Genomic DNA, 288358 nt, shown 5'->3' on the forward strand with positions numbered 1-288358 from the left:
CTCTCTCTCTCTCTCTCTCAGGTTGGACTTTAACTGCCATTACCACCACCTCCAATATAGAAAGAACTAAGTAATTACAAAATACTCCAAATCAAAACCACTCTGTGCTCTTAAAACATGATTTTCCTTGCTTGAAGTTTTGAAAATTCTGTTGCTAGTTCTTTTAGATCCAATTTTGTAGATATTTCATGTTTTGTTCACATTGTGGCAAATCCAACAAGTCTCTCTTGCGCCATTGTTAATACAGATGTCTTTTTATCAATTTTAACTTTGAGAAGCCTTATTCCCCACTAGCTACAGAAACTGGCAAAGTTAAAGAATCCATAGAGCTATAAAATGTTTGGAAAATTGTCTGTATTAATCAGCCATCTTTCTTAAAGGCATACATTTACAGAGGGAGTGACTTACAAGGTTGCTGGATAGTTGGCCTCTACTATATATATTTAAAACATCATAAAAACAGACATTAAAATATATTAAAACACAACAACCATTAAAAACATATTAAAACAAAACATCTTTAAAAACGTTTTTAAAAAGCTTTACAAACATTTTTAAAAAGAAGCTTTAAAAATATATTAAAAAGCAATTCCAACACAGATGCAGACTGGGATGAGGTCTCTACTTAAAAGGCTTGTCTAAAGAGGAAGGTCATCAGTAGGCACCGAAAAGATAACAGAGATGGTGTCTAATAATTAAGGGGAGGGAATTCCAAAGCGTTGGTGCCACTACACTAAAGGTCTGTTTCCTATGTTGTGCGGAACGGACCTCCTTGATAAGTATTTGCAGGAGACCCTCACCTGCAGAGCGCAATGATTGACTGGGTATATAAGGGATAAGACACCTAAGTAAGAGGTTGAAGTAGGGCACAAGAGCCCTCAAACATAAAGCCTTTGGATCCACAGTCTTCTGCTCCAACATAGCATCCATTTCACAGAAGGCAAGTCATTTTCCCAAATCACCTCTAAATAAAATATACTGCCCATACCCACATGCACACCCTTTCCTTTCCACACAGGCCTTGCGTCCTCATTTTTTCTTTCCACACACTATCTTTCCTTCTTCCACTGAGGCACAGGTACAGCTGCTCACGTGCAATCTGGTAGAGAGTCTAAGAAAACTGTGTCAGTGTGAGTGAAGAAAAGCTGGTGGTCATTAAAATTTATAATTGTGCAATGAAGGAAGCGGAGACTGAAGGGCACTCTGGTAGGTCTCTGTGAGCACACTGGTCTATCTGGGGTCAGTATGGTGTAGTGGTTAGAGTGTTGGAGTGGGGAAATCCAAGTGGTCTCTACTTGGCTATGAAGCCTACTGGGTGCCTTTGGGTCAGTCACTGACTCTCAGACTAACCTACCTCACAGGTTGTTGTGAGGATAAAATGGAGAGGAGAAGGAGGATTGTGTAAGCTGCCTTGGGTTCCTTGGAGGAAAAAAAGGTGAGATTTTTTTTTAAAGTCTGACTGTAGTTGGGCTGGGTTGCTACTATTAGCCCTGCTTGTGGCTGCAACCATCTTGCTCATGATGTCATGACAAAGGGACACTACCACCAGTAGAATTTGTTTTGTGATTTTTTTCCATTAGGTTTATGGTGCTCAAATTAGTGTGATTTTGAAAGAAAAGAGCCCCCCCATATGTGAGGCCCAGAGCAATTGCCCTCTGTGCCTCCCCCCAAAATGCCCTGATTAATGCTGTTACTTTACTTTTATGGGCCATCTTATTCATTAACATTTATGTTCCCTCTGTATGCACACGGGAATTGAAATAATGACAACTAACTGTTCCACTAGCAGCAGCCATTGCAAGGATTCCTGCTAGCAGAACATGGCTTTCCCCCCCTTCTCTTGTACCCCCCCCAATCAGCCCCAAAGTACACAGGGGGAAGAAAGGGGAGATTGCTCCATCAGGCAAGCAGAAATGTTTGTGCTGACAGAGCAATCTGGGTTCAAATCCTTCTCACAAGTCTCCTTTTCTGGAAAGATTTTGGGGCAACCCCTTAATCTTAATTCCTTGCTGAACGACTAAAGGTACATGGAACAACATTCCCTGACATTCGTTTCTTGCTGTGCTCCCCCGCTCTGTTGTCTCCCCCACTGTAACCATCTTGGGGGGGGATGTTAATGTACCTGAGGCTCTGCAAAGCATCATGTAGACTGATGGTGCTGTATAAACACTAGTGAAAACTGTATCAGTGTATGAAAATATCCTGTGTGAACCACCAGCGCATGTAGTCACGTAAAACGCTATTTCCTCCACCCCTTTTGAAATACAGACAAAACCACCACAAGGACCTTAACTTTAATTTTTTTTTGGAAAAATACAGAAATACAAAATAAACTTATAAAAATGAAATCACAAAAGGTTAATATGCAAAGCAAAACTAATCATTATTTATATATTCGTCTGGTCTGTCCGCAGAGTCATATTTATCACATATGATTTATGCCTCCTTTGCAACACACTCTCTGGAATAAAGTACTGGCTCTACATTTCATTCATTAGAAGTGCATATTGCGCTGGTACTTTTCGAAACTCCTGTCCTCATGTAAACTGAACCAAAGTAAACCACACTGAACAGAACTGGTTTTGTTTTATTTGGTGCTTAAGCAAGTGAACCTTTTTGTGTCAGCTTCTCTGACATAGCTAGGAACCAACCCTTTTTGTCCCATGTTTCTACCATGGCTCCCTCAAGGTGTTTCCAAAAGCAAGGCACAGCCATTCTCTCTGCTATAAGCAGGAAGATAACAAGCTTCTCATCCTTGGCCTCTGTGTTTGGACCATCCTCAATGTTTAACAGTACCAATGTAGGAATTGTTAAGGACCTTAATTTAGGATGCAATCCTACACACTTTTACCTGAGAGACAGTGAGTGGCTCAGGGGTTACGTGCCCTGCCACCTGTGCAGCTGTGGGCAAGCTGCATAGTCCCAAGGAGCCTAGTTGTCCCCCAGCTGGCAGTTGTGGACAAGGAAGGGGCTGGCTTGTGCAGCTGTGGCAAGCTGAGCAGGCCCTAGCTAGCTGGGGAGGACTAGCCTCAGAGAAAGGCAATGGTAAGCCTCCTCTGAATACCTCTTGCCATGAAAACCCTATGAATACAACCATTCATAGGGTTGCTATAAGTCAGAATCAACTTGAAGGCATATAACAACAAGAAGTCCCACTGAACTCCATGGAGCTTAACATACACTGGATTGTGCTATTCTACTTTAGATGCAGCTGCACACCTTTGACTGAGTCTCAAAATTAGTATATTTGTTAGACATGCTGACCTGGGACAGAAATGACACCATTGAACGTAGAGCACCCCCTACTGCTTAAGTATAAGAATTTCACTAGGTTTTGCTTTTTTAAAAACAGTCATAGTAGCACAGAGATGAAATTCCTTTCTTTTATAAGAAGGGGCATATGGATATATCCCCCTTCCAAAAAAAATCTTATTTTTAAATTGAAACATAATAAGGATTTGATTTACCTTTGTTAATGAAAAAATAGTGTGTATTAGATTCTGTGCATCCCTGTGCCAAGGAGTTATGGACCTCATTGAACAAGGGCAGGCAACATAAAGTTCTCACATTGTATCTGGCCAAGATTCCCCTTTCTTTCACTCAGAAAAAAATAGCAGGTAAGTAAACTATCACACAATGGAAGTATAGGGCTGCAAAGGACGGGGGAAACCTTGGTAGGATGAATAAAGCCTGCAGGATTTACATTGCCAACCAGATTATGAGTTTCTCTTCAAGCCAAATCCTTAAATCACTGGTGGTAAGGAATAAATGATTGCAGTCTAGTTCATGCTCTCTTAGACATACATACCTTAATAGAGATCTCAAGAAACATTCCTTCTTCTCTAGCATCTTTAACACTGCAGTAGCAGTGTTCAGGGCCAAGGGAAATGTACCTTTCTGTGGCACCCCCATTGGTAGTATGTTGCAGCATTCAGAACACCAGGAAAGAGAAGCATTCAGCTTAAATTCTGAACTGTAGAAGAACTCTTGGGCAAAATACTGCTCAATTTGTAATGGAGCTGAGCATTATAAACTTGGACAAGTTTCATGTTGGGCATGTTTAGCCTGGAGTTTCATCTTGGGCATGCTTAGCCTGGAGAAGAGAAGACTGAGGGGAGATATGATAGCACTCTTCAAGTACGTGAAAGGTTGTCACACAGGAGGGCCAGGATCTCTTCTCAATCGTCCCAGAGTGCAGGACACGGAATAATGGGCTCAAGTTGCAGGAAGCCAGATTTCGACTGGACATCAGGAAAAACTTCCTAACTGTTAGAGCCATACGACAATGGAACCAATTACCTAGAGAGGTAGTCAGCTCTCTGACACTGGAAACATTAAAGAGGCAGCTGGACATCCACCTGTTGGGCATGCTTTAAGCTGGATTCCTGCATTGAGCAGTGAGTTGGATTCGATGGCCTTATAGGCCCCTTCCAACTCTACTACTCTATGATTCTATGACTCTATTCTAAGCCAGGCAATTAAGAACCTTGCCATCACTAAACAGAATAAAAACATCACAATGCAATGCAGCAAGGCTATACTGCACACATTATTTGTGGATGAGATATCCTACTATTGGCATTTGTTTTACGTTTTCTGACAGTGTAGCACAACACTAAGTATAATATGTGGGAACTTGGGATCCATACCTTTAAACAAATGAAGATTTGGTTTTCCTAATTTTGGCTGAAGTTCCCATAATGACTCTCATTCTGTCAAAAAGTTTTTCTCTTTACAGTTTTGAAAGCTGAGAGCTCACATTTGTTATTATTCTAGGCAGCTGCAAAGGAAAGTATTTATATTTTTTTAACGGAAATTGCTTGAGCATGTATTTGGAAGTGGACCTATATTAAAAATGTAAGTTGTAAAGAATAATGTTACTCTTAAAATGACAACACTCGTTTAGTGTTGTCATTTGAAGAGTATATTGTTCTTTATTCTGATAAAAAGGAGAACGGTGCAAAAAAAGCTGATCTTCATCTTTTGATAATAATAAGAACAACACCATTGTATATTTGTTGGATATAATTATGAATCTGTAATAATGTTTGTTCACAAAATATTAAAGTGATTAGTACTATAGCTTTGTGACAGAGAACCTGCTTTGCATGCAGGTGTCTGTTTTGATCCCCAGCATCTCCAGGCAGGGCTGGGAGAAACCCCAGCCAGGAACCCTGGAGAACTACTGCCAGTCAGTGTAGACAATAATGACTTAGATCAGGAATCACCAAGCATGGCACACATGGAGGCCTCAGTTCATGCCCACAGCCAAGGGAGGTGGATTCTAGCCAATCTAGGAGAAAGTTATGAAGCAAAATGTGCAGGTACCCTTCTAGGCAATTTCTATGAAACCAGCCAGCCTAGCTGCTCCCGCCTTTCAGTGTTTTTAGCCAATGAGTGAGGTCAGAGCTGTGACTGATAAGTGAGTTGTATGGACACCAAGGGATAGGAATTCCTGGCATCCTAAAGAGATGCTCTTTCCCCCTCCTCTTTAGTGCATTTTACTGCTTCCATCTTATTTTCTAGTAGTCCGCGGGATCGCTGTAGTTTACCTTTCTTTTTTACTTAGCAACCAGGGTGCATCTTTCCTGTGGGTTGGTTCATCTGAGATCAGGTACTCCCTAGAAGTTATTTTCTGCGAATGCTACTACACAATAAGTGTGGGTGGCTGTTAAAAAATCCCCATCTCTCAGATGGCAAATGCAAAATGTGAAAACTTTGCAAAGAGGCTTAGACATATCTCCTGCTATGTAGGAGCTGATGTTCAGGCACTCATTAAGAATCCACTGTATATTTAACTTACAGTACAATGGTATACATGTCTATTTCAGAAGTCTCTTTGTGTTCAATGAAACCTACTCCCAGGTCAGTAGGTACAGGATGGCACTTTAGGCTTTGGTTTAAGATTGGCAATGGGGAAAACAGGATTCTTGTGCCTTTAATAGCTGCATCTCCACAATCAAGACCAACAGGACATCACTGACTTCTCACTGTAAGCATGAAGTTGTCTGGTGGTTGGGTGGTGGTGGTGAGAGAAACAGCAATGACTGTACTCTAATTTGGTGATATGTCACACCCCATGGCAGCCATTTCATTCTATGCCATGCCCCTATAGCAACCATTTTGTGACTGGTGCCCTCGGTGCTCCCTAAAAAATCAAAATGTGTTCCCTGGTTGAATAAATTTGGTGACCCCCTAACCTAGATGGACCAGTTGTATGTCTCAATATAAGGTCTTCCTAGCCTATGCTGTCTGAGTGTTGTGGGGGCTGTAATCATTAGCAAATTTTAGTGGAACAGCTGTGAGTTTGTGCAGACTGTCAGTGAATGGTTCATCTTGCAGGCTAGCTGCATATGACTTAATAAAGTGCTAAGGAGATTATCCACATATTGCCAAATCAACACAACACTTTATTAGCATAACCCAGCGTCCCTCAACCTGGTTATCATTGAGATGTTTTGGCCTACATCAGCCCCAGTCAGCATGGCTGTGCTGGCTGGGGCTGATGGAAGCTGTAGCGCAGAACATCCAGTGGGCACCAGGTTGGTGATTACTACTCTAGTTTATCATTTATTGCTAGTGTTTTTTTCTCTTTCTGGATCATTTATTTACACAAAGAAGCAAAAATGGACTGCGGCTCAGAAATAAAATTATTTCAGTATAAACTTTCAAAAAGCATTTAGGATTCCCAAATTATTTTGTGATTAGTGGCAGGTTTCCAAAAAAATGAAACAATTAGGCTTTATACAGTAAAAATCTAGTCTCGGATTAGACTTGGATTCAGGCAATACCTTGATTAATGCTGTAAAATACAACTTGATGATGTAGAAATTCATAAAACCTTTGCTCATTGTTATATTATTTCCTCAAAATGTATGGTAACTAGAAGCAGAAACAAAATATTCTTACTATTTTACTATTGAATATTCTTGAGCAAGAGAGAGAGAATGTTGGCTTGAGAATTCCAATTTTGTGTATGTGTGTGCGGGGGAATGCCACAGAATAAATGGTTTTTATGTAAAACATCAGTTTTTATACTCTTCTTCATAACCAACTTCCTGCACCACCCCAAAAGCTTCTGAAGGTTGAGGGTGCACCACAGTAGCACCCCAAGAGGGTTCAAGGAGCTTTTCTTGGAAGGAAAAATATATACACTTCCTTCCTTCCTACCTACCCCCCCCCACACACACACAGAGGCGTCTTTGGATTATCCTGGCCAGCAGAAAAAATCTACCTTGTGTCAGAACATTCCATACATAAGAGAATTAAAAGGCTATTTTCATAACATTTGTTTTCTTTGGTGACGATAGCTCCATAATAGGAAACAACCTTAAATTAATTAAAAATCAGCCAGGCATTTTTTAAACTTTTAAACTGCAGAAGATGAAGGTCAGAGTATTGGGCATGGTTAGTAATAGGATTATAGGTACTCTGGGAGTATGGCTGATTTTTAATTAATTTCAACAAATTATGAGAACACTGACAGAAAAAAGTCCGGGTCTGTTTTTTTTCTTACGGTTTTTCCAAAAGACAATATAGCCAAGGCCTGTGCTTCCTTCAGTTAATGTGCTTGCTTTCCTCTTTCCAAAAAAAATGTCTCTCATACAGTTTATAGGCTTCTTGGCTTATTTTCATAAAACTCCTGGGATTCCTTGAACTCAAAGCTGTTCTGCTTGTGAGTATTCAGGGTGTAGTTTCTGAAGTGTTTTCCCCTCTATGAAGGAAACCCTGTCTGTTGGGCTGATCTTAAGTAGGATCTGTCTGAAGGAAAATGTTAAAAGTAGCCTTTGAGCCAGAATGAGATGCCAAGACTTGAAGAAACTGGATCCAATAGCACTAAAATACTACATTCAGCAGATAAGGGTCCCTTTACAGCCTGTGATTATGTTAGTTCTATGAACTACTTCAAGAAGACATCAGCGTGAAGTAAAATGAACTCCTGTCACATTAACACTGAGGGAAAGGAATGTACAGAGAGGAAGGAATATACTGCCAAAAAGATGGCAGTTTTTCTGAAGAAAAAAGCAAAACACAAGAAAGAAGAACAAACTTAAGTGAGAAGAATATACATTCTGTTATCACCTAGTCTAAAAGCTAAGATGGTATGAATGGGGGATGGAAAAATATTTAAATGCATCTTCTGCTGTATAAATGTGGAAATTTTCATAGCTTGCTCTGAAGGAGTTCATTTGCTATGATGGATTTCATTCTGCAGAGCTTGGAAAAGTTACTTTTTTGAACTACAACTCCCATCAGCCCAATCCAGTGGCCATGCTGGCTGGGGCTGATGGGAGTTGTAGTTCAAAAAAGTAACTTTTCCAAGCTCTGAATAAACTATGTTTATGCAGTTCTCTTCCTTAAGAATCTTGAAGGGATATTACGAAGTTCAAACCGGTCAGTGGGGATCAAACTAGGCCTTTCCTGCTATCACTGGCATCCACACACACACACAAAAAGTGATTGAAATGCTGCAGCAACTGTGAGAATTACCTTAGCCTATATTTATTGCTGGCAAAATGCATTTCCCATCTATAATTCTTTCAGATATATAACTTACTAATGTTTTCTGCAGCCTGTACCTCAAGGCCTTTTAAAACACAGGAAGAAATCAACCTACTTTCTACTCAATGCAAAAGATTAACAAATCAAATATTATGCAGAAGCTATGCCTCTTTCATAGAGGCACCCTGCAGAAATTCTTTTGGTCATAGTCACTTTATTTGAGGGGCAGATTGGTACATTCAAAGAAACACTGATAGTGGAAACTCAAGTAAATTACACTTTCATGTTTCACACTTCCAGTGAAGCATACACATCTGTCCTGATGCGAAATACAGGAACTCTTTTTGGCTGGAGCTCGGACATCTGTCTTCAGTAGAAATGCACAGTACGGCAGAAGCAGCAACACACAACTCACCCTTGTCCCTTTGTCAGCACTTCTTTTTAGAAAGCTGTACCTGTAGTTCCCCATATGGAAGATTATTTCTTTTCCTCAAAGGAGTTTGTGGATTCATTCACCTCTCTCATTTCTGTGACCCTTTGACACCCCCTTCCTTAAATCCCTGCATTTCCAAATCCAGCACAAAGCCCTTACCTTTCAAACTCTTTGTGCCTGCCTCCATTTCTCTTGTATCCAAAGGCATCCCCATCTGTGACTCACTGTCCAACATCTCCATCACACTCAGTCATCCAAAAGCCAAACAAACTCCACCCACACTACCTCTTTTGCTTGGAGGAAATGCCTTCCAGAACACCTTCATGTAGCCAGTTCTTACTTCCATCTTTGGTACAACCCATTAGTCCATATATGCTAGTGTATGTAAGCATAAGTGTATGTAGGCTTACTATATCTAAGCCTAAGCTCAGGGATGGAGAACCCGTGGCCCTCTAGATGTTGTAGGACTACAACTCCCATCCTCCCTGACCATTGATCATATTGGCTAGGAGTTGCTGCTCAGCAACATAGGGAGCACCACTAGTTTCCCAAGTGAAATAAAGCACATTTTTCCCATGTACCTGTATCCCCATTCCCTTCCTCTCTCTGTGTGTCTCCCCTATGATTTCTGATTGCAAGTTGTTTGGGGGAAGGACCAGTCCCTGTATATTCTGTAAAGTGCACGTTGAAGGAGCTGGATAACCAACTGTTATTTTCATAACCTTGATTGGAAGAAAAACTGTTGAGTTTTTCAACCTTACAATGCAGTGCCTGTTTTAAAAGGTATCACTAGCATGAAAGGAGATGGGAGAGTTTTATTATACTTGACCTTACCACTTGTGGAGCCAAAACTCCTCAAAGGGCTGCTAGCATGGAGCTTCATAAGCTTTCAAGGATAACAATTACAATGACTGAGAATAGTTCTTAAACAGCAAAAAGCCAAGTTATCCATGAATAATTGCTTTCATTGTATGGAAGGCATATAAAGATAGTTCGCTAAGAATGAGGGAGGGAATTTGTTTGGTTTGCTCTTAAATCCCTTGCTATCCTAGCAAAAATTGTGCTATTTATAAGATATTCATATTAGACCATTTGCTCCCACTTATTAAAATTAGGGGACAATTATTATATCCGTGTCTACACTGTGTAAGGTAATTTGTTTTAGCCGATCAGTTCCATTGAGTATATGTAGATACTGTTTAAAAGCATGGATTGGACATAGATACATAGGAAGCTGCCTTATTCCGAGTCAGACCATTGGTCCATCTAGCTCAGTACCATCTACACGGACTGACAGTAGCTCTCCAGCATTCTGGACTGAGTACTCTCCCAGCCCTACCTGGAGATGCTGGGGATTGAACCTAGGGTCTTCTGCGTGCAAAGCAGATGCTCTACCACCGAGCTACGGCCCTTCCCTTGGATTAAGACAAACTTGTGGATGGAAATATAAACGATACCAGAAGTCTTCCTTCCAGCTTCCCATAGTGTGATAGACAAAACAATGAGATGAAAATAGGAATGAGAGAAGAATGTGCTTATATGTAGTACAGAAAGTTGCAATTTTCAGTGTTAGGAATCTGTAACAAAAACTACAAGCTCACCTTTGATGCCTTAAGTTGTGGGAAAGCTGGCTGTTTTATAAACATTTGTTGTGATTGCTTTCCTTTCCATTTTCTTTTTAATACATCAAATAAATTCAATAGGGAGGATAAGAATCCATTTTCCTGAACTGGCTTCTTATTCAAACCAGGGAGGCACAGAAATTGAACACATGATGCAAAGCTTGTTTCTGGACACAATTCAAGATGCTAGTTTTAACCTTTAAAAAAACAAACCAGGAATGAGGAACCTGTAGCCCTCTAAATGTTGTTGGATGCCAGTTCCCATCAGCAGGGTGAATGATGTAGTCCTACAACATCTGAAGGGCCACAGGTTCCCCATCCTTGCCTTAAGCGTTTTGGGGCTAGGATACTTGAAAGACTGATTCTTCCTGTATGAACTTGCATTATATTCAAGAGCTGCTGGGACTGGAACTAGGAACCAGGAACCAACCATTAAGCTACTAGGACTACAGGTTGGGGATGAGATGGCCCCCTAACTGCTGTTAGACTCCCAGTTCCTTCAGTCCCAACCAGCACGGCTAATAGTCAGGGAGAAGGGGAACTTAGTCCAACAACATCTGAAAGGCCACACCTGCAAGTACTCCCAGACTCATCATTGGGTTTCCTAAATAGGAAGGGCTATAAAGACTTCCTATTCAGGCTGGGACTTGACTTGGGCAGTGATTCCTTGGTTTGATTCCTGCTTAATGCCTGCATACAGATTATCCTTAGAGACCCTTCTTCAAGTGTCCTTGCTTTGGAGATGGCTTCCTGATGAGAGAGCCAATAATTGTACCTTGATTATGGAACTTCCTCCTGAGGGAAGTCTTCCTGGTGCCTATTCTAGTAACTTTTAGGAAACAGGTAAAATTATCTTGTTTACCCAAACTTTTGGTTCATCATTTGTGCTTGTATGAACCAATAGATTATAATGATTAGTGTAGTTGTCTTTGGCTATGTTCATTGTTTGTTGCAATCTGTGACTGCTGATATTTGATTTGCACTGAATACTTCCATGTGGCAGAAATAACAATATTTTAAATAAATAAATGTGTTCAGGCCTTTATCCACACTGTGGTAGATTTCAGTCACAATTTTGGAAAGGAAGAAACTTCAGCATCTACTATGTCAGGAAATAAACTAGGTATTCTTAGTGGTTGCTGCTCATGTTTTGAAGTCTTTGAATACCTAGTGTGACACCATTTAACTGAACCTAGGGAGGATTTCATTTTTGTGGAACTAAGAAGCTTTATGCCTGTCCCGGTTCATTGCCCTTGCCTGGCTTTGACTTTGTGCCTGCCTTTGACTTCCTTTCATTGCTATTTGCTGCTCTGGAACTTGACTCCTGCCTACTTAGGACTACATACTTTTTTTCTGGGAAACTTGGGCTGTGTCTACTGCTGTGTGAGCTTGGTGCTCACAGGGTAAGCAGGCAGGGTCCAGTCCAAGTACAGAGTAAACAAGAATAGGACCTTGGATAGTCCCAAGGGTACCCTGCTGCTGAAGCATCCTCCTCCTATGGCAGATATAGAAGATGCCTCTGCATGGAGTTCTTCCTTTTCTCAGGTTTTAACAATACTGCAAGGCCAAGAGGAGAGGCCCAGTTACTGCTATCTACTGGCTTTACTTCTTCTAGTATCTCATAAGAACTTCCTCAAAATCACCAGCACTGGACCCCAACTATTTTTCTCCTGTAAGACTGCCTCCAAAGATACATTTATAATGCCCAAGTCTTTCAGCTTGTGGAGAAGTGGCTCTTCATCCCGGTATCTCAGACAATCCCATACTACATGATCAACTGTTTCCTCCACTCCACAGATGTCACAAAGGCCAGTGTCAATCTTTCCAACATTGAACAATTTACTCCAAAGAGCGCAGTGCCCTGCCAAAATCTTAAATAAACTAACTTGTTCCATCCATCCCTGCTCATTAACAATCCATGAGCCTCCCAAAGTTGGACAAAAGGGAAATACCCTCCTATCCATGATACCCGGTTCCCACCACCTCTGTCATTCATTCGTATGCAGGGAGTTAGATCCAGGTGAAGTCTTATGTAGGCTGATGAGAACTTGAGTATGGTAAGCTCCATCTCCCTGGAGGTGCTGGTTGGTTGGTTAAAGAGCCATCACCATATTTTGTAGTCTTTGACTTCTGCAAGACTGGAGAGAGAGAGGTACTTCAGGAGACTCATTGTCTGAGTCAGAAGATGGTGGGAGGACTTTGTCCATCAGAAGGGAGGGCCCTGAATAAGGCACTTTTAGTTCTCTCCTTATCAGATTCCTCCACTAAGCATTGCAAGATCCCCAGGCTGTAGGTCATGACAGGTTGGTGAGCACCTCTTCTGGATCAAAGGACCTGACTCCCTTGAGTATGACCTTTGCTGAGACCTGATAATTGAAAGTTGTAAATAGGAAGGAGGAAATAGATATCTTTCACACAGCTGCTTCACACTCTCATTTTATGATCTTCAGGAAGTGGAATCCATTTTTGGATGGAATTTTCATAATTCTATTTTTAGGTGGGATTATGCTAGTGTTATCCTAGTGGGCTGTCTAAGACTGAAGTAGGGGCAGAAGTCAGCTCAAACCCTGAACCTTCTGGGATCACATGCAACCCTTGGCCTGCTTTCAAAAGTCCTCTGTGAGCAATCAGCTCAGTCCTTTGGTTAATGATACAGCCCTCCCCCAGCAGCATTTTGGTTTGGGAGGAAAAGAGAGAAAGAGAGAGAGACAGTGGCAGAAAGAGAGAAGGGTGGTGCCACCCACTTCTGGCTCTGGCCCATCCACAACTGGCTTTGGTCCCTACCACAACCAGAATGTGGCTTCTGACAGATTGCCCTGAGGGAATGGGGTTATTGACAGAAAAAGGCTACCCACTTGTGTTTAGTTGGAGCCCAGCATCTTTAGTCATTGCTGCTTGCCTGGGCACTCTGTATCCTGTCAGCTCAGGTAGTTTTAATGGGTCATCTCACCTTCCCCATCACAACTTCCCTGTGCATTCCTCTGAATTTCTTGCCTGTGCAACAAGCCTCCTTACAGGTATCTTCTTTACAGACCTTTTGCTCATCCTTTCTGCTCTCATCTATTTCTATTCCTCTCCCTAGTTCTACAAGCCTCTGCTCAGCTTCCTCAGGTGATCTGATTAACCTGCTTGCCCTCACTGGATTCTGAATCTGCTGTTTTTGTAGCATAAACTGTTTCTTATCTGTTTAACAAAGTCTAGTAGTAGAGTGAAATTTCCCAGTGGAAAAGAACCAAGTACAAAAGAGCTAAAATAAAGGTTTGATATATGAAGAAAGGAATGTAAAAAGAGACAGAAACATTTGGAGGCTGTAGTTAATGATGCACTTCAGAAGTGGTGTACTTTCTTGTTCCTTTTCTCTTCCTTTGCCACCAGGTGATCTAAATTATTGACATAATCTAGAAAATGCTACTTTATTTATGAATCCAGTTCATCTCAAAGTCTTTTAATAATATCTAGTTTCCTGTGGATTGTATCTCACACCTGGTTACCTGTTAGCACAAAATGTGCACAGACATATGTACACATCATGCACACATCCCAAAACCCAATCAGAGAGGATTACTTAGGTGGCAGTATATGTAATGTTAAAAAAAAAACTGTGACACACACACACACAATTTACCCAGAGCAAAGACATTTCTATTTTTGGATATGTTCAAAATACTCCATTAGAAAGCAGCAGTGGGGATCCTCCAGCCCCTGGGCTCCATTTGACTTGGCAGAGATCCTCATTTGGATCCCAGGGTTGTTTTCTCCAAACCATGCTCCCTGCCACACACCTGATGTCATACGTGTAAGCAATCAGAAAGAAGGAATGTGAGGCATTTCCTATATCTTCCCAGCTATAGAGATTTGCTGTCTTCCAGCAGGAGCAGCATTCAGGAAGAAGTGCAGGTACAGGAGCAAAGAGAATTATATCTTGTGCCTTTCACAGCTGTGTCACTGTCACAAATTAAACAGGGCAAGCCTTTTCTAGTATGGAAATAAAATTATAAGGAAAGCTTTATCTGTTGACATTCTGTCTGTCAGACATCTAATTACTTGTGTGTGCCTCCTGGTTTACTTTTGAGCCTATATGTCAACACAGCAGCTTGTTACATTCTGAATGCTGGGGGCAAATTCTGAGGATGAACTTCTAAAGAACTAAAAAGGGCATCTAGATGAACTTGAACTGGTTTGCTTTGTAGGACAAATTTGAACTGGAATGTTCATCTTAACAATTAACTTTCTAAGTACTGATCCTTATCCTGCAGGTTAGACTGTAAACTTATACCCAGATTTCTGGGAGTAAATCCTGTTGAACTCAGTGGTCCTTATTTCGAAATAGACATGCATAGGATTGTGGTGTTACAGAGCAATCCTAATGAGGGACCAGGAATGACAGACATGATGGATCTATCAGTCACTCCCAAGCCTGTGGTGATCATGACACAATGGTGGTGGTGGATTCCCCCCCTTCTCTCTGTCAGCTCCAGGCCATTGTAGCTTATGGGCCCCTCAGGGGCCCCTTGGCTTTGGATGCAAAGCCACCAGCACTCTGCCATGAAATATTCAATTTGGGGGCTTACTGCTTCCTACTGTTGGGCAGGGGTACTGTGGGTGATAGTTTCTACCCACTAGGGTGAAGCTGGGGCCTCCACTGTGGTAGAGCTGCCCATGTGTGATGCTTCCCTTTGCTTGTGAAGGCTGGCGGAGAGGCAATTATGCACCATTCTACACTCTCCCTGCTCCCCACATACACATCCTATTAACATGGGGGATAGGATTGTGCTCTTAATCTCCCATCTATTTTCCATTTATTATATTTCCTTTCCTCCTTGAATTTTTATACGTTATTAATATTTCTTCCTGTAAGCTCCATTCTTAGAAAACTCACAATGACAAAAGTATTGCTTTATAGAAGAAAACACCATTTTAGAAAGAGTGCCTAATTGAACCCCACTCCAAAAAAGACATATTTTTCTTTTACATGTTATTTTAAATTGCTTTTAAAAATATTTTTAATAGTAATACTTGAGGAGTTTGTGAATCTGTTCCATCCTAGGCTTGACCCTACCTGCCTTTGTGCTAAGAACTGTATTCTGCTGTTGCCCTTAACATAGCATCACCTGGGCTGGCCCAAGGCATTTTGCCGCCTGAGGCAAAGGTCAAGATGGAACTCGCTCCCCCCCCAAGCATTCCATGTATGGAAGCCTTACTTCAACACTGGCAAAAAGGATAGCATCCTCCAATGCACCTAAAGAAAGCAGTCTAATTTAGGGGGTGCATGAGAGGCATGTGGTACATGCAGTTATGATCTCCAACAGAGGGAAATGGCTTGAGGCTCAGGAGGACCAGCTAGGGGAGGGGGAATCTATTGCCACTGTCCCCAGCATCTGCCACCTGAGCCAATAGCCTCACTCTCTGGGGTGTAGTCATTTGGGATGTTGGGGTGTGTGTGTCTTAGACCCCTTACTTTTTGGGGATCAGGGTCCCAATTGGGTCCCTATGTCTTCAGCATCCTACAAGCCAATCAGCATGAAAGGAGAGTGCATTTGCCACTGAGAAGAATCTTCTATCATGTTTTCTTGTCCCTTCCTGCTGACTGGAGCCAATGAGAATGAAAAGAAGCAAGTCAGCCACTGAGAAGACTCTTCTTTGTAGCTAACACACTCTCCTTTCATGCTGATTGGCTCCTAGGGATGTCTGTTGTTATGGGAGAAGGCTCACACAGGAAGGACTAAGGAGTGTGAAGATGATGTGAAGAGAGCATGTGAGTGAGAGGGCATGGCATGATTATCATGAAGGGACCCTGCACTTCTGAATTTGCCACTATGCTACTGCTTACTCTGCCTGATGGTGGGACTGGCTCTGATGGTTACTGCTAAATCCTAGCCAAGCGCTCCCCCCCCTTGATTAACAATGTTCTTTTTTTCAGACAGGATAGACTTTAAATCACTGATATGACACTCTAAATTCCTAATCTCCAAATATTCTTATTCGGTTTCCCCTCTGGGTCTGCAAGTCAATATCTCCTAGGCAAATGTCCTAACTACCTTGTGAATATATTAATACACTGCAAGAAACAAACATATTTTAATTTTTTTAAAAAATATACTAACCTCCTGAGAATCTGGGAAGGGCAAAGAGAGCTGCTTTAGCATAAAATCATCTGGCTTGCAGCCAGCAAATGGTTATATTGCTTGGTGTCTCATAAATCTTCATGAAGTTTATGAATTCCCTTCTGAGGTTGAATAACCAATATGCTGCCTTTTATTGCCATTACTGCTTGCACTTTTTATACAGTGAAGATTTAAACTTGGAAGCTGCAGGCCAGAATTTGCTATTACTGGTACTGAATGGGGTGGTAATCAGGTGGTGTGCAGATGAACTGCCTTCACTGAAAAGTAAATAAATGTGTAATTTGCAAGCACAATGTTAAAAAGTACACTATATCACTAAATATTTTAACTGTAAGGAGCTTCTCTTATTCTGAATACAGTGATCCATATCCAGACGTGGACGCTATAAACCAGGGGTAGCCAATGTGGAGCCCTCCAGATGTTGTTAGACTTTACTCTCCCACCACACCTGACGGTTGGCCATGCCGATCTAGGCTGATGGTAGTTGGAGTCCAAAAACATCTGAAAGGCACCACATTGCCTACCCCTTTTACGATTTTTACGATTCCTGATCTGGAGTGGAACATCAACAAACCCAAAGTGTTTTAACAAATCTGTAGAGTCCATACCATGCAGATAGACTGTTCACCAGGATGGCAACCCACCTTGCTTTTAAACATTCAAAAGAACCACCAGTGACTTTATCTCTCTCCCCACCCCGCACATGAAGTTCAAGTAAAAAGGCCAGTAGAAAGAGTTGTCAGATGCTTGATCAACTACAACGTTCTTGAGCTGAAACCAGCATTTTGTTTGTGTGCAAATATGTCCCCAACCAGTCTTTAAGACAACTTGCTTTCCATCACCTTATTTCTGGCATCTCCCAGCAACTGGAATCATAAATCCCATAGAGAAAAAGAACCCAGTGATTGTGCTGCTGGTATATATTTATACTCAGAAGAAGAAAAATTACGGCACCTTAGTTCAAAGAGAGGTAATGCTAGTCGCTCCAACAAGTGGATAATTTCATTCTTTGCTTATCTCACAGTGACATCCTTAAGGGAAGGGCTGTAGCTCAGTGGTAGAACATCTGGTTTCCATGCAGTTCAATCCCAGCACCTCCAGATTGGGAAGGTCTCCTGCCTGAAATCCTGGAAAGTTCCTGCCACTCAGTGTGTAGACAATGTGTAGACTAAGCTGGATGAACCAAATGGTCCATCTTCATGTAAGACAGTTTCCTGTCTATAGGGTTTAATTTTAGAGGGGTAGCCATGTTAGTCAGTTGCAGCAAAAGCAAGAGTCTTCTTGTGGCACCTTCAAAAAAGAATATTTATTATAACATAAGCATCTGAGTGCCAGAGTGCTCTTCATCAGCTACAAGATGTGGTCCTCTAAATGAGCAGGGATATATATATATATATATCCCCTTTTCAAAGTGGGAAGATTTTTTGTTAACAAACAATGCAAGAGAGAGCAGTAGGTATGTTGCACAACTATGCATAGTGCAAATGAGTGCAGAATCCATTTGGGTGGATCCAGGATCCAGCCCAACCAAAATGAAATTTAAGTACACAGTTAAGTCTTTATTTTCTGCTGATTTCAATGGGATTTAATGCTGCTTCTCTTTTCTCTCTTGCTTGTATCCTCATTCATTGCCATCTATTTTATTCACATTTATTTGTTCATTTAAAACTTTTATCCTTCACTTGAGACAGCTTACAAACATGCTTAAAGCCATCGTTAAAAACATAAACAAAACAAATCCAAAACAGTAAAAAATTATCAGCGGCATATGTGGTAGTCTCATAAAACAGACAACAAAGCAAAACTGAAGTCTTAAACAGGAACTACCCCAGCAACAATATAAAGAAATGTGGCATATTCCTATTTATGTCAACAGGTTAGCCATGCCTAGTTTATATATCCAAGCCATAAAGTAGGATAAGAACATAAGAGCCCTGCTGGATCAGGCTAAATGCCCATCTAGTCTAATATCCTGTTCTCACAGTGGCCAACCAGATGCCAATGCGAAGCCCACAGGCAGGACATGAGTGCAGCAGCACTCTCTCCTTCCATACTTTCCCACAATTGGTATTCATTTTTTTTTCAATTAGTTTTTATTCCAATTTTCAAAACCAAAACAATACAAAAAGAAAACAACACAAATCAATAACTAGTACAATACAAAAAGAAATATATATATATATATATATAAAAGAAAGAATATTGACTTCCGATTTGTCATAGTTCAGCTATAAATCTATAATATATAACAAACCTATCTCTTAATAGATTATAAAATCACCTTCCTCCAACGGTTATCTTAGCTGGTTTCAAATCTCATTAACATCATATCATTTTAATCTTCCACAAAAAGTCAAAGAGAAGTTTCCAATCCTTGAGATATATGTCAATCAATTTTTTTTTCTAAATAAACATGCCAATTAATCCAACTCATCAAATCTACTAAGTCCAGTAATTTTAAATCGCTCTTCTGTCATTATCCATATTGGGTCCATCTTCCATCTTCCATCTTTACGCACCCAAAAATCTTGCTGTCATAGTCATATAATAAAAGTCTGATAGGAATTTCCTCCATCACAGATATTTTCTTGCCATCAAATCCAAACGTATCACTGAAGTATTGTTGCAAAGCCGCATCTCTGTTCCTCTTTTCCACATGATACACTAGTACATCTCTTGAAGGTTTTTCCATTGACACAAAACAGGGATTAATTCTGTTAACTTTCTCCATTTCAAGTTCCATCAAATCCTTCCAGTCCAAGAATTTTTTTGAACCGATAATATCTTTATCTCCAATCTCTTCAATTCCTTCAGGGACAGCGCTGAATTCCAAACTGTAATATTTGTCTCCAGGATCCATCACAGCCAGGAAATCCAAATCTTTTTTCATGTCCATAATTAAGCCAATCTCCATAGTTTGAACCTTGCCTTTAATTTCTCTTTCATCCTTATTTTGTTTTCCAGATCTATCTTTATTCTCCTTTCTCATAGAATCCTGAGTTTCTTTCAGCTCCTGTCTCATTTCGTGAAATTCAATTCTCCACGCTTGTCTATTATTTCTCAGTTCTTGTTTTATTGAGTTAATCCCATTCATTATTTTCTGAAACATGTCTAGAGATAAAGTCCCTTCTTGTACATCCATGATCTTCTTAATTGTCATTCTTAAAGCCAAAGGAACAAAACTCCTTCAATTTTCAATGTCCCAAACAAAGAGCAGCTTAGTTCTTTAACCAGTTACAAAGGAGTTAATCTTTCCAACAAACTAACGTCACACGCTAGACAGCCCTTATCTCTTATCTGCCCAGAAGTGTAAGAACGGCTTTAGTTCACAGTGTCGAAATAGCTAGTAGCAGAGAGAATGAGCAGATTCGTCAAAAAAAAAGTAGATCAGGAAAAATAGTCCCAGCCATAAATCAAAAAGATTTCTTCTCTCTTCCAATCAGAAATCTCTCATCCGTTGTAATCTTTAAAATGCTATTTTCCATGTCAGCTTTTTGCAATAAAAAAAAAGATAAGCTATTTATATTTTCTTCCCCCTTAGTTCCGTGAATAAAAAAAGGAAAGTCTTACCTCACCTAGGTTATCTCAATTGCTGTTACTTTGACAAATCTCTTTAGCTGTATAGATAAGAAAATGATGAATGTAGACAGGAGGATGTTTGCCTGTTAATCCATATAAAAAAAAACGGGTCACTTATCCAGCTGAGCTAGCATAAAGATCCTCGCTCTGTCTGAGCTGCTGGAAGACAGACAATTCTGACGAATTCCAGACTCCAACAATCAAAACAAAGCTATGTGGGAAATCTCACGTTTCTTCTTTAACCGGAAGAAATTATTCCCAGTCAGAAAAGAGCCTTCTGACTGAATTTAAACTGGATAAGTTTCATCCAAGACGGAACTCGTCTCAGAGGCTGCACAGGCGTAGGGATCCTCCTGGGAAGTCTCCACAATTGGTATTCAGAAGCACATTGCCTCCGACAGTGGATGAAAGACAGGATGAAAAACATCTCTGCAGAAAGTCTGTCATCATAACAGCAGGCATTAGATTCTAAGTTACAAGAATTTTACGAATAATTTGGGCTTCTTTATTACTGGCATCCATTTCAGACATTACAGGGCAAAAAAAGTGCACAGATTCTGTGCTGTGTCTAAATAGAATGAGCAAGCTGATGAGTCCAAGTGAAATGGTAGATTTTGTTTGTTAGGAGCCATTCTGTCCTATTATTTACAACCTCCCTTTAGCTTTTATTATGGTTTGGCCACTAGTAGTGGATGCTGATGCATGGGCAATCAGTGATGCAGATCATCTCAACCATTTGGATGCTCAGCTCACAACCACCTAAAGGGTGAGCTGTTAAAATTGGTTTTCCCCATCAGAATGCCGGATGTGGGATCAAGGGCAACAAGTGGAGAGCTGGCTGCTAGAGTTGCTAAGAAATTTATGTAGTCGAGTCCTTTTGGATTTCCAGGGGGTAGAGTGCTGCTGTTGCTTTGGGCGTGAGGTTGTGAATCTAGCATTGTCTGCCTTATTTCTGCCCCTGCTCAATCTGTTTAAATACAGGTGCTTTTTTAAAAAAAAAAAATAATAAATCATAAATCTCCAGTATTAGCACCTACAAAAGTGAAGTGACCCTGTAAAAGGCTACTCAGGGAAAAGGGGCACAGAAATCTATACTGTTTCATCTGTGATGGGGAAGCCAGTGGCACTGATTGTCTGAGCTGGTACAATGATTTGGAATGGTTGCTCAGGAAACAAAGCAGTTTGCAGTCCAGCTTCTGTGTTGGAAGCAAGTGCTGTCAGTTTATCTGGGATTAACATCTTCTACAGGATACGGCTGAGGACTGGAAGGAGGGCCCAGGGGGTAGGAAGCTAATGGATAGAGAGCCAAGAACAAGGAAGCTGAAGTGTGCTGGATCTTGATTACATTCAGGCTGCATACACCGTACATTAAAGCATGCTTAAATCACATACTTCCCCCACAGAATCTTGGGGACTGTAGTTTGTTAAGGGTGCTGGGAGCTTTAGCTCTGTGAGAGGTAAGCTATAGTTTGCAGGATACTTTGATGGAAGCATGTGCTATAAATTTATAGTGTGTATAAGTGTCACTCTTTGTTATATAACGTTATATACAGGTCTTTGGCAGGTTACTTAATGCAGTCCTGGAGCAAGGTTCTCTTTGCCCAGGGGAAAAGGTTAATGGGACATTTTGGAAGATGGTCTGTACTTGAGGACACCGTGTTGACACCAGGCACAGTGAATTCATGGTATCTGGGTAGTTGTTATGTGCCTTCAGGTCAATTACGACTTATGGCAGCCCTATGAATCAGGAACCGTACAGAGTAGACAATGGACAGGGGTTCTCAGACTTTCTACCTCTGCAGCGTATTTGAGATGGCTGAAAATTACTGAGGCCCATCAGTCATTAAATAGTGGTGCAGAGACAGCTAGCCACAAAATGGTGGTAAATGGAGGCTAAATTTGGCATAATCAGCTGGCAATTACATAATTTTTTACCAATATGTAATCCATCTTGTAATGAAATGGACTGCCTTCAAGTTGATTCTGACTTATGGCGACCCTATGAATTGGGTTTTCATGGTAAGCTGTATTCAGAAGTGGTTTACCATTGCCTTCCTTTGAGGCTGAGAGGCAGTGACTGGCCCAAGGGCACCCAGTGAGCTTCATGGCTGTGTGGGGATTCAGACCCTGGTCTCCCAGGTCGTAGTCCAACACCTTAACCACTACACCACACTGGCTCTCAATCCATCTTTAGATATTACTAATTTTTTGCCACAATGCTTCCTTGTGGAAGAGAGTTCCATAGCTCCTCTAGCTGTGTAAAGACATGTGCTCTGGAGGTATTGTGACTCAGCCTTCCTATTTTAGGCAGAATTTGCTGATCCAGAGGCTCAAAGCAGTGAAGGCTTTTTCTTTTGTATTTTTCCATTCCCATCCCACATGCCTCCAAAGTATTTTTACCCATCTCCTGTAATTTTGTCTCCCATTCTTTTATACCATTGTTGTACTTTATCCCCTCCCCCCACCTTCAAACTGCCAGTTTCTTTCGTCCTTTCTCCCTAGTCCTTTTATTTCTTCCTCCTATAACCACTTTCCTCTGTTATCCCCTTCCTATTCCATTTATTTATAATAATAAATGCTAGCCTTTTATCACACGTTTTAATTTCCTTCAACCTTCTCTGGCCCTTTCTTCTCAAGAGGAGGGTGACATTCCTTCTGTCCTTCCTCCTGAACCTCTCTGTCTCCCAGCCACCTTTTACTCAGCATGCAAGGAGTTGCTGGAGCTGGCATTGATCCAACCAAAAAAAGTATGGCATGGCTAAGGAGTAGACCGAGCAACTGAGGAGGCTAGGCTGTGGCACTGAGACCCAGCTAAAAGTGGTCCAAGGTCACTTGTGGGTCCCAGCCCACTGGTTGAGAAACAGTGGACTAGCACAAAGAAGGCTGTTGGAAGGAAGTGTGGGTTGAGAATCAGGCTTCAGGAAAAGTGCCAGGGAGGCATGGAACTGAGACAAGAGGAGACACTGAAAAACCACACAGTGCTTAAGAGATAATGTTACCCAGTGAATAAGTGGGACACCAAATGCTGCAGCTTTTCTTCAACCTAAGGGAATATGGACCTGGTAAGCAAGCTGGACAGGATACCACAGGAAGCTGCTTGAAGAGCAGGAGAGCCTAGCTGCAATCATCCAAGCTCTGGTAACCCCTAGGTTAGACTATGGAAATAGGTTATATGCAAGGTTCCTGTTGAAGACATTTGGAACCTGTATTTGGTGTAAAATACAGTTGTGAGGGTGCTAACTGGGATCAGGTGTTTCTAGGCTTACCTGTGTACCTAGTTACCTGTGTACCTAAACTCATATATACACAAGAACTCACAGAAGCGTGGTTTTGGGGATCTTTAATCTGGAGGCAGTTGTATATCACAGGGGTTGTTGCACAATGTTAATGCCAATTTACCAATACCAACACACTTGTTGAGCAGGGGCAATTTATTAGAACCGATAAATGTAAAGATATATGTAGATAAAACCATATTTTTCCCTAAAGCAGTATTTCTTTAGGCAAAAAATGTCTTTGTGAACTGAAACACAAATTGCCACATTGCAGGATGACAAATTGGTTAGTAGTTACAAGATAATCACTTAAGGCCTTTGATTTCAGCAGGTCTGCTCTGACATAGTTGGATATCAACCAATGTTTTTACTGTGAATTGTATTTTGTATTTTATTGTTTATGTAAACTTCCCAGAGAACTTGGTTGTACGGGTTGTATACAAATAAACAAAACAAAACAAAACAAATTATTTCCAAATATTTATAAACATGCACTATGCTGTTTGAACATCATATATTTCTCCAGTAGTACTTCTTTAACATCTTTCGCATTACATGTCTAGATACAGTTGACAATAAAAGCAAAATCCATCAAAATAGGTCTTGCTATTTTTTAAATCAAGCATATATTGATGGAAAGCACTGGTAAAGTCTTCCTTTCATAGCATTTATGAATGGTGTCTTCTCTTCAGTAGCAGGGAATACCAATAATCAGTTATGCAAAGTAGTCAAATGCAGTTGCAAAATAACATTACAAGCAACCAAGACAATATGCCTTTTATTTTAATAGCTTTTCTCTCCAATTAACCCACATTAAGAGAATGACATAGACACAACTGCTGCACAAACAATAGTCATCAACCTAATGGTATGCTATATTAATCCCTGCCTTGGACTATAAATCACTTTATATATACTTTCACAAGAATATGAGAGAATGTCTCACTTGAGCCAAAAAATATCATTGAGATGATGATGACTGGACTCATAATGTGATAACTGAATTCATTCATCTTTTCCTGTCATCATTATAGGGATTTTTTAAAAAAAAAATCTACATAAAAGAGAGACATTCACCAGGTCTTCATGTTTTGAAACATGAAATATATCCAGCACTAAAAAAAAAAAAGTTTCTTTATATCAGCCTCTACCAACATGGTGCCCTAGCCATGTTGGCTAGGACTGATGGGAATTGTAGTCCAAAACATCTGGATGACACCACGTTGACAAAGGCTGCAGCTGCCTTATGAAACGATAGCTACTTTAATTAATATTTTTCTTTTGTAAGCAAAATATTTGAAGGGTCAGATTGGTCTTCCCTTCATATCCTAAAGTTGGATGAAACTCAGTGGTTGTCTTCAGAAATGTGTACACATCATGCACAATATTTCCATTCAGTTTTTAAATACCAACTGTACCCCTCTTCAGAAGTTATCAGCTGGAGGGGGGACACACATAAATCAGGGACGTGTTCAGTCCTGCCCCATGCAACTCTTCCAGCTCCTTCATGCATTTAAAGTATACTCCTCCAGTGGAGAGCTTCGTGTGTTCGAGGAGGTTCCCCGGAACCTAATTCTACACCACTTCCCTCTTCAGGTGATAACACATGAAGAGGGCTCCTGGCTTCTGTGCAAGATTATTAATTTTGTTTATGAATTGTTTCCCATTAAAACATATTGAGGCAATTAACAAGAACAACAATTTCAAATCCGATACAGACAGGTATAAGAATTGCCACTTAAATAGCCTGTTGAAAAAGGAAGGTCTTCAATAGACCCTGAAAAGATGATAGAAAAGGTGCTTGTCTGATATGTAAGAGGAGTGATTTTCAAAGAGTAGATGCTGCCCAGGGCGGGTGCTATCATTAGGCCAACTAGGCAGCCGCCTAGGGCGCAGACCTCAGAGGGGCGCAGTACTGATCTTTGAGGGGCACAGTTTTATACAGATTAGTTTTTTTAACCCTTGGAAAAAATGCAACTGAAATAAATTTAGCAGTTTCCCGTGTTGTGCTTTTCATTTTTTCTACAAGACATCTGTTTTTGAAAATTGAAGTTAGCAATTTTTTTGTGGGGGAGTGTAAGTAGTTAGCCTTGCCTAGGGTGCAAAATAGCCTGGCACCGGCACTGATGCTGCCACACTAAATATCCGATTCCTAAATTGTATGGATTGAACCTCCTGATGAGATGGTATCTGTAGGATGTCCTCTTCTGTAGAGTACAGTGATCAGTTGGGCATTTAAGGGGCGAGATTATATTTTAGATATTCTGATTCCAAGCTGTATAGGGCTTTATACACCATATACATCCATAGTATCAGGAAGGATGTACTTCAAGTCTAAAGTAGTTATTGCCGTCATTAATGTATATATTCCATTTATCAGTTACTACCTTTAAAAGTAAACCTGGTGGTGAGTCCTGACAGGACTGAAGCTGCACAGAGCCACTTATCATGAAGTTAACAACCTCTCCAGAACAACTGATGTTTGTTTATAGCATCCAACACATAAGACAATACCTAGGCACTTCAATTTTCATCTGGTATACGTACTTAAAGATAGAACATACACCTACGTATATTTACTTAAAGGTAAATCCCACTGAATTCATTGGAATTTATCTCCAAGTAAGTCTGCATAGTCTTAGACAATAAAACCTAAGTTCCTACACACTCGTTAGTTGTGTCAACAGCAAACATAATAAGTATCTTATGGCACCTTACAGCCTAAGGCTGCATTCCTATACATATTTACCTGGCAATAGGGTTGCCAGGCTCAGGGCCTGAGAATGATTCTGTATCTTTGAGAAGAGAAAATTCTGCCAAGTACAGGTTTTCTTGCAACACTGTAATGGGAAAAACCACAAGGTGAAATTCTCCCTTCCCCCTGCACAACTCTTAAAGATACAGAAGACCTGTTAAAGCAGCCTTTCCCAACCAGTGTGCCTCCAGATGTTGTTGGACCACAACTCCCATCAGCCTCAGCCAGCATTGCCAATGGTCAGGAAAGATGGGAATTGTGGTCCAACAACATCTGGAGGCACACTGGTTGGGAAAGGCTGTGTTAGAGGCTGGGCCTGGCAACCAAGAGGTCTTCTGCATCTTTAAATGTTGTGCAGGGGGAAGGAAGAATTTCACCTTGTGGTTCTTCCCATTACAGCGTTGCAAGAAAACCTGCACTTGGCTGTATTTTCTCTTCTCTTAAAGATACAGAATCATTCTCAGGCCCTGAGCCTGGCAACCCTACCTGGAAATAAGGTCCACTGAACTTAGTGGAGCTTACTGCTAGCAGACATGCCTAGGATTGTGCTGTAACAATTTATTGTGGCATAAGCATAGGCTTGTCATACAGTAAAACTGTTAGCTTTTAGGATGCTACAACTTTCTTCTTTTGAACTCACTAATATAGGGTGGTCATGTGCCTTGCTTTACAGAGGACAGTCCTCTAGCTGAGGTGGTGTTGCTCCAAGCAGGGTCAGCGCCAGGTGTGACTGGGCCCTTGGGCACTAGCCTGCCCCAGGCCCACAGCACCATACAACCAACACCCTCTCCTGATACAGGCAGTGTGGGGCCTAAATAGGCCTGCCCGCCCCACCTACATCTTGTGTCAGTGCACACCCTGCCATCAACCAAGATGGTGGCAGGGATGTCAACCTCTTACGCAACACTCCTGCTGCCATCTTTGGTGATGGTAGGCATGTGCGCACAGCACATGAAGCATGAACTCTGATGTGCTAACACAACAGATAGGTGGGGCGGTTGGTCTTATTGGAGCCTGCACTGCCTGTATCATGTGCCTGTGCGTGCGCATGCTTGGGAGCTCCTGCTCCGTGATCTGCAGCAGTGTCGGGTTGCATGACCAGATACTGCTGCAGAACATGGAATGGGAGTGCCACTCTCCCACCCTAAGGAGTGGCCCCTCAAGGGCCCCCCTGGGTCACAGGCGCCTTCAGCCTGGGCCCAACCTTGCTGCCCCCTTGCGCTGGGCCTGGCTGCAAATCCTGTTTAAAGATAAAGAACCGTATGAGATGAGAGCAGGGGTCTTGAAGTTGCCCATCAACATTTAGCACCTGGACAGCAGACTGAGCAGGTACACAGGTCGCCTGGTCCATCTTCCCCACAATGAAGCCTTTTGGATGCCACAAGTTTCTTGTTTGAACTTCTATTTAAATTATAGATATTTCTAGGTTTCATCCAATCATATACTGTAAATAGTAGTGTACTGAGTCAGTGTTATTATGACTGTGGTTGATTATGTCTGTAATCTATTGTTCTTCCATTGATTAGGGCTGCCTGAAAAACAAATTCAGGCATCCCCCGCAATGGGTGTTTCTTTTCCTGTTCTTTTTCTTTCTAGAATGTTCAATTAAAAGAAAATAGCAGAAAACGCCAATTCTGACTCCCATTTCTTTCTGGCTAAAGGGAAACAAAAGGACTTAATATAAACAGCATATGAAAATGTTATGCATATCTGTGGAAAGGCCACAGTTCAGTGTTAGAGCATTTGCATTGTATGCAGAAGATCTCTGGTTCAATCCCTGGCATCTCTAGCATGGTCAGCTAGTATAGAATCTATGAACAATACTGAGCTTGATGGACCAATGGTCTGCCTTCATATAAGGCAGTTTAGTATGTGCCTATGACCACTTTCATTTATTTATTTTGGAATATTTACATCCCGCCTATAAACTGAAGTTCTTGAGGCAGCTTACAGAATATTTAAAACACAATAAATGTATATACATTTATCCTCTAGTTCTCTGTCTCAACAGGTTGCCTCTCTGCAGCTGAATCTCCTGGCCTGAAACTGATTGTTGAAGCAGGTGGATGTTAAGCCCCTGACAGATCAGGATTTCCTCAATGGGTGGCTGCTGCTGCTGTCTTTCACAACCACTGGGTCTGGTGGCAGATGCAGGAGGTGCTGGAGCAGTAAAGATGTTAGAAACCTTTTGTGATTATGCATTTCCTCTTTGTTGGTGATGTGTAAAAGTCCACCAAAAATAGAGAATGCCATTAAACTCAGTGGGACCTACTTCCTGCAGTAAAAGCACAGATCAGGCTGTAGTCTGACACATGCTTCTTTCACAGTAAATCTCATTGATTTTGAAAACGCATGCCTAGAATCAGACTGTAATAATAACAAATTACTGTTTGACTCATCTACATCCAGACTTTGAACCAGGGGTGACTAAGCAGTAGCCTGCAGGCTGTACATGCCCCTCCCAAAACTATTTTCAGTGGCCTGTGACACTTGGCATCTTTTTTGTGCTTTCTTTAATTGTGTGGTTCTACCTTCCACAGATCATGCTCAAGTGCCTCAATGCTATTTTCAGGTATTTTGAAGAGTTTTCCTTTAAGTCAACCCCCTTCCTCACAATTTTTGAGTGGTAAATTTCTACATCCACAGTGCTTCCTGAGCTCTTATGAACATTCCATGCGTAGCCTTGTCTTTGGCTGTTTCTGCTACCTGTGATGCTTAGGCTGTCAAAGGTGGAAAGCATGAGCAGTCAGTCCCAAGAACTGCCAAAAGCATCACAGTAGGGGCAGGATGAAGCATCGCAGCTTGAATCTGTCAGCATACAGCTGCACTTTAACCCACCAATAAATTCAGCAGTGAGCTCTGGATAAGAAAAAAGGGGGGAGGGGAGTTCTCCATGATGGGACAATTCAGTAATTAATTCAGAGGGCAATGAAATAACTTGGGGGGGGGAGGAAGAGGGCAGATAGAAATCATTTCCAAATGAATCAGACTGAGAGAATAAATGGTGAGGAAGCAAAAATGGATGGAAAAAGGAGACAGGGAGTTCTCCTTCATGGCATACATGGATTCAGGTGGAGGGCAAGGAATTAATATTTTGGGGAAAAGAGTAAACATCAATGGATTTACTTTTAAAGCAGCCAGTTACATTTTGGGATGGGAGAGGGAGCATTAATTCCAATGTTAATAGTTTCTTAAGTAAGGTGGAGGCTACAACTAGAGTGTACAGCTGAGTGCAAAAGAGAAAAAGGTAAGACTTTTCTGCTTTGGACACACCCACTTTAATGCTTCAGACATGCCCATTTTGACATGTACCCTCCCCTGAAACAGATTAGCCAAACTTGTTCTAAAACAGGGGTGAGGAAACTTTTTCAGCCCATGGTCCACATTCCCTTTTGGGCAACCTAACTGGTGGGGCCAGAGGCGCAAGTGGATGGAGCAATGAATGTAAATACTACCTCTGTGTAGTAGGTTCTACACACACTCACACCCCGTGTCCTCCATCCAGACAAGCAAAAGGCATTGTCAAGAGTTCAAGGGCACATTCTAGGCAGGTAAAAACACGGGGGGGGGTGAATCAGCAGCAGTGAGGAGCATGACCTGAAGAGAGTTCCAAGGGCGAGATAGAGAGGCCTCAAGGGCCACATTTGACCCCAGGGCCTGAGGTTCTCCACCCATGCTTTAAAGTAAAAAACACACAAACCATTTAGTCCCATGTGCAGTGCCTCAAGCCCCACTTGGTCCAGCTGAACTTGCTCTTACTGATTTCAGTGGGGCTTACAAGCATACAGAAGATTGCAGCCATTCAGTGCAACCCTATGCATATTTATTCAGAAGCCACCATGTGTTCAGTGAGGCTCACTCTTAGTAAGCGTGCATAAGCAAGCAGCCTTCCCTGTTCTACGATTCTAAGCATGCATGCAGAGAAGAAACCTTCTGTGCAGTAGAAGTTACTCCAAGGAAGCGTGTATAGAATTGCATCCTTAGATTCTTAGAGCGCTATTCCTCCCGCCCCCATATTTCCATAAAGGAAAATAAAGCACAATACATCCTTTTTTTGGGGGGGGATATCGATCCATAAAGGTAAACCTGTCTACTTAAATAAAGGTAGAACTTTTCTAATCAGGACTGGGAAGAGGACAGCTGCGGTGCCGGCGGAGGCAGCAGCAGAGCAGAGCCTGACATGTCAAATCTTCTATAAGCTGTCTCCTAACCCCTCTACTACTACTTCTGTATAAAACAGGTTGAGTTATCTCGCGAGAATCTGGAAACTGCGTTCTGTTCACTCTCTATTCTCCTCTCTCCCGTTTCCTGCCGGAGACTGGCTGGGTGGAAAGCACGGGTAGCTTGTCGATTATGACGCCACTGAATGGAACGCTATGAAGGGCGGATGGAATCACCCAGGGGCGGGGCAGCTTCCCTCCCACGGCCTCAGCCTGGGAGCAGAACTAGTGGGGGGGAAGAGCGGCCCCAAGAGCCTCCTCCCATAGGAAGGTTCGGCTAAAAGCCGGAGTTTCAGAAAGGGGGGAAACTGCACCGAGTGTTTTTTAGGCGAGTGCAAATGTAGGTGACCCCAGGAAATCGCAACATCCTTCCCTTTGCATCCCCGTAAGGAGAAAAAAAGCCTTTGAGCTCGCTTGCTCTCTTTTTGCGTGCGCAGCTACTTTGCTTCATTCAGTCGATCATTTCGGAATCGTATTTGCGTGTTCACGCATCTACACGCCCTGGGAACAAAGAGTCGGAAAGGGACGCGCGAGTCTTTTTTTTTTTTTTTTAATAAAAACCTTCCGCTCTCCTCTCTAACCACCTCCTGCGGGTTAAAGCAATAGGAAAGGCAGGCAGGAGGGAGGGAGGGAGGGAGGGAGGGAGAGGTCAGGCCGCGTCCACTTGCCCAACTGTCGCTAGAGGGAGGTGTGGTACAGAGCGACGAGAGTAGGCAGCCTGCGGGGGAGCCGCCGAGGCGACGGCGGCCGGAGAAAGAGCGAGCAGGAAGGAGAAGCCGCAGCTGCAGCCGCTTCTCCAGCTCGCGGTTTCCCTGCGTGGTTGGATCTAGCGCAGACCCCTTCCGAGGCACTTCCATCAACGCAGCTGCCGTGGGAGGGTTGACTTGTATGAAGGGCAGGGAGGGCACACGAGGCTGCCTGGTAAGAGACGAGTCAGCCGTCCTGCCTCCTGGTTTTTTTCTCCTTGTTCCCTCCACCTCCTCAAATATATTTGATTATTAAATCTGTCGAGGCTGCTGCCGCCGCCCCCACCCCTTCTACTTGCTCTGTTTCTCCCGTCTGCTGGTTTCGTGGTATCCCTTTTGAATGGCACCTTTTCTATAGGCAGCTCACTCGGGCTTTTGAAAAGGAGAGAAGGTGGACAAGAAGGAAGGTCGAAGCAGCAGCAGCACCGCGCCTCGGCGTTCCCACCAGCTCCAAATCCTCATAAACAAACAAGGCAGCCGGGAAGTCAGAAGAAGCTGCTGCCAAGAAGGAGCCTGACGGAGAGACTCGCCCGGAGGAGGAGGTGCGCGTTTGCCCTCCCATCTCTCGCCCTGTCCGCCCCCCTGCTGAACCTACCTTTCCTCCTTCCCTTCCTCGGAGGCGCCAGCAGGAGCAAGCCGTGCTGATGATGGCTTCAACCACAACCTGCACCAGGTTCACCGACGAATATCAGCTCTTCGAGGAGCTGGGCAAGTAAGTCCGGGAAAGCCAAGGGACAGTTTGTTTAAGGGCGATGGCTTGGCTTGGGATGGAAACGGGGTGTGGGGGGGAGAGAAGTGGGAGAACAAGGGGGCTGAGAAGAGAGAAACGGTTTGGAGAGCTGGGAGGAAAACTGCGCGGGAGGGGGAGATTTGGTCGGAGGGGGAAAGGTGTGTTAGGGCTGATCTCTGTCCCAGGTCAGACCTTGGCGAAGGGTCAGGGCGTTAGATTCAGTGTAAGGAGAGAGAGAGAGAAATAGATAGGTATATTTGAAGGAGACACAGCTGCCTTCCTTTCTCTCGCCCTTCCTTTGCATACAAAGTCCGCTTTATGCCTCAGGCGGTTGGGTGCCGCGTTTATTGCTGCAGGAAGTTCAGTACTGTCAGTAGAGTGTATATAACGTATATGAAGGATGTGTGACTGGGCTTCCCTGCCCCCCTTCCTGCGTTGTTTATCAGGGATTGTGTCGTTCTAGCCATCAGTCATGTTAGAACAAAATATTGGCACAATATTCTGCACCATTCTCGCCTCCGTTTGGGGTGGGGGCTCCCAGATGACTAAATTTGCCCCTGAGCAGCGTGGGTGGCTTAAATATTGTCCAACAAAACAATGACAACCCTGTCTGTGTGTGGGTTTAAGACACTCAGTCTACACTCAAGTGTTAGGAAACATAAAGAATCGTGCCTATTATTATTATAAGCATGGAATTCTTAGAATTCAATCGAGTAGGTCTGGCTCTTTGCTTTCCCTTTTTATATGCATCTCTCTCCTTTCCACCCATTTTTTAAAAAATGTGTGAATTCAATACAGTGTAATTTTGTTATATAAATGACTAGAAAATGCTTGACCGGACATCAGGAGTAGTATTAATATGGTGAACATGTCATAAAGAACAGTCTAATTCCAGTGCGCTCTCTCTGCAAGGGAATTGCAAATGAATGCTCTTGCTCACAACTGCATCTATTCAGATTTATTGCATCCTAGCCACTCTAGTGAGACTTGAGAGTTTATGCTTAAATAAACACAAAGTGCCATATTTACAGGACAGGAGGAGGGACTTCTTTTTTAAATAAATAAACCAGCACCTTTTTTTTAAAACATTCCATCACAGGAATATATTAAGGCAGCACCCTATGCCTTTGAGTCAAAACCCTGTGGAAATGTACACAATTTTTGTATGTCAACACCGCCACTTATAATGAGATGTACATTTATTCAATCTGTTAATGATATGGCTTATGCTCACATCTTAAATACAATTTACTGTTACAGTCCATCAAATTAAGGCTGATTGCCATGCTGTGCTCATTTTCATGCCTTCACATATTGACGCTGCTCAAATTGGTTAATGCTCTCTAAATTACTAGACTGTTTCTTAAGTAGTGCAGCCCTAGTCGAAATTGATGTTTCTCTCATTTATTGGCTTACAGAGGGGCTTTTTCTGTGGTGAGAAGATGTATGAAAATCACTACAGGACAAGAATATGCTGCCAAAATTATCAACACTAAGAAGCTATCAGCAAGGGGTGGGTATTCTCATGCTAATATAAAATACTTTGTTTTTATGCAGATTTAAGTGAATTGTGATATAAAACAATATTGATTGCATGGAGTGAAAAAGGGTTTCTTTTTTATAATGTGTTTTCCTGTGTTTTGGAAGATCATATTTAATTTTGCATATTCCTATGACGCTGCTTAGAGGCTACCTGAGTGCTAGTTAGATGAACTATTTAGACTTGAAATTTCTAAATGAGCTCTGTTACGTTTTGAGGAAATAACTGTAGAAAAGGAGATCAAATTTTAATTGAATTGCACACTCCTGTTTTATTTACACATGAACATAATTCACTATGGCATATTTAACCTGGAGGGGAACAGCACCCTTGAGAAAAAAATGACTTGCTTCTCATATCTCTACATTTTTGGTTGAAAGTAGATCTAACTTTATTAGATGATCTGTAAGCCAAGTGGCTATGTTTAAATGAAGTATCTTTATCTTCTGTAGTGTGTTGTTTTTTTCCTCTGTATGCCTTCTAGATTTGCCTACTTATGCCATAGCGGTTTTACATGAGTTCCATTGTTTTGGATCCAGAGCTTTCTCCAAAATGCTGTCAGCATAATCCATGTCTCCCAAGCAAGTCCTGCTGAAAACAGTCTGTTTCCCATATATTTTAGTGACACTTGTGGAGGATATTTTCTTGGTGGATTATATCCTATATGTATATATTTGACTATTTTGACTAATGGAAGCAGGCATATGGTGGTGTATTCTTGGTAAATCCACACTGAAGTGCTTGCATGAGGATGCTGAGGATTATGGATTATTTTTTGTTAACAGCTGTACTTTCCATATTAATTTCTGGTCATTTTATGAGCATGGAAATGAATCAAACTGTTTGTTCAGTGTGCAAACCTTTCACTTATGCACTGGTTTTGATTTTTTAAAAATATATGGGGAAGCTATGGAATGAACATCTGTCTGCTTTTCTTAATAAGCTAATTTTATGTGTGTTTTACTGTATGTACCTTGACTTTTTAATGCAACTATAACAGTTCTGGAGAATAGTGTTCTTAGGCTGCCATCTACAACCTGTCTGGCAGTCTTGAGCCCAAAGCATGTTTACTCAGGCTTAGGTCCTAGCTAGGGAGTTAAATGGGATCCTTTTGCATGTTTACCCAGAAGTAAGTTCCATTGTGTTGAATAGGGTGCATTTCTAAGCAAGTAGCACAAGTCTTAATTAAGTCAGAGTGAGTTTCAGGGCTTTAGTATTACATTCTTAGCTTTTTTGTAATGTTTAGTTATATTTAGCAATGGCATTTTTGTATTATATAAAATCGATCAGGTTCAGTGCATTTTAACTTAAGCAACTCAGATATGAGTATTAATCCCCAGGTATATGAGCATTAACACAAACATTGTTAAAATTGCAATAGGACTTACTGGCTCAAACTATTTCTATAGCACTAATGTGCAATTATTAATTAGATACATAAACCTGCTTGTGCCATATTTTTAGTAACAATTATACTGAAGAAACAATAAGGAATTTCCAGTACATTTTGGAAATTGCTTGAACACCTGGAATAGATAATGCTTGCTTTGTTGGCTGTAGGGAATAGAATTCCCAATAGTTAAATATCTGAGTTACACTGAATTGCCTGAAAAAGAGTTCTGTGCAACATAAAAGCATGATTATTTCACATTATAAATTGATTGAATAAAAGACAGTCACCCTTATTCAGTAATTTGTATATTCACAAATATTGTTTCTAAGTTGTGAATCAGAACTGTTAATTCATTGTTGCTTTTATTCTAACGAGCATTTATTTCTCTTTGTGGTATTAAACTAGGTGTTTTCTGTAACCAATTGTGTGTGCGTGTGTGTGCGTGTTTGTGTGTATTGCATCTGGGATATCAGTTGTACAAGTTCTTAGAAATTCCATTTTGTGGATCTGTTGTGGAAATGAATACTATTTTCTTTTCTGGATTTAAGCCCAAATAGTGGTATAGTAGTTAAGGTGTTGGACTATGACCTGGGAGACCAGGATTCAAATCCCCACACAGCCATGAAGCTCACTGGGTGACCTTGGGCCAGTCACTGCCTCTCAGCCTCAGAGGGAGGCAATGGTAAACTCCCTCTGAATACTGTTTACCATGAAAACCCTATTCATAGGGTCACCATAAGTCGGGATTGACTTGAAGGCAGTACATTTACATTTAGTGTAAGAGTAGGCATATAGTTTGTCTTCGGCTCATGTATATATCTTGTTGTGTATGAGAGATGAAAGTCTATATATGGTACAAATCTTGATACATTTCCAAAATGTGTTAATAGGCATGGAACATTTATTTTCTTTAATGATAATGGGTGGTATCCAACCAAGTCATACCTGTTCAGATTAAAACCCAGAGTGGATTCTACTGTCTACTGATATGGAGCCACCACTGGCTGAGAATGTCCCTTGTAACCCTGTATAACTCTGGAGAAGCCGCTGCCAGGTAGCGTAGACAATGCTGACTAAATGGAGCAGTGGTCAAACTCGCCATAAGACAGCTTCCTTTGTTCCTTATGTACTTCCTAATAATATTTTTGACATGCAACTCTCTCCAAAGGCAGGAAGAGATCAAAGGCATGGAGGTGAGTAGAGAAGAAGGAGAAAAGTGAAGGAGAATAAGATATAATGAAAAAAAAGTAAATTTCAGGTTTTATGTAGTGGAGAGCATGATATGTCCATTTGTTTTGCAGAAGTTACAATATTTTTGGGGTGCTGCGAAGCACTATATTGAAGAACTATTTATGTTAACCTCTAGCACACTCCTTCAAAAAGATTTGGCACAAATAGTATGCATTAATAATTTTAAAAACCCATCATTTTTTTTAACATTGACTGTCTGTGGATCTCTGTTGTAGATCCATCTCAGAATATAAGCTGGTTCGGGTCCAGTCACTCTGCAGATGGGGGTTCCATATCCCCCTCTCTGAACTCCTTGAAAGAAGGGCAAGAAAATAAATAAATAACCCATGACAAATTATAACCATGTTACCCAATTATTTCCACTTCTGATTGTGATGAACTTGAATCTAAGAGCCAGTTTACATAACATAAACATCACGTATTTAGTTGAGATGTGATCTTGCAGAAAAATGTGGGGATTGCCTCAATTTAAAAGCATATTATTTGAAAATATAGGACCGTCTGTGGTGTATGATCATCAACTGATGAACATATATGTGTGAACCAGCCCTTAAACATTGTGAATTTTAGCAGTGTGCAGCAGCTGTGTATTCAGGCTTGTGCTCTTGGCAATGTTTAGCCTTAAAGACTGCCATTCCTTCTGTATATTTCTTGTATATCTATGTGTATTTATCTGGAAAACATAGGCTTTCTCTTTGAGCATAGCTGAAGTCAAACAGTAGCTTGTTTATCATGCTAGGAATGCTTTCTGAGATTCTAAAAATGCTTTCTCTTTCATATCCAAGGCACTTTAAGCAGGAAAAGGGAATAGAACCTGTAATTTATTTTTTGGCATCCTGAGGGCATACTTTCTGTGACTCTGTATGGCTAGAGGCGATTTTAGAAATCATACGGCTAAATCAGTGTTCTGGATCCATTTGTACATTGATATTCTTACTTGGCAATTTCAGACAAGTGAGTGATCTCAGTAACATGTATAATTTTTTAATAGGTTTACTCTCAAGCACTTGGGTTCCTCATCTCAGCGGGAAGTGTTGCTCATGTGTGTCTGTTGATCTGTAGTAACTTCAGTATCTCATTTTCTTTGCACCAATTTTTTGTTGACTAACAAAATACTTTGATGTTCCAAGAAGAACAGTTTAACGCTGTTTAATTCATAATTTAGTGGCAACATCTAGAAGAGGTTCTTTTATAAAATAAGTCTCTTGAATCAAATAAGAAGGCATATGTATAAGATAAGAGCTTGTAGCAGAATATTTCTATGGGGCATATTTGGTAAACATGTATTTGAAGTTGAATTCAAAAAACTGCTGAGAAGAGAGGGCAACTAGAATTTGCTCTCCCCACTTGTCCTGTTTAACCCCTTTTCTTCTTGTGCCACTGCTGCTCCTCCCACCCTGCCCCTGAGCCACTGTGCATCTTCACCTTCTTTGTTCTTGTACTTCTCTTGGAGAAGGAAGTACATAGCTTTTGAAGTACCCTGGCTGGGGATCCCTTCTTCCACCACAATGGAACAGATAAGGAAGGGGACAGAGGAGGAAAAGAGTTTAGCCCCCCCTCCATTGTTTATGTGGTGGTGGGAATCTGAGCATGCTCATCTGGCCTATGGTTCCAAATTGGTTATAGCAGCTTGATGAGGGCCTCATTTTTCTCTTAAGCCCAAGGTGGTCCAGCATGCACAGTTGTTTGTGGAGCAGGGAGTGACTGAGCCCCCAAAAGGATCGATGTTGAATGTTAGGCTCAGAGACCCAACAGGATGTGTTTACTTGCACACCATTTACTGAACATCTGCCATCTTCTTCAGGCCGCAGAACAATAGAAGAGCCTTGCTGGATCAGAACAAAGGCCCAGCTGATTCACTTTCCTGCTTCCCACAAGCCTTTTGGAATATACAACAAGGGCATGAAGATAATAGTACTCGCGTCTGGTATTCAGTGGCATACTGCTTCTGAACATGGAGGTGCCAGGTTGCCATCATAGGTCAAATAACATTCACTTGCTATCATCCCTGAATTGATTTAGTCCTACCCTTTTCTTGCCTGAGGAAAATTAGAAGCTTCCCTTCAGCCACAAGAATTTGCTGGTTGGCAAGCTGAAGGTCAACACCAGTATTGGTGGTGGGATTCTTTTGCGTACTAGTTGCTGGGGATCAAGAGTGAGAGAAGGCTGTTGCTCTCGTGTCCTGCTTTGTGGGCTTCCGATAGGCATCTGGCTGTCCACAGTAAGAACAGGATGCTGGACTAGATGGGTCTTTGGTCTGATCCAGCAGGGCTCGTCTTATGCTCTTATGGTGAATACCTGCATGTTGGCCTTTGCTCCTGGGGATATTCCATAGTTCATATGTAGCCGTAGTCTGTGGGGGTTTAAGGGACTGGATTCTGCTACCACCCCTGCTTGTCTTTCTACCTTGTTCTTGGCAGACCTGCTCTACCTTGGCTCAGAACCAAGACCACAGTTCCTGATGGGCCCAGTTGCCAAGGGTGCAGCCAACTATGTTTTACTCAAAGTAGACTCATTAAAATTAATGAACCTAAGTGTTAGTAACGTCCATTAATTTCAATGGGTATACTCTGAGTATGTCTAATATTGGATACAAACCCAAGGTTTTTTGCCACTGTTGCCAGTTGTGCCTCCCAAGCGGCATTTAAGCTGTCCTTTCCTGCTTCTTCCTTGTAGGCTAAGAAAGAGGAGACAGATAAAATGGCCTGAGGATCACACTGAAGTATGTTGGACACCTTTTATATTTACCGTTTGGCCACTTTGTTGTAGACTAGCTTCTGTGCTGGGAATGTTCTTCTACCTCCTGATAGTTCTCATGGAAAGAAAATAAGCTTCTCTTCCATCTGTATAAACAGACGGCACTGAGCAGGGCAAGTTTCTGTTCCAAAGATCATACAGTTTTTAACTGTCAACAAGGTGGGAAGACGAGGGACAACAAATGCTGTTGTACACATACGCTTAGCTTAATTATGGAACATAACTCTTTCTCCAGGCGAGTCGCCAGAGGAAATGTAGTTCACTTGTACCACAGTACCCTCGTGTAGGATAACATGATTCAGAAAAGGATACTCTGGGACTACTAATGGGCATCATTCCAAACAAATAGGTTGTGAGGGAGCAGTCATGATGTTGCCAGGGTTCAAAATTAATTGGTTTGGAATATGAACTATTAAGTTCTCAGTATGAAAATAGGTTTGAGGTGAGCTCCTTGGCACTGAAATAGATGTTGAGCAGGTCATAGATTTAAATCAAGAATATTACGAGGTTATGCACCAATTTTCTGCCTATGCGGCCTGCGTTCTTTAGGCTGGGAAGAGGGCTCAAAAAGGCAGCTGCTGTGTTGGCATATGTTAATTGATTGTTGAAATTGACTAGTTTTTTCAAATGGGTGTGTAATTTACAGAACAAGACCCTGATTCCTAAGTTGAGTCCTGTTGGATCAGACCAAAAGCCTATCAAGTTAAGCATCCGTTTTCCCACAGGGGCTAAACAGGTGCCTATGGGAAGCTTACAAGCAGGCCATGAGGGCAGTAACAACCTTCCACTGTTGTTTCCTAGCAATCAGAATTCAGAGACATAGTGCCTCTGGAGGTAGCATGTAGCCATCATGGCTAGTAGCCAGCCCTGCATCTGACTTGAAGAATCTATTGGCAGGGGATTTCCAGGATAGAAAAACCTTTGTGTCCCCAAAGGACAGGACACACTAAATAATGTGTGCTTTAGGTGGTGTGTTGGAGATGGCTGACAAGGTGTGCTAAATTTATAGTTGAAAATGTTGGACAGAAATAATTCCTTTCTGATATAGTAAATTAGATTGGAATTGTGTTCCTGGCAGCGGGTGGATAAATTGTCCACTGAAAATACATAAGTTGTGTAAAGCCATTTACTCAGCCATCATTAAGTGGTGCAGCTGAAGAATGTGAGGCAGGATCATTGCCATTAAAGGCTTGCTCTTGAAGTACCTTCATTTAGTTTTCTGGAGCCAAGAGCTCCAGATTTCTCAGTTGAACTGTTCTAGGCTTCTTTACTTGATGAATATTCTTACTTGCCTAATGGCAATCAGTGCTCAGCTTCTTTGCTAATTTCAAATTAAAGCAGAAGAACGTATTTAAATAATCAACACTTTCATTAAGCTTTTTGTCAGGTTGGTGCATGGAGTGCAACCTTGTTCTGTTCCTGCAGCAAGCTTACCTTTGTAGACTAGCTTCCTAAAATAAATACATTTGTGTGTTTGGCAGGCAAAATTTAGCAGCTGTCAATGAGACTGAGTTAAAGGCTTCCTTTGATGGCCAGCCACATTCTATGATAAATCTATATTGTTGTAATCATTCATTTGTTACTCTGAAACCTAGGAATTCAAGACAGGACTGTAAAAAATACTTCAGATCCTTTCGACTGAGCATCAAATTTGTAAGAGACCAGTTGACCTGAGACATATGATCATGTCAGGGCTGAAAATAACACATGTTCACAGTATGATGCAAACCATTTTTTTTTAGAAATTTCAGTATATTTATGTGTGTTGGGGTAGGGGACAGAGAGGATAGTGCATTTGTGTGAGCACATGCTAAGGTAAATCAACTTTAAAAAATCATTACATTCCTGGAGAGAAGATATGTGCACCTCAAACATTGATCATACCTGTGTATTTGTGTGTTCACTCATAAATGCTATTGCTGTGAATTGAATTTTTGGGTTTGTGTATAAGGAGAAAAGAGCAACAGTGCCCAACTTTCATCGTATATAACCAAGAAACTGCATGGTTAAATTCTCTAGTTTGTGTTAATTTGAAGGCCAAATTAGAATATCAGTTGTCCTCCATGCATTTAAACCTGAAATATGTACTCCATTCTTTAAAAAAAACAAAAAAAACGCACACACACAAACACAAAAATCGTAACTCTTGAACTCTGGAATCAGGGACAGAAACCCTCTAAGGACTGATTCATGATTCTAAACACTACTTGCATGTTATTTCATTGACTGTGTGGTAGAAAAAATGTGCTGTAATGTTTATGTTTCAGGTATTAAATTTAACATTTTAGAAGCAACTCTGCTATTACAAAGAACAGTGAGCTATACGTTTGTATGGAACTGGAGTCTCCCACACCCTTGGCGCCCATCAAAACCCCCTGGCCCCTCCCAATCTTAAAAAATGTTTTTAAAATGGCAGCCCCCCCCCCGCTTCTTATGGAGGTTAACTGCTTCTTGGTGAGGTGCTTCCTTGTTTTGTTATTTTGGTCTGCTTTATTTGATCAGCAGTTTATTTTCTGTGAAATGGGTATTTTGTGGTAATGTAATGTAATGTTTTATTTCTAGGCCGCCTTTCAGCCAAATAGGCCCCCAAGGTGGCTTACACACACAAAAAATACAAATACAAAATACAAATAAAAACAATACAATTTACAAAAAAAAAAAATCAAACTAACGAAGTCCTAACATCTCTAAAAAAAAAGGAACAGCAAACCAAAGCATTCATCTTCCTGGTAAAGTGCAGTCCCCAGAAAAATGTCACTAAGAGCAGGGGTGGGGGGCAAGGCAGGTGGAAATGCTTGCCCCTTGATGGTCCCAGCAGTCTCATCCCTGCAGCAGCACATCTCAGCCTGCAGCTCCTCCTGATAAGGCCCAGGCAGAGGGGTGGGGCAAGACAGGTGGAAATGCTTGCCCCTTGATGGTCCATGAATTTCTTAGCTTTCCAAATCTGGTGTCAGACCCAAGGATGTTAGGGACCCCTGTTCTTCAGAAGTCAATGAACACCCCAAATTGATGATTGCTCTGGGGTGAAAGACTTTGAAACAAGCAATAAACAAAACATCCAGTGCCTGAAGAGCTGTGTTCCTTTGTGTGTGATAACGATATGTGGAAGAACTGGATGGCAGTGTGTCTGTTCCATCATATTTTTGGAGCTTGGAACATTTATATCCAGAGACAGGGATGTTCTGAAATGAGGTCAGTTTCAAAACAGTTGTGAACTCCTTGGAAAGGAACAAAATGCTTGAAATCTCTGAACATGTGTGTAACGCGAGCAAGTGTGGGGGCGGGACTTCTTGAAGCACAAGAGTTACAGTAACAGTAGAGGAGGTGCCTAGGTATACCATAAGGAAGTGAGGACCCATACATGAGCCTGTTCTGCTGCAGCCATTATTTTTAGCTTTTGCTGTTGCAAGCATTTCCTGTTACTGCTCCGTTAATTGGGTTTTGAGTGTTGAAAGCAAGATCTCTTTCACTCTTCATCTGACAGGGTCCGCAACAGTTTTCCAGGAAGCATTAGAGATAATTGTAGGCAAATCAAGAGCAACATATGGCATAAATTGGTCGCTTTGCAAGGGAAATAAAGTGCGGTTTGGAAACATAGGTTCATATCCTAATGGTGTCCCTGATTGTCAAGGACATTTGGGAGATAAATCTATTATGTCTTAGCATCACTGTTTAGTTTGTGCAAGAAAAGAATGGCCAACCCTGGCTGTCTGTGCTGTCACATGGGCAGCTAAACCATGCCTCTTGTCCTTTTCTGAGGCTAGGCCAAGATGATTGTAAATCCAAGCCTTGGCCTTGATTCAGTGTCAGGCTTAAGTCTTGCGTGAGGATTTTCTCACCATGTTTCTGTCCCGTCTTCCCATTTTCTCTTTCCCTCTCCCCCCCCCCCCCCCCCAGCAGCCCATCAGGCTGAATTGTCTAAATACAGCCATGGATTATTATGTTCCTGTATTTTTCTACTCTTGAAGAACAGTGTGTTTCTGAAAAATGGAAAGACCCAGAAACAACTAAATACAGCCATGGATTGTGAGGATGCAACGAGCTGTGTGGTCTTGAGAATCTACATAGATGTTATCAGATGGTTGGCAACTAACAGGAAGTTAGTCTTTTTGCATATAAGGTCCAGATGCCAATTCTAAGGTATGCAGAGAGGGACAACAAACACACACTTGTATGCAATATGCAAATAACTGAGCATATTATCTCAAGGAAAAAAGAAATTGAGATGTTTAAAAACTAGCTTCCCATTTGTTTTTGTTTTTAGATTTATGGCGGTTCAAGACTTAACAAACCAGCTTCCCAGTTCTTGTTGTTGTTTTGTGATGGGCTAAAGCTTAGGAGGAAAATGAAACCCACAGACTCTTCCTGTAACCTAAGAGCACCTGCTTTGTTCACAGCCTGCTGATTTTGGCAGATGGCTAAAAAACCACAAATGTTTTCATATTTATGTGTGCAAATATAGCAAAATGAATGCCAGTATTTGCCCCACTTCTTCCTTTGTGCGTGGTTGTGTGATTAGGTGAAAGACTCCTGTAGCTGCATTTCTGCCTCATTGCCCTCCATGTGTGGCACACTTTGCAAAGATAATTTGAGGGCTTAAAGGATTATACAGAAGAGCAACCTTGCTCTTGCCCTCTTCCTTGGCCCATTGTGAAATGCAGGATTCAAGTATTTGAAGCAACCTCTTCTTTAACTGTTAGTTAATCATGTCTTGAAGTTGAATGAAACATCTGCTTGGAGTCAAAGGGCCTCATAAATCTAATCTGTCAGTTTATGCTTGGCATTTTAGTAGAACCATCCGTGTGTGTATATATTTATAACTCTCTTCCTCTTCATGTAATCCCAGTGTTACTGAAAATCTTTTGTACACCAGAGGCCTTATGTACATAATAGCAGCTGTAGTGCAGTTTGTTTTTTGTGTAAGATAATTAAATGGCTGGATTTCTCTCACCCCCCTTTACCATTGTTGCTCTGCGCTTGAGCTCAGTCAGTTTTAAAAAAGAATTTGTAGCTCAAGACATTTCATATCTGCAAATGTTTTCAGTTGTAGAGCATTTGTTTCTGTTCTTGACTGAATTCAGCATTCATAAAAACGATACTGACCGAAGGCTATCTTGCAAATAAGAATGAGTCTCCATTTTAAAACTTAAGTAATACTCCTTAAAACTTACTTGAACAATTATTATAATAGGTATGTTGTATCTGTTTTAACATCCTGCTGGAGTTCTCGGTTGTGAATAAGGGAGATAGGTAGTGTACAGCCATTGTCTATTTAGAGCAGGGGTGGGGAACCTCAACCCTCATAGCCAAATGTGGCCCTGCAGACTTTTCTATATAGCTACTAGGACTCTCCCTACACCAGCCGTTCCCATTCTTTGGGGCCCCAGATGTACTACAGTTCCCATAATTCCTGACCATTGGCCATACTGGCTGGGGCTGATGGGAGTTGTAGTCCAACAACATTTGGAGACCTAGAGGTTAGGAAAGGCTGTGCGTAGACCACACTCCCTCCCAGCTTTTCTCCGTTCCTCCCTCAAGTTCGTTTGCATGTCTGTAATATGTTCTTGGACTGTGATAATCTGTCTTGTGTGTATGGATGGAGACACAAGGTGTATCCTTTGCCATGCCCACTTATGTCTCTTGTCCCAACCACCACAGGCATGAATGGCACTCAGGCTGAAAAAGGTTCACTCTTTCAGGTTTAGAGTAAGACTGTCCTGTTGGTGTGTTTGAGGTACTGGGTGAGACAAAATAGAGAATCAGGAAATGGCCAGGCAAAACATAATTGTCTGTTTATATGTCACAAGTTTGCATGAATGTAGTGGAGTTCTGATCTGGCCATGCTTCATTATCCCATGTATTGGGGATGGAAGGATCTGGCCATTTTGGTTCTCTCTGTTTCACATTTTTCCAATCTTAAATTTGGTTCTCTACATTTCTGCAGCAATTTCCAATATTATTTTTAAAAAATCCTCATGAAAATTCTCTAGCACTTCAATGATATTTTTTCCTACTAAACACATTTTTGCATGCAGTTTTGATTAATGTACACGTTTGCAATCAATTTCTCCTAATATAACACATTTTAATATAATTTCCACTAATATATTCCTTTTTATGCACCCTTTCCCTTCATATATGCATTTGTGCAAACATTGCTTAGTTGGAGAACTTCATTGCAAAATTCAGATAAGTGGGAATTCCGAAGGATGGCTGTGTTTCAGTTATTATGTTGTTTCGATTTGATAAATTTGGCTTTAAATGCAATCTGAATTGAATTTTTCACCCATCCCTATCCTGCATATATTTCATTGTTAGTCTATAGATATTCAGTGTTCTCTGTAGAACTGGTTGTGTGCAAAACTCAACACAGAAATTCCATTCTCCAAGCTCCCTTGAGGACTCTGAGTGAAATGGCAAGGTAGTAATGTTAAATCTTAGTACCATAAGAACATTAGAAGAGCCCTGCTGGATCATACCAATGACCTATCTAATCTAGTCCTGGGCTCCTGCTGGGAGGAAGGGCAGGATATAAATCAAATAAATAAATAGTCCAGTATCCTTTTCTCCCTGGCCACATTCACACTGTACATTTATTCCACTTTAAACAGTCATGGTTTTCCCCAAAGAATCCTGGGAAGTGTAGTTTGTGAAGGGTGCTGAGAGTTGCTAGGAGACCCCTGTTCTCCTCACACAGCTACAATTCCCCGAGTAGTTTAACAGTCAGTCCTTTTTCCCAGAGAACTCTGGGAATTGCCGTCCTGTAAGGGGACTATGGCTTTCCTCTCAGTATCCTTCACAAACTACACTTCCCAGAATTCTTTGGGGGAAACCATGACTGTTTAAAATGGAATAATAGTGGAATAAATGTACAATGTGAATGTACCGTGGGCAACCAGATGCCTCTGTGAAGCCGTTGAGCAGAACTGAGTGCAATAGCACTCAGCTAGAAAAACAAGTAATTATCCCCTCTCCTCCGCAATTGTGTGTGCATCTGACAATGTAGACGCTAATCCATGAAAGCTTGCGCTGTATTAAATTTTTTAGCCTTCAAGGTACCACAAGATTCTTTGTTGTTTGGGCCCCAAGGAGTGGCTTATTCACAGGATATCCATTAGCTAATCAGAATTTTGACTGCCTCCAGTTCATCTCCCATTCCTTCAATACATAACAATTGTTGAGCATTTTTGTTCATGGCTTTGTACTCCCTAGTGACTCTTTTTAGATCCAAAGCTGCATAAGTATATGTAATTCTTGTGTATACATATATTGCTCTAGGTTGCACTTAGTACTGTAGGATTCAGTGAGATTACAGGGGAGGTTTGCTGTATGGAACATCAAGAGAAGGTCTGGAGAGGGTGGGGGTCAGACTGAATAAAAGAACCACGTAGCCATCACAGTCAAGAAGTTGGTGACTAGCTTCCAACGGTACAAGTACTGCTATAACAATTTTCCTATGCACACATTTATACACTCAATCTGCCAGTTTCCATTCTATGAAATAATAGCATCCTATTTCCATAGAGCTGTTCTACGAAACATCCATTTGATGATAAATGAGACCAGGTATGGAAGGTACTTTGAATGCTTATTGTTTATAAAGTATCTAAAAATCTACCCATTCTGTATGCATGTTAAAAACATTTCCTGCTTTGCACTGGAATCCAAAGTAATACTTAGTTGAGAACAAGTGTGGTACAGTGGTTAGGGTATCAGACTAAGACCAGAGAGACCTGGGTTCAAATCCCCACTCGGTCATGAAGGTAAAATGACCTTGAGCTAGTCACTATCTCTGTTTAAAAGGGTTGTTGTGAGGATAACACTAAGTGTGTGTGCGCGGGGGCGGGGAGACCAATAGCCTTCCATGGCATATCCTTCAAAAAATCAATCTGGGGTATTTTCAGAAACAGATTGTGGTATAGCATTACAGGAAGGGTTATCTGCTGTTCAAAGAGGAAAAGAAGGTCAGATACACCACTGGGGAGGCACACCCTAGCCTTTAGACATGCCTAAAATAGCTCTTTGGGTCCAGGCCAAGGACTCCATTTAGTGTGAAATATTTGGAGGCGAAGAATATTGCATATATCCAAACACAAAAATGGTATGTTATATTGTAAAATAGAGCCAGTGTGGTATAGTGGTTAAAGTGTTGGACTATGACCTGGGAGACCAGGGTTCAAATCCCCACACAGCCATGAAACTGACCTTGGGCCAGTCACTGCCTCTCAGCAGAGGAAGTCAATGGTAAACTCCCTCTGAATACCACTTACCATGAAAACCATATTCACAGGGTCGCCATAAGTTGGAATTGACTTGAAGACAGTATATTTACGTTGTAATAAATAAATAAATTTGTTCTTGCTTGTCAAACTTTTAACAAGCTATGGAATGTGAACATCAATTCATGCCTTTCGTAACCTAACATCTTTTAGTTAGCATGCTGCTTTTTAGAAGCCTTTGATGTTCCCCCATCCTAAATTAATCATAGATTGTAGCTGCTTATATGAAAGTAATATTCTGCAGTGTGATTGCAGGTGTTGCTGTGCTGATCATGTTGCACATTCATGTAGCTTTAGGAACAGATGGAACTCCTACCTAATATCCATATTTGATGATCTGATGGGATTTGGTAAGCATTTACATTTTTCATTTTAAACTCTGAAGGAGATGTGTTGGTGATTAACCAGGCAAGGAAGGCCTTGGAGTTACTTCTGTCATATATCAAACTTTGTACCAAGTTCTCGACGTTACTTGGGCCTAGGTCATATAAACAGCACATGAGACGGCAAGCCTATCTCTGACGTATACAGATTGCAGGTGGAGACTCATGACTGAGAGTCGTTCACCATGTGGAGAACAAAAAAGATTCTTGTACATTTAAAAAGAGTGTGGCAGACAGAAGCTGGACTAGTTTGTGGTGTATAAAAATATTTTTTTTAATCCAAGAGCATTCAGTCAATGTAACCTTAAGTCTGAAGAGGCTCAATTCAGAGTGCAAATAGACAGGATCTTGTGAGAATTGTGATGGTGAGTTTTAAATAAATAACAGTTGTAGCAGCCCCCAATTTGGAGTGAGACTATGGTTCTGGGAAAGGGGAGTTGTATCCCCTGTTTCTTCCCATGCATCCAAGAATCTGCTCCAGAAGGCCTGCCAACCCTCTGGAGCAGATTTTGAGTGCAGGGCGTGGGGGGGGTGAAAGGGAGAGAAGGGGAAAGTTCTGTTGTGTAAATGGAAGACGGTTGCGTGAGTGGAACAGCAGTACTGGGTACAACCTGTGGTGTGTGGATAATCTTTTTCACATATACTGTTTTCCCCAATGAAATCCCCCCACTCCCAAAGCAGCCATTTACTCCACAAGGGAAAACATGCAGGTATCATATGAGTACCTGAGAATTTTTCCACTAAAGGGCAAATAGCGGCTTCCAGGCAGAGGAGGGGGCATAATCAAGAAAACATCATGGGGTTCAAGGATACCCCCAAAAACACACACACAAGATTACAGTACTGATTTCAAATGGGCTCCACTGTTGTCAGTGCTATTCAATTTTTATATATAAAAAACTTGGGAGATTGGACTCTGAATCTCTCATTGTTGTTTCTTTGTCCCTGTGCACCGGAGCTTGGAAGTAACGAATTACTTGTAATTCATTACTTTTTTGAGGAACGAGTGGGTAATCCCTTTACATTTTGATTGTAATAGAACTAGGAGTAATTTTATTACTTTTGTGGAGTAATTGTAATGTTTCCAGCATTACTTTTGGGCATTACTTGGAGGGAGGAAGCAGGGGAAGTCTTCTGCTCTGCAGATTTGTGGATGAAAATCATGTGCCTCAAACTGGGCTTCTGTGCAGTGTTGCTCTTCCCTCATGCTCTGTGGGTGGGTAGGAGGCGATGAGGGAGGGGGTGGAGAGTGAGATGGGGTGTAGTGAACAATTGTTTAAAAAAATGGATGATGGCAGTGAAGAATGTTGTTTTAGGCTACTTAAATGTGCAGCAGCCAAGGCCAGCAACTTACAGGTGTTTTTTTTAAAAAAAGTAACTGAAATATAATTGTAGCGATTACTTTTGAAAAAAAGTAATTAGTTACTACTTTTTGGGACATGTAATTGTAACTGTAATTTATTACTTTTTAAAAGTAATCTTCCAAGCCCTGCTATGCATAGGATTGCTACCTCACCTATTTATTGTGAAAACCAGGCCCTGTGGAAGAGGGGAAAACTGCCAGTCCATAGGCTGGATGCAGCCTATGGGACCTCACCTGCTGAATGGAGTCAATAGAAGTTTTTTGTTAAGCCTAAATGCAGCTCAGGGGAGGGGGAATATCCAGGAGTGTAATAACCAGAAGGCAAGGGTTAACTCTCCCTGTCCTGTGCACTCCCTGGCTCCAATAGGGTCCTTAGTTTAAACATAGTTGTGGCCGGTTAGGGTTAGCTTGAGAGACATTGTGGATATAGGAAATGTGTGTGCGTATGAGCAGGTGTAGGTGGCCAAACCCACTGTCAGCTCTAGCCACACCCACTCTAGTTTTGGCGTGCCCAGTACAGACTGGCATGTAGCCCCTGGAAGCTTGGCCATATGGGGATGCATCTCTCGGCCTGAAAAAGACTTGCCACCCCTTCCCTAAGGGAAGGTTTCATATGGTACATGTGAAACTACAGTGCAGTTCTTACTGAGTTGGGGATTTTTGGTATTAGCTTATCTCCTGAAGCTTTGATTGGATTCCAATGAAGCAGTTTTATTGTTCCTCATTATTGTTGTAAATCAAAATGTCATCTGCATTTTAAGGAAGGTTTTATATTATCCTTACAGATAATCTTGGCTTGCCTTTCAAAGTGCCATTTCCTTTGCTTTAATAATACTAAATCTAGTTTCAAGACTGTAATATTTCTACCTTTATTGGGAATCTGAAACTCCTTGAAGGCTTGAGTAAATGTTAGTAATGGGGGGGGGGGACAACCTTTCGGTAAATGTGGTTATTGCTGCATATGTTTGTATTGTATTCAGTTCAGGATTTATATCGCTAGCACAAAAGCTGATTTTCAGTTAAGCATTGCAGAACTGCATCTTTTTGTCTCATCATTTGCATGTAGGAAGAAGAAAAATGAGACTTTTAAAGAGCATTATATATTTGTCAACATTTTAGACTAAAAGGCCAGAATTAGTAATACATGGGATCATAACCCCTCTAAAATGCCTTTGCATTAAATAAAAAGTGTAATTATACCCTGCCAGATGTAAGGTTTCAAATCCAGGTTCCTTAAAAAAGAAAAAGATATTGGGGCTGCAATACACGCATGCATGCATAATAAGTAGTCTCTCCCCTCTGTCCTCCACAGAAGGCAGCAAAACTAGGAGGTTATTGAGCCTCCATAGATGAACCGCCATAGATGACAGGTGGATGTGTTTTGGCTCACAAGTTGTGCTTGCCTGGCTTTCACAGGCCAGACTTCAGTGAGGTGATGACAGAGAGGGAGCAGATCTACTTTAGAAAGGTGCTGCTATGTATAATAGCAGTTGAGGAAGCCATGTCCCAAGATTAATGGAGAAAGGGGCTTAACTGATGTATGTAAGTGAAGCGACACCTCTCTGTACTACCTCTGAGGCTTATGAGGGGAAGCAAGACAAAAGAGGTTGTTTCCACCACAGAAATGTAATTTGAGATTTGACATGATAGCTTTCAACAGCCTGCTGCTGCTGTCACCTCTACACAAGGTCGAGTTGAACCTGCTGAGTACAGCCTCATGAAATATAACTAAATGAGAGGAATAACTGTTGCACTTTAGCCCTCACTTTTCAGTTTAGGACAGGGATGAAGGACATCTGGCCCTCCCATTACCCCTGATTATGGACTGAGGGGAGTCCAACAGTATTTGGAGGGCTGCAGGTTCCACAACCCTGAATTATAATATATATATATATATAATATGCATGATAAGAGATGTTAACCTTCATGAAAAAATGGAAATGGACTGCCTTCAAGTCGATTCCGACTTATGGCAACCCTATGGATAGGGTTTTCATGGTAAGCAGTATTCAGTCGAACACCTTAACCACTTGATGCTTTGGTTAAGCCTCTCAAAATCTACTGCACACTGATATGTGTGAATGGATTGCTGTTTGGTTGTGATAGCAGGTAAAAAAGCTGGAATGGGTAGGCCTGTTTTACAGCATTCTGCTAATACTTTAAGGGTGTGAAGTTGAACAGATTACAAACATAAATGCTTTAAGCATATAGAAAATAAAGAGCGGGGGGAAAGTTGGTTATGGAGAAATGTTGGTCATAGAGCAATGTTTATTTATTATTTATTTTATTTATTCCATTTATATATCACTTATATAGTGCCTTGCAAAAGTAATTAGATCCCTGACCAGTGCTCTCACATTACTGAATTACAAATGGTACATTGTAATTTTGTTCTGTATAATATTTTATTTTGTAACACTGAAACTCAAAATCAATTATTGTAAGGTGACATTGATTTTATGTTGGGGAATGTTGGTAAGAAACATAAAAAACTGAAACATGTTGCTTGCATAAGTATTCAGCCCCTGTGCTGTGGAAGCTCCCAGTTTACACAGAGGAAAAAAATTGTCCTATTGAGGACACAGTTACCTTACCATTGGCCTCCACCTGTGAACCATTAAAGTTGCTGTCACATTGTCAGGATAAAAATCCCACTGTTGAAAGATCATGGTGCTTTTGCAAGGCACTGTATTTAAATAAAACACTCAGTGTTGTACAGCATAAGTCAAATATCTTAAAACAGCAGATACAAAAAACTTACAATTGATAAAATACAGTTAACTGAACAAAACATCTTTAGTATCAACATATGCTATAAACATTGAATATAAAATTTTAAAAATCATAACATAGTAGACTAAACAAAATATCCCCTAGCCTTCAAAAACAATAAAAAACAAGTTAATAAGCAAGCATATTTTTAAACATAGTAGATTAAACAAAATCAAACCCATTTTTAATCATGATGTAATAAAGCAAAACAATGAAATCAGCCAGCCCCTTTATAACAAAATTTCATATAACTACAGATGAAAATAGATAACATTTCATTTACTCAAACACACCCTTACAAGATCAATAATCGTGTTCAAACATATCAACATTCTAAACCAACACACTCAAGCCTACTATTTTAATACACCTCAAATCACACTCTACAAGCATTCACATAATTCAACCTCACATCCTAAAAACAGCACACTCGCATATCCATACCATGAGAACCACTCAAATCTACATACATACAGCCAAATAATGCACACATACTGTCTCTGAATAAAACATTCATACCCAACACTCCCCCTTGTCTCTCATTCAAAGGGGCAGAAACTATCCCTACCAAGCTCTCACACTGGGGGTATAGAAACCACTTTTTCTAACATTGTAGGCAATGACACTTCCCTCATCTCTCAACTGAGGAACAAAAGCTATTTACATATCAGATTTCCACCTTAAAGATAGACAGGCTTTAAATCACAACAATTTGCCAGTTTGCTGTCTCTCTCCAGTAGTTGCGATAATTTTTCTTGGCGGTGGATGGATTCCAAACTGACTCCAAGATGACTCCAAGTGCGGTGCTAAGTGTGCGCTTAGCATCTCACTTTGCGCAACGCTGAGGTGCTTCCTCAGGCAGCCGCTCCCCTTTATATACCTGAAATATGACAAAGTTGTGGGCAAATGGCAACAGCTGCAGCAGCACACAGATCCCTTCCAAACACAATGTTAGTAAAGTCATCTGAACCATGAGCTTGGAAGTCACAAGAGCAAATGTTACCACTTTATTTCTCAGTGTGTAAAAGGAAGGGTTGTGAATTGGGTGGATATAGACAAAACCATGATTTGTAACATGTCTCTGCAATGAAAGCAGATTCCTGTAGAAGACCCCTCTTGGATATTCCACTGGAAAGCTGGCCCAGGAGTCTGCCTGCTTGATTTTCTCCCTCCCTCCCTTTCCTGGTATGCTCCCCTCTTTCAGCAAAGGATGGATTTCTCAGTAACCCATGATGTAACCAATGCATTTTGCAAATATTTCAAACCTTGGGGACTGTTACAAAAAAACTTCTCCCTTGTCTCAATTCAAATATGAAATGGAGATCAGTCTAGTCAATTTCAGGTAGTTCAGCCAGTGGTGAAAGCTTCTGTGAGTCTTCCCTCCCTCCCTCCCTCCCTCCCTCCCTCCATGTCCTTAGGTTAGCCCTTCACCTTGTTGCCTCCACTTTATATTTCCATCTTCCTTCACTTCCAATTCAAGTCTGCATATTGTAGTGGTCAATTTTTCTTTATATATAAAAATGGGTATGGATGTTTTGCACAACACTGCTCTTGCATAAAGCCTTCATATATATATATTTAAAATCAAAGACTGATTTAAGATTTGTAAATCTGTCTTCATTCCCACGTGCCTTCACTCCTAATACATGTTTAGCTGCCAATTTCTGTTGGTGTTTTTTAAAGAGATTTTGTGCAAGAGCAGTCATGTGCAAAGCATTTGTATTAATTTTTTTTAAAATTAAAAGGTTCATTTATGTTCTGTGAATGTGCCCTGAACATGCAGCAGTTGGAAATAGGCACACAAGGAAATAAGCTTTATTTCAGCCAGCACAAGGCAGACGTCTCTTGTACCTGCCTATTTATTTATTTATATATTATTTGATTTCTATCCCACCCTTCCTCTCAGCAGGATCTCAGAGAAGCAAACAAAATCACTAAAAACACTTTAAAACATCATAAAAACAGACTTTAAAATACATTAAAGCAAAACATCTTTAAAAGTTTAAAAGAAAAAATATATTGGTTTTTATAAAAAGGTTTTAAAAACACATTAAAAAGCAATTCCAACACAGACGCAGACTGGGATAAGGTCTCAGCTTAAAAGGCTTGTTGAAAGAGCGAGGTCTTCAATAGGCGCCAAAAAGATATCAGAGGAGGCGCCTGTCTAATATTTAAGGGTAGGGAATTCCACAGGGTAGGTGCCGCCACACTACCTCAATTGTTCACACAATTCTTCTTCAAGGGTCAATATTATTTTTAATTCAGCTATTTTGTGCAAGAGCAGTTTTGCACAAAACAGCTATTTTCATGAATGTTCCTTCAGCAAAAACTGGTGGAAATAGGTATGCTGCATCCTTTGGGCCGATGAAAGCAAAATGACTAGGTTGTAAACAGGCAAGCAGCAAATGGAAGTAAGGGGCGTGGCAATAAGTGGCACCCTGCAAAATATCACCACGCATATACAAAAAAATCCTACCCACACAATGTGTCTACACTGGGAATAACATGCAATTTTTATATTGGAATTTTTTCCCTTATTGTCTGTGGATTAGAAAAATCCAAATTAAGTGAGGGAGAAGTGCAGGCTGCCAGATGGATGTGGAGGGCATTGTTGCTACTGTTAAAAAAGAAAAAGAAAAAGTGAGGCACAAGCAGTTTCAAATCCATATTAAATTCTTGTGTTGACAAGCCCTTGTACATTGACTCCACTTTCTCCATTGAAAGGCAAAAGGAAACTCAGAAGAGATGTGTGTGTCAAAGCAATAATAAAATTCTCTAACTTGCTTTGAAAGATTGTGAATCATTTTCTGTGGTGACAATTCTTATTCCCTCGACAAGAATAAAAAGTCTTGTAAAGAGAACCTGCAACATAAAATAAAGCAGAAAGGTTTGTATCTTTTTCTGATGCAAAGAAATTGTAAATTTAGTTAATCTTTTTTGGTGATAGGTTTGTTTGTCCCTCCATAACTCTTTGGAATTCAGTATTTTAAAGTAGTATGCACTTCCATGTTAATATTAAGTCTTGTTTGAAATATTTAGTGTTCTCCATTAAATGGTGAATTTTAAAAGATGTTATCAAAACAAACTGGAAAGAATAGTACTTGGCTAGGGCAGATTGGAGGGCTTCCAAGGACCATTGTGAACCTGTTTTCCATTTTTATTAGCAGAATATCAGGTTCTAGATCTTACGTTTCAAAAAAACACCTCTTTCATATTGTATTGCTTGTACTTTACTATATTTTTCATGAGTACTCTAAGGAAGGCTGCAATTCACAAACCACTTGTGCCAGAGGTCATTTTTGCCCCTTTGAAGTCTATGAGCCATTCCATGCCTGTACTGGAGTAAGTGATCAAGACTGTAGCCCTCTCCCTTTGTTTGCAGAAGGGATTCTCAGATTATTTATGTATGGCATATTTAATTTATCACCTAATACGGGGCAGTCTTTAGGTGATTTCAATCAAGCATAAAGACATACAAAATGGTTAAAAACGGCCATCAAAATTTAACAAATAATATACAAAAAACCAGTTTCCACAGAAAATGAAAGTAAAAAAATCTTATTAAGCAACCCACGGCAACATTAACACAGCCTTGATGCAGCTGGATCATACTCCATCAAATCCTTCAAGAAGAGGAAGGTCTTAACTTGGCACTGGAAAGATGTCAACCTTGGTTCCTGGCATGCAGAGCATGTTCCTGAGAGCATTCCACAGTTGGGGGGGGGGAGGGTTCAGATAGTAACATGCCAGGAGACGCATGAGAATACTGGGTCCTGAACCGTATATGTGTTTTCTCTTTTAATGATATATTTTTGTTTTTAGACTATATACTGTTTAGAGATTTCTGAAATATTAAGTGGTATATAAATATTTTTAAATTTTTATTTATTTATTTATTTTATTTCATTAAACTTATAGACCGCCCCATAGCCGAAGCTCTCTGGGCGGTTCACAAGACAAGAAACATCAAAAATACAATAAACGTGTAGCAATATAAAAACACATTAAAAGTTTAAAATGTTAAAAAATTAAAACAATATCAGCGCATACTAAACATGTTGAAAAGCCTGGGTGAAGAGAAGAGTTTTAACCTGGCGCCGGAAAGATAGTAATGATGGCGCCAGGCGTATCTCCTCTGGGAGATCGTTCCACAGTTTGGGGGCCACCACAGAAAAAGCCCTTTTCCGCGTTGCCACCCTCCAAGCTTCCCTGTGAGTAGGAACTCGGAGGAGGGTCTTTGATGATGAGCGTAGTGTACGGGCAGGTTCATAACGGGGGAGGCGTTCCAACAGGTATTGTGGTCCTGTGCCGTATAGGGCTTTGTAGGTCAAGACCAGCACTTAAATAAGCAAATAAATAAATAAAGCTTTATAGGACAAAGCCAGCATTTCAAATTGGGACTGGAAACATCTAGGCAGCTAGTGCAGTTATGCTAAGACTGCTGTTATGTGGTCAGAGAATCTACTTGCCATACTAGCCTCGCTGTGGCATACTGCAGTTTCTGCACTGTTCAAAGACAGTTCCACGTACAGTGCATTACAGTAATTTAGCCTAGGGGTTATCAGAGTGTAAATCATTGAAGGTGAGTTATACCTGTCCAAAAAGGAATGTAGTTGGGCCACAAGCCAGACCTGTTGGTTGGAATTCTGTGCCGCCCAGACCACCTGTGTCTCAAGCAACTGTAATGGATCCAGGAGTACCCCCAAACTTCAGAACTGCTCCTTAATGGGGAGTCCCTGGCCCTGTCTAGAGCAAGTGATGCACTGTTCATCTAGTCTCATAGTGCTGATACTTTCAGTGCAAGAAGATAACTATCTACTCCAGTGTATATTTTGCACATGCATTTAGGATTTTATTTATTTATTTGATTTATTATTTAATTTATATCCCGCCCTTCCTCCCAGCAGGAGCCCAGGGCAGCAAAGGATTGCTGCATTTTAGGTTGTAAATCAAGCCCTGGGCAGTAGCAAGGCCTAATGATTGGGCTCCTGCTACATCAGCAGCCCCTGCTACTTGTGCCATCTGGGCTGGAAGGCAGAGGGAGGCAAATTGCTGAGGCGCTGACATAGTGATCAGGGCCAAATCGGGCCTGATGCTATCATGTGATGGTAGTGGGGCTGGATTAGGATCAAGCAAAACCCAAGCCTGCTCATCCCCTACCCACCCTTAGAATGCCTTGTTTTGGGGCTTTCCATGGGCTGCCTCCGGTAAGGGTTCTGCCAGCTGCACTTCTGCCCATCTATGCATTTGCTGGGTGGACCAAAGAGTTTCATGCCAGCAGAGTGATGTTGGCATCACTCCACAGGCACAGACCAGCAGGGCTGGCCACAGGGATGCCTCTGCCCAATCTATGTACGCCCAAGCCCTGCACAAAGGCAGTCGATCACAGTGCTCTGCAGGTCAGGGCCTCTTGCGGATACCATCTTATTAAGGGGTCCATTCCACACAACATAGGAAGTGGATCAATAGTGTTGTGGCACCTACACTTTGGAATTCCCACCCCTTAAATATTAGACAGGCAACATCTCTGTTGTCTTTTTGGTACCTAATAAAGACCTTTCTCTTTCAACAAGTGCTTTAAGTAGAGACCTTATCCCAGTCTGCGTCTTGTTGGAACTGCTTCTTAAGATGTTTTTTTAAAAAACTGTAAAAACGTTTTAAAGATGTGCTGTTTTTAATGTTTTTAAAGATGTTATGTTTTAACATGTTTTAAAGTCTCTTGCTTTTTATGATGTTGTAAAGTGCTTTTTGTGTTTCTGTTTGCTGCCCTGGGCCCCTTCTGGGAGGAAGGGTGGGATATAAATTAAATAAATAAAGCAGATTTGGATTGTGTTGCCAGTCTTTTTTTTCTGGATATTTATTACAATTTGTCCCTTTACTGGGCACATATTTTTGTGTTTGGAGGACCAAGATCATAGCAAAAAGCTACAGTCCTGGTCTATTAAAATAGATGGAGGTTATTTACTATTTATGTTAATAGGAGCAGGAGCAGGACCGGTGCCAGAAGGTGCCCAGGTTGTGCCCTGGCTGAGGGCCCCTCCTTAGGATGGGAGGGTTAGCACTCCCGTTCCGTGATCTGTGGCAGGGTTGACTCCCAACCCTGCCACGGATCACAGAAAGGGAGCTCCCAGGCACCCCCCTCAGTACAGTCAGTGTGGGCTTCAATAAGCCCACACGAATACCCCACCTAACTCTCCCGTTCTTGTGAATGAAGTGCATTTATTTATTTGATTTATACCCGGCCCTTTCTCCAGTAGGTGGCCAGGGCAGCATGTGCTGTGCGTGCATGCTTGAAATCAACTAAGATGGCAGTGGCCCAGTCATGCCTGGCGCTGGCCCTGAGCAGGATTGTATCTTTATTGGGTGGAGGGGTAGGCTTAAAATGAGGGAAGAAAGCATCAAATGCTTAAAATGAATTGGGAAAACTGAGGCTATTTTTCAAGGTTACTGGAGATGAATAATATGGAAGTCGTCTCACAACCATAGCTGTCTTTTTCACTGAATGCATTTATCGCAATGTGTGTTTTGCAGGTGCAGTTAGTACAGTTGTGCAAGTAGCTTTTCTCCTAGATACTATCTCAAACTTGCCTTCAGTTGCAAAATCCTCCATGCTGTTTTCCTTGAAGAACTGGTTATTTTTATGTCCATTTCAACATGGAATGTTTTTCTTTAGCATATATTAAAACACAACCATGATTTGTTAAGGTGTGTCAAAAAGTAAATGTGCACACTTACTACAGGTCAATTACAGTATACTTGTATTTAAAAGTCAATTAGATTAAGAAAGTTTGAACATGAGAAATGCATCATTTAAATTTTCAAGGCCCTGATAGTACAGAATAATGTTATTAAGGAGCCATTTTCTTAATTAAATGGCTTTATTCCAGCCATGGGACTGCAAACACTTTAATTGAGGAAGTAACTAGCAAAACCCACCCAGAAACACTGTTGGTGTCCATCAGAAACATGCTGGGTTTATTGAAGGAGGATGGAGCAGCTTATTTTCAATAATTTCCTGATCTTCCATTAATGTAATGCATGCTAGCCGTTGGGGGGGGGGGGAAGCACTCAGTAATTTGTGTGCATAGTCAGTTCCTGGCTTGCTAGAGTGGGAGGACTTTCCTCACAAGGAGTGCCACGCTTTCTTGAGAACTGCTTTCAGTAGCATGAACTTATATTGAAGGAAAACATTTGTTCAGGTGTGGCTTTCTGGTGTGTGTTGCATTTCTAGGGACAGATGGAGAATGATATGATACTGCAAGAGCAGACAGCAGTCTTGCACACCTCCTGACAAGGAAACTGTAAGACAAGAAAGAGTATGTTTTCTCTCTCTTTTAAAAAGATCCTGTGTGTCCTGAGTTGTCAGAAATGGACACTTCTTGAGCCGTGCAATAATTCATCTTGATCTTCCCATGCATAAGTGGGAGGAAGATTGCTACAGCATGAAATATCGCAGCATGGGAGAAAGATAGCTTAGTGGTGATGGACATGCTTTGCATGCAGGAGATTGCCCAGGTTCTCTGGCATTTATTTATTAATTAAATTTATATGCCGCCCTTCCTCCTAGGCATCTGGTAACAAAGATCTCTGCCTACTGCCAGCCACAGTATACCATAGTGGTCTAAATGGGCCAGTGGTCTGAACATAAGGCAACTTCCTATGTTCATGTGACAGCTTTTGAAGGAGGGTGGCCATGTGTTCTGCTTTACAGGTGTCAGTCCTCTATTTCAAGGGCTGTCTGGGCTGCAGCCTAAACCTGTAGAGAACCATAAGTAGGGAGAGCTGGAGGGGCCTTGAATTTGCCCATCAAGTTAGCACCTGGACAGCAGACTGAGCAGGTCACGGTCTTCCCCAATGTGGTGGGAAGTATTGTGTTTCTATTTAAATTATAATGATTACTTCTAAATTCTAAATATACCATATGTGAAATTTATGCAAATCTGTTTCTCCATTTCCCTTTTTTTCGGAGGGAGTGATGCGTAAGCAGCCACCATATTTTGCATTTTTATTTGCATTTTATTACTATAATAAATTATTACTATAATCCTTATCTGACAGAAAGAATGCTTTAAGTGGATGACAAAGTTCTAATTCTCAGCACTTTGTTGCATGATTTATTTATCTGTCTAAAAGTTTTATAAATGCTTAGCATTGAAAATGTTCCCAAGCAGTATATCACAATAAAAGCAAACGTAGCACATAATAGATAGCATAAGAGCACTATAATTTGATTTTATTTTTGTAAGCCACCCTGAGTGCCCTATTATAGGGTAGAAGGGCGGGATAGAAATATTTTAAAATAAATAAAATAAATATAAAAATACAACCCAGTAACATAATGTGTTTATTTTTTTTTATTTTTTTTTGGGCGGGGGGTTGTTTTAAGGTTGGGTGCCTGCCTGAGTGGTGGAAGCCTACATCGGCGTGGAAGACACGGAGAGCGGTCTATGAGAGGAGGAGGTCGATATAATATCTTGACCTCAATAAGGAGAAGGAGCCACTCGGCAGCAAGATAGAACTGCAGCCAGCTAGACGGACTTAACTGGGGGTAGGGAGGCCTGCCTGGGTGACAGGCACGGAGGGGGTTATGTGCAAGGTGGAGAGGGCTATGGTGGGGGGCCACGATAAGAGGCTAGGCAGCAGACGCTGGAAAGGTGTAGGTGGCAGGCCATGCCAATTTAGGGGAACGAGGGATAGATGCATTATATCCATCCCCTGTTCCAGGCCTGCTCACAGCCAGAAGAAAGCTGGGGGATGTACAACTCCATCCAACCTTCGACTGCTGCTGTGTAATGCCAGGTCTGTGGTTCGGAAGACATCACTCATCCACGATATGATTGTGGATGAGAATGCAGACCTGTTGTGCATCACGGAAACTTGGCTGGACGAGGCCTCAGCCCCGGTGCTTGGGGCCATGTGTCCGGCCGGGTTCCAGTATGCGCAGCAGCCAAGGGTTGGTAGGCGGGGAGGGGGTGTGGCAATTATCTATCGGGAGTCTTTGATTTTTACCAGACCTCCTCTCCACGAGACCACGTTTGTTGACTGCATGTACTGGAGGTTGGGCCCAAAGGGCAGTTTAGGAATTCTGCTTGTGTACCGCCCACCCCGCTGCACAGCTGACTCCCTGACCGAGGTGCTTGAGGTTGTCGTGGATGTGCAGGCTGTGTCCCCTAACCTAGTGGTTTTGGGGGATTTTAACCTGCACGCTGAGGCAGCTCTCACAGGAGCTCCTCGGGATTTCTTGGAAACCATGACTTCCTGGGAACTGCACCTTTGTAATACGGGGCCCACCCATGTAGCCAGTCATGCTCTTGACCTTGTGTTTGTCTCGGGAGGGGATGGAAGTGCTCTGAAAATAGGGGCTGTTGTTGTTAACCCCGTATCATGGTCAGATCACTATCTGGTAAATATAGATCTCTCATTGCTGCACACCCTCCGCAGGGGACAGGGACCTATTAGAATGGTCCGTCCCAGGCGCCTGATGAAGCCTAAGGGATTCCTGAATGCACTGGGGAATTTGGAGTTGTCTGAAGGTCGCCTGGTCGAAACCCTGGTGATGGAATGGAATAGGGAGATCACCGGGGCAATTGACCGGGTGGCTCCGAAACGTCCTCTCCCCCTGAATAGAACTCAGACTGCGCCCTGGTATACTCCCCGGTAGCGGGGTCTGAGACAGGAGGTGAGACGACTAGAGCGCCGGTGGCGGAAATCGCACTCTGAAGACGATCGGGCACTGGTTAGAGCAGCAATTGCAGCCTACCAAGTGGCAACGAAGGCAGCAAAGAGGGATTTATTTGCTGCCTCTATTGCATCCGCAGAGTGTTGTCCCAGGAGGTTGTTCCAAGTGGTCCGAAGCCTGGTCAGTCCAGTTGTGCAGGAACCCATAGAACTTTCTAAAGCCTCCTGTGACATATTTGCTAAACACTTTGCTGATAAAATTGAGCGCCTAAAGAGTGTGATTCCGTATGCCGTGGATACAGGAAGTGTGCCAGAGTCGGCCAGTTGCATTCTGGTCTGGTGGGATCGGTTTCAGCCTCTTCCCTCTGAGGAAGTGGACAAGGTGCTCTCTACTGTGAAGCCAACCACTTGCTTTTTTGATCCTTGCCCTACATGGCTCATTTTGGGCTGTAAAGAGAAACTGAGCGAAGGGATCAAGGCAGTGGTGAATGCTTCTTTAGAAGAAGGTGTGGTGCCATTAGCTCTCAAGGAGGCGGTAATAAAGCCCATTCTGAAAAAGTCCTCCTTGGATCCCCAAGATTTAAACAACTTTCGCCCAGTTTCTAATCTTCCATTCTTGAGCAAGGTCATCGAGCAAGTGGTGGCCGAACAGTTAAAGACACACTTGGATGAAGCAGATTATCTGGATCCATTCCAGTCTGGCTTCAGGACTGGTCATGGAACTGAAACAGCTTTGGTCGCTATGGTGGATGATTTAAGGAGGGCGTTGGATGAAGGAGAACATGCATTCCTCGTCCTCCTGGATCTCTCAGCGGCTTTCGATACCGTCGACCACGGTATCCTTTTAGATCGTCTGGAGAGAATGGGAATAGGGGGCACTGTTCTACGGTGGTTCCGTTCCTATCTCTCAGACAGACATCAACGGGTGGCATTGGGGGATAAGGTCTCGGACCCTTGGGCTCTCAATTGTGGTGTGCCACAGGGTTCTATCCTTGCCCCCATGCTATTCAACATCTATGTAAAGCCGCTGGGAGCCATCATCAGGAAATTTGGGCTGCGGTGCCACCAATATGCGGATGACACCCAGCTCTATCTCTCGTTTAAGTCCTCGCCAGAGTTGGCTGTGGAGACCATTTCCAAGTGCCTGGAGTCAGTAAGTGAATGGATGGGAGGAAATAGGCTGAAGCTAAACCCTGACAAGACCGAGGTACTGCTCGTGGGAGACAGGAAAAGATTAGGAGCTTTAGACCTGGTGCTCAATGGGGTAAAACTGCCCCTGAAGGACCAGGTCCGCAGCCTCGGGGTCATCCTTGATTCCCAGCTGTCCATGGAGGCTCAGGTTTTGGCAGTGAGCCGGGCAGCTTGGTTTCAATTACATCTAATACAGAGGCTGCGGCCCTATCTGCCTGTCCATCTTCTCCCACGGGTAGTACATGCCCTGGTCTCCTCTCGCTTAGACTACTGTAATGTGCTCTACGTTGGGTTATCCTTGAAAACGGTCCGGAAACTGCAGCTGGTACAGAATGTGGCGGCACGTTGATTATGAACAGCCGTCGCCGCAATCACATCACTCCAGTGTTACAAGATCTACACTGGTTACCAGTTGTTTACCAGGCCCAATTCAAGGTGTTGATACTAACCTTTAAAGCCCTGTACGGTCTCGGCCCAGCTTATCTGAAGGAACGCCTCCAACATCAACAAATATGCCGTCTGACTAGATCAGCCACTCAAGACCTTCTCTCGGTCCCACCAGTCAAAACAGCTAGACTGGTGCGGACCAGAGAGAGGGCATTTTCAATCGTGACCCCCACCCTCTGGAACTCTCTCCCTTATGATCTTCGCCATGCCCCCTCCCTGCCAAGTTTTCGCCAAGCCTTGAAAACCTGGCTATTCAGGCAGGCCTACAAGATCCCTGGGGTAGCCTAATTTTATTGGTTTTAGCTATGGGTGGGTTCGGTTTTGTTTTATATTGTAGTTCTTGGGTTTTTAAGTAGTTTGTATGTTGTATTTTACTTGATCTTGTACGCCACCTAGAGTGGCTGCTTGTGCGGCCAGATAGGCGTCCTAGAAATAAAATTTATTATTATTATTATTTAGAGTGACTAGTAATGATAAGCACTAATCAGGGAAAGCTTGGGTTAAAAGAGAGGTTTTTACCATGTGTCAAAAGCATACAAATGTCAGTGTGTGCTTTATTTCCTGGGGAAGAGTGTTCCAGATAGCAGGTGCCACCACACCTAAGGCCCTCATCACAAGATGTATAGCTGAAACTCCAGTAATGGGGAAGTCCAGTTGTAGTAATGCTATATGGCTATGAGTATTTTTTAAAACCCTTCATTGCTTTCAGAATGAGAATTTTAGTTCATCCAGAAAATCATGCATACCCAACAGGGCTTTGGTTTAATGTTTTTCAAATGAGTGCATCTGCCTCCAAAACCATGGCAAACCAATTTTGAAATGTGTGAGAGAAGCCAGGACAGTTTGTAATGACATTGAACTCTACTGTTCCATGAAAAGCCAAAACTTTAAGGGTGCATCTTAAATAGCATTCTGGATTGTAGCCATCTGTGCCTGGTAAGCTTAAATCTAAAGTTTAGAACTCTACTGGTCTTTGGGTGCCTAAATATATGTATGTCGTATGCTTCCATATTGTTTTCTACATGTGTTAGCAAATTTTATTCTACACATACCTATATCTTGCAGATAAAACATAAGCTGAAAACAAATGTGACTTTCTCAATATTGCTGCAATCAGAATGAGCAATAAATGTACATAAGGTGTATGTTGCTGTGTGTGTCCAGAGCCATATATAGTTGTGATCATAACACAAATGTCAGATTCTGCTTTTCGAACACAGAATTGCTTTCCTGTTCATTTTTTTTCTGACTGGCATTAGTATTTACTTAAAAAAAAAGATTGCAGATCTCCTCAGTTTTGTTGTTGTTGTTATGTGCCTTCAAGATGATCGCAATTTATGGCGACCCTATGAATCGGCGACCTCCAATAGTATCTGTCGTGAACCACCCTGTTCAGATCTTGTAAGTTCAGGTCTGTGGCTTCCTTTATGGAATCAATCCATCTCTTGTTTGGCTTTCCTCTTTTTCTGTTCCTGTTTGTCCCAGCATTATTGTCTTTTCTAGCGAATCATGTCTTCTCAATATGTGTCCAATGTATGATAACCTCAGTTTCATCATTTTGCTTCTAGTGATAGTTCTGGTTTAATTTGTTCTAACACCCAGTTATTTGTCTTTTTCACAGTCCATGGTATGCGCAAAGCTCTTCTCCAACACCACATTTCAAATGAGTTGATTTTTCTCTTATCCACTTTTTTCACTGTTCAACTTTCACATCCATACATAGAGATCAGGAACACCATGGTCTGAATGATCCTGACTTTAGTGTTCAGTGATACATCCTTGCATTTGAGGACCTTTTCTAGTTCTCTCATAGCTGCCCTCCCCAGTCCTAGCCTTCTTCTGATTTCTTGACTGTTGTCTCCATTTTGGTTAATGACTGTGCCAAGATATTGATAATCCTTGACAAGTTCAATGTCCTCATTGTCAACTTTAAAATTACATAAATCTTCTGTTGTCATTACTTTCGTCTTTTTGACGTTCAGCTGTAGTCCTGCTTTTGTGCTCTCCTCTTTAACTTTCATCAGCATTACTTTCAAATCATTACTGGTTTCTGCTAGTAGTATAGTATCGTCTGCATATCGTAAATTATTGATATTTCTCCTTCCAATTTTCACACCTCCTCGCAGTTTTACATGCACCTTAATTCTGTTGGCTTCAATGGACTTAGGCCCATATAGTCTTGCAGGGACTTGCAGCGGTCCTTGCTGCTACTTTGTTATGCATGACTGATTGTATCAATTCAACATTAACATACTGACATTGTAATATTTCAGAGAATGCCATGCAGTGTCATTTAATTTTGTGTGATGAATAAGCATTATATCAAGGGTAATTTACTCACTTTGGTGTTCAGTTATTTGCCTGTGTTTACTAGCAGATGCAGCAAAAAGAAATGGGACACACAATTTTATTAAGTTGCAATTACATTGGAAAGATACATACAATTTGCTGGAGATCATGAACAGAAGAGTGCTTGTCCACTCATGTTCTGCTTGTGAACTTTCCATAGGCATCTGGTTGGCCACTTATAAAAGTTCAACAAATATTTCCTCCCTTTCATAGACTTTTCCCTTCCTTTTCTGCTACAGCTTTCCACTGTGGGTTTCTGCTAGTAAGAGCATAAGAGTCCTGCTGGATCAGACCAAAGGACTACCTCCTCCAGAACGAATGCTGGAGGAGATAGACCTTTAGTCTCACCCAGCAGGACTCTGCTTTTTGCTAGTAAAAACTTAAGGAATGTTGGAAAGCTGTATCAGAGTGAAAAGAAAAAAAGTCTATGTAAGGCAGACAAAATTTGTTGAACTTTTGAGGATTTAAGAGCTCAAATCCCATTATGACTTTGAATTTTATTATTTTCTTTCAGTGTATTGACTATGGTATGTGTTGATTCTTCCGTTGAAATACTCCAGATTCCCCCCCCTTTACTCATATTAAAAATTCATCACTATGAGGTAATTGGGTGTGGATGCAAAAGTATTTTTGATATCTACGCCTGTTTAAAAAGATAAAGGCAACATTGTTGAAGATTTCTGGATTATTTATTTGTTTATTAAATTTGTCGCCCATCTGGCTGGTTGTCCAGCCACTCTGGGCGACGCACAACATAAAAACATATAGTTTACATTAGAGCCTTAAAATTCCAACAATAACACTAAAATCTAAATAAACTGTCCACCACCCCCTACAGAGGTTATGAGCTGCCTACACACTTTTGAACCGTCCTTATTATAAGACTTTGTTTAGACAGTACAAAACTAACATTTACAGAAGGTAAGGGGATATCAAGTCTTGCATTACAAGTGGACTTTGGTGTAATTTGTTCACAATTCTGTCTGGATTGGGGCACATTTATTTAAAATGTTTTGATACAGCTTTTCCAATATGCACCCAAGACATATTACAGAATACAGTAGGGCCCCACTCATACGGCGGGTTACGTTCTGGACCCCCACTGAAAAGGGAAAACCGCTGAAAAGCGGAACTCATTGAATAGAATGGTTCACGACGCCTGAAAACCGCCGTAAAAGTGGAACAAGCGCCATATAAGTGGGGCTTTAGTCTAATTGCATCTTACTGAGACCGCTGCATTAGCTAAGCGCCGTAAAGCGGGGCCCTACTGTATATCAAGAACATTAAATGTAATTAAACTAATAAAACCCCAAGCAGCAACATAAAATTATTGGTCACTTTGGAATACTACAATAGCATAACAAGTTGGAAAAATGGAAATGGACTGCCGACTTATAGCAACCCTATGAATAGGGTTTTATGGTAAGCGGTATTTCAAGGTGGTTTAGCATTGCCTTCCTTTGAGGCTGAGAGGCAGTGAGCTTCATGGCTGTTTGGGTATTCAAACCCTGGTCTCCCAGGTTGTATTCCAACACCTGGAAATAAAGACCCCTGAACTCAGTGGAATTTACTTCTGAGTAGGCCTGTATAGGATTGTGCTGTGAAACAATTTAAAATAATTGGGAGCGGCTTTGAGCTGTTGGCAAAAACAGCCTAATTTTTAAAATAAAGCATAGCTGTATAAGCTTTGCCCTCAAAGTCTGGTAACCAGAAATGTACTGTTCCTGAACTTGTCTTTGAGCAGTTGTCGCTAATAGCCATTGATAGACCTACCTAGCCTGACTGTTTCTAGTCATTTCTGAAAGTAATTCAGCTAATGATTAACACCACATGATTTTAAATGTGCATTGTAGTAAATGCTTCCTTGCATTTGTTTAGAATCTGCTGCTAAACATTTCATTTGAGGGATGGGTTGGGGGAGAGAACATATTTTCTTGATTCACTTTACCACTGGCTGCATTTGCACATCACAGTGAAAATTTCTGTGAATGAGCTCCGTGCTAGTAAATGCTACTCGATCACTTCTGCTTCACTTCTAGTAAGAGTGAAAACAAGCGCTGTAGTTTGGCTTATTGTTATCTGAACCAGAGATCATAGTTTGTTTCTCCCTAAACAAATCATAGTCAGAAGTCAAGGTTTGTTTTTGGCTCTCGGTTCTTGGTTTGTGTAGGAAACAACAAATCACTGTTCTAAGTTTGGACAGCACAATAAGCCAAGGTTTGTGGTTTGTTGCTCTCAGGAGTGAAGCAGGAGCAAACAGGCTGTGAGTTCTGTGGTTTACTGTGACATGCAGACATGACCACTTTTTATCATTATATAGTAGAGGGATTTTGATGTGCAGATACTTAGGAAAACAGACACATAGGAAAATAGGAAACTGCATACTGAGTCAAAGCATTGGTCCATCTAGCTTAGTATTGCCTATAGTGACCGGCAGCAGCAGCAGCAGCTCTCCATGGTTTCAGAGTTGAGTCTCTCCCAGCCTTACCTGGAGATGACCAAGGACTGAACCTGGGACCCTGTGCAAAAAAGCATATTCTCTATTACTGTAGGATCTTGTCAGCAAGTGCTGGGCTACCCAATTTCAGAGAAGTCTTTGGAAGGAGGAACTACTGGGGAACAAACAGGACAGTTGCATGAAAGCAATACCATGCCCTTTATCAGCCCACTGCCCAGCCCATTGTAAAACTAGAAGTAAGGCCACACTAAGTGCTCATAAGTGCTCATAATCATAAGGATTCATAATGTTCACAGATATTACCTATAGCAATTGTGGAAATGAAAAAGCTCTCAAGCTTCCTTGTGTGCCTGATATGTTTTATAATTGGAAATTATTTTGGCATGGATTTCATAGGAAAACACTTATTCACCACTTTACTTAACAGGGTAAATGGAGGCTTTTAGGCAAGCAAAACGCACACAGCAGGGAAACTGTTTTCCTCCCGGTTTTTCCATCATCAAAAGTGTCTTTATCTTTCTGGGTAACCACAATGCTTAAAACTGTGACCACTAAAAAGAGATGATGGGGCAAATGCAGTCAGGTTTTAGTGAGTATTCCATCTCCCCCCACTCTTACACACATGCTTTTGGAGTATGACCTTGAGCCAGTCACAGCCTCTCAACCTCATAGGATCGCCATAAGTCGGAATCGACTTGAAGGCAGTACATTGAATATCTCAATAATTTCTGTGTTACCTTCCCAAATACTTGCAGGTGCTTCAGAGACTTGCATGAGGCAGCGTTGTTTTGGGTAGCATGGCTTTTGCCGAAGTGAACTTGGTATTCCATGATCTCCTGCTTCAGTGGGTGAAATTCCTGCAAATTAGCAGTCCTCTCCCCAATGTTTAAACTGTAACACCTCTGCTAAAAGCTCATTTTCACAGTGTTGCATTCAAGTAGCCTTGGGATCCTAGCAGACTGCAGTCAGTCACAAAACATTACATATAAATGAGAATACCAATGGTGGACTTAAAAATGCATGTTTTCAGTCCTTTATTACCTAGCTATAATTGTGACTGCCTGACACAAATGTTTATTTGTTGTAAACAATATTTTATGCTTTGGTAGCATATTCTGTAACATGAGTGGCCATAAAGGTTAGAGAAATCCATTCAAGCATTCTTGTTTAATATTCTGTTTCTAGTATGCAGTACTCAAAATGTAAGTAGAGTTTCACATTTAGTGTAAGTTAAGCAGAGGGATTTGGAAAGTGAAAGCATATAAATACATGAATAAGTTATGTCGATAAATGTCATGGTCATGTTCTTGGTATTCTGCACAGATGTCTAATGAAGTATTAGATATTTCTTACAAATCTTTCTGATAAATTTTGCATGTTGTAAAATGATCATATTTGCCTAATTAAGGTAGCAGCATACTGATCCTAAAACCCTTGGACGTGTGGGTTGTGCCAGAGTTAAAAATCTGTGATACTAGCATAGCATCGTCATTTGGTGCTAAACTGTTAGGGATCCCATAGGGATTATGTGCTGACACAGCAAGTCATATTTTTCAGCATTCTATTGGATTTTCCCTTCATAGTGATTCCTAGCAGGCATTTATAGATGTAGCGTTTACAGGCTTAAATCCTTACTTGGCCTTCGGCACATAGGAAGGTGCCTTCCGTTCGCAGGAGGACTTTGATCCAGAGGAGGTTCCCAGTGGCTGAATGAGAAGCAATGATTCACAGATTCCCCCTTCCCCCGCCAACCCCCAGTGCTGCCTATCAGGATATCCCAGAGGGTCTCCCAGCTCCCCAGAGGAGATTTTGTGGGGTACAGGGAACAGAAGGGAGAAGCATAAAATATCTGCCCTCCCTTCTTCTGCCAGCAGGAGTATGTCCCATGAACAGAGTTCCACTCACAGAATCTAAACCACATGTTATTTTTTTTTACAGAGCTAACTTTTTACTCGTTTTCATGCTTATTTACTCTCAAATATCTCTGCAAGCTTTGCTTCTTAATAGGGTAATTGTGTCCTCCTGTGTGCTCACTCACAGAGAGAACTGTGGGATACATATTAATTCCACAAAGTCCGCTACTATATAAAAGAAGCATCACATACTGTCTAGTTTTGCTGGGGATTTTTTAACCCAACATACATCCTTAATTCCGCTTAATAGAATTTGAGTCGCTTCACTTTTATGTGGACGGTTCGGAGAGTATCATCTTTCCCATTTTATTTATTTATTTATTTTATTTATTTCTTAAACTTATATACCGCCCGACTAGCAATAGCTCTCTGGGCAGTTAACATAAAATACAATAAAATTACAGAATCTGATACAACAAGCATATAAAAACTACACAATCTAAAACCAAGTTACAAACATTTAACTAAGATTAAAATGCCTCAGAGAAGAGAAAGGTTTTAACATGGCGCCGAAAAGATGATAGTGTCGGCGCCAAGCGTACCTCCTCGGGGAGACTGTTCCACAGTTCGGGGGCTGCCACTGAGAAGGCCCTAGATCTCGTCACCACCCTCCGGGCCTCCCTATGCGTCGGGACCCAGAGGAGGGCCTTCGTAGTAGACCGTAGTGTACGAGCCGGTTCGTATCGGGAGAGGCGTTCCGACAGATATTGTGGTCTTTAATCGTGGTGTTTAATGTGGCCTTGGGTGGAGTTCTCATTATTTGAATCTTAATTGACTGAAAAAATGTAAGGTTTGGGCAGAGCTTGGAAAAGTTACTTTTTTGAACTACAACTCCCACCAGCCCAATCCAGTGGCCATGCTGGCTGGGGCTGATGGGAGTTGTAGTTCAAAAAAGTAACTTTTCCAAGCTCTGGTTTGGGTCAGAAATATGATCAACAGGCTGATACTGCCCTGCTAATATTTCACCTTGGGAAATGCTTCTCTGCTTTGTCATTAAGAACAGGATATTTTATCGGTGACTTCCGGGAAGGGTGACTTCGCTTGTGCCTGCTTTTTGAGATGAGCTCTCGTCTCAGAAGAAGCTTTTTCAGTTTTAAAATCAGTCAGAACGTTCTTTTTGACTGGTAAAGATTTTCTTCCGGGCAGGGAGAAACGTAGAGATTAACCACAAAAGCCTGTTTTTGTTGGGAGGACTGGATTTCATTAATTTATGAGAGAAGGTTCAGCCAGCAATGCTGGACGGACTTCCAACAAGCTCTAACTGATTAAGCGACACGTTTATCTTTTCTTCAAAGAAAAACGGACTTTAACAGGCAAGCATCCTTCTTTCTATTTTTTTTCACTTGGTTTAAATCGTTGCAGCAAAAAGATTTGTCAATGAATCAGCTATAAAGAATTTCTGGGTGAGTTATAACTCTTCTCTTTTATTCACGAAATTAAGGAGGAAATAAATTGAAAAAGCCTATCTTTGTTTTTATTGCAAAAAGCTGGCCTGGAAGTGCATTCTAAAGATACAAACAGAAGAGGGATTTCTATTTCGAGGAGGGAAAAAAATAAATAAATTTGATTTATGAACTTTTGGAGTATTATATGTCTGGGACTATTTTCTTTTTGGTCTATTTCATTTTGACGAATCTACTTGTTCACGACGCCACTAACTGTTTTGAAGCTGGGAACTAAATTTGTTTTGTATTCCTGAACATATAAGAGATAAGGCAGGCTGTACTGTCTACACTGTGATGTCATCAAGCCTGGAATATTAACCCAATTGTGGCTGAAATAATTTTTGTTTTTGTGGTTTTAAGAATGGCAATCAGGAAAGTGGCTGAGACCATGGAAGAAATTATGTTTCAGAAAATAATGGATGAGATTGAGATAACGAAACAAACCCTGAGACAGGGTAGACAGGAGATGAAAATTGAATTTGGCAAAATGACGCAGGAGCTTAAAGAAATAGGGGATCTTGTGAGAGAGGGGATTGATGAGATTAGAGATGAGAAAAGAAAAATTAAAGGGAAGATACAAGCCCTGGAGATTGGAACAAATGTGGAATTGGAAAAAGATCTGGAGTTTATGGATATTAGAAACAAAGTTTACTGTTTGGAATTCAACGTTGTCTCTGAAGAAATTAATGAAGATATTAGAGATAAAGTTATCAATGTCTTGGATAATTTTTTGGACTGGAATGATGTGATGGAGCTTGACATAGAAAAAATCTATGGAATTAACTACAGATATGTGACAATGGAAAAATTCTTAAGAGATGAGCCAGTGCATTTTGTAAAAAAGAACAGAGATATGACTTTACAACAATATTTCAGCAACATATTCAGAATTGATGGCAAGAAAATATTTGTGATAAAGGAAATTCCCATCAGACTCTTATTATATGACTATGGCTATGACAGCAAGATTAATATGGGATACTGATAATGGAAGAATGGCTACTGAAATTACTGGACTTAACAGGATTATTGATAATGGAAGAATGGCTACTGAAATTATTGGACTTAACAGGATTATTGAAGATGGAAGATGGAATTAGCATTGATAATGGAAGAATGGCTATTGAAATTATTGGACCTAACAGATTTGAACGAGATGGATTAATCGACATGTTTATTTGGAGAAAAATTGAAAGATATATCTCTCAAGGAACTGAAACCTCTCTTTGACTTTTTGTGGAAAGAATAAAGTAATGTTTATGAGATTTGATGATTAAGATAACTACTGGAGGAAAGTGATTTTATAATGTAATTTAGGAGACAGGATTGTTATATATTGTAGACTTATAACTGATCTGCGACAAATCGGAAGTCAACATTTTATTTTATTGTTTAATTATTTTTGTTTTGTTTTGTTTTTTGTCTTTGAAAATTTGAATAAAAATTAATGATAAAAAAAAAGAACAGGATATTTTATCACATGAAATGAGGCAACAATATAACCAGTTAAGTAGCTGGCAATTTAATGGTCTCCCAAAATCTGCCACCTGAGATGGCCATCTTACTCTCCTTTGTTAAGGCCAGCCCTATACAATAAATGGTCTGCAGCTGAGTTGGGACATGGCAACAGCTTGGCACTACATGGACTGAGGAAAAGCCTTTGTCAGTCCAGAAAAGGCCTATGGGCAATATGTTGTCTTTTTATTTCTAAAGACACGTGTACATTGCAGGAAACCTCGCTTCATTCTGTTGCAATTTGGATTGCACTGTTTTAAGCGGGGGTGGCTAACCTCCAGCCCTGGGGACTCAGTCAGCCCCCGCAGAGAATATTGCTGAGGCTGCAGTGCAAGTGTGTTGGAGCATGACTTCATTAGTTGGATTAGGACCAGTGTGATTAGGATTGTGCCTTTGCTAAATAAAGTGGGGGAAGCGATGGGGGATTGTCCTGAGATAGCCATTTGGGGTCGTAGGTTCAAATCCCATTCTCCAGAATTGCATGTGGTGAGAATTTTTCACAGCACACATGTTTTGCCTGCTGGCAAACCATCCTAGGAGGGGTCCCCAGAGGGTTTTGCAGCCCTTGGGCAGAAAAAGGTTAGCCACTCCTAGTTTTAAAGCATATTTTATGCAAATAGAAGTATGAGAGGGGCTTGCTTGTCTGTTATATTTCTGAATTGCCCCTTTTAAAAAGAACCTCTTGGGCAAGGTTTATAGCTGTGCATTTTCGTCACATAGCAGCAGCACAATTACAACAACAAACTCATGATATACTCCATTGTTTTGAGAGAAGAGGATGCTCTGCCCACTGCTGGCATGCAGCCCCCCCCAAAAGTTATGCCCAAGGAGTGCAGCCCTCAAGAGAACAGCGATTCCCTAACCCTGCTTTTAAAGGTAGTAGGAGATTTGTCTTTTCTAGCTTGGTTTATGCTTGTCAGTTGTTTCTCTGTAGTTCCTTTCTCTGCATTTTGGGGAAGCCTGCCATATAATAAAAATACCATGAGTTCTCATGGCAGGCAGTTGTTCATCCTCTCATGCTTTGCAGTGGGAAGTAAAGAACATTTGAAGGCCAGGATCTCTTCTCGATCATCGCAAAGTGCAGCACACGGAATAATGGGTTCAAGTAACGAAGCCAGATTTTGGCTGAACATCAGGAAAACTTCCTGTTAGAGCAGTATGAAAATGGAATCAATTACCTAGGGAGGTGGTGGGCTCTCCAACACTGGGTGCATTCAGAGAGGCAGCTGGACAGCCATCTGTTGGGTATGTTTTAACTTGGAATCCTGCACTGAGCAGGGGGTTGCACTCGATGACCTTATAGGCCCCTTCCAACTCTACTATTTTTGATTCTGTGATTCTTTTGACCATAGTTGCAGTCAGGAGCTGAGTAGCAATAGAGGTGAATGTGATTTTTGCTCTGTGTCTAACACTGCTAGAATGCTAACATGAAAGATACTCTTGATGGCCATGGAATCAGAATGAGACTCACAATAGCTGGGGAGACAATTTTGTGTAGTGCAGGAGTAGAAAACCTTTGCCTGTCTAGATATTGGTGAACTACAGCTCCTATCAAGTCTGGCCATTGGCCCTGCTTGCTGTGGCTGATGGGAGTTGTAATTAGCAACATCTATAGAGTCAAACGTTACCTACTCCTGGTGTAGTGCCTTTCCTGCCCTCTTCTTATACACTTGTAGGGTCATCTAGTCTAGCTCAGTGCAGGATCTGCATGGATGTGATAACAGCATCTGTTACAGATAGCCATCCAGCCCCTGCTTGTAGCTAAGGAGAGCCCACCAGGCAAACTATTCCAACATATCTTACTTTTGGAAAAGCTTCTCCTAATGCTTAGCTGTGATCTGCTCCCTTGCAATTTCCACCCTTTGGTTCTAGTTCTCTGGAACAACAGAGAAGTCGTCTGCTCCATCTTCTGTGTGACGGCCCTTCACATACTTGAAGAGAGCTATCGTGTTTCCCCTTATTTTTCTTCTTCAGGCTAAAAGTATCCAGCAATTTGCTCATAAGACTTGATCTCCAGACCTCCCACCATCCTATTTATCCTCCTTTGGACATGCTCCAGTTTGACAAGGTCCTTTTTAAAAGGTGGTGTCCAGAATTGGACACAATACCCCAGATGTGGCCTGACCAGTACAGGACAGAAGGGAACTATTACTTCTCCTGATTTGGAGATCATGCTACTGTTAATGCAGCTTAAGATTGTTTTAGCGTTTTCAGCAACCAAGCTAGATCTCCCTATATTTGTGCCTTTTTAATTTTAACTTAAAGGCAGGTTCAGCAGAGTTTTATTCTGTTGAATTTCATCTTGTTTCAGCCCAGCAGTCTATTCTATCAAGATAATTTTGAATCTTGATTCTGCCTTCTGTGGTGTTATCTATCCCTTCCAGCTGCATGGCATCTGCAGATTTGATAAGCATCCATGCTCAACCTCATCCAAATGATTTATGAAAATATTGAATAGGAAGGGCCTTGGATAGACCCTGCTGTGCTCCTCTTGAGAAATCCCTCCAGGTTGACGCAGAGTCATTAATGAGCATCCATTGTTCAGTTCACCTAAATGGTGGTAGTATCCAGCCCACACTTGACAGGCTGGTGAAGCATGGTTTCAGCACTTGACCACGTCTCCCAGGATATCTTTGTCAACAACGTTCTCATGTTCTACTAAACTAGTAACTCTTAGCAAAAACGGAGTTGTGGTCTATGGCATGACTTATTAATGACAAATCCATGGTGGCTCCTAGCAATCAATGCATTCTTTTCTAGATTCTCACATACTGACCACTTAACAGTCTGTTCTCGAATTCCCCCCACCGGACCAGTTTGTGGTTTCCTGGATCCACCTTTTTGCCCTTTTCAAATTTGGAGAGATCATTGATGTTGCTGGCAGTGGTGTGGCTGTTTTCATAGCTGCTCTCTTAAGCTTCTATGCAGACCATATGGAGGATCAGCCAACCCCAGTGTGTGCTACCTAGCAAGCCAGGTAAGGTCAGATGTTTCACTTCCTGGGAGGACGGAGCATTTCTTCACACGGGTAGCTGAAAAGTCTGCATCTCCTTGCTGTACCTGATGAAGGTTCTAGGATGATGATGGTGGCAAATGCTTTCTCCTAGGCTTCAGATGCTGTTAACCAGACGTTTCAACTGAACATAGATCATCGTTCTTGGTGGCTAATTCTAAGCTTTTGGTATCCTCTTGCTCTAAGGGTCTGCCAAAATCTGACACTGAAGCATTGCAACACTTCATTTTCTAAATTTAGGGTGTTTCTAGACTATTGCTATTTTCTTCCAGAATTCAATTATAATTTGTGCAATTAAAGTTTTGATTTAGAGCTCTTGTGCAACAAACCCACTTCCCTCCAAAATTAGACCTTTTATGATAAGGAATGGGATAGGGAAATGCACTGCAAAGTGTGGGATAACATTTGCTTGATGCAATGTCATCTAGCCTCCCCACAAACAAATCAAAATGAATGCTGAATAGTCTGTGCTGTTTCTCTGCAAACGTTGTGCAAACAATCCAGGATGAATGATTAATATACAGGTCGCCTGGCAGCAACCTTAATCAGCCCTCACTTTATTTTCAATGATTTCCTTTTCTAGTATGGTTGTCATCCATGGTCAGTCCAAAAATAAATTTAAAATAAGGGTTTAAAAATGGTTGAGGAGGACTGAACAGGTTTAAAGAAGATAATTATGTAGTGCTGAATATACAATCCAGAATAATCAAGGAAAGACAGTTTAGAGCCATGGTTTCCAAATGTTTTTCTCCATGAACCACTTGAAAATTGCTGATAGTCTTGGCAGACCGCTTAATGGTTTTTCTGCTTGCTGTAGCAGTTGCATTGTGCTAGATGCTGTATGGTTTTTAATTGTATTTTAATTGCCATTTTTGTTTCTGATAGAATTTAATTTGTAATACAATAAAATACAATATAAGAAATAAAAGAAACATTGAAAATACAATTAAAAATCAATATAAATATTCAGTGTGGACATGCCATGGACCACCTGAATGAAGCTGGTGGTTCATGGACCATAGCAGGGGAACACCTGGTTTTGAGTACAGAAGGTATCTAAATATACAGCTGTGTAAATTAGACAGAAACAGAAGGAATAGCTGCATCATTGAATGCCTCGCTGTTGTATGGAACATTTGAGGCATCTCAATTCCTTCAGCTCTGATCAATTAAACCTTTAAACTGTTAGGTATGATCTAAGAGCCAGAATATTAATGTGTAACAGGTAGCGTCTGATACTTTAAATCGAGTTAGGAGCCTGCAATTAAAAAAACCTTTAAATAGAAGTCATATTGGTATAGCAACCAGAGCATTAAGCTAACTTGTCACAATATAATCGACAATTTTTTACAGAGGAGGGCATGCAATTAAACTAATTTAAAACTGTTCCATTTGGAAAGTAAAATGATGCAGGAGTGATGAAAGACACGATTAAGAAGGATCTTAGGTTTATTTTCTGTTTGGCTCATGAATCAATTACTTGTAACAGAGATTAGCATACTGAATGAGCTACTTTTATGGAAAATGTGGGCATCGTTCCATCTATAATACTAAAGTTATTAATGCAAAGATTACTTTGCTGCTTCTTAGCAGAAACTGTGAAGCATCCTTAACTGTGCATGCCCATTATAGCACTATTATGTGCATTAACATTCAGTGTTGCTCTTGGAAATGAAATTCATAGCTCAGAAATGGAGATAAAAGTTTTGCTGTACATATTAAAACTGATAAATGTTAATAAGAAAACTTAAGCAGAGAATACAGGATAAGGTAATCCAAGCTGTTAGGATCAATTGTTATTAATGAGGCTAAATAGAAAATTGAAATTCAGGTGATATAGTTGATGATGCAAGGTAATTAGAAATGACTTTTATTGCACACAATCTGGTTATATTATTGATACTGACAGCAGCAGCCTCCCCCACCCCAAGTTAGGCTATTGAAATGTTTTACTTTGTAAAAATAAATTCAGAGGTACGCCCACCCAGGAAACTCTGGCTGCACACTCTCTCGCATATTTTATTATCATTTTGGACCATTTAAAAATCTTTAAAATGTTGTTGACATCTCATTTCAACTAAATATCATTTTTTTTGTGAAATTTGGCATGAAAATACAGTGAGGATGCCAATTAATGTAGTTTTTCTTCAAGTCAGGAATGGGGAGGCTGTGGCCCTCGAGGTGGTGTTGGACCATTGGGCATACTAATGGGCTGTGATGGGGATCCACAACAACTGGAAGGGTTGCAGATGCCCATGGATGCCGTAAGCGTACAAGATTTTTCTAACATTGCAGATCAGTAGGAGGGAAGCACCCGGCATATATAACATTTACAGAGACTTACACTGATGCATATTTTCACACTTGAACATTATACCTAGTTTTTTTAGGTTCAGGCAACTAGTTTTCCACCATGCATTCCTCTTTTCTTTGTCTTTTTTCTTTTTGCAGTACAATCTTGAAGTTGCATGTGACTAGATCATATGATCTTTCAGTGAGATATTTTTGATCATTTTAGATTGTGCTGGTACTGCAGTTTGCATGTGTTACACTGTATTTTGTCATCTGTCTAAGGATATGAAGGGGCTGGTTTTCTAAAACATCTGAAATAGATGCGACTGCCAAATTTGAATGCATCAATTGTACACACAAATAAAAATAATCTGTTTTATACATAAAATACCATATAGAATGCTGGCACATGGTTTGTGTTTTGTTTCTGTGACGCGCTACAGTAGTAATCTATTCACATACATAAATGACTGCTCTCTCTATTAGGAAGGGGACCGTCCACGAAGTCATCAGTCATTACCTGACACAAAATCATGCAGTATCATGTAAAGATGTCACCACTGTGGGAAAGAAAGGTGACAGGTCTTTCATATGTCATATGTCATCTGTTATGTTGTCTTCAGTGAGATATTCATAGTTGGTCATTGTTTCTCAGATATGTTGACAGATTTTCCCCTTTAGCATGCCTGGCTTGCTTTCCGCTATAAAAAATGTTTCTTCTCAAATGAAGGAACAAAGTACAAATGTAGGCAGAATTGTTAATCTAGGTCTGCTGCCTGGGAATTAGCCAGTTGAGCCCTGTCTGTTGACAGTAACACACAAAGCCTTTTGTGGAAAACTCAAAGCTATTTGAGGATTTGACCCATTGATCTTGCTTTCTGGTAAGGCAGGATGGGCAATTAATTGGCTGAAGAAACCTGATAAACGTCCAGTTGCTTAACAACATGAAAGCAAACAATAACTAACATGTTTTTTCTCTTTTAGCTCATTTATATCTAACATAGCTGTAAGCTTGTCAACTGGAAAGGATGGCTAAATACAATTCAGATAAGCTGCACAGATAACTAATATTTAACTGAAATGAGGTGTTGACCTTGATATAGAGTTTATCCTTTCTCTAACTGCCATGTAGGTGTTTTATATGGATGTATGTTGAAGGTTATCATAATAATCAGAGCTTGGAAAAGTTACTTTTTTGAACTACAACTCCCATCAGCCCAATCCAGTGGCCATGCTGGCTGGGGCTGATGGGAGATGTAGTTCAAAAAAGTAACTTTTCCAAGCTCATAATCCACTTTATTGGCCGTTGGTCTTGATGATTTCCAGATAAATTTCTGTTATAAAAAGTTACACTAAAATTTACTATACTGAGTATTTTTCTGTCCCTTTGAGCCATACCTCACTCTGCTTTAAGTATGGGTATATAGCTGTTAGGTCAAACACCAGTAGTGTTGATCCATGTTTACATCTTTAAATTTTATCCAAAGATGGCATTTATTTACATTATCAAATACTACCAATAGATCTAAACAAAGGCTACAAATAAATATTTAGATGTGCCTTCAATATTTTTGTTATTAGATTATGTAATATAAAACATTGATCAATAGTACTATAATTTCACCTAAATTCACTTTTTCTCATAAACCAAATCATTTACAGTAATCCACACTTGTAATTTTTGGAGAACTTAATTTAGATGACACATTTATTAGATTGCTTTTGTAATTGTGAGTTTTTAATATATATATATATATATATAAACGTAATTGTGATTAACCAAACAGAGGTTTTTATTATATTAACAAAACGTTTCAGCTTCCGCCTTCATCAGCTGCCAACATACAAATGCTGTTACCAAGGTGGCAGTTATAGAGCTTTGAGGATGGAATGCTCAGAGGGGCTTCATTTGCAGAAGCTAAGTAGTGGTGGTACTGTCCTCCAGGTTCAGGCCATGTGGTGCCAATGTGTCCAGAGAGTAAATCCAAAAGTTCTCCCTTTTGGTCAATGCTGCTGGATCTGCTGGCATCTCTATCGCTGTAATGGAAAAGTCCAACAGGCTGTGACCCTCGATGTTAAAATGCTTTGCAACTGGTTGCTCCACTTTTTTTGTCAAAATTGCTGACTTGTGGTTCCTGAAGCGCGTGCGTAGGTCAGTTGTGGTCTTTCCTACGTATTGGATATGACATCCTGGTCTTTTGCACTCGATGATGTAAACTATATTGCAGGACCTGCAGGTGATGTTTGATGTAATATGTCCTGCCTGTCCTAGTGCTTGTAAAAGTGGCTGTCTCCCTGAGGTACACACAGGTGATACAGCGTTTGGAGTGACAAGGATGAGACCCTGGATTGGTGATAGGTGGCTTAAGCACAGCTCTCACCAACAGTCTGCGCAAATTAGGAGGTTGGCGAAATGCTATAACTGGAGGCCTGCTGATGGCTCTGGTAAGATGTTCAGAGTTTGCCAGCAATGGGTAGCTCTCCTTGATTGCTCAGTGATAGTTAGGAGATGCTGGATGGAAATCTACCACAAATGGAATCCGTTGCTCTCTGCTCTTTGACACCTCAGTATGATGGAGGAGGTTTTCTCTGGACAGAATGGAGGCTCGGTGGATGTTGCAATTCATAATATGTGGAGAATATCCTCTTCGAAGAAGGTGTTCTTTAAGTTCACTGATCCTTCTCTGGTATTTATCTTTAGTGTTGCAAATAAGTTTGATTCTCAGAGCTAAGCTATACACAATGTTCTTCTTTATATGCCTAGGCTGGCAGGATTTCCAGTTTAAATAGGTGTGGGCATCAGTGGGTTTGCTGTAGAGATCAGTGGCTATTTTGTTGTTTTCAGTGGTAAGAAGGACATCCAGAAAAGGGATGTGCGGATTGTCATTTGTACTATTAGATGTAAACTTAATAGAGGGATGGATAGAGTTGATGTAATTTTTAAATTGTTCCAAACTCTCTTTACCATTCGTCCAGACCATAAAGATGTTGTCAATGTATCGCCACCATATAAGTGGTTTGTTGATGGCCTTTTTGAGGATCTCCTGTTCCAGTTTGCCCATAAAGAGATTTGCATATGATGGAGCCATGCGAGTCCCCGTAGCTGTGCCTTGTAGTTGCAGGTAGTGTTCTCCATTGAATGTAAAGTTGTTACAAGTCAGGACTAGAGTAGCTAAAGGTGTGAGAACCTCTGTTGGAGGATTGTTCATATCTCTGGTGTTAAGGAACTCATTTAAAGCCTGAATCCCATCATGTGGTATATTGGTGTAAAGAGATGTGACATCTAAAGTAGCTAGTACAGTATTGTTGTGGAATTGATACTGCTTGTTTAAAGACTCGATTTTAAGCAAGAAGTCCTTGGTGTCTTTGATATATGATGGGAGGTTTGCACCAAGTTTTGTAAATTTAACTCAATGTACAGAGAAATCCTTTCAGTAGCTGTGTTGTTACCTGAGACAATTGGGCAACCAGGATTGTTGGCTTTGTGGATTTTAGGCAGCATGTAAAACCTTCCAGGGGTGGGATTTGGATTAACAAGGAGATCAGCAGTTTCCTCTTTAAGAAGTTTCCTACTTGTAAGGTTTTGTATAGATGTAATGATACAAGTATTGAGATCTGTGGTGATCTTTTCGTCAAGAAATCTATATGTTGTTTCATCCTTTAGTTCTCTTTGACCTTCTGCTATATAGTCTGTAGTGTTAAGTACCACAACAGCACCACCCTTATCTGCAGGCTTGATGACAATATCCCTTCTCATCTGAAGGTTCCTTAGGGCTATTAGTTGGTGGGTTATTAAGAGTCAGTTTCAATATGTTTTCCCTGGGCTAAGGAGTATAACCCCATCCAGAACTGGTCATCTGCCTTTTTGACAAACTTAGTTGATGTGTGAGTACATGGTGCTTTTTTTGGGGGGGGGGAGATACATCTATTCCATAATATGCAAAGCGGCCCTTAGTCCCTGTTAAAGCAAAAATTGAAAACTCACTTTGCTTAAAATCAGTGATTTGCCAACCTCTTCTAACGTGACCAAATTATTATTATTATTTATTACATTTGTATACCACCCCGTAGCCGAAGCTCTCTGGGTGGTTTACAACAATTAAAACATTAAAAACAAATACACAAATATACAAATTTAAAAACACGTCTTTTAAAAACAATTTAAAAACACATGCTAAAATGCCTGGGAGAAGAGGAAATTCTTGACCTGGCTCTGAAAAAATAACAGTGTTGGTGCCAGGCGCACCTAGTCAAGGAGTTCATTCCATAATTTGGGGGCCACCACTCAGAAGGTCATTTGGGGTCAACACTCCCTTGTTGCCAGACTTCCAGCTTCCCTTGGAGTAGGCACCCGGAGGAGGGCCTTTGATCTTGAGTGTAGTGTACGGGTGGGTTCGTGTCGGGAGAGGCGTTCCATCAGGTATTGTGGTCCCAAGCCATGTAAGGCTTTATAGGTCAAAACCAGCACCTTGAATCGAGCTTGGAAACATACAGGCAGCCAATGCAAGCAGGCCAGAATCGGTTTTATATGTTCGAACCGTGTGGTCCCTGTTACCAATCTGGCTGCTGCATTTTGCACAAGCTTCAGTTTCCAAACCGTCCTCAAAGGCAGCCCCACGTAGATTACTGCAATGCACTCTAACTTGGAGGTTACCATAGCATGGACAACTGAAGCGAGGTTATCCCTGTCCAGATTGGTTGGTGGCCCAGCTATGCCCCTAAGTTGGTAGAAGGCACTTCATGCCACCGAGGCTACCTGAGCCTCAAGTGACAGAGATGGTTCTAGGAGAACCCCCAAGCTACGAACCTGCTCCTTCAGGGGGAGAGCAACCCCATCCAGGACAGGTTGGACATCCACTATCCGGTCAGAAGAACCACCCACTAACAGCATCTCAGTCTTGTCTGGATTGAGCCTCAGTTTATTAGCCCTCATCCAGTCCATTGTCACAGCCAGGCACCGGTTCAGCACATTGACAACCTCACCTAAAGAAGATGAAAAGGAGAAATAGAGCAGCATGTCATCAGCATACTGATGGCAATGCACTCCAAAGCTCTGGATGACTGCACCCGATGGTTTCATGTAGCTGTTGAACAGCATGGGGGACAGAACTGACCCCTGCGGAACCCCATACTGGAGAGTCCAAGGTGCCAAGCAATGTTCCCCAAGCATCACCTTCTGGAGACGACCTGCCAAGTAGGAGCGGAACCACCGCCATGCAGTCCCTCCCACTCCCAACTCAGCCAGTCTTCCCAGAAGGATACTATGGTCAATGGTATCGAAAGCCTCTGAGAGATCAAGGAGAATCAACAGAGTCGCACTCCCCTGTCTCTCTCCCAACAGAGGTCATCATACAGGGCGACCAAGGCTGTTTCCGTGCCAAAACCAGGCCTGAAACCTGACTGAAATGGATCCAGATAATTGGTCTCATTCAAGAGTGTCTGGAGCTGGCCTGCCACCACTCGTTCAAGGACCTTGACAGCAAGTGTTCCTATGCTACTAGCTAAAAAACCCTGGATGTTTCCTGAAACTTGGGTCACAAGTGTCACAAAAATAGTAGTGGGTTTTTTAGATTAGAATCTAGACACAAATGAAAGTGGTGTGCACTGTATAATAGGATATATAATACAAAATTCCCTTCCTTCTGGGAGGAAGGGCAGGATATAAATTTAATAAGTAAAATAAATAATATATTGTTACAGATCTAGTAATGATGATATGACCCACGTATATTTCTTCAGTGCGCTCCCTTTCTCCCATGATTCCTAGTCCTTGTCTGTAGCCATCCGAGCCATGTCATAAACTTGCATTTGCTTTTAAATACCTTAACATGTGGGCTGAGAATATTAGGTAGGCTATATGTCAGCCTTCGCCAAACTGGTGCCCTCCAAATGTTTTTGGACTCCAACTCCCATCAGCCTCAGCCAGCACGTGTGTAAATTGCCTCATACAGTGTAGGGATGGGGAGGCTGTGGCCCTCCAGATGTTATTGGACTCTACTCCCCATCAAAATTGTAGTCCAACAACATCTGGAGAGCCACAAGTTCTCCATCCCTGATGTAGTAGATGTATCAGTCACAAAGTGGCTGCAGTCTGGTTCCCTCCGATTCTGGAAGCTGAAGTTTCAGCTTTTCAGACTACTTCAAGGACCAAAATCACACAGACTTTATTAATAAAGTTCCAAAACTTGATAGAAGATGTGTTAAATAGGGATAGTTTTGTTACTTTGCCCCATGAACCACTGTGTCCTGATATAAAAGTATCTGCATTACCTTCCCACCCTGCCCCTTTTTCTCCAACTTTAAGTCACGTAGACATTTTGTATATTTTTTTTGTGGCTATTGAGACACACTCCATTTTAAGTAGTTTTAATGTCTGAAAGCAGTTTCTTTTGCTTGACAACTTTCATGCAATTAGATGTAAATGTAATACACAATAAGAAATGGTCAGTAGTTTAAAAACACATGCTGAAATGACAGTCCTGCATTCCTGTGGTTTCTCAGGTTGCCTATAAGCTTAGGTCAAGAATAGGGTTGCCCTTTACACAATGAAAAAAAGAAAGAATAGCTGAGAATCTGGTCAATGATATTTTAGCTGGGTGAATTATTTTATGAACATGGTTAATATTGGCCAAGATGTTTTTTAGAAAACAAATGCATGGCAAGACAGTGTTAGCAGCTAAATATTGATAAGATTCTAAGTTTTTTTTTCTGGAGGTGGGCTGAAGGTAGAAGAAAGTTCACCCCCTGATATGCCTCAGGAACACTTCATATTGCTGACAGCACATAGGGATAATGAATTTTGTATATTTGGCTTACTGTCTGCCAGATTTACCCATATTGCTCTAACTTTTTTCCACAAATTGCTGCTTGCATGAAAAAATTATAGGCTTTGCATAAACTGAATTGGGCTTGGAGGTCAGTGAGCTGTATTTTTTTAATCATTTTTTGTAGACGTTTCCTGGAACTTTTCAGTGCCTGTGCCTGGACCATTTGCACAAGAAATAAATGGTAGTGTAACAGAGATGCACTAAAGTATTTTTGGGCTGGTTTTAGATGTAATGCTGGACCATAGTTTATCATTATGAAAACAAACCCGGGTCAACCTCTACCATGAGCTCTTCTCCCCCTTCCTCTTCCAGTGTGGCTTCTTTACTTCCATTAACTATCTTGCCATGTCATCTGGTTAAACTTAACTATATTCTGTTGAAACAAGCCAATTTCAGACCATAGTTTAAGAAGCTGTTTAGGATTAGCCACAATTTAGAATGTATTGCCAAAAGTTTGTTTGTTTGTTTGTTTGTTGCACTTGTATACCACCCCATAGCCGAAGCTCTCTGGGCAGTTTACAGCAATCAAAAACATTAAAACAAATACACAATTTAAAAACATATTTTAAAAACAATTTAAAACACAATTTTAAAATTCAAAACAATATAAAAATAAATTAAAAAAATTAATCTTAAAATGGAAATGGAAGTTTCCAGTCTTGTGGCTACACCAAAGGAACTGTGGGGGAGTCTGAAGCTGTCACAAGCGCATCCTCATGACACTAAAATTATTCTGTTAACTGCGCTAAACAAGCAAAAAGTTAACCAGCATATCCAGCTGTAGTACCTGTAGGCAACTGTCATTTTGTTTTATATAATCCCTGTTGACAGTGTTACTCGCTGATGCACCTTTTCTGTGAGATAATAGATAAGAGAGCAATCCACACTCCCCCCACAGCCTGGTGGGAGTTTAAGGAGCAGTTGGGCCACCATTGCATTCACAGTTGTGCTGCACATGACAGCCTGGGTGGAACAATACTGAGCTGGCGCAGCACTCAATGCCATCACCCAGTAGCAGTGAGGCATTAACCCTGCCTCTGGAAAACCCAGTTTTCAGGCTTTGTGTTGGTGCTATTTCTGCCCACCCATTCAGCAGGCATAATGGAGGCCAACAGGGCTGATGAAGGGACCCCTATGCCCAATTCAACACTCCCCCCCCCCGCTCAGCCACAGGTTGTTTGGATTGTGTTATAAATCTTCATCAACCATAGTTACTGCTGTCTGCCTTTTTCTTATTGTGCAATTTTGTTGAAATATTCAGAAACTTGCTGTCATTTAAGAAATGTGTTCAAAGAGTATTGAAAATTGTAATGAAGACATCCCCCCAGGCCATATTTAACTGGGATAGAACTAGTAACATCAAAAGTCTTCCCTTCTGAACAACTGTGATCATTATTTACTAGGATGGTTAGGACTGGTGTCACCTTTTATGTGTAAGTGCTCAAGAAGGGATATACTGACTGCTCCGTATATTGGTATTTCAAGGATGTTACTCTGGCCAGAGATATTGTAGCCAAATGTACTGATGTAAAAACAAGGAGGAGTTGACATATGCTGCCCCCCAAGCAGTCTTCACATGGGGTTTGTAATGTTTTGATTTCACTTTCATGCTAGGTACATGTGAAGTGAGAGAGTGAGTGCACATTTCATGCTTTAAGGACCTGAAAGGGGGAAAAAAGCCTCAGCAAAATAAAACCATTTGCTTTTACTGTAAAGGAAAGAGTAGGTGATGTGAATCAGAGTGGAGATTTTGTCCCCTAGAAGAAAGTTTCCTCTGCTGAGAATGTTGGGTAAAGTCTTTGCAACTAATGAATGAAACCATACATCTAAAAAGCACCCCAGCACTTTCATTGTGGGAAATTTCCCATGTGAGACACTATTACCAAATCGTTAGATCAAGTAGTATTACCCATGGCTTTAGTTCTTTATCATTAATTAGATAATCTTTCTTTATAGATTTCCTTCCTGAACATAGACTGATCTTTAATCAGATAGACCCATCTGGGTTAAAATGGTTAAACCATCGTATTAATCTAGCTACATTCAAAAAATAAATCTGAGGTTCATAGTAGAAGTCATGGCAACAACCCTGCTCAATATTAAATATTGTGTATGTGGAGTTTTGCTGCTCTAAATTCAATTCTGTATCTATTAAAAAAAGGCTTAAAAGCAAAGAACATAGAATATTTTATTTGGAAATAACTGTAATCATTGTGGGCAGTGCCATTCCAATCATAAAAACCAGCATTCATGGTTTGTTTCTCTCCAGACAACCAGAAGAAGCAAAGGAAACAAACCATGAGCGCTAGTTCACAAGCAACACTATTCCAGAGCTCTGGTTTGTTTCCTCACCATTTGGGAAAAGGAGTAGGGCAAGCACCACTTGAGCACTGCCTATGAAAATGCTTGCTTGTTTCCGGTAGGCCATAGTGTTCCTTACCATGTCATGGGAACTGGCTCACAGAAGCTCCAAATTTATTTTGGCATTTCAAATGCTGAAATTTGGATGATGTAACCATTAACCAGGGTTAAATTAAAAACACTTCAGTTGCTCAGTAGCAGCTATTCTGGCAAACTCTGCTAAAGACTTCATAAAGCCCACGCTGGTTTATCTATCCCTATACAATCAATCTGCTTTAAACCTTTGGAAGGTTAAGCTTTAAATTTTATTTTGAGTTTGAAAAGTACAGTTAATTGGAAAGGTGAGTCATCATTTTTCCAAGGTCAATCAAATGAGACAGTATCTCGTGTCCCAATTATTTTTTCTATATAAGAGAAGGTTAGAATGAAATTGCTTCTTCTGAATGCGAGATGTGAATCACTATGGAATGACAAATCTTAATTTTACATATAAAAATGATTCAAAGCTAGGCATTTGCAGATTGATGGTAATCTGTCTGTTAAGACAAACTTCTTTCACCTTTGCCAGTTGGGCATGCTTTCCATAAGAGCAGGTGATGTTTTCCCCTTCATGATGGTGGCTATAGCAAAGTGAGCCTAGATAGTAACACAGTGTCCCACCGAGCATTGCAAAAACCTGAGCAAAATCTCTATACATCCTAAAGTGAGAGGGTAGCTCATTGGTATGCTTTTGAGTCCCAGGTCCAGTCCATAGCATCTCAGTGTAGCAAGCTAGACAAACTAATCTGACTTGGTATAAGACAAATTTGTGAATATGTCAGTTCTAAGGCAGATATATGTGTTAATGTTTTTGAACTCAGAATCATTATGTCCCTTTTTTGTGTGTTACTTTTCTACTTTCCAGTTAAAGGCACTAACTAGTGGCTGGGGAAAAATATACCTGGGCTTCCTGCAAAAGTACCGTAAGGTTGTGTGTGTGCATGCCATAGTTTTACTATTAAGCCACCTAAGCTATGATGCAATTCTGTAATGTATATGGAATTTTCAGTCCAAATTAGCCAGGGCAAAGGCAGCCCACTATGGACCACTGTCACTTGTAGATCATATAAAAGTTCCTTATCCACTGAGCAAAAGAATCACGATAATACCCTACTAGGATTGTTCCACTTGTTACAGCACAGGTGTCTAACCTGTGACCCTCCTTGACTGTTGGCTATGCTGGCTGGGGCTGATGAGAGCTGGAGTTGAGTGACACCAGAAGGGCCACAGGTTTGCCACCCTGATTTACAGTGTTCATACAGGAGCATTTCAGGTGTGTCAATGATCAAACTGTCTTAACTCTTGCTACCTCCTCTAACATGCATTTTGCAAGCTTTAAAAAATAATTTTAAAATCTCAGACTCGATGAGAGAGAATGAGAACCACCCAACAATGGTGTGCTAGGATTTCTAGTCTGATTGGGGCGGGGGGGGAAGTAATATTCTTCAGATTAACACATAGTAATGGAAAGTAAGTCAGGTTGCTTCCTTCTTCCTCCTGGGCTGATGTAGTGGGCATGCCTCTGGATAGAAAAATAGGGTTGTATTAAACTTAGAGTAGACCTATTTAAATTAATGACCCTAAGTTTGTCATGGCTACTAACTTCAGTAGGACTAACACTGAATGCCATTATTTTTTATTTATTTATTAAATTTATATCCCACCCTTGCTCCCAGGGCAGTAAACAAAACACTAAAAACACTCTAACACATCTTAAAAACAGACTTTAAAATATATTAAACCAAACATTTTTAAAAACATATTAAAACAAAATATCTTTCAAAACATCTTTTTTAAAAAAGCTTTAAAAAATCTTAAAAAGCAATTCCGACACAGACTGGGATAAGGTCTCTCCTTAAAAGGCTTGTTGAAAAAGGGAGGTCTTCAGTAGGCACCAAAAAGATAACAGAGATGGTGCCTGTCTAATATTTAATGGGAGGGAATTCCCAAGGGTGATTGCCACAGTACTAAAGGTCTGCTTCCTATATTATGTGGAACGAATCTCCTAATAAGATGGTATCTGCAGGAGACCCTCACCTGCAAAGCGCAGTGATTGACTGGGTATATAAGGGGTAAGACTATCTTTCAGGTATCCTGGTCCCAAGCTGTATAGAGTTTTGTACACCAAAATCAGAACTTTCAACTTGGCCCGGTAGCTAATGGACAGTTCTTTCAGCAGCAGGGTGATGTGTTGGCAATACTCTGGCCCATTGAGCAGTCTCCCCACTGCATTTTGCACCAGCTGCAGCTTCTGGAGCACCCTCAGACTACAAACCTGCTCTTTCAGAGGAAGTAGAATCCTATCCAAAGCAGGCAGTTGACCAATTATCCAAACTTGGGAACCACCAACCCACAGTGCCTCTGTCTTGCTAGGATTCAGACTCAGTTTATTAGCCCTCATCCAGCTCAGTACAGAGCCCAGGCACAGGTCCAGGGCTTGCACGGCCTCTCCTGATTCAGATTTTACAGAGAAATAGAGCTGGGTATCATCAGTGCACTGCTGACGCCTGACCCCAAATCTGCAGATGACCACTCCCAACTGCTTCTTATAGATGTTAAACTGAATTGGGGATAAGATGGTACTGTGCAGCACCCCAGAGCACAACTGCGAGCGGGTTGAAAGATAATCGCCCAATGCTAATATTTGAAAATGGCCCTGGAGGTAGGATTGAACCACTGTAAAACAGTGCCTCCAATACCCATTTCACTAAGTTGGCTCAGATGGATACCATGGTCAACAGTATTAAAAGCCACTGAGAGATCAAGTAAGAATAACAGGGTTGCACTTCCCCTGTCCTTCTCCCAATAAAGGTCATCCATCAGGGCAACCAAGGCTGATTCAGTTCCACAATCAGGCCTGAACCCAGACTGGAATGGGTCAGGATAATCTGTTTCATCCGAGAGTACTTGCAATTGTTGCACCACAACTCTTTCAATCACCTTCTCTAAAAAGGGGGTATTTGCAACTGGGTGATAGTTGTCACAAACCAATGGGTCCAGGGTGGGCTTTTTCAGGAGTGGTCAGATCATTGCCTCTTTCAGGGTGGCTGGGACCACTCCATCCCACAGAGATGTGTTGACCACACCCTGGATCCGCTCAGTCAAACCCCCTTGGCAAACTTTAATAAGCCAAGAAGGACAAGGGTTGGCTTTCTATAACCGAACCATTATGTATTGGTTTTCTTCCTTATTTCGGATCAGAAGGTTTTGTGGTATCATACTCCAGTGGCAGCTGTGCAAATATATTTCTGCAAACCCAGCATGATGAAGTTTATCACTGTGGAGTTTTACCATCTTTCCTTTTCTCCCTCATAGCATATTCCCTTGATTCTGTGCCAGTGATGCGAGACCTCATGCCAGTTTAGCACTTAAAAGACTTAAAAGCTCTTAGGTAGGGGTGTGTGTTGATGTTGGTCTTGTTGTTTGGCGTACCTTCCTAAACCACCTCCCAATTTTCATTTGCTCTTCTTCTGTTAGTTTGGGAAAAAATCTAATGCTCAGAAAAAGCTGTTTGTGTATCAACAAATCTGAAGCACTAACCAACCAACTAAAACTAACACACTAACACTAGCTAACTAACTAACCAAGATCTGGTTTTGCTTTAGTTTACTACAAGATGGATGTGTTACCAAATACTGTGGTGTTCTGCCAGTCCCTAACAGAAATGCTCCTATGTAGGGCCTGAGTCAGCCTGGAATAGGAGCTGTACAGTTCTATTCAAGCCCTGTTAGGGATGTCTCTGCAGTGGGAAGGCGAAAAGGACACCTACATTCTTTACAGCCTCCCAGAAACCATCCATTGCTGTGGAAAAAGAGAACAGGTGCTGTGAAAGACCTGCTAGAGACCCTGGAGAATTGCTGCCAGTCGTTGTAGACAGTATGCAGCTAGATGGACCAATGATCTCACCTGGAATAAGGCAGCTTCTTGTGGTTTGGAGTTTCCAGTTTGGAATTGATTGCTTGTAGCAGAGCTGTGGAGCCTGTGGTCCTCCAGATGTTGTTGGACTCAAACTCCTATCTATCTTTCCTTGCCAGCATGATCAGTGGGAGTTGTACAGCATTTGGAGGGTCACAGTTTTCCTCATCCCTAGCTTATGAATTTGCAGTTAGAGGGCCTGGGACAAATCCAGTCCTCAGAATAGCTGCCTGTCCCTCCCTGATTTCAAACTTAGATGTGAAGAGACACAAGCCCTTATTCAGACGTTTTCCTTCATGTGATTAACAATCATGTGAAGCAGAGAGCAGAGCTACATCTACTTGCTCTGCGGCTGTGCCCCTGCTGGCTGCAAATCCCTGGCATTCATGCTTTGTGGTGTATGTCTGTAGAGGGGAGTTTGTTCTATGCGTCTGGCCTCCCCTTGTGATGTGGAAGCCTGGTTGCACAGAAGGTGGAATCTCTCTGCCAACATCCTTTTCTGACAGACCACTTTAGGTGGTAGGACTGAGGCCTTGGTCCTCTATCCCTTAATACATTCTCAAAATGATCTTCCAAGAAAGAAGATTGTCCCTCAGGCTTATGAATCATCTGTGTCAAAATGGACTTTACAGAAGGTTGGGATACCTTTAGTGCATAGGTCAGATGGGTAGCAATGGTGAAGTAGTGTCTCAACCTAGCTATCACTACTGAATAGATCCTGTCTCATCTTGCTGCCAACTGTACCACATGACAGCAGTGGGGACATGGAGATTAGCCAGCCGGTCAGTGGTAGTAGTAATACTAGATGGTAATACAGATGGCAGCTAGCAAGGCTATCATGGATGTCGAGAATAGCTGGAAGGAGACCACAGATATAAGGAGTTACTGCCTGGAACATGGCTGGCTTTAGGTACCTGTCAAAGGGAAAGCAATCTTTTGAGGCGACGCTTCAGAAAGGGTTTGCCAGCCTTTTTGGACTAGTGGGCACATTTAGAATTTTAAGGGAGTGCTGTGGGCACCAGTCACAAAATAGCTGCCATGGGGTGTGTGGAATAACACAAAATGGCTATTGTGGGGGCATGGTATAACACAAAAATTAGGAGTACTGTCATGGTGAAGCTTTTTCCATAATTGTATTTCCACACTAGAAAAAGCTTAACCTGTTGAATTTTTGCCTCTGTGTAGCAGATAATGTCACAATAACCCTGTTTTCCCCCAATGCCAATCCTAAACCACAGCCTAATCAGCTAGTCTGTACTCAGTTACCTGGGAGTAAGCCCCGTTAATCAGCAAGAGACTAACTTCTGATTAGACATATATACCATTGTACTGTAAGTTAACTATTTAGTGAATTCTTAAGAAGTGCCTGGTCTTTAGCTCCTGCACAGCAAGAGAGATGCCTAAACCTCTTTGCAAGTTTTCACATTTGCCTTTTGGGTGAAATGGGTATTCTTTAAAATACACCCACATTTATTGTGTGGTAGTATTTACAGAAAATAACTTCTGGGAACTATATGACCTCAGATAAACCCACCGCAGGAAAGATGGATCGTAGTTGCTTGGAAAAATGAAGGGCAAACAATGGAGATTCCAAGACCAGAAAAGAAGATGGAAACAGGAAAAGTGTTGTATTTTTGTTCGCTTTTATTGTAAGCCACTTTGAGTATTACTTTAATAGAGGAGAGGAGTATGCATATTAAGCCTAATCTTATCTCTGCTGCTGATCTCAAAGGGAGAACTGATTCACATGGCAAAAGGCAGCCCTTAAGTTAGCCTGGTCCAAACCATAAAGGGCTTCTCAGATAATAACCAATAATTGTTTTCCTATCTTTCCCTCAATAATTCAAGTGCTACATTCCTTTCGCAATTCCATGAAAGTTTTAAATTTAGGAACTCTTGACTACCCTCCAGCCACCAAATGAATAAAGCAATATACTTAAATTTGCACAACACATTAATGTATTAAAATTTGGGGTTTGTAGTGATTGGGGGCACAGTGAATGTGCAGGGAAATGCAGGGCCTGTGATGTCTAACCTTAAGAGATGCATGCAGTTGTGTGTGTTCACTTGCTGTCTGTTGGCCAATACATGATTTCAGTTGTGCCTTTTCTAGATACAGTATATGTTCAGCATCCTGAGGCAATGGAATTTACTGAATTCATTTTGGTGGCTGATTTTCCTTTTTATAATCTTATATGGAAATCTTTCTGCAAATGAAAATTCTGACTTGCTGTTTTGTGAATGTGTATGCGCACATGCATATATCTTCAGTATCTCTTCAGAGTGATTTATTTCATTTTGAGTATCATACCACAGCATGGCATATTGGAGCACTTCTACCTATCAGCCTAGTTGTTTGTCTGCTAAATTCTTGCTTCCTGGCAATGTATCCATATACTCATATAATTGTTTTTTTCTAGCCCTCCTCTCTGAACCCCTCTAGAGCAGCGTTTCCCAACCTTTCTTGACCCAATGCCCCTTTGCAAAATCTTTTTGTGCCCAACGCCCCCCTCAGATTAAGTATATGCCAATGCTTCCTATTCTTCCCTTAAAAGATGCATAAAAGGTATTTTCAATGATTATTACTGATCGTTTTTATCATGCCTTTTTATTGCACTTAGATTACACATTGAATTCTTAGTATGATTTATTAATGTACATACATAAGCAAAAACTAATTAAGTCCACACAGTATGAACCAATAGAATACACTGTGTTTCTTAACAACAAACTCATTCAGTTTACCGGCATTGTTTCGTTAAACAAGTTCATTTAAACATCACAGAAACAACGGGTAGCGAGTGTGTTCCATTCCTGAAGAAAACCAGTGAATAACTGACTGTCTGCGTCACCCGTTTGCACACGGCACTCATCTGTTGGAAGAATGCACCCTCCACCAATACACCCAGCTTATCAAACACTCTCTCGTGATTGGTTCCAACATCCCTCAAGACAGCATCGGAACATTACCTAGTGCTGGCGTGTGGCTAATATCCCCATTCCTAGATATGACACTGGCCGCTATTCAGAATTTCTTTACTAAAGAGCACACACTATTTATAGTATTATTTCCCTGAATTGAGACTATTAAATACATTCTAACTGTGGACAAAACAGTTTAAAAATAAATGATTTGTGTATTAAATAAAATTAAACTTAAATGCTTCAACTGTCGCATCAGACTGCCAAATGTCGATGCCCCCCCCATGAACCCAAACATCCCCCTAAAGTTTGTAGTCACACCAACACCCCCCTGAAAGGCTGTAACACCCTCCAGGGGGTGCTACCGCCCGCGTTGGGAATCGCTGCTCTAGAGCAATACAAGTTGGTGTTTCCACTTCCCTTAAAACAGTTTTGTGACAGAATTGCAAGCAACCTGTTTGCTGCATTATACATCCCACAAGAGTGGCTGTATACTGTAGCCAGTATGGATTTTTCACATTCCGCCATGTTAAATTGAAAATACCTCCCATGCTGCATGTTACCAGATTCTTCCAAGTTACACAGGAAGTGGATTGAACTGTGAAATACCATCCATAATTGACCTCAGAGAGAAGGTCAGGCCTTCTGCTCCCCTGGTGCATTCACTATAGCTGCCCAATTTCCTTGCTTTTTAAAGTTTGATAGAAATATCTGTTGGCTATAGGTATGTTCTTAAACCACAAGCATGTTTCTTTTGCCTGTTAGTGAATTAATATTCAGCTTGTCGAATCGGAGGAGAGGTTTTCATACACATACAAAAATTAGGTCTGTTAAGTTGAGAATCAATAATATGGAGGTAAGCTGTCATGGGGTTTATTGGTTTTCAGTGAAATGCAGTGTATCTGCATTTAGTTATTGTGCCACAATAGGTTTGGTGACTTTTAAGATGCTATAGTACTTGTTGGTCTTGTGCAGATGTAACACTTGCACCCTCCAAACCACAGTTTGTAAATTAGAAGCCAGCCTCTGGAAACAATGCTTCCTACTTTCTGTACCAGAAATCCATATTGCTTACTCACTCTTCCTTGATAATCCTGACTGGTTTAGCATTACATCTACACCAACATTAGCCATGGTTAATGTAAAACAGTTTTCTTGGCTTAGTTAGGATTGGAAAACCAGTGTTTGAACAGGTCAGAAAACCCTGATTAAGAGGAGACCATAGCTAACATAGGTGCAGATGTATTATTGAAACAGGTAGACAAAAGAGGGGGATTTTAACCTTATGGGGGAGGACCATGCTATTGTAAGGGTGACTCCTGATTTATAAGTGGGTAGCAAAATTATCTGCAATGGAGCTCTTCTTTCCCTCACTGTATGTAGACACACACACACACACACACAAATTTCCCCATTGCAAATGGCTGTGCAGATACTACATTGAATTTGAAAGGATTCCTTATTTTGTGTATGCACAGTTCTTTGTAGAAGCTGATGTTCTAATTCTCCTGAGTGTGTCTACATTTCACCATTACTGGAAAGTGATAAAGTTAAAGAAGCACTTCAGAGAGTCCACTTCAGAGCATTAAAAGTGGCACTATTCTTGGTTTGAGATGAAGAAGCCCTCAAAGTTATTTTCAAAGTATAAAGAGCAAGGTTTTCTTCATGCTGGGGTAGTTTCTGTGCAAGGCTGTCAAGTGGTCACCATGCCATTGGAGTGGTTGCTAGACAACAGATAGCATAGTAAATATGAATAACCGCCTGCTAGTTTTTCCTGAAGGTTTAACATCTGTACCATTTCCTTGCACTTTCTTGATTCTTAGCTTAATTAGTTTCTCTGACTGCTTCATAATGTTTAAATTAGTCGCATTTAAAACTAGCATTGTTCCATCAATAGCATCTGTTCTGAATTTGTCTTTTTAAATTTAGTTGTATTAAATGCCACAAATTTTCACACTGCCACCTCACGAATACACAAGTGTTTTGAAAAAATTAAATCAAATACATCACCATGTCATAACTTACACTAGCCTTTCCTAACCCATTTGGTCACCGGGGCTGATGGTAGTTGTACTCCAAAATACCTAGAGGGTACCAACCAGGTTGGCAAAGGCTGATGCACGCCGTTGGGAAGTCCAGTTAAAGTTACATGAGATAACAAAAGGCAGCTGAATAAGAAGAGTTTTACATTATAATGAAAAGCATAATAACAATTAGAATGTTGTATAGGAAAGTAACTGAAGACTAAATTGAAAGATATATTTCTGTGAAATTTTAAAATGGAATTTTGTTTCATGTGAAAAATTAATTAAAATAATACAGTTCTTGATTTCTCTCTCATTTCAATTGCTTCTTAGCTATAGTTTATTAGTAATTTTCCTTATGTCCGTTTTGCTGGACTGCAGTTTGTGCTTCCTTCAGTGATTGAGACACGTTTTTATTTTATTTATTTATTTATTTTATTACATTTTTAGACCGCCCTATAGCAATAAGCTCCCAGGGCGGTGTACAGCATAATAAAACAGGTTAAAATACAAGTGGATGTAAATACAATACACAATAAAACATAATTGAAAATTTTCAAATTTAAATTCAGATTTTAAAATTTTTTAAAATGCCTGGGCAAAGAGGTAGGTCTTTACCTGGCGCCGAAAGGATAACAGAGAAGGCGCCAGGCGTATCTCATCAGGGAGGGCGTTCCATAGTTCGGGGGCCACCACTGAGAAGGCCCTAGCTCTAGTTATCGTTCTCCGTGCCTCCCTATGCGTTGGGACACAGAGAAGGGCCTTTGACGTCGAGCGCAGCGACCGGGTAGGTACATAGCGGGAGAGGCGTTCCGCCAGGTGTTGCTGTTAAGGGCTTTATAGGTAAGAACCAACACTTTGAATCTGGCCCGGAAACATATTGGTAGCCAGTGCAGCTGGGCCAGGACAGGTGTTATATGATCAGATTTTTTAGTCCCAGTAAGAACTCTGGCCGCAGCATTCTGCACCAGCTGAAGTTTCCAAACCGTCTTCAGAGGTAACCCTACGTAGAGTGCATTACAGTAGTCCAATCTAGAGGTTACCAGAGCATGGATAACTGTGGCGAGGTTCTCCCTATCCAGATAGTTCACAAAACTAAATAAAAATTTTTGGCTACATGAGAAATTAGTATCTAAGAATGTGTTTAGAAAAAGTTGGGAAGCTATGGCATAATTCAGATGAACTGTGGCTGTAAGGAATTCAGCTTAGTAGCCTTAAAGATTGTGGCATTCACATTGATTGCACCCTTATCCTCAGCTACTGAGAAAGCACTAATAATTGGCAGTTTTAAAATAATTTGTCTTGAGAACCCCATTAGGTCAGTTAATGTGAGTTGTTTAAAGACTGCAGTCTGAAGTCTATCAATCTCAGCATTTAATTTACTTATTACAAATACAGCTTCACAGGGAGGAAATACTTAAAAGCTCTGTAAAGATCTTATCAGAGGTTAATGAGAGATGAAGCTTAAGAAAAAGATGAGGTAAACTGGATGCCCTCATAAATTGCCAAACTAGGGAAGTTAGAAAATTATGCAATAGTCAAGGTCATCCTTCCCCAAACAGGTGCCTTCTAGATGTTTTGGCATTCTACATCTGCAGCAGCCAGTGTTGTCTATAATGAGGGATGATAGGAGTCATAGTCTATTCGTAGAACAGCATTCCTATTGTGATAATGACAGGCACCCACTGGCTCAACCTTCCGAAAACAGTTGAAAACATTTTGTTTGTTTCAATAAGCTTTTCTAGCTGGCTGAAAAATTTCTCTGCCTTAGAGGTGTTCATTTTGTATTGTTTTGAAACCTATCTTCAGTTATTTTTTGTACTCATTTAAAGACTACTTTCACTGTTTGTACAATATGTTTGTAAATTGACATGCATGTAAAAAGGTGCGATATGGGCTCTTGCTGGGAGGGAGGGAGGGAGGGAAGGAAGGAAGGAAGGAAGGAATCTGGAGAGCACCAGGTTGGGGAAGGCTGATTTAAGTTCTAGGAAATATTTTTGGAAGTCTTCTTTGGTTTTGAAACAACTATGAATACAAATATGCTAACATAAGAATCCTACTTTTTCAGAGTAGCCCTAAGCCTGCTTTTCAACTAATAAAGCAGAGACAAAAAGCAATGGTTGTGTAAAAGGAGAGTGGAAGATGTATACTGCATGCTTAAGCATGTATATTTAGGTGGAAATCAGCTACTGAAATTCATCTGGAAATTCAGCTACTGAACGCCTGTGTTCAGTAGGACTTACTCCTTAGTAAGTGCAATTAGATAGAAGCCTTAGTCAAAATAGCAAACAGTTATGATAAAATAAAGGTGTTATATTCAGATTAATTATAACTGTATTGTGGCTGGTGAGGTCTTCTCGCAAATTCCACAACAACAAACTAGAGACGAGCTTGCAGTATCCCCTAATTTGGATGAAGTCAGTAAAGCCATCAATCAAATGAAGAACAACAAAGCTAGTGGACCTGATGGGATTCCTCCTGAAGTCTTTAAAGAAGGTGGGCCTGAATTTACACAACAACTTCATAAGCTCATTGAAAAAATCTGGATGAGGGAGGAGATCCTGGAAGACTTCAGGGACGCCATAATTATCTCCCTTTTTCAGAAGAGTGATAGAACAGATTGTGGGAACTATCGAGGTACTTTTCCTCTTGCTACCGCAGGTAAAATCCTTGCAAGGATCATTGCAAATCGCCTCCTACCAATCTCAGAGGAATCTCAGAATGGTTTCCACTCTTCAGGGGGACAGTGGGCATGATCTTCACTGCACAACAGCTTCAATAAAAAAGACGGGAGCAGAATCGTCCTTTATATATGGCATTTATTGATCTGACTAAGGCCTCTGATACTGTGAATCGAACTGCTCTCTGGACCATCCTTCTGAAAACTGGATGTCCTGATAAATTTGTGAATATTTTGCAACTCCTTCATGACAACATGACAGCAACAATTTTGGATAACAATGGCTTTCAGAGCAATCCATTCTGAGTCAGATCAGGCATAAAACAGGGATGTGTCATTGCTCCTACCTTATTTGCTATCTTCATTGCTATGATTCTACACCTTATTGAGGGGAAACTTCCTACTGGTGTGGAAATCATATATTGAACAGATGGAAAGCTTTTTAATCTCAGTAAACTGAAAGCAAAAAGTAAGGTAATGTCAACCTCTGTCATAGAACTTCAATATGCCGATGATAATGTAGTCTCCGTACATTCAGAGAAAGTTCTTCAAACTATCCTAAATGTCTTTGTAGAAGCATGTGGAAAGCTTGGGCTCTCACTTAATATTAAAAAAACCAAAGTGCTTCATCAACACGTGTGAACTAGTCTCTCTGTAATACCATCAATCCAGCTTAATGGTGTGATGCTGGAGAACATTGATCACTTTTCTTATCTTGGCAGCCATATCTCTGTAAAAGCTGACATCAATGCTGACATTCAACATCGTCTATGCTCTGGGAGTGCCTCATTATTCTGAATGAAGCGTAGAGTGTTTGAGGATCAGGATATTAGCAGGGAGACCAAAATGCTTATTTACAAAGCTGTTGTACTACTGACCTTACTGTACGCCTGTGAAACATGGACCATTTATAAATGCCACTCCCAGCTTCTTGAAAGATTCCACCAATGCTGCCTCTGGAAAATTCTGCAAATTACTTGGGAAGACAGACAGACTAATGTTAGCGTTTTGGAAGAAGCAAAGACTACCAGTGTTGAAACAATGATCTTTCAACATCAACTTCGCTGGAGTGGCCATGTTATTCGAATGCCTGATCACTGCCTTCCAAAGCAGCTTCTTTACTCCCAACCTAAGGATGGAAAACGGAATATCGGACAGCAAAAGAGGTTTAAAGATGTTCTTAAAGCAAATCCAAAAAAATGTAACATGAGCATCGAGAACTGGGAAGTCTTGGCCCATGAGCATCCCAAATGGAGGTTGGCTATTATCAAAGGTGCTATGGACTTTGAAGAAGCATGAACACAGGGTGAACGGGACAAACGAGCTAAGTGGAAGGCACGTCTAACAAATCCTCATCATGACCATCTTCCATCTAGAAATCTCCATTCATTCATTCATTGGCAATCACTCGTGGCCAAGTAAGATTTTCTTCCAAGATAAGGTCTTAAACAGTGGGACCATAAGTGACTGTGGAGGCCAATTCTGGATCCACACAGCCTCCCACAGTGAGGACATAGGTTTCCAGATGGAAGATGGTCCATGACTAGGGGCTTCCAGATTCCACAGTCCTGCCCCCGTTGCCGTTCGCTGATCGCCATGGGACTTTTGGTTTGGTTTGGTTTGCTTGGAAGACGCCTATGCGTGAATTTGTTTTATATGGGGAGATGGTTGCACAACGATCACACAATCTTGACAGAAAAAGGCTTTGATCCAATGGCATGGATATCACGACAATTGGAAGTCTTTTATCTGCTGCAGCCTTCATCCGCCTTCACTGCCGTTGTAACGTACACATTGTTATCCTTCACCTGTTCTGCCATTGAGGACTTTCTTGGATCGTTCTTTGTCTGGTTCCTCTCCCTTGACATTACTGCCATGGGTGACCCTGCTGGGAGCACATGACTCCCAACGGCATCGCTCATGGGGTTCATTGGAACACGCAACCCCACTCACCACTACAAGGTGACGATCCTATGTCTTCACTGGGGGAGGCTGTGTGGATCCAGAATTGGCCTCCACAGTCACTTATGGACCCACTGTTAAAGACCTTATCTTGGAAGACAATCTTACTCAGCCACGAGTGATTGCCAATGAGACTACCAAAAAAAAAAAAGTCGAGAAAGGAAACTTTTATTTTCTATTAGTTTTTCCAGTGTTATTTGTACACAGTTTCTTGGAAGACAGCTTGCGTTAACTGAGTCATTTCTTGTATACAGTATTGTGGTAGGAGCCAGAATTTAGGATGTTGGAATAAATTTTAATGTAGACATTATAGAAGGAACAGAGCCAAGTTTATTTAGGTGTGACTCATAATTTTCAAGCTGCGGGCCACATCTTCCAATGGAACTGGTTCCAACACAAGGCCTAAAGTCAATAGGAGGCTTACCAGAAAGATGATTTAAAGATTTGTTCCTGTGCCATTTTTTTATTGTGGTATCTGATGCTGGACACATGCGGTTCCAACTTCTATACACATATAAAAGTAATTACATATGTTGGGTCACACTGAACTTCTGATGTGTCGAGGCGCTGTCACCAAGTGATAGTGTAGCTGAGGATTGACCTCAGCATGGGTCAGCTTTGGACAGCAGCTGGGGCTTCTGCACCTGGAGAATGCCCTGGAATAGCTACACTGCCTCATTCATTCCTGGGATGAAGCAGCTACCACATGGCGTTGCAGCCATGTGCAAGCCAGGTTGCTGTAAAGAAAGCTGAAATTGGGTCTTACCTGGCAGTACACACCAGCCTCTTCTCCTCTGTTTCCTTACAAAGGAGTTCTTGCAGGGTGCAATAAAGAAAATTATGGGAAGTGGATTGGGGTGCCCTTCCACTTCCTAGTTTGTCTCCCCTCCAGGAGTCTTAGCTGCTGCACAAAATATGCATCTCCCATACCATTTTTCACCTTCAGTGGAGCTAGTTTAATAGTCATTGCCTTGTTTCCATTTCTGAGATGGTTGAAGGGTAGTACCAAAGGGCTTATTTATTTTATTTGATTTATTAGTCACCCGTCTGGCTGGAAACCCAGCCACTCTGAGCGACGTACAAAATAAAGGCATATAAACATCAAACATAAAAGCAATAAAACTAAACAACAAAGTAGAAGCTATCTCCCAACCCACACAGCCCAACCCAAAGATCAGAAAGTCCTCCTAAAGAAGCTGCGTTTGAAGGCTGGAGGGTGGGGCAAGGCAGGTGGAAACGGCCTCCCTTGATGGCAACAGAGTCTCCCCTCATAGTCCTTCTCCTGAGGCACCTCCCTTTTGAAGGCTGGAGGGTGGGGCAAGGCAGGTGGAAACGGCCTCCCTTGATGGCAACAGAGTCTCCCCTCATAGTCCTTCTCCTGAGGCACCTCCCTTTTGAAGGCTGGAGGGTGGGGCAAGGCAGGTGGAAACAGTCTCCCCTGATGGCAACAGTCTCTCTCCCCCCTCATAGTCCTTCTCCTGAGGCAGCTCCTTTTTGAAGGCTGGAGGATGGGACAAGGCAGGTGGAAACAGCCTCCCCTGATGGCAACAGTCATTGTCCCAAGATAGCGTTGCTTTTCAAATATTCACAGGATAATTGCAGAATTAGACCAATGGTGCCAAGAGGCAGTACAGAAAATATAGGATGCAGTGGATGACCAGTTACAGTAGCTAAAGCTTCCAATAAGTATCAGGATGTACATTTAAACTACATAATGTGTTGGGAATCCAGCTTAGTGGTAAAGGTTCCTTGTGAAATACAAACTTTTAAAGTTCGCAGGTTGTGAACTGTAGGAGCCCTGTATGCGCTAGAGTCAAACCTATGCATGGTGCCTCAACACTGGAAGAACAGATCACTTTCCGTACAAGGGATTAATGATTTGCGCTCCCTGTTCCTATTGGAACTGACAGTGTATCAATATAAGTGCAAAGAAGTCCGACATGAGCCCAGTAGAACGGGGTGGAGTGGCAAGACTGCAGAGGAGGAGGAGGACTTTGAATGGGATGACAGTTCCAATGTCGGGTCAACTTGCACACAGGACTCTGGGGTTTTTCTCACTATGGACAGTGACAGCTCTGCCCCTATAGCTCTGGTTACCCATGAGGAGGCTCAACCCCATCAGGCAGTTGCCACTCTGCCCGATAGTCTTCCTCTTCCCACTCCCACTTTGCTGCCGCTACAGCATAGCCCCCTCCCCCTGTCAGGGAGGGACCTACTAATGCAGAGCCACCACCTTTGGCTCGCACATGGAGACGGTTGCGCCGGCAAGTTCAACGGCCCCTCTTAGTACAGTGACACTTAGGATGCCTGCCCATCCCTGCTTAAGCCAGGTGAGGGGGGGTGTCTAGTTGCTGTGACAACATAGTGTCTAGTTTCTCCTAGTTGCGCTGCTGAATTCTGTGCAACCTGTAAGCTGATTCATGAAGTGCTCTGAACTGAAACCTTCTATTAAAACTAAAGAAAAGTACAGTTCCTTGTTTGTGTCTGACTTCAGGGTGTTCGGGCAGGGCAGTAGTCAATAGTCTAGTATATGTTGTTTTTCCAATGTAGAGCTATGTCCTTTTTAGTTTTTTGTTTCTAAGTTTTATTTGTCTTGTTCAAAAATGTATTTTTTTTAATTTAACAAAATGTATATGCTGCTTAATGGTAACAAAACCTCAAAGCTGTTTTTGTTCTTTTTTTTAAAAACAAACAAAAATATAGTTAACAGGACAACAAACTATAGTCAAAGTTTGCACATTTTGAAGCATGTAGCAAGAGGATAACACTACAGATAAGTGAAGTGTTCCAGAAACTAGCAAGAACAGCTCAAGGCAGTTTTAACCATAACTTTTTTGGTAGAAGATCATAGCAAAAGGATTTGTGAATTCCACTGGTCTCACACCATGCTGATCAGCTACATAATTTGTATGTGCCATGTACAAATAAAAGTATCTTTTATTATGTGCTCCTCTGTTGATTTTAAAATCTGTTTTAAAAGTAAAAAAAAAAACAATATTATCTGGAAAATTGCCTCAAAAAGCCGCACACAAGCCTAAAAAACTTTCATATGACATTTGGCTTAAATTAGAAAGTCCTATGTAAACATAGCAGGGCATTTTAAATTTAAATTTATCTTCATGCATGTTGTACATTTGAAGATGCAGCAAGAGTCTTTGTGATTTAGTGTAAGTTCATCATAAAGGTTAGTAAGAGTGACCAGTTGTGGGACTTACGACAATTAGTCAGGTCCCCCTTTTCTGGATGAAGTGACATAAGGTTCTGTTCTTATAGCTGATTTAAATTGTTCACTGCCACTGCAGGAAATCAGATTATGGGAACAGAAATATGTATCCAGATCCTGGGCATATGTCAGGTAAAGCAGACTTTAATTGAGGATATTGTCTACAGATACTGGAACTGTTCTGCCAATATGCTGGGGGGAGGGGAGAGAATTATGTTCTCTATTTAGGGAGCATCTTGGCTAGTTTCTCTGATTCTACACTGAGCTGAATGAAACAGGCATTAATAAAATGGACAAGTGAAACATTTGGATCAAACCACATTTTAAGCAATAAAAATAGTTTCAGAATGCTCATATCAAGAGGGTTTTATATAATAAAGTACATCATCCTTGCAAAGTCTGATTCATGTTCCGGGCTGTGGAGTCGGAGTCGGGAGCAATTTTGGGTGGAGTTGGAGTCGGGAGCAATTTTTGGGAGGAGTCGGAGTTGAAGGTTTGGTGTACCGACTCCACAGCCCTGTTCATGTTAAGGGGTGTTTGTTAAGAACAGTAATACTGTATGTATGGTTCAGTAGGGGCAAGACCCATTGAACTCAATGAGATTTACTTCAGATTAGATATGCACATGACTGCACTGGAAATTTTAATGTGTAAATTGTTTTACAGGATTTTGTTCCACAACTTTGAACATGGAGATGACCGCATAGATAGGCCAATAATAATTTATTTGTCTATTATGTGCTTCATTTTAAACTGACTTCTGGAGTTGATTTTAAAAGCAGGGCTAGCAGAAGGCATTTTAACACCTTTGGCAAGGAATAATAATCTGCTCTACCTATGCAGTATGTAATATGCTAGACTATAAAAAGCAAATATGATGCTTTGTAAGTTTGTACATCATACATTAATGCACATCTTCCCCCCCTGCTGTTATAAAACACCATATTCAGTATTTACTTATATCCAATTTTGGATATGGTGCTATAAATGCTATATTTCAATTTAGGTCTGATTTGCACATAGTTCTAAGCCATTTTTTTAAAGCTATGGCTTGGCATTATTTGTGAATCCTGCCCAGCAGCTTAATTATGGCTTGTTTGAAAATGGAAATGGACTGCCTTCAAGTCGATCCCGACTTATAGCTACCCTATGAATGATTGACAAATCATGGTCTGAAGTCATGGTATCTTGTTGCCCTATGAACATTGGTTTAACTATGGCTTGGTGTTTATGTGTGAACTCAGCACACTTCTTTAAGCCACACCATCCCAGATATTCACCAAGCTACAAAGGTGTAAGGCAGCTGAAAAGCAAACTAATCTTTGGAGTCACAAGCCATGGTTTGTTGGAATGAGTGACAGCTTAATGATCAATTAAACAAGCTATGGCTTAACATTATTGCAAACCAACCAGATGAAAAAGATTTTATGTTTAATTTGTTTTGTTTTTGGAACATCAAACTGGAGTTGGGTTGTCACCTTTTTATTGGCCTGGCCTCTTTGCCAGCTGCCGAGGTTTGGTAAGTGAAACTTTTTCTACCACTTACCTCCATGCCAGAAAAGCATGACCTGATCAATATAGCTGTGTCAGGACTACTGATTAAGAAGAAGGCCCAATGAAAAAGGCTGCTTGCAATCCTGAACCTGAGGAAGAGGTTTCACATACTGCATTGCGAATGTTGGTTCTGATGGAATAATTCCTTTATTCTTCCTGAACTTTGCTCGAATGGATGATCACATCTATCTGCTCCCTGGACTTTTAATTTAAAAATTGCACTGAAAATCACTGGAGTCCCCAAATGACTTTTTATTCCCTTTTATTTTATTCTTTCTCTTGGGCTGCATTGTTTTCTAGCAAATATCTCACACAAAGCATACCTTAGGTTGTGGACAGGGTGTGTGTGTGTTATGTGCCTTCAGGTTGAATATGACTTAGGATGACCCTATCAGTCAACTGCGTGAATCCAGTTAAATTTCAATTCCATCACTCTTCCCTCTCCCCAAAAAAACCCTCAAAATACCAAACCTCTTTTTGTATCCGTACACATTGTCCTCCATGCAGGCATGTTGCACTCTTACTACTCTGAACAGAGATTGATGAAAACCACAAATCAAATAAGAACCCAAGGGATGTGTGTGGCCCCTAGTCTTTCTCTTTCTTATTCATGGTAGTAGATTGCCCCTAAATGGGCATAGTTTTAGCAAAGGGTATAGTACATCTGTACTTCCAGTTCCTAATCAAACATGGCATGTGTACCCAGTGCAAATAGAGGGAAAAGGCACGTATTCCAGCTGCCATCAGAGTCGTTTGCTTATGTTGCCCTGCAAATCAGGTGCTCTAGCGACTCTTATATGTGGTTTGACTGTAGAACTGGCCCTGATTAAGATTAGAAGCTGGGTATATTGTATTTTTTATAAGTATACTGATATTGCAATAGATCTGTGTTTGCATGCGGGAAGGGGGGATCCTGTAAAAAAATAATCTACTGTTAAGTAAATGTGTTAGTTTATCTCTTCTGCTATGATCCCCCCCCCATATGAGAGGGATGTCAGCAGTATATTTTATCTTATAGGAAGGGCTGTTTTTGAGCCAGGGTTCACAGTGGGGAGGAGAGTGTGGCTGGAGAGTCCAGAGTCTGTGAGTTCAAATCCCCGCTTGTGTGTCCTGGGTGTCAAGGGCCAGCTAAAGATCCTCACAGTGAGTGGCTCAGGGTTTACATGCCCTACCACCTGTGCAGCCATTGACAAGCTGCACAGTCCCAAGGGGCCCAGTTGCCCCCCAGCTGGCAGTTGCGGAGAAGAAAGGGGCTGGCTTGTGCAGCTGTGGCAAGCTGAGCAGGCCCTAGCTAGCTGGGGAGGACTAGCCTCAGAGGGAGGCAATGGTAAACTCCTTTACCATTTTTTCTTTACTCACCGCATAGTTAAACTATGGAATTTGCTCCCACAAGACACAGTAATGGCCACCAGCTTGGATGGCTTTAAAAGAAGATTAGACAAATTCATGGAGGACAGGGCTATCAATGGCTACTAGCCATGATGGCTGTGCTCTGCCACACTAGTCAGAGGCAGTATGTTTCTGAAAACCAGTTGCCGGAAGCCTCAGGAGGGGAGAGTGTCCTTGCACTCGGGTCCTGCTTGCGGGCTTCCCCCAGGCACCTGGTTGGCCACTGTGAGAACAGGATGCTGGACTAGATGGGCCACTGGCCTGATCCAGCAGGCTCTTCTTATGTTCTTATGTTCTTAAACCCCCTCTGAATACTGCTTACCATGAAATCCCTATTCATAAGGTCGCCATAAGTCGGGATCGACTTGAAGGCAGTCCATTTCCATTTTCAGTCCTGGGTTAGCATTTGGGTACCAGGATTCAAATCTAGAATGTATATGGGATTGTAAGTGTGCTTCTAGTAAATACACTGCAAGCCACCATACGCCTGGGATAAGGAAATAAAGGAGTTTTCCTGCCAAGACGCATAACCTTCAAGGATTTTTCAGAATATCTGTTGTGCTGTCCCTAAAGGTTCTAGCCTTTCCCCACAACCTTTTCCCTTTTACGTTTATATAAGCTGGTAATCACAGAATTCAAATGCCTACTAAAAAGTTTGTGTTTTTATAGTAGTCTGTAAAGTGAAATGAGCCATGTTCCAGCCGGTAGTACCAGTCAGTGAAGGCACAGTTAAAAAGCATTAAGGAATCCATTGACTATCATACACCATGAGCAAAAAGCACAGACTTTTTTATGTATAATATATAATACGCTGGAGGGTGGAACTGGGAATGCTGTCCTCACGTTTTCATCTGCGCACCACTTATTTTTAGAATCAATGTCACTGAGAAATACCTTTTTGCTCAGATGTTATTTCTGGAATTGGAAATTGCATTAGTGTTTTGTGAACTGAATTTGAATCTTTCTTGGAGTGTGAATATGCAGGCATTGGAAACTGCAATTAAAGCTGTCACGGAGGCAGAAGGACAAGGCAGGTAAAAGACAGTACTCTGAACTGAGAATCGTGAAGATATTTTGGGTAATGGTGGCAACAGGTGTATTGTTAACTAGATATTAGTTCATAGATGTTACTATGTCACAAAAAGATGTCTATAACAGTTGGAATTACTTGTTCCAACAAAGAGGGTTTTTTTTTTTTGCTACAGTGGATTAGTGTGGCTATTCATTTATAAGTTGCGTAAATATATACATGTATCTCCCAGAAAGCAGAACTGTAGAAGTCAGTTATTCTGCTTTTGGTCTTGGCAGAGGTGTCCCCTGATCTCTGTTTGCTTGGAGAAGGATTGAGTGCAAGACTCGAATGTTGTTCCTGGCCTAGGAGTTCCTCCCATAGAGATTTTTGTTCTCTACAGAAATATTAGAGTATGGACAACCTGAACATACAGTATTAAACTGAAAGCTTCCGTTGGCCATTGTTGCTGCTTTCCAGTGCTGAAAATTTGGTTTGTGTGTGTGTAAAAGGGGAGGCGATGAAAAATAGAGTGTCAGCCATACAAAAAGATCAATAACAGCTGTGCTGGGACATTCCTTGCCTTCTGTAGAAAAGGACTGTAGCTCAGTGGGAAGAGCACGTGCAAAATATATCCGTCTCAGTCTCTAGCATTTCCAGGTACGACAGGGAAAGACCCCTGTAGGAGAACCCTGATTGCTGCAACATTGTCTGGGAAAGGCAACACTGAGGTAGATGGGCCAATGGCATAAGGCAGCAGGAGAGGTCTTGGTGTTGATAGAATCACCTGCTTTGTCAATGGTTGCCTTTGTACTTGCTGACTACAGTTCTAAAGCATAAATAAAAGGTGAGCTTGAGTGAATTCTGCTTGTGAACTTTGAGTGAAATTTTTGAGAAAATTCTCTTTGTGAATTCTCCATCATTATAATTCTCAGTGTTTATGCTTTTGCTAATTACTTCTCAGGTTATAAACTCTGTCTCAGTTCCCTGTCATTAAATTCAGATAAAGACAAAGACCTATTTCACAGGGATATTTGATGATTTCAAAGCCCTTTTGTGCACTGGGCATGACTGTTTTTTAAAAGGGAAATTTTTGTAGTCTGCTGTCCCATAATTTTTTAGATCAGTTGTGGGGAACCTTTGGCCCTCCAATGTTACAAACCTACAATTCACATCATCATTGGCCATGCTTGCTGGAGCTGATGGAGTTGTAGTTTATTATTTATTTATTTATTACATTTATACCCCGCCTTTCTTTTCATGATTGAAACCCAAGGCAGCTTACATATGGTTCCCAGGTGGTCTCCCATCCAGTCACTGATCGGACCGGACCTTGCTTAGATTCAGCAGGGAGCTGGCCTTATGTGCCTTCAGACCATAGCCTGGGAGTTTAGCAACATCTGGAGTGCTAAGGGTTCCCTACATCTGCTTTAGATTAATACAGGTTCTGCCTCTTGACAGATCAGGAGCTCTATCCAATTCAGGTGTTATACTGATGAGTAAATCTAACATGTGAGTTGGGGCATGAGGCCATGCTGAATAGCATTGCTCCCAACACTCCCTCTGGCACCCGTGCAGATAGTGCAAATGTCTGTAGAGAGGAAGCCTTGGCAGACATTGGTGCTGTACAATGAGGTACCAAGGGGAGAAACTACTCAGCACATGGGATATTGTAGGTGGGTTCCTACTGGGAGGAAGGGTGGGATATAAATCAAATAATAAGTAAACAATAAATAAATAATACTCAGTACAGCTCTGAGAGAAGAGCAATAAGAGCATTATTGAGAGAAGATCAATAATGACTGAATAGAGCTACAATGAAAGGAGACTGTGTCCTAGGAAAGCACTCACTGGTTGATAAATAGGGCATATGCGCATGTGCTTGTCATTCCTGTTTTGGAATCTTTTGGCAGACAAGTGCAAATTTACCTTTCTTTAAAGAAGCTTCTTGATGCCTATAGGGTGAGTCCAGATGCTATCTGCTCAGCCAGTCCCCCCGGCCTCTGAAAACAGCTTTAGTAAGGCTTCCTTGGAGAATAGTCTACCCTAGGGTGGTTTCTCCCTGTGCTCTGCCTCCGAGAGCTCCACATCCTCATGATCCTCGAGCCCTGAGGAGGGAAGGGACCTTGATGAGGACCAATTGAGCTGGCTCCTGGTTGGAAAGGCTGGGTCTGGATCCCTTCCTGCTTCCCCTACTAGGCCGGCCCTGGACAGGGTGGAGAAGCTGGAGTAAAATGATAGGTGTTCCTCTCCCTGCCCCATCCATTCAGTGATTCCAATTAGAGATGCTCTGTATATGTTTTGCTTAGCCTTATTTTTCCAAAGACTTGTTGAATAGAAGCTCCTATGCAGTGGCCTCATACAAAAATAACTTGAGGCATACTGCATGTCCTAATTTGGGATCTATTGATGCTTTCATCTAGTGGTCCATTAAAGAAAAACTGGCTCTTGTTGTGGCATCCCATTATTACATACAAACATCCATTATGCTTTGTTGTATCTATGGGAAAGTTGTCCTGCCAATAATGGCTACTTGACAAGTCCTTAGAAACAGGAAACATTAAGAAGATTGGCCCTCTGTTGAAGAGAAAAACACTTTTTCTTAATGTCAGTTGTGGCTGATATATTAGAACAGTGTCTTACTTTTTAGACACAAACGCATTCCCCCTCCCCCGAGCAAGGCATAAATAAAGAAGACAATTTCAAATGTTTCCCTAGGAGAAGTTGATGTTTACTAAAGCATTTGCTTTGGGAAAGTGAATTATTTGTGAAAAGTCCAGGGACCAATGTTCTCCAGCACTGGCCTTGTAGAATGTTGGATGGAAAGGGGTCTGTTCTTTCAGTCTGACACAATTTAGGCAGTACAACTTTCTGGATGGAGCCTTGAGTACTGCATGCTATGGTGTGAATAACCAGGCTGCTTTTGAATTCTCTAATAATCAAAGGATAAAAATGGCTGTACTTGTAAAATGTCAGAAGTATAATGATTTCCAAAAGAGAAAATTTAAGACAGTTGAATTTGGTGACAGTTGCTGCATTGTGGGCTTCAGATCCTTGAAAATCAACTCCCTGGCTTTGCATCTGGCATGAAGCTCTTCTGCAGAGTTTAGTGTAGTCAGCAAAGGAATGTTCAGCCCAAGCCACAAAATGCAGTAGTTTACTGACTTCAGCCTAATGTTGGCAGCTTTTGGAGTCTTCAGAAACTTGGTAAAGAAGCAAGAATGTTTGTGGATACTTCTAGAGCCTTGCCTGTATTTCATCAGTTAATTTTTTCACGTTATCTGATAGACGTTTTAAAAGCCAAAGAGCCATGCAAGTTATTTCATGGCCTAAATGGGAATCTGGATTCCCATGTTCCATGGCATTTCTCATCTGAAACTGAGGAGGGTTTCAGAAGCAGTTTGTGATCTGGTGCTGTGTGTGTTTGTACTGACAATGCTCAAAGGGAGGGGGAAGTAGGAACACAGGAAGCTGCCTTATTCTGGTCCAGACCATTACTGAACTAGATTGCCCATTGGTCCATCTAGCTCAGTATTGCCTACATTGACTGGCAGTGGCTCTACAAGGTTTCAGGCAGGGAACATTCCGTGCCCTACCTGGAGATGTCAGGGTTTCAACCTGGAACTTCCACATGCAAAGCATGTACCTCTGAGCTACGGCCCCTTCTCCTTTTGGATACCTGCAAACTCTTAGAAATTCCTGAAGCAATCTCTGGATGCTAGCCCACACATTTAAAATAAAACTTGTTGCCTGTTCTGTAATGTGGCTCATGTTTGAGTGGACTGCTTTAGACTATCCTTAGTAACAATGAAAAGGGAAGGTGATGTATAATAGGCATCTTAGACCTTTCAAGGAAGAAATAATTTATTGCTCAAAGTTAGTGTTATTGCCTGATTCTCTTCTCCCACTTACCAACTTTCCTCTTTTAAGTATCTTCATTGCTTCCAAATATGCCTACCTGGAAGTGATTTACAATAATCTCAACCTTCAAATTTAGTGTGTACTTCTCATCTAGTGTACTTCATGTCTAGTGGATTATAAACCAAAATATTGTTCAGCTTAATTCCATATAATATTCTTTCTGTTAGTGCTTTTGATAACCTAAGGGTAGATTCAGTGTTCCAAGCAATTGTCCATGCGATCTGTGCCTACAAGCACCTGTGGGAGATCCCAGCTGACTTTCTGCATTTGGTACTAAAATAGGAAGCCACAGGAGGGAACAGAGGGAACTATTTTGCTGTTGGCTTTTAATTGTTTATGAACTACCTTGGTATTATTGAAGTGAAAGGTGGTATGTAAATTCTGTTAGTATTTGATACCAGCAGCTATGGCACATGTGTTAGTATTTGGGGTTCAGGTAGTTGGGAAAGGATAGGTAAGGGTAAGGTGGATCTCAGCTGTCACTTATAGATTCAACTTAAGTTGCCCCCTTCATCTAAAAGCTTTCAGCTTTAGAATGACAAAACCAGAATCATACAACCAGTTTGTTTGGCAATAAGTATCACGTGATGTGTCAGCTAATAACAGAGTTTAGGAACATACATAAACATTTTTTATTTCTTTTAAAAAGGTTGCAACACATTTTAAATCAACATAGAACTCTTTTTTCAGAAAGATAATAAAAATAGGAGTATCTTTTCTGACATGTCTTGGTCTGCTTCAAGGCAATACAAGAGTTTAGGATGTTTTCTTCAGCTTGCTCTAGTTTCTTTTTCTTTTAATAAATCAGGGAATACTTTAGCAGACTTAGCATTAATGGTTTGTATCAAGAGAAGATAAATTACCTCCTTGTGCAGTAATCCCAACTCCTTGTGAGTTAATCCCATTGTTTGGTGTATTTTATGCAGCGATTTATTTCCCAATATTATGTAAGCCTATTGACTCTGCGTGATGGCTACAGGATATATGAGAAATTAGGCTGTTTCATTAGACTGTTAAGATATGTAAATACATTTTGCAGAGTGTTTATTCACTATGAGCCACAGATCTAAAATGCAAATGAATAAATAACCATAGGAAAAAATGAATTTATTGAAGATTAAGTTATTTTAATTTACTCCTACAGGTTCTCAAACCTTGCAGAATGGTTATGTTGAGGGTGGGGAAACCTGTGGCACTCCACATATTGTTGGACTCAGTGGCCATTGGTTAGGGATGGCTGGAGTTATAGTTCAACAACACCTGGAGGGCTGCAGGTTTCCCACCCCTTGCTAATTTTTTTATCATCATCATCAATATTATTAAAATTTATATCCTGCCCTTCCTCCCAGAAGGAAACAAAAACACTACAAAAATATCTTTAAAACAAAACATCTTTTGAAACTATCTTAAAACCATCTTTTAAAATAAATCTTTAAAACACATTTTTAAAAATAAATAAATAAACAATTCCAACACAGATGGAGACTGGGATAGTGTCTTTGCTTAAACAGCTTGCTGAAAGAGGAAGATCTTCAGTAGGCACTGAAAAGACAACAGATATGGTGCCTGTCAAATATTTAAGGTGAATTAATTCCAAATGTCATCCCCTGTGCACCATTGCAAATTTTGAGATCCATGTGCCATGTTTACACAGTGTAGAGAACTATTTGTAGTAGTTGCATCAAAGCCACGGAACTCCCTCTTCCTGAAAAGTCAAGTCGAAGGGCTTATCCACACAGGAGCATACCTTCGTACTAAAGACGCTGCTTTTAATATTGTGATAGATTGTGATAGATTTGCCCTGTAATTTTACTCCCTCTGGTTCAAGGCTGAAGCCAGGAGAGCTCCTTGGTGTGAAATTGACAAGAAAAAAATGAAACTGACCCTCCCTCCCCTTCTCCATTGTCCAAGCCTGGGTGAAAGGTGAAGGAGTGAGTGAGTGAGAAGGCAAAGTAGGCTGCAGCAGCTTTTGTGGGTGGCAGAGAGAGAGGAAGCAGGCAATGGAGCATTAAAAGAGAGCCGCCCACTAAAAAAACATTGAAGCAAAGCGCCTACGAGGACGAGTGCAGCACAGCTGAGACGGTTTTTCCTTCCCTTTCAGCATTATAATTGTATTGGGTTAATATGAATTTAAAGGGGAAAACGGTGTGATAGCTTCTGTTTGCCTGCAACATCATGTGAAACATGCAAATTACAAGGGGATGCAAATAGCACCTGACACACAGTAAATCACCATGTGGATGAGCCCCAAGCCTGTCATTTTTTTCAGGAGCAATGCAAGACCTTTTTATATGGATTTGTTTTGAGGGTCAAGAATTGTCAGGCTATTAGGCAATTTAGTGTACACTGTTTTGGTCTGTTTTAAAATGGAACTTCAGGTTAATTCTAATGAGTATCATTTCTAATTTTTTTTTTACTATGAAATTTGGCAAATAATATTACCTGTAGGATCCTTTCACTCTGTTTAATGATAGCAGTTCAGAAATGCAACCCAACTGAGAATGCTTCACATGGTAACTTAAAGGACTCAAGGCACTTACCCAGACATAAATTTGTATAAAATGTTTCATTTAATAATATATATGTGCAGGTGGCTAGGGTCTCAAGATCTGTCCTGTAAGCAAAGTTTTTAAAAAAGAGAGGTGAACAGATCAGGGCGCTGGTGCATAAGTCCTGGGGCTTCTCCGAACAACTCCCCTATATAGCAGTTTGTTTATGTGAAGCTGCCTCATACACGTGAACGCACTTGTAAATCCAGCCTAATTGCTCTGCTGATGGTGATAAAGAGTAGCCAGATGAAAGGGGTCCTTGAATGAAAATGAGGGAAATGGTTAACAGCTGCAGGCCTCCTATCTTTTTTTATTCCACTTTACAGCTTGCCTAGAGAGAGTAAATTGGAGTCCACTAGTAGATCTCTGGGCAATTTGCAGTAGATCTGCAAGTGTTTCTGACTCTTATGTGTCTAACCACAAAAAATTACAAAAGGGTTTTCTCCTCAAAATTTGGCTGCTGCAGTGAAGAAAGCTGATAAAGAGGCAGAGGAAGACCTGGAGTGCTTTTTTTGTTGGAGAGGACTGTGAGCTGAATCCTAATAATGAAAACCAGTATTTGGTCTGGGGCATGAGCTCAGAGGCACTTGAGGTTCTGGTAAAAAAAAGGAAGAAGATCTTCAAAGTTTGTCCACCCTTGGGCTAAACTGCTTTGGCTTTAAAAGAAAGTGGAAACAGGGAGAAAGAAACTGCAGAATTCCTTGTACTATAATAGCTAGTTTGGCCATAAGTAATTATACTATCCCAGGTTTCCAGAATGCTCAACCATGCTAGATTGCTGTGGAAGTGCAGAAATACCACCATGATTGTACTTCCCGGCTTGCATACCTCTGAGAATTTGACCTAAAGTGCCAGTCGCTTCTTGCAAGGTGTGATGCCTCCTTAGTTACCAGTGAAAACTGAATGATTGCTTAATAACCGATGACTCAGAGGAAATCACGAGCTATTCTCAGACAAGCAGAATATTAGGCTAAAGTTCAGAAAATAATTCACTTGTAAATTATTCGCTCCATCACAAGTAATTGCAGCACTCTTTGATGCCTTTGTTTTGCTAGTTATAACATACTCAGCTTGGTTGTGCTCCAGGCTGGCTTGGTTTCAGGAACCCTTGATGTTTTGCAGCCTAACTCTTTTCCTTCCCCCGCCCACGTCAGAGGATTTATGTACTTTAGCATTAAAATTCTTAACAAAACAATTCTAGTCCATAAAATAGATGGCATTCAGAAGCTTTTAATTATGGCCTTATCGGTCACCTTAGTTCTGAAAAATATTGGGTGATATCCAGTGTTAGTCATACTCTGAATAAACCCATTGAAATCAGTAGACTTGTCTATTTACTTTAGTATAACTAAAGTTGGATAAAATGTAAATGTACTGCCTTCAAGTCGATTCCGGCAGGAGGAGGAGGAGGAGGAGGTGAGGTTTGATCATTTACATGTTTATTGAGTTCAGTGGGATTTACTCCCATGCATTCATGCTTAGTAAAACTGCCCATGGGGAGGGAGGGCTGGAGTGGGCAGGGGAGAAGGGAGGAGAAAGGGAGATGAGAGAAGAGGAGAAAGGAAGGTCTGATCATTTGCATACTTACTGAGTTCAGTGGGATTTGCCCCTGTGCAATCATGGCTAGGATAGGTAAAACTAACCATGGGAGAGAAGGAGGGGGAGGGGAGAGTAGAAGGAAGGAGGGGGAGGGGGAGGAGGGGAAACTTCCTTCTGTAGGCAATGAGTTTAGCTTTCTGTTTGTTTAATTGGTTAGATCTGCTTTCTTAGATGTCAGCCTTGCTACGACTTCGTTCATTGGCTAGTTTCTCTGAAAACCAATGAGCAGAATAGTACCTCCATGTTTTGCTTCATATCTTTGGTTCGCCATGAGCTTGAGACTTTTTTTTAATGGAAACACAGAATCTGAGGATTATATCTTCCTTTGACTGCGAACAACAAGCCCTATTAGGATGTTATTCCTTCCCAGAGATTAAGTTTGTAGCCTGGAGGGGGGCTCAGTTGGGGCTCTAGCATCCCCTACTAGCTCTGGTCATATTCCACCCACCCACCCATATTGTCTGTATACTTGTCTGTAAATGGAATCCCTGTCACAGGAAAAGTATGTTGAGAACAGAAAAGCAGGAGGTGGGATCAGCACCCCATGGGCCTTGCTCTGTCTTCAGACAATCTTAATCATTTGGAGGGATTAATATCCATATAGGGCTATACCTTGTCTTCAATTCAGAATTGTAAATCCAATTTAAGCTACTGTTTCCAGTCTTGGTTTGCTGGAATTGTAGCTTGCCTAATTGAAATGTAATGTCAAATTGTAGTTATATGAGCAAAGTAGTTGAAGTGAGAGAGCGCATGAGGGAAGGGGAGGAGGTAGTGTGGAAGCCTGAGACACAGCCTTGCTACACAAACTACGATGTAGCTATGACAGTGTCTTATCAAAAGCTGCACAGTACATTCATAATTGAGGCAAGATTTGAAAGGACAATGTTCTAGCTCATGCTCTTGGCCCCTACACTAAGGCTCAAGTTGATTTAAAAATTAGGTTTGAGACAGTACCCCTGCAGAATAGCTAATTAAGTTTATTTTGTATGGAGAAAGTTGCAAGTTAAGTAAATCCTTATAAGTTAGCATGGCACCATGGCTTGGAAACAGAATTTATAGTAATTTCAAGTATGCAAAGGAGACCGTGTACATGTTTCAGTTTGAATTACCTTTTCCCCCTCATGTTAAGTAAAAGTTGTGGTTTTTCAAATATTATTCTTGTTTTTTTCTGCAGATCACCAGAAATTGGAAAGAGAAGCTAGAATCTGTCGCCTTTTGAAGCACGCTAATATTGGTAAGAATGTAGACAATACACAGATGTTAGAAATGTGTTTATAGGGCAAATAACCACAATGTTACTCTCAGAGAAATAAAACAGACCAAAGAGATGCAGTCACAGTTGTGCTGATATGACCTAATACCAGTGTCACTATGATCACTTTTAATTTACTAAGAACATTCAGCATACATTTGGAAATACAAGTATTTCACAGCAACAGGGCAGGGATGAAGAGCCTGTGACCGCGCTGATATTGTTGAACGCAAGCTCCCATCAGTCTCTGTCAGCATGGCCAGTTGTCAGTGATTAACAGAGTTGCAGTCCAACATCATCTGAAAGGCCAAAGGTGTTCCCCTCCCGAGATAGGAATCTCCCCCCATTTCTGCTGTGCCACCTGTATTATACCTGGGAGAAAATGAAAATTGTTGAGTAGTGGGATAGGTGTTGTTAGGTTTGTATGTGCTTTGGACCATTATAGTATCTGCTTGACAATACAGGTTGAAAAGACAGTGATGACTTTACTGAAGATTATCTCAGTGAAATGGAATATGTGCAAATCCATCAACACCTTACAGAGCTCCTTTTCACCTACACAATCAGTTGCCTTTTCAACTGTCCTATGCAGAGATCGTAAGCTAAGAAAAGTGTGGCGATCAACTATATCAGGACAGTACTCTGCAATATAACAAAGTTTAAGAACGGTGACAGTAGAGCATCTTCCCAGAATCTTAAGAGAAAAGTCCAAATCAGGTGGTTTTAGTTGCTGAACTTAAACTGGTTTGGAAGGATCGGGATACATCTCAAGACCTATGTAAAACTCCCTGAAGAATTTGTAGCAGATCGTGCTCAGTTTTGCATTGTGCTGTTGGTTTTGTATTGCATTGAGATAGAAGTATTCTCCTGAGCTCTGGCATGTTATCTTATTCTTATTAGGCCAGTTGTTTGGGGTTTTGGTGGTTTGTATCACTTTGAAGATGTTCATGGACATAGCGAAGCCACTGCTCGGCTCTGGGCCTCTGGTGAACATTTCAGCAGTTACGATGTTTGTTTTGAGATTTAAGTCGTTAGCCTAAGACCATGAAATACATGGGATTGCCAAGATAATTTGGAATTGGTGAATAGTTGAAAGGCAACTATCTGCTGCTACCTCACTGTTTATTTTGAGAAAAGAGTATATTCTTTTGAATGTTGCAATAAAGACCAGTGTTTTTCATTCTGATGTGTAATGGCAAACTGTATGGTATGCCTATCTTTCTGAAATACACAGCATACAATTAAGTGGGACAGTGTTAGAAAAGTCCTAAGCAGCCCTAAAGAATTCTACTTTGCTTCTTACATCAGAACATTTGAAATGTATGTTGAGGGCTATCTTTTTCCACTATACTTTCTGTTGGGTAGGAAGAAAGTTGGAGATGAGAGCACTCAAAGGAGACAAGGGTCCCTCCTCTGTACAGTAGGCTTTCACTACAAGTATGCTCACAAGCACTCTTCCCAAAGTGTTCAGTGAATGTTTATAAGGGGAGTAGATTGTGTCTGCTGGCCACTGATGTTGATGTACTCCTGCTGGCCGCACATTCAGCATTGGTGAGAAAGGAATATACATTTGTGCATCACCCAGGGCCAGTCAAGGTTCCCTGTTTAAAGGAAGAGCCTGATATGCACACAGGTGTTCATGTATGCAGTTCTTTCTCACTGACATACTTGTGGCATCTAGGGGAGGGGACCATAATGGGCTTGTCACGGATGTCACCAGCAGGGATAGTCCCATTCCCCCCCCCCATGCATTCTCTGAATTCATGGGGGAGGGCTCAGGTGTATAGAGGTACCATCTCCCCCATTTCATGTAACCTAAAAAGGAGGAAAAGAAAGAGGTGAAGGGACTGATGTTGCGGTTTGCAGGCAGGCCACTTGCTATCAGTACAACCATCCCATGTGGACTGGTGTCTTGGGGATGCAGCTGACCAAGGATCTATAAAATAGAAAATATTAGATAGGATTAGATTTAAGGCATACAGTAGGGCCCCACTCATACGGCAGGTTACGTTCCAGACCCCTGCCTATAAGCGAAACTTGCCAAAAAGTGGAACTCCGTCAATAAAATGGCACCCAACACCCGAAAAATGCCGTAAAAGCACACCAAGTACCATATGAGTGGGGCCTTACTCTAATTGAAAGCTGCTGTATTAGTGGAATGCCGAAAAGCGGGGCCCTACTGTACTTGATTATGACATCTAATATTTCTGCTCCAAAAAGAACTGTATACTTTGGTTCTTTAGACATCAGGCCTTCCTGTATTTCAGTCATGAAACTTTTATGTTAAAAAATGTTGCAGGCCTCAAAAGAATTAAGCTGTTGTTTAGCCAATATTTCAACAGCATTATTTATCTAATCAAAATTTTGAGCCCACTCTCAAAGTTTCTAGTGCTCATTCAGTTGGAAAATAAGGCTATTTTCCTTTTTATTTATTGCAAAAGAAATTACTAAAATAATGTTTCTTTGCATTATACCATACCAAGAGCTGGTTTGCACAATACCTTTTTCTAGTCACATGAGCTCAGGGTAAAAATGTAGCATGTAAATTGATTAACAATGGGTGAAATTAACAGCAATCTACATGATTACTATTAATATAGTAGAGATGAGTTAAAGAGCAAATATGGGAGCAACCAGTGGGACTTACTTCCACTGAAAAAGGAAGGGGCTGGCTTGTGCAGCTGCGCAGCCCCTAGTCAGTTAGGGAGGACTAGCCTCAGAGGGAGGCAATGGTGAGCCCCCTCTGAATACCGCTTACCATGAAAACCCTATTCGTAGGGTTGCCATAAGTCGGGATCAGCTTGAAGGCAGTCCATTTCCATTTTCAAAATGAACTGAAGCGAGGAAACTTCATGTCAGAAATCATACTTTGAAATAATTTTGCATTTGTTGTAGCTATCTAGCATTTGCAATATTTCTGTAAAAGAAAAGCTAGGAGGAAATAGTAGAGATTTACTCTCTTTGTAGTCTGCTGCACATAGAATTGCATTGCAGATTATATTAAACTATATGCAGTTGGGGGCGGGGAGAGGCTACAAAGGGCTTATTTTTTCCTTTCATGTATCTTGCTTTTTTAAAATTTGCTTTTGGGTGGTAGATTTCTAGTATTAAGTGAAAAGAATCCCTAGTGCCAGGAGAAAAAAGAGAAAGACAGACAGACGTGGGTACTTGTTTTATTAATAATAAAAGCCATTCCTGAATTTCCAATTTCTGGCCTGCTCCCTTTTGGAAAGTGCTTAATTTTCCATGTTTGGCTTTTAATCATATAGTGTTTTAATGCCATTTTACCTTCCTCATTATGAATAGTGCTAACCCATTATTGTTCTTGTAGCTCTGTATTGGCATAGACTAAAACTCTGTGAGATTCCTATAATTAATCAGGCAGCTACACATTTTTCTAAGGCTTTCTTAAAAAACCAATTTGTAGTTGAAACATTATGTATCATAGTAACAAATATTAAACATGTATCTAGCTTCCAGTCGAATGAAAAACTTACGTGGCTTGCCACCTGCATGCTACTGAGAGTTGCAAATTTATTATTATTTTGGAAGGCTTTCCGTTTCAGGATTGTAAAACAGAATGCCCTGCATACCTGTGTATTAATTACAGCAATATAACGATGCCTGGATAGTTTGTGGTCTCCAATAACAATACTTTTGTCTGGCACTAAAATTTTGTGTTCAGATTAACTTAATTGTTGCAAATGAATAACTCATTCGCCCTTTTTCACATGATCTTCCAGCCATGTTCAATGAATGCATGAGAGGAGAAGGGGGTTCGTGTTGCTGTCCTCAACCTAGACCATCATACTTTGACTATGCCTGTGTATGCTGAACGTGGATACATGCAATTTGTACATATGTTGGATATGTACAAGATCACACAGAAGGACTCTGTGCATGTAGCTTCTGTGTACAATGGGCACACCCAGTGGCCTCTTTCACACATCAAAATAAGCCACGGTTTCTGGTTTCTCATGGGTTTCACTTGGATCCTGGCATGATGTCAGCTGCTTGATTGCTTCTGCTTTGCTCCCCTCATGCCATGATTGGAAGAAACAAACCAGTAACCCTCAATTAAGTTTCACTTCCCATGACAACTCAACCTGAAACTGTGATTTGTTTCTCCTTAATAAGGCAGGACTTATCTGGTTTAAGGCTAGGAGTCCTGGCTTGTTGGGGAGAAACAAATGGTGGTTTTAGGTTCATATCTCATGGGAAGCCACAGTTAATTTTATTTATTAGTTTATTTATTTGAAAAGTATTTCTACACCATCTTTCACTCCAGAGAATACCAAAGCGATTTACAACAAATAAAATAACTTTAATTTCACAATTTAACAATACATCGTAAAGCATATCCATAAAAAGTCAGTCAGACTGGCAATAGCCTGGGAATGGCTGATCAAATAGATAAGTATTTGCATGTTGGAAATGCTGAAGAGTTGATCCCTGCCTATTTTTCAAGGAAAGGTTACTTCATAGCATAGATGCCACCACAGAGAAAGCTCTACTCCATATCATCATAAGACGAACTTCTGCAGCCCTTGCAGTTAACAATTTGCATCCAGGATACCATAAGGGCCACTTGAGCCCTTATATCCAGCTCAGTCATTGAGACCTGCTGGAGGAATACTGTTAACTGTCCCCTGTGTGAATAAGGCCCACTTGGTGTTTACAAGAAATCAAACATTTAGCATGGCTGGTCCAGCAATATGGAATGCTTTTCTGATGGAAATCTCTCAAACATCCTCACTTTTTATACTTATTTTAAAAGTTTTCTTGTGTCAGCATGCCTTTTCAGTTGGATGAATTTTATGTGTTTGGCCAATTCTTTATGACGCTGCTGTTTTTATATTTTTCTTAGGTTTACTGTGATTTTATATTTGTTGTACACCATTTAGATGTTCTCTATACGAGTTAGCAGCATATAATTTTTCAAACAAATAAAACAGGACATCCTCTATTAATGGTGGCTTTTTGCTTGGTTTTTCCTGCTCATTCCAGGAGTGATCAGGCAGCATGTGTCAGCAAGCAGCTGGTTCCCTATAAACCACAATAAGCCAGAACCCTTGGCTTATCATGGCATACAGCCACAGCCACTTCAGTGAGGTGGGTGGGGCAGGATAGTGGGCATAGACTCCTTCAATGTGCTTATTGTGCCTAGTTGGAAGATGGTGTGAAAATGGCTGTTGTGTCAATGAAATGAATGGGAATTATGCAAGTCCTGGGTGGAGCTCCATCCCACTTTAAGGCTCCCCTTCTAGGTTTTATTGCATTAAAGTCAGTTTTCCTGGCAATGTTAAAGAAGCAATACTTTTCAGGACAAATATTGGGCCTTTAGGAAGATAACCCCCTTTCCTTAACTGGACATGCATCCTTCATCCTTGTGTTGAGCCAGCCACCTACTTTCCCAGTAGCTAGAATTCTTGCCAACTTTTCCTTCCTTTGGACTGAGATCTGAAAATTGAGGAGGTGCAGAAAACAGTCATTTAAATATGTAATTTGTTACTTAGTAATTTTTTTTACATTTGTAGCTTATGTTTTTAAATATTTCCATTTGGTTGGATTTTTAAGCAAACTAAAATATATTCTCCAATGTCCCCAGGATCAGGAATGTGTCCCTGGTAAAAACACTGGCCCTGTTTTACTTTATCTTTTTTTTAGAATGCAGTATATGATCTTCCTTTTCAGTTCTCTGTATCCGAATGTTGGTGAATGTGTTTGAATTCCGGTGCTGCTGTTTCAGAGGATGCATTACTAAATTCATTATACGATCATTTTTTTCTGTTTTCAATGCAATCCTTTATATGTCTGCTCAGACCTCTTTGAGTTCAGTTGGACTTACTCCCACATAAATTGATTGCAGCCTTAGTTTTCTTATTTTTTTGGAAGGTAAATGTTCGGGTCATTTTACCCACACACTCACTTTCTTCTAGACATTTAAATGACATTTACCTTAAGCAAGTAGCAAAACTAATGCCTAGTTCTCAGCTACGAAGATCATTGTTAGCTAAGATACAGGAGGAAAAGATCATATCACAGAAACTCTTAGAGTACTATGTAGGCATGAAATTAAATGCATGGGACAAAGGAATAGTGATTAGGGAACAGAGAGTAATCTTGTTTTTCAGTGATTGGGCTCTCATATGCTTCTTATCACTCATGTATTGATCTCTTATATGATATGCTGGTTATTGTTTTATTTTTTAGAGTTAGAGTCAATTATGTCCATTTAACAGTCAATTATGTCCATTTAGCAATAAGGACTTGGAAAAAACAAGAGAACCAGATATGTTAAAAGGGAATCAGTTACTTCTGACTCAAATTTACTCACCTCTGTTGTATGCAGAAAGAAATAAGCAGTATATGCACCTTAGCGTGTGGAGCCAACAGTTTCATAAGGAAACACGTGCCATTCATGCTTGGTATTTCCTCAGATATTTTTCTCCTGTAGACCATTCCTGGGCCATTTGGGCCATTCATTTATTATCTGTGATTCCATGGAGGCATGAAAATGTGCAAAGTCACTTCTAGTAAAGAGGTGCAGCTGAAACAACCTGGAATTTCACGTTCATCTCTTATAGATAGCAAGTTTTGTTTTCAGACAGCATATTAGACACTGTTACATTATTTCACGTCGTTCAGGTTAACAACTTTGTGCAGCAAGCTATGTGTTATGTCCAATGCTGCTGTTCCGCTTGCAAAACTGAACTTCCCCCTCCTCTCCCCCGCAGCCCCCCGCACACCCACAAAATCTGTTGCAGGGGGTTGAGGGACCCTTCAGAGCAGATTTGGGAGGCACATGAGGAGAGGAGTAAGTGGGGAAGTCTCGTTGCATGAGTGGAGCATTTGATGCAACTCTATGAAACTTGATTGCCCTGCATTCTGGCATGCGCTATGCTCACCCTGTCTTACCTTGCAATTGCAGGCTAGGAAAACTTGCTGCAGCCAACTTTTGAATGTTTTTTTCTGGGTCTGATAGTAACTTCAGAAGCCTGATAGATTTTCTGGCACATGCAAACATTTAGCTTGTTTGACACTTGTCCCATCCCAGCTGAGAAATGGAGTTTTGAACATAATCCTTTTCATGTTGGGAGGGGGGGAGGAAGGTGGGAGTGACTCTGTCAGTGCTAGAATGTTAGTCTGTGTTGATGCATAGCGTACCCCTTGTTCATGTCTAAATTGTCTTCTCTTGGGGACAATTTTTTATTTAAACACATAGCAGATGACACTCTTCTGTAGTTATCCTTTTTTCTGTTCCTAATTGGAAGCAGCAGTATGGTTTACTACAGAGCACTGTTAAATAAATAAATAAATGTGTGTGTGCTGTGAGCACTGATGTCTTGGAGCCTTTCATGAAGCTTAATGTGCCGTAGAGTAAAACAAGTCCGCTAGTTATTATTTCAGATAAAATGTCCGAAATGAAAGTAGCCAGTTTTAGAGGTATATCCAAAGAGACAGGAACAAATGCCATGAAGCAGTAATAGCTTCTTCACTGACAGACGACATCTGCTATGCATTGTACTCAGAAAATGTAGATGACACTAAGTTGCCATAATCTTGAGGAACATTGTTGTGTTTAACTATGGGCCCTCCAATAATGACTTCTGTTCCCTAGGTTGGGCATTCCAGTTCTGTCTTTAAAGGAACACACATGCTGTGTGGTCTACCAGAAGCCTTGACTTTTCTGAAAAAAGAAAAGATGTGTAGACTAAATAATGGAATGTTTCTACTGACCTACTTGTTTTTTTCTCCCACACTTTGCATTTTCACGCACAGTTCATGCAATTTTTGTTCCTCACAACATTGATTTCTCAGTATGAAAGTTAGGTGGCAACTTCTGTCTACGGAAGCTCTAGGCAGAGCTGTCAGCACTGTTGTGAGGACTCTGGCACAGATGCACAAGAGAAGCCAGCTGTGGAAACTGTGCTACAGTGAATTTGTGCAAGCAAGATGTATTGTTTTGAATGGGTGGTGGTGTTTCCCTTGATGATTCAGCCATCGTTTGCACGTTGGAATGAATGGCAAGAGAGGCATATGACTGGAAAGAGCTACATCAGAAATGGGCAGCCTATGTGGGCCTGCAGATGTTTGACTCCATCAGCCCAGCTTGCATAGCCAATGGTCAGGGTTGATGGGAGTTGCAAATAAGCTGATCCTTCAAAAGTGACTGCGTTTGAAACTCTCATCAGTTTAAAAGTGGCTTCCATTGTGACATCAGGGCTGTGTGTGTCATAATACAAGAAACACAGGGCTTTCGCAAGGTTGCACTGCCCCGCATACCTCACACCCCCACTGCTGCTGCCCATTCTGCTTCTTCACCTTCCTACTTCCTTTTGTTTTGTTTTGCTGCCTCCTTATCAGCAGCATTGATGCTAGCCCTGAGAATTCTGGGTGAAGGTGGCCAAGAGAACATCTGTGCCGCTGGGGCTAAAATGCCGTTTAAACTTAAGATTCAAGTAATTTAAAAGGTAGTAAAAAGTTTAAATTTCTTACCAAGTTTAAACAGCATTTCCAGCCTCTGCAGCAGTGGCATAGGCATTCTCCTGGTCACCTTGCGCAGAATGAGGAAGGACCCCTTTCGAAGAGACTGACAGTCTCACCAATTGGCTGGCTGGTTGACAGCATCTGGAGAACCAGGTGACTGGTGAGGCAAGTGACTGGGGTGTGTGCGCTAATTCCTCCCCGGTGCCTGCTCCCTGAGACATTTGTCACAGCTTGCTTTATTGGGGTGCTTTCCCTTTGAAAAACCCAGCTTTGACTTTAAAATATTGCCATGTTTCATTCTCTGCATGCCCTAGCACTTCCTGCCAGCAAGAACACCGTTGAATTCACTTCAATAGGGCCTTTGTCTTTGGAGCGCTTTGGAGGTCAAATTGCCTGCTGGTGGAAGGTTATGTTTTTGGAGCAGAAAGTTCTAAGCGCTGTTTTAGGCCCATTTGTGAGGGGTAGTAGGCTGCTGCTCAGCAAGCAGCGTCTCAGTAGCCACTGAATGTTTGTGTACTGTGTGTAATCAGAATTGATGCTGGATCATAAGCAATGGCTTAACTAGAGGAAATGCAATTCATAATAGTTTCTGTGTATATATATTATTGCCACTAATTGGAAGGAATCTGGCTAGCTCTTGGGCATTACGACACAGGCCGCCCCCAACAAAATATATGCTCTCACTATATTGCATTCTTTCTACATATTTCAGATGGCACTTCCTATAGACATCTGAGAGGACTGGCCCTTAAATGTCATCATATTTTCAACTTTTTGCAATATAAAATTTAATAACTACATCTGTGAGAATTCAGAAGGTCATGCTAACATTTCTTTTCCAGTGGCACTGGATTCCGGTAAGATTGTCCCGTATGATAAAATGATTTTTCTCCTTGGTGTTGGTGAAGCTGTGAGTGTAAAGGGATACTCTGCTATATGTGGTGGGAGTGCAGGGTGGTGCTGGGGTTCTGGCAAAGTGTATTTAGCAAGATAGTGCTCATTACAAGTCAGCCTCTAGCACTCGACCTGATGTTGGCATTGTCATCCCTTGAGAGTGACATTAATCCAGAAATGATTCATAGAGCCACCTGCTGTGCTTCTGGTGGCCACCTGTATGGAGAGAGCAAATCATTGGGATCGATGGATAACATTTGGAACATAGCCCTATCCGAACGATTAACACAATATAGGTGAGTAATTAAGGGTAATTCAACACATTATTCATTTGGTAGGATTTGATTTCCTTTCTTTAGCTATGCAAATAAGCAGGGATCTGTGTCACAACCTCCAACAATTCACACTTCTATGTGGTAGGGTGATCTACATGAACCCTGAGTGATTCGGTTGTATTTTTGTATGTACTGTACTGTGTTTGTAATATTGACCTGTGCATGCCAGAAAAGTTGGATGTTACTGTTTAACGTTCTAAGATCACCCAAATAATTCTAGACCATGCCATTAATTGTTATTACAATTAATAAACCAGCCTATTTCAAAGCCAGTGGATACAATGCAGAAAAATGGTGAGCATGCTTCAAACTGAAATCAATGGGAGTTAATTAAAAACAGATAATTGTTTGCATCACAGCTAATGTGCAATAGTGTACAGTGTTATATGTATATGTAGCAAAGACAGATGTAGATATCCATAGGTAAAAATGTTTTTTTCCAATTTGGAAAATTAAACAGTACATCATAGGAAAAGACTCTCTGCTGCCATTTCCTCCCTTTGTTATTTAACTCGTTGATATAAAGAAGTGACTCATATATTGGTTTTTGTTATTTTAATAGTCTGATTACTCTTATTTAATTGTTGAGTTCAAGGATGAAACTTCTGGAGGGATTTTTTAAAATTCATTATGTGACACTAAGTAAGTATTGAAAGCCTAAAGGTCTGTCCACATATTGGTGCAATGGAATTTAGTTTTCCAACCTACAGCAATAGTAGTGACATCAATATAAATAATTGCCACATATAAATATGTATTTATTCAGTTGCGCAATTGCCCCAGGGAGAACATTTCTCAATATTAGAAATTTTGAGCCAGTTAAACATATGCCTCTTCAAGAAATGAATGACCTGGAAAGAAAGTGAACTAAAAGTTAAATTTTTGATTCGCTAGGTATATCATGCTAAGTGGTGTGAGTCCCAGATTGTTGATCTAATTATGAACTGTAAAGCACAGTGCCTTGTTCAATCAGAAATAAGTGGCATCATGTGGTCTAGTTTGAGAATTAGGTCTTGCTCATTCATGATATTTTCCATACAGAATTAGGAACCAGTTCCAGGAATCACTAATCAAAACCACTAAGAAACAAGTCCAGCAGTCACTGAAGTGATCTTGTCTTCTAAAATATTCCCTTGTTTCCGAGAGTGTCTGTGCTAAACCAAACACACTTTTGTGCCATTAATACTGCAGTAAGCTAACAGTATTTGGGAAATAACATTTCCCTATTATTCCCTAGACCTACGCCCACTATTCATTATGCTATTAGGGATCAGCATTGTGAGGTCCGGGGCAATAGCTGCCCATGGAAGGGTGTCACTTAGCCCTCGATTTACCAACTTGAGACAAAAGAGGGGTGCAGAGGGAGCAGTGTCCACAGCAAAAGGCCACTTTTAGGGGCTGGATTAGAAGCCTTATCCTTCTACCCTTTACCCCATTGTCAAAGTGCCCCTCCAAGGAACCTAGTGGCTAGTCAAAGCCTTATTATAGCCAAGGCAGGAATGAGGCTGAAAGAGACTTCAGGACAGTCATAATTCTGTGCCCCCTCTCCCCAAACCACCAAAACATGACACCATTAGTGCTTGCATTACTGTCGTAGAATTCAGCCAATTCCAAATATTGTTTGCAGTAGTCAAGCATTTGGCCACTGTTCCACTAGAAGCCTAAAATAAAGCTAAATAGTTCTGGGTTGTCAGAAGGGCAAATGCATGCATTTGAAGAAGATATGGGTCTACAGAAAAAACAGTTTTCTGATATTTCACTAACTGACTTCCAAGCTTTTCTTCATAACCATCAGGGCTAAAGATTTGCATTCATATTTTTTTAAATGAATGTTAAGTAAGCCATTGAAAGATTCTGAGATTTAGATTCCAAAAATAAGTATATATGATTACACATTTGTTAGGTATATGAATATGTCTGAATTGAGTTTAATGCCATAAAAAGAAAAGGACAAGTTTTCCATGAAAGGTCGATGTCATCTGCTATATTAATGTAACTTCTCCTTTGATAATAAAGCAAGTATTTTCAATCACTTGAAGCCATCACTGATTCATTGGGCTCATAATCTTTTATAGGTGGGAACGCAGTGGTAGAAATAAAAGAGCTGTGGCCAATAATTTGATACAGAGGACCTTAGGAATGTTGTTGAATGGATAATATGTGTTTAAGGATTTGATTCCACACAACAGGATAATCTCTTTTGAAGTAGTAACCGAGATAATGTAGGATCAGTGATTGTTGTTATATCATATTTATGAATCAGATTCTTTGGCAACAATCCAGCAGTTAAGTACACTTAAATTGCAATTGCCTGGTAGCAACCCCATTGACCTCAGTGGGACTTACATCTGAGTAAACATGTACAGGATTGCACTGTTAAGCCAATTTTTTTATTAAACCTATGGTATCTAACACTTCTTAAGCATTTCCTTGATTATGACCTTCGGATTATCTGCATTTAAGATTATTAACTGACTTTGAACAAATTCTCAATTTCAAATAAATATAGCCTACTCAGTACTGCAAACTGTATTTATAGTTTACTGTCTAAATGTTGTGATACACTTCTGTATGCTAAATATTAGAATATAAAATAAAGATTTCTTGAGTGAGAAAAAGGTGTGGGATTTGAAATAATGTTACAATTGTAAAAAAAAGTCTTGTGTCAATTAGTTTTTCACTATATCTAAGAGAAATGAAGTGTCTGGGATGGGATATGAGGCACCACAATATCGCTTCTGTTAGCCTATGGGGGCTTTGTGTTTGTGTTTCTCACATAGCAGCTACATTTCAAACAGACTTGGGCACTGGAAGAGTGTCCCAGGGGCCACAGAATATTGTGGATCTGTAATGGTTAGTGGATCAATAAACATTTTTCATTCATCAATTAATACTGTGGATCTCCCTCTCCACTGGCAAATAGGATTTGCCAAGGGTGGAAAAGAGGATCCAGCGCCCCCCAGAGGCCTTCTTGTTATGGCTCTTGAAGCTTCCACAATCATCTCTCCTCCACTGGTGCTCTGGCAGTAGCAAGGAAAAGGGATCCACAGGATCCAAATCCATCCTCCCCTGCTTTGACATGCCCATGACAAAGGAGGGAGACTATGTCAGATCTGGAGCTGGCAGATTTATTGTTCCACCAGTTGATTCCCACCTTCCACCATGGCTGGTGCGAGACCAGCAGTGCTTGGGATTTGGTGGCTTTTCTGCCATGGATTCTTTCTCTTCTATCTCCCTCCCCTTGGTATGCTTGAAACTAAGGGGACTATCAAAAATAGTCCATGATACGCAATTAAAGGGTAGCATCTGCTGTCCAGAGGGAAGTTGATCTTCATATCCTGGCCAGTATGAGATAATTTATATCAATATTTATTTATTATTTATTTAGTCCATGTATATACCACTTATATTTAAATAAAACTCTAAGCGGTGTACAAGTCCAAACATCTTAAAACAACAACTACATAAAACAATAAAATACAGTTAACTGAACAAAACATCCTATTTAGTAACAATGTAATATAAACATTGCATATAAAACTAAATACAAGAAATACAAGAAAAAACATAATACTGTAGACATAATAAACAGAATATTCCCTACATTTCAAGGAAAAACATGTTAAAACAAGCATATTTTAAAACATAATAAATTAAACAAATCAGATTTCTTAATCACAGTATAATAAAAAACAAAGCAATTAAAACAGCTGGGCCCCATTATATCAGAATTTTGTCTTATTACTGTTAAGAAAAGAAAAAAATCATTTCATTTACTCAAACACACCCTTACAAAGTCAGCACATTCATATTTAAACATATCAACATTCTAAACCAACACACTCACACTTAACCTCAAATCACACTCTACAAGCAGTCACATAATTCAACCACACATCTTAAAAATAGCATACTCGTGTGTACATCCATGACAACCACTACATACAGCCAAATAATGCACACACGTATTCTAAGTACAACATTCATACCAAACTCTCATACCAAACATTCTCATACCAAACATTCCCTCTTGTCTCTCACTCAAGGGGGCAGAAACTATGCCCACCAGGCTCTCACCCTGGGGGTATAGAAAGCACTTTTTCCAGCATAGTAGACAATGACACTTCCTCATTGCTCAACTGAGGAACAAAAACCATTCAGATCTCAAATATTCATCCTAAAGAAGGGCAGGCTTTCAATCGCAACAGCTCGCTGGCTTGCCTTCTCTCTCCAGCGCTTACAGCTGGATTTTTCTTGGTGGGCGATGGATTCCAGACCCCAAGACGACTCCGAGTGCGATGCTAAGTGTGCACTGTGTGCTGCCTCAGACAGCCCCTCCCCTTTATATACCTGGAGCAGAAGAAAAGGATATGGCAGAGTTGTGGGCAAACGGCAACGGCTGCAGCAGCACACAGAGTCCTTCCAAACACACCCATGAAATATCTTTCATTTAGAAATGGAATCATGTAAACAGCAAATTTTGTTTGGTGGAATTACACCTCAGTTAAGAGATTTTGGACCAGGATTAATATCCAGCCAAAGTTAAATACTTAATACCTTCAGTTTTAATGGGAGTGCTCCAAATATACTTAAGCCTCTCCCTGTGAAATCTGCACTGCTTCAAAATGCTTAACTATTCTAGCATTTTAGATTTTATTAAATTAAGGATTTAAAAACACAGATCAGGCCAGACTGAAATGTATTTAGGAATGTTACTATGAATGTACAATTGTACTGTCAAGGTGGTTGCATATACTTCCATTTTTGAGGAAACTGCTCAAAGAGATCTGGCAACTAGCCAAAACAGAAAATAAATTGCCAAGTAATTCCGGTTAGAAATAGGCTTGCTATCACTCATAATTATGCAGATAAGTCATTGAAATATGTTAATTACTGAAATGAAATATATAAATGTAGACATGCTGCAAATCATCTTATTTTCTATGTAGTGAAAAGAAAATGATACAGTGATGGTTGCATGGGCTCATCAAGATGAACCATGGAATGTGCTGAACTGAAACTGCTTAGGAGGTGCCAGCTCAATGTTGGACTTCAATTCATATCTGTCACCCTGATGCTTTATTAAGTCGTTGAAAGTTCATGCTGCCAGTTGTCAGTTTGATGGACTCTAGAAGCACTTCCTTTATCTGGGTTAGTGAAAATTCTGTTTCTGACATTATAGTGTGGAAACTGGCTGCACAGCACCGATAACTGCAAGTGCAATACCAAATATAGCAACAGCCTTTTTCTTCCTTTTCTAAGGCAAATACTTTGCTTCTTCTGAGCAGTCTCACTCCATAAAGGAGTTCATGCTATGCACGCCTTTTGTTTGCAGGGGTGAATGGACCTATTCATGAAAAAACTAGTTATCAGCCTGCCTCTGCGAAAAAAATATTGTTGCTGATCAAAGCTTTATACATCATGTGCAAGTTTATGTCAGGTTGGGATGGGGTGAGAAGGTTGATTCAGTTTGCATTTAAGGTTGAATCTATCAAATTCACACTTTCCAAAACAATATGAGAACCAAAACACAGCTTTCCTTCAAAATTTACACTTACCTGAATTTTGCAGTGCAGTTCTCTATCCAAAAAAATGTTTACAAAAATGCATATATTAGGGGAAAGTGTGCATAAATATGAATATATTAGTGACAATGGCATGCAAAAATGCATTATATTAGGAAACATTGCTCACAAGAATGTGTACAGTAGTCAAAACTGCATACAAAAATGTATTTATTAGAAGAAATTCACACTACAATGCTGAAGAATTTTCATGGGGATTTTTTTTTAAATGTCAAGTTCCTGCAAAAATGTGGAGAACAGACTTTCAGATTGGAAAAATGCGAAACCGAGAGAACTTGAAGCTGACAGATCCCTCCATCCCTAACATCAGGGTTCAGTCCTGTCCAGACCTCGAACCTGAAGTCTCCTCAGATGAGGAACATGGGGAACTCCCTTCATGCCCACCAGCAGATCTCCACATTGTCAATGATCCTTAGGAATCATCAGACCTAGTCACCCCTGCCTTAGGACCTGGAGATGCCCATGCTAGCTGCCTGGGTTCCTGGCTGGCTCTCAGACCCCCTGAGACATCTCAGATCTCTGACAAATGCCCAAACAAGCAAAGGTGACAAGAACCAGGCAGGAACTTCAGAGCTGCTACCGAAGTGCCCAGCTAGGTGCCCATGAAGCTATTCAGGAGGAGAGGAAAGGGCATGGAAACAGCTGGGTGAGTCAGGGCCTGATTGAGAACCAGGAAGAAGTGGAGTCGCCAACTCCTCTGTAAGTTCCCAGTCTGAGTTGCTTCCTTGTTGAAGCAGCAGTTCTCGTTACAGCTCCAAGCTCCAGTGTTATCCAGAGACGCCGAGGATAGAAGTTAGGACTGTCTGCAAGATAAGCAGATGCACTGCCACTGAGCTACAGCCTTTCTCCATGTTTACTGTTCTCAGATTCTTGAAAGACACTCATGGGATACAAAAAATGGAATGTTACTTAAACACTTTTAAGTGGAGCCAACCTCTGTTCTTTAGTCAAGAGAAGCTGTCATCTTTGTATCTTCAGTTTGATCTCAGATGTTTAGATATGTTAAAAGTAAGACCAGTCCCCCCCCAGTTTAATTGTTTAGCGCCTTAGCAACTACTTGAGACTTGGGGACACTAGGTCATAGCCTAGATTTGCCTAAAAAGTATCTCAGTGATTTTTCCCTCCTAGAAGCCTCTTTTTATTTTGATAATTAATTTTGAGACTAAAGCCACAAGCTCTCTTAGGCATGAGAGATGTCTTACGCATGGATGTTACCCCATTGCCATGGTCAGACCACTTCCTGCTGAAGTGTAGACTTATGGCTCTGATCCTCCCCTGCAGGGATGGTGGACAGATTAAAATGAATGCCCTGGGAAAGTTTCCAGTAGGTAGAGCAGGTGACTGTGTTGAAGCCCTTGTCATGCTGTGGAACAACGAGGTGTGTCGGGCTCTTAACATGGTTGCCCTGAGCACCCTCTCCGGCATTGTGGAGCTCAGTTTGCACCTTGGTACATCAGTGAACTAAGGGCTGGATGATGGTTAGAGTGCAAGTGGCGAAAGATGTGCTTTAAGGCTGATCAGGCACTAGTAAAATATCATAACCATGCCTACTGTGTGGCAGTGAGGGCAGTGAAGAAGGCCCACTTCTCTGCCACCATCGTATCCTCAAGTAGCAGTCCAGGGGAGCTTTTCCATATTGTCAGGAGTCTGTCAACATCAACTCCAGGAAATGGAGTTTTAGATCCTTCAGAGGCCCACTGTGAATCTTTACAAGGCACTTTGAGGGTAAAGTTCCTTGCCTCCATAGTAGTCATGATGACCCGTCCACATCTAGTGCAGTCCCCAGTGAGGTGTCCAGTGCAATCTCTGCTGCAACTTCTTGGGATCAGTTTCAGTTGTTGCAGCCTGATAATGCGGACAAGGTGCTTGCAGTGATGTGGCCAGCTACATGTCCTCAACCCTTGCCCTTTTTGGTTTATTAAAGCTTGTCGAGGAAGGTTGACTGGGTTGATCCAGGGTGTGGTCAACATGTCATTGCGGGAGGGAGTGGTTCCAGCCATCCTGAAAGAGGCAGTGATCCAATTGCTCCTGAAAAAGCCTAACCTGGACCCATTGGTTTGTGACAACTACCGCCCGGTCGCAAATACCTTGTTTTTAGCGAACGTGATCAAGAGGATTGTGGCGTAGCAATTGCAAGTACTCTTGGATGAAACAGATTATCCTGACCCATTTCAATCTGGGTTCAGGCCTGGCTATGGGATGGAATCTGCCTTAGTCGCTCTGATGGATGAGCTTTATCAGAGAAGGACAGGGGGAGTCTGACCCTGTTATTCCTACATGATCTCTCAGCGGCTTTTGAGACTATTGACCATGGTATTCTTCTGAACCAACTTGGGGAGATGGGTATTGGAGGCACTGATTTATAGGGGTTCCAATCCTACCACCAGGGTCTTTTTCAGAGAATTGGATGATTGTCTTTCGGCTCCCTGGTGATTGTGCTGTGGGGTGCCACAGGGTACCTGATGCTGTTTAACACCTATATGAAGCCCTTGGGAGCAGTCATCAGGAGATTTGGGGTGAGGTGTCAGTGGTACTCTGAAGATATCCAGCTCTGCTTCTCTGTAATATCTGAATTGAAAGAGGCCATGCAAGTCCTGGACTGGTTCTTGGACTTGGTGGTGAGCTGGATGAGGGCCAGTAAACTGAGTCTGCATCCTATCAAGATGGAGGCACTGTGGGTTGGTGGTTCCTGAGTTTGGATAATTGATCAGTTGCCTGGTTTGGATGGAGTCATACTCCATCTGAAGGAGCAAGGCTAGTCTGGGGTGCTTCTGGATCCATCGTTTTCGCTAGAGGCCCAGGTGAGCTCAGTGGCTAGGAGTGCCTTTTACCAGCTTCAGCTGATAAGACAGCTGCGGGTGTTTCTGGACCAGGATATCTTGACCACTGTTGTCCATGCACTGGTAATCTTAAGGCTGGATTACTGTGATGAGTTCTATGTGGGGCTGCCCTTGAGATTTGTCCGGAAGCTGCAGCTGGTGCAAAATGCGGCAGCACAGCTGCTCACAGGGGCAGGGTATCGCTAACATATCACCCCACTGCTGAAAGAATTGCACTGGCTGCCCATCAGCTACTGGACCAAGTTCAAAGTTCTGATTTTGGTTCACAAAGCCCTGTACAGTTTGGAACCAGGATACCTGTAATATCATCTTACCCCTTATATACCCAGTCGATCATTGTGCTCTGTAGGTGAGGAGCTCTTGCAGATACCATCTTATCAGGAGGTTCGTTCCACACAACATAGGAAGCAGACCTTTAGTGTGGTGGCACCTACCCTGTGGAATTCCCTCCCCTTCAATATTAGACAGGCACCATCTCTGTTATTTTTTTGTCACCTACTGAAGACCTTCTTCTTTCAACAAGCCTTTTAAATAGATACTTTATCCCAGTCTGCATCTTTTTTATTTTATTTTAGTATCTCCACATTACTGTGGAGATTAGTGTTCTATCAGTCTATTTCATTTCCGCCTAAACAAAGCTAGTCGATCACTACACTCTGCAGGTGAGGGCCTTTTAAGCCTTTTAAGTAGAGATCTTATCCCAGTCTTCATCTGTGTTGGAATTGCTTTTTAAGATGTTTTTAAAGATTTTTTTAAAGTTGTTTTTAAAGATGTTTTATCATTTAATGTCTGTTTTTATGATGTTTTATAGTGTTTTTAGTGTTTTTGTTGGCCCCCTGAGCTCCTACTGGGAGGAAGGGTGGAATATAAATTTAATAAATAATATTAATCCTGCTAAAATCTATAGGGCTTACTCTTGAGTAAGTGTTTTTAGTTTGTCAGTCTTTCTACTTGATGAGAAAGTGATTGTATATGACAGTACTATTTACAGACATAGTGGGTGTGTGTATTGAAAGCTCCCAAAAGCACTCAAGTTAGAACTTCAAAATGGAACAACAAATGGACATATTGTTAGGCAGCCATGTTTCCTGGGGATTTGAAGGCACTTCGTTTTTTTGGCTTATACCCAAGGAAGCTAATTATCTCCTACTGCTAACATACTCTAGAGTGTAATTATTCTTGATGCAGCCATACATACTTGGAAAAAAATATTTTTAGTGTGCTCAGTTGTGTCCCAGAATATTTAAGTGTGCTGATATTGTGTACTATGAAGTGTGTATTGTCACAGGTACAAGGCTTGTATTAGTAAAAGGGGCTCACCACAGGAATATATTTGATGTGTTTATACAAGTAGCCTGCAGTGCTTTGTATTCAGAAGGAGAAAAATGTCTGTTCCACTAAGGATCTCTATGTTCTAGATCAGGGATGGGAAATCTGTGGCCCTCCAGATATTACTGGGCTTCCAGCTCTCCTCAGCCCCAGCCAGCATGGCTATTGGTGAGAGATGATTGATGTTATAGTCTAGCACCACCTGGAGGGCCACAAGTTTCTTACATACATTGAAAAAAAAATCTTTTTTTAAAAAATGTAATGTATTTGCATGTCTTTCCTGGGCAGGAAAATCTCCAGTATCTAACTGCCTCAGTGCCTATACTTTGTTATTAAACACGTCATGCTATTTTTCACTATTACAACAATTTAGAACTAATAGTGGGCTGGGTCCTTCGAATTTTAACATTTTAGAATAATAAGCAGGCTCACTCTTATTGTGAAATACTGATTTATTTACTTTCAATCCTGCAGATAGGAATAACTTGTATTCTTATGTTTTAAACTTTTATGCTTCATGATATGTAAAATACTACTTTTGGGAGCAGATTGTCGTAGATATACAATGCTTTCAGTACAATAACTATAGTAATTTATGGTGATTGTCACAAAAATCAGGTACTTGTATGGCCAGGAAATGGCTTAAATGGCTGCTTTACTAGGAATCATAATAATGTATTATATAAAAGCAGTTTAACAATATTGTTTGTATGTGTTTAATGCTGAACACAAATTCTAGGTTCAAAAGTGAGTGTAAAATCATTAGTTTCCGTACATATAATCGGTGTGTGTGGGGGGGCACTGCAGTAGCTGGCTCTGCCCCTAAACTACATTCGTTCATGTTAATGTCCTCCAGATGTTGTTGGACTTTATTCCAAGCCAGCATGGCCAATTGATCAGGGATGATGGGAGTTGTAGCCTAACAACTTATGAGGGATCAGAGATTCCCCATCCCTGTTGGAAGGTCTCTTCGGACATTTGGGAAACCTGGGAAAGTGGGGTTTCTGAACATAAGGAGAAGAGCCCTCTGCTTACAGTTGCATGCACTTGATGGCAGTGTGTGTGTGTTTCTTTCCAGACCTTAGAGTGTGTCAGGGCGTCAGACGTCCAGGTGCCAGGTTGGGGGTATGAGGATTCAGAAACGGAGGAGGAGGGGGCCAGTTCGTTAGAGCAGACTGGAGAAGGAGAGGAAATTCCAGAGATAGCGTTGCATAGCAACGGAGACATTGACGGTCTCACAGAACTGGAGTATTCCCTCGAAGTTCCCACGCTGCCTCCTGAGCCAGAGAAAAGCGGCGAGAGATTGCAAGACAGTTTGAAGCTTGACTCCCCTCTCTCCCCCATACCAGAGTCGGAGACTTCAGAAGTGGAGGGGCCCGTGCTTCCCCCGTCGCCACGTACGCGAAGACAGTTGAAAAGACAGGAAAGGAAGGGGGGCAGGAGGGTGGTGACCGAGGGTCCGGTAAGGAGGAGCGAAAGGCTTCGCGCCCGTTTGCCCCCCTCTTAAGAGACAGGCGGGAAAGCGGTCCCTTGCTCTGTCAACTTTCTTCCACGTCGCAGGACCTATAACTTTGTGTTGCTTCATGAGAAGGCGCAGTCTATGTTTGGATATTACCTTAATAAAAACTGAATTGCTTTCAACCACAAGCCTGGTTCCTGAGTCCCATCCTGGGCCTGACAGAGTGGATATCCATAGGTCATTTGGGTTTTTTTATGAACTCTTGGATGGATACCATCAGGACCCAGTATTAATTTTTGATTTATCAGTAAAGTCTAGAACTTAATCTTTTGACAGCACTGTCTCATATCTTCAGATTCTCTTCCTGAAAAATTTGATTCATTTACTGGTATCTTCCCTACAAATACAAGACAAATAATTTATTTAGCTTTTATGCAGTTTCCTTTTCCTCCTTTAAGATAGTTTTAACTTCCTTGTCAACCTGTGGTTCAATCACCTGCCTAGTCAGATCCTGGTGCTGATACATTTACATATTTTAAATTGTTTATTAATGTTCTTAGCAATAAGCTCCGCAAATTCTTTCATTTCCTTTCTTCCCTTATTGTCTACTTTTGCCATATGTAACCTTTTTTGTTATCCTCGTTTTGCCAACTTTCATTTTCTGCTTGAAGCCTTGTCTCTCTAATAGCTTTCTTGACTCTACTCATTTGTCAGCTTCCTTTTTTACCAATTCTCTCATCTCTGAGAAGCTCCTTTTTTTAAGTAAATGTGACTATACTGGACTTGCTTTGTAATTGTCTGCATAGAATTGAATTTAATAGCACTGTGCCAATTGTTCTAATCAGTCCCACAACAGTTATGTCTACAACAGGCCCTGGATACCAATTAGGCTTCCAATGAAGATAAAGAAATGCGACAACATAAAACAATTTAAAAACATGACAGCTAAAACATCAAAATGGTTTTCACACTTGTTTGCTTAAAATAAGTCTTAATAACTTTATTTCATTGGGTCTACTTTGAACATGACTTACCCATGGACTATAGCAATGGTTCCCAACCTTTATGAGCATGGGACCCCCTTTATAAGCTGAATTTTTTTTGTGACCCCCTGCCCCCAGGGAGGCAGGCTGGCTGCCAGGAAGGAAGGGGGAAAGCAGCCTTTCTTTGCAGGCTTGCTTCTTTTTGCTTCACAAAAAGCCCTCTCCTCTCATTCTAAGTAAGGGTGTTGCCAGTAGCGGCAGTGCAAGGAGACAGGAATCAGTGATAGTAATCCCCTCTTCTTCCTGGTATCTCCACCCTCAGCCTCCTTTGGCATCTGCCATGTATTTTATAGGCAGATGCCTGCCCTTAGTGCGCCTGAAAGATGCTCTGCCTCTTCAGCAAAAGGCCTCCCCTCTCGTTTGGAGCAAGGGGGAGGTGTCATCTGCAGCGGCAGTGGAAAGCAGACAGTGTAGAAGGAGTGATGACTTCTTTTAAAAAATTAATAAATAATTCATTTCTTTACTGTTCACGGCCCCCTCTGGATTACTTCGCGGCCCCAGTGGGGTCCCGGCCCCCAGGTTGGGAACCACTGGACTATAGTAAATTAATATAGATATATTAAAGGATTATAGAGATAGAGAATAGCCCACTGTCCCTTCCATTTTGGAGAAAGTAGTGATTTGTTGACACACATGAAAGTTAGCTTAACTCCAATTAAAGATGATTAAGACTGAACAAAGTTTTAGTAACAAAGGCAAATGGAGTCTGTTTAATGCTCCTCAATGTCTAGTGTCTCCCTTTGGATATAGTAAATACATTGGGTACCAGGCTGTGTTTTGTTATTGTTTTGTTTTGTTTTGCTACCAGCAAAGTTAACCTGTCTGGTTCTGGATTTTAATATGAAGACAGTATTAACATTTTTGATCAGTATGTTTGCTACAAGTTGAGAACTGCCAGTGGCAGAGGCAAAGACTTCCTTTAGAGAATACAAAGGTCTGTGAAGGTCTGTTTACAGACAAACTTACAATAATTTTGGATGACTTTCATCTCTGCAGTTTGGGTTCCCTAAATAGGTTATTTGCCCATTTTTAAAAAAGTCACATTCTGTTAAATGTTAAAAAGCAGTCTGTAATCTGTCAGTATTAAATGCTTTGTGTCGTAAAACAGTTCTTTGCTTGCTTTAATTCTCATTCGTCAAGAAATTTTAATGTTATGACTTGGGTTGGCATCTGATTTTTTTTAAAATTACAAGCTTCTAGGTACCAAACAGCAGATTTAAAAATAATTTTTGACAGCTCTCTGCATGTTTCTAATTAACCTTTTATTGAAAGAACTAGATACTTTATAGTCTCAGGGAGGCAAGACAGGAAACTATCATTTTATTTTCTGTTTCTTTTGCATAGTGGTTAAAGAATCTTTGCAAATTTTGCTTCATAATTATATTTTATAAACATCAGTAAAAGCATGTTAGCGTATTACTGAATTTATGGATTTGCCAGGGGTATGCTGGAAAACTGATTTGTTTTACCATAATGCAATTATATTCCATGTTACAGCCCTTACCTAGAATGTCTCACATGCAAAGATCTTGTATTTACTTCTATGAGAAGTGGAAGCCTCTAGAAGCATCTATTCAAACAACTGAGTTTTGCTGTTTGTCAAGGAAACTCTCTCCTAAACTTGCATATTTATCATTTGAGATGGTAGCTTTGGTTGCACAATGCTTGGGATAGTTTACAAAATTTGGAAATAGCAGAATTTGAATCAGACATCAACATTCCAGTAACCCCAAGTACTACCCATAAAAATTCTTTCATTTTTACAAAAATCTACAATGTTGTCACTGAACTTCCTAATAGCTGTATTGTTGTTTTTTCTAGAAAACCCTGCTCATGCCAAACAACCTTAAATATGACAAATTTCATATTACTGCACAGTTGCGAACAAATGCCAATGTGCAACAATACCCAAGATTTATTTGTAGATGTTAGGTTGCAATACTACTTTTGTGACAGACTTGAATACTCTGTGAATGGTTTCTGTGAATGGAATTAGGGAAGGAACAGATTTCTCAGTGAAGTTTTGAGTCAGCATGCCTTCTTGCAGATGTTCTAAGTTGCTTATATTGCTGCTCATTGTGTCTTGACTCAACCCAAAGTTCAAAAGATTTTGCAGGATGTGGTAAAATGCATTCTTGCATGGAGCAATAACATTACCAAGTATTATGTGAAAAAGGCAACTCATGGAGACGTCACATCACCACTGTATAAAAATGGTCAGTGAACTTGGTCTCTTTTATGGTTTAAATCTACTGTTTATCAGGGGATTATTGGTGGCCTTGCTCCCCCATAAGCATGGTACAACTTCCCTTATTACTGCATGACCTCAGGTACAAGAACTAATACAAAAACACCAGTGGAGGCTTCTGTGCTGGCTAGCAATGAACCAAGGATTAAGTTCTGGAGCTACCTGGAAACACAAGCTATATTGTGATGCTGGGAATCTTGCTGTTGCTCCTTTGTACTTCAACAAGAGCAGTGATTATTAGGAACATAATGTTAATCCTTTCTTTGGTCAGGGATGATTTAATTTAAAGAGTACAAAAACTCCCAGGTGTACTGCTTTCAACCATCTTGATAGATAATACTAATTTGTTTTGACTTAATAAAAAAAAACCAAAGAAGGGAGACTCTGCTAGTAGATCTGTACCCTATGAGTTATCCTGGTTTGTGCTTGTGATGTTCCTATATTACTGTATATATGGTAAGTGTTGGTTGTTTAGAAAATACATGGTAAGTAGTGAAAGAGGAGGGGGAGTGAATGGGCAGTAGAATGCTAGATGATTGGCTGAATGTTTAAAATGGCTGAATGTATAAAAGGAAGAGTGTGAGTGGAATCGGGGGGGGGAGAAGAGAACTGAGTGGGTTGCTTGGTGGGGTTTGAGAGAGTTGTTTTGCCAGGAGAGAGTGAAGAAGGAGGGAGGTGGAGTTCGGATTAATATTGAGTAAAACCATATGCTTATGTGCCTTAAGAAGAAATCTTGTTAATCTTGTTAGCTTTGTTATCTTTAATAAATACTTAATTTGGTTTACCAAAGGCCTGATCCTTGACTGGAGTTTCACAGACCAGAAAGGAGGGTAAGGTAATGACCAAGGCTGAAGGGGAACTGTAACAAATGGTGGCAGCGGTGAAGAGAATAACAATACAGTATTCAGAGCCTCTGGGAATACTAGTATTGGGACGTTACTGGTGGTTGCCTAGCAGGGGGATCTGTTGAGATCTGTGCTAGAGCGGGGAGAGAAAAAATAAAAAAGGACAGTCCGGACTGGTGGAGTCCCTGGTGGTGCCTAGTGACAGGCAGTAGCCACGCGCAGGTAGGAACCTGACAGGGAGAGCCAGGGAAGGGCGTCACACGTGGTGGCAGTAGTGGTGGGATACGAACACAGGAGAATACGTCACAGGTGTTGGCTGTAGCAGTGAGATACGAATACTGGAGAATCCCTAACAGTGGTGTGGCAAACAGAAATAAAAAAACAAGATTACTTGTGAGAGTGACTGGCAAAGAGTGTGTGGCAAAGAGTGAGTGACCATGGCTGAATACATAAAAATGAAAAGAGAGGAGCTAGTGGAGAACTGCATAACATTCAATTTACCTCACGAGGGTAAAGGGGTAGATGAATTGAGGGTAGGACTTATAGGATTTGCAACTGCCCAGCAAAAACAACCTGTCAGGGAAGCGACCCCAGAAGGATACTCAAGCAATCCTGCTTATATAGAGTATTTGAGAGAAAAGTTAAGATGGGAACATGAGTTGGAAACTGAGAGATTGAGGAGGGAGGCTGAGGAAAAAGACAAGCAGAGGGAGTTGGAAGCTGAGAGATTGAGGATGGAGGCTAAGGAAAAAGACAAGCAGAGTGAGTTGGAAGCTGAGAGATTGAGGATGGAAGCTGAGGAAAAAGACAAGCAGAGGGAGTTGGAAATTGAGAGATTGAGGATGGAAACTGAGAGAATGAGAGTGGATGCGGAATTACAGGCAGAAAAATTAAAATTGGATAGAGAGAAATTTCACTCTGAGGAGACAAGGAAAGACAGAGATGGAGCAAAACTAAAAATTACTCCAAAGGACTTTGCTGTGCATGAGCCTGGTCAAGATCCTCAAATTTATCTCACAACCTTTGAAAAGGCAGCTCAGTTGTGGGGGCTACCTGAAGATAAATACATGCAGTATTTATCAAATTTGATTAAAGGGGAATTGGCAGAGGTATATCAGTACTTCCCCTCAAACAGGCTGAATTCAAAGAAGCAGTGTTTAAAAGATTCAGACTGGGGCCTGATTATTTTAGAAAGCTTTTCAGAAACTGCCAGATACAGACAGGGTGGTCTTTCGTGGAGCTGGGGGCAAAACTGATGGACATATTTGGGAAATGGCTGACAAGTGCAAAAGCTCAGTCTGTGGAGGAGGTGAAAAACCTCATGATATTGGATCAGTTGTACCATCAATTGCCGCCCGAAATAAGGCTCCTGGTCAAAGACCGTTCCCCTACATCGGTGCAGGAGGCGCAGAGATGGCGGATCACTTCGCCTCCAACAGAACTGGCTGGGTGGGGAAAACATCAAGAGAGTTTAAACCCAGACCATATAATGGTGGCAGAAGGGATGTGGTACCACAGCGAGTGAGTCCTCCAGTAAAATCTGAAGGGCACAGGACACCCCAGAGTGGATCTGTGTACCCTAAAAGTGAGGAGAAATTATGCTACAAATGTGGTAGACCGGGGCACCTACGTTTTCAATGTGAGGTTGCCAACCCCATTAGTAATCCTGCTCAGACAAGGGCAGTGAAAATAGAGCCTAAGGCTTTAGAAACAGCGAAAAAGGTTCAGTTCTGCCAGATAAACTGGACAGGAGTAACAGACCTTGATTCAAGTCTGAGAGAGGAAGTGAGTGTACAAGGGGCAAATTATTGGGCATTGCTTGATACTGGTGCCGCTCAGACATTACTGAGGCCAGATTTAATAAAATCTGAGGTAATATTACCTCAGGAAACAGTGACTATCCAAGGAGTGAGGGGTCAACCAGAAAGTTTGCCTGTGGCCCTGGTGGAAATGACTTGGAGAGGCCGAGAGGGCCGATATAAAGTAGGCATTAATGCCCAGCAACAAGAACCAGTAATACTGGGAAGAGATGTAATGGGCGCCCAAGGAAAGATCTATGTAGTGACCAGACAGCAAATTGGCAGAGAAAAAGAAGCCATATTAAGGGGGGCTGAAACAAACAGGGTGGAATCTGTTAACCAGCCTCAGGTCACCATAGCAACCACTGGCAGGCCTGCTGAAGGAGACAAACTGTATCATGTGGTCGCTGATAAGAAAGAAGCAGAGCAATTCAGGGAAGAGCTGCATCAAGATATAAGTTTGAAGCAGATAAAGGAACAAGCTCTGACCCAACAGATTCCTTTCACTGACAAACTGAGGAATCAAGTTGTGTGTGAGAATGGGATTTTATATAGACTGTGGATGCCTGCTGAGAGAAAGGATGAATGTGAACCAGTGAAGCAATTAATAGTACCTAGCAAATACAGAACCAGATTGCTAGAGGTAGCCCACGATGTCCCATGTGCAGGACATCTGGGAATAAAAAAGACCAAGAGGAGATTGGCTGGACACTATTATTGGCCAAACATCTCCAAAGATGTAAAACAACATTGTCTATCTTGTGGAATATGCCAAAAGGTGGGGAAAAGTGGAGTAAAGACTAAGGCACCCTTAAAGCCCTTTCCTATAATTGGACAACCCTTTTATAGAGTGGGAATAGATTTGGTGGGCCCTTTTTCCAAACCCACAAGGCATGGCAAGAAATGTCTATTGGTGGTGGTGGATTTTGCCACCAGGTACCCAGATGCAGAAGCACTAAGATCCGTGGAAGCCCCTGTAGTGGCAGAGGCTTTATTAAAAATCTTTATGAGGCTGGGTTTCCCTCATGAAGTGCTGACGGATCAAGGCAGTGTATTCATGGGAGAAGTGATGCAATGTATGTGGAAATGTTGTGGTCTAAAACATCTAAAGACCACTACTTACCATCCCGCCACTAATGGGTTAACAGAGAGATTCAATGGCGTTTTGAAGGGCATGATCAGAAGCTATGTTCAAGATCACCCACAAGACTGGGATGAACGGTTGGGATGCTTCTTGTTTGCATACAGAGAAGTCCCTCAGGAGTCAACAGGCTTCTCACCCTTTGAACTCATGTTTACTAGAAAAGTGAGGGGACCTTTGGAACTATTAAAAAATTCATGGGAAGGAACCCTGGGAGAGTACAAAACATCTGTAGTAGATTTTGTATTGGAGTTCCGCAATAAATTAACATCAATGGTGGAGGTGGTGAAAAAGAATTTGAGTCAAGCACAGGAGAAGCAACGTTACTGGTATGACAGAACAGCCAGGGAACGTGTGTATGATGTGGGAGATATGGTTATGGCGTTCATACCCAGGAAACATGACAAATTACAGGCTAACTGGGAAGGACCATATACCATCAGAGAAAGGCTTGACACAGTGACGTATGTAATCACCACAGACCAATTAAACAAAAGCAAAGTGGTTCATGTAAATATGTTGAAGCCTTACCATACCAGGGATGCACAGGTGTTGCAAGTTACCTTATTCCCTGAGGGAAGTGGGCCTGAACTTCCAGATTTGGTACAGGAAAGCAAAGACAAAGGAGGGGTAGATCAAGTGGAATGGTCAGAGGAGGTGAAGGAGGAAGTAAAAGAAGAGATTCTGAGAGTTTTGAAAACCTATAGGAATCTCTTTAGCAACAAACCTGGCCGAACCAGTATAGTTATACATTCCATTGATACTGGAGATCATGCCCCAATCAGATCTGTTCCATACCGTGTGAATGGGAAAGTTTTGAATGAGATCAAAAAGGAGGTGGAAGATATGCTGGAACTAGGAGTGATCAGGGAATCCATCAGTCCCTGGGCCTCAAGTATTGTCCTGGTTCCGAAAAAAGATGGAACGACAAGATTTTGCATTGATTATCGGCTAATCAATAAAATTACTGTCCCAGATGCGTATCCTATGCCTAGGGTAGACGCAATGTTAGAGTTATTGGGGGCAGCAACCATTATCTCTACACTAGATCTTTGTAAAGGATTTTGGCAAATGGAACTAGACGAGCAATCCAGAGCCAAAACTGCCTTCAGTACACCAGATGGGTTATATGAGTTTGTGACCTTACCCATGGGACTAAGGAACTCACCAAGTTCATTTCAGAGGCTAATCAATACTGTGTTGCGAGGCATGTCAGATTTTGCAGTGGCCTATATCAATGACGTGGCCATTTTCAGCAAGTCGGTGCCTGAGCATGTCCAACACCTGACAACAGTATTGGAGGCCTTAAGAAAAGCAGGCCTCACAATAAAAGCTAAGAAATGCCAGTTTGGACTAAAGGAAGTAATCTATTTAGGACATAAGGTGGGGAGTGGGAAAATCACCCCCTTATGGAGCAAGGTGGAGGCAATACAAGCGTGGCCGATCCCCTTAACCAAAAAACAAGTAAGGGCATTTCTGGGTGTGGCTGGATTTTATAGGAAGTTTGTGAGAAATTTTGGGGAAATAGCAACCCCCTTGCATGTATTAACAAAGAAGAAGTGTTCTGAGCGTGTGGTATGGACGGATGAATGTCAGAAGGCTTTTGATCTACTGAAGCAAGCCTTGTGCCAAGGACCCATATTAATAGCACCAGACTATGAGAAACCATTCATTGTGGCTACAGATGCGTCGGACCTGGTGCTGGGAGTCGTCTTGCTACAGGAGAGAGAAGGCACCAGACATCCAGTGGCGTACCTGAGTCGCAAGCTGACGCCGAGGGAGAAAAACTATTCGTCGGTCCAGAAGGAGTGCCTAGCGGTCGTGTGGGGACTGAACAAGTTGCGCCCATACGTGTGGGGACGAAGATTCACAGTGACTATGGATCATCGGGCCTTGTTATGGTTGCAGACTATGAAAAACCATAACACTATGCTGCAGAGGTGGTCCTGGGCCCTACAGGACTATCAAGTGGACTTCCAGTTCATCAAAGGCAAGGACAATGTACTGGCCGATGGACTTTCCAGGCAAATGGCTGGGACTGCAGTGACGTGACCAGATGGAGGAACAAAGAAAGACATTTTCCCCATAGAGACTTGTATTTGTTAACGCGACGTATAAATCCTGGAACAGGAATAATACTCTGCCGTTGTTTAAGGGGGGGAAAATGTGATGTTCCTATATTACTGTATATATGGTAAGTGTTGGTTGTTTAGAAAATACATGGCAAGTAGTGAAAGAGGAGGGGGAGTGAATGGGCAGTAGAATGCTAGATGATTGGCTGAATGTTTAAAATGGCTGAATGTATAAAAGGAAGAGTGAGAGTGGAATCGGGGGGGGGAGAAGAGAACTGAGTGGGTTGCTTGGTGGGGTTTGAGAGAGTTGTTTTGCCAGGAGAGAGTGAAGAAGGAGGGAGGTGGAGTTCGGATTAGTATTGAGTAAAACCATATGCTTATGTGCCTTAGGAAGAAATCTTGTTAATCTTGTTAGCTTTGTTATCTTTAATAAATACTTAATTTGGTTTACCAAAGGCCTGATCCTTGACTGGGGTTTCACAGACCAGAAAGGAGGGTAAGGTAATGACCAAGGCTGAAGGGGAACTGTAACAAATGGTGGCAGCGGTGAAGAGAATAACAATACAGTATTCAGAGCCTCTGGGAATACTAGTATTAGGACGTTACTGGTGGTTGCCTAGCAGGGGGATCTGTTGAGATCTGTGCTAGAGCGGGGAGAGAAAAAATAAAAAAGGACAGTCCGGACTGGTGGAGTCCCTGGTGGTGCCTAGTGACAGGCAGTAGCCACGCGCAGGTAGGAATCTGACAGGGAGAGCCAGGGAAGGGCGTCACAGTGCTCAGCATGGTTTTTTAAAATCCCACTGTACATTAAGCCCAGCTGTTTTAAAAAAATAAAGAGTCACGTCGACTTGACTTACATCACTAACTAATACAAATCTCAAAATTTACCATAATTCCATAGAATACACAAGGGTTTCTTTCACTATGAAGTCCATATAACCAGCAGTCTCAATGTTCAATAAACCAAAGCACAACCAACTTGAAAGTTTTTGGAAAACTGCCTTTCAGATGTAGCCCAAGGTTTATAGCTGAATCCAGTTGTCCTTCTTTGTGTATTGTATTGTTACTATTCTTGAAGATTATTCTTGAAGAATTTTATTTTTAAAATCCTTTTGCTTCTTGCCACATGGCATTTCGGTGGTACGATGCATCTGAACACAGTGGGTTTTATTCAGTAGTCTTTGTACCCTGCATCTGTCTAGGTACAATAGGGCCCCACTCATACGACGGGTTACATTCCAGACCCCTGCTAAAAAGTGAAAATCACCAGAAAGTGGGACATAGCCCAAAGCCTGCTGCTGCTCCAGTGCGATCAGCTGTACAGTACAGCTGATTGCGTGCTACAGCTGGAGCTCCCCACGCTACAGCTATTTGCGCACTACAACTGATCAGCTGTAGCGCGGGAACTCCAGCCGCCGCACTCTAGCTGACAGCACTTGGCCTCTGAAGCTCCCTGCGCTACTGCTGATCACTACGGCTGATTGCGCACTACAGCTGAGCTGTCAGCTGGAGCATGGCAGCTGATCAGCTGGAGCGCAGGGAGCTCCAGCCCCTTGGCAGAGCTTGGCCCCTGAAGCTCCCCACGCTACAGCTGATTAGCTGTAGTGTGGGGAACTCCAGCCGCCGCGCTCCAGCTGACAGCAACCAGCTGTTGCGCAGGGAGCTCCAGCTACTGTGCTCCAGCTGATAGCGATCAGCTGTAGCACGGGGAGCTCCAGCCGCCATGCTCCAGCTGACAGCAATCAGCTGTAGCGCGGGGAGCTCCAGCCACTGCATTCCAGCTGACAGCAATCAGCTGTAGCGTAGGGAGCTCTAGCTGCTTGGCAGCACTTGGCACCTGAAGCTCCCCACGCTACAGCGGAAGCATGGGGAGCTCCAGCTGCCACACTCGAGCTGACAGTGCTTGGCCCCTAAAGCTCCCTGCGGTACAGCTGATCGCTCCGCTGGCACCGTATTAGTAGAACGACAAGAAGCGGGGCCCTACTGTATTGTTTTTGAAGCCATCTAGGTTAATGTCTATAATCGCATTCTGTGGCAGAAAATCCGTAAGTTAATTATGAATTGTAACTAAGAACATAAGAGTCTGCTGGATCAGGCCAGTGGCTCATCTAGTCCAGCATTTTATTCGCACATTGGTCAATCAGATGCCCAAGGGAAGCCTGCAAGGAGTACCCGAGTACAAGAGTACTCTCCCCTCCTGCGGTTTCCAGCAACTGGTATTCCAGCAGTCTGCCTGTGACTATGGAGGCAGAGCATAGCCATCATGGCTGGTAGCTGTTAATATCCTTGTCTTCATGAATTTGTCTAATCCTCTTTTAAAGCCATCCAAGTTGGTGGCCATCGCTGCTTCCTGTGGGAGTGAGTTCCATATCTTAACTATGTACTGTGTGAAGAAGTACTCTCTTTTGTCTGTCCTGAATCTTAAACTTTCAGCATGGTTGGATGTCCATGAGGTCTAATGTTATGAGAGAAGGAGAAAAACTTCTCTCTGCCCACTGTCTCTATGCTATGCATAATTTTACAAACTCCTATGATGTTGCCTCTTACTTGTCTTTGCTCTAAACTGAAAAGCCTCAAATGCTGCAACCTTTCCTCACTCCATCCCCTTGATCATCTTGGTTGCCTTTTTTGAACCTTTTCCAACTCTACAGTATTGCATAGTATACAGTATTCTAAATGCATTTGCACCATAGATTTGTATAATTGGCATTATGATATCAGCAGCTTTATTTTTAATACCTTTCTTAATGATCCCTAGCATGGAATTTGCCTTTTTCGCTCCTTTTGGAACTCTTCACAATCCTTTTTTGTTTTAACAACCCTGAACAATTTAATATCATCAGCACATTAGGCCACCTCACCACTCACACCTACCTCTAGACTGTTGATGAACAAGTTAAAAAGCACAGTTCCCAATACTGATCCTTGGGGGACTCCCAATTTCTACATCCCTCCACTGGGAGAACTGTTCATTTATTCCTACTCTCTGCTTTCTGCTTCTTAACCAATTCCTTATCCACAAGAGGACCTCTCCTCTTATTCCATGACTGCTAAGCTTCCTCAGAAGCCTTTGGTGAGGTACCTTGTCAAACGCTTTTTGAAAGTCCAAGTACACTATGTCCACTGGATCACCTCTATCTATATTCTTGTTGGCACTGTCAAAGAACTCTTAACAGGTGGTGAAACAGGATTTACCTTTGCAGAAGCCATGCTGGTTCTGCTTCGGCAAGGCTTGCTGTTCTATAATTTCATGAAATAGTCTTTCCGTTTATTCTGAACCTAATCCTGATCAATGTTAGGTTACCCCATGTTCTAGTATTATGACAGAGAAGTAAAAATTTCTACACACTTTTTCATACCATTCATAATTTTATAAACCTGCTGCTCAGTTACTAGCTGACCACTAAAACTGGAAGGATCAGTACTGCTGGGTAAGTCCACAGAAGGGAGAAAGGTAGTGCAAAGCTGGGTAACAGGGTACCACATCTTTTTTGTATGCTTGCTATCATTTTCTGCTTTTCTAGTTGAGCACGTACCGATAGTCCCACAGCAAGGGAAATTCCCATATAAATTCCCAAGGGAAATAGCATGCTGTTTGGATTGCCGAAACAACTAAGTTACCTGAATTGTAGGTGGCATATGCATTATCTGAATTGCAAGGATCTTTGACATATTTTATTTATTTATTTATTTATTACATTTATATCCTTCCCATCTTCCCAAAGGAGCCCAAGGCAGCATGTTATGGATCAGGTGGTCAAGAAAGCAGAGTGTTTGTGTTACTGGCTCAAGGCTGTGGTCACTATATTTTGTTAGTGAACAGCAAGCTCTTTAAGCAATTTCCACTTCCTTTAACAGTATGTTCTTCTAACACCTTCAAGGTAGAAGGTGTTGCCATTTAAAGAGATGTGGGTCTTGTAAATGAAAATGTGTGCATTTCTGTTTGATGGGAGTTGACCGGGTGTTTGACAGAGTAATTACTTCTTTCCAAGTTCAGATCAGTTGTTTGAGTATCTGAAATGAGGCCTTGACTGAGGCTAGTAGCTCAACCTTGGGGAAAAAATGGGAAAGAGCTGCACTTTCTACATAGTAACTTTTCAGCTAACAATAACAACTGTGTATTGATAGGATTTCCTAACGTGAACCAAAATGTATTGAGTTCTGTATTCATTCTCTTCTTGATAAAAACAAAGTGCTTTTGATTTATTCACAGTGAAGGTTGTGAAAGATAGTATGCCTTTGTTTCTCTATCTTCTGGATGTTTTGGTTGTTAAGGTAATGGTTAAACAACTTTCTCTGTTCCCTATCCATTGCTTGTTGACACTTGAAACGTATATGCTGATTCCCATTCAATGAAATCTGCAAATACATTTTTTGTAATGTATCCACCTGGTTACCCAGCATTTCTACTGAAACTGCAGTCCACCCTATGAAGGTTTATGTGCCCAGAAGCTGTTTGAATAAATTTGACATAAGTTAAGAGCATTCATGAAATATGGTTAATATCCTACAAAAGTATTATAATATATTTGGTTGATGGCTGTGTTGGCAAGTGTAGGTGTAACCAAGCCTTCCCCAACCTCCATCAGTCTCCATAAGCATGGCCATGGTGTCTGGGGCTGCTGGGAGTTGTAGTCCAAAACATCTCGAGGGCATCAGGTTCGGGAAGGCTGGTGTAACCCAAGGGAAGAGATACAAACCTATTAGATGGACTGCTTTCTGCGTTAAGAAAAGAAACACTCTTGTCCTATAAAAATTGAGTTAAAAAGTAATACAAAGCAAATCTCTAATTTTTTTTATAAAAAAGAAAAAATGAATTATCAAGGATGGGAGATAATTATGGAAAAAAAGGTGAATTAGACAAAAGAGTAGAATAGAGAGAAAAATCTTATTTTTCTTTCTTTTTTATAGTGCGACTTCATGACAGCATATCAGAAGAAGGATTTCATTACTTAGTGTTTGATTTGTAAGTATACCTGCTATATACATACCATATCAAGCCAGTTTTTCCAAGGGGAGGGGAGTCTACAAAGCCTCTGTGTGTGTACGTGTTGTGTGTTTCAAGTGTTTGACAGATGAAAAGGAGGCATAAGCGATTCATAACATGGCAGTGAATGAGTACATTTTGTCTAATTGCATCTTGAGATCTACAGTATCCAAACATCTAAGTTGTTAGTCCATTTGTGACTTTAGTTCAAATCCTTCCCCAGCTGTACATTCCGTAAACGGCATTGAGCAAAACACGTTTTCTCAACTTCAGTTGCATAACTGTAGAATGGAAATATCAGCTAGCTTTCTTGCAGTGATTATCTGTGAATAATGGAGAGAAATATTGTAAAGTATTCTGTATTTTTTGAAAAAGTTACGAAGATACTACTGTCTTGCCAATTGGGCACACACCCAGTAATTTTCTCACTTGAAAGTTGAACATTAAACCTAGTATCCAGTTGATGGACAGGTTTGGTGGGGTTGCCATCTACAAGCCACTGTGTGGCATAATACTGCAAATCTCTGGTGTCAAGTCCACATTAAAATGTATGTGCAACTCTAGTGTGAGTACCCCTTACCATCACTTGTTGGCTGTAACTATGGTTAATCTGAAACAGGGTTCCTGTTTCAGATTAACATAGTTATAGCCAAGAAATGATGGGCAGGGGGGGATTCACATTAGGGTTGCATGTACTACCCTGTGTTTGGAGAAAAAAGTACTGGGTTTTGATCAATAATTGCAAGCATTTCCAAGTATTCACCAAATCTGGATGACCGTTGCAAGAATTCAAAATGAATGCTCACAAAAATGCAATTGTTCCTCCCCAGATTTAAGGGCTGCTCATGTAAAAACTGTTGTTGGGGGTAAGAAACCCATTCACTGCAGGGGACCTTCATACCCCAAGGGTCCTCCTTATGAGGTGGGCTTTTGTTCTTAAACAGCAGTTTTCCACTAGCAGCACTTCAAATCACCCCATTTGCTAACTGGTGGAGACAGTGTGCCCATCTGTTTACAGCATAGGGTGACTTGAAGGGTTGTACCCAGGCTGTAGAAGGTGGGTTGTGTCCACCTGAAATTCTGCTTGTAACAATTTGGGCTGGTGAACGCACCTGCTTCAAATTATCCTCCCCATCCCTAATTCACACCAGAAGCAAGAGAAAGCAGACAAGCCTGAAGCCAGCTCCTATCTTCTTAACCATTGTTAAGAGGTTATCAGTATTATTCCAGCTCTTTCATCTTGTAAGTACCTTATTTCAGTAACATGAATGGCATGGATGCCTGCAGTAGAACTGAATGGAAAACAACATCGCACCAATTAAGCAATGCTTATTTGGATGGAGTATTTGAGCAAAGTTGGATTAAATTGTGTTATGCACCCATATATGAATATTTGTTTTCAAATACAAAAAAACCTTATGAAAGGACATTAAGTGTCACAACGATAAGGTTTTAACATATTTTATTAACAGGAATCTCATTACTGTACCTACTATTGTGGTGTGCTTTCGTGCTCTTTCTTGCACCCATAGGTCGCCTTTTAGAATCAGTTTTTCATTCTAAAATAGCAAACTGCCCTTTTCACTTACACTTGTTGATAACCTATTGCCTTGAGTAGCAAAGTGCAAATTGATTGTTAGTGAAGCATTGATCCATATAATCTATAAGCAGAAATTGCATGTGAAAGATCCACATTGTCAGTTGCAGACATCAGTAACCCAATTATATGTAAAGTAGTAAGTCTCATGGGTTTTAATGGGATTTGCTTGGAAATACAGCACTATTCAGGAGTTTTACTTGTGTGTTCATCTGAGTGGGGCTGTGTAAAATAGCCATGTCCTCATTTTCACATGTGCCGACTTGACACACACCCTGGCATCCATGCCTATAGCACAAATGTCTGCAAGGATGGAGCCTTTTGTGTGCTCAGCTGTATGCACAAATACTCCATCTCTACAGATGATTGCTCTGCATGTGCGGATGCTGGTGGGTGGGACTAGTCAGTGTGCACAGTGTCAGGGGTGGGGCCAATCATTGCAGCCCTGCTCATGTGTTGTGAGAATGTATGATTAAAACTAATGAACAGGGTTTAAGGAGCCTTTGGGCTTGCTCACTGCACACTGGTTTTGAATCTGGTGGCACCTTTGTTCTTTCACTTCTCTTTCTTAAGGCATTGACCCCAGTAATTTTCCTCCAATATCTTACTGATGAATTGTGAATATTGTGCTGTTTTTGAAAAGTTGAGCAGCATGCCACTACAGCTGCGAAATATGGATATGATGTGTTCCTATGCAGGCACGTTCCCCTACACATAAACTTTAGAGGGATCAGCATAGTGTTCGATAGATCCTGTCTTGGGGAATAAGGGTGTATTAAGCCATGTGTCAGGGTTAGCCAACGTGGGGCCTTTCTGATGTGGTTGGCCAGCATGCCCAGTGGACAGGAGTGGTGGGAGTTATAGTCCAGCACCTAGAGGGCACCACATCAGTTGTCACTACCTTATATTATCCATCTGCATGCATGGCTGCACCAGTGCCCTGTACTTTGACTGCAAAAACCAACAACTTATCAGTCTAGGATACCATGCAGCATATGCTTTGAAAAATGATTACGAAGAATAATAATTATTGAAGCACCACTTATGGGCCAAGAACCCTGAAAACCTAAAGAGTCTCTGCCCTGGAAAGTTCATATCTGTGCAAAGGACTCACTGCTAGGCTAGATCCTCAAACATGCGGCGTTGGCTAAACTTCAGACATCCCTGGATGACATTGAGGCTTGGTTCAGATTTAACGAGAAACTATGTATTCTGAGATACATAGATCAGCTTTCCAGTTCAGATGTAATGGAAAACTGTAGTTTAACAAACTTAGGAAGTTTTTAATTGTGTCATGCAAGCAAGTAAAGGAAAAAGAGAATGAGAGGAGGGAGAGTACAGGGCCGAGGCCTAATAAACCATGATTTATTACGGAGCGATCACTGCATCTGAAATATATACCGACCTGCAAACATTTTCGATTACTGATTGTGAAGTCCGTCCAAGTAGACTTAAGTGGATTCCGAAACTAGAAAAAGAGATTGCAGATAGATTGAACTATGAAGGCAATCTGGCCCAAAAAGACCTTATACTTCTTAATAATCATCAGACCAATCCTTATAATCAAGTCCAACAGATATTAAAGGATCTCCAGCAGATTTTTCAACCAAATATAAAAAATAACCTAAAAAATCGTAGGTTAAACTCCAAATCATGGTTTGATCATGAATGTGTAGAGAAAAAAAAAATCTAATTGCCACCTTTAAAGCTTTTAAGACTAATAGATCACAAGAACTGCTGAATATATACTGTGAAGCCAAGAGACAATATAAACAACTTGTAAACAGGAAAAAGAAACTAGGGCTAAAAGAAATCTGGATTAATTTAAATAATGCAGCCAAATTAAAAAAATCTTCTTTATTTTGGAAATTAATAACAAATAATTGGTTAAAAACTTCTATAAACCTAGAATGCTATATTCCGGCACAAACATGGGAATCCTATTTTAGGAATTTATATAAGGATGACTTAGATTCTCAAATCCCACAAAAATCTACTGCTATAAATATAACTGAATGGCAACCAGTTAATGTAAAGGAAATCCTAGATTTACTATCTAAACTAAAATCAAATAAAGCTCCTGGGCCAGATAATATTCCTGCAGAAGTCTTTAAAAACAATGCAGAATGGTGGGCCCTGGTACTTGCAATACTTTTTTCTTATATAGATCATACTATGCAAATACCGGCTGACTGGGGTATGGCAATAATAGTCCCGATTTATAAAAAAGGTGCAATGTCTGATCCAGCTAACTTCAGACCAATAAGTTTATTAAGTGTAATTAGCAAATTATATGCTGCCCACTTATATAATAAATTAATAATTTGGACTGAAAACGAACATATTTTGGATCATGAGCAAGTAGGTTTCAGGGCGTGTCGTTCAACTATAGATCACGCCCTGGTTTTACAACATCTAATAGAGAAATATACCAAAAGAACAAAGGGCTCTCTTTGTGCTGCCTTTATTGATTTTAAGACAGCTTTCGATTCGATATCTAGAGCCAAATTATGGGGAAAATTAGAAGGTACCAATATTGACTTACGCCTACTATCATTGATAAGAGCCCTCTATGAAAATACTTACCTTAGAGTTAGATGTAATAATAAAGGCCATCTATCAAACTCTAACACTAACCCGGCCTTGTGTTTTTAAATTGTTTTTTGTGTTTTAAAATTTGTATATTTGTTTTTAATGTTTTTAATTGCTGTAAACTGCCCAGAGAGCTTTGGCTATGGGGCGGTATATAAATGTAATAAATAAAATAAATAAATAAATAAAAATATACGTACCCATAAAGGTGTTAAACAAGGTTGTATATTGGCCCCACTTTTGTTTAACATCTATATAAACACAATAGTAAACTCTTTAGCAGCAATCCCGTCTCATCCCCCAATACTAGCAGAATCACCTAGATATATATTACTATATGCAGATGACTTAGTTTTAATATCCCAAACTCCTATAGGTTTAAAACGATTAATATCCGCTACAACAAACTTTTGTGATAAAGAGCACCTTATAATTAATTATGGCAAAACAAAAGTTTTTTTTTTTTTACAATAATTTTTATTCAAATTTTCATAAAACATACAAAACAAAATCATAAAACATTCAAAGACAAAAAACAAAACAAAACAAAAATGATTAAACAAAAAAAATAAAATGTTGACTTCCCATTTGTCACAGATCAAATCAGTTATAGGTCTACAATATATAACAATCCTGTCTCTTAAATTATATTATAAAATCACTTTCCTCCAGTAGTTATCTTAATTAATCATCAAATCTCATAAACATTACTTTATTCTTTCCACAAAAAGTCAAAGAGAGGTTTCAATTCTTTAAGAAATATATCTATCAATTTTTCTCCTAATAAACATGTCGATTAATCCATCTCGTTAATAATAATAATAATCTTATTGTCATAACCATAGTCCAAATAAACATATCGATTAATCCATCTCATCAAAATCTGTTAGGTCCAATAATTTCAATAGCCATTATTCCATTATCCATATTAATTCCATCTTCCATCTTCAATAGTCCTGTTAAGTCCAGTAATTTCAGTGTCCAATCTTCCATTATCAGTATTCCATAATAATCTTGCTGTCATAGCCATAGTCATATAATAAGAGTCTGATGGGAATTTCCTCTCTCCCAAATATTTTCTTGCCATCAATTCTGAATAAGTTGCTGAAATATTGTTGTAAAGTCATATCTCTGTTCTTCTTTTTTACAAAATGCACTGGTTCATCTCTTGAGAGTTTTTCCATTGTCACATGGCTGCTGTTAGTTCCATAGATTTTCTCTATATCAAGCTCCATCACGTCATTCCAGTCCAGAAGATTATCCAAGCCATTGATAACTTTATCTCTAATATCTTCATTAATTTCTTCAGAGATAACGTTAAATTCCAAACAGTAGATTTTATTTCTAATATCCATAAACTCCAGATCTTTTTCCAATTCCACATTTGTTCCAATCTCCAGGGCTTGTATCTTCCCTTTATTTTTTCTTTTCTCATCTCTGATCTCATTCTCCTCTCTCACAGGATCCCCTATTTCTTTAAGCTCCTGCGTCATTTTGCTCAGTTCAATTTTCAGCTCCTTACTGCCCTGTCGCAGGGTTTGTTTCGTTATCTCAATCTCATCCATTATTTTCTGAAACATAGTTACTTCCAGATTCTCAGCCACTTTCTTGATTGCCATTTTTTAAAACCACGAAAACAAAGCAAAACAAAAATAAAGAAGAACCACTTCTTATTTCAGCAACAATTGGGTTAATATTCCAGGCTTGATGATATCACAGTATAAACAGAGCAGCCTGCCTTATCTCTCTATGTTCAAGAATACAAAACAAATTTAGTTCCCAGCATCAAAACAGTTAGCGGCGTCGTGAAGAAGCAGATTCGTCAAAATAAAATAGACCAAAAAGAGAATAGTCCCAGACAATATAATGTTCCTCGGAATAGAAATCCCTCTTCTGTGTATATCTTTAGAATGCACTTCCAGGACAGCTTTTTGCAATAGAAACAGAGATAAGCTGTTAATTTCGTGAATAACAGAGAAGAGTTATAACTCACCCAGAAGCTCTTTAAAGCTGATTAAATTGACAAATCTCTTTTTGCTGCAACAATTTAAACCAAGTAAAAAAAATAATAGAAAGAAGGGTGCTTGCCTGTTAGTCTGTTTTCTCTTTGAAGAAAAGATAAACGTATCGCATTAAACAGATAGAGCTTGTTCGGAAGTCCGTCCGGCATTGCTGGCTGGACCTTTTCTCATAAATCAATGAAATCCAGTCTTCCCAACAAAAACAGGCTTTTGAGGTTGATCTCTACGTTTCTCCCTGCCCGGGAGAAATTTCATCAGTCAAAAAAAAAATGTTCTGACTGATTTATATCTGAATAAGCTTCTTTTGAGGCGGGAGCCCGTCTCAAAAGCAGGCACAAGCGAAGTCACCCTTCCCGGAAGTGGCAAAACAAAAGTTATGACCTTTACAAAAAAATAATAGACCGCCGATCCATCTTTGGCGATTAAATGGGCAACTGTTAGAACAAGTATCTGCTTTTAAATATTTAGGGATAATTTTACAACCATCTGGATCCTGGAAATCACATACAAAAATGATTACCTTAAATGCGATGAGGACATCGAAAGCTCTGCTATCTTTTTTCTACAACAAAGGGGGTCAAATTATTCCTGCTGCTATTAAAAGGTTTTGTGGCAAAAGTAATCCCTCAGTTGACATATGGTATGCAATCCAATACCTGTCTAAATTTTGCACCACTTGAGGCAGTCCAAAATTTCTTTTTAAGGTCGATTTTGGCAGTTTCTCGTTGTATCCCAAATTTTATTATTAGATTAGAATTAGGACTACCCTCAGTAGAATCACGTATTTGGAGTTATAGAATCTCATTTTGGCTGAAACTTCTATTTAATCCAGTAGGTCTGGCACCTCACACATTAATTGATAATCACCAATCTACTTGGAAACTAATGATATTAAATAAAATATCGTCTTTAGGTTTTTCTACTCAAATAATTCTAGACCTAGGCTATGAAAGAGCCAAAACAATTATTATCCAACGGATCAAAGATATTGACTACCAACAGCATTTGATGCTCATAAGACATCATAGATATAACTTAAAACCTTTGAGTCCGATGGCCTATATATCAAACTTGACGATTCCTAAATGGCGTAGAGCCTTTACTCTAGCAAGATTTAACATTTTACTATCTGCATTGCTAGAGGGTAAGTACAAAAAAATCCCTTTAATTGAAAGAAAATGCCCATGTGGCATTGATGAAATAGAAACAGTTGCACACGTTTTCCTATATTGTCCGTTTTATAATACTCTTAGAACTCAATTAATTACCCCTATTTTGAATTCGAGTTCCGGAAAAAATGACAGTTTCTATGTGGAATTTTTATTATCTGATCGACTTTTTAAAATCACTGAAAAAATTGCTAAATTCTGTGCCTCAGCTATTCAGATTAGGAAAAATATGATGCTCTGAATGTGATAATATTTTAACTTGTATTGAATTGTTTTTAAAATAGTTGTTTTAACTATTTCTATGTTGGAATGCTTCTATGATATGTCTGGTCTGTGACCGCAATAAACTTATCGTATCGTTGCATCTGAACCAGGCCTTAGTTAATTATTATGTTAGCTGCCTTGATAAGAGACAGGGTAAAAATACTGTAAATAAACAGAAACCTTCCAAAAAATGTGCACCAGTACTGCAAAGCAGTTTAATGAGAAATGTGGGGAAATGTTGTTATTCTATTACAGTAACAATAATTTAAGGATCTAAATTTGGAAAACACTCCAGAAAGGCATAAGAATTGCCAGTAATGACGGGAAGATGGTACTAAAATGTTTGGTTTAGCAAGACTGTACTTATGAAAGATTTATGTAATAGCATATTATTCAGGGAAATGTCATACTGTTACAGGAAGAGAGGTCACTAAATGTAAAAACATGTAGCAGCAGTTAGTCATAAGGCTGCTGTTGTACCCAATTTTATCCAGTGCTGAAATCTATTTTTGTAAAAGAAAGACACTGGGCCTTTGCTTCTTGAGCACATTTCTTTTGTTGAAAACACTATTGAGCAAAACTGTAAAGGTCACAAATGTGAGTTAATTGATGTTTTGAAACCTCCCAGAACTGCATATTTTGAAGCTTGTTAAAAGAGCAAACAAAAAAAACCCAACTTAATTTTAAGATGGTCAGCTTAGTAAACAGACTGTTTCCTTTCTAGATAAAGATGTTACTTTATTGGGTAATGATGAAGATTTGTGTTGTTGTTGTTGTTGTTGTGCTTTTAAAGTATTTTCACAATGAAATGTTGCAAGTGGGAAGAATGAGAGAAATGGTCACCTCTGTATGTGTGACACTGTTCATGTAACTTTCCCAGCAAAATCATAAGAAAATAGTGACTTGGTTAAAGTGGAAAGTCAAACTTAGGTCAACCTGAGCTAAGGTATTGTGGGCGTGTTTATTCCAAGAATAAGGTTTCTTTCTCTTTCTATGGGAAATATGGCCATTTAACATCTCCAGTGGATCAATCAAAAATAGAAGAAATGGATTGCATAAAGATTGAAAGGCCACAGGGCAGATCTGTGATTTGATGGATCACACCAAAAGCCTATCTAGTCCAACTTTCCTTTTTCCATAGTGGCCAAATAGGTGTCTCTGTGAAGCCTCCAAGCAGGAGCAATAGCCTTCTCCCACTCTTGTTTCCTAATAACTGGTATTCAGAGGCATGCTGCCTGACAATCTAAGAAATACAACACAAAAGGAAAAGGGGATGAGGAGGGAAAAGGAATACAAGCAAACACAGGGGTCAGTCCCTAAAGTTAAAATGCTCCTATAATGACCATGTTCTACTAATGACAAGCTTGATTGGCAACAGTTCAGGGAGGGGAGCCAAGCCAAGCTGAGAGTGGCATTGTTACCATCCGTCCCTCTGCTGTAGCTTGATGGAACAGCTAGAGGACAGTTCAAAGAGAGCCAAACAGAGCTGGTGTCTCAGCTGAGCAAATGGACTGCCCATTAGAGTGATATAAATCCTTTCAAGATCATATTGTCCCTCTTCTGCTAAAAGTGGACACCAATATTAGAGAGGTTAACAACTGCCAGATCCAGCATTTCTGCACTATAAAGGTCCTGTAATGAAATCCACCATAATTTAAGTGATTTTCCTGCACACTGGGAAAAATGAGGGGGATAAGAGCCTGTTAGAACTATTTGGTACTGCATAAAAATAAGTGTTTTCAGTCTTGAGACTAGAACAGCAGGTAGCTAAAGGTCAGTGTTCCTAAGGGCTGCTTCACACCTTATATCAGGGATGGGGAACTGGATCTGGCTGATGGGTCTGATCATTATTTTCTCCACCCTTTGTGGACCTGCAGGTTCATCCGCCTGTCAATCACCCGATGTCACAATGACATCGAGTGAATCTTCTTTTGTCCACACAGGTTTTGCAGAGCACTTTGCAAGACCAGATATCACATCTGCTACAGTGATATCCAATATCCTGTAGATATATGCACCAATAGCTGAAATTGGCTGCAACTCCCCCATTCTGTGAACCTGCATCATGTGTGAAGATGCCCTGTGATTCACTATTTTTAACAACACACACATAGGTCTCTCAACTGATTTTTGTCTGGCAGTTAAAAATGTTCTATATCATTAATAGAGTCACTGGAGGTGAACTGTTTGAGGATATTGTTGCAAGAGAATATTACAGTGAAGCAGATGCAAGGTAAGTGCTGGGTTTTAAGGCTTTTAACTGGCCTTAGTTTGTCTATTCGCTACTTATTTAACTTTAACGTGATATTTGGCACCAGAATACAATGATTGTTAGAGTTCCCCATCAATACTGACTTAACCTTGGGAAGCAGTTTGCTTGCTATGCAAGGGTTTGTTTGTTTATTTATTTGTTTGTTTATTTATTTATTTATTTACACACACACACACACACACACACACACACACACACTCTTGTATACCGCCCCATAGCCGAAGCTCTCTGGGCAGTTTACAGCAATCAAAAACATTAAAACAAATATACAATTTAAAACACATATTTTAAAAACAATTTAAAACACATACTAAAATGCCTGTGAGAAGAGTTAAGTCTTGACCTGGCACCAAAAAGGTAACAGTGTTGGCGCCAAGCGTGCCTTGTCAGGTAAATCATTCCATAATTTGGGGGCCACCACTGAGAAGGCCCTCTCTCTTGTTGCCACCCTCCCAGCTTCCCTTGGAGTAGGCACCCGGAGGAGGGCCTTTGATCTTGAACGTAGTGTACGGGTGGGTTCGTATCAGGAGAGGTGTTTATTTATTTATTTATTTTCATTTCTAGACCGCCCATAGCTAATAGCTCTCTGGGCGGTGTACAAAACGAGATTAAAATACAATATAGAATAAAATCAATAACAAAGGAACACATTAAACTAAAAACATAAACATAAAGCATTAAACATTAAAATGCCTGGGAGTATAGCCAGGTCTTAACCTGGCGCCTAAAAGAAAGAACCGTAGGTGCCAGGCGTATTTCCTCCGGTAAGCTGTTCCATAATTCGGGGGCCACCACAGAAAAGGCTCTAGATCTAGTAACAGTCCTCCGGGCATCCTGGTGAGTTGGTACCCAGAGGAGGGCCTTAGATACTGAACGAAGTGAATGGGTAGGTTCATAGCGGGAGAGGCGTTCCACAAGGTATTGCGGTCCCACACCGTGTAAGGCTTTATAGGTCAACACCAGCACCTTGAATCTAGCTCAGAAACAAATAGGTAGCCAGTGCAAGCGAGCCAGGACAGGTGTTATATGCGCAGACCGATTGGTGTTCCATCAGGTATTGTGGTCCCAAGCCGTGCTAGGCTTTATAGGTCAAAACCAGCACCTTGAATTGAGCTCGGAAACTTACAGGGAGCCAATGCAAGCGGGCCAGAATCGGTTTTATATGTTCGGACCGTCTGGTCCCTGTTACCAATCTGGCTGCTGCATTTTGCACAAGCTGCAGTTAAGGCAGCCCCATGTAGAGTGCTTTGCAGTAATCTAATTTGGAGGTTACCAGAGCATGGACAACTGAAGCCAGGTTATCCCTGTCCAGATAGGGACGTAGTTGGGCCACCAACCGAAGTTGGTAGAAGGCACTCTGTGCCACCAAGGCTACCTGAGCCTCAAGGGACAGAGATGGTTCTAGGAGAACCCCCAAGCTACAAACCTGCTCCTTCAGGGGGAGTGCAACCCCATCCAGGACAGGTTGGACATCCACCATCTGGTCAGAAGAACCACCCACTAGCAGCATCTCAGTCTTGTCTGGATTAAGCCTCAGCATATAATTAGACAAGCCCAGCTTTAGACATTCGCCTTGGCAATACATTTTTTAGAGGGACTTTGCCAGATGATGGTTTTATTTTGCAAATAAATGCACAGGGTCCAAGGTTTTTTTCCATCATGTAGTGCATCTGGGGGGGAAATCACACTTTCCCTGCACTTTAATAGTATTAATATATTATTGTTATACAGTATTTTGTTGCTAGGAAAGTGGGGTTTTCCTTTACTCCACCGGTCTCACCTAGTGCCTCCAATGCTGTTTGGAGTACCTTGTGTACTGCTGTAATGAGAACTTCACACATGCACACATACCCATTTACCCAACTTTTATTTTTTAAAGAAGCTTTACATGATGTGAAAGCAATCAAATGATTCCATGGGAGGGGGCACCACCAGCATGGTGGTGATCTCACTTGGGTACCATAATATTTGTAAGCCACTTGCCACATTCGTTTCTTGCCATTTGCATCGGGCTCCAGAAAAGGGTGGGGATAGCATCTGAACCAGCCTTTAGTCTTGGTTGGTTTTACCCATTGATACAAACAAGCTCTTTCAGAGAACATTTTGGCCCTGGGAAAACCCAATACCAATAGATCCAAACCTCCTAGCTTGCCGCCTTAGCCTGAATGCTAGATCCCACCAGGTGCTTGTCTCATGGGTTCACAAGATGGAAACCCTTTGATTTCTGGATTTGGGTTTTCTGTTATACCACCCAGCAAGATAAATCACTCCCCATTTCTTCTCGACCCATAGAAGGGGAAGGCAACTTCTGTGGCTAACTCTCTGTGGATCTAGAGTCTGCTTTCCACCTCTGCTGCCCATCAGACACTGTTAGTACAAGGAAAGGCCTCTTCACATACAAGGGCTTTCAAAGATTCAGTTGCCTTTGCTGGTATTAAACACTCGGGTTATAATCCAGAGAATTGCACATGCAGTTCCATGTATCTACAAAGGATTTTCACTTTTTTCCTAAAACTGGGGAGGGGGACACTTTTTCCAAGGTCACTGTGTGATTTTTTAAATTCTCCTTGATTTTTAACAAGCAGCTCTTGGTGGTGGGCAAGTCTAGTAAGAAATAGGTCAGTGGTTCTTTAGCCCCATCTGAATTTTTTTCTGTTCATCAGTATGAAAACGTTTGCATTCTCATCATTACTTTCAGTTGGAGAACAGAGGTCATGTGGCTTTGCTCTTGGCTGTAAATATGCTAAGAACATCAAAGAAAGTGTTCAGTCTTAATGGGCCTGTGGATACCGATAAAAATGTTCAAATATGGATATGTAAAATGACAAGCTGTGTGTGTTTGGCTTTGCTACGTGAATCAAAGTGTCTTAATTTCCATCTTGATACTTAGGTGTGTCATTAGTAAACACATTTTATGCAGTCGGTTTAAAGAAACATAATAAAGTGTTTTGGCTTTCCTTTTTACGTTTTGGATTTGCTTGCTGTAGTTTCAATGGATTTGCCTGTTTTAGTTTCAATGTTACAATTCCTATCTGAATTACACTGATTTTTCCCATTTTTCTTCTACAATTCAGAGCTACTTTTTGTACTACTTTTTTGTTATTGTTTTGTTTCTACTTTTCCCTTTCTGTTCCTCTTGTACAAATCTTGAATTTGTGTGCGTGTCCATATATGTATATTCTTTGATACTTTGGGGTTAATGTGGATAGAGAATGTGCCACTCATTGGGCATCAGGGAAATGTACACAAATTGTATGAATGCAGTATGGTGCATATTGTCCAGTCAATACACATAACTTCCAAGTGAAATTGGACAATGTATTGACAGTGTGATGGCCAGATAGTCTGCCTATTTTCCAGCATCATTCAGAGATAGGCATATTGACTAGGCAGTATGCAAAAGCTGCTATTGGTGGCTGTCCATTTGTGTACAGTCTTTATAATGTCCAGTGAACATGCACAGTTACCATTTTTTAATGTATGTTCTCTACCCCATTCACATTGACAAAATTTATATTGTTCACAAGGAATACCCTCCAACCCCCCCCCCAAAAAACCCACCCAAATAATTTGCAACAATTTGGTTTTTTAAGAATTTTTATTTTTCCTAATACTTTAGCAAATCTTCTTGCCACTGAATTGAGTGAAAAATAACACACAAACTATTCTGTTGATGTCACATTTTCCTTTCTTCCTTTCTTAAACTTAAAATAACTTACTGTCTACAGCATTGCTGTGTTTCAGCTCAGTGTATAATTGAAATGTGTCCAAAAATGTGATTTGATTATTTTTTAATTTCTTATCATTTCAAGTTATTTTCATTTTGATTTTTGCATTCAATGTGATGATGTGCCTTTAAAATGTTTTTTCCCCTTCCATTCTGCCCTTGTATCTTTGCAGTCATTGTATACAGCAGATTCTAGAAAGTGTTAATCATTGTCACCTAAATGGCATAGTTCACAGAGACCTGAAGGTCAGTATCTGGTGCCCATAGGTTGGCTAACAAGTGTTTTTCTTTTCTTGGCTTGAGGCGAAAGGGTGGGTCGGCTGAGAAGTCCCCTTGGCTTTCCCTCCTCATCCTCAATATGACAGATGGATAATGCATGGTGCTGCTTTCCAGTTTGCAAGCGACACAGGTCTAACGTACATCACAGTAAAAGACGAAATAGGTGTGGCAAGACAGTGACCTTCCAGGATTTTTACCACTTATCTCAAGTGGCGTGGTATGGCATGATTGGTATCTCCATACGTATTGGAAGGAGGTTCTATTTATTGTGCAGCTTGCACCTGCCATTTTAACTTTGGCTGTGATGTATGTCAGCCTGCAGGTTTTTAAAACACCACTTCTGTGCAGAGACTGTGGGTTATAGTAGCAGAACAACTGGTTATGCATTGACTCTGCTAGAGTACAAATCCTTGGGCAAGAGCGAGCAAATAATTGGTCAGCTAAATGAAACCACGAAGAGGGAATAATTTGCTTTGCAAATGCATTACTACTCAAAAGTAATTTTCACTGCCAGGTTGGTGGTGCAGAAGAGCCCTCACAGTAAATGAGGTGGAGAAGGAAGAACCAGCACCATATATTGAACACTAGCCTATAAATAGTTCTGTGAGGCCTGATCTGGTCTCATTATCTGTATATTAGTATATAAAATATCGGGCCAAGAATGGGATGTCTGCATTAAAGTGGGGCCCATTCCTCCCCTAGTGTCACACTCACATTGTCTGAGGAAGTAGCTACTCTAGCCGAGGAATGCAAGTACGTTTCCAGAGGTTGTGCATTACAGTTTCGGTTGTTTACTGGTTTTGCACCATAACCCAGGCTCACTGAGGGTATACAGATAGTGAGTGTATGGCTTGGAACTAACACACGCCCCCTGGTGTTTGCATGCAGTCATTGCATTCAGCAGATCCTGGAGGCTGTGCTACACTGCCATCAGATGGGCGTAGTCCATCGGGACTTGAAGGTGAGTAATGTTGTTGGGGAAGATAACCGCACAGTCTCAAAGCACTCTTTTTAGCTGCATTGTTGCATGTAGAGGCAAAGAGGCACCCACTTGTTAATCTGCAGGTTGTTTGGGCAGTTTTAAAAATTTACAGATTAAGAACCACCAAATTGCCATTCCCTTGCAAATTTAGGAATATTTTCCTTTATTGTTCCTCTTTGGCAAAAATATCACTGAAACTATGGATAGGAATGAACCAATAAAGAGTTCTGAAGTTATACTTGGGCTCAACTATGGGTCCTATATCCATCCATTTTAAATCAAAGGGTGACAAGCTGTGGCGTAAGCATTGAAAAGTGTGATTAATCTGCAGGAGAAGTGACTTTATTCAGAAACTTTCTAGCCCGTTTTCCTTTGAATGTTTTGATCTAGCTAGCAATGCTCATCTTCCAAGGTCACAAGATGCCCTTAACTGCTGTGTGCAATGGGATGTGTTGCCATCCATCCTCATTAACACCGCCATATATATGGATCCAGCTATTCCAAGTATGGCATAGGGATAGGTTGCTGTTTCATGCAAAATGTTAAATTCTTTGTTTTCTTCTTAAAGTCACATGGTGGTGGTTGTTTTTTGCCTTTTTACCTGGCTATTTCTGGAATAAGAAAAAAGTGAATGCTGGTTAATTTTTAAATCTTATTCTTTAAACACATAATTTAATGGTGTTTTTCAATCCAGAGATGTACAACAGTGAACACAGAACCAGAAAAGTGACTACAAAAGACAGTGGGCAATTCATAGTTCTTTTTGAAAGTAGTGCAGACTCTAGTGTCCAGTGCTAGCTCCAGGTTTTAGAAGGCATTGATTGATTGATTGATTGATTGATTGTATTTATATACCGCCCCATAGCGGAAGCTCTCTTGAGTAGAGATGTAAAATTTTCAGAAATTTTGAAGCCATGGGGAAAAAGTTTTTTTTAAAAAAAATTGAAAAAATGCGATATTAGCACTTTTTACAAATTGAAAGTCACTTTGTTACTTCAGGAACATCAAATGTAATTATGTACAAGTTGGTTTGGCATAAAATTATCACATTTGGTATATTAAAAGTACATTTTATTCAAACAGTTATTACAAATTGAATTTTTTAAACTTTTACTTTTTTTGTAACAAATGGATCTACAAGATCCTGAACTATAAGGAACCTCTTTCATTTGCCAGTTTATGAGGAGCAGGCAAAAAACAATTTAAACAAAAACAGAAGAAACCAACAACATTAATAACAAAGAAAATTATTTATGTCGATGTATCACTGAACACTAAAGTCAGGATCATTCAGACCATGGTATTTCCGATCTCTATGTATGGATGTGAAAGTTGGACAGTGAAAAAAGCAGATACGAGAAAAATCAACTCATTTGAAATATGGTGTTGGAGGAGAGCTTTGCAGATACCATGGATTGCAAAAAAGACAAATAATTGGGTGTTAGAACAAATTAAACCAGAACTATCACTAGAAGCTAAAATGATGAAACTGAGGTTATCCTACTTTGGACACATAATGAGAAGACATGATTCATTAGAAAAGATAATAATGCTTGGAAAAACAGAAGGGAATAGAAAAAGAGGAAGGCCAAACAAGAGATGAGTTGATTCCATAAAGGAATCCACAGACCTGAACTTACCAGATCTGAACAGGGTAGTTTATGACAGATGTTATTGGAGGTCACTGATTCATAGGGTCGCCATAAGTCGTAATCAACCTGAAGGCATATAACAACAACAATAATCACCGCTAGTCCTCCACAATGTCAACCAGACATAAAGCATCCATTCCCATAAAAAGAACTCAGAAAAAGGGGGGAGACCAAGATTCAATGAAACATTTTATACTAAAATAAAACATTCCATAATCAATTTTTTCTTTAATTTATTCATTTTTTCCAATTTTTCAGAAAAAAAAGGCTTTAAAAAAAACAGGGAAATTGTTTTTTCCGGGTTTTTTTGGGCCTTCACATCTCTACTCTTAAGTGAGATATTCTTCATAGTCTCCCCTGTCCAGTGAGTCTACCTCTTCACCACGATTGGCAGCAGCTACTCTTCTTGCTTCTCTCCTTTCTCATCATTGCTACCACTTGCTTCCTTTCCAGGCAGAGAGGCAGTGAGTAAGCAGACAGTGGCATATGCCTCCTCCTCATTATCACCATTGTCTGAACAAGCAGGTTGCAATAGTAAAAGAAGAGGAGCAGGTCCAAGAGGGATCTGGTCAGTGGCTCCTCCTACTGGAGTATGGGCCCTTGGCACGTGCCTATCCATGCGAAACCTTGACATCTGCCGTGCCAAAATCTTACAACATTCTAGGCTTTCTCAACTCCATTTTTAATAATGATTTTGAAAAATATAATTTCTTGAAAGGCTCACAAAGTTCTGAAAAGTAAGGAGGAGGTATAAATTGTTTAGGTTTTAATTGAGATTCTGTACATCATATGAGTATATTTTATATGAGTTTGCACTATAGAGATTAATTATGATTATTAATAACAACCAAAGTTACACTTTAAATCCATTTGATACAATTACAAACCAGAGGGATATTTTCTGTAATAGACCTTAAAGTTGTCCATATACCCAACAACAATTCAAAAAGAAAATGCAGCACACTGAGGCCTCTGAATTGGCATTCATTAGGAGATTTGATACTGACATCCTGGGAATGGCTATAGAAATAATTGTCCCCTTTTAGGTGTTTACACCAGCCTTCCCCAACCTGGGGCCCTCCACATGCTGTGGACTACAGTTCCCATCAGCCCCAGCCAGCATGGCTAACTGTCAGGGATTATAGGATTTGTGGTCCAAACTATCTGGAGGGCACCAGTTTGTGAAAGGCTGGTTAACATTATTCACTTTGCTGTTTTGGGGCCACAAGCCGGACATGGGTCCCTTCCAATCTGAGTGGATTTTGTGTTCATTTGATTGAGTTCTTGTATTCATTTGTGCTTTGCAGAGTACTTCTGCGGCTTGCCTGACTTGCTCTTTTGGCCACACTTCGTAACAAAAACACAGTGTGTGCTTGCAAGGACACCCATTGTCTTCTGTACTCAAAGTGCATATACTTACACATCTGGATGGCTATATTATGCATCTTAGGATATGGACTCCCAATCTGCAAAAGCTTATGCCACAGTACATTTGTTAGTCTTTAAGATGCTGTAGGACTCTATGTTGTGTTTGCTTCAGAAGGAAGGATTAGCACACACCTAAATCTGTCCTGTCAAAAACACTAGGACTTGATCGGTTCACAGCTGAGCACTTTTTTGATTGCAGTTTCCCTTAATTAATGCTGCAGTGTATCTAAGAAATGCTAAAACACTTCTGTTAACACCTTTCAAATTATACCAACCCAATCACTCACTGCAGGGTTTGTGTTGTTGTAGTTGTTGTTACAATGCCCTTCAAAAGGAGCACATAAGTTCTTGCTGTTTTATACTCATCTTGCCAGTGCCAGGTTGACATGTGAAATGAATTATTCATTTTACCATTCAGCCTTGTGCAGCACTTGTCTCAGTCTGTCAGTATCATTGACAAAATGAAAAGGGAGCTTTTCCCCACAAATGTTAGTGTATTCAGGCTGTACTGTTATATAACCAGTATTCCCCCAGCACCTCAGAACTGAATGGGAATACTTTGGCCTTTAGATCCAAGAAAGTAATAATTTTCCTACTTCCACTTCCTTTTTTTTTTAGTGGAAAGTATTGAATCTTGTTTTCTTTATATATCTGATTTTTATTGTGGTTTTTCTGTCCAGACACTGACACTCAAGGTGGATTATAATTATAATGTAATATATATGATAAGCAATTGAACCTTACAACATTTTGTGAATTACATAAATCACTCCCCTCTTCAACCAGTAAAAATTCCTAATTATTTAAACCATAAGCCTTTCTGAGCAACCCAAGTCTTCACCCACCTCCTAAAGCATATGTGGAGAACTTTCTGTCAAGGGCTGCATTCCCTTTGGGGTAATCTTTCAGGGTCTGAATGCTGATGGAGGGTTGGGCCAGAGCTAGAAGGGGGGGGCTATCCTTTCTCTCTCTCTTTCTCTGCCTTCCTCCCCTTCTCTGTCCAGCAGATTGCTAGGGGAGGAACAGATGGTTCTTGCCCAAGGGCTGAACTGATTGCTTGCAGAGGGTTCCCCCCCCCTTCAATCATCCATTTTGGTTTTTCCACTCTCCCCCTCCCACCCCTGCTGATGAAACTTAGGAGAGGTATACAGGTTTTCCACTCCTGTCTGGAAGGTAGAAATGGATGAGCTCTGATGGTCTTCCTTATAAAAGGAATTCCATAACTGCTGAAGTACCTGAGCTGCATATTAATACACAGCAACCATGTTTGTTTGTTTTTAAGCAAATGTCTGTCTGAAGGAGTTCTAATGGGAAAATGGTACGTATTTTTCATATCCAGCTCAGGTGACTGAGATACAAAGCATTTTCAGCATAAAACTGGAATCTATAAAGTTTCTGAAGACTTATGCCTCCAGTCTTGCCAAAATTAGTTTTAAAGCCCATTAACAACAACTTAAGTTACTCTTGGCTAACTAACTCCATTGGTTTCAGTGAGGCTTAGTCATGATTAACTGTAGCTGAAAAGCTCTGTTGGATAGAAAATATATTTGTGACAACAGACTCATCCCTGACTAAGCTGGCTAGACCTTCAAATCTTCTGAAACCTCAGATATAAAGCCCTAAACTTGGTTGGGAGCCTTTCATAAACATATTATATATCAACACAAAATATGATGTCTGACCTCTTTGGTTGGCAGTGCGTAAACAAAAAAAGGCTAAAGAATTGTCATCTCTTCACTGCATGCATGACTGCAACTGAAGTGCGACTTTGTGATCCAAACACTGACTTGCTCCTTTCCTGTAGGGAATCTCAATATTATGCTGTTAAATGTCCCATATCCTTCTCCAGTTGTGTACATGTGTTCCAATCTCTTCAAAACGCATGCATGACAAACATGTTAACATTTCCTGTTGCCTTGAAATGGCTGATGCATGTTCTTTTAAGGGCACAGTCCAGCAGTTCGGGTGTCTGTTAAGCTTGTTCTTGGAAGTGTGTGGATGTGTTTGTAATGAAGCATATTTACTTCCTTATGACAGTGATATTTCCTTTACAATACTTTGGGTCCAAAGATATTTGCTGACAGATGTTCAGTATTTCTAATGGAGCAGAGGGTGGGGATCTAGTTTGTCTAATAATCCCATATTGTGAAAGGACTAGGTGTTTACCCAATTAGAAAGTACAGTATGTGTGATCTGACAACCCAGCCTGCTGCATTGAGTTGTTGAAGGTCACCAATAACAAGAAGCATTCAATGCTTTAAGTAGTTTACATAAGCAGTGCTGTCCAGGAACTAATCATTACGAACTCTTCCCACCCACCCCCCCATTTAGTTTTCTTTCTGTCATAAGAAAAAAAGCTCTGCAAATTCAATTGGCTACGGTATGGTAAACTGCTAGCAAAATATAGTGGCAGTTCTATAATTTATGTGACTTATAAAGGACCCTTTAAATACAGAACAAATAGTGATTGATATGTTTATGCCCAAGTGGAGATGGTCATTTTAGGATGCTTTTCAGGGGGTGAGCTTGATACAGTAGGCCACATTAGTCTAAATTGGGGTGGTGGGAGATGTTGACCTAAATTAGTTATCTCTCTGAGATGCTTGTGCTTATCCAGAAGAAAAAATAGCTGGTAGCACAATTAATGATAAAAAGGAGATGACTATTGAGGCAGTGGAATCTGTTCTTACAAACAAAGGACTGGTAATTATTGTTTCTGATTTTCCAAATGCTTCAATTCAGGGCTTCAAAATAAGTAAAAGGCACACATTTTCTTTTCATTAATAACACTCTAGTGGCTGGTGAAGTGGTAAATGCAGAATTAGAGGAGAATTTGTTCATTTGAAATGCTACTTTAAGTCATCTTTGTAGTTGAGTTAGCCCAGTTTTGCTAACCCTCAACTGGACTTGCTGTCCAGCTGTTTAAACAAACACCATTCTAGGGGCTTGATAGGCTACTTGTAGAGCCTTGGTAGGACACGAGGGCCAAACTGGATGCCCTTAGTGCATAGTGTGTAGCCACATTTCCATTTTTCTTTAATTGCAGGCAAAGGAGGGGCTGTTATTGGGATCACAGGGTGCAGGGAGAGGAGGTTTATTCCTTCTCCCCCTGCCATGATCAGGACTAAATTCCCCCTCCATGTGGCTTTAGAAAAATGTTACCATTGGTTACAATGGGAGCTTTTTACTACCCCTCTTAGCTGACCCAGAGGAGGGAGGCAGTTTTATTCCCCCTTTGCTACTATGCAGGGAATAGATAAAACCACCTTACATACTGTGATCCTGATTCAAATTTGATCCATCGTGCCTGTAGTTAAAGAAACAAGGAAGATATAACTACACTCTATGCATTACATTTAGCATGTCGCTTGGCCCTGACCTGTTAATGTTAAGGTCCTGTTGACAAAGAGGGCTTTAAAGAGCCATGGGCAGCATTCAGCTCACCCATCCCTTCAGTGCAAGGATTACTATAGCACAACGTGACTTCCTCCTCTATGCACACCCAACACGCTACCCAAATCTGTTCCAGAGAGCTGGGTGAAACACTAGGAACAGTTTTAATAGGTGCACGAGGGCATGAGGAAAAATGCTTGCACTGACAGAACTACTTGCTTTGTGCTACATGGAATACATGCAGAACCTAGGCTGCGTTCAGATAGCAGTTAATTCTATTTTCCTGATGTTTCCTTACCTCATAATTTCTGCATTGTATTTACATCACACGATGTAAAAGCCACTTCTGGAAATCTAGCGGAATATCATGGATATGTAGTGCTCATTTCCATGTTAATTATTTCCAGGAAAAAAGTTTGCAACCCCATTAATCTAGAAAATCATGGGAGCAAAGTGATGAAATTTAGATCAGTATTACCAGCATACAGTCCTTTCCTGCCATTTTCATGAGGGACTCATCGGGAAACAGAAGTGCACATGTGTGAAAAAGGTGGGGGGGGTAGTGATATGTCCAGCGATGTTCATTGTTGTGTCACCCCAGGCCCACTGGTGTGAATGAAATTTAACGCAACATGGCGGTATATCAGTCAAAAAGCCACAGTTCCATAAGGCAACAGGTAGTGCAGTGTGAGGGGAACATTAGAAATCGGGACAGAAGCACTATAATCAGTAAAACTAATGCAATAAATCCCATGTCTGAATGCAATCCTACTCTGTAATTGTTCTGTTTTGTGCAGTATGTTTTCAGTACATTAAAAGAAAGTCATAATTGAACATTTATTTATTCCTTTACAAATTTATAAAAAGCAGTATACAAGGAAAAATAAAAAACAACAAATGCACATTCTAAAAATAATTAAAAACCTTTTTTATAAACTCTAAAAACAATGCAATCATAGATGTACAGTTAATATTCCATAAATGACCAGGTCATGCCTCAGGAAAAGCCCTCTTAAACAAAAACATCTTCACTTGGCTCCTAAACATCATGATGCTCACTCAACACATATCTAATTTTGGCTCCCATGCTAAAAACCCAGTTTCTAGTGCAAACTTACGTGTCCCTCTGGGGTATGAGGTATACTCAACAGTGCCCCATCTGAATAGTACAGTATATGGGGCAAGACAGTTGCTTAGATAGCGTGGTCACAAGTTGTTCCTGTGCCTGCCTATGGAAGTCTGAAAACCATGCTGTTGTGTCCCAGACAGAAAAACAGAAACAGACTGCCTTCAAGTCGATTCCAATTTATGGCAACCCTGTGAATAGGGTTTTCATGGTGCACGGTATTCAGATGGGGTTTACCATTGCGTGCCTCTGAGGCTGAGAGGCAGTGACTGGCCCAAGGTCACCCAGTGAGCTTCATGGCTGTGTGGGGATTCAAAACCTGGTCTCCCAGGTTGTAGTCCAACACTCTAACCACTGTGCCACACTGGCTCTCTCCCAGATAGAAACAACATGCATATTCTCAACTTACTTTGTAGGCATATTTAAAGAAATATTTACTTACGTGATCTCTCATTTCCCCCCCCCCTTCCTCTGTATAAAGCCTGAGAACTTACTTCTAGCTAGCAAGTCAAAGGGAGCAGCTGTAAAACTTGCAGATTTTGGATTGGCTATTGAAGTGCAAAGTGAACAACAAGCTTGGTTTGGTAAGAGAACATTCCGACTTGTCCATTTTTCCCTTGTCTGTCCTGCTGTCTCTATACCATCTTATTCACATGAAAATTAAACTGGGCAGGGAACACAGGAACATTAGAAACTGCCTTTCCATGTAGTTCAGTATTGTCACCATTAATTGGCAGCAACTCTCCAGGGTTTCAGGCAAGAGTCCTTTCCAGCTCTGCTTGGAGATTCCAGGAGTTGAACCTGGGATCTTTTGCATGTAAAGCATGTGTTCTACCATGGAGCTACATCTCTTCCCCAGGTGGGTGTGTTGTGAATGCTTCTTGTATGTTATCCCTAGGTACAATTCCAGCTGTTTTCCTCCTCAAACAGTACTCAACATCCCTCTTGAGAAATGCTGAGCATTACATCTCTTCCGGACACAATCCACCAAGACATTATTAGTGGCTTTTACACTGTTTCCATACAGCCAAACCTCCATCACAGAACACAGGGCGATGATAACAGGTGGTGATTCTCAAATGTCTAGAGGACTGGATGGAGAATATGATAAGCTTTTCCCCATGTAACTATTGAGATTCTGTGAATGCACTTTCATTTTCACAGCTGTGATGGATTTTTTGAGAACAATTTACGAATTCCTTTTTTTGCAAAATGAGGCAACATAGATCTTTTTTCTGCAGAGAGGCAAAGCTGGAAGAGTTGGTGAAAATCTAGCATGCACAAAAATATTTAAAATATGTTTTAAAAGCATAACTGATGTTATATGGACATATTTACAATAATGATACTTTTTAGGTTTTGCTGGTACACCAGGATATCTTTCCCCAGAGGTGCTACGAAAAGATCCCTATGGAAAGCCTGTAGACATGTGGGCATGTGGTAAGATCACTTTATTTCTATGGGTTTTTTTCTTCCTTCAAAAGCCTCTGTAGAAGGTGCAAGTGAGCTTTTATACGTCATTGCCTACTACTCCTGAAGACCTCTGCTAGATATTATTATAATTATTTCTGGCCCACCTTTTATGGTGTTTATCTCTCCAAGGTGGGTTACAACAAACCAATGCAATGCAACATTAAAATTCCAAAATTTAAAATAGCAGTTTAAAAACATTAAAATAATAGCAGTCGATAAAACAATTAAATATAACAACCATAAAGTCACGCAGATGCAGACCAAAATAGACTTGGAGCAATCTGAAGAGCAGCAATGGTAGGAAGGAGGGTGGAAATAGAACCGTTTCCTCACTTCTGAGGTCTGGATAAAGAGGTCTGGAGGAACGCACTTGACCCCCAAGCCTAAAATCCCACACCCCTGTGCTAGGGGAAAACAACAGGTACTTGTATTCATGGGGGATTTTGATTGACAAAAGTGGTACTGAGAGAGAGGAGATAAACACATAGTTTTACCACCTAGGAGCATAGGAAGCTGCCTTATACTGAGTCAGACCCTTGGTCCATCTAGCCCAGTATTGTCTACACTGACTGGCAGCAGCTCTACAGGATTTCAGGCAAGGGTCTCTCTCAGCCTTACCTGGAGATGCCTTCCTTGGTAGGTTTCCGTAAAGGACTAAAAACATGGCTATTTCAGCGGGCATATGGAACCCCTAGTTAATTTTAGTTTTATAGTGTACAGATGGGGGTAAACTGAATATGTTATAATTGTATTTATATGTGTATTTTATAACTGTATTTTAAAATTAATTATGTACGCCGCCTAGAGTGGCTGTTCACTCAGCCAGATAGGCGGCCTAAAAATAAAATTTTATTATTATTATTTTATTCAGGTTATCTGGGACCTTCTGCATGCAAAGCAAGAGCTCTGCTACCGAGCTATGTCCTTTCCCCACTTCTCCCCCCAGCAAATGGCTCTGATCTAAATTATTATTATTATTATTATTATTATTACTACTACTACTACTATTTGTACTACTACTACTAGTACTAGTACTACTACTACTAGTAGTAGTAGTACTAGTAGTAGTGCATTGCCCGCCCTGCACCAGCAGGTCCAAGGTGGGTTACAGCAGTCTAAAATTCAGTATCAAAAGTAATTAAAACAAATTACATTCACAGGAATAGAGTGGGTTTTGAAAACAAATCTCAGTTTGAGACTCATTATACAACAGCAATGCTCCAATCAAAATCTGCTTTAAAGTTTTGTATGCTTTTTTAAAAATTGCGAGATCCAGTTACAGATACCCATGTCATCTTCCTCGGAAAATATTTGTTTGGACTGTTTTGATTTAGCTTAATGCTATCGTCAACATTCCCAGGTGTTATCCTGTACATTCTCTTGGTGGGATACCCTCCTTTTTGGGATGAAGATCAACACAGACTCTACCAACAGATCAAGGCTGGTGCTTATGATGTAAGTAATATATGCCTCAATTTCTCTTTTCTGATGCTAGCTCAATAATAATAATAATAATGGAAGACAATTAAATAATAGTTTGTGATTCTAGCATCTGTCTGCTCCCATTTATTCCTATGATTTTTTGGTATTTTTTTGAAGCACAATTAACTTTATATGGGAAGTTTATAAACAAGTTGAAGTTAAAGTGACAAACAGAAACCAAAGCTAATATACCGCAAGTATACGTCAAGTATTTGGGAGGGGGGGCGGCTCAGGAGCATATTTGGAAATCTAAGAAACTGTTCTGAGCACCGCAGAATACCTATTTCACAGAAGGAAAACTGGTAATGCTTATAACCTGTGCCCCTACATACCCCCAAAAGCAAATAAAACACAAAGGGGAAAAAGTAGGAAGCACCCCTCCCCCAAAACAAAAACCAGGCTACCCCCCTTCCCAACCAGCCCAAACCTGCCCAAAGCCAAAAAAAGTTCAGTTAAAAATAAAAATTGGGAAGGGAGGTGGCCTTGGCGGGTTCCATGTGGGGTGTCTTGGGGGTACTGTCATGCCCATAGGTTGGGTTGCCTAGGCATCCCCTGTGTTGTAGCATCAAAAAGGGTAACTTGATTTCTTTTAAAGGTAAAGCAAGATATACATTTTAAAAATAATAAACAAGTAACTGATCACATAAATGAGGGTTGGGATCCTTGCAGAACTACAACTCCCATAATGCCTGACCACTGGCTGTGCTGGATGGGGCTGATGAGAGTTGGACTCCAAGAACATTTGGAGAGCTACAGGTCCCTCATCCCTAACATAATCTCTCTCAGTGTAGATCTCAGTGCCTCTTTTATTGCCCCTGTCTCTAATACACACACCTATAATGAAGGTAACACACACATACTATCTAGATCCTGTTTCATTTTCTGGTGCTGCTTACATTTCCTCATTTCACTCTTCAGTTAGATTTGCTACAGATTCCTAGAGCTGTGGTCTGCCTTGGTCTACTTACAAGTTTGTATATGTGTGCCCAGGACAGAGAATTGTGAAATGAGCCATGCAAGATACCAGTACCGCCTACAGTATTTCCATCATACTTTCTCACAGCTCAGAATCCTTGAGTCTGGCAACTGCAGCAACAGACAAAAGTCATTTCAGAATTGTGGGAGTTTTTTTCTTCTTCTGTCAAGCTCATTCCTAGTGATGCCCATAGTAATGTATTTTAAAATAGACAAATGTCTATTCTTCAACATGATTATCCTTCTTGCCGTCTCAGAGGACTCCTTTGTGCAAATTGCCTTTCATAAAGTAATAGCCTGCTCCCAGAAGCTCAGCCAGTCTTGCGAACTTAACAGGTGTTAGTCCTTTCCCTGATGATGAAATGGATGTGACTGCTTATGGTAATCAACAAGCAAGAATCAGTGGCCTGTCCTGTTACTCAGAAGTGGGTAGCCCTTCCCACCTGTTGAGGAGATTATGCTCACCTGTTCTCTCAAGCCCCTCCCTTCAGATCACCATTTGTTATTTTTAATCTAGATATTTTTAGGCTTGCTGTGCCTCTTTGTTTTGCCTTCTTTTTTTATTCAGCCCAATCACTGTATTTATTCATTTGTTATTTATTTCTGGGCACCTTTTCCTCACTTTTCTATTTAAAAAATATTAAAGTGGCTAATGTATTATAGCACAAGCACTACAAAATAAACTACTTAAAAAAAAAAACACTCTAAAACATCGCCTGCAACAGTTAAAGTCTAAAATCTGCTTCATCATGCCATTATAAAATACAGTGACTAATCAGTTAAAGCATCTCAAAATCTGAGTGCAATGATATGTGTTTACTGTTTGCTGAAAGAGAAGTAGAGATGGGATCAGGAAGAATACCTTTGGGAGGGTGTTATGTAATTTCATCAGTAAGGCACAGTGGTTAGAGTGTTGGACTAGAGCCTGGGAGACAAGGGTTCAAATCACCACTCAGCCATGAAGCTCACTGGATCACCTTGGGCCAGTCACCGCCTCTCAGCCTAACCTACCTCATAGGGTTGTTACAAAGATAAAATGGAGAGGGGAATAAACATGTACGCCACCTTGAGCTTGTTGGAGGAATTGTGAGATATAAATTCAATAATAAATTAAATAAATAAACATTGGCACCATATATACATATTTGGGGGTTGTAATATAAATAAACGATGATGATAATTGAGGAACAGAAATTAGGGTATTGGCTTTGCAAAGATGAGGCACTGAGGCAATGGCCTTGCTTTGACAGAATGATAAATTGTGGTTTAACATTGCATCCAAATGCCACTAGGGTGTCTTTCATGACACAGGGTGCACTTTGTGGAAGGGCACGTGTAACCCAGTCCCCCTCCTTCTGGGGTCCCAACTCCTGCCATCATTTAAATATCTTTATTCACTGGCTGCCTCCACTAAATAGCTCTTCAACCTCTGAAACTTATTTACTGGCCCAGCAAACTCTCTCTCCTCGGTAGTGTAGCAAGGCAGTTAGGCACTGACTGAAAAAGAGTACCTCAAACAAATCCATTTAGTCTTTACTAAAAGTTCTACTTTTAAAGGCAGCAATTTTAAACAATTACTGTGAAATTATTTTTGTAGGAAAAAGCTAATTTTAAAACTATTTGAAAGTTAATCATAAGAGTAAAACAAAAAATGGGTCCAGCTAAACCTAGTCTGCAGTGTCTCCCTACCCAAAGCAACACTTAGCAACAAAGCAGTTTCCAGTTCTCTCAGTGTTCATCTTCTTCCTGGAGTATGGATCCACTGCAACCCTCTGGTTTCTGATTTTAGTGTGGTCTTTCCTCAACAGCGCTATAACTCTCTACGTGCCAGGTTTATTTGTATGTATTCTTTTAACCACCTCATCCCAACCTCATGCCCAATCAGAAGGGCAACTCCTCCATTTTATGGGCTGAACTTTTGACTGTCTTGTGAAGAATAGCCTCTCAATAAAAATAACCATTATACAAAAAAACCCCATCACAAAATGGCTGAAACAGTTTAATTTTTCAGTGTCGCATTTCCTCCTCCCCTCTTTTTCCGAAGCCAGTTGTCATGAATCCCCGCCGTCAAGGCTCAAGGATCATGCGTCAGACCCAATTCCCACCCTTAGGGCAATTGATCTGGAACCAAAAAATATACCAATTCACCCTTGCCAAGGCTGTGTGTCCAACGCCAACCCTGCAAGGTAGAATAGTAGGCTGCCACCACCCCTTTTACTGGTTCCACTCAGAGTCAGGGGATCTCTGAGCCCAGACACTAGGTAAACCAAGGTCCAAAAACACAAGAGCCAAACTTACACTGCTTGTCAGGAAACCTCTGGTAAAACCCACAAAATAGAATTAAGCTTTTAACTTCCTTTTCCCTCTTTGGTAGTTGCGTGACTGAGAATGGTCAAGGTGCTGAATTCAGAACCACCCTTTCTCTCAATGAACACACCAGGTTAAATAGAAGTAGCTTTATTAAAATAGATAAGTGCACATCAATATATGTAGCAGCAAGTAATCCTTTAAGACCATACACCCAAACAGGGGTTTAGGTACATACAAGAGAATTCATACACACAACAGGAAAATAACAACCTTTTCTAACCTAATACTTACACATGAGGTAGATGGTTGAAGTGGCATCTCTCCTAAGAGAGAATGATGTTAACCACAAAGCAATGGAACCAGGCATAGGTTACCTCCCATAGGCAACACCGTGGAACCACAAAAGGTAGAAAGCTATGGAACTCTGGAACCGAGGCAGCAGAGAACAAAGGCTATGGGTCCCCAGCCCTATACTTAAGGGAAGAATCCTAACGGTCCAGGATTCAAGAACCAATCAGAAAATGTCTGATGTAACCCCTTCTAGATGTTTCTCACTCTTTCGCGCCTTCCAGGCCCCCCTCCCAACCGGTGTTTCACTGTACAGGCCAAGAATGACCTTGGGTGCCAGGCACTTGTTAATCAGCATAGATAGCCAGGTGTTTCTTGTTTAGGCTTCTTTTTAACCGTCCTCAGCTGGAAACCGAAACCTAAGTGGGATTCTATCAGAGGCCTGTCTTTCTTAACATTTAGACTCCCAGAGTTCTTTGCTTGAACCAAGATGTTCCCTTTATGGATTTTAATAACTCATGAACATATTCATTGGGTCAATGTCCGTGTCCTTGTATTGTATTGTATAGCATTACATTAAAAACAAACTAAAAAGTAAGTTAATGCATGAATAATTCACCTTAGTGCAAGGTTTTGGGTCAGATAATCTTCTGGTTCTACTCTCACCTTATGCTTCTTTGAGTTGAATTAAACATGCTTAGAAATGTAGAGATGAAGGAAGAGATGGTCCAGCAAGCAATGTATAACAGACACTGAAATTTATTTCAAATTCTCTGTGTTACAATCTTCAGTGTGATTTTGTGTTACATAGATATGTTTTGTTGTTCAAGTTTCCTTCACCAGAATGGGACACGGTGACTCCAGAGGCCAAAGACCTCATCAACAAAATGCTCACAATCAATCCTGCCAAACGTATCATTGCATCAGAGGCTCTCAAACACCCCTGGATCTGTGTACGTAAAAGATTCTGCTAGCTGCCTTCTTTGATCGGAGGGCAAAATCTGAAGTCCAAAACTAGTGGCAGAGCCAGGGGAGATCTGGGTTCAAATTCCCATTCAGCTATGAAGCTTGCTGGGTGATCATGGGCCAGCCGCTATCTCTGCCTAACCAAACATCACAGAGTCATTATAAAGATAATGGGATGAGGGAAAATTGTATTCACCACTTTGAAATCTGTGGAAGAAAGGCAGGATATAAATGTGATAAATACATTTAGAAAACAATGATCTTTCTTGCAGAATCACTATATGATAAAATGTATAGCTTCCGCTAATTATAATTATTGTGCCCCAACAATGCTTTGAGAAGCATTTTTATATTAATAGTTGGGATGCCACAATTATAATTAGCAGAAGTTATACATTTGTTTGTATACCATGCTTTTCATCTTCAACTTAAATAGATTGTAAAAAAAATATCTGTGGATTCAAATAAGATGGTCTTTCCAGCTCTCAGAACATCAGTTTCAATAACTGGAGTTCTACGGTACCACAGATACTATAACTGCAATCCTATACATTCCTACCCAAAATTAAGTCCCATTGATGCTTGTGCTGCAATCCTTTACCCTACTTACCTGGGAGTACTCCTCACTGAATTTAGAATTCACTATATATTCTGAGTATACATGATTCAAATCTTGTTTAAAGTGATTTATTCTGTTGAAGAGCCAAATGCACACTGATCTCTAAATAATAATAATAAATTTTATTTTTCAACCGCCTATCTGTCCGGGTTAGGGACACTCTAGGCGACGAACAACAAGAATAAAAACAATACATATAGATCAACATAATCAAATTTTAAGCTAAAAAACCATTCATTAATTCAGAACATAAATTAATCTGTCCCAATCTTGTAGGCCTGCCTGAACAGCCAGGTCTTCAAGGCTCGGCGATAGCTGGACAGGGAGGGAGCATGTCTGAGATCGAAAGGGAGAGAGTTCCAGAGGGTGGGGGCCACAACAGAGAATGCCCTTTCTCTGGTCCATACCAGCCTAGCTGTTCTCACCGGTGGGACCGAGAGAAGGTCTTGCGAGGCTGATCTCGTCAGGCGGCACAATCGGTGATTCTGGAGGCGTTCCTTCAGATATACTGGGCTGAAACCGTATAGGGTTTTAAAGGTCAACACCAACACCTTGAATTGGGCCCGGTAGACAACTATCATCTCAAAGGTGGTGGTGGTACCTTTATTTATTTAGAGCCAATCAAGTTTAACTCCGATGATGGGAGGAACCTTGGTCATTTTATTCTAGGGCTCCAGAGTTGCCACTGACATCTGGAAGCAGCTCCAGAAGACTTTATTCATGAAGACAAATAATAGTGAATAGGTTTGTATATATAGTTGTTGCATGCATTGAAAGATCTGTTCTTTTCTTTCAGCAACGTTCCACTGTTGCTTCTATGATGCACAGGCAGGAGACTGTAGACTGCCTGAAGAAATTCAATGCAAGAAGGAAACTTAAGGTAAGCAAGCAAGTTTTCCCCAGACGTCATGCTTGTTGAGAAAACTGTTTAAAACAATATAGCTGGCGTCTATAAAACACTCCCATGTTTTACTGACTGAAGTTTCTGTTTTCTGCATGACTGCTTCTCCCTGTCTTATAGACAGTAACTTTTCCCTGATACTGCTCTTCTCTTCCCTTTGCATTCCCTCCTGCCACTAAGCAACTGCTGGGGAGGTGGGGGATATTTAAAAAACAAGAAGGTCTTCTCACAAAGCAAGTTCTGACTGAACCACAGAAGTGGGAATGTTCATGTAAAGTAACTGTATTTGCATATTTTGACTTGCCACATTTTTTCATGTATATATTTTGTATTGTGCTGCTGCAGAATTTCATGCCAATTTTTCTCTGGTTCTCTTTGCGAACCTGAAAGAGACTGCCCCCCATCCCCCAAACTCATAATAATCATCCCGATCCAATACTTTCGGTGCATTCACATGGGCTTTCCTACTCTCTGTATTGTCCAGGAGTGTTCCAAAGACCATTCTCAAACATTAAAGAGAACAAAGGAGCTCCTGCTTATACAGAACTCTACCCACTTCTAAGTTTGCAGAGCTTTGAATTAGAGCCAGCATCTCTCTTCTATGACTCCTGTTGTAGAATGAAAGAGAGAGTGTTTGTACACTCCACATTAATGTTAATACCGTGTTTTAGTTCAGTACAGTCCAAGATGGTTTACAAAGGATTTTAACTTCGGCTTTAAAGAGAAACAATTCGTGTATTTAGAAAAGAATAAATTATTCAGTATGAATCTGACTCTTTTTTGAGGAAAAAGAATATGAGAGAAGTGAAAATAGTTTTGAACAGGCCAGAGTTCCTTGAGGCAATCTGCCCTTAGCACATTTTATGAACCATCTCTTAAATGGCTCCATGAATGGGGAAAGTCTATCCTAGAGATTCAGTGACCCTCCTCTCTTTTTAAGCATCAGGCAAGGTGCTAAGACCTTCTTTCACTGAGCTTTTAGTGTGGGCTACACTTCTGCCTGCCTACTTTTTATTCAGAATTGTTGTATCCTGCCCTTGATTTTAATATATGAAATTGACTTCAGTAATTTGAACTGTTTTGTTGCCACTTGAATTGTGTTATATTTCTGTAAGCTGCTTTATCTCTATTTTATAAAGAAAAGTAGAGTGTAAATTTTAAAATAAACATGTTATAGTCATATGGGCCATTTAGAACATGAGAATTTGGGAACTCCTATCCAACAGTAGATCTCTGTGTGTTTAAAATAAAAAAGAGATGTTTCTGTTTATCTTCAGAATTACTGCAAAGGATATTGATGTATTATGCTGAATATTTTTTTAGGGTGCCATTTTGACAACTATGCTGGCTACAAGAAATTTCTCAGGTATGTTTGGTGCACTGTATGACACTATATTGTTAGTGGCTGAGATGTGATCATTGTACAAAAGGTTTTGTTCCTGTGGTATATGTTAAAGAAGTTCATCTTTGGATTTGTCCAGATGCTATGTTTTAGTGTAATATACATCTGTGTGCAATGCATTGGCCAAGTTTAATTAGAGTAAGATGAAAATTCTAAGTGGACGTCTTGTTAATTCCGTCTTCCCTGCCTGGTCATTTCGCTCTGCCTTCCCTGTTACTAGACATAATTTTTAGATCTGGTGCCATTGTTTATGATAGCCTTCCCCAACCTGGTGCCCTTCAGATGTTTTGGACTACAACTGCCAACATGCCTGACTGTTGGCAAATGGGGGTTGTAGTAAAAAAAAAAAAAACAATTGGAGGGCATCAGGTTTGACAGGGTGGTTTAGGACATGAAACCAGAAAACATTATATCATTATAGGTTCTATTCTATTGGGATTAAAAAAGAAAGATGCCAAAAGGGGAATATATAGATACTTGGAAGTTTTTTTCTGTCAAATGGCAATTCAACTTGATGCATTTTGCTGACATCAGTCTACTTTACTTTTAGAGTTGTTGTGTTTAACGTCATTTTAAAGTAGTGAGTGCTCATTAGAGCAAGTTCTCCTTTTCTGCTGTGTTCATATGTGCCGGTTATGGGCTCTTGTACATGTTTCATTTTATAGCAATCTACTGTTTGGCAGCAAATGCTAGATGAGGAACCTTAAAAGTTGTATTTTTGTAGATGGTTTTGGAAACATGAAAGTTGAAGACAGGATATTTAACAAAGGGTCTGGACTGAGGTCCAGTAAATACTATCAAGTAACTTTTCTACATGATATTCTCTTACCAATCCACAGAGATGTTTAAGTGGAGCTATCTAGAAATTATTCCCACTATTGCATTAGCAGCAAAATGTCTTGCCATGATTTGTTGAAATTGCTACTGCAAAGCTGATGCATTCCTGGATAGCTGGGTCGCATGATACCTTTGTGTGAAAATGTGTCTCTGAGAAACAGTTATGTGCATCGTGTAAAACAGTTTTCCTGAGTATCCAAACCAGTCCTTCTGGTGGATTAGATTATATGTCTATTATATGTCACATGATGTATTGGTTGCTCAAAGCCTCTGTAATTTGGCTGCTAGCTTGGTTATCAGAATCTTCCAGACAGAACCTCATTGTTATGACAATAAGATAATTCATTAATTTGTGATGGCCGTAGCACATCTTAAACTGTGACAGAACACTTGACATATATGGTGTCAGATTTACCTAGAATCTTCAGTTGAAGGCTTTTGAGTAGCAGGGCAAGGAAAGATGACAATATCAAGATGCATTGTTAGTCTAAATTTATTTATTTAAATTTGTTCATTTCTACATATTTAAGTAAAAACTGAGGCAAGACTGCAATTTTTATTTAAATGTGGACTCAAAATATTTGCAGTGGAAATACAGTGCAAAAAATTATGAATGTCAATCCATGATGAAATGGCTTTTTTAAAAAGCCACAGGTTTATCATCCTGCTCATTTGTTCAGTTTTCTCTTTTTTCCTTCTCATTTTCCTCTTTCTCCCTTTGTTTATAGGGACTCCAGAAAATATAGGATATACGTTCTTTGTCTTTACCCTTCCCCCCCCCCCCGCAATTGCATATACCAAAAGCATACACTTCTGAAAACAACTTTGGTGAATAACATACAAAAATAATACTAAACATAAGATTGCAAACTCCAGGTTTCCCAGTGGTAAAAGATTCTAATGGAATATTAGCAAAACTCAAATTGAATTGACATAAACAAGCATATAGATAGAGGTGATCCAGTGGACATAGTGTACTTAGACTTTCAAAAAGCATTTGACAAGGTACCTCACCAAAGGCTTCTGAGGAAGCTTAGCAGTCATGGAATAAGAGGAGAGGTCCTCTTGTGGATAAGGAATCGGTTAAGAAGCAGAAAGCAGAGAGTAGGAATAAACGGACAGTTCTCCCAATGGAGGGCTGTAGAAAGTGGAGTCCCTCAAGGATCGGTATTGGGACCTCTACTTTTCAACTTGTTCATTAATGACCTAGAATTAGGAGTGAGCAGTGAAGTGGCCAAGTTTGCTGATGACACTAAATTGTTCAGGGTTGTTAAAACAAAAAGGGATTGCGAAGAGCTCCAAAAAGACCTCTCCAAACTGAGTGAATGGGCAGAAAAATGGCAAATGCAATTCAATATAAACAAGTGTAAAATTATGCATATTGGAGCAAAAAATCTTAATTTCACATATACGCTCATGGGGTCTGAACTGGCGGTGACCGACCAGGAGAGAGACCTCAGGGTTGTAGTGGACAGCACGATGAAAATGTCGACCCAGTGTGCGGCAGCTGTGAAAAAGGCAAATTCCATGCTAGCGATAATTAGGAAAGGTATTGAAAATAAAACAGCCGATATCATAATGCCGTTGTATAAATCTATGATGCGGCCGCATTTGGAATACTGTGTACAGTTCTGGTCGCCTCATCTCAAAAAGGATATTATAGAGTTGGAAAAGGTTCAGAAGAGGGCAACCAGAATGATCAAGGGGATGGAGCGACTCCCTTACGAGGAAAGGTTGCAGCATTTGGGGCTATTTAGTTTAGAGAAAAGGCGGGTCAGAGGAGACATGATAGAAGTGTATAAAATTATGCATGGCATTGAGAAAGTGGATAGAGAAAAGTTCTTCTCTCTCATAATACTAGAACTTGTGGACATTCAAAGAAGCTGAATGTTGGAAGATTCAGGACAGACAAAAGGAAGTACTTCTTTACTCAGCGCATAGTTAAACTATGGAATTTGCTCCCACAAGATGCAGTAATGGCCACCAGCTTGGACGGCTTTAAAAGAAGATTAGACAAATTCATGGAGGACAGGGCTATCAATGGCTACTAGCCATGATGGCTGTGCTCTGCCAGCCTAGTCAGAGGCAGCAGGCTTCTGAAAACCAGTTGCCGGAAGCCTCAGGAGGGGAGAGTGTTCTTGCACTCGGGTCCTGCTTGCGGGCTTCCCCCAGGCACCTGGTTGGCCACTGTGAGAACAGGATGCTGGACTAGATGGGCCACTGGCCTGATCCAGCAGGCTCTTCTTATGTTCTTATGTTCTTATAAATAAAAGCCAGTTGGATATATAAATATAAAAAATCCAGTAGACATGATTCCCAATGGGTCACTTGAGTGACCAGGGAAAGGGAGCAGGTTTGTTTCTGCTTATTATTTTTATCTTTTATGAACTCTGTCACAATGGTGTCTCCCAGGTAGAGCCAAGTATTTTGTCCCTCATAAGTGAGTGCTTGTCATTTGCTCCTGTGGGGGCAAAGTTGTGGCCAAGTTTGCTGATGATACCAAATTATACAGGTTAGTGAAAATCCAAGGAGATTGCAAATAGACTCAAAATGATTTATTCACAAATGATTACAAGCACTGAACCAGGATGCAATCAGGCCAAAGTTAAATACTTTATAGATCTTATAAATTTTAGTGGGAGAGTTAAGTACACTAGTAATAATAAAAATGGAAAAGCATTAATCTTGTCAAGTACACAGTCCCATCTCTGTGAGATATGCTAGGACAACTAAAAATTACAAAGAACTGTATTAAATTCCATTTACCAGTTGAGTGAAAATCCATGCCTAGCTAAATCTTCTCTAGGTTCCATTTTTGCTTCAAAAGTTTTGAGGCAAAGATTTTGTGGGAAGAGGTGTTAATCTTACCTCTTTTGTGGTTGTTCATGCCCACTGCTTTCTCCTTCTGCTGCTGCATTTGCAGCTCCCCCTCCCCCCCCCCAAAATATGATCTCAGTCAGTTGGGAATCATTTACAGGGCATGATATAATTTATTATTTTATTTATTATATTTATACCCCACCTGCCTCCATGGAGCTCTAGGTGGCGTACAAACATAGTCGTCCTCTTCCCAATTTTATCCTCACAACAGTCTTGTGAGGTAGGTTAGGCTGAGAGACAGCGACTGGCCCAAGCTCATCCTGTGAGCTTCATGACCAAGCAGGGATTTAAACCCTGGTCTCTCAGGTCCAAGTCCAACACTCTAACTACTGTACTACACTGTCCCTCAGTGATACCTAACATTGTGTAAATCAGGGGTGGGGAACCTGTGTTCCTCCACCTGTTGTTGGACTAGAGCTCCTGTCATCCCTGACCTTTGGCCATGCTGGCTGAGGCTGATGGGAGTTGGAGTCCAGCAACATGAGGAATGCCACAGCTTCCCCTTTCCTGGGGTACCTAATCAGATGCATTTTATATGCCTATGTCACTAAGGGCAAATGAAGCACATTGTACTGAGGGCATTGTTTTTTATACAGGTCACCTGGGCAAGCCTAGAAAGTTCCTCACCCTTGAAATCTCCAAAAAATTATGAAAGCAGGAGGAATATAGAATCCAGTGAAGCTTTTTGTGAAACTGCCACAACCACCCCTTTCACCTTAGTGCTATTGGAAATATCAGACTGCATACCTCCCTGAGTACAGGGAGTCAAAGACTTACCTGATCACCAGCAATAGTCACTGTTCTGCATACTGTCATTTTGTACCCTGATTTAACCTACCACATGGCCCTTTACCAAAAACAAAGAATATTTTTTATTCATTACTCCATTCATTTACGAATCATTCTGTTTGTTGCATTATTTTTGAGTGGCATCAGTCTGTGGTAGTTAAAGAAAAAAAGGCAACCAGTTGGTGCAAGGGCATCTAATTTTGAGTTGTTGTTGTTATACCACATTTTTTGTGTGTGTAAATTGTCTGTAATTATGTGTTCTTAAAAGTGTTATGTTTCCCCCCTCTTTTTTGTTCTTCATGCAATGTGGAATGTATGTTTCTTGTGAGGTGAGCCCCCTTGGGAGCTGAAAGGAGCATTCTTTTCTTCACTTCCCCAAGCAATGTGCAGCCTGTTCCATAAGCACTTTTTGTTTTTTGTAAGCTGACTCAGGATGGAACTGGGTGTTACAGGAGTCCTGTGATGTTATCATACTGTGAGTTTCCTCTCCTCTGCTCCATTTCATTGGCTACTATTTGTGGGGTCAAGGGAACTCTCAGTAGGCATGCTTTGTTCTTGATGTTACCAGGAAGAGAGTGAGGAGACACAAAAGTGCTGTTTTTTACAGCAGCCACATGGTTCCCATAACATCCAGTTCCAGCCTCGCTTCCATTTCTTTGTGTTAGCTGATATATTATTGCGGCATTTTTGAAATTTATCACCTCTTAATTATGAAAGATTAGCAAAAATGCAAGTCCAAAACTTTCATTCTCAGTAAATAGTAGGTATATGTGGACAATAGAAGCTCATTATAAAACCTCCCATTGTACCGTAGAATTGGATATACAGCGCAGGTATGATAATGTCCCCCAAGTAAAATATACAGTACAGTAGTTCACACAGCTTAAACTCACAAGATCAAAAAACACAGAGGTTCCCATTCTACCAAACAACTTTCCTCACTTCAGTGTCTGTCCAGGAACTGTACTATACAGGCATACCCCGCTTAACGTCACTTCGCTTAACGTCACCTCGCTATAACGTACATGCTCCATACGCCACCATACCCTGCTTAACTTACGCACGCTTTGCCATTACGGACACTTAATGGCATGACGCCACTGCCATCTAGTGGTGATTGCAGTGCTGTACATGCATAGATAATTGCTTCACTTTAAGTACATTTTCACTTTACATACACGCTCCGGTCCCATTGCGTATGTTAAAGCGGGGTATGCCTGTACTTGCTGGCTTTGACACTTAAGGGCGAGCCTGAAATGAAATGTATCCAGAGAATGTTTCTTATTCAGCCTTGCTTTCTACTTTATTTTTTCTGTTTGTTCTATCTTGTTCTTCATCCTCAGTGTTCCTTTCCCTAGGTGTTTTTCAGCCACTTTTTCCTGTCAGTGTTCTTTTAATTTTTTTCCTGGTATCCTGTCCCCCATTTCCCACCCTTTTTCCTTCCTGGTAGCTTTTTTCTGGGGATCATTTATCACTTCTCAGTTTTGGTCACTTCTCAGGCCCTTTTCTTATTGTCTATGAAGTTTAATTTGTTAACTTGTTCTTCCCTCAGCATTACTCTTCCTGCTTTTTCCTTCCCATTCTCTCCCTCACCTGCAGAGGCCACTGTTTTGTCTCAGCAGTAGTGGCACTTTGCCTTTTTCAAGCGTTTGTCTCTCTTTTTTCCAACACAGCCCTATATATGTTCCCAGTTTCCTCTTTCCGCTCCTGGTTACTGTTTTCGTTAGTTTTGGTTGCTTCTTCTGCTTCTGCCTCAATCCTCTTATCTGTTTTATTTTAAGTGCCTTTCAGTGCAGTTTTCATTATAATGCGGAAGCCCTGTAACTCGGGTGCCTTGTTTGTCCCCCAACACTTGAGGTGTAACAAGTTTCTACTGTAATTGAAATTGATGTGGTGTGAAATAAGTCTTTCATTGTAACTATCCTCAGCGAGTTCAAAGGAGTGGCTATCATCATATGCTTAATGCAAATTTACTACTGCTTGTATTTTGATATAACAGTTTCCCTCCAAGTGTCTCTTTTTCATCTCTAACAATCCTGTGATGTAGGTTAGGATGAAAGAAAATTGTCCAGTTTGGTTATCCATTTCCTGGTTTGCTAAAACATAGTTTAGTAACTGGGAATGAATGTCAGGACTACACCCTCTCCTCGTCTCCTTCCTTCCTTCCTTAGCATGCCAGTCCTGTGTAAAGCTTAAAACTACATCTCCCCATTATTTCTGAAACAAGGTGCTATAGTCCAACACCATTTTACTAACCACGATCTTCAGCCACTGTTTAAACATGGTTTTAAGATCTTGGTTAGCAAACTGACATTAAACCATAGCTCCCCATTCTGGATGTAAAGGAGAACTGTGGTTAAAAGCTAACCTGGATCAGCACACCAAGGAATGCAGGAAGCAAGGATGGAGTGCACTGTCTTGACACTCATTCCTGGCTGCTAGAATCATAATACAGTTGAAAGGGGCCTATAAGGCCATCGAGCCCAGCTCCCTGCACAATACAGGAAACTATGTTTTGGGCAGATGGGAAATGTACCTGGCCAGTGTTTACTTCAAATGCCAGGTCAGTCACTTTCGTAGTGGAGATTATGAAGTTTTGTTTGGATATATAGTGACTGCACCATAGTACATATTACAATAGCGCTTGCAGCAGAGGAGGTAAATTCCAAATGTGTTTGTAATCATAGTATTCCTGTTGATATACAATGAAATATAACCCAAAGAACTATCAAAAGCCAAACCAATATATGCTTGTTGCACCTAAGGCAAAATGCCACAGGTTCACCAAGCTTAGTTATTAGGAACGTTTCATTATTTACATCTGTGCTTGTATCTATTAATAGTTCCTCATGCTTTAAAATGTGTGATCCAGTTATACTGATTGCTATTACAGCACAGTGCAACAAATGGTGATGTTACTGTGACATTCCAAGGTTATTGCCTCAATGTTTGAAGCAGATATTCGGCCTTAATTGCTGCCACTTCTCAAAAGGAAGGGTTTATTCTTGAAATGTAAGTTGTATCACTATAATGGAGTTGTAAGTACTATGAATAAGGGCCATGTGGTTCTGTGTGTAGACAAAAGGGGTTGCATAGCACACCCTGTTCCACCATTACCCACATGAGTATGCAATTGCACATTCTCCATCAGTAAGAGGACTATGTAAATTGGAAAAGGAACTTGCAGGTTGTTCATGGAGATCACGGGTGGTGAATCTTATGCCTAGGGGCTGAATCCAGCCCTCCAAGCCTATCTAGCCTTTGGGACTCTCTCCAGGCCACACCCTGTACTGGTCCTGATTCCCACCCTCTTTGAGTGTTTTTGCTTGGTTGGAATGTGTTCTTGAACTCTGACAATGCCTCTTTCTTCCCTGGATGGAGGACAGAGAGAGGTGTGTGTAGAAACTAGCCTACTATACAAAGGTAAAATTTACATACATTGCTCTGCCCACTTTTGCCTCTGGACCACCCGCCACTGGCATGTGGTCCCTGGTAGGTTTGCCCAGAAGGGCAAAGTGGTCCTTGGGCAGAAAACGTTTCCCAACCCCTGATGGAGATCTGTGCAAATATAGTACCCACAGCAGACATTACCTTTTGCATGCAGTGGAGTCCCCATCAACATGCACAGGAACCCATCTGGTAAGTGTTCAATGCAGAGTAAAATAACTGTATGGACAATTCTCTTGATGTATCAAGATCATTACATTTGTATTGCTAATATGGTGTAATTTTGAACACCGTTTCCTCAAAATGTTTTGTGAAATGTATAGTTCCAAATGCATTTACAACTTATAAAATTGCTTATTTTTTAATTATCCACATCTTACTTTCAGACATTATTATTGCTGAACCTCTTTAATTTACAACACCATGGAATCATTCCAAGTATTGCAACATTTTAATTATAGTTTGATTAAAACTTTAAAGATAATCTTACCCTAATGCTTTTTGCGCAGGTTCTAGTGAGATATACTCTTTGTGCACACAAAACCACAAATAAACCACAATGAGATCCCAGTCTGCTTCTGTGTTGGAATTGCTTTTTAATATGCTTTTAAACCTTTTTTTAAAAAAACAATGTTTATCATTTTTTTTAAAAAAGTCTTCAAAGCTTTTTAAAAAAATGTTTTTAAAGTTGTTTTGTTTTAATGTATTTTAATGTCTGTTTTTAATGATGTTTTAAAGGTTTTTTTTCATGCTTTTGTTTGCCGCCCTGGGCTCCTGCTGGGAGGAAGGGCGGGATATAAATAAAATAATAAATAAATAAAATAAGATAGATGTGGTTTCCAGCAAAGACTGAAATAAAGGACACCGTGCATTACTATAAAGTCTTCCCAATTTTGGTTTTCTTCTTTAAAAATGCTGGGCACAATCTAGCAAATATTATCACAACTTGCAGCATGGTCATATATATGAAAAACAAAATCCACTTAAATCAATGGGACTTGCATCCAAGAAAGTGTCATAGAATAGTAGCTGAGGTCTCATTGAAGTCAGTAGGACAAAAACATTTTGACTCTTTGATTATGGATGCCAGTACTTTTTGCAGGCAAATTGCTGGAACAGATCTTTTGTTTTCTGTTATATGGTCTGACGTGGTCCATCAAACTCTTTTTTTTTTTTTACTACTTGACAACTCCAGGCATGACACATGATATTAATCTGGCCTTGGAAGCTGATCCCTCTCTTGAAATGCTCTGTACTGCTGCAACTTGGGTGCTGATAATAGCAGTTGGGCTTTCCCCCCCAGTATTCTGTCATATACATTATCAATAGCATTGTCATTATTATAAACCACTCTGCAACTAAAAATCTACCAGTACTTTTTTTAGTATCTCAGAATTGTTGTAAATAGGCCAGTTGTTTGGTGCCTCTAGGCTTTAAGACTTACTACTTACTCCTGTAACATGATGATTTGCTGGTCCTCCAGATAGCTTTTATAGGTAGATAATTCAGTGCATGGGTGTTAAACACTTGAGTACCAGCGATGAATTCCATGCCAAAAATACCTGGGGTTGTATCAAATCCTAGTCCTACTTAGCCCATTCATGTTAATGGACATGATTAACCTTGGCTTATTAATTTCAATGGCTCTGCTCTGAGCAAAACTTAGTTGGATAACAATCAGTGGGACATAACTATTTTGTCTGCTGGAATTGTTACTTGTTTCATGTCTGTATGTGTGTGAATGCTCAGAAATAATCTGAAATGAATCGATTAGCCAATAATATACAATGTGATGCTTTTAATTTTATATGGTAATACAGAAAACCTTACTGCTGTTATAAGCATGTGCCTAATATAGATAGAAGTAAATATTTAAAACAAAAACAACGGCAAGGCACAAAACAATACAGTGTAATGGTATTGTAACATGCAATGTTTTAAATCTGATGATAAACACAAAGGGTAAGAAACAAGAAAGAAAATCCCATTTTGCTTGTTTGATTGATATAAAATTCTGTCTTCTGACATTTTTCTTTCTTTTAAATTTGTAGCAGCCAAGAGTTTACTGAAGAAACCTGATGGAGTGAAGGTAGGCTACAAATACTGAGGACATCTAACAGTATTTTTCATTACCATGTAACTTTCTAAATTCTCTTTACTTTGGCACTAAAATAACTGGTCCTCTTCATTTCAGGTTTGTTTGTTTAATGAAAAATATATGCTTGAATAAACTTAAGTTGCTGCTTTGCAGCTGATCATGGAGCAGTCGTTATGGAAAGTCTGCCTGCTTATGTCCTTGGCAGTCCATTTGTCAGAACGTTATACCATAGGGGTTGACAGCCCTTCCCCTGCACTCTGCCAGAAGTAGTCGCATGTTTTGGTAGAAGCCAGTGCATTTAAGACCTTAGCTGACAAGTTCAGACTGAAAAAAAAGATTTGGTAAGAAACAGCACAATCTTGCAGTTTTTCTGTATGATTTAGAGTTTCTAAACTTACAGCTCCAGAATTCTGTAATGGGAGAGATGCTCTGTAAATTTATGTTCTAGGGTAAATACTTTGCAAAATAGCTAAGGAAAAACAGGGGAAAAAACATGTATTTCTTTTTCCCAGAAGGGCTTGTCAAGATTAAATAAAACATTCCAGCTAATATTAGAAAATGTAACTTCTGTTTCTTCTGTTTTGCTAGATGTCATTGGAATATATGTCTTTGAACTCAGCTTTTAACCCTTGCAATTTTTCCTTGAAATATGATATTTACTTTTAAGTACCTAATTCACTGCATATTTCTCCTGGACCTATTACTTGTATACCCTTTCACATTTGATGTAAAAGCACTGTAGTAACCTAGATCCAACCAATCTATACCAAAATCAGCCATGGCAGCATGATTCTCCCATGGACCCGGCATAAGTCCCAAGCTTAGGTGGATCTCTTTCAACATATTGTTTAAATCATGGAGTGGAGTGCAGGGCTTTTTGCCTGTTCTTTTCTCCACTGCCTCCAGTAACAGACTGTGACTGTGTCAGAACTCAAGTTATTTAGGTACTCTACAAAAGGGCATTATCCAGAGTCAACCTGGTCTTTTTCAGTGTTCCCTAATGGGTAATTTCAACAAGGGTAATTTACCTAAAATGTGTTCAAATTTAGATAGGTTGTTTAGTTCAGTGCCATTTTCCCTTGCAGCCCTGTGGCCATCTCTATCAAAATTGGTCTGTTTAAACAGTAAAGAGTATAGCTGCTGCCAGCACTATACTGCTGGAGGTCTTCTATGTCTGGTGTTCAGGACTCTGCATTGTATTGGTGTTTGTAGTCCTGTGAAGTGGTGGGTGGGGAGTGTGTATCTTATTGGTGTTCAAAGTATTTGTTTTCACCATTTTTCTCATGTAGGAAATCCCACTCCCATCCTGAATACCTGCATATTAGGCTGTTCTTACAACAAACAAACAAACAAAATATACTGTTCTCCATGCAGTGATACTTCAAATCCAACCAGTCACATTTTCTTCTTTTCCTTTCTCTCTGACTGGTCAAATCAGAAAAGGAAGTCAAGTTCGAGTGTTCAGATGATGGTGAGGATCTTTATCTGCCAGATTTTTGCTCCTATGAAACATTCACACTTAGAGGTGAAATACTTGCATTTAGATCTGTTAACATAACAAGAGAAGCTGCAAGATTTTTAAGATGCAGGCTTGTAACTTCTGTATCAGTTCAGTGGAACATAAGGTCCTGAATTATTTGCTTTCAGTTCTTCCAGAGCAAGGTCATAGGCCAGGGGTGAGGAACCTGCAGCCTTACCTGCTGTTGGACACCAGTTCCCGTCAGCCCCAGCCAGCATGGCCAATGGCCAGGGATAATGGGATTTGTAGTCTAGCAACATCCAGATGCCACAGGTGCTCTACACCTCTCATAGATTGTCCAAATATCAGTGCAAAGTAGATGTAATATTGGCCAGTGCAGCTGTTCTACTACAATAACATTGATACTTAAAAACCTGCTGTATATTTGCTGTAATTTCCTTGTATTAAAAGTAGGTTTCTGAAAATGTAACAACATGATATGAGTGTCGCTTCAAATATTTGTAGAGGACTTTATAGTATGAAAACGTTCAATATGTGAGCTGTTGCTCGAGCCAGGACCCAGCTCCTATGATATTGTGCAATATTTGCAACAAATAATAAAACCTGGTCTGTTTTCATCCTTTCTCTCACAAACATGGTCACACACACCAGCTTCCTATATATTCCACTGCAACTACCAAACAATGTGATAGTTAATTCCTGCATTTAACTCAGCGCTTATCCATGATATACAAGATATTTTACTAATAACCTTTTCATTCTCCCTCTTAAAAAGAACAAACACTTCTGAAGGACCCTTCCTTCTTTCTAGTGCTTGTCATTCCACTGATGGAATAGTAAAGTTCTCTAGGTTGTTATTGATAGAGATGGAGGTCTACATTCACAGTTATTTACCTACAGATACACGATTCAAACCAGAACAGGTTACTCCCAAACACTGTGCAATGTCATGTGAATTAAGCAAATTTAGAGTTGTCCATTATTTACCATGGAGAACAGATCAAAGCAAACCAGAAAGCACAGCAAAGCTGAGTACAAATAAGGAAGAAAATCTGCAGTTAGTTTTATATCTGGACAGGTACTAAGCTTAATACAAACCCTAAATGCCAGTTTGCCCCACAGGGTATCTTGATCATGTATTATAATCCCATCCTTTGAAACCCAGTGCATATTTGTTCTCCCATTTGTCAGCTTCAACAGTCCTAGATCTTCCACCCAGTCACCATCTCCTTTGTTTAGTGATGCTAATCTTTAGTTTTGGAAAGATGGGTAATGGCATCATGAAGTCTTGTCCCACCTTACCTTTTGCCTTTAGTTAGAGCTAATGTGGTGTAGTGGTTGGATTAGGACCTGGGAAACTAGGGTTCGAATCCCCACTCAGCCATGAAGCTTACTGAGTGAGCTTGGGCCAGACACAGGCTCTCAGCTTAACCTACCTCACAGGGTTGTTGTGAGAATAAAGTGAGGAGGGAGAGAATCCTAAACTCCTTGGAGGAAAGGTAGGACATGAATGGAATAAATAAAGAAATTGTTGTGCTGTGTCAGCTACATAATAACCCAAATTAGTATTCAGACTACTGGTTGTGGCCTAGTAGATATCCTCAAGGAAGGTGTGAGTGGAGCTCCTACTTCTGTGACAAAAGGTACAATCCAGCTAAATGAACAGCAGGAGGAGTTTTGCCATTCTTCTGACTTCAGTGGAAGATGGTTATGGCCAGCATGCTTGCAAGAAAGGTTTTGCGCTTTGACACACACTTTATCTTTCTAAAATAGTGCATTGCCTTTGGCCAGTAATGTTGCACAGCCATTTTTCTGTATACCTGTTACTTTGAATGGAGTGGGGGAAAGAAAGGGTTGTAGCCACCAAAACCTCTGGAAAGAGTGAATCTTCCTCAAAAACAAACAAGACTGTATCCATCTTTAAGACTTTCACAGAAATGTATTAGGGTTTGAAGAAAATTACCAAGTCCCTCCATATTATATATGCCGTGGGCTGATATACACAGACAGATTTTTTTTTTGTTCACTTTGGAAATATAACTTTAGCACAGGGGTCGGGAATTGGATCCGGCCAGTGAGCCAGATTCCTACCTCCCTCACCCGGCAAGCCAAGTTTGACAGGTAAGCTTTCAGCCCACTTTTCAGACACCTGACAACACAATGTTATCAAGTGACTAGTTTTCCTTTGCCCGAGAGGTTTGAAATCAAACTGCATGGTCCAAGGCACAGTGCTTTGCAAGGGCGGGCAATCAGCTGATCAGCAGTGCCTGCAAATGCCACTTTCGGCCGACATACCTGTTGCAAGTTATAACAACAGATATAGGCGAAACAGACATGGCTTGGCCAAAATATGGCTAGGCCTGCAAACCAGAGGTTGCCCTTCACAAGAAGGCCACATCTTCATGAAAACTTAATTCTGGGAACAGTTCAGTGGCTTCACTCATATCTGCCGTCTATTGGTGCCAAAAGGAGCTTTCCTCCAAGGGCATTAACTTGGGGGGGGGGACTTTTTATCAGGAGGGAAAGGGCTAAGCCTTTTCTGTGTCCCACAGTCCTGGTACTACTTTCCATGTCAATTTATTTATACTTTACAAGTGCATATTCATTGTTTATATGCAATCAATGTTGTATCTAGTTTGACCCCAAGAGGCATGCATTACTGGCAGTACCTCCTGTTATTACAGAGAACAATACTTCCATGGGTCTCTCTCAACACATTTTGTGTGTAGGAGGGTCCCTTGTGTCAATTTCAAAGAGTGTCTATGCACTAGCAATGTACTAACAAATGTATTACCCCCATTTTCTATCAGAGGGATTTTCCTCCAGAGATGAAAGTTGCTTGAGTAATACTTTATATTTGATTTCTGCTCAAGATTTCCATATTTTCTCCTTTTGTGTATGGCCATTTTCCTTTTTTTGTTTTTGGAATGCTACTTTTGTAAGAGGCTAAATTGTATTTGCATTAAGTTTTTTTGTTTTTTGTTTGCTTTGCAAAGTCTCAGGTTTCCTCATACACCCTCCTCTTCTCTGACATGGGCGGAAGAAGGGAACGGAGGAGCCCACTGCTTAGCTCAGGCTCATTCTAGCTCATATGGCTGGGCTCATAGTGCTTAAACAATCGTTTAGCATTATGTATGAACCAGCCCATTTTCTCCTGGTCCACAGAGAAAAGCATAAATAGTGCATTGTTATTTTTTGCATGCACTATCATTGTAATTACAAATCTAATGTTCAGTAACAAAAACAAATGTTTATTTGAAGAGGTATTGGGGTGTGTGTGTTCCTGAATAAAGACCATACCTTTAATATACAGTATAGATTGGAAAAATATAATTACCTACGAAGATACCCCTGCAACATGACACCAAGCCTGGTTTTTAAAATTTCTTTGTTAATGTATAAGAATATGGCACTACTATAAGCACTACGTAAGACATATAGCACTACATAAAAGAGATGCAAGGATGACAGATTCATTCACGGAGGAAGTGTACATTGAAGAACCAGAAATTTTAGAATGTGAGGTGAAAGCTGCTCTTAAAATTCTTGGAAGAAACAAATCACCAGGAACAGATGGTATACCAATAGAGTCACTACAAGTTACTGAGACTGAATCTGTCCAAATTTTGAGAAATATTTGTCAACAAATATGGAAAACTAAACAACGGCCAACAGACTGGAGGCGTTCAATATACATCCCAATTCCAAAGAAAGGAGATCCCAGGGAATGCAGTAATTATCAAACTGTTGCCTTAATATCCCATGCAAGTAAAGTAATACTCAAGATTCTACAACAAAAGCTCTTACCATATATGGAGCGAGAAATTCCAGATGTCCAAGCTGGATTCAGAAAGGGAAGAGGCTCCAGAGATCATATCGCAAGCATATGTTGGATAATGGAACGGAGCAAGGAATTTCAGAAGAAAATCACCCTGTGCTTTATAGATCACAGCAAAGCCTTTGATTGTGTAGATCATGAAAAACTATGGAATGCTTTAAAAGAAATGAGGGTGCCACAGCATCTGATTGTCCTGATGCACTACCTATACTCTGGCTACTGTAAGGACAGATATGGAGAAACCGACTGGTTCCCAATTGGAAAGGGTGTGAGACGGTGTGTTTTATCATCCTATTTGCTTAATTTATATGCAGAATATACCATACGGAAAGTGGGATTGGACCAAGATGAAGGAGGTGTGAAAATTGGAGGGGAAAATATCGATAATTTAAGATATTCAGATGATACCATACTACTATCAGAAACCAGTAATGATTTGAAATAAATGCTGATGAAAGTTAAAGAGGAAAGTGCAAAAGCCGGACTACAGCTGAATATCGAAAAGACTAAAGTAATGACAACAGAAGATTTATGTAACTTTAAAGTCAACAATGAGGACATTGAAACTTGTCAAGGTTTATCAATACCTTGGCACAGTCATTAACCAAAATGGAGCCAATAGTCCAGAAATCAGAAGAAGGCTAGGACTGGGGAGGTAGCTATGAGAGAACTAGAAAAGATCCTCAAATGCAAAGATGTATCACTGAACACTAAAGTCAGGATCATTCAGACCATGGTATTCCCGATCTCTATGTCTGGATGTGAAAGTTGGACAGTGAAAAAAGCAGATAAGAGAAAAATCAACTAATTCTAAATGTGGTGTTGGATGAGAGCTTTGTGCATATCATGAACTGCAAAGGAGACCAATAATTGGGTGTTAGAACAAATTAAACCAGAACTATCACTAGAAGCTAAAATGATGAAACTGAGGTTATCATACTTTGGACACATAATGAGAAGACATGATTCACTAGAAAAGACAATAATGCTGGGAAAAACAGAAGGGAGTAGAAAAAGAGGAAGACCAGACAATAGATAGATTGATTCCATAAAGGAAGCCACAGACCTGAACAGGGTGGTTCACAACAGATGCTATTGGAGGTCGCTGATTCATAGGGTCATCATAAATTGTGATCATCTTGAAGGCACATAACAACAATAGCACTACTAGTTCTAGATGTACAGGTAAACAAACTAACGTAATTTAAATCTGTTTAATAGCGTGGTCTGGAGCATGAAAGTTTACCTAGAATTCCACGATTCTAGGGGGAAACAAACCATCATCATGCTACAGAAAACAATTTGCTTTGATTCCTGTTATTGTAAGTCCTGTTGAATGCTTTGCAGAAGCCTACTATTTTATGAAACTTTCTTTGTTTTCTTGTTAAAGACAGACAGAGAAAGGTCCAGTTCAGATATCATGGTAAACCAGGGTTAATGGTTCACCATGAATCTACAAAAGGTTGACCCTTTGTTCCTAACCTCTAGTCAACAAGAGCAACAAACAACAATCCCTGGTTTAATGTTATATCTGAACCAGGTATTATAGCTTGCCTTGCTCCAAACCATGATTCGTAAACCAAGAACCAACTTTGTCTTAACACTGTAATTTTTTTGGAGTGAACCCAACAACAATCCCTAGTTAGGTTATAACACTAAGCCAGGGATTACAGTTTGTTGCTCCCACATCAACTACAGGGGAGTAGCAAAGTTCGCCCTTTCTGTGTGCTCATGGTACATTATTAACAAAGGTTTACTGTGATATGTGAACACTACACAATGGTGCATACAAGACCAAGTATCCTCCACTGTGTTACTTTGTCGAAGAGGAATCTGTACTAACCCATACACTGATCTTATTTATTTCATCATGACAACTCTCAAGGCTTATCATTCATATTTCCATTTTGCAGATGAGGCCAAGGACAACTTAGTGGCTAATGTAACCCCGTGAATTCCATGGGTTACTTACAAGTTTTTACAGTCTGGGCTAGAATGTGAATGATGTGAGGTCCTTAGTTGCATATTCAAACAAATACACCATTATTTAACATAACTACTGCTAAATCAGGCCTTCAGTAATTTTAACAGGTGCCATTTAATAAGAAATATGCACCTTCGATGCAATGAATTAAAAAATATATATTTCCACCATTGCCTTTTCTTTTAAAGGATAGCATTAGATCTTAAAGGCTCAGTGAGTTGTTTGGAACAACAGATGGGTGGGATACCACTGGAAACCCCATATGAAAACAGGATATATATAAAATAAATACTAGTTTTGTTTTTAAACAGACAGATATTACACTGAGTTTTACAAATGGTCAGCTAAGGTGTATGTATTTCCATTCTTGCATTTCTTTCACATGTAACGTTTTACCTTCGCCTTTCTTTGTGTTAGTGGAGCATTAAATATTCTGTATTACTGATCAGCTAAACTTTCTATCTTATTTGCATGCAGCTCTACAGTTTTGCTTTGGTTACAGCTAGAGCTGGTAAAACGAATGTGTAGTTTTTCACTAGAAGATATGTGACAACGCCTTCTGCCAGTTTTAGTTCTAATTAATTTTTACTGAACCTAATACTTCCATTACATTTAAAGCACCTGATGTGAAAGTGTGGATGAGTGGTTTTTAAATGCATTTAAGAAGTAAAATATTTGGGGGGGGTTTTCCGAGGGCACAATGTAATTAGCTTTTCTATTGCATATATTATAGTTCATACTTAGTTCAAAACTACTCATGATATTAGTTAGATTGAGAGAAAAGCAAATTGGTTATCTGCCTGAGAAGGGGTCTTCCATGGCCATATGCTGCACTCTGTGTATTTCACTTTAACACCCACTTCATAGAATATAAACCATATATCTTTAATGTTACACAATTAGATTCTGCCTTAAAAAGTAGCTTAGAAATGACTAGCCTCCCTTCCTGCATTTTTTTTGAAATGAGTGATGTAGCTGTAAAAAGGATCTGTAAGCCACCATACTTAAAATTATGTTGACTATATATTTTGTGGCCTCATTTAATCGAATTCTAGTTGTGTCCAGCGAAAAACAGCATTGCAGCATGCTGTAACACAGTTATTCCCAAACTGCAGTCCATGGGCCACTGGCCGTCTGTGAGCTTCATTCAGGGGCATGCAGCACGTCTGTGTTAAATATTAACATCAATTTGTAACTGTATTTTTATTGGTTTTATTTCTTATATTGTATTTTATATTACAATTTGAATTCTGTGGAATGGAAATTATAATACTATGAAATACAATGTAAGAAATAAAAGAAGCAATGCAATAAAAATACAATTTTAAAAAATCATACAGCATCTCTAGCACAGCGCATTATAATTGCTACAACTCAGAAAAATCATTAAAATCATCTGTCAAGACGATCAACAATTTTCAAATGGTCGGTGGGAAAAAAGTTTGGGAACCACTGCTGTAACACATTGTACCTTAGGATGAGACAATAAGAGTGTTTTCAAAACAGTGAAGTTAATTACTTTTCAACATTTTATGTCCTGTCGGTAGATGTGGACTCTAGGAGTCATTGCATGTGACAATATGAAATGTGTATGTCATCCCTGAAATACCAAATGCATTTCAGTGTAAATGTCTAAGGATAGATACTGAACTCATTTTCTCAATAGCAAGAAAGTAATCTGCTATACTAACTGCAGGAGGTTAAGGTTTATATTATAATATAGGGCTTCCAGCATAGTTGGCTCCCAAGCTAAATTCAGACATGGTGCAATTTATTTAATACCATCACATGCAAAGGTGGTAGGTGGCAAACAGGTATTTGGAAATGTAGGCCTATTCTTTTTCATTTCCTGCATTAATTGCATATTGCTTGGTTTGAGCTATCTTAGTAACACAGCTGAAACCGTACATGTCTATACAGCACCCCCTAGGGCATTTTTGAACGGCATTGGGAAAAGCATTCCTTATCAAATATGTTTTCGTTGTTGCTTTTGATTTTATAAATCCATACCTCTGTCAGTCTTTATCTCCATATCTATATCTCTGTATAGGTATTCTATATAGGGAGATATAGATATGATTTATCTGTTGTGAGAGGTCTAAGGCTTGTTTGTTTCTATTTTTTACATACCTACAGATAAACAACAAAACCAACGTGGTAACCAGCCCCAAAGAAAATATTCCTACCCCAGCGCTGGTATACCTGACTTTTTCCTTTTAACTTGCTTTTGAGTCCATTTCTGAGTTTTCTCTCCATTTCCCCTTCCTCTTACTGTACTCCTTGTTTGCTTTCAAAACGTTTGAAGCTCTTCCTCTCTTGAGAATTGGTGATTGCATTTTTTTAAAAAAGAGGCAGTTCATTGCGAAACTGTTTTTCTAATTAGCCCATGTGACATGGAAAATGGATGTAGTTGTGCAGTAGCATTGGTAGCTGTAGTTGAATTTCATTGCATGTTGTGTCAGAAAGTGAATGCGCTTTCGTGTTGCCCTTAGCTGTTCGCCTGATGAGTATTTCAGTATTTATAAATAAAGTTTAAACAAAATTTTCTTCCTACTTTTTTTAATGTAACATGAATGTCAAAGGCAAGGAGAGCTAACAAGATTATTGCTAGGCAACAACCACGTAGACCTTATTCAGCTTCTCATTCTGTACTCTTTCATAAAACACATCAGGACTTCGTGAGACTTCACTTACTTGAGATCAAGAGGCATCTAACTCTAAGGCTGGTTATATACCACAGCTCTCCTTTAATACATGGAAGCCATTATTGCATAATAGACTCTGTAGGGAATTTTTAACTAATGAGTTAGGCTATTTATATCATAACCCTTGCTTATGTTCCAATTTTTCTCTGGGGCTATGCAGCAAAGCTTCAGAATTAAACATCCTTCCATTGACAATTACCAGATCATCAGTGGCATCCCTCCCACCTTCCATGTTTTGGTAAACAACATGTTTGAACAAAGGCCTTTTCCAGTTTAAGATACTTATAAGCTCGGTTACATGACATTCCCATTGAACATGAACCATTCGCAGTTAACATTGTCATTGTTAAGTGCTCTAAAAATACTGGCTTTATAGATTCTTCTACCAGGTATTTCCCAAATGTGTGCCTGTGTACCACAAACCCTATATTTTTTGCAAGTGGAAAGAAGGGTTTTAGACTCTTAAATGACAGTATTTTCCATCATTGGTGTTAATCTCTGTGCTGTGAAATGGTTCTTACACTGTCAATAACTCTCATCACTTCCTGGATTGTTTTGTGCTTAGGGTCTCACATGTCTTTTCATGAACCTGCTCAGCCCATTTTGGCCCCTTTATAGACTATTTTGTGGTGCTTTAGTAAATTAATTAACCTAGTTAACCATGTTTGCTGGGGGGGGGTTGTCCAGTAGAAATTGTAATCTAATTTTGGGTGGGGAGTGACAAACTGTGGTTCGGCTTTTGATTTGAGACCTTGTGAGAGTTGGTGCCTCTAGATCTCCAGAGCTTCAAAACTCTGCATGTGTGTTAATCATGAATAAGGTATTTGCATGCTGCTACAGTAGATATGGTGGTCTTTCTCACTGGCTTGCCAGTTTCATCCTCTGGCAGCATCTAACATTGCTTTAGCTCTTGTCAGTGCTTACCACTTGTCATCTGGCTCTTCTCGTTCTCCTTTTCACTAACGAGAAATCTATTTACCGAGAACTGTTTTTTCTCTCTTATTTTATTCTCACTCAGGAGCCCCAAACTACCGTAATCCACAACCCAGATGGAAATAAGGTATTCAAAAAGAACCAACACTGTTTTGCTCTTTTCAAATTCCACATTCCATCCAGTTTTTCCAAACCACAGTGTGTTCATTACGCAGGCCTTAGCTAGGAAATTAGGTACCTGTTATTGACTTGTCTAGTGAAGCCTGCAGAGGACTGTTACTGTTGTAACTAGACCTGCAGAGCCCTTTTCTGCACTGTTTCTGAATATCCTGAACTGCACCAGAGGTGGTCAGGTAGAAGCTGTTCTGTGCTTTGGTGTACATCCCTGGCTTCTAAACTGGAACTTACTGTTGTTGTGGAGGAAAAAGAAGTTTTCCCTCAGATGCAGAATGTAGTCAATGCTTTCCATATTCAACATTTTACTGAAGTTCAAGGAAGGCACATTTGGAGATTTGTCCCATCTTCTGTTTTTTAGCATGTTCATTCATCATTGCATAACACCGGTGGGGATTCTTTGGGAAGGGCGTCTGGGTGCACGTTGCAAATTCTGTGATGATTAATGGGCTACACCCAAATCATACTTGTATACATGCACACTACCAAATGCATATGTTCTCTCTCACACACTCTTTGTAAAGAATTTTACCAAGCTATCTTCCATACATATATCTATAACAATCTTCTCCTACTCTGTGGCCTCCAGTGTTGTGGTCAACTCAGTCACCCCTGCCAGAATTTCCAATAGTGAAAATAGTGGTCCAAAACATCTGGAGGGTACCAGGTTGGAGAAAGGTGATCTATGAACAGGCTCAAGTATCCCTCCCCCCTCATTCTTCTTCATATTTATTTATTTATTTATTGCACTTGTATACCACCCCATAGGCGAAGCTCTCTGGGCAGTTTACAGCAATCAAAAACATTAAAACAAATATACAATATAAAAGCTTCATAAGCTTTTCCAATACATGGACAGCAGTTCCAGGGATGTGGCTGCTATTGGCAATGTAAGTAATCATTATGCCTTGTGTCCAATTCTGTTTTTACCTTCTTGGGATGTCCCTGGAGCCAGGTCTCTCTGTCTAGCTGATGTGGCCCAATGGGGGCAGGGAATATTTGGAGTCAGGCCAAAAGCAACATGATCTATAATACTGCAGTAGGACCAGTAGAAGGGAAAAGGGAACTTAGTGGCCCATTGACCTGAAACTTTCCACCCCTGTTTTGTGCAATTACTTCTTCATTGAACTTCAGATTTGTTTCAGAACATCCAGGTGCTCGGATCTAGGGTGACAAAGATGTTCTTTGGATTTCATGTGTATTATTTTACTGCTTTTGGAGAGGGGGTCACTCGTTTTCTTTCGTCTGCTGTTTATAATGGCTGTATTTATTAGATTGAATTGTGTATAATTTTTTTCTTTTCCTTGCATGGCCTTGGAAATGGGCTAAGCAACAGTTGAGCTGCAGCCTTCATAGCAGTGTTAGAATTAGCAGCTTTCATTTGAGGGGGGAGGGAGGAAGCCATTTTCTAACCTTTTGTCATTGCTGCAGAAAAAGTGAAAAAATGATTGCCAACCAAATTTCTAGCATAGCTTTCAGTGGTGGTGAACAAGTTGTCTATCCCTGGAATAGGGAATACCATAATTGGTTTCTCATAATTCACTAATTTAAAAAATGTCACTGTGTGCTTGGACATTACTATTCTTGTTGGATTTCGTTAATATACTTATAGCTACCCTGTGTTGTGTGAATAGTACTTGTAGTTAACATTACAGGGCTTTCCTCAAGCAAGTATCGCAGTTTACTGTATTTATATCTCCAGTTCATTTTCATATTTATTTATTTTACAGTCTCTGGTATATATTATATATACACAAGGTGAATTGTGATATTTGCCTTGCTACTGCGTGCTCATGAACTATAATTTGCCTTTCATATTGTGCTTTAATATGCAGTCTACAGCCTACATTCACCAACATCAAATATTCACTTGTATGCAAAAAGGGGGGGGGGAACACACAAAACAATCAATAGCTCTTTGGCGTGACTATGTCTACTTGTTCTATGTAATTCAAGAAAATTGATATAAGTGTGTTTTCTTCACTGGGGCAACCTCCCCCCAAACTAAAATGAACCTCAACATGGAGGAATAAATCACTTGTAGGAAAAATTGTTGTTAAGGTGCATCATATACCAAAAAAGCAGAGGGAGGGGGAGAAGCTTTTTAGCATGGTGGAAGACATGAACGTTGCCATGGAGTCAGTTTGTGAGGTGATGCATGGAATGTTTTGTGCTTGTATGAGGATTTTGTAAACCATGTTAAGAGTGTGTTGCATAACCTCTGAAGCATGATACATCTGTGTTCATGCCATGTGAGCATTCTAACACCAGACAGAGCATGATGGTTTATTTTGAGTGGTAGGCAGATGTTTGGGGTGGGGTGGTGCTTGTTGATATATTCATTGGTGAGCATTCATCTTGTCTTTTAGTTGTCAACATTGCATTAGGCTGTTTGGAAACTTTCATTTGATTTAGACTTGTAAAAAAATGAAAGAGCACTGTCAAGGTCTGTTGGGATTCATGTCACGTTCATTTATAACAAGCCATGAAATGTCCAAAACCAGGCTTTCAAATAAAGCCCACAGAAATTACTGGCTCATAAAATTGTTCAGTAGCCTTCCCCACTCATTAGTATTTTAGTCCTTTCTTTTTACCTGGAGATAAATTTACTTGCTCCAGGTGGTTAGGCCAGTTTACAAACCTGCACTTGATTCATTGTCAGCATTGTCCTTAATTCATGAATGAAGAGGTGTCTTACTGCTTCTTTTGTCCTCCCCCCACTTTGCAACTTGTTTTAAAGCAGGGGGAGAGATTAAACTTTTGGCTATCTTTGACAGTGTCCTTTTAAGCGTGTAGATTATGATGATGATTTGTGATGCATAGAACTGACAGCCATCAGAGATGCTTGCCTTTTTGATACTGTGGTGAGTTTAAAAACAGCTGTCTGATGAACAAATAATTATAAACTGGAACAATATATCTGCCAAACAAAACAAAAAACCTAGGAAACCACAATCTGTGTTAAAGCCTCCCTAATAATTTACTTTCATTTTGAAAAAAAAATATTTTAAAAAGGGGAACCGGCTGGGATCCAAAGAGCAATGTTCATTTTTATTTTATTTATTGCATTTACAACCTGTTTCCTTCAATAATGGTAAAGGCAACGTACAGAGGGGTCACTGAGAGGTCTCCCATCCAGATATTGACCAGGCTTAGGCTTGTTTAGCGTCAGCAAGATGGCTGCATCACATGGTCCCAGACCTTAGATCTGGCCCCCTATAACTTTAACTGTACTATTTTATTATTAATAATAATAATAATCCTCCCAGTAGGAGCCTAGGGTGGCAAACAAAAACACTAAAAACACTGTAAAACATCTTAAAAAACAGGCTTTAAAATATATTAAAACAAAAATATTTAAAAACATATTAAAAAGATCTTTTAAAATATCTTTTTTAAAAAAAAACCTTTGAAATCATCTTAAAAAGCAATTCCAACGCAGAGACTGGGATAAGGTGTCAACTTAAAAGGCTTGTTGAAAGAGGAAGGTCTTCAGTAGGCGTTGAAAAGATAAAAGAGATGGTGCCTGTCTAATTTTTAAGGGGAGGGAGTTCCAAAGGGTAGATGCCAGAACACTAAAGGTCCGATTCCTATGTTGTGTGGAACAGACCTCCTGATAAGATGGTATCTGCAGGAGGCCCTCACCTGCGGAGCACATTGATCGACTGGGTATTTAAGGGGTAAGATGATCTTTCAGGTGTCCTGGTCCCAAGCTGTACAGGGCTTTGTACACCAAAATCAGAACCTTGAACTTGGTTCAATAGTTAATGGGCAGCCAGTGCAATTATTGGGAATATGGAGTGAAGTCTTTGGTGTGGTCTGCTGGTTTTTGTTTTTTGCTCTGAACAAGAGACTACCATGCCATACCTTCAGCTGCCTTGGAAACTCCCCTCAGTTTCAAAAGTGCTTTGCCATTGGGAGTGGGGGGAGAGGAACTGCTACTATTTGAGGAACACAAGGTCAAAGCCCCTCAAGCACATAGACCTTCTGGTTCCCTAGTTCTTTGGATCCTGGCAGTATTAATATTAATCCTCAGATTGGATTATATCTTTTTTTAAAAGTGGGAGCATTTCCATTTCTGGATGTAATTAATAAACTCTAAATATCAAGTGGTACATTGATTCAGGGCATATGTCTACACTTCCTGTTTGCAAAATGGCTAGTTCTGATGGTCAGCTTAATGTAATTCACCATTCTATGTCTAAAAAGTATCAAAGAGTTTTAAGAAAACCAGCCCATTTTTCACAGTTGTACTTTCTTTACATTCCTGTGGAGTTCAAAATGGGTCAACAGGAAACATGTCTTTAAAAGTTCCTTTCCAAACTGGATGGGACATCTTGACATTTGGCTTGAGGTAGAAGCAGTCATTCTCTGTGATTATTTGTTTGAGTCTTGCAGTCATGTGGTCTGCCTCTCGGATTTGCATGATATGTACAACGGCAATTGTAAATACAAAGAAGTTAAGAGTAATAGATCAGTCAATGAATTTCTCTTATACTTCTCAACAGGAATCAACAGAGAGTACCAACACTACCATTGAAGATGAGGATGTGAAAGGTATTTCATTGTATTTGTTTCAAGTATTAAGTATAGAATTTGTTTATAATCTCAGGGTAGTAGCTGTCAGTATCAGCTTGGAATGTGAAGGCCTGGGGAGGGAAATTGAAAAATTTGGGGGGGGGTGTTTTTTTGTTTTCTTTCCATGAGGGTTTCCAGGCTTCCACATCTCTAGTGGCAGCATAGTCTTACCATCGGTGCTCCTCAGGGTATAGGAGACTGGATATCAAATCTTCCATTTACTGAATGACATTCATAGGGTGCCCAGGCTGAAGGTTGTAGAGAGAACTAATTTTATGATTTATTACATTTATATCCTGCCTTTCCCACAGGACTCAAGGCAACACACATGGTTACCTCACACGTGTGAGGTAGATTAGGCTAAGAGATGCTGACTGGGCCTAGTTCACCCCAGTGAGCTTCATAGCTGAGAGGGACTTTTAACCCACCCCTCATCCCCAGTCCTAATTCTTGCCTTTACACCACACTGGCTACCCATGTACTCTGTACTAGAGTTGTCGGGACTTACTCTGCTGCTTCCAGTTCTTGCACAGTGCTAACTCTGCCTCCTTGCGCTGGCTTTCACCTCAGCCACTTTGTGGTGTGCATTGCTACAGAAATGCGAGCGGAACTATATTAAAACAAAATCCCCTGTGGATCTGGAACAAAATATATTATTGAAGATATTAAAAAGCAGCCTAATAACCCTATGCTTTTTAATATCTTCAATACCATATTTTGTTCCAGATTCACAGTATCATATGTTCATTTACTGTAATACCATCATAGAGCTCATGTAGAAATTAAGACCATGGTCTGATTCAAAGGGTGATTTTCCTTTGTTGAAGAGGGAGGCAAGGGTGTATCTTCTTTCCTCAGCCCCCATCCTGCCCTCAGCACCACACGGGTCATCCACACATGGGATGTTGTACTGAAATAGGGCATTCACTGATGAAATTCAGTGTTCATGGGCCTGAACAGCATGAGCAATAACCTGGGCAAAATATGGTGATCAGTCGCATGATCTGGGTCCACACGCATGGGTGAAGAGTATTGTTTGAACTGGGCCTCTGTTCAGTGGAGAGTAAAATTGGAGAAATCTACAGTATTGATAAATTGTAAGCTAATGTATTTATCATTAAATAATGGATTTTTCACTCTTCTGTTTCAAACATGGCTCTTCACTGCAGTTTGTTCTAAACAACATTTTTATAAGTAACGTCTGTTCAGATGCCAGTGTTTTTTGTTTCCTAGCCAAATTTTTGTTCTTCTTTTATATTTTCCCACTTTCTCCTATTACTTTAACATCCTCTAAAATCTTCTAAGACCACCTTCCCCCAGCTGGTGCCCTCCAGATATTTTGGACTACACCTCCCATCAAGCCCAGCTGTGCTGGCTAGGACTGATGGGATTTATAGTCCAACACATCTGGAGAGAACTAGCTTGGGAAGGATATTCTAAGGGCATGATCCATCCAAAGTTAAGCCCTTGGGAGGTCCCTAAGGACAGGTACTTCAGTCTTTCTAATTAAAATAAATAATTTTCTGTGTGTGTGTGAGTGTATCCTCATTTTCTTCAGTCAATGATGTGTACATAAGGCTGCCAGCTAGTCTCCCACCCAGGCACTGACCAAATACAAGCCTGCTTAGCTTCAACAAAGCTGCTTCATCGTTCCCTTGACATGACTTAACTTTCAATAAGTCTTAGAAGTTATTTGTGCCCTAAGTTCCGTTTTGTAAAATTATTTTGCTCCTGTTTCAGTAAATTAGTAATTTAAGATGTGGAACAAGATTTTACTACATGTTAAATTCAAAGTTCAAATACCTCCCTCCCTGCGCCCAGTTCCTTCCCCACAACTGGGGGACAGGTTAAGGTTGCCTGTTTAGACAAATGGCAGGAAAGGGAAGAGGTAAGCGTCCTTTTGTATTATCCTTTACAGACTCCGCCATTGTTTTACATTGGGGGGGGGGAGAAAAGGGACTCATCACAAAGTTGATTGTCACGAGTAGTTTGAGCTTTAGTACAAGATTTTTCATGGAGTGCTGATTGGCAGTCAGTAAACAGGCAGCTTAATAATAGACTTTTGGGGGGGATCACCTTATTAATGCTTGTTAGAAAACTCTGTGAAATCCTAACGTTATAAAATAATGGGATCTTTTTAAATAGCTTAATGGATATGAAACACTATTTTATAATGTGAAATGAATTTCATTGAGTACTATAGCACAAATTGTTTTGTAAAGAACTGCTTTTTCAGATGCTTGCTGTATCTTATTTTGATAAGGCTTTCAGTAAGAATGTGATGCAGTAGAACTCATCATTATGTACAAGGAAGTACCTGTTTTGCAGGTACTTCAGATTTAAATATGATATTCAAATAAATAGAATTAATATGGGAAGTCTTAATCTTTATCTTCGCTGCTTTTTGAGGACGAGCAAATATATTTCTGATATAATTGGTAGCGCTTGTAGAATTCTGTGTCTTCCTGCACCATAACTATATCCATTTCTTCCAAATATGATTTGGTCTTCCATCATATACATACAGCCTTCATTCAATAGATTCCAGAGCAGGGAACAGCATAAAACATATAATATGTGCACTAAAACCACAGCCTTGAGAAATAATATGAGACAGCAGCTAGAGATGGGGGAGCAATTTGTTTCAGTTTGCATTTAAAAGTGAACCTCCCAAATCTGCACTTTCCGAAGCAACACAAGAACTGAAACACAACCATCTTTCCAATTTGCACTTTTCTGATTTTTTTTAGTGCAGTTCTCCAGCCAGGTAATGTGCACAAACATGCATATACTGTAGTGCAGGAAAATGCTTATATTAGTGAAAATAACATACAAAAATGCATTATATTGGGGGAAGTTGCTTTGCAAAAATATGTATAGCATGCAAAATTGCGCACAGACATGAATATGAGGAGAAATTCACACTAAAATGCTGATGAATTTTCATGAGGACTTTTTAAAAAACAAAATTGGTCAACTGATGTGAAAGTGTAGAGAACTGAACTTAACATTGGTAAAATGAGAAACTGACAGAAACAAAAATTGATTTACGTATTTATTTATTTATTATGACATTTATATCCCATCTTTCCTGCAAGGAGTTCAAGGTACATGGTTCTCCTCGCCCCACATTTTTATCATCACAACAACCCTGTGAGGTAGGTTAGGCTGAGAGACTGTGACTGGTCCAAGGTTAGCCAGTGAGCTTCATGGCGGAGTGAGGATTTGAACCCTGGTCTCCCTGATCCCAGTCCAGTACTCTAACCGCTATGCCACACACACTTTGTCCATCACTAGCAGCAGCTAAAACACAGAGTAGACTAAGACATTACAAATGCCTGGGAAAACAGAAATATCTTCACCTTCTTGTTCATGGTGCCCTCCATATGTTGAACTCCAATTCCCATCAGCCCCAGACAACATGATAAAAGTTCATCATAGATTATGATAGTCAGCACCATGTTGACTACCTCAAGCATGTGGAGATTTTCTTATGAATCAAAATATCTCATACGCACTAAAGCCATTAGTTCCAGTAATTAGCTTGAAAGTATATACCTTCAGTCTCTGAAAAACTAGGTTCCAGGTCCCTGAGATGTGCATAGTACACAGCTAACAGTGTTCTCGAAGAGGCTCTACTAAATTTCAGTATCTGGTTGAACCAGTTGTTTCTGCCCTTTCACATTAAAAGCCTGTTCTTGTCTTATCAATCATTGTTGGTTTGACAGCAAAATAAACCATGTTCTCCAGTTTGGATGTAACTCCAGGGACTGTTCTTTGTTGCTCAGGAGCAAAGCAGGAGCGATATCGGTGTTCAATAAATCATTAACTACAGCTTACTGTAATGCCCATACTGGGCCACTAAAAGCATGTGTGTGACTGTTGATGACAAACAGTTATTAATATGCCAAGTAGAGTAATTAAAGGCAAGGGCTTGAGGTACAGTTAAAGGTAAAATGTGATGCTTTTGTTGATTATTATTTTATTTCCATTCTCAAATAATGATGATCTGGTCACCAACAAATTAAGGCTCTCCAGGGCTCTCCATTACATTTTGTATTTTACTATACCTTGTCAGAACAGCCAGAAATAAAGAATGAATCTCCATGAAGTAAAGAAGGTATTCTTGAATTTTTAGGCCTTCTTCTCATGGACCACAGGTGGAAGCAGTAAACCTGTTTGTGGACTGAACCACTTCAGGCTATAGATGGAGGATTGCATGCTTTGAAGGTTCTTCCATAGGAAAGAATTCCCTGAGCAGTTTGGGTCCAGGAAGTTTTGCCACTTAAAGCCAAGCCAAAAATGGAGCTCTCCTGCTAAGGCGAAACCTTTTTTAAAAAACTTGCACCATTCAGATTGAAGTAGGTTACTTCATCATGACACATGGCAGGGCTAGCTGTGTCCTTGATCACAGAATTAGATAGGAACCTTTCTTCCTGATGTCTAGTTTTCTATTGGTAAGGAATTATTGGTATATAACATTATAAAACTTCTTAAGCCATATAAACTCTCAAAGCCACGTACAGTAATAATACCGGATGCACATATTACTCTTGCATTAAGTAATGTGAGTTAATATCACCACTTTTGGACAGCTTTGAAGGGGGATTAGATTAGACAAATTCCTAAAGGATAAGGCTATCAATGGCTACTAGTCATGATGGGTGTATGCTGTCTTTAGCATCAGAGGCAGTATGCCTCTGGATATTATTGTAACTGTTACTTAATTAAACATATTAGTCACTTTACACACTCAACATGACTTAAAAATAATAGTAAAATATACAGTACACATATGAAACAAGACAATTGAAAGCAGAGCTCAGTGTGAGGTTATCAAACCATAAAAACAATTCTTTTGCCCCCTAACATACGTCTATAGCCCCCAAAGGAGGGGGATACATTACCAACTGCTGCACAGAAGAAATTAACACACAAATGCCTGTGAGAAGAAAAGTGTCTTCACCTGGTGCCAAAAAAAATGTCAGTGTGGGCACCAGGTGAATCTCCCTAGGGAGATCATTCCATAGATGGTGACCTATTTCCCTATTGCTGATTACTGGAGGACAACAGCAGGAGAGAACATTTTAATAGCCAATGTGAGAAGAGAATGCTAGACTAGATATGCTTTTGGTCAGAAACAGCAACACTGCTGTTACTATATTCAAGAGCCTGTTTTCTTTAGCTGTCTTAGGTGGAATGGCTGACCCTTAAATAGTCTGGGAACTCACACTTTCCAGGCTCCTATGAAGGATGTTATGACTCAAGGAGCCACTTGCACACTCTTCAATAGCCTCAGGTAGAATGGCTAGCTATTGAAGAAGGAACATTCAAGCATGTAAGTTTCCACTTGCAACATGGGACAACCCCCAAACACAGGTTTATGATGCCATGCCAGTTATGGAATTCTTTCCCAGGGATGTCTGCCAGATGCCAGCTCTCTTGGCTCTTAAGTGCCAAGTGTCTTGAGATTTCACAGACCAGGTGAAGGGTGGGATTCTTGGGAGGTCAAATTCTTCACTAATCTAAGAACATATGAAGTGTCCAGCTGCATCAGACTAAAGGCCCATCCGGTCCTGCATCATGTCCTTACAGTGACCAACCAGATCCTTGGGAAGTTCAGAAGCAGGACCTGAGTGCAAGAGCACTCTTCCCCACTTGTTATTCCTAGCAGCTGGTATTCAGAGGCATCCTGCCTCCAGCAGTGAAGATAGAACATAACCATCATGGCTAGTAACTATTGATAGCATTATGCTCCATAAATCCACTAGATACCTGACGGTGCAAGATACCAAGTCCAATACTTGTGTGGCAGTGTTTAAGATATGAAGAACATATGTGTGTCTTTTAAAATAAAGTTTAAAGTAATGGCCAGACACATAAATAACATAATCTGGATTAATTTTATTGAATTCTGTAGAACTGCTTCATTAGTTTGTGAATCACATTTATCAACACAGCAGATGCCTTATAAATATAATCCATGTTTTATATTAAATGTTTTTACTGATCTGCATTAATTGTAGCGGGACCAGAATGTTACGAACAAACTGACATAGGTCCACAGACTACTTTCTTGAGAACTATTATCTGTTTAAAGAGTGCATACTGCTGTAGGAGATACTTTCTTCTCTACTGGCATCTGAACAGAGACCCATTGTGGTGAATAGTATGTCTTTAATCTTTTGAGTGAATCTCTTTTTCCATAAAGAGTTTTTGTTAGTGTTGCTATGTTCAGAGATGTTCATTTTTTGCGTGTGATTATATTATCAGTTTTGTTTTGGCTTTTTTTCTTTTTCCTCCCCTCACATCTTCATGCCCTACATACAGCTCTCAGAAAGGAAGGTGACATGGAGGTGTCATGTTCTACCATCCTCCTCTCATTGCTTCTTCATCTTACCAGTCACCATCTTTGTTGTGTCCCAGCGGCCGCTCCTGCTGCCTGTGTCTCCTGAGGATTCTGATCATACTCTACCTACTCATCTTTGTTTGTTCATATGGTGTTTCTTTCCATCAATTCAGCAACAAAGGCCAAGAAAATTACAATTTCACAGAATCACTTGCATGAATCTGGGTCCTCCCAGTGCACCCCTTTCTCTCTTTTATGTAAGTTGCGAGATGCAGACAGTTTGCTTGATTCACCCCATCTCCACTCCTAGTTGTAGTAATAGTGTGGAAACACAATATTTAGACTTGGCCTGAAACTTGCAATTTCATGGTTGGATCCTTCTGTGTTGACATTGTTTGATGAAACTAAGCCAATTTGTGAAGAAGAGAGCTTGCTTAGGAAACCGTTTTACCTGCAAAGTTGGATAAATTTGAATTTCATTGCATTTGTTTGGGTGGAGACTAAAAGAAGGAATCTCTTGTGAGGCAGTGTTTTCTGGACAGATCAGCAGGGAATTGAAGAATGTTAATGTTGATGCAGAACCAGTGATCTTGTCTTCTCTTCATATTCAGCAGGTTCTCTAGGCATTTCTTGTATTTTTAAATTTGGGTATATGATTGTGAGCCACTTTGGGAAGATTTTTTCTTTTGAAAAGCAGAAAAGAAATCTTTTAGTTATTTATTTATTTTTAGTTAAAAGTAGTACAGATCAAGGACACTCCTCCAAGGTGTTTACTCAGGCAAGCCCTTTTAAATGAATGGTAGCACTAAGGTGCCCTTATTTATTATTGCATTTGTAGCACACCTTTTCCACAAGGAGGAAAAGTTGGTGTAAATCTCCAACTAGGGATGGTTATCTCCCTGCTGTTTTATCCTCACAACAACCCTGTGATCGTGCTTCCATTCATTTCCAAGGACATGGCACAGGCGAATATCTTGGTAGATTGTGCCATAGGTCGGAGATTATAACCCATAGTACCCTGTTTGCCCCCCCCAAAAAAGTCATTCCTGCCTTGTAGGGGGGCAGTGCTTGCTATTTTATGTGCTGCATGAGTTGTGTTTGTTTGCTTGTTTATACATATCCTACCTTTAAGGGTACAAATCCTTCCAAGGTGTCTTACACATAACATCAACACATTAGTAAAATCGCAGTAAAAATATCAAATCCAAAGACATAAGGATCCTTCCCACAGAACAGCTGGTGGTGATAGTTGGCCCTGTGTGGGGAAGAAATAGTCCAGGTCTCTGAGGTGGCCGTTGCCTGCCTCCCTCAGGCTCTTGGGATCCTTCCAAAAGACATTTCGTGTAGATGGCCCTGTCGGGGGGAAGAGTAATGTTGGTCTAGGTATCCCAAGTGGCAGGAAGAAAGATAAGTGGGGAGAAAGCAAGAGCAAGTAAATTATTTGATCTGCTTGGGTATTATGTATCTGTTTCTGACACTCATAACTTGCTATTCTTTTACAATAAATCACCAGACTGGTATAAAATTGCAATTATGCTAATAGAGGGCACATCGGATTACTATAGCTTCATGTTATGGAGTCATAATCCTGAATAGCTGAAGGTTTCTAGTGCAGAAGGGAGGATAGCCAGAGGTGTAACGGCAGATCTATAGTAGAAATGTGTGAGCTTTAAGTCTCCCAAGATTCCCGGGAATTGTTGATTGGTGAGAGGGCTGGTAATCTGCTCTTTACAGATGCCTAGTTGCATTACAGAAATAGTTTCCTGCTGGGAGGAAGGGCAGGATATAGATCAAATAATAGATTTATTTATTTATTTATTTAGTTAGTTAGTTAGTTACATTTCTAAACCGCCCTATAGCTAACAGCTATATAAATAGGAGTGAAAATTAAATAGTTTAAGCACATAGTTCAGAATTGTCCAAAGAGAGAGCAATGGCAGCATCCACTTATTAATGGCTATCCTGTAAAATTAAATCATTCACTTTCTCTGATAGAACCAGATGGTAGCTATTACTGATCTGAAACATAAATTGGCATACACTGGTGTTAAGTATAAATAGAATGTGTTAGAGAAATTTATGAGATTCATAAATACCCATTCCCCACTTTTGCATATTGTGGGTGCAATCCTCAAGAAAGTTCTCCTGTGCAAGCCCTATCAAAATGAATAGGAACATGAATTCAGTTTATTTTTATGTGTAGAACCTAATTACTATGATAGGCCTCAGAGTTGGCCATTGTTAATGTAAAATCTAAGTTGGTATATATAGGTTTTAATATATAGGGTTGAATTCAACTAAATTCAACTAAATCCTACTAATGAGTAGACCACTGAAATAAACCTAAGTTGGTCATGTCTGTTAACTTCAGTGGATCTCCTCTGAGCAGGACTAGCATTGAGTACCACCCATAAATAATATAAATATGAATGCACATATCTTGAATTTAAGTAGAAAAATGTATGAAATGTATAAACCTCCCTGTTTGCTTAAGGTGCTAGAAAATTCTCCTGTGCATGGGAGTGGCACAAGAGCACTACAGTACATACAAAACTATTATGGTGGTGCTCTTGCCCAACTCCCATTCATTTCATTGGGCTTGCCAAGACCAATAACCTGGAAGCTTATGTGCTAGATCAGAGTGGCATATCATTTGTGCTTCTAAAGCTCTACTTCTGTTGAGATTCTATAGTTAACTCCACTTAGTCACAGATTTTAGCAACTTCTGTTTTATGGGCAACATTTTACATACACCCCTTATTTTTTTGTATATGTGTTAGAAAAAAAGTCAATAAGAAGGGAGACGTTCCTATATAAAGCACTATTTTAAAATACATCCATGAAGCAAACTACTGAAATCAGAGGTAAGGAGCCTGTGGCCCTCTAGGTGTTTTTGGACTACAACTCGCATCATCCATGCCCATTGGCCATGCTGGCTTGGGCTTCTGATGGGAGATGGAGTCCCAGTAACATTCGGGGTGGGGTCACAGGTTCCCTACTCCTGATCTAAATGTTTCCTTTTATCAGCTGTGGATGGTTTACAATGGCAGAATAACTCAGTATTGTTAGACTTCTACCAGTTCCCCTATCCCACCAACATCATCATCATCATCATCATTATTACCACCACCACCTCACCAGTAGTCTGGTTGCAACAATATAAAATGCATTATTAAAATCAGTTTAAAACAAATTGACCAAATATGAGCGGATAGTTACTTGCGTGGCATGTAAACAGTAATCCATATCTCAATCCCAGGAAGACGTTGGAAACACATGCCTCTCCATATAATTCTAGAGAAAAAGACCTTGTGTTTTATTCAATTGACTAGCAGCATTGATTAAAGAAAACATAATCTATACAATTAACACTGTACAGTGTTAATATGGTGTGTAGTAGACAAAAAACAATTTCATAAACCTCATGTAGTGACAATTGAACGTTGCCCATTGGTTCTCTTAAAGTTTTTATTGGGGTTACTATTCAGAATTTGCCGAAGTGCAAAAGGTTGTCTCAGTAAACTCAGGTTGTCAATTTGATATAATAGCCAATACAATAAGGAACATTCCATAACGATAGTAATGTTTGTTCATTGCAAAAGAATAGACATGGAGGATACAGTTCCATTTTTCCTTAGGCGTAAATTCCAAGCATAGGATCAGGCAGTGCCCCATTGTACCCATTGCTAGGGGGCAGCAGTGAAGCCTTTTCAATATCTGTTTGTGGGCTTCCCAAAGGCATTCAGTCAGATGCTGAGCTAGATGGATGTTACCAGAATGCTAGATTAGAGATGGACATTAAACTGATATGGCAGGGTTCTTCTTGTGTGCTGTACGAGTCTTATGGGAGCTTTCACTGTTTCACTGTGACCTAAACCTTTGTGGACTAATTGACACTAGTCCATGAAAGCTTATGCCACAATAAATCTCATAGTCCTTAAAGTCCCGCAAGATTTGCTTTGTTTATGTATATTTATATGATAGAGTAACATAGCTGTCCCTCTGATTTATTTCTAGTATGTGTTTTCATAGAAGAGCTTTGCCAGATGCATGAGTAGTTAACTAGGTGCCACAGGACCTTGGTCACATCCGCACGATATATTTAAAGTACACGCCTTCCACCGAAGAATCGTGTAAGCTGTAGTTTACCCCTCACAGAGCTACAATTCCCAGCACCCTTAACAAATTGCAGTTCTCGGGAGTCTTTGGGGGGATGGTGCGGATGTGACCCAAGTGTCTTCGTTCATTAAACATACACATACATGCAGAAACAAAGAACTGCATCACTTGGCACCTAGTTATGTAAGGTACAGGATCCCTGTCCTTCTGTTTGGGGCCTGATCCTAAGCATTGGTCTTCAGTGGATAGCTCAATACCTACTACTGGGCCATGCAGCCTGATCTAGACAGCACTAGCACCATACAAACATATGGTAAAAATTAATCCCTAGCTGGATTAAATATGGGTCTTGATTCTGAAACCAACCATCAACACATGAATTTGGAAAATTCAGTGGATTATGGACATACCTACCCTATCTTCATCCTAAGTAGCATGTTATGAGATATCACTGGGGTAGTGGCACAATTAAGCAAAACTTAGCAAGCTTCTGTGTTGAAACCTATGTACTTAGAATGTTACCAGCACTCAGAAATGTTTATGAGCACCCAAAAATATAGCACAGGTGCCTAGCCAGAGTATGTGTGTTTTTAAGCCCTGCTCCTAACCGAACTAGCTTTGTTATGCTCAGTTCATCTGCCTAAAGTGACGAGAAGCAAATATTAATGTTTAACTGTTTTTGATTGGATAGGCATTGCAGCCCTTTTCTTTTGTAGATGGTGCTGCTGCGTCCGGAAAAAAAAAGTGAGGTGATTCTAGATGAGGACGAATATTAACTTCTCTCTCCAAAACCTCCATAAGCAAACCTTGGATTCGGAGGAGAGAATGAACCTCCCCCGACCCCAGGAAAGCAGGTCTGTGTCTTGCTTATCTGGAGGTTATTGGGGGTGTGCCTTGTAGGGAGAAGTGACTGTAAATGTGCTAATGCAAAGTCATCGCAATTTAAGGGCATGTTACCCCACCCCAAACTCATTCTGAAAAATAATTGGGATTTTTGAGTGTTCAGATTCTGTGCTAAATAGAGAGAGAGAGAGAGAGAGCCAGTGTTGCTTAGTGGTTAGAGCAGCCTTTCCCAACCAGTGTGCCTCCAGATGTTGTTGGACCACAGTTCCCATCTTTCCTGACCATTGGCAATGCTGGCTGAGGCTGATGGGAGTTGTGGTCCAACAACATCTGGAGGCACACTGGTTGGGAAAGGCTGGGTTAGAGTGTTGGACTACAACCTGGGAGACCAGGGTTCGAATCCCCACACAGCCATGAAGTTCACTGGGTGACCTTGGGCCAGTCACTGCCTCTCAGCCTCAGAGGAAGGCAATGGTAAACCCCCTCTGAATACCACTTACCGTGAAAACCCTATTCATAGGGTTGCCATAAGTCGGGATCTACTTGAAGACAGTACATTTACGTTTATGTAGGGTTTTCATTTTTATATATATATATATATAATTCAATTATATATATCAGCCTTTCCCAACCAGTGTGCCTCCAGATGTTGTTGGGCCACAATTCCCATCTTTCCTGACCATTGGCAATGCTGGCTGAGGCTGATGGGAGTTGTGGTCCAACAACATCTGGAGGCACACTGGTTGGGAAAGGCTGATATATATATATATATATATATATACTTTCCCCCAAGTGTTCCTTTTGAACACTTACAAGTTCCTTCCCTGCCCTTCCCAATCACCAACCCCATCTTCCTCACCCCTGCTGTTCTCCTGCCTCCTTACCAGCTTCCACCCTACCCCAATACTCCCCATGAAAAAACCTTACATTGAGGAATTGGGAAGAGCTTGTCTGGGTCTCTGTGTGGTTCTGAATCATGCTCTGGGCATCACTTCCCACCAGAGATCATGTTAGTAAGCCCCATAGTCCCCACCACAAAACGACTGGGAGGACACCCTTTCCGCACCCTCTTGGCCTCAGTTGCCTCCTACCCCCTTGTTCAGAGTAAGGCCTTCCCCCCCCATTCAAACTGAACATGCATGTAGCTCTTTGTTTTTTAAGTGAGCGAATGGACCCACAGAGTATATCCAATCCCCACAAGCCACGTGTACACCCAAACCATGAAGTGATATAAGGGTTTCTTTAAAAATCCACCTCAGCTCTTCCAGCTGGTGAGGTTAAAGCCATTTCAGTGGCTACAGAAGGGAGAGGTGTTCCGGTTGACTTGATGCCTTTGACTTCTCCACAGTCAAGACTTCACCTGGTTTTGCTGTAAAGCTAAGTGGGGTTGTGATGACCTCCACAGCTCCAGTATGGGGTGCTGGATGTGTATTTTCAGTAGACTGTCCTGAAATTGATTCAGGAGGTTAAAGTCTCCCATTCCTCCATACTGTGAACCCCAATTCTGTCAGTCCCATCAACTACCAGCATGCCATGACACCTTCTTTCCAGAACCTTTTCCCAGCCTTCAAACCTGAGAAACCTTCACCAGATATGTGAGACAAAAGAAGTAATCCTACCAGTGGAGGCTGGTCTGTTATGGCAAATCGGGCCAACCTCAGTCTGCCTGCAGCCAGCCCCCACTTGCCTGCTTTCTTTCTTACATCCAGTCCAAGGGGTGACGTTAGCTTTCTCATCCTTACTCTCAATGTTGCCCCTTGTAGAACTCAGTAGGGAAGAGGATAGGGCCAAAGCAGAACTATTTGGCCCTGCTTTTCATTCACTCTGGCTCCACCTACTGTTTGTTTCTCTGCCTTCCTCCCTATCAGTCTCGATGGGCACCAGCCACCACTGAACCCTAACCCTATGTCAATTGTCTGGTTATTATGAAGCAGCCTATGCTCAGCTGTAACATCCCCCCCCCAAAAAAATCACCTGAACTACAGATGGGTGGAATCCCATAGGAACAGTGTCAGTTCCAGGTACCCCATTCTCTGTCATGTTTCTTCTTCTTTCAATACTATACTTTCTCTTTTTTTGAGAATGGGTTGTGGCTCAGGGGTAGAACACATGCTTTGCATACAGATAGTCCTGGGTTTATCTCTGGCATCTCCACGTAGGACTCGAAAAGACTCTTGTGTAAGATACTGGACAGCCAGATGGACCAATGGTCTGACTCCATATAAAGTAGCTTTGTATGTTCTGAATTCATTAGAATAAAAATGCCAGGCAGAAAGCTCCTGTGCAGATACATCCTTTTTCACAATCTTAACCCTTCCTTGAACAAGAAGCATGGATTACATGTTACAGCTGCCGCATGGTTGGACACTTTAAATTCTGCCACAGGAGAGCTGTTTTTCCATGTTGCTCTATTAATGTGCAGTGGCTGTGGGCATGTGCTTTCTTTTTGGATTCAAGTGGCATGGTCAAAATCAACTGATCTGCATGGTGAGCTGCCACACAGTTAGTAACATGTTTAGAGCTTCCATGTGGAGTAATTTAAAGTGCTCTTCATGTGGTCACCCAGTGTATGCATTGGCCCTCAGTGATGGAGTATCAGGAAAAATAAACATGGCGGTACTTTTGCTGCAACAATAATTCAATAGTAGGCATCTTTGAATGTCCATAAGTGATGGTAATGTCAGGCCACCACCTGACAGCTGATATCTAATGCTGAAATTAGCTTTGAAGTATGTGGGAAATATTAACGATAAAAAAAATTGCATATGGCAAAGTGCCTGGCATCCTAGTATGGGTAAACAGTAACAGTTGGGAGGTATGTGTATCCATTAGTGTATTTGGATAGCAGATAGTCCATTTGCTGACATCACTGTTTCTCATTTTTCTGTCTATTAGGGCATGAGGCGATTGCATTTTCATTAGGCATGCAATGAGCATTGGGAGAATCTTTTCTTCTTAGGAAACTGAAGAGAGAATCAGCTGTCTTAAAACTCCTGCCAGATCATTAATGAGTGAATCACAGTGAATCACTTGGAGCAGCAGACAATGGAAAGTAATATGACTTTAGAGATGACAGCTTAAGTGTTTAGGATCACCATAAAGTCATTCAAAACACAGTAAAGAAATGTCTCTGGCTTCTTTTATTTTAACCCCCCCCCCAAAAAAAAGCCTCTTCTCTTCAATATGAACTAAAATCTGATCTGAATAATAAGTATTGTTCTTATTGAACTTGAATCATTGTTACCTGATTTTTTTTCCAAGTAAAGCTTTCGTGCAGATTAGCCAGGTACACAGTTTTGTTTGGTCTTCTGGTGCAGTGACTTGTGGCAGCCTTCCTTGGAGAGGGTAATGGACTGGATTATAAGCTTCTAGGAAGTCTATATGTGGACATAGGAAAGAGTTGCTGCAGCATGAAACTGTTCTAAATTTCCTCTCCATCTTCAACCTCTTCTTGCATACTTGCATGCGTGTACAGACTCTTTAGGAATTTGGGTTAAAATGCAACACCCTTCTCTGGCCTGTTCCTTCCCCATCCCTTCCAAGGACTTAATTGTAACACACAAGCATTTCTAGTATCACGAGAATATAAAGTGAAATGAGGGATTATGCTAAAACAAAATAATATTTGGGATTTATTTTAGATTCCAAAAATTAAGTATCGAGTAGTTTTCCCTTTGAGCTTTGGTGAGTTTTAGATAAAGCTTGCCGATCACCCAGCTGCTCAACTGAGAATCTGAACAGTAAAATTGAGTTCTCTGGTCTATTTGCAGAAGTTGCCAACTCAGTCCACCTTCCATCCTAAGACAAATTTGCTACCATCATATATGTGGGCAGGTCATTCCTTCTTGCTCTGGTTCATAAGAGTGGGACTGAATTGGTTGCATGTGCACAACTAGCAAACTAATACACTCATCAATTAAGCCAGAGTTCATGGACTTGTATGCAGATTTAATTCCATGCCTTCAGAAAAGTTTAGTCTGTCTGAGGTTTGGTTGTGAATGTTGATGGCACACTCATGTGAATTCATAATTCCAAGACCAAGAGGCAGCCAGAAATATGTATGGTGCATGTCTCTGATTTCAGAGATGTTGCGATGAACTAACTTTCAGCAGCGTCACTAGCGGGAGTGCGGACCTCTGGCGCGTGCCCTCCCGGGTGCATGGACGGGGGTGGCTGGTCTTGCGTGCACACACTCACACGCACCACGCGCTCCAGGCTGGCGGTGGGAGGCCTGTCCTGGCTTCACCGCCAGCGAGCGGGCACCTGCTTTTGGTCTCGCCCGCCCGCCGCCGAGGAGGAGTTGGCGCGGGGCAGCTCTGGGTGTCACCCCCCTCAGGGTGTCACCCGGGTGCGGTCCGCACCCTCTGCACCCCAGTAGTGATGCCCCTGCTAACTTTGGGTTGGATCCAATGTTGTCACTCTGTTCATAGACACTCCTTCTACTCACTGAAGGGAAATTGTGCTCACAGAAAGACCGCATCCATGATCACAACTCACCTTCTCCAAGAATGGATATGAACAGAGCAACAATTTTAGATCCAACCCTGTGTCTCCTATAAGAGGTCAATGATATAAACATCAAGGTATACAGACAGTAGACTGTCTTCTAGTACAGGTGTTGGGAAACTGTGGCCCTCTTATTGTTCCTGGGCTGTAGCCCATCAACTCTGACCTTTGGCCATGCCGGCTGGGACTGATGAGAGCTGGAATCCAATAACATCTGGAGGGCCATAGGTTCCCCACTCTTGCCCTAATACTTATGTCTGAGCTAGCCTTCAGTTGGCTTTCTAATTGTCACCCCACCTAATGCAGTACCTCTTTGTAATACCTAACATTGAGTATCGTACATGGTACAGAACCTGAGAATCTGAGCATGGTTGCACATCTCGGTAGAAGTCAATACATGTTTCTTGCCAATAATGTAGGAAAGCTTGTAACTTGTAAAGTATGTCATTGGTGAGCATGTGTAGCTGCCTTCAGGATTGCTGAAGAAGTCTTATACACAAGGGGGGGAATCATCTGGTGATTAAATGAAGCACAATATGTACAAATGTGAAAGAGTTGGGATGGGAAAACAAGCTGGTGTTCAGTTTAGAGCTTTGAAATACAAAACAAAAAGTTAAGAAACTGGAAGAGAACTGCAAGGATGAGAAAAGATATCCCCAGGTAGAAAGGATATGATGCCTTTTTATTGCTCCAATATATCCTGTCTGTTTAGATTGGACAATTGGCAAGAAAGACATTGAAAGCTGGGTCTGTTTTGATCATATTTCTTTTGAAGCAACCCCAGAGGTCATACGCTGCTGAAGGCCTTTCTCAAACCCCTCTGAACTTTTTTTATTTCCTGGACCAGTCCCTTTACTTTTGGTCATATTTTCTACAGGTAATCTTACACCTCTGTAGAAAGCCATAGCTGCATTCAGCACAAGTGAAGAACCATTTCTGTTACTTGTGTTTGTTGTTTCAAGTTCTTGATTGTTCTCATAATGCTCTTAGGTTAGCTTTCCAATGACTCAAACGGGCGAAAGAGGGAACTTTCTCGTATAACCATATACTGTGCTGCTTGTAGCAGAAGCAATTCTTTTAGATCCACAAGACTTCCATATTTTTCTTAGATATGAAAGAAATTAACCTTCTTGGTGGTCTATACCTATTCAGCTGGAACATACAGCGCCGTTTCATGGATGTGCTCTGAGCTGCAGTCTGTTTAGTGTGCAGATACTTGACAAATAAGTTAGAAAGCAGCATACTTAATCATCTCTTCTCCTGCCAAACCCCTATTGTGCTTTGAAATGTCCTTCCGTAGATGTGGTGACTGCTGAAAGGAATGATGCCATCTTTGATGCAAACATACAGTCATGGGTGTGTACAGCAGCAGTAAGCCTTCCTTAATCTTATTTACTGGGGTTGTAAGACTGCAGATGTTCCTGGCTGATGTACTTTGTGTTGTTGTGATCAGGTGAGCGGATGCAGTTTTATCAAAAATACATGCAGTTAAAGACACAGAAATATAAGCATGATTCATTTATTGCCACAAACTGAATTAGGTTGAGAGACACTGTTCACAATGTTCCTTTTAAAAGTGATCTCCTAACCTCTGGCTTTCTGGAATTTCTATACTGTGGCAGGGGGTACTGCAAACTGAGTGTGAGACATCCGTCCTATGAAATAAGAATGCTACCCTTGAGTACATTGGAAGTAAGGCAGAGAGGGAACAGTATCAACAGATACTGTATTGCTGCTGGTTTACTATGCACAAATAAGAATTTATACTACAAAGCATCTAAAGAACAAGGCAAGCTGATATAATCTACCCAGATGACCTATATCTCAGTTCCAGGAGCTGGGGGGGGCTTTTGAATATACAAATCAAAAATCAAAATGTTGTCTTAAATGTGTACAAAATTTAGAAGGTAAGTCACTGTGATTCTTGTTTTTATCAATAAGCAACCGAGGCTCAAGGTTTCCATTGGTTCCTAGGAGTGGTGGCTGAGCTGCCTGAATCTGAACTGCAGGTTACAGCTGCTCTAATGCCCACTTTATATGCAACTCCCATGCTTTACATAGCTATGCCTTGAGTCTAATATGGGAAGCTGGGAGCAGCATGATACCAAAGGAATGCACCGGAACATCAGACTGACTTTCTGCCAGGGCTGGGGAACCTTTGGCCCTCAAGATGTTTCTGACCTACAGCTCCCATCTACACCAGCAAGCAGGACCAATGGCCAGGAATGATGGAAGTTGTAGTTCAGCAGCATCTTGAGGGCCAAAGGTTTCCACACCTGCTTTATGCCATAGCTAGGCCTGTGAGCCCTGCTGCCACCTATCCAGGTGCATCATAAATAACCACTGCCTATGCTATTTGTGAGACCTGTGAATCAGGTGGGCTGCCCAGAACAGTCTGGATCGGTAGTAGATTAGAGCAGCAACCAGCAAAGCTGCTGTCTAGAAGCACAGCTGAGTGACAAAGGCAGAGATAATGGAATGAAGAAAGGAATGGTGCCAGTGAAACAAACATGAAACAAAGTCACCCAGGAAGTTTTGATGGATGCTGACCTACTCATGTATCTTTATGGCCATGTTTCCATAGCAGTCCCACCATTTTGTGGGCATCTTGATAGTTTACAGATATTTCCTAATGATTAGGTTGTAGGAAATGCTTACATCCCATCTTTGAAGTTATAGAAAAGCTAGAGTCATGGAGAATGAAACTGAATGGCATGCACAGTTGGGAGAATCGGGCTCAAGTGGCATATTCTGCTAGATTCATGTGATTCTGCAAAGGATTGTTCATATAATGCCAACTTGTTTCCTTTACAGTTTTCTCTGGAAAAGTTTATAAATTACAAAGGTCCTTTCAGATAGAAAATATATGCATCACAGATCACTGACATGTGCTTTGTATCTCTGCAAACAGCAAAATGTGCCAAGGCCACTCAGCAACTTCACTCTTCTCACCGTGGGAAGGGGTGGGAGGGAGGAGGAGAAAAGAAGCATCTGTGAATGAATGGCAATCACATCGATTGTGGAAAATTTTCAGTGGTTTCAACTTTACATTACTCTGCCAGTCTTTTGTTCTGCTGCTTTCCATTGCACTGTGCTATACCTCTTATGTGTCATCTTATTCATGTCTATCTTGTATTCAGCTCGTAAGCAGGAGATTATCAAAGTTACTGAGCAGCTGATTGAAGCTATCAATAATGGGGATTTCGAAGCCTACACGTAAGTTGCATTTTATGTTTCATGACATGGGGTACAAATGGTAAAGGCTATATCCAGTGCCTGGTCTTCACAGATAGGAGAACGAAGAATTCATTAAATGTTCATTCATAGACAGTTAATAAAATAATCCTAATGTGCTCCATAGTAGAGCACATGTTTTGCATTCTGAAGTCCCAGAGAGAACGGCTAGAGAAAGGCCTTGAAGAGCCTCAGTGTGTCAGCATAAAAAATACAGGCTGGTTGTTCTACCTCCTCTGTCTGTCTCTGAACATTGGTTGCTTGGAATCACAGGTGGGGAGAGCCCTCTTGCACTCAGGTTCTGCTCCTGGGCTTCCCATGGGCACCCGGTTAGGCACTGTGAGGAGAGTGTACAGCTATGTGAACTTTGGCTTGATCCAGCAGGCTTTTCTTAAGCAAGGGTTTGGCTCTGTACAGAGCAATTTTGTCTTTGGGCTCTTGAGCTTTTGCCTGTTCTGACTCATTGAAGCAGCCAGAGGAAGCTTGCTCGAGTGGGTAAGAAGAGAGGAAGGCATTGCCCTATCTAGCCTTAAGATGGCTGTTATGAGACATTCTTTTACACACACACACACACACCTCTCTTGACCTCGCTATGTTGGATAACTACCAACCAGTCTCATATTTGCCATTCTTCAGCAAGTGATGGATCATTAATCTTGTTGGAATAAGCTATTGCAATGACTATGTTCTCCCTCCTGGCCTACAGGAAGATCTGTGATCCAGGCCTTACCTCATTTGAACCTGAAGCTTTGGGAAATCTTGTAGAGGGAATGGACTTCCACCGGTTTTATTTTGAGAATGGTATGTTTTCTTTCTGATGTTTATGCCTTTCAAACTAATAATTTTAGATAACTGCTGTGAAGCTGAGTTGCCTATTTAAAAAAGGTAAAGGTGTCCCCGCACTTGTAGTGCGAGTCGTTTCCGACTCTTAGGGTGACGTCTTGTGACGTTTACTAGGCAGACTGTATATATGGGGTGGGATTGCCAGTTCCTTCCCCGGCCTTTCTTTACCCCCCAGCATATGCCAGGTACTCATAGCTGCCTATTTAGGTAATGGTAATTCAAACAATTTGTGCCATTGTTTACCTGGGACATGACAGGCTCCAGTTGTTGGAAATACTGCACTCATTTCTAGTAAATGTGAAACTCCTTTCATCATCCCCTACAACATATGAAATCTGCTTATAAATTTGAATCAGGTGTTGCCTAATCCTTTATAACTGGAGATACCTGGAACTGAACCTGCACCCTTCTGCATACCGAGCATGTGCTCTACCACTGAGCCATGGTCCCTGCCTCTAGATTGAATAATATGGATGCCTCTGAAGCAGTACATGAGAGTGCCATATAGGGGATGGAGAGGCCTGTAATGACCTTCTATGTTTCAGACTACATAGGATGATTACTCTTCAGGAGCATCTGTCCCCTTTTTCAGCTGTTATAAGGTGAAATGAGCATGCATACATAGAGGAACGTGGCTCACAACTGCAGGTTTTGCCCCTGACCTAAGCATGTTTGTTTTAATCTCTGAAATTCACCTTTGTGCAGAGATGCTTCTCTGTGTATTGGAAGTCTGCTTCTGCAATGCTTCCCTTTCAACCTCTTTGTGTTAATTTAACCATATTATAGCATCTGAAAAGAGCTCTGACTATAAAGACATAAGCTACAGCAAGTTGCCTGTGTCCCCCACCACAGCAGAAAACTGACAATGCCCCAGTATACTGGAGGAAGTGCTTGTGGATTAAAGAATTTATTCTCTTATATATCTATTGCATTTGTACCATGGATAGAACTCTTGGCGGCAGGCTCTCTACAACCCTGTGAAGTAGGCTAGGCTTGGAAGATGGCTGTTTAGCTTCATAAAGCACCTTCAGTCACCTTCTCCAAATGAAATATGTTCTTGGAATGTACCATTCATTTATTACAACCCTGTGCAGTAGGTTAGGCTGAGAGAGAGAGTGACTGGCCTACTGTTGACTAGTAAGTCTCATGGTTGAGCAGGAACTTGAACCTGAGTCTCTCTAGTCCTAGTCTGACATTTGAAACCAGTGGTGTTCTATATATTGCTGAACTACGTTCCCCATCATCCTTGAGCACTGACACGCTGGCTGGAATGAAAAGGAACTGGAGTCCCAGCAATATCCAGAGGACTACAGATTCCCTTCCCCTGCAACACTGGATCTCTGTGGTAGACTATGGTAGACTAAAATAGCTGAGTAATTTACAATGGGAGTGGGGAAGCAACAGTTGCAGCATACATTCCACTGCCTTGCAACAACATGCTCAACAAAGATTTTAAGCCTCAGCAGACAATATGTAATTAATTAATCAATATCTTGCCCTTCCTCCTAGAAATAGCCCAGGGCAGGAAACAACAAAACACTAAAAATGTCTATAAAACATCTTAAAAACAATTCCAACACAGATGCAGTTCGGGATAAGATTTGTACTTAAAAGGAAAGTGTAAGGTTTTCCGTACACTTCGAAAAGACAACAGAGATAGCACTTGGCTAATATTGTCAATGTTCTGCCGCATGACAAAGGCTTCAGCAGGGTCACCTGCTCTATCTACAAGAACCCCCCCCCCAAGGGCATTCAGGAATCCAATGGATTCCAGTAGTCTCTGGGGGAAGACTATCTTAATCTATCCAGTACCTCTGCATGGGAGAATTGCAGTCATAAGTCCAAACTTCACCAGGAAGTGAAGCTCCTGCTGGGACGAAGGGCGGGATATAAATCAAATAATAAATAAATAAATAAAATGATCTGACCATAACAATGCGGTGACATCCCTCCCCCAGTTTCATAAACCATGAGTTGAAGTTGATTTGTTCAAAGAAACCATAGTTAAATTATCCATAATTTCAAAGATGTGACAGGCTGTGGTTAATCAAACACAGAAGTGAGCACTTCCATACCACTCCTCAGCCATGCTAGAGGAGCATGGTAAGAGGGAGGAGCACACAAGCCAGCAAAAGGCTAGGCGTTTCCCCATCACAATAAGCCATGGTTTATTGTGTGTGCTGTGACAGCCAAACACAGACACTGTGGAAAACAGATGTGATTAAATCATTTCATGGAGGGGTTACTGTGCCAAAACATCACATGAAAATCATGTGTAAAGTAACATGTGGAATAGTAAGAGTTGGAAGGGGCCTATAAGGCCATGAAGTCCAACCCCCTGCTCAATGCAGGAATGCATACAGTATTATGACTGAACAGACTCTGAGGCCTTTAGGTTTAATAAATGGGCAGCATTAGTAGTATCGGTTTAATTTAAAAAAGGTTCAGTTACTGTCCCTCTTAAGTAGAATGTGAGATGTTGCATATAGTTTGGAGTCCATAAAAGCAGCCATTTGTAAAGAACTAATGGGTTGATGCCAATTTAGATCTGTACATTTTATACACTGGAGTTAAGTCTCTTTGCTCACTTCGTATTGATTTTTCATTTACTTTTTTACTAGCTAAAGGGACGGGAAGGCCTATTTATTAGACAATAACTCCTGAAGAGATCCCCGTGGCTCCTCCTATAATCTCATTTGAAATAACTCTGACACATTTCTTTAGTGAATCTCGTTGCCTCCTTAGCATCAGCTTAGTCTTTGAGACTATTCTATTGTTAAAAGCGTTGGAAACGCAGCAGTGTCTCATAAGGGTTGCTTGTTTGTACTGTGCTGAGACGTATAAATCTCCTTTAAAGATTCAGTGCCTGAGCCAGGTAAAAGGAACACAAGCTTCATATTTACTAAGGGAAGCACATGTTCCCTCACCGTATATCAACAAGCAAGCTAAACACAGTGTTCCTCTTTAGATAACAATACACTAAGCCGTAAATTACAGTATAAATAGCTTTTTACTTCTTTATAATGATGTCATGTAAGTGTGGCAAAAAACAGCTCTTGCATTTGCATGCCTGGAGACAGCCCATTGTGTGTAGTGGATAGGGATGGAAAGATCTGTCAATTTCAGTTCTCTTGGTTTCTCATTTTTCCAGTCTTAAATTCAGTTCTCCACATTTCTGCAGCAATCTGTAATTTTTTTTTTAAAAAAGTCCTCATGAAAATTCTCCAGCATTTTATTGTGAATTTCTCCTAATAAACACATTTTTGTAGGCAGTTTCAACTAACATACACATTTTTGCAGACAATTTATCCTAATGAAACGCATGTTAATACGTTATTTTCACTATGTTCACTTTTATGCACACTTTTCCCTAACATATGCATTTTTGTAAACATTGGTTGGCAAACTGCATTGCAAAATTTGAAGAAGTGTGAATTTCAAAGGATGGGTTGTTTCAGAAAGTGCAAATTTGATAGATACGTCTTGAAATATGAACAGAATCAAATTTTTCTCCCATTCCTAGTGGTGGGAAATGTGTTTCTGTCTTGGCCAATAATTTTCCACCCTCCTCCTTTGTTCCCTCTTTGCCCCCCATCACTCGTGTTGGCATTCTAACCTTTGGATAAAACAGCACCAATTGCATAGACACAAAAAAGGGGGTATTTTAAATTCCTACCATATTTTGAACAAACACCAATTTTCCTCAAGGGGAAATTTTCTTTACAAATAAATAAGGTAGCTGAATCTGCTCACCCCTTCAGCCAAATAGTCTTTAGTTTTATATATATATATATATATATATATATATATATATATATATATATATATATATTTCTCAGCTTCCCTCCCAGCAGAAATAACAATTGGAGAGAGGAGGGCAGTGGATTTTATTGGGACCAGAGCACAAGGAAACAGGTTAAGCCCCGTCAACATGCCACATTCTCCAGTCCTGATCACTGCTGCCCCACGGCAGTTGTTTAAATAACAAAAAGCAGATACATTAAATGCATTCAAACATTTAACACTGGAACTTTTTTCAGGCCAAGGGCCTGCGTTATTTTCATTTAATATCTCTCCCCCTACAAAATTCGATCATAATGTTTGTTTTTAATGTTTTTAATTGCTGTAAACGCCCGGAGAGCTTTGGCTATGGAGCGGTATATAAATGTAATAAGTAAATAATAAAGAATGTAACACATTAACTAATGCTACTACAGAATATGCTTTCAGTCCATTCAACTCCCCATTTAGTGCTGAGGGCCTGTTTATTTGAAAAGGATTTTAAGTATGCCCACAAGTTTGAGGACTGTACCCTATTTGTGCAGTAAGAGTTTTATACAGTGTGCAATTACACTCCCTAGCTTTGTCTAAAAGCAGCAAGCCAGTCCACACCATTATTCTGAATCCTCATGTCCACCTTGTTGGGGATGATGCTGCCTGCATTGCCTACATACGGCTGACTCAGTACATGGATGGAAGTGGAATGCCAAAGACTATGCAGTCAGAAGAGACGCGGGTCTGGCACCGCCGTGATGGAAAATGGCAGAATGTTCACTTTCACCGTTCAGGATCACCAACAGTACCTATCAAGTGAGTAAAGGATTCTCATTTTTGTATTGTTGCCTGTCTATCCATTTGAATATTTATTCAATTTATATACTGCCCTTCCTCCCAAAGGGAGCCCAGGGCAGCCCACAAAGATAAAGCATTAAAATTGGCTTAAAAACAAAAGAACTTAAAAAAAACAATTCCAATACAGATGCAGAATGGCATAAGGTCTCTGCATAAAAAAGGCTTGTTGAAAGAGGAAGGTCTTTGGCAGGCACCAAAAAGACAATAGAGATGGTGACTGTCTAATATTTAAGGGGGGGAAATTCCAAAGGGTAGGTGCCACACCCCTACAGGCCTGATTCCTGTGTTGTGTGGAATGGATCTCCTGATGAGATGGTATCTGCAGGTGGCTCTCACCTTCAGAATGCAGTGATCGACTGGGTATCTAAGGGGCGAGACGATCTTTCAGGTGTCCAGAGCATACAATCTGCCTTACAACATTTCTCCATCTTAGTTGGTATTGTCTGCGCTGCCTGGCAGTGGCTCTCCAGCATTTCAGGCAGGGAGTGTTTCCCAGCTATTCCTGGAGAAGCTGGGAATTAAACCTGGGGTCTTTTGAATGCCAAACACATGTTCTACCACAGAGGTATGGCCAGACCCCCACTTAGGGTGCAAACCTAACCTGCTGCCCAGCAGGGCTTAGCAGAGTAGCAGGGCCACAGCCACAGCCCTAGCCCTGCTGAGCATGCTGGCTAGGGTGGAAGGTAGGAGGGCAGGTGGATCCCAAATTGCCCCTAGACTGTCCCATTTTAAGGCTTTCTGCTGACTGACCCATTCACACATTCAGCGGACAGAAGGAGAAACTCCATGCCAGTAGAGTAATGCTGGAGCTGCTCCATGCTGGTGGAGTGGTGCTGGCATCACTCTCCAGTGAGAGGTAGGCAGACTGGGTACCACCACCCTATCCAGCTCCTCCCCGCCCCCCCCCAGCCTAGTACATGGGATTTGGATTGCTCTGTAAGTCTAGTAGTTCTTCATTCCATTCTGTCTCCCTGCCCATCCACGTAGCTCTTCCACTTTCCCATTCCAATAGAAAATACACTGATGATTTCCAAATGGGGGTTTGAATCCCCTTCTTTCTATTCCAGGTCCCACATTCCTATCCACTAGGTCTTTCAGGCTCTTTTTCTCAAAGGGAGTAAAGAGCATTTGTGGTATACTTGATATGTTCAAGCAGGGAGGCCAGTCATTTTCTCAGTATGCATCAAATCAGCTTTTGAAAACAGGGCAACTCATTTCTTGGAATATGCAATGATGAATGCATACAACTTCAAGAGCAGAATTGAACCCACTGAGCTGTGGTAAATCAGTGTTTCTAATAGTCGTTTTGGCTGGGAATTGGTCACAAATCCATCTTTATTGAGTCAACAGAATGAATCAAAAGCTGTAGTGCCCATCTGTTCTACAACTTCTGTCTATATAAATAAATAACTGTCAAGCCTTTCAAACCAAACGACTGCACATTTAATGCCAGAGCATTCCAGGAAGAGGGAAGGGGTTACTGCGGATCAGGATCCCAAATAGATGAGGCTGAGAACTGCATAATTTCCCCAGGGTGTCCCTGACCTCATAAGATTGGACTCTTGTTACTGAATAATACTTGTTCTTACCTGTTTTCATAATGTTTTTTTATTTAGAACTAAATCTGTTATACTGGGTTTTTATGTTGCACTTTTTATGATTCTGCTTTATTGTTTTTGCGTCTAATTTTTATATACAACTTACAGAGTTTTAAATGCTAAGCTATTTAGAAATAGTTTTAAATAAATAAAATAATTATTTGAGCTCAGGATCATTTTCTTATCTGCCCTCTGGAAACAACAGGATGCTCTGACTAGGATAACAGGGTGTTCAGACTTTTGGCACACCTTACAGAGTCTTGCACAGTGGAATCTTGAGTAGCGATTAGCTATTCACAATTGCATGCAAAGAACAAAGCTTTGCTTACAGGTTTGTTTTGATGGGATCATTATCATGTTGATTGACTGACAGGAATACAGATGTTATAGAACAGTTTGAGAGAGCTTTGACCTTTTTATTGATATAAATCAGGAATGGAGAACTTGAAGCCTCTAGATGTGGTTGGACTCCCAGCTCCCATTATCCCTGATCATTGGCCATGTTGGCTGGGGCTGTTGGGAGCTGGAATAGAGTCACATTTGGAGGATCATATGTTCCCTGTCCCCGATACTAATAGTCACTGAGCCAAAAAGAACCCCACTCAAATTAATAGATTATAGCTTCACCACCTCAGCTTTTGGTCTGAATCCACAGTCCGCTGTCATTGAACAAGGCTCTGTAACATAACCAATGCTTTTGGTTGTTCCCAAAGAACTCATGTGCAATTTAGACCAGTTTCTACTTTGTTTAAAAATTAAAGTATCATACATAGTGGTCTGAATATGAAAAAAAGTAATGTGTAAAATTTGGGGGGAGGGTGTTTTATAAACAGACATAAGATCTTAGTTTATTTGTAAAAAACTCAGAAATTACCCCCAGAAGTAATATCTCAGCAATTAATGTTAATTTGTTCTCTCTCTCTCTCTCTCTCTCTCTCTCTCTCTCTCTCCCTCCCTCCCTCCCTCCCCCCCCAGCTAAATGTCAGTGGTGCCACATTGTGTCCTCCGCACTCTGCACTTGGTTGGCAACCAACTTGGCCACTCCATTGCCCTCTTCATGCATGTTCTTTGAGTGCATGAAGCTGTGAAGTTTCTACATGTGATAACATTTACGATGCATCATTTTGTTGTATATTCCACTGATACCTTTTGTTTGCACTTCATTGAAGGGGATGGATATTCCATGCAAATGGAAAATGGAAAAACAAGACAGGACAGGGAACTGAAATGTGAGAGTATATATAAAGTATACTTCTCATGCCAAAATATGAGTAACATCTTCATGTGCCGCCTACAGAAATGAAGGTTAAAAACAACAACACTTAACCTTATTTTAATTTTTGCAATTTTTGTTTCCTGGCTCATTCGTTCTTAAAATCTATTGTGTGTTACTTTGGTCATAGTAGAAATAAGGAAATTCCTACTAACAACAACATTGTTACTGTAGGACACATGGCTAGAAATCCTGGCTTTAGACCAAAGCATTTCTGTAGGCTTGGGTCATGGGGAGTCATCTTTGCTATGAGTCACTGTATGTAAACTGGAAATAAAATGGCATAATTTCCTGACTTGACCTCACCAGAAGTTTCTGTCACTGTTCTCGTCTGGTCAACAAGACTTTTTTTAAAATAATTATTTCTTTAGCTTTGTAGTTCTAACTGCAGGGAAGAAAAAATATTTTGAAGTAATACTTCTTCAAAGCAGTGAATAGATAGATACGAGATGGGTTTTGGTGATTAAAAGGGTAAACTGAAAATTTTTTTAATCGTTTTATGGGTGTACAGTACATTTATTAAAGCAAGTTGTAGAGGATTTTTTAAACTGATGCTCTAGTCAAGATGCTCTAGGACAATTAGGCCTTAAAAGCTTAGTATCAGGAGTTTACTTGTCTTAATTTTCTTTGTAGCAATTTGTTATTTGGAAAAAAACTAACAGGAAAACATCTGTTTTCTAATAATACTGTCATACTTTTGCCATAATTTATCCATTTTCTCATGGCTTATCAACGTCCTTGAACAGTGTGTAATAAAATAATTATTGCAGCTTTATTAACTTGCCCCTCTTGCTACATATATACATGCAAAGTGAGCAGGAAATAAATTCAGTGTCCGTTTAGAAGAGATTGCTCAATTGCTCATTGATTGATTCTGTTGTGTAAATGTGAAATTTATATGTTTTCCCTTTTAAATATTTTTGTTCTCTCTTTGGTTAACTGTGGGGCTACCAATTTTCTGTAATACTGTATAGTGCATGATACTTTGATCAGTGTTCTTTTTAGTAATTGTAATTTACAACTTGCAGCAGGTTGAAATTTTTAAGGAGACAGAAATGGTCCCAATTTGTATATCGTTCACCTTTCTGCATTGTTGGCTGGTGGCTCCATGTCAGTGGGGCAGTGGAATCCACCCTGGGCCACCAGCCACCACTGCCTCTCTGTATTGATCAGTAATCAAAAGTGGATCTGACCTTATTCCTTACACCTTGATGTTGTTCCTGGTAAACATATACGTTAGAGAAATTTAATCTTCTCTGTTGATTATTATTATACAACCCACAGAAATGTTTATAACAAGTAAGCATCTACAGTTAATGTCTTGAGCCATATTAACCAGCCAATGGGATCTGTGCAAAGGCAGTGGCCTCATGCATTATTTTTTTTTAAATTAATCAATTCCTTCTTTTGTGAAGCAGCTTTAGGTGGTATAAGTGTATTTACATTTAACAAAATTAGGTGTAGCAACTTCTTTTTTTTTCTTTCATTTTTTTTTACACTTTTTAACCATAGCATGTGGTGTTGCCATATTACTTCGGGTCAAGTCTGTCTTCCACACTGAGATGTGAGAAAAATCATGTGAGTTAGTTCTCTGCACTCCAACTGAATTATACACCTAATCCTTTGTCATTTTCAAAACACTGCATTTTACCATGGGATACCGTGTATATATATATATTTCTTGCCATAATGGTAAAGAACTGACTGATATATTTAAGAATTAATAAATTTGTGATTTCTGCTGACTTTAGGTTTTCATTCCTTTCATTTGAGAATGTGGCACATATTTCTGATGTTCTGACCACGAGTATCACTGTTTGTGTAGCCAAAATGGTTCCACACACACAAAAGAGGACAAAATCATCCACTCTGGGGAACCCCAAGATTTGCAGAAGTACAAAACAGCTTTGGGGGGGGGAACTCATAAGATGGGAAAAGGGACCCCCCCCCAGAAAACAGCCCCATGAAGATTAAGCATGCTCAATGGCCACAGAATGCAATTGCTGGGGAGGGGGGAGAAAACCCAGGGAAGAGGGAAGCAGCTGCAATCCTAAACAGCAGCACAAATCCTAAACAGCAGCTCTCTACTCTGCAACATTCTGTTGCAATTCCCATTGTCACCTCTATGTGTACATCATTTACTAGCAAAATGCCCATTATTACAATGGGTTGCACATAAATGGAGGGAGGGCTTGTATATTATAAGGCACCCCACTGTGGGGACACTGACAGTAAGAGTCAAGCCACCCACTGTCAGAAGTGGAAAGCAGGTTTTGTCTTTGCTGGAGTGTTGTTCCCCCACCAACCTACTAAGTACAGATTTTGCTTTGTTGTGTAGGAATTGTTATTCTTGTTGTTAGCATTGTTACAGTTACATCCCACCTCTCCTCCAAGGAGCTCAACATGGCATACAAACATGGTTCTCCCCCTTCTGTTTTATTCTCACGACAACACTGTGAGGGGATTTGAACCCTTGTCTCTCAGGTCCCAGTTTGACAGTCTAACCACTGTAGCACACTGGCAGTCAATCACTCACTCAAATGGGAGAAAGTATGCAGATGCACTGCAGAACCTCACTGGGATGATCTCTGGGGTTGATCTGCTGCCTGCCCCTGACAATCCCAGTGATTAAATGTTAGAGAAAGTATTTTTTTTATTTAAAAGCATATCTCGGACCAATGTATGAAAATGCAAGATAAAAACAAAGACAGAGTGACAACCTATGTGTTTTAAGGGGAGTCTATTACAGCCTTTTCCAACCTGGTGCCCTCCAGAAGTTGTGGAACTCCCATCATCCCTGACTAGTCTAGGGCTGGTGAGAGTTGGAGTCCAACATAATCCAGAGAGCACCACCTAGGGGAAGGCTGGTTTCTTCCAAGGTCATTTTGGGCCCTATGTGTGTACATGCCATGTATCCTTGCAGCATTGTGGATGCAGGTCAGGCTGAGCTGTCGTCTTTCCCTCCCACCCCTTTCTTTTCTATTTTTTTAAAATAGGCATGGGATGGTATTCAATGCTTGTCCTACTCAGAACAGACCCATTGAAGTTAATAGACAAGACTAACTTATGTTCATTAATTTCAATGGGTCTACTCTGAATACTGTTCTGACTTCCTGGTGCATGGACAACAGTGGTGAGGCTATCCCAGTCCAGAAACAGCTGCAGCTGTCTCACCAGCCAAAGCTGGTAAAAGGCACTCCTAGCCACTGAGGTCACCTGGGCCTCTAGTGACAAAGATGTATCCAGGAGCACCCCGGACAATGAACCTGCTCTTTCAGAGGGAGTATGACAGCATCCAAAGCAGGCAGTTGACCAATTATCTGGACTTGGGAACCACCTACCTACAGTGCCCCTCTCTTGCTAGGATTCAGAGTCAGTTTACTGGTTCTCATACAGCCCACCACTGATGGATTGATTCAGGACAAATTAATTTGATTGCGATCCTATGGAGAATCCTATGCAAATTCATGGGGGATAAGGCTTCTAGCCATGGTGGCTATGTTCTAGGAGTCAGTATTCCTCTGAATGCCAGTTTCTGAGAATCACAAGCGGGGAGGTAATGTGCTTATGTCCTGCTTTTGGGCTTCCCATGGACTTCTGGTTGGCCACTGAGAGAACAGGAAGCTGGACTAGATGGGCCACAGATCCGATCCTACAGGTTCTTACGTTCTGTGTACTTTTTCATGACAGTAAGCACCATTGAACATAGTAAGGCTTATTTCTAAGTAAACATGAATAGGATTGCACTGTTCAAAGGACAACCTATGCTGTGTTGGCTTTATATTAATAGGGCTTGAGTTGAAATTATTCAGAAAGATCATTGAAATGAAAAGACTTGTTGTGCTTGGCAGTGTCAAAATCTTGCACCAAGTTATCCAGATGTCTCCATATCAAAATGAGTACCATATTGTACTTCAAGAAACCAGGGAGTGCAATGGTATGCAAAGGCTTGAGGCATCTAATGAAGCAGACTGTAGTTCATGAAAGCTTATGCCATGAAGTATTTATTATTCTTTAACATGCTGCAAGACTCTTTTGTTCTTACCCAACAGAGGAAGAATGGAACTGAACTGTTTCATTATGAAGGTATCCAAGCATCTACAAAGATCCTGAGAAAAGGGAGCATGCAAGATAAGCACTTAGGGTGGTTATAAAAAAAAAGGCAACAAGCATAAGACAGAAGTTTGTTTGGAGATACTTAGAAGTAAGAAATAGTAGGCAGTAGCTGCATGTTGTTCTCCACATGCCACTGAAATTGATGACAAAATTTCCATTGATTGCAATCCATAACCAACACGTATCTCAGGCAGTGCAATTCACAGAATTGCTCTACAGTAAATGAGTACTGTGACCATGCTGAAAAAATTATATGGGGGGTCATTTTGATATGGGGATATAAACCCCTCAAGTCTCAGTTACTTAGGAGTACAACTCAATTTGGCTTTTATTTACCTTGCGCCTGAACTAGTCAAAGCAGCATGTCAACCCTCATGCTCTGTTTGGAAATAAATTTCCAGAATTGCTAATGCAAATGGAATTTTGTCTCTGCATTTAGAATGTATTTAGTATTTAGAATGAAATCCTAGAGAAACTTGGGATTCCTACATGACAGTAAGCTCTGCTGAAAGTAAGCTCTGCAATCCTATACACACTGAACAATGGGACTTATTTTGGAATAAACATACATAGGATCATGTTAAAGATTTGTCTTTTTGAAGTGACATGATTTCAGGGTGGGTGGGTGAAGAAAAGGAAAATAAGTCCACTGGATTTTCCTCTTCAGAAGATCTAATCCCATGGAATTTAGGAATGATCTGAAAAATATAAACAGTCCGGTGGGGTGGGGTGGAGAGGGGACAGGTTCAATATCATATATGGTGTTGGAAAAACAATTTGTCATTTTGTCCATTTCAGATAGCAGTTAGTCCTGTTGTGCTCTGCTTGATTAAAACTTTCAGTATGCTGCCATCTGGTGGTCATATACATGCTGTTCCAAGAGTTTATTTCTGGGAGCATCCAAGTAGATTTAAGGGCCTGTTCCCTGTGGTCGTCCCAGAAAATGTTCAGTCTTAGCTAATGGAATATGGATTTGTTCTGCTGTCATTACTATGAATTATAACAGTATTTTCAGGAGCCACCATAACTAAAATTACTGGAAAATATTCCCATGTAACGCTGGTTGACATTGTGGATTTCTTCATGCAACCCCTGCCCAATACCCAGTCAAAGTGACATGCAACTTTCCACAAAGAAAGTTGTATATTTCAAAGTGGTTCAATTAATTATACAAAACCCCTAAATCCAGTGCAATAAAAAGGTGGGCAAAAGTCATGCTTGATAGATAATGCTTTGCAACCCACCCTTCAGTTACTACAGGAGTGTGACTGAATTATAGATCCTCTTGGGACACAGCTGTACATGCAGCTTTTAAAAGCAGTTCCGCACCTGTGCCTCTTAGGAAAGACTTCAGGAGGATGTTACCAGTTCTCCAACCATTCCACCATTTGCCAGGGTGCCTTGTGAGGAGGCAATGATACTTCTCCCATTTTGGATTTGTAAATAAAAATGAGAATAACACTTGCATTATGTTGTCAGTTGGGTGATGTCTACAGTCAATTGGTGGTATTACAGCTGGCAGCGAAGCTGGATTTGCCCAAAATGTGGAATCGTTCCTGTCCTGCCTCCATGGTTTGGCAAAGCGTCCCCGCCTCCTTTTTGCTAAGATTATGCATCACATTAAATCCAATATAGACAGAGCTAAACCAGAGGCACTTCTTCTTAACCAGAGATTTTGAAAGGTCAGCACCACAGCCTCCCAAATGCAAAATGATATATGCACACATTAAACCCTTGGCAGTACTTTCTTGGGTTTATTTTTCACAGTCCAAGCGTTCACCATGTTCTTGGGTCTCACTGGTCTGTAACTTGCTTCATTGGTCATTATGACAGTCATTAGACAAATGCATGGAGGACCAGGCTATAGAACACTGAAGGGTATGGTGCCCTTGAGACCTAAGATGAATATTTTTGGAACAGAAGTACAAAACGATATTTGGGGGGGGATTTGTAAATGAGGAAACCACTAAAACAGTTAAATGAGTATACTCAGTGGCCACAGAATGGTGGGTGACTGCTGGGGGAGGGAATGGAAAAACAGGTCACAGGAATGTGTTGTGTAATTTTAAGTCCTTTTTAAATTGTTGTTAATTATGTGTTTTAAGCTGTTATTACCTGCCCTGGGACCTCAGGATAACAGATGAGTATAATAATAAACTCTACTGTTAGAGCCAGTATACTTCTAAACGCCAGTTGCTGGAAACTGCAGGAGGGGGGAGTGTTCTTGTGTTCAGGATTCCCATGAACATCTGGTTGGCCACCGTGTGAACAGGATGCTAGACTAGATGGCCCAGTAGCTTGATCCAGCAGGTTTTTCATACGTTCTTATATTGTCCTCTGTAATGTTTCCTAGATAGGAGCATAGGAAGCTGCCTTATACAGTCAGACTGTTGGTCCAGCTAGTTCTTTGTTGCCTACACTGACTGACGGCGACTCTCCAGGGTTTGGGGCAGAGGCCTCTCCCGGCCCTACCTTGAGATACTGGGACTGTACCTGGGACCTTCTGCATGCAAAGCAGATGCCCTACTCCTTCATCAGACATGTTATGTGTAAAGGTGTGCGTGTGTTTTATTTTTAAAAAATGACATGGAGGCAGATCTATATTTTACAAGCAAGCAAAAAGAATCCTATACCAATGGAGCAGCAGCATAAATGTGTTTAAGCATCAGCAGAGGCTATTCAAATCTCATATTAGCATCCCATATTAGGAAGGCAAGCTTTACAAGGTAATTACATCTGTCCAAAATGGTTCATGGCTTTTAGTAACAGTGACATGTGAGTGACATGTGAAATGACCGGGGTGTGTGTGTTACCCTATTTCTATTTAAAAAATTGTGACTGCTGCGCAGGACCATTGACCAGGTTTATCTGTTAATGCTAATTTGTTCATTGAAGCCAGCTTCTGTCATCTTTGGTACTGCTGATGACGCGTAGGCGAATGATTAGGAGTCTCTTGGGTGGCTTTGAGAAGTTTGGTGAAGTCTTCTGCTGAGCTTTCTTTATCTCACCCCTACACAGTGTTTTGGTTCACCAAATGGAATGTGCAGCTTTCATTGCTCACAGATAGTTTGCAAGGAAATTGGGTTTTTTCCCAGGAAAGGTCCTCTCTGGAACCATTAATCTTAGACTGGACTCTCATCTTGGTTGGATGCAATACACATAATTTGCTCATTGGATTTTGCTCCCTGGTGCCTGAACTGGAAGTGATCAGCCTCTCTTCTACAAAAGAACATGCTAGAGAAAACAGCCATCACTTGTGAGATCATTTATTACAGCTCCTCTGTTTTTATTGTCAATGGCACTTGACAGCATTATTTATTTTGTTTCTCTGTCCAGCAACCATAAATGCATATAGATAAATCCATGGACATGTATTTGTTTTTCACTCCTTTGCTGGCAGCCAGTCTGGCTCCTGTGTTTGGCTTTTGTCAGACTCAACCAAGTGAGTAACAATGGCTCCTTTTTCCAGAACTGTTGTGGATAATTTTCACAAATATCCAAACCGGAACTTTTTTGCTTGAGATGCAGTAGTAGTGGGTGACTTTCAACTGGAGACCCACAAGAATTTGATGAAAAGAAACCAGTGTAAGGTTAAACGTAGATGTTATGGTAGACTGAACCAGAAGTGTAGTGGGAAACTCAGAAGTGCAGGGTCCCTTCATGATAGTCACACCACACACCCTCATAGCCACACACTCTTTTCCACTGTCCCTTGTCTCCCTTGCTTTCCCTATTGCCTCGCAAATCCACATTCCACTACAACAGATATCCCTAGGAGCCAATCAGCATGAAAGGTGAGGCTGTGTGTTAGTTCCTGCAAAGAGTCTTCTCAGTGACTGGCTCATCTCCTTTCACTCTCATTGGCTCCAATCAGCACAAAAGGACAAGGAATCTTCTCAGTAGCTAACACTCTGCCTTTTCATGCTGATTGGCTCATACATAGGAACCTGGCTGGGACCCAACTCCCCAAAAAGTAACGGGTCTATGATGCACACACCTGCAACCTCAGGCGTCTACACACCTGGGCTGAACATAAAAGAATAGTCCTGCTGGATTGGTCAAATGGAGCCCAGTGCTGTGTTTCCTGCAGTGTCCAGACTAATGCTTTTGGGAAGACTACAAGTGAGCTATGAAAGCACCAAGCATTCTCCCTGTTCTTGTCCTGAGGAACGGGTGTCCAAGGGTACTTCTGCACTGCAGTTTATTATGGTCTCTGTGTGTTCTCACATGTAAACTATACACAAGTGTTCACTAGATGTCCCCATCAAAACGCCATCCCATATTTCCAATTTAATCCAGATTTACCATATTTGTGGAAAATGCAGTAAGTGGGTTTTTTTTAATCAAGTGAAACAGTAAATCTGGGTTAAATGAGAGTATGGAATGACACTTTGATGAGGTCACCATTGTGCAGATGCTGTGCAAAATGTGCCAGTGCTGAATCGGCAATAAACTACCATGCGGAAGCACCCCAATTAGGCTAGAACAAGGTGACAGCATCAGGTTTGAGCACTTAGCTCATCTCTTCATGAGGTGGACTGAATCCAGCTCTCCATACAGTTTATTTCTCCACTGGAGGAAAGGGGGTTTGATTAAAATTTCCCATTCTTTTTGAAGTTGGTGCTGACCACACCATAGTGCTGCTGAATAAACACTGCTAGCTATGGGTGTGCAAATAGAAAGTAATGTTTACTGCTGGACACACGTAACTTAAAACCAGGGACAATAACGATATATGCATTTATGCATATATAGTTGTGGATAAGGAATTGGTTAAGAAGCAGAAAGCAGAGAGTAGGAATAAATGGACAGTTCTCCCAATGGAGGGCTATAGTAAGTGGAGTCCCTCAAGGATCGGTATTGGGACCTGTACTTTTCAACTTGTTCAGAATTAGAAGTGAGCAGTCAAGTGGCCAAGTTTGCTGATGACACTAAATTATTCAGGGTTGTTAAAACAAAAAGGGATTGCGAAGAGCTTCAAAAAGACCTCTTCAAACTGAGTGAATGGGTGGAAAAATGGTAAATGCAATTCAATATAAACAAGTGTAAAATTATACATATTGGAGCAAAAAATCTGAATTTCACATATACGCTCATGGGGTCTGAACTGGCGGTGACCGACCAGGAGAGAGACCTTGGGGTTGTAGTGGACAGCACGATGAAAATGTCAACCCAGTGTGCGGCAGCTGTGAAAAGGGCAAATTCCATGCTAGGGATAATTAGGAAAGGTATTGAAAATAAAACAGCCGATATGATGCCGTTGTATAAATCTATGGTGCGGCCGCATTTGCAATACTGTGTACAGTTCTGGTCGCCTCATCTCAACAATGATATAGAGTTGGAAAAGGTTCAGAAGAGGGCAACCAGAATGATCAAGGGGATGGAGCGACTCCCTTACGAGGAAAGGTTGCAGCATTTGGGGCTTTTTAGTTTAGAGAAAAGGTGGGTCAGAGGAGACATGATAGAAGTGTATAAAATTATGCATGGCATTGAGAAAGTGGATAGAGAAAAGTTTTTCTCCCTCATAATATTAGAACTTGTGGACATTCAAAGAAGCTAAATGTTGGAAGATTCAGGACAGACAAAAGGAAGTACTTTACTCAGCGCATAGTTAAACTATGGAATTAGCTACCACAACATGCAGTAATGGCCACCAGCTTGGATGGCTTTAAAAGAAGATTAGACAAATTCATGGAGGACAGGGCTATCAATGGCTACTAGCCATGATGGCTGTGCTCTGCCACCCTAGTCAGAGGCAGCATGCTTCTGGAAACCAGTTGCCGGAAGCCTCAGGAGGGGAGAGTGTTCTTGCACTCGGGTCCTGCTTGCGGGCTTCCCCCAGGCACCTGGTTGGCCGCTGTGAAAACAGGATGCTGGACTAGATGGGCCACCACTGGCCTGATCCAGCAGGCTCTTCTTATGATTCCAAGGGCAGATACTGACATCAAAAGTATGATTCCCTCTTAGTGGTGCTTGGCAGATCCAAGCTAAACAACTCCCTTGGAAATAAACTGAATCATTGCAGGACCAATTGACTGTTAATATTAGTTAACAAGTGTTCATTGTTATTTTTTTTCCTTTGGCAGATAAGCATGGGCTAGGTATATCTTCTTTATATCAGCATCACAAAATTAGGCCCACATATTACATGAATTGTTATTTTGTGCATCAGCTGGAGGACTTTAGGTTAATAAGAGCTATAGAGATGCCATGTGTTTTTGACTATACAGTTCCTTAAAGAAGCCTTCCCCAACCTGGAGCCTGTCAGATGTTTTTGACTATAGTGTCCATAATCCCTGACCATTGGCCATGCTGGTTGGGGCTGATGGGAGCTGTAGTCCCAAACATCTGAAGGGTACCAGGTTGGGGAAGATTGGTGTAGAGCCAGCAGTGCACTCAGGGCAGGGCTTTAGGATAGAAATCCAAGGACCCACATTGTAGGACAAGCAGAAAGACTCCAAATGCAACAGGGCTGGCTTTGCACATTTTGAAATTACCATCAAAAATAGCAGAAGTTGGGAGAATGGCAAGACCTGTAAGTCGAGAGTCTAAATTTAGCTAAATGATGTGTTAGAGCAGCATGGTTGCTTTTCCCTATGGCAGTAGTTCATGCTTGTCCAGGAGGATCAAGTAGAAAGGGCAGATCATGGGATATGGCCATACCAGTGCCGTCAAGCCACAGTGGGATGTGTAGCTGAAGTGGAAACTTTTCCAATATGATTCACTGGCTCTGTTATGTCAGTGTTTTAGTACTGATGTGGGAAAGATCCACAGTGTAGTGGGAACCACACTATTCTGGTATTGTATTCACTGATAAGCTTCAGTCTCTATATTTGGGGGGGAAAAGGCATTACTTCAGTGTGTCTGTAAGATGTTTAGTGTTTTGCTGGCAGCATTAAGGGGGGATTCACAATCCATTTTCTTGGTGTAATTTCTGTAGCTCTAATAAATGTGCTGCTATTTTCTGCCCTGCTCTGACACAGAGACAATAAAATGAGCCTGCTGTGGAAATTAAGAGCAGGCCCTGAGACTTGTAGGAAGTAATGCAATGCAATGCAACACAAAAAGAAACCATAACTATGGAAAGAACCACTTGGCACTAATGGCTCATTTGTTTAGGCTTATCTTTTGATGGTGGCCACGCTCTGCTGAGATGAGGGCAAGAAAAAATAACGTCCGCCAAAGAGTATCATTAAAGCAAGCCAATAATGAGAGCCATTGGTCTGCTGTGGAGGTTCAACTTAAGAGTAAGCTTCATAATCAGAGATTGGTGCAGGGAAAATTCAAGTGTTTTGGAAAAGCAGTGTGCATCGTCTTGCACTTCTACTTGCCTTCTCAAGGACTCGGTAGCCTTGATAAGATTGGTAAATATTGTTCATGGAAAAAGACAGACTAGATCTGTTGATAGTAATGCATCTGATTTTACAGCATCTGTAGCTACATATTGTGATTCTGAAAGTCATTCCATCTGTGAGCCAAACAATGTGATTGGGACAATCAGCTGATGCAACTTTTTCTGAACTGTTCAGACTTCAAGTGGAGTATTACATATTTGAATCCCTATGAATATGTAACTAATATGTAAAGGAGAACACTAAGCTAGAACCCTGATATGCTAGTTTTCTGCAGCGAGGGCCTTTATTTCAAATATAAGGGAATTTTAAAAAAAACATAAGGGATAACTCAATTATAAGAAAATATTTAAGATCTACAGTCTCAAATAGTAATATTGGTTAAAACAGCACCATGTAAGTTTCCTAAAGGTGTGTTTCAGCTTTGGGGAGATGTTTGTGGAATACAATTTTGGAGACCACACAAATCTTTAAAAAGCCATGTAGTTAAGATTTCTTGGTCCTGCAGAGTTTAACAAGTGGCATGTAGAAATGAAGTACATGAAGCTTTCCCCCTCTTTTTCTCTATGCCAGAAAAAGAAGCAAACATTGAGACTAGGGATCAATGATTCTATAAACGTTCTGCATGCAAAGCAAATGTTCTACCACTGAGCTACAGCCTTTCCCTTTGGATGCCTCTGAACGCTGTAGTAATGCTCGGAATGGGTGGGGCAGCAGAGGCGGCTGGTGGCTCCATGTCAGTGCAGCAGTGGATTGCGCTCTGGGTTTTAGTCCGAACTTTCAAGGAACTGTCCGAGGTCCTTGAAAACTTAGACTAAAACCCTGAGAGCATTCCACTGTCCCAGTGACATGGAGCGGCCATTGCAGGACAGCGTTGCTCACCTGGCTTCCCAATGTGAAGCGTCACTGCTGGTTCCTGAGAGGGAGAGGGGCAAGGTGGTGGGGAGCGTAGCATGGTGTGGGTGCAGCAGCAAAGCCAATCCCATGCTCCCTCTGCTGCACCCACACAACAAAGAGCTCCCTGCCACTTCACCCCTCTCCCTCTCGGGAACCAATTGGGAAGCCAGTGAGTAATACCACCCCACCAGCAATGCCAACCACTACAGGAACAGTATCTGTGGTTCCCCCGCCATCTCTGTCCTGAGCCACACAGGGTAAGATGAAACAGAAAGAAATTACAGTTGCCAGAGACTGAGCCAAGGTTCTGTCCCCACAAACTGCCCAACAATTGTTGAGCTAAATCTCATCCTCCATTCTCATCACTTTTAACGGATATTAACAGGGGACAAACCAGTTTTCATCTTAATATTATTATTATTATTATTATTATTATTTGATTTATATCCCGCCCTTCCTCCCAGCAGGAGCCCAGGGTGGCAAACAAAAGCACTAAACACATTAAAACATCATAAAAACAAACTTTAAAGCACATTAAAACAAAGCATCTTCAAAAACGTTACTTTAAAAAAGCTATCAAAATATCTTCTAAGATTAAAAGTATTTTAAAAATGAAGGTTTAAGAACATACTAAAAATTCCAACACAGATGCAGACTGGGATAGGTCTCAACTTAAAAGGCTTGTTGAAAGAGGAAAGTCTTCAATAGGCACCAAAAAGATAACAGAGATGGTCCCTGTCTAATATTTGAAAATGGAAATGGACTGCCTTCAAGTCGATCCCAACTTATGGCAACCCTGTGAATAGGGTGTTCACGGTAAGCGGTATTCAGAGGGGGTTTATTAAGGGGAGGGAATTCCACAGGGTCGGTGCCGCCACACTAAAGGTCCGTTTCCTATGTTGTGCAGGTTGGACCTCCAGATAAGATGGTGTCTGCAGGAGGCCCTCACCTGCAGAGTGCAGTGATCGACTGGGTATATAAGGGATAAGACAGTCCTTCAGGTATCCTGGTCCCAAGCTGTATAGGGTTTGTACACCAAAACTAGAACTTGGCCCTTGAACTATGTAGTACCATTTTTATGAACCACAAGAGGAAGAACTGGACTAAGGAAATCCCACAGGCTGTCATGCCATTTTCCACATTCCTTTCTCCTGCCCAAAGGGATGGAAAGATCTCAGAAATGGAGTGAATTGCCCGTGCCTTTTTTGAACAGTGCAAAAGGGTCAGCCTGCCCTCCCTGCCTGAAAAGGTATAAGCTACTTGCAAAATTCTGACCTAAAGGGATTCTTCTCTATTCTATGAAACATTGATAGGGACTGTCTAAATATACTGACATGAAACAGAAGGGTTAGTATGCAAACCTTTGGCACATGACAAAGCAGATCCTCCAGCCGGTGTTGATCTTCTGGAGTGCATTCTACATCAGCCTTATTCCATTGGCACAGGTGAAGCATTGTGAGAATGATGTGTTTTATTTCTGAAAACTGTCAGGTGGGCCGTCCAATGGCTGTTCGTTTAAAGTGAGCTGATGTATTTGCAATGACTTGAAGCTTATTGCTTTCCCATGACAAATGTGCTGTTGCTAACATCTTTCTACTATGTAAATGCTATATGTAATTGTAGCAGTCAATCCCATCCATCCCTGCAGCATTGCTTTAGATTTCACTCTGTGTTCTCTGGTAATGATGGTGATGAAGTTTGCAACAGAATCTGAATGGTCCCTGCTCATAATACTTGTTCTTATTAAGAACATAAGAAGAGCCTGCTGGATCAGGCCAGTGGCCCATCTAGTCCAGCATCCTGTTCTCACAGTGGCCTACCAGGTGCCTGAGCTGAGTACCCTTACCCCAGGGGTGAGAAACCTATGGCATTCCAAATGATGTTGGACTCCAACTCCCAGCAGCTGCAACCAACATAGCCAATGATCAGGGATGATAGGAGCTGTAGTCCAACAACTTCTGGAGGGCCAAATGTTCCCTATCTCTTCCCTATCTGGAAAAACTTCCTCTGTTTGTAATTCATGATGAGGCATATTTCAAAGCTGATGTTTTTGTTTTTGTGCCTGCACGCAGTTGTCATTCATCAGACCACAATGAAAAGTTTTGTATACCACTACTGGCGCGTGCTCAGAACTTGATTACTTCAACTCCTTATTTGATCTTACTTTCATCCTGCACTTTAGTCCAGTCTGAGTATCCCTATGTGGTCTCCCAATCCAAGTCCCATAGCCTGCCCTTTCCGTTCCGGCTTCTTCCAGGAATCCATAATGTCCCACCATTGGCAGTGAGAAACTGAGAATCCACACCACAGGAACAGGTGCCTGCTCTAGATTCTGAGCAGCCACCATCTACTATCTGGAAGGTGAGACTGCCAATGCCACCCCATCTGCTGATACTGCTGCCTTCTCATCCATGATCCATTAGCCAATCAGGCTAGGAAGTTGGGACTCATAATGCATGACAAACGGTGCAGCTGCCTACCCACCCAGCATGACACTTTCCAAGAGACTCTGCATGTATCGAAACTCTACAAGTCCTTTTAGAAACTGTTTAAAAGGCTGTCCCCCTCGCAAATCACTCACAGAGGAAGCTCAGAATTAGTGACCTAAATGTAATTTAAGCAAGGGGGGGTAAAGCAGGCTGAATCACGTATCATTATTCTATTATGTTCTGCTGTATCTTTACTACTTGTTGAAGGCCTTTGTAACTATGCCTCATCCAATTGGTGATCCCTTGTCCAATTGTTTAGAAACGACCACTCCCCATCGAGGCGCATCGAGTATCTTCATACATAACTTCTGCTGTTCGTTGAAGATGCACCTCTTTGCTCTGACCTTTGATAGTTAGGATTTGTGTAATTTTTGTGAGACCACCTCTGTTGTCTGATGTATAGTCTTTGGTTTGTTTTAAATTGTTGGATTATATGGTTGTCATCTGCCATAGGACCTTGTGGTGAAGGTAAGAAATCCCTTAGGTAAATCAGGAATGCCATTTCAGATTTCAGGGTGATTGAAGTAGAAAGGCAATCTTGAGCAAGGTTCAAGAGCCACAAACTCGGGGTGGGGGGGACAGTCCCATTTTAGAGTACAATAAGAGGATAAGAGCTTAATTTATGCAGGACTGGCTTAGTCTTCACGCCAGAATGCAGTCGAATATCTGTAACGTGGAGGCTAAAATATGGCATACCCAGGGGAAAAAATGTTTGCGCCGCTCATTTCTCTTTCTAAAGAGTCATTCCTCTTTCTGAAGCAAATTCTGAAGATTGCTGAGGAAGAATGGGGGGCATAAGAAATACAAAACTAGATCTGCCCAGGAGCCCGGAAAAGTTAGGAAGCCCCTTACAATGGAGGCTGGTCTATTAGGTTAAGTGGGGCACTGCCCCACCAAGCTCAGCCTGCCCTCAGTCAGCATCCAACTGTCTGCTTTCTTTCAACCAGTCCAGGGGATGGCACTGGCTGTCAATTTCTTCCTGTGGTGTAGTGGTTAAGGTGTTGGACTACGACCTGGGAGACCATGGTTCAAATCCCCACACAGCCATGAAGCTCACTGGGTGACCTTGGGCCAGTCACTGCCTCTCAGCCTCATGAAAACCCTATTCATAGGGTCGCCATAAGTCGAAATTGACTTGAAGGCAGTCAATTTACATTTTTTAATCTCAGTCCCTTGTAGAAGTAGGGAAGGGAATGGGGACAAAAGTAGAATTTATTCATTTATTTAACAAAATCACTATATCACTTTTGTTAAAAAACAAAACAAAACTCTTAAGTAGTTTATAAAAGAATTGGTTGGCTCTCCCTCTCATTAGCTCTGGCTCCCCCTACTGTTGGCCTCCCTGCCTTCTGCCCTACCAGTCCCAATGGGCACTTGCACCTGCTCCCCCCAGCCACTTTGTACAGCTCCTGGAAAGTTTGGATTAAAACCCAGAGCAGATTCCACTGCCTCTCTGACATGGAGCCAGCAGCCACCATTGGTTAGGAGGAGATGGGAAACTTCTGTGAACTTCCTTAACTTATCCTGAACTTATCTTAGGTTCATGAATAGAAAAATAGTGTTATCAACTGGTGATGCGCTAGGATGAAGAGGCTGTTTGGATATTTTAGGATTAATAGGATTATAGGATTAACAGGATTTGTATATAGCAGGGATGGAGAAGAACCTGTGGCCCTCCAGAGGTTGCACTACATTGGCCATGCTGGCTGGGGCTGATGGGAGTTGGGAGTCCAACAGCATCTAGAGGGTCACAAGTTCCCCATCTAGCAATGAGCTGACCATGTGTTATTGCACATAAGGGTCTATGCAGATCTACACATCTAACAGGTGGCCACTGCTGTTAGTTTGACCACAGTTTTGGGAGAGATGTGGCTGGGACAAAGTTTAATCACTAGGTGAAGAGATAAACTACCAGTACTGCTGGTTCATCTAAACTGAGCTATTAGGCAGAATATACTTCTAATAAATATAGAAAACATTTGATTAAATGTGTTGTTTTAAGCAGCAATTGTAATGGAAGATAAAAGGGGCATTAGGAATGAGTGAGAATTTTGCTTCAATTCACATTTCAAGCCAAACTGATCAAATTTGCACATTCCAAAACACAGCTATCCTTCAGAATTCACACTTATCTGATGCAGTTCTCCAACTAAGCAATGTATGCAAACATGCAATATATGACAAGAAATGGGTGCAAAAACGAGTACATTAGTCTAAACTGCCTACAAAAATGTGTTTATTAGAAGAAATTCACACTAAAATGCTTAAGAATCTTCATGAGGGTTTTTTTTTAAAAAATCACAAATTGCAAATTGTTGCAGAAATGCAGAGAACTGAATTTAAGATTGGAAAAATGAAAAACAGAGAGAACTAAAATTGACAGATCTTTCCATCCCTAAGGGGTATATGAGAATCCTCCAGCATGCACAGGTTTCAGCCACTGCCGCTACCTCAAAGGCTTGGCCTGAAAGCATGGTGTTTGACTTTTGATGGTTTCTGGAAAGTTAGTATCTGCTGCCCTCCTGTGGCTATACACTAAAATGAAAAAGATGAAGACTGCTTCCTGAAATCTTTCCTTCAGATATTTGGTGTAAATATAATAGTTTTCTTAGGGGAGGGGGGCAGAGGGGGAGAGAGAGAATTACATTATCTACAACTATCATATAGGTCTTGGAGAACTTTATTTTTTGATGGATTTTATCCATCCATGGATTTAACATTATGTGAAATATCATGTGCCCTGCAGTGGTACTCGCTTACCTTGTACCCTCCCTCCCCTGAAGGGCAAGCAACAACTTGGTTACTGACATTTGTTTGTGACAATGGCATGAACACAAGAACACCCCTGCTGGATCAGGCCAAAGGTCCATCTAGTCCAGTATCCTCTTCTCACAGTGGCCAACCAGATGCCTATGGGAAGCCCACAAGCAGGACCTGAGTGCAACAGCACTCTCCCCACTTGTGATTCCAAGCAACTGGCATTCAGAGGCATACTGTCCCCAAAAGTGGAGGTAGATCCTGTTGTGTGAATTTGTATAAATGTTAGCAGAGATTGTCAACGGTCTGAGATGCTGTGTGCCAGTGTGAGCATTTACCTAAGAAACCAGGCTTTTACCCTGCACTGAGATCACTGAGACTTAAGACTTAGTAAAATAAGAAAATCTACTTTATTTATAGAAATACATAGTAGATAGGAAAGGCATACATAGTTCTTACTAACTAAGTGGGAGGCGCAAAGCCCAGGTTTGGGAGTTGCCCTCATGGCTCAGGAGAGAGCAGAGACAAAAGTGTCTCCTCTCTCTCGGACAGTCGAAGAAGAGAAGAGGGCAAAGGGTAGAAGGAGGAGGTGCAGATAAGCGCGCTAAGACATATCAGTCTGCAATGTGAAAGAAATCAGTCAGAGCATCACAGGTAAAGGTAATCAAGCCTAGCCATCTGGAGGACTCTAACTCTATCTCCCTTTTGGAACATAAACAAAAGAACAAAACAGAAGTTGCTCTTGCCCCACTTCCAACAGATCCTAGCCATTGTGACTAGCAGGCACTGATAGCCTTATTCTCCATGCATTTGTCTAACCCTCTTTAAAGAGATCCAAGCTGTTGGCGTCACTTCTTGCGGAACCAAATTATACAGTTTGACTGTGTGCTGTGTGTATGTAGCTGGCTTTCAGGGTAGCACTAGCCTGGACTGCTCAAAAGCAGTTTCTAGTGGGGGGGGTATCAAGCAAGAACATGGGCTGTCTTCTATGCTATGCTTGGCATCTCCACTACAAGAACAAAAAATGACCAAGGAAAAAAAAAAGCGAAGTATCTGTTTTGCACCCAAAGCATTTTTTCAAAACTGAAGTTCCTTAAGGTGTTCCCTGCAGGAGAAAGCATGGGCAGAACTTAGTCTGACCAGTTCTGTTCAGATCACTTCACATCCTATAATTTTTAAATTAGAATTTATTACCCGCCCTTCACCCAAAGGTCCCAGGGTGGGTTACAACAAATTTAAACACATAATTAAAAACAGTTAAAAACAAGCTAAACAACATCACAGAAAATGGGGTGGGTCCTAAAAATATAAATTTCAGGTGTCGAAGGCCAGGATAAAGAGGTGCTTCTTCAGCATGCGCTGAAAGCTGTACAATGAAGTTACCAGATGCACCTCAGTGGGGAGGGAGTTCCACAGCTTAGGGGCTGCCACAGAAAATGCCCTTTCCCAGGCCAGCCCCCCAACGTCTGAGGGTGGCAAAACTACCAAAATGGTCCCCTCTGCTGATCTCAACACCTGAGAGGGTGTGTTGGGAAGGAGGCGGTCTTTCCAGTATTTGGGACCTGAGTCATTTAGGGGTTTAAACACTAATGTGAGCACCGTGATCTGGGCCGGAAAAAAACTAGCAACCAATGCAGCTGTTTTTAAAAGGGGTTATATGAGTTCTAAAGGGAGCCCCAACCAGTAATCTGGCTGCTGCATTTTGGACCAATTGAAGTTTCTGAGTCGCCTTCAACGGCAGCCCCACATAGGCATTACAGTATTCCAGTCTGGAAGTTACCGGAGCATGGAGCACTGTGGCCAAGTCGTCTCTGTCCAAAAAGGGCCACAGCTGGCAAACCAGCCAGAGCTGGAAAAAAGTACTCCTAGTCACTGAGGCCACCTGAACCCTCAGTGACAGTGTTGGATCAAGGAGTATCCCCAGGCTGTGGACCTGCTCCTTCAAGGAAAGAAACAATCCCATCTAGAACAGGCTATCTTCCCACCTTCTGGACACATAACACCTCTGTCTTTTCAGGATTCAGTCTCAATTTATTGGCCCATTTCCAGTCCATCACTGCCTCCAAACACCTCAACTGCCTCTCCTGGTTCAGATGGAAAAGAGCTGGGTGTCATCTGCCTTTTAATGGCACCTCACTCCAAATTTCATGGTGACAGCTCCCAGTAGCTTCATATAGCATGGGGGACAAAATGGAACCCTACAGAACACCATAGGATAATTTCTAAGGTGCTAAACAGTAGCCTCCCTTAACTACTTTTTGGAAGCGGCTCTGGAGGTATGAGCAGAACTACTGAAGCACAGTGCCCCCAACCTGCACCTCCCTGAGATGTTCCAAAAGGATACCATGGTCAACAGTATCAAGCTGCTGAGAGATCAAGGACAATGAGCAGGGTTGCATTCCCTATCTCTCTCCCCAAAAAAATCATCAACCAGGGTGACCATGTAATGAGTTTACTCCAAGCATGCTTGAAGCCACCACCTTCTCAAGCACTTTGCCCAAAAAGGGGATATTTGCCACTGGACAATAGTTATTTAACACTTCTGAGTCCAGGGAGGTCTTCTTAAGGAGGGGATGCACCACCACCTCCTTCAAGGCAGATGGTACCTCCCCCTCCTCCAATGAAGCTTTAGTCACTCCCTGGGCCCCCTAAGTCAGTCCCCTATGGCTAGTTCTTGGCAGCCAGGATGGGCAAGGATCAAGGGAGCAGGTGTTGGGCCACACTTCTTCAAGCAGCTTGTTCATATCCTCATTCTGCAATAATTGAAACTGATCCAATACAGATGGAACAGACAGTGCTCTGAATGCCTCCACTGGACTTGCTCTAATTGTGGCATCCAACTCTGTCTGAATCTGATCGATTTCCCCCCCTAAAATGCCTTGCAAAGTTGTTACAGCAGGCCTCCAAGGGTGTCAGAGCAATGCTCTCTTGGCTAGAAGACAAAAGCCCATTCACCACTCAGAAAAGCTCTACTGGCCAGCTACTTGTGGGCGCAATGGTGACACAGAAGTAGGCTTTCTTTGCTGTTACCACTGCCACATGGTAGGCATGATAGTGCAGCCTTACCCGTGTTCAGTCAGGTTCGGACCAAGGTGTGCTCCAGCCGCCTACTCTCCTGTTTCATTGCATGCAGATCATTGGAATACCATGGTGACCTATGTGCTCCACAGCAACGGTGGGGACACTCAGGTACGATCATGTCGATGACTCTACTCATCTCACCATTCCACAGTGAGACAAAAGCCTCAATAGGAGCATCAGCCATGTCAGCAAGAAAATCCCCCACAGCATTCAGGAATCCATCAGATTCCATAAATGTCTGAGCACAGACCATCTCAATGGGTTCCCCACCCCTGCAGAGTGGAGTAGCTACATTCAACTCAAAGCATCTCTACAAATATTGAGAATGTTGAGGTTCTGAGAGAGAAATTCCAAACTGATTGCTGTGGTCCGTAGGAGCTCCATCTCCCTCTGCAAGCACCCTGTCCATGTGACTACTGGTCTGGAGTGTTTGCACCTTATCTTGGGTCAGTGGGACAGACTGGGGATTCTGTTGGTGTACCGCCCACCCCGGTGCCCAACAGACTTCATAGCTGAGCTAATGGAGGTGGTCTCGGGTGTACTGTTGAGATCCCCCAGACTGTTGGTTCTGGGGGATGTCAACATCCATGCTGAGGCCACCTTATCCAGGGCTGCTCAGGATTTAATGGTCTCCATGACAACCATGGGACTGTCCCAATATGCCATTGGCCCAACACATGTAGCAGGGCATACTCTAGACTTGGTTTTTGCAACTGGACATGGAGATGGTGATCTCTGTCATGGACAGATCACTGCTTGCTGAAGTTTAGACTTACAGCGGCTTTTCCCTTCCACAAGGGTGGGGGACCTATTAAGTTGGTCTGCCCGCAGAGACTAATGGATCCGGATGGTTTCCAAAAGGCTCTGGGGAGTTTTTCGGCTAATAGGGCTAACACTCCTGTTGAAACCCTAGTTGAACTGTGGAATACAGAAATGACCCGGGTGGTTGACATGATTGCTCCTGAGTGCCCTCTCCTGTGTAGAGCTCATACAGCTCCATGGTATACCCCAGAGCTGAGAGCAATGAAACAATATAGGAGATGGCTTGAGTGCAGATGGAGACAAACTCCTAGAGGATGCAGTTATACACTGGTAAGTGCCTATGGTAAGCTGTATTTAGGGGCAGTGAGGGCTGCAAAAAAATATTTTGCTGCCACTATCAAATCATCAGTCTGCTGCCCAGCGACCTGTCTGGGGGCTATTAGACTCTGGCCCCAGGGACATGGTAGAACCATATGAGGCCGGTTGTAATGAATTTGCTAGGCACTTCCAGGATAAAATCTTTAGCATTCGCCAAGACTTAGAATCCAGTGTTATAGCAGGTGAATCAAGCGGAGTATCCGGAGCACAGCCTTGTCCCGATTTCTTGGATGACTTTCAGTTGGTGCAGTGTGAGGACGTTGACAAGGTGCTTGGACAGGTTCATGCAGCCACTTCTGTGCTGGATCTTTGCCCTTCTTGGCTAATAAAGCTAGCAGGGATGGAACAGCCGGCTGGGCCAGGGAAGTGATTAATGCCTTTCTGCGAGAGGGGGTGGTCCCTGGCTGCCTGAAAGAGGTGGTAGTGAGACCACTCCTGAAGAGACCCTCCCTGGACCCAGAAAATCCTAATAACTATAGGCTGGTAGCAAGTGTTCCATTGCTGGCCAAGGTCCTTGAATGAGTGGTTGTGGGGCAGCTCCAGACACTCTTAGATGAGACCGATTATCTGGATCCATTTCAGTCTGGTTTCAGGCCTGGTTTTGGCACGGAAACAGTCTTGGTTGCCCTGTATGATGACCTTTGTCAGGAGACAGACAGGGAGTTTGACTCTGTTGATTCTCTTTGATCTCTCAGTGGCTTTCAATACCATTAACCATGGTATCCTTTTGGGGAGACTGGGTGAGTTGGGAGTGGGAGGGACTGCATGGTGGTGGTTCCGCTCCTACTTGGCAGGTCGCCTCCAGAAGGTGGTGCTTGGGGAACATTGCTCGGCACCCTGGACTCTCCAGTATGGGGTTCCTGAGGGGTCAGTTCTGTCCCCCATGCTGTTCAACATCTACATGAAACTATTGGGTGCAGTCATCCGGAGCTTTGGAGTGCGTTGCCATCAGTATGCTGATGACACGCAGCTCTATTTCTCCTTTTCATCTTCTTCAGGTGAGGCTGTCAATGTGCTGAACTAGTGCCTGGCTGTGACAATGGACTGGATGAGGGCTAATCAACTGAGGCTCAATCCAGACAAGACTGAGATGCTGCTAATGGTGGTTCTTCTGACTGGATGGTGGATGTCCAACCTGTCCTGGATGGGGTTGCACTCCCCCTGAAGGAGCAGGTTTGTAGCTTGGGGGTTCTCCTAGAACCATCTCTGTCACTTGAGGCTCAGGTAGCCTTGGTGGCACAGAGTGCCTTCTACCAACTTTGGTTGGTGACCCAACTATGTCCCTATAGGAACATAACCTGTCTTCAGTTGTCCATGCTCTGGTAACAGCCAAATTAGATTACTGCAATGCACTCTACGTGGGGCTGCCTTTGAAGATGGTTTGGAAACTGCAGCTTGTGCAAAATGCAGCAGCCAGATTGGTAACAGGGACCAGATGGTCTGAACATATAAAACCGATTCTGGCCCACTTGCATTGGCTGCCTGTATGTTTCCGAGCTCGATTCAAGGTGCTGGTTTTAACCTATAAAGCCTTATGCAGCTTGGGACCACAATACCTGATGGAACGCCTCTCCCGATATGAACCCACCCGTACACTATGTTCAGGATCAAAGGCCCTCCCCCGGGTTCCTACTCTGAGGGAAGCTTGGAGGGTGGCAACAAGGGAGAGGGCCTTCTCAGTGGTGGCCCCCAAATTATGGAATGATCTCCCTGAGGAGGTGCACCTGGTGCCATCACTATTATCTTTTCGGCGCCTGGTCAAGACTTTCCTGTTCTCCCAGGCATTTTAGCATGTGTTTTTTAAATTGTTTAAAATTTTTAAAATTGTGTTTCAGGTTTTTAAAAGATACACAGGTAACATACAAAGGCCATTTACACCCTACTGTGAAGAGAACGGTAGACAGATGCTCACTTTTGTACATTTTGTTTTATGCTTCTCTCACATTTCATATTTTCTTCAAGCTGCTGATTTGGTCAGAAGAGCCAAGGGATTGCACAGCTCCTTTACTCCCAAGGCATGGGAGATCACCTGAACAGTGAGTGTCCTGTGAGCTGTCTCAAGGATGGCACAGTTCTCTTAAAAGGCAATTTTGGGACTTCTGCAAAGGCCTCCCTGAGCTGTGATTGGTGTCCAGAACTTAGAATCAGTAGTGTAGTGGCAAATTCAGAAGTGCAGGGTCCCTTCACTTAGTCACAGCCACATCCCCTTTTTTTTTTGCTGCTGGGTTGAGAATGAGATCCTTGTAAATGCCTTCGCCCACAACCACAGATATTCCTAGGAGCCAATAAGCATGAAAGGGGACAGTGTTAGCTACTAAGAAGAGTCTTCTAGGTGGCTGACTCACCTCCTCTCACTGATTGGCTTGCAGGATGCTGGAGACATAGGGACCATGCTGGGACTCTGCTCCTAAAAAAATAACAGGTCTAAGACACCCCCGGAGGCCCTGGATGACTACACCGCCACTTAGAGTGACCACTTGTATTGCCAAAAAAGTGTATATACATCACTGAAAAAACAGAACCAAAAGGCAAGGTGGGAGAAGGCCAGACAAGGTGGGAGAAGCAAACACACAGGTCGGAGGAGCTTCACAGAGGTGATGTAGGAGCATGCAGCTCTTTACACTCCACCTTTCTTCATGTGCCTGTTGTGTTCCGCTGCGCTCAGCCACTGAGAGCCAAGTACAGGGAATACCTATGTACTGGGCCCATGGGCCGCAGGGAATCCATACGCCAAGCTTTCATTTTTATTTTTAAAAAAGTAAGTCTCTAGTCCACCTAGAACATTATAAAGCCAAAAGTACAGGTACTCTTATAAGCAATTTCTGTGAGGTGAGCCACCCTGTCTACTTGCCTTTAATTGTTTTTAACCATTGAATGAAGGTAGACTGTGATTGATTAGCTAATTGTTTGGACATTAGGCAAAATCCATCTCATGGGTCCTAAAGAGCTGCTATTTCCCCCTTTCCTCTAGTACACTTTTCCTACTTGTTTAATTTTCTACTCCTTTGAATCTCCATAGCTTGCCTTTTTTCCCCTAGCAACCAGGAGGTATCTTTCCTGTAGTAGGTTTGTCTGAGATCAGGTATGCTGTAGAATTATTTTCTGTAAATACTACTAAATGAATAAGTGCAAGTGGATGTACTTGCATACACACAAATGCAAAATGTGAAAACTTTGCAAAGAGGCTTAAGCAAGTCGTCTGCTGTGCAGCAGCTATAATCCAGGCACTCATTAAGAATTCACTGTACTGTATAGCTAATTCATAGTACAATGGTATACATATGTCTACTCAGAAGTCTTTGTGTTTAATGGGGATTACTCCCAGATAAGTGAGTACAGGATTGCAGCTTAGGCTTTGGTTTATGGTTGGCACTGGGGAAAAGCAGGGTTCTTGTGCCTTTAGCAGCTGTGTGGCAGGCAGAAACTCAGCAGGTTAAGCATTTTCTAGTATGAAAATAAAATTATGGGAAAAGCTTCACCTGTTCACATTCTATATGCCAGCCATTTTATTACGTGTGTGGCCACTAATTTATATTTGAGCCCTCGCCTCTACCTGTACAAGAGGACACAAATATCCATGACACAAAATGTGTGCAAATTTTATGCAAATTGGGGACCTCTTTTGTGAGTGAATTGGAGTGCCCAATCCACATACAATGTACTGGACTCAGAAAGTCCTGTTGGCACTCCTGGCTCCACTGACATGCTACACATGCGCAAGCACATGCACACATGAATCTAGCCAGAAAGCCCTCTATGGCTGCATGTACAACACAGAGGCATTGCAGCAGCAGCTGAATGTCCAATTTACTGGACATAAAGAAAATAGGACATCTTAGAGGAAAGAGGATGGAAATAACAGAAGGGCAGGTGTGATAGAAGGCACCTGTCCAGCCTGCCAGGACTTCAGACAACATTTGTTGACGTTTTGAGGAGCCATTGAAAACTCACTATTTGCGCATGTGCAGAATCTCAGTTTAGATCAGGAATTGGGATCTGGCCAGCATTCTCACAGGCTCTTTTGACACAGGGTGAGGCCACCCACCTGTTGTTCCTGATATCCACGGAAGACTCAGGACCACACTTTGACTGCACTCCTGATTCCTCCTTTGCAAGTAGTGCTTGTCATCCTTTTTAAAGAGCAAATGACTAAAGCAGTGCATAGTACTCAGCACAGTTGATTTACACAGACACGGTGGTATCTCTTCTGCTGCTTGTGGTTCCTAAGTCTATATTTCTTCTGTGTTCTGCTGAAGCATATTGAGCAAATGTTGTCAGCGGGTCAGCCACCATGATGCGTCACTTGTGCCTCAGGGGAGTTGCAACTAATTTAGAACCCAGCAATAGGGAAGTTAATTTTTCCCCAGTGTGCCTTTCCCTTTTAATTATCAACATTAGCACCAGACTTTATCTGCTATTTTATTGCTCCTTATCCTAGTACCATGACAACAGTTTGTCAATCTATTTGTAACATAGGTATCTACAGGACTGGCTGTCCCTTTATTCCACTCTTTCCCCAAATAACAAATTAATATTTAGTGGAAGTATAACTCAGTGGATGCTTCCTATATAATCTACAGAGCAGAACAATTTATGAGATGTGGCACAAATATTTATTTGGCTGCAGGAAAGGGACTTATGAACATACAAAGCTGTCTTACACTCAGCCCAGTATTGTTATGTAGTCTGATTTCACTCTCCAGGGTGTCAGACAGATGGTTGCTCTCAGACCCTTTAACTGGAGATGCCATGATTTAACTAGTACGTTCAAAGCATGTGCCACTGAGCTAAGATCTCTCCTTTTTTTTAGTAATGCCTTGGCATGAGGCTTCAGTTGCAGCAACCCTGCATACATTGGCTCAAATTCACAAAAGAACGGCTGGTAGCTGTACACCCACTCCTGTGCTCTTGGCTCATTCTCTCCGGCCTATGCAGCTACAGAAACTTAACCTGCTTTTTTGGAGAGGCGCAGGTGCATTGACACTGTTGAAAGAGAAGGAAACATGACAAACTATGTGGGAGATTTTCATACATATCTTCCCATACAGAACAGGGCATGCTTGATTCCATTGTCAGTGAGCCATAGTGCCTCTAAAGTACCTTATGGTACAAGGCTGGAAAAAATCATGGAAAGGTGGAAACACTTGCATATGGTAACATACAACAGAGTAGTGCATTCTGGAATGTCTTTTGGAAATAATGCACAGGAGAAAATGTCCTCAGTTGCCAGTCAAGATGAAGTCACCATCTTAATAAATGATGTCTGAATGACTGGCACACAGACACATAGCTGTCTGATATTATTTCTGGAATATATTCCTCATGCCTACTTATTAATGCACTGCAGTTGCTGTCAATAAGACACTAACACCATCAAGATCCATTTCTTTATAAACGGAAAACAGTAAGTAGTGGCTTTCATTTCCCATGCTGTAAATTAAATAACCAAATTTGATTCTTGGTTATGCAGAGGTAATCATAACAGAAGTAGTAACAATATGTAGACATTGCCAAGTTTGCCATTTGCGGCTAAGTCACCCCTGCTAAATTTGTAAAAAAAGGAAAAGCGTACAATTAGTGCTACATTTAACACTTGTACATTTTTATTTCATTAAATCAGCCATTGTACACGTTGCAGCTATGTATTGTTAGTGTTGTTGTTTTGCTTTAATTCTTTTAACTAATACATGCCCTCATAGATATATTCAGTTAGTGTTATCACCATGGGAACAAGATGCCGATTCATCAACTTAAAATCACTTCTTCTCACAGTATTCAAGTTCTCCGATAACACAGCAAAAAATCAAAACCAAAAAAGGAGAATAGCCATTATGCTGTTACACAGAACATCATCTGCACCGCAAATTACACAACAGAAATGCATTTCTTTTAGAGCCCATCTTGAAGGTCAACCAGTGATGTTCTTGACAATGAAAAATGAGCTATTGTGTGTCTTGAAATGGGTCTCCTTCCATTTTGGCAGTCACAAGTGTTGTGCCCTGCTTGCCAACCAAAAAAAATGTTAGCATGGCACGTTAGTTTTCTTAGCAGGAAGACAAACCTCCCATAAAATGCTTCCTTTCTCTCTGCATGGTTAGTTAACGAGGAGGTGCCATTTGTAACATTTATTTTCAGCATTCTGAGCACTGAGTGAGTCATTATTATTATTTTTTACAAGAAGGAAAATCTGGCTAGGTTTTGAAAAATATCCTGGAGGACTTGACTCATCTTTGCTGAATATACTTTGTCTTTATCAAATAACTGATTCAAAATGTATATCATTTTATATGTATATATATAATATATATAATTACATATATATGTTAAAATGCAACAGAGCTCCAGACCACTATTAGAATTAGGTACAGACCACATAATAATTCCAGAGTCGCATATGCCCTTCTTGCAAAATCAAAGTGCAGACATTTACAGGATGATTCTTGAAAGTTGGTTAAGGAATATAAATAAAACAATGACAAAAACCAAATGCCCAGTGGATTCATATCTCCTCATACACAATATTCTGAAGAACAATCTCAAATGGAAGGTTAAAATCTGCTCGCTCAGTGCTGAGAGAGATGAGAAGCTGTTGACATGATTACAAGAGGGTTGTGTTTATTTCCCAGTGCCACATGCATGTGCCAGGTTAAGAGACAGTCTTGATAGAATGTGATAAATTTAGAGTAACCTTTCTTAAGAATGGGAAAGAATTTCTCTTCCCCTATCAAGTTATCTACAGTGAAGTGGCCAGAGGGAAGAACCACCAATAAGACAGTGTGGTTTGCTCAAGCAGTGATGAAAACAGGAAATTACAGGACCCTGCTCATGTCCCAATCTAAAAGATTTGAATACAGTGTGCAAATGTGCCACAGATATAGCTGCTAGCAAGTTATACCTAACTGGGTATTTATTTATTTAGGTGGCTTCCCAGGAGTCAGAAAAGCAGTGATGGCTGCAATCAGCTGTACATTAATGGAAACAGCTGGAGTTTGAGGTTTCAGCCTGACTCTCAGAAACTTTTAAGTCGGGTAGATCATTAAGCTGGAAGTCCTATGAACACAGGAGGCCTGACATGTTTCCTTCTCAGTAGATCCATGCTGTATACTCAATGGATTGTGTTAATTAATTGCTCTTCAACAGTTTCAACAGACCTTGTAGTCCTTGATCCTAAAAGTAGTCATGATAGGCAGTGTTTGTTTCTTTCAGTCTTGTGAGTCCAAGCACTTTAGATATTTACAGGCTAATGTTAACATCTCTTTTTAAAAAATGCATGTACACTGTCATTTGAAGAGGCCTGTGGAAGAAGCTGTGTTTTTATGGATCTGGTGCAGAAGCAAAAGAACAACAAAGATGGCAATTTTGAAAAGTTTCCAGTATAGCACAAAGTCAATGACTTTTAGTAGACAAACCATCCCAAATGAAGGATGCTATCTTTGGTCACAAATTAGCTTACAGATATTTTGAAAAGAAAAGAAAACCCTACTCTATATGCCCAAAGTAGAAATGTCAGTGTCCTCTAGTGATTGTGTTATGACATTTATGGCAAAAGAAGAAAATGAATGCTGGATATTGAATGAATATGTGTATTGGTCTGTGGATAAGATTTAGCAGCAACTCATTTGGCCTCTTTCTTCCACTCTTCTTTGCAGAAATGTCTTAGTAGTTGCTGAAGGTCATGCTGAAGGTCATCCTGGGGTAGTGCTTCTGGTGTGTCCTCCAGCAGTTCCACATGAATACGGTTTCCATACTGGTCCTTAACCACAGTCCTCTTCTGTGTACTGGCTTTACTCATTGTTGTCCTACAAGGAAATGAAAGGTAAAGAATGAATGAACATAGCATTTGTTAAGAAGGAAACTGAATTTCTCTCTTCCAGGAGTAATATTTTAAAATTCCAGCATGAGTTTTGAGGCATACTAGGTCCAATGAAAGTGACTACAGATGACTTGAGTAGGAACGTAGTAGTAAGTTGCCTTGAATATTCTTGTAGAAAAGTGAGGTATAACAAAAAGAATAAAATTATTAATACCACCAATATAAATACCAATGAAAGCTTGTACCACAATACATTTTTATCTTCAAGGCATCACAAAACTATGCATTGTTTTTGTTTCAACAGGATAAAATGTCTACCTTCTGGAATTTGTTGTTAAAAAGTCATGCTTCCATGCAAAGATATTAAAAGTGCTTTTGAAAACCATGCAAGCCTTTTCACGGTGCTGAACCTAGCATGATGATAATTAAATAATGTTTGTTAAATACTTCTACTGCATCTGCTCAGTGCTCATTTACCTTCACCAGGTGACCCATGATATCTCTGGGCATAAACTGCAAAATACTGTTCAAACTATAGCATGTACAATTTTAGAAGTTTTAAAATTTCAGTAACATCATGTCACTGTTCAGATTCCCTAAGGGCTCCCACACTCCTACTGATGGTGGGGGGGGGGACCCCCTAGAAATACAATTGCTCTCTAACATGTCTGCTTTCCATACTTATACATTCCATACTTATACAACATATACATCCTGGTACATCAAGAGTGATTCCTTCATGAATTGGACCTAATGAGAAACAACTGGCTGATATATGGGTGAGAGGAAAACCTGTACCTGCTTGCAGGCCTGTCAGTCTTTGCCCCATCCCAATATCAGATCTCCACAGAAAAGGGCTTTGCCCCTGAGCCCTTCAAAATGTTAACCAGCTGCCTGCAGAGCAGGGAGAGAGCTAGGAGGAAAACATAATGAGTTTGGAATGGACAAATCTGTCAGTTTCAGTTTCAGTTTCTCATTTTTTAAAAATCTTGTTCAGTTTGCAACTTTTCTGCATCAGTTTGCAATTTTTAAAAAAAGTTCTCACAAATATTTATCAGCATTTCAGTGCACATTTCTCTTAATATATACACTTTTGTGTGCAGTTTTTCCTAATATACACATTTTTGCAAAGCCATTTTCCTTAGTATGATGCACTGTTGTATGTTATTTTCACTAATATATGCATTTTTATGCACTTTTCTTTTAATTGGAAAACTGCACTGCAAAATTTGGAAAGTGTGAGTTTCTTTTTTTTTTTTTTTCAATAATTTTTATTCAGATTTTCATAAAGCATACAAGACAAAATCATAAAACATTCAAAGACAAAAAACAAAATCAAAAATAGTTAAACAAAAAGAAAAAAAGAAAAAAAAAACAAAAATAAAAAATAAAGAGTAAAATATTGACTTCCCATTTGTCAAAGATCAAATCAGTTATAAGTCTATAATATATAACAATCCTGTCTCTTAAGTCATATTATAAAATCACTTTCCTCCAGTAGTTATCTTACTTAATCATCAAATCTCATAAACATTACTTTATTCTTTCCACAAAAAGTCAAAGAGAGGTTTCAATTCTTTAAGAAATATATCTATCAATTTTTTTTCCAGATAAGCATATCGATTAATCCATCTCATTACTAATTATGATAATCTTATTGTCATAACCATAGTCAAAATAAACATTTCAATTAATCCATCACATCAGAATCTGTTAGGTTCAATAATTTCAGTAGCCATTGTTCTATTATCTCTATTAGTTCCATTTTCCATCTTCCATCTTCAGTAGTCTTGTTAAGTCCAGTAATTTCAATATCCAATCTTCCATTATCAGTATTCCATAATAATCTTGCTGTCAAAGCCATAGTCATATAGTAAGAGTCTGATGGGGATTACCTCTATCCCAAATATTTTCTTGCCATCCATTCTGAATAGGTTGCTGAAATACTGCTGTAAAATCATATCTCTGTTCTTTTTTTCAAAATACACTGGGTCATCTCTTAAAAGTTTTTCCATTGTCACATGGCTGCAGTTAATTCCATAGATTTTCTCTATATTGGGCTCCATCACATCATTCCAGTCCAGAAGATTATCCATGCCATTGATAACTTTATCTCTAGAATCTTCATTCATTTCTTCAGAGATAACATTGAGTTCCAAACAATAGATTTTATTTCTAAAGTCCATAGACTCCAAATCTTGTTCCTGTTCCACGTTGGTTCCAATCTCCGGGATCTCCTCTCTCACAGGGACCCCTATTCCAGTCTCCAGGGTCACCTCTCTCACAGGGACCCCTGTTCCAATCTCCGGGGTCTCCTCTCTCACAGGGACCCCTTCCAGGGTCACCTCTCTCACAGGGACCCTTATATCTTTAATCTCCTGCTTCATTTTACTCAATTCAATTTTCATTATCTCAATCTCATCCATTATTTTCTGAAACATAGTTATTTCCAGATTTTCAGCCACTTTCTTAATTGCCATTTTAAAAGAAAAATATAGGAAAACCACTTCTTATTTCAGCAACAATTGGGTTAATACTCCAAACTTGGTGACATCACAGTATAAACAGAGCAGACAGCCTTATCTCTCCAATAGTTAAGTAAACAAAATGCAGTTCCCAGGATCGAAACAATTAATGGCAATCGTCAAGAAACAGATTCGTCAAAATAAAATAGACCAAAAAGAGAGTAGTCTCAAAACAGTATAATATTTTTCAAAATAAAAATCTGGAATAGAAATCCCTCTTCTGTGTATATCTTTAGAATGCAAATCCAGGACAGCTTTTTGCAACAAAAACAGAGATAAGCTATTAATTAGTGCGTAGCAGAGAGAAGTTACGGCTCCCCAGTGAGATGTCAAAAACCGATCAATCTGGCAAATCTCTTTTAAACAGCAACAATTTAAGTCAAGTAAAAGAAAAATATAGAAAGAAGGGTGCTTGCCTGTTAGTGCGTTCTCTCTTAGAAGATAAGGTGAACGTTCGCTTTATCAGATAGAGCATGCTGTTAAAAATCCGTCCCACCTTCGTCGGCTGGACCTCGTCCCATAAATTAATGAGATCTGGTCGTCCCAACAAAAATAGGCTTTGAGGTTAATCTCTTCGTTTCTCCCTACCCGGGAGAAGTTTAATCAGTCAAAAAAAAAAGAAAAAACTGACTGATATATCTGAATAAGCTTCTTTTGAGGCAGGAGCCCGTCTCAAAAGCAGGCACAGGCTAAGTCACCCTTCCCGGAAGTGGAAAGTGTGAGTTTCAAAGGATAGCTATATCTCCTCGCCTAATAGGTAATTGCTGCTATGACAGGCTTCTCAGTGAAGTCCATCACAGAAGCGATTTGCTACAAGGAGGTGGAAAACGGCATCCTTTGCCCCTCAAGAACTAACTGAAGCTACAAGAAGATTCATGAGCCTCAAGACCTCAGTGAGAATCACAAGTGCAGGGCTAGCTGCATGGTCTCTGTATCAGGGCTACAGAACATATGCAACCAGACCAACATTTTCCCCCCTCTCATTTTTATTCAATAGTCTTACCTATAAAAAGACTGTGAAAAAGTATGGTGGAAATTCCATTGCTGTACTAGAAACCTATTGCTCCAAGTTTTGTTTGTACATCTATAGATGCCCAAGGAATGGGTGGGGGATGAGGGAGAAACATAGTAGGCTAGAAATTCAACTGATTAGGACCCAGCCCAATAAACAAACACATTTTGTCTGCTAAATATACTATCTCCAACATTTTTTGTATGCTTGCACTTAAAGTAGCCATTTATAACTGTCAACAGTATCAGGGCATGGACTGACGGCACAAGATACAGCCACGTAGCCAGCCACTTTGCTGAAGCTGATCCAGTCTGGTTTGGTTCATTGCTTGGATGAGAAACTACCACAGATGCCACTTTCAGATCCATGATGGAAGAAAGATGGGATATAAACGTACTGAAAGAAACCACACCAAAAACACCAACAACCTATAAACATGAATATTGTTGCGCGCCTCCCCAATCTCCGAGCGGTGAGATTTGAAGGGGTCCCTGAGCTCATCCAAGGTTTAGTTTCCTTTGGGAAGAAGGTCAGCGGAGACTGTGGTGTCTTTATGAAATATTATTTATTTATTTACACACATTCCAACCTGGCCTTAGAATGGAGGGATTCAAGGCACCAGCAGTCCAATATCCAGTTTTCCCATCAGTGTTACAGGAGGCATCCTAAAGCCATGGTGCAGAGAGACAGCCTCTCTGCCTGCCTCCAGTTCCCAGCCTTTCTCTAGACACACTCTAAAACACACTCAGCACAACCTCTGCTAGCCACCAGGAGGGGGGGGAGGCTCTCTGGAAGAGTTTCAATGACAAAAGGATCTTCCTGGCCCATTCAACAATTGCTGGGCACCTGATAGACCCATTAACAACCTGGCCACTCTATTAGCTTAACAAAAGAAACTCCAGCAGAGCCAGCCCCTCACCCCAAGGCACAGGATTCCATAGCAGAGGCTGGAATCGGAGATCATCCATTCCAACCCCCAAACTCACAACAATATAAATGTTAAAAAATGGAAACTCAAGTAGGGCTTTCCATAATTACACAAACAATCAAACAAACAGTAGGTGCATGCTTTGTCTCCTTTGGGAACAAAGCAACGGTCATGTCACATTGCTGGCACTAGGATTTGGAACAAATGCCTTTATCCAGCAACAAGCAATCTTGGCATATATTTGCAGCATGGCAAGCGTCTGGTGCGGGGGTGGGGACTGCTCTGTACTGGTCCAGATACAATTTTGGCTGTATGAAAGTACCCTGTGAAAGGTAATTCATGTTCTGTGACTGTTTCCAATCATCATCTTAAATTTGCTTTGGTAAATATCAAAATAACATCAAAGAGAACATATTGTAAAATGGGACTTGTCTAGTAAATGTTATACTGTGGGTGGCAAACATTTCTATTCCTCAGTGGTTCCTGGAAGGCATTCTGCAGCTTGGAAGGCCCCTCTGGTAGCTCTGGTGCATCTGAGGACCTTGGGGGTGAGGATTCACCCCTACCTCAACAGCATCTTGGTCAGGGCTCCTTCCATGGGTCAGTGCACCAAGGATGTACAGACAACATTGGATTGTCTCACCAACCATGGTTTTGTGGTCAACTCTGAGAAGAGTATCCTAGAACCCACTCAGACCATCACTCATCTAGGGGTTCAGATAAACTCAGCCCTTTTCAACATGAAGCTCACTCAGGAGCGGGTAAACAAGATTTGGGACCTCACAGCAAAAGGGATTGCTTCAGAGTCAGTAGACCTGATGAATCTAGCCAAGTTGCAGGGAATGCTACTTTCCTGCCAGGACTTGGTGAACTGGGCCCAGTTTCATTCTCACCCCGATGCAGGTGCGTGCTATCACCTTTCCAGCATCAGACAGCAGAGTCACGCAGGTTGAGGATTCCGATCAGTCCAAGTGTGCGTGTGGAGTTGGGATGGTGGTTGGCCCCTCAGAGGCTGCTGATGGGGGTGAGCCCAGAATCACCAGTGAGGAAGATTCTGACCACGGATGCCAGTCTCTATGGATGGGGGGCACATCTGGATACTCATGTGACACAGGGAGTATGGAAGGACAGCAAAAGGTGACACAGTATCAACTGGTTGGAGCTACGGGCCGTGCGTCTGGCACTCCAGGAGTTCACATCACAGGTCTCATAAGAACATAAGAACATAAGAAGAGCCTGCTGGATCAGGCCAGTGGCCCATCTAGTCCAGCATCCTGTTCTCACAGTGGCTAACCAGGTGCCTGGGGGAAGCCCGCAAGCAGGACCCGAGTGCAAGAACACTCTCCCCTCCTGAGGCTTCCGGCAACTGGTTTTCAGAAGCATGCTGCCTCTGACTAGGGTGGCAGAGCACAGCCATCATGGCTAGTAGCCATTGATAGCCCTGTCCTCCATGAATTTGTCTAATCTTCTTTTAAAGCCATCCAAGCTGGTGGCCATTACTGCATCTTGTGGGAGCAAATTCCATAGTTTAACTATGCGCTGAGTAAAGAAGTACTTCCTTTTGTCTGTCCTGAATCTTCCAACATTTAGCTTCTTTGAATGTCAACAAGTTCTAGTATTATGAGAGAGGGAGAAGAACTTTTCTCTATCCACTTTCTCAATGCCATGCATCATTTTATACACTTCTATCATGTCTCCTCTGACCCGCCTTTTCTCTAAACTAAAAAGCCCCAAATGCTGCAACCTTTCCTCGTAAGGGAGTCGCTCCATCCCCTTGATCATTCTGGTTGCCCTCTTCTGAACCTTTTCCAACTCTATAATATCCTTTTTGAGATGAGGCGACCAGAACTGTACACAGTATTGCAAATGCGGCCGCACCATAGGTTTATACAACGGCATTATGATATCGGCTGTTTTATTTTCAATACCTTTCCTAATTATCGCTAGCATGGAATTTGCCTTTTTCACAGCTGCCGCACACTGGGTCGACATTTTCATCGTGCTGTCCACTACAACCCCGAGGTCTCTCTCCTGGTCGGTCACCGCCAGTTCAGACCCCATGAGCGTATATGTGAAATTAAGATTTTTTGCTCCAATATGCATAATTTTACACTTGTTCATATTGAATTGCATTTGCCATTTTTCCGCCCATTCACTCAGTTTGGAGAGATCTTTTTGGAGCTCTTCACAATCCCTTTTTGTTTTAACAACCCTGAACAATTTAGTGTCGTCAGCAAACTTGGCCACTTCACTGCTCACTCCTAATTCTAGGTCATTAATGAACAAGTTGAAAAGTACAGGTCCCAATACCAATCCTTGAGGGACTCCACTTTCTACAGCCCTCCATTGGGAGAACTGTCCGTTTATCCCTACTCTCTGCTTTCTGCTTCTTAACCAATTCCTTATCCACAAGAGGACCTCTCCTCTTATTCCATGACTGCTAAGCTTCCTCAGAAGTCTTTGGTGAGATACCTTGTCAAACGCTTTTTGAAAGTCTAAGTACACTATGTCCACTGGATCACCTCTATCTATATGCTTGTTGACACTCTCAAAGAATTCTAATAGGTTACTGAGACAGGACTTTCCCTTGCAGAAGCCATGCTGGCTCTGCTTCAGCAAGGCTTGTTCTTCTATGTGCTTAATCTATGTGTTAATAAAAACATAATGTGTTATGTGTTAATCTAGCTTTAATAATACTTTCTACCAGTTTTCCAGGGACAGAAGTTAAGCTAACTGGCCTGTAATTTCCGGGATCCCCTCTGGATCCCTTTTTGAAGATTGGCGTTACATTTGCCACTTTCCAGTCCTCAGGCACGGAGGAGGACCCGAGGGACAAGTTACATATTTTAGTTAGCAGATCAGCAATTTCACATTTGAGTTCTTTGAGAACTCTCGGGTGGATGCCATCCGGGCCCGGTGATTTGTCAGTTTTTATATTGTCCATTAAGCCTAGAACTTCCTCTCTCGTTACCACTATTTGTCTCAGTTCCTCAGAATCCCTTCCTGCAAATGTTAGTTCAGGTTCAGGGATCTGCCCTATATCTTCCACTGTGAAGACAGATGCAAAGAATTCATTTAGCTTCTCTTCAATCTCCTTATCGTTCTTTAGTACACCTTTGACTCCCTTATCATCCAAGGGTCCAATCGCCTCCCTAGATGGTCTCCTGCTTTGAATGTATTTATAGAATTTTTTGTTGTTGGTTTTTATGTTCTTAGCAATGTGCTCCTCAAATTCTTTTTTAGCATCCCTTATTGTCTTCTTGCATTTCTTTTGCCAGAGTTTGTGTTCTTTTTTATTTTCTTCATTCGGACAAGACTTCCATTTTCTGAAGGAAGACTTTTTGCCTCTAAGAGCTTCCTTGACTTTGCTCGTTAACCATGCTGGCATCTTCTTGGGCCTGGCGGTACCTTTTCTGATCTGCGGTATGCACTCCAGTTGAGCTTCTAATATAGTGTTTTTAAACAACTTCCAAGCATTTTCGAGTGATGTGACCCTCTGGACTTTGTTTTTCAGCTTTCTTTTTACCAATCCCCTCATTTTTGTGAAGTTTCCTCTTTTGAAGTCAAATGTGACCGTGTTGGATTTTCTTGGCAATTGGCCAGTTACATGTATGTTTAATTTAATAGCACTGTGGTCACTGCTCCCAATCGGTTCAACAACACTTACATCTCGCACCAGGTCCCTGTCCCCACCGAGGATTAAGTCCAGGGTTGCCGTCCCTCTGGTCGGTTCCATGACCAACTGATCTAGGGAATAGTCATTTAGAATATCTAGAAACTTTGCTTCTTTGTCATGACTGGAACACATATGCGGCCAGTCTATGTCCGGGTAGTTGAAGTCACCCATTACTACCACATTTCCTAGTTTGGATGCTTCCTCAATTTCATATCTCATCTCAAGGTCTCCCTGAGCATTTTGATCAGGGGGACGATAGATCGTTCCCAGTATTAAGTCCCTCCTGGGGCATGGTATGACCACCCACAACGATTCTGTGGAGGAGTCTGCCTCTTTTGGGGTTTCGAGCTTGCTGGATTCAATGCCTTCTTTCACGTATAGAGCGACTCTGCCACCAATACGTCCTTCCCTGTCCTTCCGATATAGTTTATATCCAGGGATAACCGTATCCCACTGGTTTTCTCCATTCCACCAGGTCTCCGTTATGCTCACTATATCAATGCTCTCCTCTAAGACCAAGCACTCCAGTTCTCCCATCTTGGTTCGCAGGCTCCTAGCATTAGCGTACAGGCACTTGTAAGCAGTGTCTCTCTTCAAGTGTCTTTGGCACTTGTGGTTAGGCCTGTGGTAATTTTGCTCTTCTGAATTTATATCCTGTGCCCCTGCTCTCACAATGCCTACTTCTAGGCCTACCCCTTTTAAAATTTCATCATTTCTTTGGTTTTTATCCCAGGGGGGAGGTTTATTCTGAACCGGACCTTTCTCAGCTCCTGTCGGGTTTCCCCCCTCAGTCAGTTTAAAAGCTGCTCTGCTACCTTTTTAATTTTAAGTGCCAGCAGTCTGGTTCCATTCTGGTTCAAGTGGAGCACGTCCCTTTTGTACAGGCCCGGCTTGTCCCAAAATATTCCCCAGTGCCTAACAAATGTAAACCCTTCCACCCGACACCATCGTCTCATCCACGCATTGAGACTGCAAAGCTGGGCCTGTCTGGCTGGTCCTGCGCGTGGAACCGGTAGCATTTCAGAGAAAGCCACCTTGGAGGTCCTGGCTTTCAGCATCCTACCTAGCAACCTAAATTTTGCTTCCAGGACCTCACGGCTGCATTTCCCCATGTCGTTGGTGCCAACGTGCACCACGACCACTGACTCCTCCCCAGCACTGTCTACCAAACTATCTAAACAACGGGCGATATCCGCAACCTTCGCACCAGGCAGGCAAAACACCTTGCGGTCTACACGCCCATCACACACCCCACTGTCTATGTTCCTAATGATCGAATCACCCACTACAAGGATCCCTCCACCCCCTGGAGATATATCCTCGGCACGAGAGGATAGCTGCTCATCCCCCAAGGAATGGGTCCCTTCTAAGGGATCGTTTCCCTCTTCCTCAGCTGGATGCTCTCCTTCCCCGAGACCATCGTTCTCCATGATAGCAGGAGAGCTATCATCGCTGGAGTGGGACACAGCTATAACGTCCCTGAAGGCCTCCTCCACACACCTCTCTGCCTCTCTCAGCTTTTCCAGGTCTGCCACCTTGGCCTCAAGGAAATGAAGTCATTCCTGGAGAGCCAGGAGCTCATTGCACTGAGAGCACACCCACGACTGCTGTCCAACAGGCAGATAGTCATACATGCTGCAGGCTGTGCAAAACGCTGGAAAGCCCCCACACGCCTGCTGGCTTCTTACCTGCATAGTTTTGTTTGAGGTTTATTACGTCAATAGGTTGGAGGCTGTGGTTTAGTTGAGGTCAGGGAACAGAAGGGCAGAGTGGGGGGGCCCTGGCCTCCTCGCCCTGCTGCCGAACTCGCCTTGACGCTTCGTCAGCTGGGGCTCCCTCTAGCTCGGGCTCACATTTTGGTGAGAACCGACAACACCATTACCAAGGCATACATCAATCATCAAAGAGGAACAAGATCAGCTGCTCTGACAAATGAGGCCCCGAGGTTGTTGAGTTGGGCGGAAACTCATCTCCTGTCCCTGAGGGCAGAATACGTGGTGGGAGTCCACAATGTAACTGCGGATCGGCTGAGCGGGACTTCCCTTTCAGATGCGGAGCGGCATCTTCATCCTCAGGTCTTCCAACAAATCATCAAGATATTCAGAGTTCTACAGGTGGATCTTTTTGCAAAATATAAGAATGCTCAGCTCCACAGGTTTTTCTCCTATTTCCACCACTCGGAAGCCCAGGGACTGGATGCACTGGTGATGGACTGGGCAGCAGGTCTCTTCTACGCCTCTCCTCCCATCCCTCTCATTCTACAGATGGTCAGATGTATCAAGCATCTGAAAGCCAAGGTGATTCTGATTGCTCCATGCTGGCAGAGGAGGGCATGGTTTCCAGAGTTACTACACCTCTCAGTACAGGACCCGTGGCACATTCCATTCCGACCAAACCTCTTGAGCCAGGGCCCGGACTTCCACCCTTGCCCAGAGATCTTCTGACTAACAGCGTGGAGGCTGAGCAGCAATGGTTAGCGGAATTGGGGTTTTCCAGCTCAGTTCTGAATACCCTACTGGCATCACGAAAGGCGTCAACCCATAGAACTTATTGCTCTACCTGGAAGGTATACATAGACTGGTGCCGAGCCCAGGGGTGAGATCCAGCTTCTAGACAGATCGCAGATATCCTGGGGTTTCTGCAGGCTGGGATGGATAAGAGGCTTAGTACAAATACCCTTAAGCGCCAGGCTATTGGAAGAATTCTGAGCTGTAGGGGTGATCCCTCTTTGTCATTGCAACCCTTATGTCGGCGGTTCCTTAAAGGGGTGGGATTATGGAGTCCCCAAGTCATCCATCAGTTCCCCACACGGAACTTAAATTAGGTGCTATCAGCCCTGATGGATCCGCCTTTTGAACCCCGGCCACATGCGAGATAAAGCTCTTGACTTTTAAAATAGCTTTTCTGGTAGCTATTACATCAGATTGAAGGGTATCAGACATAGGGGCCCTGTCCTTGGACCCACAACTTTGCATATTTCATCAGGACAAGGTGGTCCTGAGGCCAGATCCATCATTTATTCCTAAAATAAATTCAGTTTTTCACAGATCTCAGGAGGTGATCCTTCCCTCATTTTGCCCCAATCCGTCCTCCTCTAAGGAACAGGCCTAGCACACTCCGGATGTGCGTAGGGTGATCAAGTTTTACCTGGACAGGACCGCAAGCTTTAGGAAGTCAGAGGTGCTATTCATTTCCTTTGGTGGGGTAACAATGGGCAGGAAGATTTCCCTCTCATCCATCTCATGGTGGCTTAAGGAGGCCATTATCCAGGCTTATCAGGCTTTGGGCAAACCTCCACCATGAGGGCTCACGGCCCACTCCTTGCGGGGGGCATCTACCTTGGCAACTGCTAAAGGAGGCTTCCCAGTCATAGAAATCTATAGAGCGGGCATGTGGGCATCACTGCATACCTTTGCCAAGCATTACAAAATTGACTCCTGGACCTCGGCAGATGCCGCATTTGGGAGGAGAGTTTTGCAAGGGGTGGTCCAGGGATGACCTACCCTCAGCCGTAATCCCACCCAGGAGGTTATTACTGCTCTGTTATATCCCAAGCTGCAGAATGCCCTCCAGGAACCACTAGGGAATAAACGGAAATTCTTACCGTGAATTTCTCTTCCCAGAGGTTCCTGGAGGGCATTCCCCCACCTCTTCATTCTGGTGCTGAGGGTTTGAGTCATGCTGGTTTCCAGTGGCTTCTGCCAGCGCCGTACATGAGGGGGAAGTAGTCAGGGACTCCTAGAGATTTCATGGATTACCTTTTTTTTCTTCTGTATGTTGCCCTGGAAGTTTCTACATTTTATCTTCCAGGTTTTATCCTTTCAGAAGTCAGTTTCTTAGCATGCTAGTCTCTACAAGTTGCAGTAGGTTCTCATGGATATGACAGTCCAGTTGGGCCAGGAGTACAGCTCCCTCGAGGGACAGCTTTGCGGGGTTGAGGGGTCACCCATGCTCTGCCAGTGGGTCTGGGAGAGAGCGGGATGGCCCCTACCCCTGGGAGAAATAATCTGAAGATTGGACCTTGCCTATCATGCGCCAGGGGGAGGCGCCTCCCAAGCTGCAGAATGCCCTCCAGAAACCCCTGGGAAGAGAAGTTCATGGTAAGAATTTCTATTTTGGGGGGGAGAAGGGAGCTATGACAAATGACACCATTGTCTGAGCTATCCAATAACTGAATCAGTCCCTGTCTTTTGTTACTTTAATCCTGCATGGAGGGTCTGTTCACCTGTTATTTCTTGGGAAGCAACTTCAGTCTAGTATGAGTTTCAGGCATCTGCACATCATTTTTGTTCGTGGCAGAGAAAAAGAAACAAATGAACCATGCCATGCTGGATATTTTATTTATTTATATTTGGTTTATATCCCGCCCTTCCTCCCAGCAGGAGCCCAGGTGGCAATATTTTATTTTAATGAGATATCTTTGTAACCACCTGATTGGAAATCTCTTCTTCTCCCTTATTGCTTTATTAAAAGGTTTCTCTTGCTATACAGCTAAATTACTCCCTGATCCTCATTTCATCCTTCTATCTTACCCACATACTAGACATGATGTCTAGACTTAAAAGTAAACAAGATGCCACATAAGTTATACATGGTCAGCACTGGCTATTGTCATGGTAAAGCCAGTGGTGGGAAGCATTATGCTGCCCTCATTTAACTAAACCCCTCCTCCACAATATTCAGCCATAGCAACAAAGGACAAAAAAAAGGCAGAGGGGAAAAAATAACCATGTGTACTCAAATATAATTCCTAGTGAATTCAAAGAGGTTTACTCCCAGGTAACTGGGGTTATGACTGGAACCTAAGTAAATAAAATATATAAATAAATAAAAAATGTATGACTATTGTGAATTACTAAATAATTAGAATGACTACTTCATGGCTGCCTTATCCCAGCATCTACTCATGTATGAACAGTGTTTCTCTAACCATGACCTGGAGAACATCTGAACCAAATACTGCAGAGATGCTACAGCAAGTCAGCCTTTGAACATTTGGCCATGGAACATTGGTGCAGCCATTTTGGCCAATAAGAATTATATGAATAAATAATAGTAATGATAAATAATAATATATAGCACAGCAGAGGAAGGCCTCATGCGGCTAGGAGGAGAAGATAGAAAAATGTGTCCTTTCCCCCTTCTTCCTCCTCCCAAAGTATGAATAATATTATAAGGTTATTGTTGAAGGCTGGTTGAAGCCCTAAACAGAACCACTCTTCTTTCCCCCTAGCTGGGGATATACTGCAACCTTTTGTTACAGGTAGCACTCGTCAGTTTGAATGGCAAAGTGGAAGCTTGAGAATTACACATTTCCTATTCAGAACCTGTTTTAAGTGACATTTCAGCTACATTTACTACAGAAAAAAAGGTCAGGCCCAGAGTCACAGCTAGCATATTGCTACAGTTCCAAACATGTGAAATTGACTTAGTGACTCAGAACCAAAATCACAGGGATATTTTCAATATTGGTTTTGATCAGAGTACTTCATCATCCTAAATTCTGGGAGACAATTTGTACACTATGAAGCAATATTTTCTCCTCTTATAACCACCATGGATTATATCTACAAATTTCAATATGTGATTGCAGGGTAGGGAAGTGGAGCCAACAGTGGGGCCAAATCCAGAAGTGACCAACCCTCTGTGGACCACTTTGATGTGGGCAGGGCGGTGCACCCAGTGGTGGTTAGTGTCTATTGGGAACGGTACAATGTAAGATGGGGTGGCCAACAATAGGTGGTGCCAGAGCGAGTGAGAGGCAGCGCCAACTAATGCCAGTTTTGTCCCCATCCTCCTCCTTGCTGAGTTCTATAATGGCACCACTGAGATTAAGACAGCCAGGACCACCCTCTGGAGTGGATGCTAAGTAAGAAAGCAGGCAAGTGGGGGCTGGCCGAGAGTAGACAGGTTGTTGGGATAGCACCCCATTTGCCCTAATCAACTAGCCTTCACTGTGTCTACCTGTCAATCACTTGATACTGTATAATGTCAAGTGACTGCAACTTCAATTCATGGATTGCAAAGATTTTTCCTTAGTAGCCACAGCTTGAATACGGTGCTTTTTGAATTTCTGTCACCATGCAGGGCAACAGAAAAAAGCATAAAATTGGTAAAGCAGCAAATTTAAGTCATGGGTGCAATGGAAGAATTGTAAGCACACTCAGAGTGCACTCCTGACTTCCTTTTGAATCGAGTACTGTGTGCAGCCATAGACTTACCTGTTCTACATCTGATGTCATATGATGTCAGGTGATGGACAAGTGGGCATGGCTTGACCAGAATAGCCTTGCAGATCACATGGGGAGGCCTGGTGGGACTAATTGAGGCTGGTGGCCAAAGGTTCCTAACCACTGGTTTAATGAGTAGGCAAGTACTATTTTTTCATAGGTTCGTATTCTATAGATGATCAGCAGTTAAGTGTAATGGAACTTCAATCCAATGTGGTTATTTCCAACAAAACACAATTTGTCTGTGGGTGGGGTTTGGCTATCCTTAAATTCACCTTTAAAACATTAACACTGAATTCAGAGGTTTTAAAAAAGGAAATGTGTAGGTGGGCTAAAACAAATGCGTATATTTAGCCTTGAGAGGACAAAAAGGGAGATGTTATTTCAGATGTTTGAAAGTAAGTATAAAAGAAGGCTGTTTTTTTTTTATCATGCAATGAGGAGGAGTCAAGTAGAAACACTACAGAGGTAAGATACAACCTCAGGCTAAACTATGAGAAACTATTTGTCCATAAGGGTAATTCCTGCAATCATGGGTGTCAAGGACGCCGGGTTTCTAAAATGGTTCTGTGGCAAGGAATTGTTGGGGGGGGGAATCTTGTCTGAATTAGGGCCTCTGAGAGGTCATGAGACAGTCAGTCCTCACAGCTGCTCAGTTAATTAAACAGTAATCAAGAACACCTGCTTATTAGCCCGAGACTGGTATGTCAAGGCCACAGGCCTGGGAAGCATGGAGATGTGAGTGACCATTAGGCATGGAAGCTCCAAAAGATTTCATCATCAGAAAGCCCCCTGATTGGCTAATTAATTCCTGACTGTTGCTGGGCTTTTCCCCATAAGAATAGAACCAAGACTTTACATCTTTGTTCCAAAATGTTCTTTGGTGTTACCTGATGTTGGGTTTCAGTCTTCCATCTGCTATCCAGGCTATACATCTCCAGGGAGATGTGGAACCATGATGTTACTCTGCTGGTTTACCAATCTTGTAGGAGTATAGATTAGGCTAGACAGCTTTGTTGTTTTTATTTGTGATTTGAACTGTCTCTGTATTTTACCTAGCCCTTAGGGGTGTTTGGTTTAAGGAACTATTTTGCTGCTATACTTTTTGCACTTATATTTTATTCTAATAAATCTACCTTTTATTTACTGTTCATTTCGAGAGGCAATTGGCTTTGAATCCAGCACCTTGGCCAATTAGCCACAGACTACTGTATATTTGGGTATTTTGCCTGAAGGCTCCAAGACAAGGAGTGCATCCTTGGCTCTTGGCTGTTGGAATCCTTGGCAGGTCTATTTTCCCTTGGCCCAGAGTGGGTTACCAGGTTTAAGAGGTGGTGGCAGTCTACCTACCTTGCAGGGGTGTTGAGTTTCCTGAGTCCTGGTAAGGGAGCCATGGGTTGTGCCTGGCCATGATCAATTGCCCTGGGCTTGAGAATTGAGTCCTGGTGTGAACTGGCAGCATTTCTTGACAATGGGCATAGAAATAGATGTAATATTTATTCTGGCTTAATTAATTAATCTGCAGTAAAAGAATATGAACTTGTGTCTGTGTCATCCATGGAGACACTTCTGGAATATTCCAAGATTCTACAATTACAAACTTTGGGTCAGATGGTAACCTCAACTATAGCAAAAGCACCTGTTTCTTCCATTCATTTCAATGTTATACTCTCATTCCCCCTCCCCTTTCACAAGCTGTGTTAGGTCTGTTCTAGATAATCTGTTCATTGAGCATTCATTCTGATTTGTTTGTGCAGAGATGATACGATGTTGCCCAATACCTTCATTATTCCACACTTTTCAGTGTCTTTCCCCATCACTTTTCTTACAATTAAAACTTCTTCTTTTCATACAATACCACCAAATCTACTTCAATTGTGCAACCTAAATTTGCTGGCATATGATTAAATCATATCTGCAAAATAGTGAGAATCTGGAAGTGGCTTTAGTGTATATATGTAGAATTTAGAAGTAATGCTTAAGGTGCTGAGAGTCAAAGTTAACATCATTTCACTTCCCACTACAATTTCTGTTAGTTTGTTAATCTTTTGCCATTAAAAAGTTCACTGCCATGCCAACCCAAACCTTTTAATAACTGAGCCATCCTCTTTCATGACCTCCTTCTCTACTAATGGGGGGACTTCAATTTTCATTTTGTTACCTGCATAGCTCAAGGCCTAAAGTAAAACAAGAAACAAAACCATAGAACAGAAAAAGCACAGCTTAATTATTTCAACTTACTGAAGTGCCAGTAACAATGAGAAAAAGCAAGTTAGCAAAATACACACACACACACACACACACAAGTTCAATTTCTTACAATGTAAAATATCCTGCCAATGGCTATCAATGGAATCAAATTAATCATATTTTGACTGTCTAGAAAATAAATTATTTAAGTTTCTTGTACTTACTGTGAATTTTGAAATTTGTAGGGTAGCAAATGGATCTACATCTCTCTGCAGCTATTGGAGAAATGCTTCCCCTGCATCATTTGCATTAGAGATGGATGGACTTCACAGTCCTGCTCCAGAATGCATTTTTAAAAAAATGGATTTTGACCATTTTTTTCTGGATGTCACTAAACTTCCAGCTCTCAAGACAGAATTGGTCCCAGATAATTAGAGCCTGATCCTGGCTTTGCATCTACCGAATGTCTGGTGTGATTTCCAACAGCAGGATCATCCCACAGGCTGTGGTTCTCCCACGCATTCTTCCTAGAATCAGTTTATAGGTGACTTAAGCGGCTAATGGGAGGTTTAAGGATATACTGGATAGTAATTAATTACACAGCTACTGTAACTAATTCTCAGTGTCTCATCGGATAGAGGTGAGTCCATTTGGTAGGTCGTAGTGAATAGTGGCTTCTGACACAGTGTGAAGTTCTACTGGCAGTGAGAAAAGGAACACAAGTCTCTTTATATGTCATTTAGACAGAAAGGGGAACCATGACTTTCCAATGTAAAAGGAACTTCTACTGAGACTGGGGGAAGCCACGGAGTTGGAGACATGGGAGAACCTCTGGTGAGAAGACTACTGGATTAAGTGCTTGGTGAGTTTGTTTGGGGGCGGGATCCAGTGAGGCAGGAGGACATCTGCTGTTGCAAGAGCTGGAAAGGAATGTCGGTAAAGTAGAGAAGTTGTGGAAGGAGTCATAGAATCATAGAACAGTAGAGTTGGAAGGAGCCTATAAGGTCATTGAGTCCAACTCCCTGCTCGATGCAGGAATCCGACTTAAAGCATACCCAACAGGTGGCTGTCCAGCTCTCCAACACTGGGGGCATTCAAGAGGCAGCTGGACAGCCACCTGTTGGTGGATCGATTGTCGTACTGCTCTAATAACTGGTTCCATTGTGGAACTGCTCTAACAGTTAGGACGTTTTTCCTGATGTTCGGCTGAAATCTTGACGTGCTATATCTCCCCTCAGGCTTCTCTTCTCAAGCATGCCCGGTTCTTATAGGGCTTTGTGCTGAGTCCTCTGATCATCCTTGTTGCCCTCCTTTGAACCTGTTCCAGTTTTTCTGCATCTTTCTTACAGTGCGGTGTCCAGAACTGGACACAATATTCAAGTTGAGGCCTAACCAGTGCTGAATAGAGAGGAATTAGTACTTCAGGTGATTTGGAAACTATACTTCTGTTAATGTAGCCTAAAATAGCATTTGCCTTTTTTGCAGCCACATTGCACTGTTGGCTCATATTCATCCTGTGATCAACAGCATTTCTCTAAGTTAGCAATTGGATAGTTTTAATTTGACATGATGATGCTGGATTTCAATCCCAGTCTTGGAAGACTTCAGGGTGGTTAGTGGTATCCTATTGAGTCACTGATCAGCTCCACATCTGCTTAGCTTTAACAACAGTTCAGTATCAGATGCTCCCAGAACATTAATTGATAGGGCTGTGCACTAGATTTGACTGAGGCCCATGTTCCAAGCCAAACTGGGCCTATTCAGAGGTTTTTGGGTCTTGGCCAAGTCAGGCTGAGACAACCATGGATTGCTACAGGTCTGATTGGATAGCTCCAAGTGATCCGCAGCTGTAACGGGCAGGGTATCAGGTAGGAAGATGAGGCAGTGAGAAAACCCATAAAAAGGCTGAGACTGACCTGCTGGGTCTTCCCCAGAGAAGGTAGGCTCAACGCTGTGGTTCTCTTTTCTGCCTGAGCATTGCCCTGCAGGATCAATGCTTCCGCTCAACAGCTATTGAACAGAGGCACAGATCCTGCATGGTACAGGTAGTGCTCTGCAAGGAGCTTTTCCTTCAGGAAAGCTCCTTGTAAAAAAGCACCGCACAGGATTGCTGCCTCTGCTCAACAGCTGTTCAATGGAGGTATCAATCCTGCAGGATGCAGGTGCTGTTTTGCAAGCAGGTTTCCTTCTGGATTGATACATTTGTTTAATAAGGATTTTCTTTACCCTAATTAAGCATTAGCCCCACCCCCAAACTTATTTGGAAGTGGCTCCAAGACAGGGTGGGTGGTCCCCAAGTTAACTCAGGGCTGGTTGGTTTGATGTCCCCCACTGCATCAGAGCCACAGGGCAGATCGGGGGGGGGGGGAGCTGTGCACAGCCCTATTAACTGGGCCTCATCTGGTGAGGCCGTTTGGACACTTGTGGATAGATATTATTGTAGTGGTTCTGTGTATTTTGTAACTTGGGGGTTTTTTTAGTTGCTTGGAACATATTGGAAAAGGTATACTTTACTAACTGCCCAAGTACCTGTATAGCCTTTCCATATAGTTTTATACTGCAATGTTCTAGAATGAAATTTCTTGAAAAAATGTCAGGAAGCCAATTTTGTTTACCTCTTCAAAGTCATCTTTGGCTGATGGAAGATCAGTTGCTAAGCTAGCATCTCCATGGTGTTTCTCCATTCGCTCCCCATGCACAATTGTAGTCTTCACAACTTTGCTGACCTTACGGCCCTCCACTGGTTCAGACTGAAATTCTGAGGCACTAGGTAGAACACTTGGCTCAGAAAAGGTTACCTGGTGAAGAAAATTTTCATGGATAAACTATGTGATTATAAATACACTCTATGAAAATGAACCCAAACCAAGAACTGCTTAGCTAATGTCTGAAATAAATCATAAAACATATTTATGCTACTGAGTTTGGGCTTATCATCATATGTGAACATAAGCATAAATTAAGTTAGGAGATGTGCTCAACCTGTCTCACCTTCTGGCTGCAAAATTTTGCAAGAAATTAACAAGCCCTGAATTTCCTCACAAAATTTATTCCAGGAAACTTTATCCAGTTACTTTAGAAATTTAGATGGGCCTAGCTTGATTTAAACATCACTAAACATATGGCGAGATTGGTTAGTGTTGCACTACGACCTGGAAGTCCAGGGAAAAAAATCCCCACACAGCCATGAAGCTCACTGGATGACCTTGGGCCAGTCACTGCCCCTCAGCCTCAGAGGAAGGCAATGGTAAACCCCCTCTGAATACCGCTTACCATGAAAACCCTATTCATAGGGTCGCCATAAGTTGGGATCAGCTTGAAGGCAGTTCATTTTCATTTCCAAACATATGGCAAACTCTTTCCAATCTCTTCCAAATGAAAAAAAACCTAATTCTTGCTGTTTCACTGTAAATTCCACAAATTGTAAATGTCCTACATCTTTTCTACCTGCGCTTCCCTCTCTGAATTTGAGTGTTACAAAGTAAGTGGTTTGCTACATGTTGCACGAATGGCCTTAGATGCCAGCAGAAATGGCCTTAAGCCTCAGTACCTTGGACTGTGGAGTGGGCCAGTCAGTTAATAGTCAACTTTGTGAATTAGCAAAATGGAATGTAGAGCACTCACTTGCTATCCTGTTCTGTTGCGGCTTGGGAAAGTGATAAACAAAGCCTCTTCCAAGAATGCCAAGGAAGTTGAGGTGGGTTTCTTTAACCTGGTCAGGACCTGGGAAGCTTCTACTGAGCTATGGAGGATGTTATTTCAGCCAAAAGCTGGG

General features: G+C 41.1%; 2 protein-coding genes across 39 annotated transcripts in view; one reads left to right on the forward strand and one right to left on the reverse strand.

Annotated features, from left to right (window-relative positions):
• Nucleotides 1-31177: 31177 nt before the first annotated feature.
• Nucleotides 31178-240122, forward strand: CAMK2D (calcium/calmodulin dependent protein kinase II delta). 7 transcript variants are annotated; one of them, XM_061585323.1, is made up of 21 exons: nt 31181-31969; nt 33406-33500; nt 117175-117234; nt 152244-152298; nt 162130-162195; nt 166135-166207; nt 175303-175405; nt 176178-176261; nt 177655-177749; nt 182180-182302; nt 183731-183814; nt 185159-185201; nt 195242-195279; nt 196727-196759; nt 204727-204786; nt 206314-206355; nt 210911-210959; nt 229938-230013; nt 230738-230832; nt 235236-235464; nt 238080-240122. In XM_061585323.1, exons 1-21 carry the CDS (start codon nt 31902-31904, stop codon nt 238081-238083), a joined length of 1575 nt encoding a protein of 524 aa, XP_061441307.1. In that variant the 5' UTR covers nt 31181-31901; the 3' UTR covers nt 238084-240122. The 7 variants fall into 7 exon arrangements, with proteins under 7 accessions (XP_061441311.1, XP_061441312.1, XP_061441308.1 ...); XM_061585327.1 differs by lacking the exons at nt 166135-166207; nt 196727-196759; nt 238080-240122 and adding an exon at nt 167129-167201 and having other exon boundaries at nt 31178-31969; nt 235236-235468; XM_061585324.1 differs by lacking the exons at nt 196727-196759; nt 238080-240122 and having other exon boundaries at nt 31180-31969; nt 235236-235468.
• A 25460-nt stretch (nt 240123-265582) lies between these two features.
• Nucleotides 265583-288358, reverse strand: part of ANK2 (ankyrin 2) — a 568387-nt gene continuing 545611 nt past the window's right edge. For all 32 annotated transcript variants that reach the window (XM_061585294.1, XM_061585292.1, XM_061585317.1 and 29 more), the window contains 3 exons: nt 287199-287381; nt 284479-284570; nt 265583-268008 (listed from right to left, as the gene is read on the reverse strand). In XM_061585294.1, coding sequence (XP_061441278.1) covers nt 267825-268008; nt 284479-284570; nt 287199-287381 — 459 coding nt within the window. In that variant the 3' untranslated portion in view covers nt 265583-267824. The remainder of the gene's footprint in view (nt 268009-284478; nt 284571-287198; nt 287382-288358) is intronic.

This window comes from Rhineura floridana, chromosome 9, assembly GCF_030035675.1.
Source record: "Rhineura floridana isolate rRhiFlo1 chromosome 9, rRhiFlo1.hap2, whole genome shotgun sequence".
In the NCBI taxonomy this organism is placed as follows: Eukaryota; Metazoa; Chordata; class Lepidosauria; order Squamata; family Rhineuridae; genus Rhineura; species Rhineura floridana.

What these genes read in the sequence shown, in the direction of transcription:
- CAMK2D (XM_061585323.1), top strand. Translation starts at nt 31,902, where the DNA reads ATGATGGCTTCAACCACAACCTGCACCAGGTTCACCGACGAATATCAG. An exon ending in CTCTTCGAGGAGCTGGGCAA is followed by an intron (nt 31,970 to 33,405) that starts GTAAGTCCGGGA and finishes ATTGGCTTACAG; the next exon opens with AGGGGCTTTTTCTGTGGTGA. An exon ending in ACAACCCAGATGGAAATAAG is followed by an intron (nt 206,356 to 210,910) that starts GTATTCAAAAAG and finishes ACTTCTCAACAG; the next exon opens with GAATCAACAGAGAGTACCAA.